The 220,303-nt window shown below is 36.6% G+C and overlaps 4 protein-coding genes across 5 annotated transcripts; 3 read left to right on the top strand and 1 right to left on the bottom strand.

Moving 5' to 3' along the window:
• Positions 1-33,264: 33,264 nt before the first annotated feature.
• On the bottom strand, positions 33,265-104,258 carry IFT74 (intraflagellar transport 74). 2 transcript variants are annotated; one of them, XM_058565919.1, is made up of 20 exons: positions 104,085-104,256; positions 100,385-100,519; positions 96,456-96,591; positions 94,574-94,622; positions 92,144-92,242; positions 91,922-91,982; positions 89,709-89,768; positions 88,436-88,497; positions 72,724-72,862; positions 71,187-71,249; positions 67,188-67,331; positions 65,701-65,741; positions 63,043-63,122; positions 50,598-50,651; positions 48,920-49,017; positions 47,955-48,081; positions 39,447-39,610; positions 38,427-38,552; positions 34,834-34,894; positions 33,265-33,571 (listed from the first exon to the last, which is right to left on the bottom strand). In XM_058565919.1, the coding sequence occupies exons 2-20, from the start codon at positions 100,502-100,504 to the stop codon at positions 33,453-33,455; spliced, it is 1,803 nt and encodes a 600-aa protein (XP_058421902.1). In that variant the 5' UTR covers positions 100,505-100,519; positions 104,085-104,256; the 3' UTR covers positions 33,265-33,452. The 2 variants fall into 2 exon arrangements, with proteins under 2 accessions (XP_058421902.1, XP_058421903.1); XM_058565920.1 differs by lacking the exons at positions 33,265-33,571; positions 34,834-34,894; positions 38,427-38,552; positions 39,447-39,610 and adding an exon at positions 44,995-45,017 and having other exon boundaries at positions 104,085-104,258.
• On the top strand, positions 80,453-84,833 carry LRRC19 (leucine rich repeat containing 19). The gene is made up of 4 exons (XM_058565922.1): positions 80,453-80,533; positions 81,563-82,076; positions 83,535-83,723; positions 84,505-84,833. Exons 1-4 carry the CDS (start codon positions 80,453-80,455, stop codon positions 84,831-84,833), a joined length of 1,113 nt encoding a protein of 370 aa, XP_058421905.1.
• Positions 104,259-106,463: 2,205 nt separating the features above from the next.
• Positions 106,464-143,835, top strand: PLAA (phospholipase A2 activating protein). The gene is made up of 14 exons (XM_058565918.1): positions 106,464-106,847; positions 112,729-112,922; positions 121,576-121,676; positions 121,757-121,877; positions 123,971-124,138; positions 124,872-125,007; positions 126,974-127,143; positions 130,540-130,697; positions 131,634-131,853; positions 133,747-133,818; positions 136,922-136,990; positions 139,501-139,602; positions 141,432-141,596; positions 142,656-143,835. The coding sequence occupies exons 1-14, from the start codon at positions 106,498-106,500 to the stop codon at positions 143,219-143,221; spliced, it is 2,592 nt and encodes an 863-aa protein (XP_058421901.1). The 5' UTR covers positions 106,464-106,497; the 3' UTR covers positions 143,222-143,835.
• An 8,511-nt stretch (positions 143,836-152,346) lies between these two features.
• CAAP1 (caspase activity and apoptosis inhibitor 1) lies at positions 152,347-201,610 on the top strand. Its single transcript, XM_058565917.1, has 6 exons — positions 152,347-152,718; positions 157,657-157,857; positions 158,687-158,771; positions 159,965-160,040; positions 182,863-182,936; positions 200,386-201,610. Exons 1-6 carry the CDS (start codon positions 152,413-152,415, stop codon positions 200,730-200,732), a joined length of 1,089 nt encoding a protein of 362 aa, XP_058421900.1. The 5' UTR covers positions 152,347-152,412; the 3' UTR covers positions 200,733-201,610.
• The last annotated feature ends 18,693 nt before the right edge of the window (positions 201,611-220,303 follow it).

The raw sequence follows: 220,303 nt of genomic DNA, 5'->3' as shown, positions 1-220,303 counted from the left end.
TTTTCTCATTTTAACCCACATGGTTTGAATTGGGAAAAGTTTTGCTGATGAGAGAACACAACCCGAAAGGCAATTAATTTAGGTAATTACATTTAGGTAATTACATGCTCAATGTGGCCAGAGACCAGAGTCCAAAATTGTTAGTCTGTTTTCTTTCACACAGATGGTTATTTGTTGGCCAAGAGCCCAAAGATATCCATGCTACTGGGTATAACTTTAGCTTTTATTAACAATTCATCTGAAGGTGATCTAATTTCTTAACAAACTTGGCATAGAAGTTAGTAATGAAAGGGATTTTGTGGCTATTGGCCAATGATGTTTCAGAAGCAAATTCTATCCAAAATTTTGTAAATAACCTGTGTAAAAACCAAATATAAGTGACTGGACTGGGATAAAAATATTCATAAGAGCAGAGAGAGTACATAGGCCAAAAGGAAGATAGCCATTGGAGTCACCACACCTAAAATGAGAGCAGAGACCCTCAATTTATCCAGATGGCAATTTCTCTATAACACAAACTATGACTGCAGAATAGAGTTGATATTCTGTTCATGCCTGAGGAAAGAACTGTCTACTCCTCCTTTTCCTACTCTCCATAGGAGAAGGTAGATGCTGCCAGTCTTGCCTCATTTCTGTCCCAGGTTTTATCACATCAGTGAGAATCTTGAGAACCAATTGATGTTTCCGGTGTGCTGGGATAAAAAAGCTCCAGCTCTGTTTGCAAGCAGACCTAGGTTCAAATACCGGCTTGGCCACGTGTAAGACAAGTTATTTAACCTCTTTGAGCCTCAGTTTCAACAGCTGTAAAATGGCAATAATATCTCCATCATGGGGATTTTTGAGAGGATTAGATGAGGTTTAAAAATACATAAAGACATCTGGCACTGTGCCTAATTCATAGAAGGCTTTTGTGAAATGTTAACATACTCATTTCCTCTCGTCTTTCCATTCTGTCTCTGATTTCAGTCCCAGACCTTCCGCCAGAAGGCCATTCTCTATTCCTACAGGACGGCTTTAAGTTTGGCATTGTGAAGAAGCAATCCAGGAGTCGGGGACTCTGGGTTCTAGTCCCAGCTCTGCTGTGATCTGCCAATGAGGCCCTGGGCAAGTCATTTCCCATCTCTAGGCTTCAGTTTCCTCAAGTGTAAAATGAAGGGTTTAGACTGGATATGACTAATTTCCCTTCTGATTGTAATACCTCCTAAGTCTGAATGACTATATTGTCCCACTCTCAGCATCCCCAAGTTGATTCCTAGGTCCCCTGATCTGGGAAGTTCCAAGAAGATGCTAGCTTTGTATCTCTGTCACTATGAAAGCCTGAGTGGGTCACAAATGTGCTCTATTTTAAGAACACCGTGGCTGAGACTTCGTAAGGGGCCACTGGCCCAAGGCCATATGGAGCAGCAATGAAAGGCCTTGGCAATAAACAAACTCCAGGGCACCTGCCTCCCCAGGCACAGCTTCCTCTGTTTGTGCTGGATAGCCACACAAGGAAGTTGTCATTGCTCATAGTCTCTCCTGTTGGCTACTTCTTGTGGGCTGAAGGTGTTACTACCTTGCTTCCTTTTCTGGGATGCCTGCCTCTGTTACCTAGAAAAGTGGCTCCATTTTACCCTTCCCCTATTATCCAGAATGATCTATCCTTACCCAGAATTGTTAGTCATATTCTTCCTCTGTCCATTATCCAGAATGAGTGACTACATTTCATTCTTCTCTCTATAATCCAGAAATGTTGCTCAGTTTAATTTATTTCTCCATTATCCAAAAGAGTATGTAGTTTAATCTCATCTTCCAGGATCCAGAAAGATTATTCCATTTAATCCTTTCCACCGATATCCAGAATATTGACTCCATTTAATAAATATTGCTGGATTTCCTGAGCCTATGACTATACAGCTAGTCAAAAGGCTGAGCAACTTTTCTCTGGGATGTCTAAATCTTCAGTAGGTACGTTCCAGGTAAAGTGAAGATACTTTGTGGACAAAAGTACCCAGACATGCTCTGCTCCAGCTTTCTGCTCTATGGATCTTATAGAACGTGGAGAACCAATCAAGGAACAATGATATGAGCTTCACCATGCATGGTGAGGCCAATAGGTCAGCAGAGCTGATTGGCAACAGGTTGGGAAGTTGCAAAACTGGATGGCATGCCAGGATTTCCAAGGGAAGGGAGAGGCCACTTCCATGTCTGGACAGGACTTTCCCCAATACATAACGTATTAAGGAAATACCACATACTTGGACATGGCCAAAGCTGGCTGTGGCCATCATCAGGGCATCTCCATTCCTTGAAGAGCCTTGTTGGGGACCAGCTGGATCAGCTGTCTACCCTCAACTGCTCTATCCACCTGGAAAGTTTGAAATGCTCTTTCCATCCTTGACTGACTAACTGCTAGTTATCTTCTAGGTCTCAGTCTGAAAGGTCTTCCTTGACCGTTCAATCCAAACTAGGTCTCCCCTGTTGTTCTCTCACAACACCCTGTAATTTTTTCATGGTATAAATCACAACTGATAATCATATATTCATATCTTTATTTTTTCAATGTGTCTTTCCCCCCAGTTGACTACAATCTTCATGATTCAGGGACCATATCTAATTTATTCACCACTGAAGTCCCAGACCTGAGCACAATGTTTGGCGCAAAATAGCTCTTAAATAAATACTCAGTGAACTGATAAATGAAAATACTCCCATTGTTACTCATATACTCATACCTAGAAAAGGCTTTGGAGTCAGGCAAACCTAGATTGCATGTTGTAGCTGTAGTTTACTCACTGTATGAACTGGGCAGTTTAATTCACATCTCTGAACCTCAGATTCCTCATCTTTAAAATGGGGGAAAATAATGCCTACTTAGGGAGATAATATATACACGGTATCTGGCACAAGTATGTATTTAGTCAAGGCTCTCCACGGGTTCCTTCCCCATCCACAGCCACCAGCACCACCCCTGGACTGTTCAATAGAGCTATTTGCAATTAGGAAACGAAGTCCTACACAGGCTAAGTAACTTGCTCAGCTGTAGGTACCAGAGGCAGTATTAGAATCCTGGTCTTTTGGCCTCCAATTTTTGCAAGTTTAATATATGGCTCTTTTTTTCATAGTTCACCTTTAGACCACAGTGTGCAGAAGAGTAGATAAAGAGAAATGTAGGAGACATCACAAACACCAAGAGAGTACACCCAGGCCTTAGAAGGTATTTGAAATGAAACTTTGACAGAAAATGGAAAAGTTCGATGACACTGAGAAATGCCATCAGTTCTCATTGTGCTTCCAAAACAGTAATCACTAATATCAGGATCTGTGGGTCTCCACTGCCTTGCTCCAGGGAAGTGAAAGGGGGCTTCCTCATGAGTCAAGCTTTTCAGCTTAATTTGATTTTTCCAGACACAGAGCAGAACAAAAATAAAAACAAACCAACAAACGAGCAAACAAGCACTTGGCTGATATTTCATTTTCTAGTCTCTACTTTTTGCACTTAATATATGAAAAGTCATCTACAGGAAACATTAAAAGTTTTTGGGACAGATTAACAAAAATATCAACAGATAATAAAAAATGTTTGTGAAGAGGTTTGGAAAATAACTTATACAATGTTACTGTAAACTAGTAACACATGTCTAGAGGTCAATATCACAGATATGTAGCAAAGGCTTAGATGCATATCCTTTGGCTTAGAAGATCCATTTTTATGATATACCCTAAGCTCAAATCAAAGATGTGCTCCCAAATATACATATAAGGGCATTATAGAAGCATTGCTGATGATAATCAAAACCTCTAAACAATCTAAAAGCCAACAAACATGGATTATTTATATAAATCATGGTACACAGTGAAATACCAGACAAATGTCAAAATGTTGTTGTGGAAGCATATTGACATGGAAAGATGTAAAGATATTTATGGTATATTGTTGATTGGAAAACAGTTTGAACAGCATTAAATTTATACACATACACACACGCACGCACACACACATATATAAAATAAATATACACCAAAATGTTAAAAGTTATCATTTCTGGGTCTTTGGAAACTGATAATTTTTATTTTCTTTTTTATAAATTTCTATAATTGCAACACTTTAAAAAATAATGAGCATATATGTACCAAAGAAGAAGATTGGGGGGAAATCCTTGAGACAGCTGACCCAGGGCACTGGGCTGTGTCTTAAAACACCCATTGGTGGGGCCGGCCCAGTGGCATAGCGGTTAAGTTCACACAGTCACAGAGTTCACAGGCCCGGATCCCGGCTGCGGACCCATGCACCGCTTATCAAGCCATGCATCCCATATAAAGTAGAGGAAGATGGACATGGATGTTAGCCCAGGGCCAGTCTTCCTCAGGAAAAAGAGGAGGATTTGCAATGGATGTTAGCTCAGGGCCAGTCTTCCTCAGGAAAAAGAGGAGGATTTGCAATGGATGTTAGCTCAGGGCTAATCCTCCTTACCAAAAAAAACCAAAAAAAACAAAAACACCCATTGTCAAATAAGACACAGAATCCAGTGCACCTCAACCTGGAAGAGGTGAGTGAACAGATCGGGGTGTGAATTCCCCACAGCGTAGCCTTGGCTTCTGCCTTTCACAGGGCTGTGGGCACTGAACCTCCCGAGCCCTCACATCTGGCTTCTTAAGGACTGTCATGAGCCTTTTTGTGAACCCGCTGTACTCAACAGTGGCTAGCAGAAAAGGAAGGGGCATCAACAATTAAGCCTTGGCCCTCAGCCAGGACACCACAGTTAAGTGGCAACACCCACTCTAGTCTGGAGTGGAGCTGATGGCTATGGAAAATACCTGACCCCCTCTGAACCCCATTTACTCGAAACCTTTTTTTTTTTTTAGTATCTAAATGGCAAGCACCGTGCTAGTCGCTGTAGGAAGAGACACAGATAGGGAAGATGTGGTCTCTGCTTTTGAAATTCAAAGTTACACAATCCCAGCATGGCACAACGCATCAAAACAGGAAAAGTTAAATAAAATTAAGCATTGTGTGGCTAAATACCAAGGGGTGGTACTGCAGTAAAAGTTTTAGTAGTATTGGCTTTGGTATCCTTTAGGCCCTGAGGCCAGTTCTAATGCCTTTTTTTCTTCTCCTGGCATTTGCCTGGCATCTTTGCAGATAGACTTTACGCTCCTTGAGGCAGGGGCTCTGTACTTTATTTCAGATGATCCTGTGCTATTCTCTCAATGGCTTAAGGGAAAAAATAATTAGGACACCCCACAACCATCATGAGACCTATTTGCCAGAATAGACTGGGGGTATTTCCACGACACCCTTGCCAAAAAAAAAAAAAAACCTTCAAAAAAAGATACAAATAATAAGAAAAGAAAAAAGGAAAAGAAACGCCTATTCATTATTCATCCTTCAAAATACCATTCAAATGTCTCTTCATCTGTGAAAACTTCCTCAAATAGGTAGACATTGATACCTAATAAACCAGCCCAAACTTAGCGGCTTAAAACATTTATGTAGCAGCTTGAAACAAACATGTATGAAGCTCATGATTCCGTGGCTCAACAGCTCAGGCTCACCTGGACAATGCTGAGTTTAGCGGGCCTCCCTCGCGTGTCCGCAGTCAAATGTCAATCCTTCTGTAGTAAACTTTCAGGGATGGGCAAGCTGATGGGTTCTGTGTGGCAACAGGGTTGAAGGAACCACAAATCTCTCATCCTCTATCAAGCTAGGCTGGCTGTTATTAGGGCAGGCTCAGAAATCCAATGGAGTGCGTGGAAATACGCAAGTTCTCTTGAGGCTGTTAAATTAATTAAACAAGGAGGCCTTTAGACTGAGGGGCTGTAATGCTGTGGCCGCCCACATGAAATCAAAATATCATTGGCCTATCATTACTTCTGCCACATTCTGTTCGCCAAATCAAGTCACATGGCTAAGACTAGATTCGAGAGGCGGAAAAATAGACTTCACTTTTGATATGAAGAGCTACAAAGTTATAATGCAAAGAGCAAATATTTTAAAAAATGAAGATTTTCAGTCATTTGTAAAAAGTCAGATTTGTTGAGATATAATTTATATTCAGTAAAATTCCCCCCTCCCTTTAAAAAAACCGTGGTTTAAAATACATAACATAGAATTTACCATCTTAACCATTTTCAAGTGTACATTTCAGTAGTGTTAATTATATTCAAGTTGCTGTGCAACATATGTCTAGAATTTTTTCATCTTGCAAATCTGACATTCTATACCCATTGAATAACTCCCGATTTACCCCTCCCCTCAGCTTCTGGCAACCACAATTCTTTCTGTTTCTATGAGTTTGACTATTTTAGATACCTCATATAAGTGGAATCATACCAGCATTTGTCTTTTTGGCTTATTTCACTTAGCATAATGTCCTCAAAGTTAATCCATGTTGTAGCTTGAAACAGGATTTCATTCTTTTTAAAGGCCAAATAATATTCTATTGTATGCATATGCCACATTTTCTTTTTCTTTTTTTTTTGGTGTGTGAGGAAGATCAGCCCTGAGCTAACATCCATGCCAATCCTCCTCTTTTTGCTGAGGAATACTGGCCCTGAGCTAACATCCATGCCCATCTTCCTTCACTTTTTGTGGGATGCCGCCACAGCATGGCCTGACACGTGGTGCATCGTGCAAGCCTGGGATCTGAACCCCGGCCACCAGCAGCGGAGCGCACGCACTTAACTGCTACGCCACGGGGCTGGCCCCTATGCCACATTTTCTTTATACATTCACCAGTCGATGGGCATTTGAGTTGCTTCCACCTTCTGGCTATTGCGGATAATGCTGCAATGAACATGGGTATGCAAATACCTCTTTGAGATCCTGCTTTCAATTATTTTGGATATATATACCCAGAAGTGGGATTGCTGGATAATATGATCATTCTATTTTTAATTTTTTGAGGAACCTCCATACTATTTTCCATAGCAGCTGCACCATTTTACTTTCCCATCAACAGTGCACAAAGGTTTCAGTTTCTCCACATCCTCGTCAACACTTATTATTTTCTGTTTTTTTGATAGTGGCCATCCTAATGGGTGTGAGGTGAAAATGCATCCTTTTTAAGCGTACAGTCCTATGAGTTTTGACAAATGTATATGTTTGTATAAACACCACTCCACTCACCCCAATTTCCATCACCCCAAAAGTTCCCTTGGGCCCCACTGCAGTAAATCTCCTCCCCCAACCCACAGCCCAGGCAATCACTGATGTTTTCTGTACTTATTGTTTTGACTTTTCCAGAATGTTATATAAAGCGATCATAGTAAATAGATTTTTGAATCTAGCTTCTTTCATTTGGCATAAATCATTTGATAGGTTCATATATTTGCATGTTTTAGTAGTTTCTTTTTGTTCCTGAATAGTATGGCATTGTATGGACATACCACAGTTTATATATTCATCAGTTTGTTTATCTATTCACTATTTGGAACATTTCCAGTTTTTTTTTGTTTTTTTTTTTTAATTTTATTTATTTATTTTTTCCCCCAAAGCCCCAGTAGATAGTTGTATGTCGCAGCTGCACATCCTTCTAGTTGCTGTATGTGGGACGCGGCCCCAGCATGGCCGGAGAAGCGGTGCGTCGGTGCACACCCGGGATCCGAACCTGGCCGCCAGCAGCGGAGCGCGAGCACTTAACCGCTAAGCCATGGGGCCGGCCCACGTTTCCAGTTTTGAGTGATTATGAATAAAGTCCCTATAACATCATTCGTCTGTATAACTTAAGCTGTATATCATTTGCATATATATATTTTGTGTAAACATATGTTTTTCATATCTCTTGGGGAAACACTGGGGACTGGGATTGGTGGAATATATAAGTGTATGTTTAACTTTATAAGGAACTGCTAAACTTTTCTGTTGTGGCTGTACCATTTTGCACTCCCAACACCAACATACAAGAGTTCTCATTGCCCTCCATCCTAGCATTTGGTATTGTCAGGTTTTTAAAAATTGGTTTGTTTTCCAGCCATCCTAATAGGTATCTAGAGATATCTCATTTTAATTTTAACTTGCATTATGCATATATAATTTAATTTGCAACAATGTTGTATCTTTTCATGTGTTTATTTGCTATCCATTTATCTCCCTTAATAAAGTGTTCAGATTGTTTGCCTATTTTTTAATTCAGTTGTTTCTTTTCTTATTGTTGAGTTTTGAGACTCTTTATATACTCTGGTCAAATAACGTGATTTGCAAATATCTTCCCCTGAACTGTAGCTTGTCTTTTCATTTTCTTAACACTGTCTTTTGTAGAGCAAAAACTTTTAATTCAGAAGAAGTGCAATTTATTAATTTTTTTCTTTTATAACATTGCTTCTGTGTTGTATCTAAGGAGTCTTTGCCTAACACAAGGTCACAGAGATTATTTTGTTTTATTTTAAAAGTTTTATAATTGTTCATTTAGTTCACTTATCCATTTTGAGTTAATTTTTGTATAAGTCGGGTATAAGTTGAGGTTTATTTTCTGCATGTGGATGCCCAATCATTCCAGCATCATTTGTTGAAAAGACTATCCTTTCTCCACTGAATTTTTTTTCTTTGCCCCTTTGTCAAAAATCAATTGGCCACAAATGTGTGGGTGTATTTCTAGACTTTCCATTCTATTTGTCCACTCTTTTGTGACTATTAGACTGTCTTTGTAACTAGAGGTCTACAGTAAATCTTGATATCAGGTAGTGTAAGTCCTCCAACTTTGTTCTATTTCAAAATTATTTTGGTTGTTCCTGTTTCTTTGTATCCTTCTGCCTACTTTGGACTTCATTCATTCTTGATATTCTAGTTTTTTAAGGCAGAAACTTATATCATTAATTTGAAACCTTTCTCTTTTGATATAATCATGTCATGCTATAAATTTCCCTCTAAGCACTGCTTTAGTTGCACCCTACAAATTTTGATATGTTGAATTTACATTTTCACTTAGTTCAAAATGTTTTCTAGTTTCCCTTTAACCCATGACTTATTTAGAAGTGTGTTATTTTCCAAATATTTGGGGGATTTTCCAGGTATCTTTCTATAAATGATTTCTACTTTAATTCTGTTATGATCAGAGAACTTCTTTTGTATGATTTCAGTTCATTTAAATCTGTTAGGTTTGTTTTATGGCCCAGAATATGGTGTCTCTTGGTGAATGTTCCATATGCACTTGAAAAGAATACATATTCTGCTGTTGGTAGCTGGAGTACTCCCAAAATTACAGTTAGGTCCAGCGGGTTTATAGTGTTATTTATGTCCTCTATATCCCTACTGATTTCCTCTCTACCTGTTATATCAGTTTCTGAAAGCAGAGTGTTAAAGGTTCCAACTATAATTATGGATTTATATTTACCCTTTCAATTCTATCAATTTTTCTTCATGTATTTTGAAGGTTATTTGTTAGGTATATTCATATTTAGGATTGTTTTGTCTATTCTTCATAAATTGACTCACTTACCTTTATTTAATTAATATCTGTCTTTATCTCTGATAATATTTCTTGTTCTGAAGTCTACTTTGATATTGTAGTAATTTTTGAAATTTATCATAGCAGAAATCCTCTCTTTTTCACGGTTACTTATTAATTTATACCTCCACCCTAGAAAGGGCCATATAGAAGAAGGGAATCTTGAGGTAGGTACTGAAAGCCGAGGTGTTTAGAAGGGGAACCATGACAATGGAAAGGAGGGACGTAGAAGAGGCATTTCTGACAAATGGACCGGTAGTCTATGCCAAAACATTAAGGTGTGAAATAATATACCATGTTAGGGGAAATGTAAGCAATTGTGCAAAGCTGAAATAAGGGTGAGAAAGGGCTTGGCCAGAGATAAGGTGCATTAAACAAATTGGGTCCAGATTTGGTATACCCTAATAAGGTCTATAACAATGGAAATAAAAAGTTTTAAATCAAGGAGTGTCATCATCATATTTTCATTTTAGGAAGATCGCTCTGAGAGCAATGGACATGTTAAATTTGTAGAGATTAAAGCCAGGAAAACTCACAATAGATGAATATTGCAAAGTGGCATTTAAAGATCATAAAAGTCTGAACTAAAGCTACAGTAGCATCAGAGGTGGAGAGAATTACAAATGTTAAAGCAACAGAAATATTAATTTTAATGACTGTTTGGGATTAACACAGAGAGAGGAGACTAGGAGGCCAGGTTGCTGTTTTATATAAAAATATGGACATGGTGGTAGTCACTGTGAAAGGGCCACAGGACATGAAGCTCATTTGTAGGGTAATATAAAAAATTCAATATAAAATTCTATTACAGATACATAGGTTTGGGCTGAGTATGAGATAGGCAAGTCTGGATAGATGCTCAGTTTACAGTCGATACATCAGTATGACACCTGTGACAGGGATCTGAGCATTGCTGTGGGGATGAATGAAACTCAGAGGGCATGCAAAATGAAGGATCCAGAGTGGTCTGGAGCATTAGGAGTAGACAGAGGAAGAAACGTGAGTAGAGGAGTATGAGAGACATGGCTCCGAAAGGCAGGAGGAGAGCTTTTTGAAATGACTCTAACAGAGTATTTGTCACTCTGCATTAGAATTCCTTGTTTTCTTTCTAGGCTATGAGTTCTTTAGAGTCCAGGTTCAGGTCATAGCCATCTTTGTATCTCTAGTGTCTAGCACAGTGCTTCACTCACAGATACTCAACGAAGTTTTGGTAAATGAATACAGAAGGGCCCACGTTTTGGAGAACAATTTATGACTATTCAAAACAAAACCAACACAAATGTCATTAGAGGGCTGGTGGTAAAGTAGTTATCAAATTGCCTCTGATTCCATCCAGATATACCTCATAGAAACTAGTCTTTAAGGAGTTGGTTTGTAGAAAAGCAAGAAGTACAGGGCTTCAGAATCACTGACCTGGGAGTCACACGGACCCCACTCAGTAGCTCTTTCACCTTGGGCTCACTCAGTTCTCTGAAGCTGAGTTTCCTCATTTGCTGGGTGGGGGAAATTAAATGAAATAATATTTAATTTATGTAAAGTATCCAGCATGATGCCTAAAAATGACGATAGCTATTATTCTTATCATCAAATACAACCCACACATTTCATGAGTTAAAAAGTATCAACCACCACCTGTGACAACCGTAGAAAAAGCTGAATCAGGCCTCTACTGGGGACTCTACCATGCTTTATTGTAGAAAAACTGTCTGCCCACCTTTCTCTCATACCGGACCGTGGGCTCCCTGAGAGCAGGAATTGTGTCATGTGCATCTCCAGCAGCTACTTCTATAAAGGTTTATAAATTAAACATGAAATACAGAGCCTTTAAACACTATTTAGGAGACACTGCGGTTTGGAGAACTTTATTTTGATATCTTGGAAAACCAAATAAAGGCAGTTCAACTAGTCCCTACATAAGCAGGAGTTTGTTCAACTCAGTGCTGTCAGCACTGATGGGTTAAATGTCCAGGAAAAGCTCCCTGAATAGAGACTGTATTTTGCACATGAGATTTATAATGTCCGCATGTGTGTGTTCATAGAGGAAACTGAAGCTGTCCCTGCCAGGCCAGTCAGGAACACAGGCACGTCACCGTGAAACAACTAAACAGTAATGTGATTTCTAAAAATGCCTGCAGAATTGCTAGAAACTCAGATCCAAATCTCTCCCTTTTGATCCTTTGGGGGTAAAACAGTGGGGGGCCACGAGGCACTCCCCTGCACCTGGCATTGGCCCCATGGCAGGCCCCTGCCCTTTGTGATTCATGGTTACTCATCAGCTCTGTACTGTGAACTCCTGGTGTGGACTGCAGTGCCCTACAGGAGTGTCCTGCCAACCTCTCCAGTTTTATCTGGAGCCGCCCTCCCCTTGCCCTTTGCACTTAGGCACAATGGCCTCCTCGCTGTTCCGGGAACATTCTAAACTCGTAGTCCCATAAGCCATTCCCCTCTTGGGGCCTCTGTAATAAGATTTCCCTTTGTCTTGAAAGGTCTTTCTGTTAATTACTTCAGTGAAGTGCGAAAGAAATGGAGAAAGAGAACAAAATTAACCTGGAAAGAATATTTGATTGCGTATCATCCCTTCGGCCACACCCATGCACTGAGATAGCAATCAGTCCTTCTTGTCAGATACAGAAACAAACAAAAAAAACAATAGTAATGAGGAATTTAACAAAACAACTCAAAATAGAAACTTTTTTTTTTTTTAAGTAAGGAGGTATTTTTTTCTCCTGCATTTGGCAAAATACTCTTTTAACTCAAGGCCATGGAGACTGTCTGTGCTATAAATTTTTTGACACTGGAAAACCCATATTTCAATTGACTTCTGAAACTGCCATTCCAGCATCATCTTAAGTTAATAATGTTACTTGATGATAATTATGTGTACTTTCATCTGGCTTAAAGGACAGAAAAATCCATAAGCAGGAAAAACTTATTTAATCATTTATATATGTTTAATTTAAAATGTAGATACATATTAATAATATCTACAGACCTATGCACATGTATAAACACAAAGACACACCATTCATGCTGTGGCAGATTTAAGCAACCTGGAGTTGTCTCTAAGTTGAACCAGCAGAGTCTCCCCCAGTACAGTGCAGCAAATTGTTAAGAGAATAGGCTTCAGAATCAGAAAAGCAAATAGAAATGCCTAAGCCCACCACTTCCTAGCATGTTACACTAGATATTTAAGCCTCAGCTTCCTTATCTGTAACAGCAGTTTGGAAGTACTGACCTCACGAGGTTCTTATAAAGATTATATGAGAAAATGTATGTACAGTGCTTAGCACAGAGCCTGGGACAGAGGATGTACAAAATAAATATTACTATGAATATTGTTACAGCTTTAAAAATGAAGTTAATGGTCATCAATTTGTATGATGCTTGAAATAATGTATCTCAGTGATTAAAAGACAAAAACAATTAATACAAGTCATGTTCATATATTTTTAAGTGATCACAAGAGAAGAGAATCATCAGAAACAATTCGAGAATGTTTCTGTTTTCATTTATTTGCCAAGTAATATTTTACTCAAGTGTGGCTTATGCCTTGATTACCTCCTTTAGAAACAAGAAACATTTGTTAAACTTCATTCTCCTTAAAACAAACAAACAAAAAAACTTCAACAGGCAAATAGAGTTGAAAACGAACTTCCAGTTCAGAGACGGTGAATTAATCATATGCATTACCTACTCCTCCCTCCCAAAATCCATTAAAATAAAGTAAATGAATTGTTTAAGGACATAAAGCCAACCAAGGAAAATGGGAGAGAAGACAGAAACCACAAAATTTTAGAAGCTGGAAAACTGTTGGACCACAGTTACCTGATGTAACAGGCACTGAAACGCTACTGCTAAGAAAACTTTTTCAAGTGACGTCTCCAAGTAGATACTGAACTACTCCAACAAAGATGACAGTGCTAGTCACAATGTTTCTTGTGACAAAGAAAGAAACCTGCTTTCTTGATAGCATATCCTTAATTTTTGAGAATAAGTTAAGCAGTCCTTTTTTAAAAAAATTTTCGGAAAACACCTGTTTCTAAAAGAGAAAGAAAAACAGACATTTATCCCATAACACAGGCCAGCCACTTATATATATGTTATCTTATTCAATCTTCCACAACTTTGAAAGATAGGAATTTCCATTCCCATTTGACAAAGAAACATTACACAAATAAAGTCCTAGATCACAGAGTATGTGGTAGATTTTCAATGAGTATTTACAGGAAGTAAACAAGAAAATGAATAATTTAAGCACAAGTCATGCATGTAAAGCAAATACTATATTACACATTGCTAAGAGTGGAAATATATAATGAATTTCAGGATTATTTAATTAGAAAGGTCAATTATTGTTCAATGTTTACCGAAAGAAAAGCCTTCAGTGAAAGGATGAGAGTTGGGTTGGGCTTTGAAGTGTGGGAAGGATATAGATAAATGGACGGGGGAGGAGGACTCTTCAGGTGGAGGCAGCTAGAGGCAGGCACTCAGGCCAGAACATGGTGTGTAGAGAGTCAAGTGGATTAAAGCACTTTCCTAGGAGCATTCAACTCTAACTTTTTTTTAACCACAATATATACAGGCTCTGCAATCTATCTATTTATGGCTCTCTTAAAGCTAATATTTAATTTTTTCAATATAACAACAAATAAGGAAACATCAGATAAATCATTAAGTCAAAGAATGTAAGAACAAGAAGACTTCAAGTTGTTAAAATTTTCCAGGACAACACACATGGTAAGTGGCAGAGTTGGGGTATGAACAGATGTCTCTGGTTTCCAAGGTCTATACTCACTCTACCTACGTGGTTTGATGCCTCATTTACAAATGAGGAACTGAAGTCTGGAGAGGTTATATTACAAGTATTCATTAAAGAGTTAATTCGGCAAGGTTTTCCTGTTCTGATTTCTCTAAAAATACACAGAGAACAACAGAATACAAAATATAAATAAAACACCGTTAACACGCTCTGTCATACGGAAATGGAGTCAAAAGCAGAGGAGTGGGTTAGGAAGATGATTCCATTTGGTTTCTGTTGAATTTGAGTTGCTGCTACATAAGCTTTGGATTTCCAGGGCACCCTTCTCAAAAACTCTCCAAATTAGATTTCCCAAAAAATTAAAAATCGAAATACCATATGACCCAGCTATTCCACTGCTGGGGATTTATCCAAAGAACATGAAAACATGAATGTGTAAAGATACATGCACCCCTATGTTCACTGCAGCATTACGCACAATAACCAAGATGTGGGAGCAACCCTAGTGCCCATCGACTGATGACTGGATAAAGAAGATGCGATACATATATATACAATGGAATACTATTCAGCCATAAAAAATACAAAACCGTCCCATTTGCAACAACACGGATGGACCTGGAGGGTTATTATGTTAAAAGAAATAAGCCAGACAGAGAAAGACAAACACTGCATGATTTCACTCATATGTGGAAGATAAACTAACATATGGACAGAGAGAACAGTTGGGTGGTTACCAGGGGGAAGGGGCTTGGGGGATGGGCACAAGGGGTGAAGCAACGCATTTACATGGTGACTGACAAACAATAATGTACAGATAAAAGTTCACAATGTTATAAACTATTATGACCTCAATAAAAAAAAAACTCTCCAAATTATAAGAACCACTTGGAGTTTTGGCAGCTCTTGTACAACTGTTTGTACATATGTTTGTTTATTCTAATCCTAAAGATTCTTTTTCTCCTCCAGTCTTGCAACCAAGTTGTGAATCACCCCTTTGACAATGAAGTATTTAGGTGGGTGCATTTCCTTGGCTTGAAAGTTTAAATGACCCTCTAATCATTACCCTCTTTGAAGATTTAGACTTAAAAGAAGAGATACGTACTTCTTAGTCACTCCCATGCCAGGAGATATGCCTGGTCTGCACCTTCTCCCCCTTCTCTTGAATTCAGTGGAAACCTGATGAAGACCAGGCCCAGAGCTTGTCCAAACCCAGAGCTGATGAAGCAAGATAATCCCAAAGTTACTGCAAAAGAATATTATATATCCTGCCCCTGACTTTTTCCAGGAGTTGAGGAAGAATCTCTCTCCCTTTTCATGAACATATTACCCACTTAATTTGAGTTAATGTTATATTTTTAAAAAACAATAAAGTCGAGTCTGTTTAGCCCTTTTAAAAGATGACAAGTCTCTTAGCAAAATATATATAAATATTTTCCAGAATGCTCTCATCTTAAGCACAATAATTGTGATGCAAGAGGCAAGAAAATGAAACTGATGAGAAATTAAGGTGGTATTCTCATACCTAAGTTTCTCAACCTGTTGAGAAAACAAGCTAATAAGAATATTTAGACAAACTTATGTTGAAAAAATATATTTTCATGTTGAATGAAACATATTTGCAGGAGAGTTTGATTTATTCTTGAAATAGTTTAAAACTTTACATCTACTTTGTTTCAAATTTCATCTGTTATCTTTCTTAATTAGCTCACTTGGCCATGAATTAATCAGGCTCTTTTCCTGTTGATCTCAGGAAAGAGGTCTTACAGTTTTAAGTTTTTACCATTTTGAACAGCTTCCTTTTAGCCAATTTTCATCTTTCTATATTTTTTAAGTAAATGTGAAAATTAAGTACATCAATCTTTCTTATTTATTACATATCTACCCTGTACAGAACTCGTATTTCCTCATGGAAACTACTAATGGAGAAACTTTTTAAATGCTAACTAGCCTCTATCAGTGTTCTTTCTATTAACAAGAATGATCTGATCAACTTGTTTTATGAATATTTTTTCATTCCAACTTGTAAATCATGGTATTTTATTCTGCTCCCTACAAAGATGCACTGTAAACTTAGTGAATTGAGTAATTAACTCTGCTAAGACTTCACTTGCAATTGCTGAAGGTCTTGACAGCTTCATCTACAGTTTCACAAGATAGCCTTTGTTCTTGGAACTCTCTCCCCTTCCTCCGCTCCTTACCACAGAAAATTAGTGAAAAATGTTTAAGTGGTATATACTAGCATGCTGCACGCCACAAAACATTTAGCCAAAAGAATAAGAAGCCAACGAACTTGCAAGAAAAAGTGTGTAACGGCCACACAATTGTGTATGACCAGGATGCTCAGACATCCTGTTTTAGGACAACACACTTGTGGAGGGGAAAGTCACCTATTGATGAAAGTAAACTTGGAAAGATTTCTATTTCAGTATCCTTTCTTCTTCAAGTCTCCTGCCCCCTGCCCCCATCCCCTACCCAACTCCACTTCCCAAGCACAGTAATTAAAAAGGAGGACATATCCCAGTGGAATGCATCTTTGTTTGAAACTTCCTTACCAGAAGCTTATTGTTCTTTTTTTTTAAGATGTCACCTTTATTGCTACATAACTGTTAGGTACAAGTGGCATTTTCTGTAAAAGTGACAAAAAATGTTTTTTCATTTCTTGCTGCTACTAGAAAAGATTTATCAGTATCTATTAAAATTTTAAATGCACATGTCCTCCAACCCAGCAATGCTACTCCTGGGAATCTATCCCAAAGAAATAAATACATCAGTAGATAAAGACATATAAGGATGTTTATTGTAGCATAATTTGTAGTTCAAAAAAATGGAAACAAAATGTAATGCTCAACAATTGGGCAATTGCTGGATAGATAATGTCACATCTAAGTCACAGCATATTGTGCTGCCATTAGAATATGTAGTCATGTTATACCCAAATGAACTGGAGGTACTTCCTCTGGATATTGTTGGTGAGAAAAGCAATTTGCTTGAGAATATGGTCCCATTTTTTAAATTAATGATCAAAAAAACCATGTATTTTCATATGTATATAAGTATATTATTAATAAGTCTGCATAGAATTATATAAATCAAAAGAAAAAAATGGATACATATTTGGCTGTTGATACAGGCTACCATGGGAATGGGGTGTAAAGGAGGCTGAAGTAGGGGAAGAGAGGAGACGAGATTTAAAAAAACACTTCATTATGAAAGCATGTATATGATCATATGTATGCATTTTCTAAAATTATATATATAAATGTATTAATAAAGAAATGAACATTTTTTTAAAATAAAAAGGCTTAGGTGATAATACTTGAAATTTTCACACATCTATAATAACTCATCAATGGAAAGTAGAAGTCAAGACAGGAAGTAAATCATCTGAGGCAATTTGTTCTTACAGTGAAACAGTATTCCTTAGAACATTACAACCATACTGTAATTTTAAAATGCCATTAAAACTTAAAATCTCAGGGGCCAGCCCCGTGGCATAGTGGTTAAGTTTGCGCGCTCCGCTTCGGTGGCCCGTGGTTCGCAAGTTCGGATCCCGGGTGCAGACCTACACACCACTTATCAAGCCATGTTGCGGCAGGCATCCCATATATAAAGTAGAGGAAGATGGGAATGGATGTTAGCCCAGGGCCAATCTTCCTCAGCCAAAAAAAAAAAAAACAAACTTAAAATCTCTGTATTTCCATTACATAATATCTGGGAGTATATACTAACTTTTACATAATATCTGGGAATATATACTAACTTCCATTTAATAATATTAACTGCTACCATTTATTGAACACTTGGGTGGCAGGCTCTGTGCAGATGCCTTACTATATTAGTTCATTTCATCTATATGCTACGAAGGAGACATTCTTTTCCTTATTTTGCAGTTGCTAAAATTGAGAATTAGAGAAGGTAGGTCGTACAGGGTTACCAAGCTAACAAGTGGCAGACCCAGGATTAAAACCTGGATTTGTCTTGACTCCTAACCTATGCTCTTAACCACCATTCTGTGTGTGCTCCCCATTGTTCTGAAACAAGATTTCCTCTGTATTGTAACCTTTTCTTCTCCTGGAAAGGTTGTTGTAGTGATATCCCAAACTTCTTAGTTGATGTTAAGTCTGGTTGTAGGGCTTCTATGATATGTGGTATATCTACAAAGAAGGAAACCCCACCAAGAAAAATTCTATGAGTGCTGCTTCTCTAGTCTTGTTCACTATCCAACACTGAGCATAAGTTTCTTAATTCAGAATTTTATGACAATGACAAAAATAATCATTCATTGATCAAAAAATATCTGTTGAGTGCCTACCATGTACAAAGCATTATTCTAGACATCACTGAGAATCACATTCTATTATATACTGATAGAAACTACAAATTATACAGGATGTATAGTAAGTCAGCTTCATTTCGTTAACAAAAACTTAAGTGCCTACTAGCATTGTTCAAGGCACTGTTAGGTACTACAGTAAAAAAGACAAAGTCTCTTCTGTTATGGAGCTCAAATTCAAGTTTGGTTGGAGGGTGGGGGCAGATATTAATCAAACACTTAAGAACATACGAGAAAGAGATGAAAATATAAGTGCCATAAAAAGAATAAAACAAGATGGTGTAAATAGAGTGTTAGGGGAGAGGGGGGTGGGTGTTAGATTGAGTGGTCAGAAAAGGCTCCCCCAAGATCATGAAGAAGAGACTTGTGGGTCAAGGCAAAATGTTTGGCAGTGGAAAGTCACTGGAGGTTTTAAGCGGGGAGGATTGTGATCTAATTCGTGTTTTAAAAATACCACTTTGATTAAATTTTTGAATGACAAATAATATCTCGTACAGAGTGAAAAGATAAGGCATAGACTAAGAGAAGATATTTGCTATATATATATATTGAATTGAGAGAGGTGCGAGAGCAAACTTGTTCCTTGAAATATTCCAATAAATAAATTTAAACACCAGATATCATACCGATTAAATAACTTAGACAAGGGATTAAACAAATTTAAACTATATATTATATATACGTTATTATATATTATATAAATATAATAAATATATATATATAAAACAAATGATTAGGATCCAAAACAGTAATAGACAACAGATATGAACAGGTAATTCATAGAAGAAGAAAAACTAACGTCCAATAGTCATATGAAAAGATACTTGACTTCATTAATCATCATGGAAATCCCATTAAAACAACAATTTGAAAAAATTTAAAGTTTGAAAATACCAAGTTTAGGAGTTCACTGGTGGAAGTGTAAATCAACATAACCTCTTTGGGAAGATTTAATTGAAAATGTGTATAGCCTACGATCTACCAATTCTACATCCAGGTAATGAAAGTCTTATACATGCACACAAAGACTCACATACCTGGATGTTCACTGGGGCCCTGAAATAGAGAAAAATATAAAGCAATCTGGAGAAAAATATAAAGCAATCTAAATGTCAACCAGTAGGAAAACTGAAAAAAGTCAATTGTGGTTTATTCATACAGTGGGATACAATACACAGCAATTAAAATGAATAAATAAGATCTGGAAGAATCAACAAGAATAGCTTTCAACAAAGTAATGTTCAGTGGAAAAAAGAAAGTGGAATACCTTTTACGTAAATTTTTTAAGCATACAAAACAATCCTATATTTTGTTTAGGAACACATACATGGAGTGAAAGCATAACAACAGCTTGGACAGAGAAACACCAAATTTACAGTGGTGATTAGTTCTGCGCTATGGGACTGAGGAAAGGAACACAGACGACATCACCATACTTGTAATATCTGTACCTATCATATTTGTAATGCCATTCATATCTGTAATGCCAAAATATTAACAACTTGCTAATTCTGGGTGGTGAGTACACTCATGTTTGTTACAAAATTCTTTGTATTTACTGAACTTTTAATATTTTTCAACAAAATCAAAAGTATTACCATGGCTGCTCTTAAAGAATGGATTGTAGAGAGGCAAGAGATCAGTTAAGGTCCAAGCAAAACACGATGGTGGCTTGAATTAGGATTATAAAAATAGAAATGAAAAGAAATAGACTAATCAGGTGATAATTTGGAGGTAAAGTATTAGAAGTTGCTGTTGAATTGAATATATGGAGTAAGGGAAAGAAAAGAATGAAGGATGTCTCTCAATTTTAAACCTGTTTTTGCATGTAGACATACTTCCTGCTTGGAGTTTGATCTTTTTGGGCAAAAACATGAATGGTATGAAACTAGCTGTGCAGTTCCACTAAATGTTACTCATAAATAGTCACTTGGGACAATTACTAGTTAATCACTTCAGGCATAAAGCTAAGAAAATTATACTTCCACCTCTCGTTGGGAGGTACTCTACTCCCAAGTAATGCAAAGGCAGCACACTAGCAAAGCGTGATTGGTACCTGCTGTATTTCTAGTTAACCATGCTTTTTGATTCTCTTGAGCCCAACCTTGCCTTCATTTGGATCAGACCTTCTCCCAAGTTGCCCGTGGCAGTGACTAGATCTTCTTGAACTCTCTAGTTACCTGTCTTGTAGTGGTAGTACCAAGAGTGGCTTGAGGGAAGCTTTTGAATTCCACCCCTAATCTACATTCACTATTATCCAAAAAAACAATGTGCTTGCTATTCAAAAAGAGCTTTAAAACAAGTCTCCTAGCCATACTTTCAATGAGATTACTATCCCTAAAACCCTCTCATACAGAGACTCTAGAGCCAACATGAGACTCAACAGTCCTAGGTTATTCTGGGATGTTGGCCAGAACATGTCATTTAGGCTAGAGGTGGATCATAGGGACAGAGGCTGTAATATTCACTTGTGCCTTCTTCTTTAGAAAGTGATTATCCCATAAAATTTGAGAAAGTTGATATGAAATAGGTAAGATGCCAGGTCTTGAGGAACCCCTGGAGGTTTTACTTGAATGCCTCAGGAAAAACATATCTTATAGTAGGTAAAGGGTTCATGAAGTTGGCAGTTGGGTTTACAAAGGGACATTTGGTTTAATTTCCCAGAATCAGCTAGTATTTGCATTGACCAAGAAAAGTTATCATATGAAATTGCATTGTTTGTTTACTGTCTGTCTCCTTCATTAGAATGTAAGCTCCATGTAGGCAGGAATTTTGTTGATTTTGGTCACTTCTTTATTCTATAAGTATTAGTTGAATGGATTTTATAAATTTGATAAATGGAAACACATTTGCTTCTAATCCTAACATTTTATTTCTCTGACTCTGACTCTCTTGCCTCATGTTTTTTGTGTGTGTGTGAGGAAGATTAGCCCTGAGCTAACATCTGATGCCAATCCTCCTCTTTTTGCTGAGGGAAGATTGGCCCTGGGATAACACCCGTGCCCATCTTCCTCTACTTTTTTTATACGGGACGCCACCACAGCGTGGCTTAAGTGGCGCATCAGTCCGTGCCCGGTATCCAAACCTGCAAACCCTGGGCCATCGAAGCAGAGCACGCGCACTTAACCACTATACCACCAGGCCGGCCCCTCTTGCCTCATTTTTAAAGGGATGTTTGCGATTATATTGGGCCCATCCAGATAATGCAGAATAATCTTCCCATCTCAAAATCCTTAATTTAATCACACGTGCAATGTCTCTTTTGCCATGTAAGGTAACATATTCACAGGTTCTGGAGATGAGGATGAGAACATCTTTGGGAGGCTTTATTCTGTGTACCATAGCTATTCTACTTGCATCGAAGTTTTCACTCTTTGCTCATTCACTATGTTGTTGCTTTAGTATAAAACATTTGAAAAATTTGAAAAATTGAGAGGCACACAGTTCACCCTGAATCAACAAATTGGAAATTTATTTTTATCTCAACCGAGAAGTCTTGATCATTTTTGATAATAGATGGGAACAGAGGCAACACTACGTCTTTTATCAATTATTTAAAAGACTGAAATACGAGTTATAAACAACAGTTTTCAAGTAGTAAGACTGATCCTCACCTCACCCCCATTCCTCACCTTCTAAATATACTGAAATCTGCTCTGCAGTTGCATTTAAATGTGCATTGAGCTTCACAGTAGTAAACTTCGTACGGCAGGCTCTTAGCTCAAGGATGTTGCCTTTATTCTAAACACTTTTATAGCTTCTTTTTTAGAACTGTCTTTAGAGACAGTTCACCAGACACACAGGAAAACACGGCTCATTATTTTAAGGTCACAGGGTACTTTGCCTACTCTGTCTTCTTCCCTTCCCCATTGTTTAATCCCCTTGCCTTCATCCCCACTCCTTCCTCTGCTGATATTAGTGCCCGAGATCTGTGGGGTTGAGAGGAAGGCCTGGGGAGCCAGAGTGTGCCTGGGGAGGGGGCAGGGAGAGCTGCATGCAGAGCTCAAGAGGCAGCAGACTGCAATGTAAGTTTATTTGTGTGATCCAGCCTACATTAAACATTATTAAAAAACAATATTTGATAATGTGCTAAGTATCCAAAAAATCATGTTGTTAAAATAAATCCTCACTGAGGACTGTCTGTAACTTCATCTAAACTTCTGTTAGTTCCCCATGTAAATATTATTTTAAATAAAGAGGTACCCTTAGTCAAACAGACTTTTTGATGTATTATTGTGCTTTTTTTTTGCTGGGAAAGATTCGCCCTGAGCTAACATCTGTTGCCAATCTTCTTCCTTTTGTTTTTTTCCTCCCCAAAGCCCCAGTGCATGGTTGTATATCCTAGTTGTAAGTACTTCTAGTTCTTCTATGTGAGCCGCCACACCATGGCAACTAACAGATGAGTGGTGTGCTTCCACAACTGGGAAGCAAACTGGGCCGCCAAAGTGGTGAGAGAACCAAACTTGAACCATTACGCCATCAGGGCTGGCTCTGATGTACTATTTTGTTGTTGTTTTTCTTTTTTTTTTTGTGACGAAGATCGGCCCTGAGCTAACATCTGCCAATCCTCCTCTTTTTGCCAAGGAAGACTGGCCCTGGGCTAACATCCATGCCCATCTTCCTCCACTTTATATGGGACGCCACCACAGAATGGCTTGACAAGCGGCGTCGGTGCGCGCCTGGGATCCAAACCGGCGAACCCCGGGCCGCTGCAGCAGAGTGCGCGCACTTAACCGCTTGCGCCACCGGGCCGGCGCCTCTGATGTACTATTTTTTGGCCAGGAGAAGTGAGGGTATTGAAGGCGAGACTAGAAAAAACTCGCTTCTGTGCTGATTTTTTTCCAAAGGAGTCTCAGTTTAGAGGCTTTCTTAGAATAGCTCTATACGTAATTTAAAGTTTTTCAACTCCGGCAATTAAAGTTTACTATTTAGGTACATGAACAAATGAAGAAAATATTATTGATAATGATGTCATATAAAATATTTATACCATATAATACAGGCTGCTGGAGTTATGAAATGTAAGCACAATTCACAAACCCTCTGATATTTTCAACTACTGAAGTACCAGAAGATCTGGCCAGTCGATTCTTTCAGAGGTCCCATTCAGAAGAAAGTATCTAAAATACTCCTCACTACATATATTTTTTTCTTCATTGGACCAATTAAGATTACTCTTCAATGGGGCCGGCCCAGTGGCACAGCAGTTAAGTTAGCACATTCTGCTTCAGTGGCCCAGGGTTCACTGGTTCCGATCCTGGGCGCAGATTTGCTCACTGGACCTGCTCACCGCTCATCAAGCCATGCTGAGGCAGCATCCCACACAGAAGAACCAGAAGTACCTACAACTAGGATACACAACCATGTACTGGGGCTTTGGGGAGAAAAAAGAAAAAGAGGAAGATTGGCAACAGATGTTAGCTCAGGGCTAATCTTCCTCAAACAAACAAAAGATTACTCTCAATGAAATATGTCTGTAACTTAAGAGTACTCAAAGGAAATGCAAAAAGTCCTATTTTAGATTATAATCTCACATAGGAAAGTGTTTTTTTTCCCCTATGGGATAGTCTTCCTCTATTTAACAAAACAGCCATTTGGCTTCCTTGGTGGTTGGCCCCCTTGCTACAATCAGAATAAAAAATTCTAAATTCTAAATCTACACTGTCCAATTTGTAGCCACTACCCACATGTTGCTATTGAGCACTTGAAATGTGGCTAGTCTGAATTGAGACCTACTGTTAAATGTGAAATACACATCAGATCTCAAATATTTAGAATGAAAAAAGAATATAAAATATCTCCATAATTTTTATGTTAATTACATGTTGAAATAATATCTTGGATATACTAAGTTAAATAAAATATATCATTAAAACTAATTCATCTGTTTCTCCCTTCCTTCCTTCCTTCCCTCCCTCCCTCCCTTCTTTATTTATTTTTTGTGAGGAAGATCAGCTCTGAGCTAACATCCATGCTAATCCTCCTCTTTTTGCTGAGGAAGACCGGCTCTGAGCTAACATCTATTGCCAATCCTCCTCCTTTTTTTCCCCAAAGCCCCAGTAGATAGTTGTATGTCATAATTGCACATCCTTCTAGTTGCTGTATGTGGGACACAGCCTCAGGATGGCCGGACAAGCGGTGCGTCGGTGCGCACCAGGGATCCGAACCAGGGCCGCCAGTAGCGGAACGCGCGCACTTAACCGCTAAGCCACAGGGCCGGCCCGTCTTTTTATTTTTTTTAATGTAGGTGCTAAAAGTTTTAAAATTTACACATTTGGCTCACGTTTGTAGCTCACATTATATTTCTATTGGACAGCACTGATCTAAATCATCAGGGCAGCATTTCCTCCTACAGGATCAGAGAGCTTCACCTCTGAATAGACATGTTTGAATGAGTTACAGTGTACTTATGTATTAAAATATCTTTAATTCAAAATATTTTAAAGCATTACCTATTTAATCACTAGCTCTCTCTGAAAGAGTAGAAAGCTATGTCCCCCATTTTCTAAATGCAGCTCCACAGAGGTTTAAATGACTGACAATTGTCAAGTTGTATGGGTGCTCTAAGTCTGTACCCAGACTAAGTTACAATGCCTTCACTTTTACTTTTCTTTGTATACTTTCTTAGAGAAGCAGTGGTCATTTAAAAAAAAAAAAAAAATACCGCCTAGAAATAACCAAATCATTGACCCTAGGAAAAAGCCAAGCAAATAGGATCTTAAATGGTGAATCTCAACAGATGTTCCCTCAATCACAGTAAAAGACAAGAGAAGACAGAATCAATTGCTGCAGTTGTCAAAAGTATTATAATAGAAAAGCTATCAAAATTCTCACCAATTCCAATATTCCAAAAAAAAGAACTCTTTCTGAATTACATTTTACAGAAGGACAAGTTTTGTACTTGCTTTCTCCCCAAGTGTAATCATCTCTCTATAGATCTATCTGTCTGTCTGTCAAAACATCCCCAGAGGAACAGAAACCTGGCCTGTCTTTGGATAAGCTTTAAAATGTTCCCCTTGGATTACAATAGTGGTGCTAGGGAAGAAGAACAGAGTTTTAGACATTTCTGCTTCCCAGCAGAATCCAAGAGAATGTTCAAAGGGCTCTTGCGTAACTCTATCCCACAACTCCCGTGCCCCCTTCTTTTTAAAAAAGATAATAATGAGTAATTTTATTAAGCGTCTCTTCCATATTAACCAAAGACAATTTTAATCTAGCTTTATATATGGTTCCCTTAAAATATTTAGTGTTATTTTTAAGTGATGTAATTCACATATCATAAAATCCATTTAAAGTTACAATTAAATTTTTTTTAAATATTCAGAGTTGTGCAAACATTTCAATTTTAGAATATTTTCATCACCCCAAAATACACACTGTACCTTTAGTTTAGTTATCACCCACTCAACTCGCCCTTCCCATCCCTAGGCAACCACTAATCTACTTTCTGTCTCTATGAATTTATCCATTCTGGATACTTCATATAAATAGAATCATACAGTATGTAGCCTTTTGTGACTGGCTTCTTTCACTCAGCATGTTTTCAAGGTTCATGTTGTAGCATATATTAGTACTTCACTCCTTTCTATGGTTGAATAATGTTCCATTGTGTGTGTGTGTGTGTGTGTATATATATATATATAGACCACATTTTATTCATCCATTCATCAGTTGATGGACATGAGGGTTGTTTCCACTGTTAGATTATCATGAATAATGTTGCTATGAACATTTGTGTACAAGTTTTTATGTGAATATGTTTTCAGTTCCCTTGGGTACATATCTACAAGTGGAATTGTCAGGTCATATGGTGACTTTATGTTGAATTTTTTTTTGAGGAAGATTAATTAGCCCTGACCTAACATCTGATGCCAATTCTCGTCTTTTTTTTTTTTTGGCTGAAAAATATTGGCCCTGAGCTAACATCCATGCCCATCTTCCTCTACTTTATATGGGATGCCGCCACAGCATGGCTTGACAAGCGGTGCGTCGCTCCGCGCCTGGGATCCAAACCTGCAAACCCTGGGCCGCCGAAGCAGAGCATGCGAAATTAACCGCTACGCCACCGGGCCAACCCCTATGTTGAACTTTTTAAGGAACTTTCAAACTGCTTTCCAAAGCAGCTCCCATGCCTTTTCAACTTGGTTTAGTCTATCCCACCCAAACTAATCCAATTCAATAAGCATCCACTGCGAGCTTATGTGCCAAGTGGTATGCTTGGCAGAGAGGACAGAGATGACTAAGAGATCATCCCGGTCTGCAGGGAGCCCACTGCCTGGTGTAAAACCTCAGAGTTTAGTAGAAATGAGTGAAACGTTCTTCCTGCAACCTGGAATCTGCCTTCAAGAGGGAGGAAGAACATACTTGCAGGCAGAATCACTGGATGAGAATAAGATGCTCAAATGATGCTGGTCCTTTACAATTACACAACTAGCATTCTGGGCGTGTTTAGTAACGGGGTTTTTGTATTTATTGCTGCCACTGTGGCTTTTTATACCTTTATGAGGTATAAAATGAGGCTTATACTGAACTCATCTTATCTGTTACTAAAAATTATCTACATCTAGTGACACTTCACAAGCCTGTGGGAAATAAGTAATCATGATCCAATTTTTATTATATAGTTATCCTAACTACAAAACCACTATCACAGTATGAAATTAGCCTGCCACATAGGGATCTCTAAGATGATTCCAATAGCCAAGCGGAAAGAGTTTACTTAATTTGGCAAGCTAAAATTCCCTAAGCCTCTTGTAGAAGCAGAAAAGAAGAGATGCTTAGGGAAAGAATGAAGAGTGGACAAAAAGGTCAAAGAATTAAGTGAAAGTGATGTCATAAAATGCAAAGGACGGAAAAGTTTCAAGGAGGGAGTGGTTAGTAATATTAAACCCTACATAGACATTATACTGGAAGAAAACCAAAAAGATATTATACTGGAATAAAACCATCTTTAGTAATTAAGATATTACTGGTTATGTTAACAAAAGCAATTTCAGTGGAGTAGAGGGAGCAGTGTTTGGAAAAGAGATTGGGATGTGAAGTAGACTAGTGAAAGTAATGGGAGGAAGATGAATGTGTTTCTATATTGAGAGGACGAAATCGATGGAGGAAAGGCTACAGCCATAGGAGAAAGGGAATGATAGACAGAGAACTGAGGCAGATTCGTAAGGAATCTGGAATGGATATGACAAGCACCAGTGGAGGAGTTTGCCTTGGACAGAGAGGGACTTTCTTTTAGAGGGACTTAGAAACTATGCTTCTAAGACATACATGCTTCTGAGAAGAGACAATTGTGCTTCTGACAGGGAAGAATGAGTACTGATGCAGATATCCATGTGCAGGGAGTGGTGATGGGAACAAGTTAAAGAAATATAGTAAATTACTACTTCATATAGCACTTTATACACTAAAGCAATTTCACACACACTAGATGCATTTGAGTCTCATAATGACCATGGAAACATGCTTGGGGAGACTGAACGAGTTGCCCCAAGTCCTTCAGCTAGTGAGCCACATAGGTGCTTCTTCAAACTCAAAGTTCCATGCCCTTTCAGTGATGTCACATTCCTTAGTAACTATGTACAACCAGAGGAGGAAGGTGATGAAGGAAAGATCCATGGGATTTGAGTGACTAGCTTGGGGAATACGAAGGGATGTCTCTCTTCCATCAAGTGAGGGAAATCTTTGCAGAGATTAGATTTACGTAGCTGCTTCAATGAAGAAAGATTAAAGAAATGTCTAATCATATTTGCGTGGTGGATGCTTTTATCACAATGGAAAAAATAAGGATAAAGGCAGATTATCAGAAGATAGGACAAAGCGTCTGACTCATGTGGTAGTCGAAATCCCAGGGATTTTTCCTTACGGGTGTGCAATGTGTTAGTGCTAAATTTCCTCTCCAGTCTTCATTTAGAAATGCCCTTTTTGTTTACATTACAATTTCTGAGGCTGTGATTACACAATGTCAAAACATTAGCTTGGTATGGAATTTCAGACAATCAATCTGATATCCTCTTTTAAAAATTCTTTTCATCAGTTCATACCCTAATTCTTACTCAGAAGATAATTAAGAGATATGGCATCAATACCGGCATGCTTGTTGAGGTTCTTGTCGAGGGAGGTGGATGGTAGTGCACAGTGAGGTCATGAAGTATCTTGGGAATCAAAAGTCTGACAAATCAGAGTGTGTGATATGGCAAACCTGTGTTAGAAATCCAATCTATGCCCAATGAAAAGATACTGGACCACAGAAACTTTGAATGCTTATTTTATGGGGGCTTTTTTTTTGGCTGAGGTGGGGGTACCTTAGAGATAATACAGTGGTGAGTGGTTTTGTTAAGAAGAGGCTTATCTCTTATTACTGGACACTCTTTCAATTAGCTGTCTCTTCAGGTGTCTTATGGATACCTGTTATGGTCTAACTGGCTACCTTAAGTGTGCTGTAGGAAAAGGAAACAAGGCAACTGGACTTGTACAGCTTCACCAGACCCCCTTCTCTGACTCTGATATTTCTGGCAGGAAAAGGAACTGAGCCAAGGAACAGTTTCAAGAGTAGAAGCTCCAGGGAGGGCAGGGCTAGATGGTGGTAAATGTCCATTTGGCCTTCTGATAGCCACCATGAGCAAGGGACTGGAGCACCATAAAGGCAAGAGCTCTGGTACACTGCAGGGATGCAGGCTCCATCCATCCATCCATCTACTGTTTGGCACTTTTGTTATTTCCTCCCAAGGGATGCTTGCTTTTCCCTGTAGGCTACATGGGAAGTTAGAGAAGCTGGAAAAGCAATTTTTTTTTCCTCTCCTTCTTAACCATTTCCCCTAATCCTGAGACACAAGGTCCCTGGCTTTGTCCTTGGAAGGGGGGGTGGGGTGCAGCTGGTCAACTTCTAAGACGGCCTTCCCCCACTCCAGTAAACTAAGGAAAAGTTCATTTGAACAAGAAGCTAATTAAAGACCGAGAGAGGCTTTTAAAAATGAACCATAGTTTCCTTTGATAAAATTCAGGTTGAGCTTATGGACTGTATCAAATATTTTCACCTTCATGTCAGTCTGGACTTCCTCTAATAGAGTGAGTTTATCTGTTGAAAAAGATAACACAGAAAATGAGATAATACTTCAGTTTGGTTAGCAGTACTTCTTTCTTGACCCTATGCCAAATATAATTTTAACTATTAAGTTTGCCTTTCTTCCATGGTACTACCACATTGTTATCATGGTAAGAATATTGTTTTACAAAAACATTTTGAAATAAAACAGAAGTTAATTTTGAAAATCTCATTTTAGTTTTTATATTTCTCTTGTGAAAGGTTTATCCAGTGTTGTCTAAGCCTCTTTTAGGTAGCAGACCACTTGAATTCTTCTGACTCATGCTTCCTCCAAACTCTCTTGTGTACTGGACTCTCTGATGGGTGTTATTTTCCCTCCTATGACACAGCTTCTCCTTATGTGTAATCACTCTGACTTGGAGGAGGATAGAGAGAATGACCAAGCACAACAGCCTTGGTTACCGAGTAGGTTGTTTCTACACAGGTTATTCCTATTCCCCTTAAGGTTATACAGTCAGATTTTCAGAACAGCAGTTCATTACAATATATGATGAGAGAAGAAAGTGAGGCAGCAAATTATAATCTAATATCTTCTAAAAATGAGCAGTAAGCATTAAGCTTTTGTTATTACAAAGTTATCATGAATATTTTTAAAATGGAATCTTAAAAAATCAGATTTTGTTTCATTTTTTAGTATGAAAACACATTCTGCATATTCTTAAGTAAAACACAATAAAGTTTCTAATTGTAGTAATGGAGGCAGTTTGGTTTTTTAAAAGCACTAAAACAAATGAGGCAGCGCATTGCTGACCTGGATCATGCCAGTGGTGGTGAGTGGGCAGGGAAACGAGCACTCCTGCATGCTGCTAATCCTGCCACCTTTCTGACAGCAATCATGTCAAAAGCCTTGGGTTCTGCATACTCCTTGACCTAATCCTATGAGTTAAGCGCTATTATTTCACTTTACAGATGAAGAAACTGAAATTCAGAGAGAGTAGGTAACTTAGTGGAGCTGCAATCCAGGCTTACAGTTACCTAACCCAGAGCTTACACTTAACCACTACACTACAAACCTCATTCAATAATATGGGGTTTGTTTTTAGACAGTATTCCTATAATAAAATAATATGCAGCAATTTAACGTGTTGTTGTACAAGAATATATAATAACATGGACAGATGTTTGCAAAATTATAAATAGCAAAAGTAAGTTTAAGAACAATATGATCTTAATTTTATTAAAAATACATAAACATATAAATAAAACAGATATGTGCGACAGATACACAGATACACATCTAGAGAGACTGTTGAGATCACAAGTAACTTATTTTCTTCATTTTGTGTATCTGTCTTTCTTAAATTTTCTACCTTTGTATTCAAAACGATCTTTTTAAAGATGTTCAATCTCAGTTCTCAAACTGTGAATCTGCAAGTCAAAGACATAACCTACTTTTATTTAAAAAGGTACTTGAAATGAAAGATACAACATCAATTTTAAAATAGATTACTACAATTCTCTAGTGGCCCATCTTGATTTCTTCTTACTTTAAATCTAAACATTCTGATTTACTAAGGTTATTTATGTTGGAATCATAGAGCAAAAGGAAAGAGCTACAGAGAAATTGGGCAGGGGGAGGGCAAGAACCCCTGCAGCTCTTACTAACTGGTCTTTCATCTTAGTGTGAATGACATGACTCCAAGCTCTAATCCTCTAACCCTGCACTGAATTTCACCCTTTAACATGAGCCCAGAATATGGTCCAAATCAGGGACTCCCCAGTCAGTGAAAAAGAGTATCAAGAACTCATGTTTATTTATTGATAAAGGATAAGCATGGGAAAAACAAAGACTTGCGAACTTTCCCATGTTGATTTTTGTTAGTAACACCACCCAGCATGTTTGTTCAGTCTGCGGCTTCTTTCCATATGACTTACAAGGTGTTATTTTAACAGGAATGGAACTCACTGAGCAATGTGACTGACTGAGGAAGAGCCGGTTCATGCAGATAGTAGCCTCCAGTTCTATCCCAGCAGAGCGAATATTCTTGTTGGATTTGTTGAAAAGCTCTGACAGGAAGGAAGAGACATTAGTGAGAATTTCCCTCAGATAACACATTTTAGTTGAAAGAAATCCTGCCCAATTATTTTCCCCAAATATCATATATGAGTAATTTAGAACGGAAGTTGGAAATCTTGCTTTTTTTCAAGAAATTTTCAATTTTTTTTCTGGCAAACTTCCTGTTATTATAATGCAAACACATATATTTCACGGAGAGGCCAATCTTCCTCCTACTTTCTTTCTGGGTGAAGACTGGTTCAGTTCCAGGTCAGTGACTGCAGAGTTGTCTTACCATCATATCTCCTTTCCACAAGTTAAAGCACTAACTGTATACAAGACTTTATTTGAATTTATACTGCATTTATAAGTATTATATGTATCTCATAGGTAATTTTGAAAGTACTACAAAGTTCAAGGAAGATTAAAACACCACAATCCCACCACTCAGGAAAAAAACTCTTATTATTAATAGTATATACCCTTCTTGAACTTATTGCACATTACCATATTAACGGCTCTGAGTAGTCAGAAAAAAAAAAATTCACCTTTGTTTCAAAGAATGTTTCCCAAACTTCCTGGACCATGAATCCTTCGGTGGTATAACACCTATTAATAACCTAAGGAACTCAGGATCTGAGGAACACATTTTAGGAATGCCACCTTAATGACTGTATCACTGTCCAGGATCTTCCGCCATATTAAGTAATCTAGAGTTACCCAAACTCAACAATGCTCACCCCTCTACCTAAACTCAGACTAAAGTTGAATAACTTACAGTGATAAATATTTACTTCAAGAAAGCAACATGCATGGGTAATTTTATAGTATATAAATTATATCTCAATAAAGTCTTTTTTTTTTTAGAGAAACCAATATGCTTGTGTTTCAGGAAAACTGAGAAGCAGAGTAACTTGATGAACATGAGATCGGAGCAAAAAGGAATAGTCTATGCTGGCCAAGGTGACTCTTTCCTGCCCATAAGAGAGGATACATCTTTAGTTACCATAACGTCTCCCACATTCATACTACACAATTCCACCTCTTCTAGTTTTCCTTTCAAATGTTCTGGCAATGCTTACGCATTAATCTACTTAAGTCCTCCTACAGTATAAAAGAGTGAATGCATATTCCAGGGTGGAAATGAACAGCAGCAGCCATAGTCCAAAACAACCCACCATAAGTGAAGCAATTCTTTTAAACTTCATGTTTTCCCTAGAATATACATGTCAGAAAATATTTTAAAAATGCAACAGTTAAAAGTTTTTAATTCCAAATCTTTAGGGATAACTGATATATGAAGAATATGTGTTATAATTCACCTGTGACTTTATATACTTTAAAACACATCAAATGTACCCTATTTGAGAAGTAAAGCTCAAAGCTAAACATCTCCCTTGTATTCTTGCTATCTTTTTCTAGGAGCAAAAATTGACAAGGTTGATATAAGCGCTAAATCAAAATCACATTCCCTGCATCCCTTCTAGGGTTGACACATGCAAAGATGAGCTCATTTGCTGCCACAGATGGATTATACCAACTCAATGAAGCTCAACGGCCACTTTTAGTTTGTTTATCTCTTGGTTCTCTGAGACATTTTTATCACCCACACAAAACAAATAAAAATATCATAAAAGGCAATGATGCTTTTTTTATATGCAAACTATTTATTGAAATATATTATTTAAAATATCACTCTTCAAAGAGGCCACAAAAATTAAAGCATTCAAAAACTTTAAGTAAAACTCTTCAAGGGTAAGCTATTTTTTTCAGTTTTTACAAAGTTTAGCGGCCAGAGGATACTTCTATCGAGACTTGCAGTTGGTTCAGACTCAGCTTCTGCTCATGCTGTGCAGAGCGTCCACGATGGTTTTATTGTACTCTGCAATCTGCTTGGTTACATTCTTCATAATTGGCCGGTAATCACTCTCTTGACTCTTGGTTGCTATGACTATTTACATGAGTTAAGGAGGAACACTCAAGAAAAATATTAATCTGATTGTGGCTGAGAAAGAAACCAAATCATATTGGTATTTTTCTTATTGAAAACTGAAGATGGCAGAGAAAAAGCACAATTAGAATATTTTTTAAATGTATTATTTTAACAGATTAAGCATCAATTGAAACCTAAAAGTCCAAGCAAAACTTGTTTCAAAAAAGTTCACCTACAGTATAAAAGCTCAGAAGAACCATGTTCTCTACAGTACTACACAGAATTTCAGGCAAGTCTCTAGACTTCATTGTCTTTCAAGATCACCTACTTCGTGTTGCACAAAACTAGAGTGCTGGACTTCAGCATATTGCGAACGCGAGTCTTTTGCTTTTAAACTAAGTTGCACTACCACTGGGGATAAAGTCCCTAAATGCATCTCGTGTGGAGGTATACTGCGGTCCGTGCTGCCCTGAGCTGAAGTTCAGCAGTGTCCTAGAGGAGAATCTATGCTACCAATGAGTCAAGATCTAGTTCTCCAAGCAGAGATGTCCTTGAATGGGTCAAAAAAGGGAATAGGAAACAACTTTTGGGAAAATGTTTCTTACAACTCCACAATACATGTCCTCACCAGCTGCTTCCTCCTATGATCACACAAAAAGATAAACAACAAGATGGAATATAAGTACCATCTTGGTAGGAATAAGATGAAGTTGAATTGGCTGGAACACAGATGAGCTTAAAGCTCAAATTTCTCATAACACTATTTGGTTTACCTCCCTTTGCTGCCCAGATATCCAAGGTACAGCATTATAAACAACAATAAACAACTATAGATACATATACATATATATGGTTATATATAATTTTCCCAACAACTCTATAAGAAGAAAATATTAACTGTATTTGAGATGATAAAATTGAGGCTTTAACAAATTAAGTAAATTGTCCAAAGTCCATAAACTATAAGTAGCAGACTCAACGTTTACAATTAGATCTCCCAACTCCAAAACCTGTACACTTAGTCACTATGCCTCATCATGACTTTATACAGTCTGCATTCTATTAGTTACTTTGGTATACACATCCCCACACTCACCCTAACTATTGTAGAGTGAAAACTAAGTCTTACTCAATTATTCTCCACATTGTTTAGCTCAGTGTTTTGTACATATTAGGTATTTGGTAAGTGTGTGTTAAATTGAATTTCATTTCAGTCTTTAAAGAAATTCCTAGAAAAAAAATGACTCAGTCAAGTTCATTTGCAGCTTTTTAAAGGATACATTCTTTCATCACAAAATTATTTTGCTCATGGTGCTGCCACTTCCTCTCCAAATTTGTAAGCTAAAAACAAAAGAAAAATGTTAACCAGTGCCCATATTCAAAACAATCATACACCCTTTTAAAGGGATAAGGAAAAAAAAACACTCAATTTTAAATCTTATCAACTCCTTGCATTTTATTGAGATAAAGCCACAGTAGAAAAAAAAGAAATTTAGAAAAGATTAAACAATAATAAATACACTAATAAATACGATGTTGAATTTGACAACAGGTTTTACTCTATATGTTTATTTTAATCAAAAAATATTTAAAATATTTATTATACCAATGAACATGCCAATTGAAAGACAATTTATGATTTTCCCTTGCCTAAAAGAACTTGAAAAAGAAGAATGGGACATGATGGGAATCTCTCCTTGAAATCTGGAAGTCTCATGCCACAAATGTAATATATTCTAACACTGTCAAAGGTTCAGCTATATAGGAGAAACTTCCTTATTTCCAGGGCTAAATTTCCTGTCTAATTCCACAAGCTGTGATAAGAGCAGAGCTGCAGTGTGAAGATTATAAGAGGGCTGGTTAAAAAGCTGGCACTGTTACAATAATTTCTGCATCAACAGGAAGCTAATGTGGATATTATATTGATGGTTGCTTCCTCAGAAGACAATTTTACTATTATAGAATTAAACTGTTTTTCTGATTTAATTAACCTTGTAACTCTGGGTTACAGTCTTTCTTTTTTAAGATGCACATAGTTTTTTTCCTAAGCAAAGGACTGTCTGAAAAATGAAACTTTAAAATAATGTTCTGCCTGGGCATTTCCAACAAGTAATGATTACTTTTAAAAATCTGGTAACTGAAGCAGCATTAACAATATTTCTTGCTACTCTCATGTTAAAATTATTTTCTGGGCATAAGTTCAGTCTTAATGTAGCATCCATCCCATTGTTTCCTCCAGAGATAAAACTAGATATTAGAATGAATCATACTTAATTAATTATGTGAAATGCATGTGCTGTGTAGTTAACACTACTAAATCAGATCTAGCTCCCCCAGATAGGACCTTGAAGTTAAGATGGACTTAAGGAAGCAGTCAGCACTTTTTGACTATAAATCTCTAATAACCTTTTGCAAAGTCAAGTACCAAACTTTTCCCCCTTTGTTTCATAAAAGGAGTGGCCTTCTTATAATGCATTAGATCTCTTAAGTGCTACACGAATAATGCTATAAAAGCAACACTACGTCAGATGGTCAAATTCCTTCCAGATTATACATCTATATTAGTGACTTGCCTTTAAACCTCTGAAGATATCATGAAGCAAAAATCTGTTTTTTTCCTACAATTTATTTAAAAAGCCTGTTATGAGTTATTTATATATTTCGGATGTTAACTCCTTATCAGATATATGATTTGCAAATATTTTCTCCCATTCCTTAAGTTGATTTTCCATTTTGTTGATGATTTCTTTTGCTGTGCAAAAGCTTTTTAGTTTGATGTAGGCCCACTTATTTATTTTTGCCTTTGTTGCTTGTGCTTTTGGTGTCATAACCAAAATATGTTACCAAGACTAATGTCAAGGAGCTTCTTCTTTATGTTTTCTTCTAGAAGTTTTACAGTTTTGTCCAATATGAATATGTTTAAATTATTTCAAATAAATAATAGTAATTCATTAAAAAAAGTGTCTGTTATGTAAACTTATTTATAGATGTCAAAAAGTATTTTTCAAGAAAACAGATGCAAAAGATAGGGAGACCAGGATTGGATTTGATCCGTTGGGATTCACAAAAGGCAACAAATAATACAGAGAAGGGTTGTAAATTGTGGCTTATGTTACAAATTCTTGTTATCAGTATATGCAGTCAAGAATATGATTAGTACTTAATGTGGGAATAAATACGGTAGCCACTGACTGGCTCTAAGAAATTGTGTTTGTCAAGTGTTTTCCTCCTTAAATCATCTATTCAGTGGAAGAGGAGGGCCAATATTCCATAAGAAATACAGTATTTTTTCCTTAGGCCCATTTAAGACAACAACCTCACAAACTTTTTTAGGTTTCTTCTCCAGCACCCATCCCCACTATAAAACAGCCTAGGATAATTTTGCCATTTACAAGTCCATATCTAGGTTTGCATATTATGAAGTAGAGACAGAATTACTGACTGATAAATTTGAATTATGTAAATTAGTGATTTCTGAGCTTTTTGTAGTTGTGGCAAACTCTGATGAGACTCCACCCCTTTCAAGAAGAATATATCTTTTTTTTTAAAATGGTACAGCCATGGGATGAAATAGCTGATGTCATAAAAATGTCATCAAAAAAGAATTTGAAAATATTTAAATGAGAAAATAAATGATTAAAGACTTTATGCATGGAATGATTTCATGTTTTGTAAAAAAATATAGTTTATATGGACGTATAATTGCAAAGGAAAAAAGTTTACAAGGTTATTATATGAAAATGTTAACGATGATTGTCTATTAAGATCATATTACTATATAAAGAAAAGGAAGAAAAATTTTAATGTGTTTACCATTAGTAAATCATAGTTGCAAATTGCTAATATAGACTAGTTAGATATGAGAATGACCAATCTTTATCAGACCATGATTACTGATTTTGTACGTCATACATGCTTCATTTACTCCTCCAACACTTATTGAACACCTGTTATGTGGCAACAACTAGCACAATGCTGGGGAGAAAGTGAATAGACAGACATCATATCTGCCCTCTCAGACAGAGCTCTCAGTCTAGAAGACCTCAGACATTGTTCAGGTAATTATCGGTAGGATAACTGATACAAAAAGGGGGCTTGACTGTGCATCCTGTCTAAATAATCAGTGCTGTAAATCAAGAAGTTCAAGGACAGGACTGCCCTTTATAGCATTATTTGAACAGTTTTAAACTAGAAATAACCTAAATGTCCAACAATACAGAATTAGTTCAGCAAATTATGTTATATCCATATAGTCAAATATTACATAGAATCATATTTTTAAAAAACAGCTACTGACAAGGGAAAGTACTTAGGATGTATAGTTAATAATGAAAAACAAGTTTCCAAATAATATGTACAAAATGATACCATTTCTATAAATATATAGAAATAAAAGTGTACTTACGTATATGTATAAAGTGTATGTACGCGTAACATACGTAAAACCTAGAAGGACCCATACAAAATGACAAGAATTGTCTCCTCTGAGTGGTGGAATACTAGTCATTAGGGTTTATTTTCTTTATTTGTGGTTTTTGTGAATTAGCAAAGTTTCTACATAAAAAATGCTTTACTTTTGAAATTTTTAAAAGCTAGTACCATAATGGCTGTGCCCAGAACAGTGCCTAGCACACAGCAGGCCTTCAATATAGGTTTATAGAAGGCAGAAAAGCAGAAGTAAAATCATTCTGAGTGGAGATTACACAGAATCTGGCTATCTTTAAAGCCAGAAAATGTGGAAGGTATATAAAGCAGGTAGGAAAAAAAAAAAGAAAAGAAAAAGGTTGTTTTAGAGTGAATATATAGATTAAGAGAACAGGACAGACAGCCTAAAAAGAGAAATGAATTTCAGAGTCTTTTTTTTTCTTTTTACCTGAGAATGTGTCTCATTTTCTTGCAATTGTGTTTTTAGTGTCTCATATTCTACGTTTAGCCTCTCCATTATTTTCTTAAAGGCATTTCTGCGAGTTGATAATACTGTTCGCTCCTTATGTAATTTCTAGATAGATCCAAATAGAAGTAAATAACAGGCTTTAGCAAATATCTAGTAAGCCAATATAAGTCATATTTGACAAATAATTTCAATGATATTCTGTTAAAATTCTACCAAAGCTATAATTACTCTAAAATCTGTTTCTAAAAATATCCTTTGATGGCCAGCTCCCTGGCTTAGCAGTTAAGTGTGCGCGCTCCACTACTGGCGGCCCAGGGTTCGGATCCCAGGCGCGCACCGACGCACTGCTTCTCCGGCCATGCTGAGGCCACATCCCACGTATGGCAACTAGAAGGATGTGCAACTATGACATACAACTATCTACTGGGGCTTTGGGGGGAAAAAGGAGGAGGATTAGCAATAGATGTTAGCTCAGAGCCGGTCTTCCTCAGCAAAAAGAGGAGGATTAGCATGGATGTTAGCTCAGGGCTGATCCTCCTCACAAAAAAAAATAAACAAATAAAAAAAATCTAAAAAAATAAATAAGTAAAAATATCCTTTGAACTATAATAAGCTAAATTAATATTAACTGTAATAATAATAACTCTATTAAGGCTGCCATTTCTGTTCCTACCCCACCAAATTTACTTTACATGAACACAAATGGCAATGAAAAGCCACTGACAAGTCTTGAGTAGGGAAATATCACAATCAAATCTGCATTTAACAAAGTTCATATTTGTTGAAATGCTCTATCCCTTGCTTCTCAATTTTTGCCTTTTGTTTAAAACTTAAATCACTCTAAATTCCTACTATATATGTAAGCATCTTTATTTTTTCTTAGCTTATATACCAAATAATCAACTGTAAATAATAAATTCTATAAACTATACAGATATTAAATTTGACCAACAGAAAACAACTGGAATTATAATTCTGTACGACTTTGTTACCATTTACCTTTTTCTTTTCTTCTCCTGATGATTTTAAAGCTGGTAAATCATTATATGTCTCCAGATCAGCTGTCATTTGCTTAATCTTGCTTTTTAGAGAACGTTGTTCCTCAGTCATCTTACTTTCCAGAAGTTCCATTTTCTGCAGATCCAACTGTAGACGTTGACTATCTGAAACATAGGAAGGTCCAAGGCCACAAGAAGTCAAACTTTATTCCTTTCACAAAAAGAAATGCAATGCAACCATTAAAAACCATGTTTTACAAGAGTATCTGCAACAGAAACATATGTTCCACCACAACCAGTGAAACAATACAAAGATAAATTAAGAAAAAAGAATATGCATCCCCCAGGTAACCAATGTAACCTGATGTACATTAGCCACACTTGTCTCCATGCTCATGCAAACACATAAGAATGCACAGAGGTTTTTTTTCTTAACATATATTATGCGATAAAGACTCATTATTTTTAATGGGGGCATGACACAGACAAACAGTTATTTGGGGAAAACAGCAAGTTACGAAACATTAGATATATATTTGAGCAAGATTTTTAATTAGACACACAGTCAATTCTCTCTATAAAGACACCGTGAACGCTGAGTTAGCAAATACTGAACTGTCACGCCTAGGGGAAATACAGGGTTAGGCTCCTGTGAGTCTCTAATCACAATATTTTCATCAACTGAGTAATACACAACCTTGTTTTATGAATACGTCTGTTTAAACAAACCTTATTTAATATATATTGTTGATTCGTTAACACTGAACTCACTGCCAACTTACGTCTGAACGAGCTTATCTAACACAAGTTTTCTCTATAAGGCACATCACAGCTTTCTTGCACTTAGGAACACTAGCCAGCACTTCAGCACTACGCTTGGGGGCTATTTTAAATAACAAAATCACCAAGACAAAGCACAAAAACAAGGAAAACATTGACACCAAATATATCGTGAAAAGGATACTTGTTTACAGTATGAGAACAAAAACAAGAAGGCAGAGTGTTGTTTTATTGGATCTCTGCTGGGAATGTGCATGTCAGGCAATTCAAATTTTTCACCACTCTGTGCATTTTCACAAATGACTGTGAAAATGCTGCAATTATTGATTTTGGGGTAACAAACTAATTTGAGTGAGTAGGCAAATCCGAATGAATGGATGGTAGGATAGGCAGAGGGAGATACACACAAACTTTTGTTTGTGGGAGGGAATGAGATTAAGGGTGGAAGTCAGTTTAGGATATGTTGTGTTTGAGATACCTCAGACACATCCAAATAGAGATAAGTAAAGATGTCCATGTACAGATATATGGGTCTGAGGCCCAGAGGGAAATCTGAGGTCTGAAGATACAGATTTTGAAAACATCAGCACAGAGATGGCAACTGAAGCTATGGGAATGGTTGAAATCATCAAGAGAAAAGGATTCATGACAGAACCTGTAAGAATACCAAATTTTTTTCTTTTTTTCCTGAGGAAGATTTGCCCTGAGCTAACATCTGTTGCCCATCTTTTTCTTTTTGCTTGAGGAAGATTCGCCCTGAGCTAACATCAGTGCCAATCTTCCTCTATTTTGTATGTGAGTCACCGCCACAGCATGGCCATCAATGAGTGGTGAGCAGAGTGTGCTGAACGTAACCACTAGGCCATGGGACCAGACCCAAGAACACCAAATTTTTAAAGGATAAATAGACATGAAGGATCCTGTAAGGGAGAATAAGAAATGACCAAAGAAATAAGAGAAAAATCAGAAGCCGTGGAGAAAAGACATTTCAAAAATAAGAGTGGTTTGTAGTACAGAATACTTCTTGGAGATTAAAAAAAAAAAAAGACTATAAAATATGTGTTGGATTTACTGACTAGGAGGGCTCTTTATTTAATTAATATCTTTTTGAGAATAGATTTCATAGAAAGAAATGGGAGCAAGTGAGAGAAAGGTTTTAAGAAATTTGGCTGTGAAACCTTTGAAAGTATTTTTTGAATACTTTGAAAATATTTTTAATTTTATTATTTATGCTTTTTTATATCTCCTAAATCCTCTATAATGAATATGAATTACATTTACAATCAGAAAACAATATTTAAAAAAATATTCCAGTCTAATAGAATTATATAATACCTACCATCTCTATTTCAGAGACTTCTCTGTGATTCTGACTTTGAAAAGATCCTTTTTAAAGGGAGAGAAAGGTAAAGGGGCGAAACAATACAACTGAGCATCTGAAATATGCCCAGCTTTAGACGTCTTCTGATTTACTTTCCTAACAGCCCTCGGGCGTAAATGTTATTCGAGGAAACTGAAGCTTAGAAAGGTAATTTGCCCAAGGTCACACAACCAGTCACGCTTTGGTGCAGAGTGACAATATTATCATCTTTATGAAAGGTTCATTTTTAAGACAGCAAATGTTACTTTACGATCCAAAAAGATGCCTCTATGAGCAACAGTGAGCTATGAGAAAAGGAACAATAACACTTGGTCAATTTTGCTGCTTCAAGCTTCCTTCCCCAGGCATCATTCTTTGTTTCACTTTCCTTCTAGCTACCAAAGTAAAACCTGATTAGAGCTAACTCAAAAACAGATACCAAAATGGAATTGAAATACGCATCCTACATATCCAGATGAAGAAATCTGAATTCAAACCTGCCTGGGCCAGTTTCCCCTATCCTGTGTTCCCAGGCTTAGGCATGGTAATAATCACATACATTCCATAGTTACTTATTTGTAGATAGAGGCAATAGTGATACATCTTCATCTTAGAACACTTGGCCTTCACTTTTCTTCTATTTTAAAGTAGGGATATGAGTACCCTCAGAAAAATATGGTGGTATTTCAGTGTGTCAAAAGCCAAACATGAACATCTTCCTTTTATTACTTAGAGATTTAGGGATGAAAGATTTTTATATTAAAATAACATATTTTGGGGCAAAATACAACATTCAAATTAATTTTTATGATAAAGTTTAATCTTATAGTGGGATGTATTGTTCCCTGTATATACATACTATTTTTCTCTAGCTCCTTTCATTGTTTTCTATTTATTGCTGCATTTCAGCAGTTTAACTATGATATGCTTAGGTGACAGATTGTTATATTAATCTTGTTTGGGGTTTAATAAGCTTCTTAGATCTGTAAAATCAAGTTTTTCATCAAATTTGGGAAACAATCAGCCATTATTTCTTCAACTACCTTTTCTCCCCCTTCTCTGTCCCTCCTCTCCTTCTGGAACTCCAATTACATGCATGTTAGACTGCTTCCAACTATCCATTGGGTCATTTATGCTCATTTTTATTTCTTCTTCAGGTTGGATAATTTCTATTGATCTATCTTCAAGTTCACTGACTTTTTTTTATGGTATCTTCAATACTCTATTAAGGTCATTCAGTGAATTTTTCATTTTAGTTACATTTTCAATTCTAGAATTTTCACTTGGTTCATTTTATAATTTCCATTTCTCTGTGGGATCTCCATCTGTTCATTTATTATGATTTTATTTTCCTTTAAGCCCTTAAATACATTTATAAACTTTCAAAAACCTTTTCATTTCAACATCTGGATCATCTCATGTTCAGTGTACAGTGACTGCTTTTCCCTTTGACTCACATTGTCCTGTTTCTTCACATGTCTAGTAAATTTTATTGCATAGTGGACATTTTAAATGCTATGTTGTAGAGACCTTGGATTCCACCATACTCCTTTGAAGAGCATTGATTTCTATTATAAATTAGCAATAAACTTTCCTGAACTGAAACTCTACACTTTTCTCCTTTGGAGTGGGCAGTATCTGAAATCTCTGTACTCAGTTCTTTCAACTTCTAGCTGCTGCTTTTTCCTAGGTCCCCTAAAGTCTACTCAGTGCACACACAGTTCAGTAGTCAGCTTAGGATTTGAGTATGGTTTATACACATATTTTGGCACTTAGTCTCCCTCTTACCAAGACATCTCCCTAATATGTGGGCAGGCAATGAGTAAGTTAGTTGGTTTCTTAACAGAAGATTTAGCAAAATTTACTTGGAATTAAGTTTCATTATCTATACAGATTCTCTAATGGAAAAATCAAATACAAAGCTACTATTAATCTTCCTCTTCTACCTATGAAACCAGACAGATTATTGATTAAAATATACCTGGAAGGTGATATTATAATAAAAATCTCATGTTCAAGAATTGAGTGACTCTCTACTTACAAATATAACAATTATCACATACAGTATAAAATATCAAATAGTAAAAAAAATGTTCAAAAGACAATGATTTAAGAAAGGAAGTTGTTTTAAGGTGATATAATTTGTTTTAATTTGGTATAATTAAACTTGAACATTTCCTCTTGTCCCTTTAAGTCTTAAGACACAACCATATTGAAATATATATTAAAAAACATATATATGGACTTAAATGTTGTTGAGAGGGTTTTGTTTTGTGGGATTCATATTTCTACTAGAGTTGGAAACAGTTAAGATGAGAATCAAAGTGCTGAATCAAAGGCACTGAGGCTTATGGTGTTTCAGTGCTGTAAATATGAAATGTCCTCAGCTTCTATATTTTGACTGGCGAAAACAGTTATATAAATCTAACTACAAGTTTAATTTGAAGATATATTAGGGACATACATTTAGTAGCTATACAAACTGCTTTTCCTAGAGAAAGGGAGAAAACGGTTGGTTGGTATAGGGTAAAGTTTATCTTCCTTTAACAGTAGGCCCCATGAAAAGCTAAAAGCTTCTCCAAGGGAAGAGACAGGAAGAGGATGCAGACTAGTTCCTTCTGATATGCTATGAAGTTGCAAAGTTTACCAAGCAGTGTGTACATAGCAGCAAAATCTCAGAAGGAACTACTTTGACCTGGGGAAATGTTTCTGAAATATTCTGCCATCAGCGCATTTGTTTATTCCCTGGAGTTTCCTTTCCAAAAACATAAATAAAAACTATTGCTGACAGATTCCTTGTGTCTTTACTCATGCAGAACACCAGTGTTTCTCAGTCTTTTTTTTTCATTATTGTCCCCCTAAGGAGCCGTTTGTAGACTATTTGTTTCCCAATCATCTCCCTCCCATGAAATTTTTATATTACAGATGTAACATATATCCGTTTATGTATAGTGACTTTTCGAGGGCCACAAACCATTATAATATCCAAGATTTTTTTTTACCCTCCCCTCAAGAAGTAATTTTTCTCCCTTGGGAGAGATACTGCCCCATTAAGAAACACAGAGTACACTAAGAAAATCAGGTGAGTTCCAATTATAACATCAAGGGCTGAAAGGGAGGCAATTCACAAAGGGGGAATGTAAACCGCATTATCTCTGAAAGGTGAACAAGAATATTATAAACCTCTTAGGGTGATTTCCAGATAGAATAAATTTCTTGTGGGGGATGGTGTTAAGGAAAGAGAGAAAAAAATTATTTATATGCTTGGTTTAAATGAACACTTAAAAATAACTGAGTAAATGAAATTAATTGTAAGGATCAGAGAATTCAAACCTTAATAAGGAAAATTTTCAGTCAAATCCTTACCATAGTAATAAACTAGATTTTTATCTCCATTGAAGCCAGTTTTCATTCTTTTTCAACTCTACATCTCTGGAGAAAATATAATGACTAGTTTTTAAAAGGAAATATAAACACAAAATGAAAAAATGAAAGGAATACAAAGCTTTGATAATTAAAGTTATTTCCTGGTATTGCTATTTACCTTTCAAAAAACATATGTTTCTCGACAGCCATCACACAAAGATAGCTTTAAAGAAGAAAAACTTGTTGAATTAATATTGACCTTAAATAAATGAAAAACTTAAAACCATGGTGTAAAACACAAAGCAGAGGTTTCCTAGATAAAATAATTAAACATAAAATTCTTTATCTTATAGAATAAAAAAATAGAGATGTAAAAATATTCATAGTCATATATATCCAAAAGAATTGAAAACAGGATCTCGAAGAGATAGTTGCACATCTGTGTTCATTGCAGCATGATTCACAATAGCGGAGAGGTGGAAACACCCTAAATGTCCATCAACAAATGAATGAATAAAGAAAACGTGGTATGTACATACAACAGAATATTATTCAGCCCTAAAAAAGAAGAAAATCCTGGCCCAGCCCTGGTGACCTAGTAGTTAAGTTCAGTGTGCTCCGCTTTGGCGGCCTGGGTTCAGTTCCTGGGTGCGGACCTACACCGCTGGTCGGTGGCCATGCTGTGGTGGCAGCCCACATACAAAATAGAGGAAGATTGGCACAAATGTTAGCTCAGGGTGAATCTTCCTCAAGCAAAAAGAGGAGGATTGGCAATGGATATTAGCTCAGGGCAAATCTTCCCCAGCAAAAAAAAAAAAAAAGGAGAAAATCTTGTCACATGTTACAACATAGATGAAACTTGAGGACATTATAAGTGAAATAAACCATTCACAGAAAGACAAATATCACATGATTCCACTTATATGAGTTATCTCAAGTAGTCAAATTCATAGAAACATAAAGAAGAATGTGGTTAGCAGGGGCTCAGGGGAGGGGGAAATGGGGAGTTGCTTTTCAATGGGCATAAGTTTCAGTTTTGCAAGATGAAAAAGTTCTAGAGATCCATTGCAAAACAATGTGCATATAGTTAACACTACTATCCTATAAACTTAAAAATGGTTAAGATGATAGATTTTATGTTATATGTTTTCATCACAATTAATGAGAAATACTCATAGTCAAATCAATAGTAGTTATAAATCCAATTTAGAATGTACCTCCTCTAGTTGCTTGGCATACAATTCAGATATACAAATAAAAGTATGGCAGGGCTGCCCGGTGGCACAGCGGTTAAGTGTGCGCGCTCCGCTGCAGTGGCCTGGGGTTGGCAGGTTTGGATCCCAGGCGTGCACCGACGCACCGCTTATTAAGCCATGCTGTGGCGGCATCCCATATCCAGTAGAGGAAGATGGGCACAGATGTTAGCCCAGGGCCCGTCTTCCTCAAGAAAAAAGGGGAGGATTGGCATGGGATGTTAGCTCAGAGCTAGTCTTCCTCACACACACACACAAAAAAGTATGGCAAACAAACTCGAAACAAATCTGGGCAGATAAAAATATACTTAAATGTATAGAATAACAACAATTGTCCACCTATATCATCAATTTAAACGCAATTGTATATTAAGAGCATTCAGTATGCATTTATAGGTCCATAATCCCCTATATAAAACTCCTAGGCAGTTCTGTTTTAGAATGCAGAATTCTTCAGATTTTAGAAAAGTAATACAGTGCATATACCAATTATTACATAACTGCTACAGCAGGGTCTGAGGCAGCATCCTATCATCAAGTACATGAGTATTTCTGAAGCAAAAAGGATGAACAGTTACACTAGGTAGGATAATTAAAGACTATAAACAGCCTCAAGTCAGTTCAAGTCAGGTTAGGTTTTGCTGCCAAGAGCTTTCTGGATTTTGAGATTCCAGATAAATGCATATTGTGGAGCTACTATTCCATTTCAAGAATCTTTCAACATTTTTAAGTTAACAAATATTAATTAAGTCTTCATTCCCCATAATCTCACTAACTTGCCAGAGTAATTGCAAGTAGACAAATAAAAATATAACTAATTCAAAGTCACCCCACACCTGCATAAAGAACACCCACAGTTAGAATTCACCAGTTCAAAAACCAGAGTCCATACAAATTTTCACATGACTTTATCCTAGGCCCTTTAGGCCTAGGAAAACAGGCCTCAATTTTTGTATATTTGTTTCTAATCTCTAACTGCACTGTCCAAATAGCAGCCACTAGCCACATATAGCTTTTGAACATTTGAATGTGTCTAGTCCAAATTGAGATGGGCTGTAACAATAAAATCTCATTGATCATTTTTATATTGATTATGTGTTGAAATGATAATATTTTAGATACAATGGGTTAAATAAAATATATTATTAAAATGCAACTATCTCTTTTTACTCTTGTAACGTGGCTGCTAGGACATTTAAAATTAAATATGTGGCTGGCATTACAATTCTCTTGAACAGTACTGCTCTAGTCGCATGTTAGTCGTCTTGGCTTAAACCAATTACAATTCAAACAAGGTATCCTAGACCTCCTCTAGGATACCTCTCCTAATTACCCAAGACTAGGATGGATATGAGCCCCATGTACTTCCATTGCTCCTTATGGTTCTATCATAGCGCTGTCTCATTATATTTTAATTGTTTATTTGTTTGTCAATCCACGAGGTTGAAAATTCCCTGAGAAAACAGACTGGATTTTTCTTTAATCTCTGTATACTCAAGTTACAGCATAGGCATAAAGCAAGTATTCAGTAAATGTTAAATGAATGAGACTATCCCAATGAAATACTATTAAGCTGATGTGAAAAGTCATGCAAAAAGTTCTGAGACTATAAACGACTGGAACAATAGGCAATCATAAATTATATCTTCAGTCTTCAAAAAAATCAAAGAGAATAGCATTAGTAGATTTTAAAAGTTCCAATTTGTTAGAGAAAAAAAAGAATATTAAAATCTAGGTTGTTTTCTCTCACCTGAAGTCAAATTCCTAGCAGTACTTTGTGATTTCTGCATTTCGGTAGATTTAAAATTGAGGTCATCCTGCATCATCTTCAGCTCTTGATTGGTGATAGAGGATATCTGTTTCATACGATTTATATTCTGTATTTGCAGAGAAATAAAAACGGAAAAAAATCCACTGATTTAACGCTTGAATAAAACTCTTGGAAAACACTGCTAAAGGACTGGATGTTTTGAATGGGTATTCTTTTTTGAAATACATCATTCATTATATATGTTCTATAGAAGAATATAGTGAGATTCAAAATCAGGTTTTCTTAATAAGGAGAGGCTAAATTAAAATTCAGAACTGTTTCTTTTACATTTGCTTTAGTAGAAAAAATTCAACTACCCTATTTTAGGAACTGATTAGAGTCTTAAAACACTTAGAATATTGAAAAGAAACTATGCATTTTTCCTCCTACGGTACCACACCTTAGTAGCTGCTCAATAAACACTGTTTGCTAAATCAAGATACTCATTAGGTATCCCGTACTCTTGTAGATCCTTACAAGAAAAGAATCTCCTCTATTTATAATACAAATTATAGTGTAAAAATATATTAACATTTTCCAGTATGATACCTAGATTTTGAAGTTATCTGTGCAAATGTTACTTCTACAAGTTCAGATAAATTAACAGAAAATCTTAATAAGAAAAGAAGAAAATCTTAACAATTACTCTGAATTAGTCCCTCATTTACTGCTGAATATTAATATTATACATGTCATCCTTTTCCCTTATCATCCTAATTAGCTGAATTTTACTAGAAAGATAAAAATTAATAGCTTAAAGAAATAAAATAACAAGCAAGAGAATTTAAACAAAGCAGTTTAATTGAGCAGATGTAATACTGAACCAGTGCGTTTTGTGAGTTGTTTTTGGAAAGGCAGTCATAGTAAAAATAACGAGGACACCAAGACAAGCACACGGTACTTACTCGACTACAGTGCTCCAGAAGTGCAACAATGTTGGCTTCTAACTGTGCCTTCCGTTGCAGTTCCTGATTCTTAGTTTCCTCAAAAGTCTCAATAAAATCTGCCGATTGAAAAATATGGTAATAGAGGCTACTGTGGATATAGTTAACAACATATAAATTCTGATTTGTAGGTCTTCAGAGTACTTTTTAGAAATTTAAAACGAATTTTAAACTATCACTTTAACTTTTTATTAACCCCAGGGTAATTAAATTACTCAATAAGAATATGTCTACGTACTTTCAAACTTTTAAAGCTTAACAGTTATAACCTTAATACAAGTAAACTAAAAATTTAAAAATATAGGATCAGAAGTAACAATTGATAGGGCCGGCCCCGTGCCTTAGCGGTTAAGTGCGCGCACTCCGCTGCTGGCAGCCCGGGTTCGGATCCCGGGCATGCACCGACGCACCACTTCTCCGGCCATGCTGACGGCGCGTCCCACATACAGCAACTAGAAGGATGTGCAGCTATGACATACAACTATCTACTGGGGCTTTGAGGGAAAAAATAAATAAATAAAATCTTTTAAAAAAAAAAAGAAGTAACAATTGATAAAATGGAGATAAGAAAAAATCTGTTTTTACATAGGACCTCCTTGATACTTCTATAATTATTAACATCTATAATTAGCCACTAACTTTACTTCTGAAAATAATATTACTAATCACCTATTTTACCTGAAAATGAGTATTTTATTTATCATGCTGCATTAATATCGGCTAAATAAGTTTAATAATTTATTCAGATTATAGATAAATATTCTAAGAAATCATTTTTCTTATCTAATATAGAACCAGTACATAATTTGTCCTTATTTACATTCTCAAAGTATTTCTATGGATTTTCCAAAAAAAAAACTTACAGTTAAAAATAGTTTTACTGTTAGCATGAAACAATGAATTAATTTTGAGATAATTTTTGGTACTTGTTGAGATTTTAAAGAAATCTTGGGATACTGTTAAATCAAAGTTGGCAATTACTCCTTTATAGCATGCTTCTATGAAGGTAACAATTGATGTCAGACCTATAAAACTTCAGATTCTAGCAAAACGATAATTTAAAAAGGAAACCAGCAATAGATAATATATGTAAATTTTGAAAAATTTCTGAACTACAACATAAATTTAAGTGAAGATCTATTTACAAAGTCAAGATTTTTTAAAAAGTGAATGAGAAGCTACAACAGAGGGCTACTAAAGTTGCAGTTAGTGATAGAATCAAATAATAAGACCTCAAGCGAGGACTAATAAATAATGAGATAGGTATTATAAAAAGCTAAAAAAAAGGTGAAAGATATCTAAAGGTGCACATAGTGAAGCATGTAAAAGAGAACATTCAACATTCAATCAATAAGTAGTCTATAGACTATATAGACTGAAAGTGAGTACTAGCTTTAGAACCTATCCCTAACATACAAACACTCACACACACATACACACGGACAAAACCTTTTTAGAATTCTCTACCCAGCCTGAAACTATGCTAGATATTTATTCTTCAAGGCAAATGCTTTGAATGTCCACACTTTTGCACTTATTATTAGCCACTATATCTTCCCAAAATGAGATCTCTGATTTGGTATAAATGAACAGCTATCTGAGAATACAATATTTTCAAACCTATAAGATTATCACTTACTGTCCATATTTTCCTCCCTTTTTTTCAGCTCCTTGTACTTCTGATTCATTTCACCTATAAGAGATACAAAATATAACATTAATTTCAAAAACTCCAGATACAGTATTCTAAATTAGAAATATCTCTTAAGTTCTCTGCATGCCATTAGTCATTAAATATTCAATATTTTCAATTAGGTGAAATTCTTCTACAATGACTCATAAAGGCTTTTTTTTGTGTGTGTGTGTGTGAGGAAGATCAGCCCTGAGCTAACATCTAATGCCAACCCTCCTCTTTTTTTGCTGAGGAAGATTGGCCCTGAGCCAACATCCGTGCCCATCTTCCTCTACTTTATATGGGATGCCGCCACAGCATAGCTTGACAAGCGGTGTGACGGTGCGCACCTGAATCCCAACCTGCGAACCCCGGGTCGCCGTGGCGGAGAACGTGCACTTAACTGCTGTGCCACCAGGCCAGCCCCTATAAAGCCTTTTAAAACAGCTACATATGTATGTTTGATTACTTGGAAAAAACAATCTCCTGACTAGAAAGGACTTACAGGCTTTCCAATGGTTCTCTATTTCAGTCCCAGCTTGAGCCATTCAACCTATACACGAACAACTTATGTGATGGGAAACATGAGCTCCCAAGAAAGTTCATTCCATTTTTGAACAGCTCACAACAGCAAGCAAGATAGCAGGGTTACTTCCCTCACAGAGCTTAAAGTCTAGAGATTTAACAAATAAGAATTAAAATGTACTAAGGGCTATCATAGGAAAAATAAAGGGTGCTCTAGGAGCACACAGCAAGGACAACTAATCTAGTTTGGGGATTCAGAGAAATTTTCTTTAAGGAAGTAATATTTAAGCTGCATCATAAAGAATGAATGATTAGAAGTTACTTGGTCAGGGGCCGGCCCTGTGGCTTAGCGGTTAAATGCGCGCGCTCCGCTGCTGGCGGCCCGGGGTTCGGATCCCGGGCACGCACCGACGCACCGCTTCTCCAGCCATGCTGAGGCCGAGTCCCACATACAGCAACTAGAAGGATGTGCAACTATGACATACAACTATCTACTGGGGCTTTGGGGGAAAAAATAAATAAATAAAGTTAAAAAAAAAAAAGTTACTTGGTCGAAATATAGAAGAATGAGTTCAAAGTCAAAGCATTACGAGTACAGAAATTTGAAAGTGAGAATGAATATGGTAGCACGAGGAACTGAAAGAGTGGCACGGCTCAGGCAGAGAAGGTGAAGTGAAAAGTGGCACAAAGATGAGGCAGGTCGTGAGAGACCTTATAAGACACATGTGAAAGTTTGGACTTTCTCCTAAGGACAATGGTAAAATTACTGAAGAACTTTGAGCAGGGAATAAAAATGATCAGTTTGCATTTTTGAACAATATTTCTGGTCTGGAGAATAAAAGAGAAGATTGGAGGCAATAAGACCAGTTAGGAGGTTGTCACAGTAACCCAGGTGAATGATGAAGGTTGCCTGGAGCAGACTGGTGGCAGTTCAGATAGTGAATTTTTGTCTGAGACATTTACAAGCCACAGTGAATGGATTCTGGTGAGGGTTAGAGAGGGAGAAGTCAGGTTTCTGGCTTGGGCAGTTGAGGACACGGTGGTATCATTAACTGAAAAGAGAAGCAAGTTGAGGAAGAAGCTGCTTACAGCAGTTTTGGACACATTCCATTTAATATATGTGAAAGACATGTTTAAAAGGGCAAAAATCCAAAGCCCAGACAGATGGATGAAATCTGACACTCCAGCTGCATACATGGACTGTTAGTAGAGGTGGATCATGATTATTTTATGACAATAGGATTTTCAGTGTAACAAAAATTGAGTTTTGGAGGCACATGGCTATTTTCTTGGACTAGTGAGACGGCTGCAGCCCTGTGTTCCCAGGGCCCCAGGTAGAGAAGGCAGAATAAATTTGTGCTTGCTCCAATGTGCATTTTCTTCATCCAAGGCAGTTAGTTTTCAGCATTCTGGAGAAACTAAGAAAGCTTATTAAAATAATGCCCAGCAAGGATGGAGGGAATAACAGGCTAGAGATGACTAAGGGGGTTCCTGATAAGGAGCTGGCATAGAGAAGGATTTTAGGAAGAAGAGTTCAAAGAAAATGGGGAAACCAATAGGTAGAGTCCAGAGGCTAAAACCCAATGGCCAGCCTGTGTTCTATACATCCTCCAATAAGGTACACAGTTTTTCCAAGTACTGGTGAGAACAGCAATAAAGTTGAGGAGTGGAAGAAAAGAGTCAGGGTGCAGTCCCTAATTGCACCGAGGCATGGACTTCCACTTGTGTATATACTTGCTTGGGTGGGAAGTGAGCTACGAGTAGTACACAAAGGTGTGGCAAAGTCAGAGACTTGGGTCAGCAGACAGCTTTTTTGCTTTCTGGTTAGAAAATATTTTCCCAAACTCATTGAGGATAGCGCTGACACAGAGAAAATCTTGTCAAGGCCCCCAAAACAGTACTGGTAGTAGAAAGCTGAAAATGAAAGCTACTATCTAAGGATAGTAAACACCCAGTGGTCATGAATTCCTAGCCAGGGAACATGCAGAGCCAACGAGAAACACTAGATTCACTCAGACTAAGGCTTTGTCTGTATTAACAACTTTACTGAACTATTACTCAGTTCAAATGATCAACAATGGTCTCAGAGCACACTGAAGCAGCATTAGGTGTAAAGAGGAGGGGGGAGATAATTTGTTATCAATAACAAACATTGCATATTATTAAGTTTTTTAAAAAATACATTACAGATGGATTAATATTAGCCCTATAATAATATCACCACTCACTTACCTTACGGAAATACTTTTTTGAGTGGGAAACAAAGAGAAAGAATTAGAGTTTATAGAACATGTGACCTGGAATACCCTCACAGGAGGATGATGTGCATGTAAATGTTATATAACATACGTGAAGCAGCAGAAAAGCTAATAACTGCTGAACCTGCCATGGCCTAGCTTTCTAAGAAAGCCCTAGTTCCTTGTTGTGGCTATCCGAGAAGATGCACTCTTGAGAGATTGGTCACGCATTAAGGGATTAGGAGGAAGGCCTATATCCTAGGCTTTACAGGAATTTAACTACCATCTTATCTTTCCTCTTTTAAACTTAAGAGAATCTCCTACACATGCTGTTTCCAGTTTCTCATCTTGGTATCAGACCTCAAAACATTGCAGTGTGGCTTCTCCTCCTGCCATTCCAATGAAATTGTTTTCAATAAGATTCTATGACTCCTTAATTATCAAATCCAAGGGGCAGTTTCCAGTTCTTATCTTACTCTGCAAAATCTGACACTAATGATACATCCTTCCTTCTTTCAATTTTTTTTCCTTATGTTTTTTGTTGTTGTAGGGGGCTTCTCTGGTTTTTCCTACTCTCAGATCATTCCTTCTCTGTCTTCCCTTCATGGTTTTCTCTTTCTTCTTCATTTAAATTCTGAGTTCTGCTCTAGGTGACTTCTAATGCTACATTATATTCAAGGAAATCCCACTCATTCTTGTGGTTTAAGAACTCTCAAATTTGACCTTTTCCCTAATTTTCAGATTGTTTTACCCAATTGCTTACTAGATATATTAATGTGGATACCTTTCAGGACATCTTAATACTCAGTATATCCATAATTAAACTCATCAGTCTTACCCTCAAAGTCTGCACCCCTCTATATTCCCTATTACGTTTGGAAGTCCTCCACCATATACTTATCATCCAAGTCAGACACCTGGGAGATTCCTCCCTCCTGCTCCCCTCAAATCCATGTTCCTAGCTGCCATCAGATTGGAAGACATATCTGGTCAATGTCTCCAGCTACACAGCTGGCCAGCTGGATTAGATACGACAGGATTTGCACATATCTTAGCAGATTCCCAAGCTTCATAAAACCCCCTCCCATATCACTGTTGTTAAGAAGAAAAGAGATAAGGGCACTAGTGAACTCCTTTATTTTGTGATCGCTCAGTTAGAGGATTAATATCTGAGCTGCCCATGAGAGGCAATGTACAGATGTGGGCAGTCCTAAGGTGGGGTAAAATACAGGGGTTGTTACCAAATCTATCCTTAGATTTACTATCATAGGAGAGGACAAGATCATAGACAGGGGAAGCTAATCAGTGTATCACACTAGCGGTGCAAAGCAGGCAAGCAAAAGGGTCTAATGCACTAAGATCAAGAATGAGGAGACCAAAGGGGAGGGAAAAGACACGCTGATAAAATGAGGGTGATTTTAGAGCTATCCTCAAATTCTGAGCATTTGATGTGATCATAGCTCTCCATAAAGTATTTACTCCAAATTTACTGAGTACCTACTATGTGCCAGGTACAGTAATAGATGCTGGGGATACAAAAATGAACAAGATAGCTACCACTCTATCCTAGAAAGGCTTACAACCTATTAAGGAGGTTTTTACATAGAAAGTATCACGTTGGCAAGGCATTTTAACAGGTAATGTAGGAATTACAGAGATGAATAAGATATTTTCCTTCAAGAAATTTATATTCTACTAAGACAAGTACCCAAAAATTTACACCATAAATTCAGGCCTTTTTCCCCTCACAGGGAGGAAAGAAGAAATGGGTATGAACTGTTAAAAAAGACTTGGGATATTGTAGAAAGGACACTCGTGTTTTTTGATACTCTCTGCTTTCGCCAGCTGTGTAGAAAGAGAGAGATGCTCTTCTTGCACTACCAAGGGGCTGAGTTCCACCATGACCACCTTTGTCCTCACTGTCAGTAAGTTCATCTGACTCTTTTACTTCCCCGCCATCAAACGATGTTCTCTTGACTCAGGGCTTACAGAGCTATCTTGACTTTTATACTCTGAGAAGTAGTGCTGGCCCTGGAAAAGGTCTGATTACCATTTTCCAGAACAGGTAGCTGTCCCAATCTTCTCTCCTGATCAATACACAACAAGGGACATGCTAGTGACTCCCCTGGCCTCAAGGACACCAGAAAGCAAATCAAATTAGAGAGGTGGGGCAAGAATAAACCCCAAAGGACTTTGGCACATTCAGATTCTTTCCTTTCCAGCCCTTGGGTCCCTCTGAAGCAAGCGATGTCTCTCTGTACCTTTGAGTGTTCCTTACGCGGCATGATTTAGGCTCTTTACCATTCTGTTCATTCTGTTCTTAGTGAGTTCCAGTCTGCCTTTTTTCCTTTTCAAGTATGATGCCAAAAAACTTAGGATTCCAAGCAGACTATCACCTCTCATAGTCTATATATTCATCTTTTTGTTAATGCAATCTAGGACTTCAGTTGTTTTGGAGGCTATATCACTTTAATGTATAGTGAGCTGTACTCTAAATCCCCTGTAACATTTTCACATATTTTAGAAAGCCAGGACACTTTCTCCTCCCTCACTCCTACTTTGATTTTAATTAATTTTGGAGTCCTATTAAATTCCATCTTTTTACATTCAGTCTCTCTCTCCCACTTGCTTTCCACATATCATTATAGTGGTAAGTAATAAACTAGTATATCAAATACTACTAAACTGGTATGTGAAAACGAGCACATAAAAGTTTAATGTTTTAAACTAACTTTTGGCTTCAGGCTTCACCCAACTTACCAATCATACATTCTCTGCAGAATGTTTTAAATTTTGGCAGGAAAGTTTCTCTATAGCTATGTAGACAAGGTCTGGTAATCCTATTACTACACACTAGAGGCACTTCAAAAATGGATAATAAAAATTCTCTAAGTATATAAAAGTTAAATTATTGCTAAAAGCCTCACCATTTCTAAAGAAAAGAAAAAAGACTATTTAGAAGTTTGTTTCAACAGAGTAATGTCAATAATATCAGACAGTATAATGAGTAGTCCTTGGCATGTACTACACACAGAATAAGTTCTTAATTATTTCCTAAAGCAGGAGTTATCAACTTGAGCATGCATCAGAACCATCAGGAGGGTTTGTTGGAAGACAAACGGCTAAGCCCTATCCCCAGAGTTTCACATTCAGTGGGTCTGGGGTGGAGCCCAAGAATTTTTATTTCTAACAAGTTTCAGACGATGCTGATGCGCCTGGTCTGGAGATAATACCACCACTCTAATGAAAGATATAAAGTGTAGTTTATCCAGTCTCCAAATTGAACAATAAGCAATGATTCATTCTTCTTCATTGAATGTATATTGAGAAACTATAGAATAACAATGTATAAATTCCATTTGAAATCTCAGATACCAGAAGATAAACCACCTTGAAATTGAATAGGTCATTTTGTATATCCTGGGGGAAATACTTTCCAAAATATGTTTCTGGAAAATCTCCAGGAAAGTTATTCAAGTTTTAGTTTATAAATTAATGCCATTAACAATAACACCCAATAACTAACATTTATGTGCACTTTTTAAATCACATGCTATTCTGAGTCACATAAACACACAAACACACGCCACTCATCTAATCCTCACAGTAACTCTAAGAGGTAGGTGGGTACTGTCATTATCTCTATTTTAAAGGTACAGAAAGGTCAAGTAGCATGTCCAAGATCAGGCAGTAAAACAGCACAGCCCAGATTTGAATCCAGGCATTTTGGTTGCAGAATCTGTGCTCTTAAACAACACTATTGTCTGTACAAATTCTATTTTACCTGACATAACCAAAGAATAAAAGCTTCTAACCTGGGCCTTGGAACTCTGAGCATGAAGAAGTATTCTACAGACAAACCAAAGAAAAATGTTATGTTTTATATTTTTACTACTCTTGAAAGAAGCATATAAATTATGGAGTAAATTGCAATGAGTTCATTAAGAGTTTAGGACAGTAATCCAATGATCTTATAGCATTTTATGTGTACTTCTATTATGAAACATTTATCACATTATAGCAGTTAAATATTTAGATATCTGTGATATGGTGTTATTAACAATCATATGATATTCAGTTTTACAATCTAATCAATCTTTGGGAAAATACTGTATTCTAAAAATGAAGGAATAATTTGTAATGAGTAATAATGCCCAAAATTCCTTCTTGAGGCAATATATGACTGTACTTTGTTAACTGTATTCGTCAAGCCTAGTTGGTCTACGTAGATATCCAGAAAGTGAGCCCCACCTATTGGATCATGTTAGTACTACAAATTCAGGCCTTTGAGAACAGTGAACTGTCAGAGAAGTGTATATTATCTTGACTAACAAAAAGTAAGATATTAAATCGTAGAAAACTAAGAAATTTATAACAACTAGCATTGGTGAGGAAGCACTTTCACATACTGCTGTTGGTTATATAAAATGGTGCAAACTTTTCTGGAAAGAAATTTGTAAAAACAGTAAAAATTGTAAACATTCTTTTCAAAATTTCATTTCTAGAAATTTATCTCACAGAAACATACAAGTTAACAAATGTGTGTGACAAGGTTATTTACTACAGCATTGTTCCTGGTATTGAAAAATTAGAAACAACCTAAATGTTAATGTGGATACAGTGAATACTCTTTAACAGCAATAACAATGAGGACAGCAGCTAACAGCTGTTGTGAGTGCTTAATATGTGCCAGGCACCATTCTTAGCCTGGCCTTGACACCCTGACACTGACCACCATGCCATACATCTTAGAAAGAAGTACACATCCTTATATGGAAAAATGTACATTATATATAGTTAAACAAAAAGACTCAAGGTCAGAGAACTATATAGTATTATTCCATTTTTAAAAATATATGCTTGCAGACGTATAGAAAAAAGTCTGAAAGACTATAAACATCAAACTGTAAATGATGATTACCTCTGAAGACTAGGATGAGCGTGAGGACAAAGGAGATGACTTTTTACTTAACAAACTTTTATATTGCTTGAATTTGTCACATTAAGTACATACCAGATTCATATAGAAAAAGCACTCAATTTTAAAAAATAAATTAACTGCAGTCTTTAAAATAATCTTAACTAGTTTAAGGAAAATTTTTAAAAAGCTGGAAGGGGTAACCTCCTACACGCTGAGGCTAACTGCACATGAGAATGGTCATGTGAGGCAAAACACACACACAAACCCATACAATGAAGTACATTCAAAGTGATTAAAACTTCTTAGAAATTCTGGGTAAGTGAAGTTTATAACAGGTAATTTCTTGATGAAAATGACAGGTTGAACATGCACATCTAATTCTAATCCTCCCCCAAAGTCCACTAAAACTATAGTAAAAAGAACTTTTAAAGGTAAAACTCCCAGGAATGGAGGAAAATGGAAGAGGAAACAATAGTAATAAAATTCTGGAAGCCGAAAGCAGACGGACAAGTGGTAACTAATTTAGCAGACTCGAGAAGGCCTAAACCTTAGCCAGCATTAGGGAAAGCTGAGAACCAACCCAATTTCAAAAGGCTCAGGAATTTTGCATAGAAGACTGTTCACTTATTTTGTGCTCTTACTTCATGAGAGGTTTTGTCATGTCTTTAAAAGAGTAACACTGTTCCTTTTAGAATTTAATGTAAGATAGTGAAGAGTAAAGTAAGGGCCTGATTTGAGTTAAGTGAATCAAGAACCACTTTGAAGGACCTTCAAGATGAGATATATAAACTCTCAAGTATTTTTGTGGTGAGAATAAAAAATTTCTTGGTCAACAATTACCCTATCAAAAACAAATTACTCAGTTGTATGTTAGAAGTAAACCTTGAGGTAAAAGCATCCGTTTTGAAAATGATATTCTGGGTTGAGTGAGAATATAGGCTACTACTATTTTTTTGTTGTCTTCTTTACCCAGAGCAACAATGCTTTTTCCACTACTTTCCCTTTGTCATACAGAAGCAGCATTTTAAAAAGCAATAATTAAGCAAATATTTAATGTTTGGCACTTCAGCTGAGAAAGGAGAAATCAGGGTGAATTTAGGAGAATTCAGGCTTTTCTGAAAAGTAGCGTGGCAGCTGCCAATAATGCTCTGCTTTCATAGTGACGCAGCTTGTAGCCAAATTCTGACCATATAACAACTTTCAATAGAGCTATTTCTCATTGCTTCTAGTTAGCAAAGATAATAACAACAATTCTTTCCCTGCTAAAATTTAGGACAGTATACATATTTAAACCTAAATATTTTTAGAACCCATATAACAAAATTACCTGATCCACCAATAAAGTAACACTACTATAGGGTGAAGTCTAGCAAATATTTAACAGGATAGAATTAAATCTCCCAGCAGTTTAAAAAAAGTAATGGTATCTTATTATAATAAAAATTTTCTGTTATGACATTATTTTTTTAAATCACTTATGAAGACTAAGATTTGAAAGCAAAGAAGCCCATCTAGAACTGGTCAAAAGTCTAAGTGTATTAAGAGGATTTTTTTCTGCTTTATTGCAGATCATCATAGAAACTGATAACCAGTATCTAGGAACAATGAAGATTTTCATAGAGTAGTCAAATAACTGCTAACTGATTTTATTTAGTTAACTTTGAGACATAACTACTCAATGTAACTTTTGGAAAATTATCACTTTGAGGACTTATCAAAATGAATAAATATGATGCACTTGAGAAAGTTGTTGGATTACAGGGCCACCATTAATACCTAGCAGAGAACAACTCCTAGTATCTAAGGATGTCTTTGAATTTAGAATGAATTATGCAAACCTTTTTAAAGTTTATTTGAAGACTGAAAAGTCAGAGCAACTAGTACTAACAAAGTTAGATATGTATAAATATCATTTATGGTTTATATCTTATCTTAACCAGAACCCCTACAAGGCAAAAGACAGCCTAGTTGGATTATACACAAGTGCCATAAATAGAAGAAGCCAGGTAGCATCTAAGAAATTAATAAAATAAGCCAGAAATAAAGTCAGGGGCAGAGATAAGTATGAACTAGAAAGCCAAAATAACTAGACTATCCTCTACACCTTAAGGAGTGAATTATCCACAATCTTGAGTCAAGGAACTGCTGAGAATGCAGATGTAGCTAAGAACCCACCACTTTATTGGAAATCATGAATCCAATGCAGGAATCCTCTAGACAGTAATAAAACCTTTGCTAACCAATGAAGTTCTCTTTGGAAAAGAGTGCATATGTACATCCTAAGAACCAAAAGCCCCAAAGAAGTGGCTAGAGCCCAACTTTCACCTTTAGTTCATTCTACAAATCTTTCTCTGCTAAAATGTAGGACTTTTTAGTTCATTCCACAAACATTTATTCAGTGTTTTCCCAGACATTTGTGTTGATGAAAGAGGTTACCAAAGTGAATAAGACACAGTCCCTGTCCTTGAGGATGTGTAGCCTAAGGGGAAAGACAAACATCTCAGTAGAGAGTGGTAACATAATGTGGTCAATGCAGTGATACATTTACGCACAGTGTGCTCTGATAATGGAGGGCTCACTTACTTAGCCCAGCCCAGAAATAGGTCAGGGAGGGAAGTTAGGGTTATTATGCTGGATGAAAGGATACCTGAGCTAGATATTAGGAGAAGTTAGTAAGGTAAATAACAGGGAAAAGAACATTCAAGACAAGGCAACAAATAGTAGGAACAAAGGATTGAGCATGAAACAGTCTGATGTATGGTAAAAGGTATGAGGTGTAGGGTACCACCAGTGGATTATTTTCATGAGAATGTAAGGATAGAGATGATGAGGGGTGGGAGAAGAAGCTGACAACGTACAGACCAGATTACAGAGGGACTAGAATGCCACGCAAAAATTCTTAAACCTTATTTTGTAGGTCATGGGGAACCACTGTTAAGCAGGAGAATGACACAGAACCACATTCTACATAAATTACTCTGGCAACACTGTGGTGGATGAATCTGGAGGGCAAGACTGGAGGCGAGGAGACCAGTTAGGAGGCTACTGCAATAGGTCAGGCAAGAAATAACGAGGTCCTGAACTAACAAGTAACCTTCTAACAAGTAACCTGTTAACAAAACCCCTAGGCTGTTTTACCAATAATTCAGGATGATCACAGTGTAGCAAAAGAACAAAAAACTAATGCACTGATATATATAAACATACATATATACATAATATTTATATATCACATTTTTATATGTACTTTTATATGTAAATGCTTTTTACTACTATTACATTACATTATAGACTGTCTTTTTCTACATTAAAAAAGGACAAAGGTTAGAAAACAAAAAGGAAAAGGAAAGCTAAAATTCAAAGCATTCTATTTATCTTAGAATGAACAATTAATAATAAATTGTTACCCCCAAATGAGTTATTTTACTGTAAAAATAAATTGAATGTTGCTAGAAATTTAAATTTAGGAAGAGTAAAATTATTTAGAATAGATCCTATAAAGCATCTAAAATCAAGCATATTATCGTATTTCTCAGAATAATTTAAAGTATTAATAAAGAAAATCTAGACTACTAGATCTACATATATTAAAAGTAATAAAATAATTTAAAAAAGAAAATAACATGACCTTAGTTTTAACAATTTATTGGGAGCCTACCTTGTCATGTATACCATTTAATATTCAGAAACCTTAGTGAGGTGGGACCACTGTATTCATTTTGGAGATGAGAAAACAAAAAGTTCAGCAAGGTTCACTTACCTAATAACTGGGACTTAAAGTTTGTCTGCCTTTAGATGCCTTATTTAAAAGCATTAGTAGTCATATGTAAATAAGACTATGTAAGCATTTCATAAGAATATTTTTATTTCACAAATGCAGCACTTCATATCAGAAAGCCAAGATTAGGCTTGGGCAATAGAACTAAGACTTTGGGGTCAAAGAGAACTTGGTTTAAATCTAGACTTTACCCCTTACTAGCTATGGGAATCTGAGTAACTTCTCTGAGCTTCAACAAGTATAAAAGGGGTTACAAGGCTTCAAAGGGTTCTTGCAAAGATCACAAAGTGCCCAATATCCCTTATCGGAGAGAAGCTAGTTAGAATACTCTAATACCCAACACCTCTTCCCCCAACCACACATACACTCCAGCTCCTGAATCCCCACCACAGCATTTCCACTGGTTCAGCCCCCAGGATCCCCCAAGTGTTCTGGTCCCTGCCTCGATCTTCAGATCTCACTCCTGGGGAAAGTTGGGAGAGGATCAGAATAATCAGTACTTGCTACCTCATTACTGGGCCCCCTGGGGAATTAATTCTTTCTGGGTTATTTGTGACACTTGTGACTTGATCCTCACTACCCCTCAACTCTACCAGCTACCCCAGTTAATTAATAGTAGACCATATTGAGGAAACATAACTTAGAAATTTGTAACAACTTTAAACCATTTTACTTCATTTTTTAAAAAGTTGCTTTGCAAAACAAAATAAACTCTTGTCATTACATAACCATTTTAAATTATTTCAAGATTTATAGTTGGCTTAAATAATTTAATATTAATCATAATATTTAGTATTATAGTAGTTTAGTATTTTAGTAGTTAAAGTTAGTGATATTATAAAGAAGTAAATAATAAATCCCAGGTAGACAGTCCCCAAGGCCCAAATTAATACTGTATTAAAACTGCTATGTATCTGTTATTATGCCTTATAAAAATGCCAGAAAAATTACCTTGGTGTTCTTCTAAATCCATGTCAAGTTGTCTAATTTCTTCATTAAATTGATTTATTTTTTCTTTTATATCTGTTAACCTGTTGAAAATATTATTTAATGAATTTACGACATAATTTAGATGTTCATTAAAAACAATTAATAATGATGTTAGGAAATCTTAAAACTTTTCTGAGCTGCATAAACAATATCTAGAAATAATATGACTCACTCTGAGGACAATGCTACAAACTTAGAGAAAAAAATCTTTTCTAGATCTTTTTTCATGATTCATGTTTGGAGCACTAGTATATCCTGAGAATGTTAGGTTGCCTGACTTCAACAACAGATTCTTCCCCAGCCTTCTCTTGAACTTGACTTGCGATATTAAGAAAGTGAAAGAACTTTAGAAACCTTCTTTTTGTAGGTTTGTATAAACTGAACTGAGTTGGCAAATTAGTCTCAAAAATTAGAACATAAGAGAAAACTTACCACCAATAAAAGATTATATGGGTTAAAATTTTACCAAAGAACAGGGCCACCCTGTGGCGCAGCAGTTAAGTGCGTGTGCTGTGCTGTGGTGGCCTGGGGTTCGCGGGTTCGGATCCCGGGCGTGCACCAACACACCACTTGTTAAGCCATGCTGCGGCGGCATCCCATATAAAGTAGAGGAAGATGGGCACGGATGTTAGCCCATGGCCAGCCTTCCTCAAGAAAAAAGGGGAGGATTGACATCGGATGTTAGCTCAGGGCTAGTCCTCCTCACAAAAAAAAAACCAAAAAAATTTTACCAAAAAGCAGTTGTACTTATTACAAAGCTACAGTAATCAAGATAGTGTGCTACTGGAATAAGGATAGACATATATAGTGATGGAATAGAATTGTGAGTGAGTCCAGAAATAAGACCCTGTATCTATATACAATTGATTTTTGAGAAAGATGCCAAGACAATTAAATAGGGAAAGAATATGAAATAATATTTGTTGAAAGAATATTTCAACAAATGGTGCTGGGACAACTGGAAATATAAATATACATATACAAAAGTTAACTCAAAAAAGATCATAAATCTAAACACAACAGCTAAACTATAAAACTCTTAGAATAAAACATAGGCATAGGGGGCTGGCCCAGTGGCGCAAGCGGTTAAGCGCATGCGCTCCACTGCAGCGGCCCGGGGTTCACCGGTTCGGATCCCAGGCGCACACCGACGCACCACTTATCAAGCCATGCTGTGGCGGCATCCCATATAAAGTAAAGGATGATGGGCATGGATGTTAGCCCAGGGCCAGTCTTCCTCAGCAGAAAAAAGAGGAAGATCGGCAGATACTAGCTCAGGGTCGATCTTCCTCACCAAAAAAAAAGGCATAAATCTTCGTGACCTTGGATAGGCACTGGTTTCTTACATATGACATCAAAAGCACAAGCAACAAAAGAAAAAATAGACAAATTGGACATCATCAAAATTTAAAACCTTTGTGCTTCATAGGAACCATCAAGAAAGTGAAAAGAAAATCCACAGGATGGGAGAAAAATTTTGTAAATCATTTATCTGATAAGAGACTTGTATCTAGAATATATAAAGAACTCTTATACTTCAAAAATAAAAAGATAAGTAACCAAATTAAAAAACGGGCAAAGGAGCCAAACAGGCATTTCTCCAAAGATGACATACATATGACCAATGAGCACAGGAAAAGAAGCTGAATATCCTTAGTTATTAGGAAAGTGCAAATCAAAACCATAATAAGATACCACTTCACACCCACTAGGACAGCTATAATCAAAAAAGACAGATAATAACAAGTGTTGGAGAGGATATGGAGAAACTGGAACCCCTATACACTGCTAGTAGAAATGTAAAATGGCGCAGTTGCTTTGGAAAATAGTCTGGCAGTTCCTCAAAAAGTTAAATATAGAGTTACCATATGAGCCAGCAATTCCACTGCAAGGTATATACCCAAGGGAAGTGAAAACATATGTCCACATAAAAACTTGTTCATGAATCTTCAAACTAGCACGATCCATCACAGGCAAAAAATGAAAACAATCCAAATGTCCATCACTTGATGAACACATAAATAAACATGGTATATCCACACAATGGAATATTATTTGGCAATTAAAAGAAATGAAATACTGATACATGCTACAACACAAATGAACCTTAAAAACATCATGCTAAGTGAAAGAATTCAGACACATAGGACCCGTAGTGTAGGATTCCATTTATATGAAATGTCCAGAATAGTCCAATCCACAGAGACATAAAGTAGAGTGGTTGCCTAGGGATGAGAGGGAGGAGATGGAGGGGTGATGGTTAAGAAGTGTGGGTTCTTATCAGGGTGACTGAACTATTCTAAAATTGACGGAGGTGATGGTTGTACAACTCTGTGAATATACCAAAAACCTCTGAATTGTACCCTTTAAATATGTAATTGTATGGTATGTATTATCTCTTAATAAAGTTGTTTTTAAAAAGTAATTTTATTATGACACGGCTCTTAACTAAACATTCAAAGAATATTTAAAGCTGTAAATAAGATTTAAAGCTGCATCAACATTATCAATGTGAACCATTGAAAAAAATGATTTTAACAACATGCCCCTCTTGTACATTTAGAATGTAATTTAAAAGATGAGAAAAGGATGTAAATATCCTAGTATAAATGTACTTACTGTCGCTCCATGCTGGCTATTTCCTGATTATCTTCTTTAACCTGTAAAGGCATAAAAAGAAAATAGTATTTAAAGAATGACTCATTGTAAGGCTATCTTAAAGAGAAGTTCCTTCTAAGGTATGCTGTATTAAAATGTCAAACCTAGAATCTTGAAATTTATTTCTTAAAATTCAACCTTTGAAGTTAAAAGGAACATAATTAAGAAACTATTCACAGATTATTTTCCTTCTTCTTCAAAGGAAGGGTGGTGACTGACATATCCATACCTATCCACATGGCACCATGAGGTTAACACACCTTTAGACCTGGATCAGTTTACATAAACATCTAGGATTTCTAAGACTGTCTCCTCCCCCACCCCCAACACACACAAGGTAGGGTTGCCAGATTCAGCATTCCCTGTTACACCTGAATTTCAGATAAACAACGAATAACTTTTAGGATACATACATACCATGCAATATTTGGAATATACTTATCATCCTTATATATATACTTATTCTAAAAGCATTGCTAATCTGAAATTCAATTTTAACTAGTCGTTCTATATTTTATCTGGCAATCCTATCCCAAGATCACTCTCTCCTCCTCTGCCTCCAATAATCTCTTTCCAAGGACCTTCAGAGATTCTAGATTTTAATACCTTTCTAGAATGATTGTTATTTTTTTTTTTTTTTGTGAGGGAGATCAGCCCTGAGCTAACATCCATGCCAATCCTCCTCTTTTTGCTGAGGAAGACTGGCCCTGAGCTAACATCGGTGCCCATCTTCCTCCACTTTATATGGGACGCCGCCACAGCATGGCCTGACAAGCAGTGCATCAGTGCACGCCCGGCATCCGAACCCAGGCTGCCAGCAGCGGAGCGCACGCACTTAACCACTACGCCACGGGGCCGGCCCCTAGAATGATTCTAATACTTAAATAGCTCCTGAGTTGATCCTTAAGGTTCTTCCAAACCCACTGGGTTGAATATAAGACCACAAACGACTCCCATTTGTAGGTTCCTGACTGGAGCTGTGTGCAAATACACATGCGGCTCTCCTAAGGGCCTTATAGTTAGGGTATCTCAGGATAAACAATAAGTTAATGATAACTCAGTGCTAAATTAAAGCCAGCCTTGGGGCAGTAAGAAAGCTAGTAAATACATGTGACATGATCTTGTGACATATTGTGATTTCATAGGATATTTTAATTCCATATAAATTTTCCTTATAAGGATCCAAAACATGAAAAAATGGCCAAAATATGTACAAAAACCATGTAAAATTAATATTTAAGTCCACAAACAATATATATGAGAAATGACTTTTACCTAGATTATCTTGGTCAAGTAGTTCATATTAATTTAGGTGAACCTCACCTTTCACTGTTTTTTAAGACAATAAACTTATTAGCTTTCTGTTCAATTCATATGCCTTAAATAAAACAGATCAACACATTTACCAAATGCTGAGATATTAAAATAAGTATGTTCGTTTTTCATACCTGCTTAAGTAATCTCTCTCTCTCTTCCATTGGAGATCCCATGCTTTTGTCTTCTGCAATCATTTGATCTCGATGGGACTCCAACTCATAAAGTTTTTCATGCAGCAATACAGCCTCCTGTTTTACCTGGGAGTGTGCTATTTCCTGAAGGGAACAAAAAAAGGAAAAATTTAATTAGTATTTTATCCAAAACTATTCTCAAATAGGTTTCAGTTTATAAGAATAAGGACAAATTTAAACCACCAGCATCTTTAAATGGAGATATCAAGTATCTATAGTACTCAATAATGCTACAAACCACATTTCTAAATTGGAAGATTAAAAATAAATCTCTGTATACTTTCACAAGCTATTTTCAGTCTAAGATTCACAAGAAGATGGTAGCATTAGCTTATTTTATTTTCTAAATATAAGACCTGAACAGGGCCGGCCCGTGGCTTAGCGGTTAAGTGCGCGCGCTCTGCTGCTGGCGGCCCGGGTTCGGATCCCAGGCACACACTGATGTACCGCTTCTCCAGCCATGCTGAGGCCGCGTCCCACTTACAGCAAGTAGAAGGATGTGCAGCTATGACATACAACTATCTACTGGGGCTTTGGGGGGATAAATAAATAAATAAAAAATTATTAAAAAAAAAAAAGACCTGAACAAAGATAAGACATCTCTACCAATGGAAAGATAAGAAAATGTCACAATGTATGCACAACTTTAACCACAATATCCAATTCAAAGCCCAAAGAATTGATCTCTAGAGGGAAGATGTTTCCCCCTGAATAGATCATATATATACTTTCCCACAAAGTTATGGGCTGAATAGTGTCCCCCAAAAAGATATGTGGAAGTCCTAATGTCCAATACCTGTGAATGTGATCTAATTTGGAAATGAGGTGTTTGCAGATTTAGTCAAGTTAAGATGAGGTCATTAGGCCTCTAATCCAGTATGACTGGTGTCCTTATAAGAAGAGAAGAGATACAGACAGAGACACGCAAGGAGAATGCCATGTGATAACACAGGCATAGATTGGAGTGAGGCAGCTGTAAGTCAAGGGACGAACACCAAGGATTCATGGCCACCACTAGAAGCTAGAAAGAGGCAAGAAAGGATTCTACCCAGAGTCTCAGAGAGAGCATGGCTCTGCTGACACTCTAATTTTAGACTTCTAGCCTCCATAACCGTGAGAAAATTTCTGTTGTTTTAAGCTACCCAGTTTGTGGTACTTTATTACAGCAACACTAGGAAACTAACACACATTAAGTAGAATAGTTACTATATATTCACCATCGTTCTGTTCACAAAGAGAAAATAAGGGATGTCATAATTTTATTAGATAACCAAAAGAGCTATGGATGTTGGTAGTGATGACAAAGAGGAGTGGAAGGAGGAGAGGAAAATGACACGTGAAGCTGTTATTTAGGGAGCACTTGTTCTGTGCCAGGTACTGTACTCTATGTTCTTTATACCTTCTCTCTAATACTCAAAGCAACTCTAGAAGATACTACTATCATCCCTATTTTACAGATGAAGAAACTGAGTATCTGAGATCTAAATAATTTTTCTAAGTTAACGATGATATCTGAAACGAGGCACACAGCATGGACAAGACCAGATTTTTAAGAGGGTAGACCTCATCTTTTTTGAAAGCAAAAGACAAGGAATCTGTAAAAAAGGGAAAAGTGGACAAGAGGAAATGTTTGCAAGTCCGTAGGCAAATGGTTATACATACAGCTCAAGTAGTAGATCAGCTTCAGAATAAAAGGCATGATAGTAAAATACAGACAGAAGAAATGCAGCTATTTTGAGGTTTCCCTTTTCGGAGTATCTTCCTCTTCCTTCTGCTTAACGATCTCATAGACTTGGTCCAATTGTATCTTGATAAAACTGTCCCTTAAGACTCAAACTCACACTGATCCTTCACCTGACTTTTTCACACCTCTGTGAACTGAATAAGTAATACTTAGCACAGTAGTGAGCGCACAGTACATATTCAATAAATCCTAGTTGATTGATATTTGATATAATATTTTCTTGAAGAACAAGTCCAAAAAAAAAATATGAGGAATCTGGCAAAAGTTAACTAGAATTGGTGACCTACATTTTATTGATTTGAGAATACTGTAACTTGGTAAAAATTCATGTTATTTTAGGCACACATGTACTGATGCCAAAGAAGAGTGGCATCAACATAAACACTAAACCCAAGGGTATAGCTTACACCTCTTCCTGTAGAAACTAAAATTGCCAAGTGAAATAAAACTTGACTCTCCCACACACTCTAAAAATGATAGTGAGGAATTCTGCAAGCTGCCTGTGTTAATACTAAATGTGTCCTTATTCCCTGAAGCATATTTCTGTTAGCAGTGAGACTCAAGAAAAAGATTATGTGTACTCACATGTGGACAATCCGAAATAGAAAACCATCTTAATATATATTTTTTTTTTTAAAGATTTTATTTATTCATTTTTTTCCCCCCAAAGCCCCAGCAGATAGTTGCATGTCATAGGCTCACATCCTTCTAGTTGCTGTACGTGGGACTCGGCCTCGGGTTGGACGGAGAAGTGGTGCCTCGGGGTGCACCGAAGCGCACCCGGGATCCGAACCCGGGCCGCCAGCACCAGAGCGCGCGCACTTAACCGCCAAGCCACGGAGCCGGCCCCTCATCTTAATATTTTTAAGCATACTTTTTTTCAATAACAAATTTCTAAAAGAATGTTTACAAAATACTCATGTTTATTTCTTTTGCAAGCTAGGCAACAGCAATCTTGTCACTAACCCTATCATCATGATATCCACCTGATTCCACAGGAAATCAGGAAAGGCAAGCAAGGTTTGAGGTACAGACAGTATAGCGAAGTGCAAAGGACATGAGAAGGTAGTTTGCAGGAAAAAAAAAAAAAATTGGCCAACAAATATGTAAAGAGATACTCAACTTCATGCATAAATAAATGAAAATTAAACAAGATAGTAATTTTTACCTATTAAACTAGCACAAATGGAAAAGGTGGAAAATGCCTGCTATTCATGAGTACAGGGGAACACAGGCACTCCCATACATCGAGTCTAGGAGGAGAAAAAGCAACAACCTTTTTGGAAGGCAATTTGGTAATCTCATAATATTTTCAGCATATAACTTTTGACTCATTGCAAGAAATTTATCTTAAGATATACTCATATAACTTTGCATAAAATGTATGTTTTCAGTGAAGCACTATTGACAATCCCCAAAAAAACTATAAACAACCTATTCATCTACAAGGCTGTGTTATAGTCATTCAATGTAATACAATGTAGTAATTAAAAATAATGAGGAAGATCTCTAACAGCTGATGTGAACAGACATTCAAGAGAGAATGTTAGGTGGAAAAAACAAAACAAAAAACAAGCTGCAGACAGCATATCAAGCGTGAATGTCACTTGAGGTTTTCCACAACAGTAAAACCAAGACAGGATCATAGGATTGTTGTGAAGAATAAATAACAACGCTGGTCATACATGTAAAGAGCTGAAAAAAGCACATGATAACTACTCAATAAATGTAAGAATAGTTCTGTCTGGAAAAAAGGGCAAAGAAACTGGCATTTTTACTTTCATCTTATTCTTTTTTTTACCATAAACATGTTTTGTTTTGTGAATTAAAATTGTTTTAAATAAACAAATAAGAAAACAAATGCAAGCTTCTGCATCTTTAAAGTGATTAACTGATCTCCCCTCCTCTTCATTTGTTTTTAATCTCTTGTTCATATGTCTTTAAATTACCATTAGATTTTGCACGTCCCAGCAGGGCAGAATGATTTCTTTCGTATACAGTGGGTACTCAATAAATGAATCTAATTTCTTACTAACATAGAGTATCTGTGGTCCTGAATGGGAAAAAAATTACTATAGGCCTGTTAGTAAACTGCTAAATAAACATGTACCTAAATGAGTTCCATTAATACATTTAAGCTGAATTATCTTTTGTAGCCGAATAATATGAGAACCCTTATTTGATTTTATACTTACAGCTTCCAGACTCTCTTTTTTCATATTCAGTGAATCTAGTTGTTGCTGAAGTGTATCTAATTCCTAAGAAGAAGGAAAACAAGTAAAAATATATGCAAATTAAGAATAATTCGTTTCTCTGTTCCTCAACATTTCACAGACGGATGTGACAAAGTAACCATCTTCAATCCATATCTTGTGATTTGATTAGAATTTATTAACATTCATTATTTCTATTTTTGCCAATTTCTTTCATTATTCTTAAAAACTTTGCCATGATCTGGGGCCGGCTGGGTGGTGCAAGCAGTTAGGGGCACGCGTTCCACTGCCGCAGCCAAGGGTTCGCCAGTTCAGATCCCAGGTGTGCAACGACGCGCTGCTTGTTAGGCCATGCTGTGGTGGCATCCCATATAAAGTAGAGGAAGATGGCACGGATGTTAGCCCAGGGCCAGTCTTCCTCAGCAAAAAAGAGGAGGATTGGCATTGGATATTAGCTCAGAGCTGGTCTTCCTCACAAAAAAAAAAAAAAAAAAAACTTTGCCATGATCTACCTTTGAAAACACTTTATGAGCTTGTCAAAGGTAGCTAGACCTCTTCACAGTGAATCACTGTGTTCTGAGAATATTAAATATCAGAAGCCTTCAAATTAATGATGTCATTGTTTAAAGTTATGATTTTTAATTTTCATTTATAGCCATGTTTTCATATTTTTTGTGTAATTCCTTTAAGGGCCAAGACCTATAACAATTTATACGGCTCACTCCTAGGGAAAAGACCCTTGAACTGATAACTCATTGAAAAACTCCTGTGCAAGATTAACTATATTTTGATAGTATTCTGATATTTCCATAATATTCATTTTTCAATGTTTCATTGTATCTTATAAATCCTGTCTAAAATAAAAACTTCTATTAAATTGTCAACGAAGGAATATCTGAGAAACTAGAAATAAATTCATTATTGGCATTTGTGGGGACTAATTCTCTGTTAACTGGTTAAGGGACATGTGGGCATGAAAGGGCACTAACTTGTAAATCTGAGTCATCGCCATGACTGAATGTTGGCAGGATTCTCAATAACCCCCCAGCAGGCACCCAAATTGCTTATTTAAACACCATGGTTAGGGGGCAATAGCAGTTCCAATCAAGGACATAGCAGGTAAAAGATCTGCTGCTTATTAGGCAAGAAGGAAAGGAAAGAAAGTAAATAGCCATATGGCTCTCATCTAAGAGCCCTTTTAATGTTTTCATTAAAAGTTCACTAAATACAAGTGTTTTCATGTGTCTTTATGACATGCAAAAATAAAGCATGCATAGAACTGAGCAAATAATATAGTAAAATCTAGGTAATCATGCAGCGTAAGAAAATGTAGTTTTCTAAACCAGTGCTTCTCAAATGTAAGTGTCCATACAAATCATCTGGGGACCTTGTTAAATGAAGACTCTAATCAGTAGGTCTAGTCAAGCTCTCAAGGGATGCTGACGCTGCCCATCTTCAGAGCGTATGTTTAGTAGCAAGACTGCTATGTGTCTGGCACAGAGTAGTAAATAGTGTTAACCTGCAACAATTTCTCATTTGTGGTCTTCATTTCCATGTACTTGACTTGTTTTTCAGGAGACATATTTTTGATAATGCCATCTGCTGCTTGTTTTTCCTGTTCAATTTCTTCTTCTACACTTCTAATTTGTTTTTCCTTCCTGAAATCAAAAGTATGCAATATTCCTCTTACTATATTGAGGGAAAAAACATCAATTAATTTTACGCAGGTCACGGTCTCAATTAAATAGACTACTTAAAGTTATTCAATCATAGTTCATGATTTAAAACTCCTTACAGATGTACAAAAAAATTCTACTTGACCTGTACAAAACTTGGCCCTATTAGCACAGATTTATTTTACGTCTTCCTCTTCTCAATCCCCAAATCCTTCTATTTCTTTACTCTCCATTTCACTTTACTTTCTTGTAAGAAAACACATATTATCACAGAAAATCCTTAAAGCCTTGTACATATGAAGATGTATTTACACTTTTTATTATCACACCTTCAAGACAATTAAGACAGGTGAATTTTAGAATAGTTTTCAAACATGTTTTAGTTACAGAATTCTCTGACCAAACGAAAATCTTATATGGAATTTTACCCTGTAAGTCATATAAAGTAACACAGTTCTGACTCAACTGGGGAGTAGGGAGACCTTTAGCACAATTTGATAGCAAATCATAGCTTTAGATTAATAATACATTTTGCTTAAATTCCCTTTTATCTACTGCTTTAATTAAAGCTGATATTCCACAAATTATCAACTATATTTTAGTACTGCAAAATAATAAGTTAATTTCCCTAAAAACATAACAGAAACAATCTAAGTATAACCATATGAAAGTAGTAGTAGTGAAACTGATTACAAACAATAACCATCTTTATCATATAATCACAAGAAATAGTAGTGATGTGCCATATATTATCTATGCAAGGTCAATTATCAATAGGGTAGAGAAAAACTCTGAAAAAAATAAAGAGATAAGATGCCAGTTATCCTGAAAATACTTCAAGATTTACATATAAAAAGCTTGCTTGAAGATAAATTTTCAATCTCAGTATCATAAATTTCATTGAGGTTCAAAATATGATTATTCTATTTAATATCATGCATGGATATCAACTTCTACAGTTTTCATGATCACTAGCTAAGCCCTACAGATCCACATATCCCCCACACACTTTATACACTCATACCTTACTACCAAATAAGATAATCTAAACTCAGAAATTTTCCTACAAACAACATCTCATAATAACCAAATAAAAGGTGAACATAGTGAAACAGACAACCTGGAATTTCTATTTATTTGTCTCACTGTTGGACAGGGAGTGACATCTCCAATTTGACCTTCAATTACTACAGTATAACAAATGTGTTTGCTGCTGCTACAATTTACACAGGTATATGGGGTCATACAACTTTCAAGCAGAAATGATCATCTATTTCAAACTCTTTGTTTCATAGACTATGGATACTGAGGCCCAGAGGAGTTAATTTTTTGGAACTAACTCATTCTGAGCTCCATGATTATTCACTACCAACAATGAATCTTAACCATGTTTTTTGCCTGGTATGTCTACTGTAGTTAGATGGGAACTAATGTTGTATAGTATCCATTTTGCAGAGTACAGTTCCATTTTACAGAGGGGAAGTTACAGCACAAGGAAGGGAACTGATTTTTTGAAGGCTAAATAATGGCCAAGTGCCAGGTCTTTTGATGCTTTGAGTACTTTGCTCCTGTTATAACTTAGCAGTAAAACCACCAATGATGGTGCCATAAAAATGAGTAACCAACAAAGTTGAAACTCAGTGGAATACAAGACTTGGTGGTATCTTTTCAACTTGAATCTTACTAAAAACAAAATACCTTTAGGACTAACATTTAAATCACCTTAGCAATATATCTTTCAAAGTATGCATTCTCAATATTATATACTTTATATTGCAAAGTAAATTTGTTAATATTTAAATTTTTCAAGAGTAATTAAAAAACACAAAGGTTAAGCAAACCACCTTACTTGCTACACTAAAAAAGTCAAAGATGACTTTAAGAAATTATTCTTCTAGTCAATCTTTTGCTAAGAAAGTCTAGCTTTTTTTTTTAATCACCCGTACACCGGGTACAAAGGTTAAAACAAAGTGAAATGCAATCACATGACATACTTTTTTTTTAATGGTGTAGAAGAAACAGAATAGGTTCCTTAGCACACCAGCCTCAGAGACAAAAGAAAAAGTAAAGGTAAGATCCTATATATTTACAGGTTTGGTGGTTGTTGCTGAATTTTAAAAAAATAATATTTAGTCTGTACAAAAATCTTTGCCTTTAATAAGTGATGAGAGAGCAGAAAATATGATTATATTTTCACACGATCTACCTCAGGAATATAAACCCGGAAGATGGCCCAAAAAATCTTTCCCAAATAAAGTTATAATGTAATACAAGGTAATTATTTCTCTTTTGGAAAAAAAAAGAGGTTTCATCTTGCCAATCAAATCTATAAGATCTTTTTATTTCATAATATGTTAATCATAGAGCATTCTGAAGTGACATTAATTTAAAAACAAATTTGTAAGATGAAAAAAGACTGGCCACCAGTTAATAATTGTTGAAACTGGGCAATGACTATTCTCCTTACTTAGAGGGTTTTTTCCTGAAATTTTCCATTATAAAAGTTTTTAAATTTGCAAAAAAAGATTCTATAAAATGTTTAATTACAAGAGTAAAGTTAATCTTGAATTATTAACATCTTATTCCAAATACAGTGAATTCTGGTATAAATATCTAAAATATTTAATGGCAAAACTATATATACATTTTATTTAACAAAACCAAAATAACCGCATCTTTTAATTTCATGGTATATAACAGTCATATAAAGTAAATAACCAAAAACTCCTAAGAAACTTGAAGTTGAAACCGCATTAAGAACATTGTTTCTTTTTCAATATCTACTATTTCCTTTCATGTAAAGCTTTTTTTCTGTAATGTAGGTTGCAGGGTATGTAAAAGGGCACTTAATTTTGTGAAATAATTAAAAGAAACTGATATTCCATTTATTCTCTCTTTTTTTTTTTGCTGAGGAAGATTCGCCCCGAGCTAACATCTGTGCCAATCTTCCTCTATTTTGCATATGGGTCACTGCCACAGCATGGCCACTGACGAGTGGTGGAGGTCTGCGCCGGGGAACCGAAACTGGGCTGCCGAAGCAGAGGGCACTGAACTTAACCACTAGGCCACAGGGCTGGCCCCATAGTCTCTATTTTTAATCACTAAATTCAAACCCAAATATCATTTCAAAATAAATTTCAAATTGAGAAAAAATTTCAGAGAGAGGGAAAAAAAGCAATAATAACTGTCTTGTTTTTAAAGTAACTTTTAAAATAGGCTGGATTGACTTAAGGACAATTCCTGCATAATCTACTGGCTAGCTATTCTGCCAATCTGCTTTCTTCAAGATAGCCAATAATGTCGGCAAATGTTTTGTCTATAGAATTTATCTATTCAGTGCCGTGATGGTCAACATCTACCTCCCTCTCTCAATCTTGCCCCTCTCACAAGACACACATATATGAAAAGCCCCATGGACTGTGTGGTTCAATCAATGCATGTCAGAGCTTTAGACTTAATAATGCTTTAGACCTGTTGAACACTTGTACAGAATCTACCTTAAGCTCTGAGTATATACTGCTTCTAAATCTAAAATTTATCAAATAGAAATTTAAAAAAAGATTCCTTTTCTAATCCTTATAATTTTATTTCCTTTAACAAACTAGAGAACACAATTATTAGCATTAACTAGATGATAAAGATAAGTATATACAAGACGACGCTGTCTGCATTTCCACGTGGGCTCACAGTCCTGCCTGACCTCCATTACCTTCTTCAGCTGCTTCTATTCTACATCAACTCTTAAGTTCACTTAATTTTCTTTGTAGCCCATTTGCTTCCATTAAGAATCGCTATCCTATTTATTTCTGAAAAAATAGCACTTCTGCTTACTCACAAATACCTTACCCACATCTGCACCCTACCAGAGACATCAGTAAGAATTTCACTATTGACAAGCCACTGGAGTGGCTACATACTTATTCCTAGAGATCATTAAACCTGGGTTTAATGATGCCCTTTTGTGGGTAATGGTTTGAAATGAGTGATAGCTTGCATCCATTTCTGACTCTAAAAGAGATGTTATTGAGATCTACATCCAAGTTGTAAAATCTAGGAGGAACAGTGGCTTTTTCTAACAAATTTGATTTAACTACGAAAAAGGAGAAAGTGGAAGGGTAATAAGCATAAATAGACCAACAAATTGAAGGCAATGAGGAAGTTAATTAGAATAGGCCAGTACTGAAATAACAATAAATTTGTCATTGCTAATGAGGCAACAGACTTTAGTAACTGGAAATGAGTCTTGCTCATTCTGAGTAGTTTTCTACTTCCTGTTCTGATGGAATAAACTTTTCCTTAAAAATCGCGGCCTGCCCGGTGGCGCAAGCGGTTAAGTGCGCGCACTCCGCTGCGGCGGCCCGGGGTTCGCTGGTTCGGATCCCGGGCGCGCACCGACGCACTGCTTGGCAAGCCATGCTGTGGCGGCGTCCCATATAAAGTGGAGGAAGATGGGCACAGATGTTAGCCCAGGGCCGTCTTCCTCAGCAAAAAAAGAGGAGGATTGGCGGATGTTAGCACAGGGCTGATCTCCTCACAAAAAAAAAAAAAAAAAAAAAAATCATAAGGAATTAATTGCAACAAATGCTGTAAGAAGGCTCAAAAGTCTACATTTTAGAAAACCACTAAGGATGATAATAAGAGGATATATTCATATCCTTTCAAACAGCTCATTTGTTTGCAGCATAGTTTCTACTGCTGACTTTAACAAAACAGAGATGGGGGTGGCCCGAGGCGTAGCGGTTAAGTGCATGTGCTCCGCTGCTGGCAGCCCGGGGTTCAGATACTGGGCGCGCCACTGACGCACCACTTAGGCCATGCTGTGGCAGCGTCCCATATAAAGCGGAGGAAGGTAGGCACAAAAGTTAGCCCAGGGTCAGTCTTCCTCAGCTAAAAGTGGAGGATTGGCATGGATGTTAGCTCAGGGCTGATCTTCCTCACACACACACAAAAAGAAAACAGAGATAAAAACAAGAAACATCAAGGTTATGAATAAAATGACTAAATGGAAAGTAACTATTTAGCAAGATGAATTTACTCAGATAAATGGCAATTTCTAGTTAAAGATGGCATGCTGAATGGACTCATTAGCTTTGACCCTGCCCAAAACCCAAATAGAATGAAAACACAAGGCAATAAGGAGTATAAACTCATAAAGACAAAAGAGGATGGAAGAGGGGCTGACAGCAATAAAACCTAGAACTAGAAAGCTAATAGTTAAGTGGAAACTGACTGGGAAAGCAAAATTTCCCCAAGACAGCAGTGGGAAAGCTGAGAAGGCACTTACTTGATACCGTAGAACCCCTAAGTGGCCCAGAAACTGGCAGCATCAGGTATTCCGGAAGTAAAGAAGGGGGGCTAAAACAGTTGAAAGTCTTCCTCCCTGCCTCTGCCCAGCCAGGTAGAGTTCCTCTCCTACATAAGCCAAAGACTGAAGCTTTTGTTCCTCTGAGGAGAATAAAACAAGGCAATCTGGGCACTAGACACAAGTGAATTTGCAAGAGTGTTATGCTGAAAACAGGGAGAGTAAGTTAAAGTTTACATACTAATTGTTGAGGTAAACGCACCTTTTTCATCACTCAGCTCTCAGAATGCTGACCACTTGGCCTTATCTGTTCAGGCAGTAGATAAGAAAAATCATTTTGAGGAATCCATTCAAACCAAGAGAAAAGATCTAAAGATAATGACATTTAGGAATTCCTCAAGAAAATAATCCAGCAAGTTCACTCTACAGTAAGGTCTAAATTTAATAAGATTCACACAAATGCACAGTTTCCAATCTGGTTTTTTGCTTCCCAATCTTATATGTAAGTCCCAGACCAAATATTAACAAATATATGAAGAAAGAAAGCCTCTAATATAAAGTATACTGACCAAAATAAACTGGAAAAGCACAACCTGAGGACACAGAGGCTCTTCAAGGAAAAAGAAAACAACAAAAGATACAACAGGAGATAACGAGAAAAGATAATACATTCATGCCACAGTATACCATTAAAGAAAATTTTCAGAGAAAAGAGCCCTTAGAATTGAAAAGATGACAGAAAAAAGAAAACTTCAATGGAAGAGTTTGAAGATAAAATTGAGACTATTTCCCAGAAAGCAGAGCAAAAACACACAGACATCAAATGTAGGAGAGTAAGGATAAAAAATTAGAAAATCATTCCAGGAGATCTAACACTCAATTAAAGTATTCTAGAAAGAGAAGTGAGTTAAAAAAAAAAAAAGAGTATGAAAATTATCAATACCGTCAATGAAATAATTCAGAAAATTTCCCGGAAGTGAGAGACATAGCTTCCAGATTGAAAGCACCCACCAAGTACCCAGTTTCATGAATGAAAACAGACTCTCAAAAAAGATCATAAAATTCCAGAATATTGATTTTGAAAGCTTTAGGGGTTAAGAAGAGGCAAGTTACACAAAAGGATAAAGTATTAGAATGGCACAACATCATAGTTCTTAACAGTAATTCTAGAAACCCAAAGACGATGGGGCAATGTCATCAATATGTTGAGGGAAAATTATTTTCTACTTAGAATTCTATTTCTAGCCAAATTATCTTTCAAAGCCTAAAAAATGTTCCTTCTATGGACCTTCTCAGGAAGCTATTGCAGGAAGCTCCATCAAAAAAAGGCAGTAATCGAAGACAGGACATTCTAGAAAACAGGAATCCTGTCACAAATGCACATGGGAATCTCTACGTGGGAGTGGAGGGAGCGTGGAAGTCAACAGCTCTGTAGAGGGCCTAGTGATGAGCTCATCTAGATTAGAGCAGGGCAGCAAGCTCTGTGAGAGACTTCTTCAAGTGGACGAAAAGGTTAAGTATCTAATATGCAGAAACTACTGAGAGATTTGCTAGGGGAAATTTTGGATATAAATTCATGAAAAAAAAAACTAAGCACGTGAAAAAACAGTAAATTAATTTGGAGAAAAAAAGTGTGCAGGAACAGAAAAGTAATCCTGTTACATGGCTCATTCATAGACAGCATTTACACATTTGTGAAGCATAAACACTGAATACTCATCTAACCAAAATTACAAGTAACTATGTTTGGAGAATGAAGAGATGAGAAGTATATATTTGATGAGCTGGAGATGAAGGTAGAGAGTGTTTGAAGCAGAGCTGAAAACTCTCATCTCCCACAGTTGTAAGTCAACGGATAATACCAACAGATAACGCCTAAAATTGAAAAATCAAGAAGTAGCAATATAAGCATATACTTAAACATGTATAGATACATAAATATATATCCTTCTGGACTTTCTTTGGTGCACATATATTAAAAATGTACAACCACTTCAATTGTTTTCAAGTTCCTTTCAATAGATCTAGGAACTAATGAGACACCCTAAAAATGTTGTCTTTCATCCTCCATAGGAGCTTTTCAGTTTGTTCAGATTAGAGTCAGAGCACAGGGAAGGTGAAGGGGATATGTACTTGTTTCACATTTTACATATTTTATGAAAAAATAGACATAAAAGGAGAAAAAAAGAAATCAAAATGTCCTCAATAATCTCAAAAGTTCTAGTCTCTTATTGAGATGAAAATTCTCTCTTTTCTATCAGGTCTGCAAAATGAAAACCACATGCACCATGATCTTGTTATGGCCCCTCTCTGTGCTATTATTATCAGATGAAAGCCAAACTTCTAAAACAGTAAGTTTTTACAATCAAGGTAGTGAAAATATTTTCAAGGGTCCACTTTGTATACATTTAGTAAAATATCCCAAGGCAATAAAAGAAAGCAAAAAAAATACAAGCTATCAAAACTAATTCTTTACTTAGCTGTGTATATTCAAAATCTGTGATCGCCAAGCCAGATTCTAATTCAACAAAAGCAGTCCTCCTTTTTTTAAACTGAGTTCTTTAAAAGTTAACTAAAGGAGAAATCTGTAAATTTTCACTATAAAATCAGAGATTAGTTTCAAGACAAAAACCACACTTTAAAATGTAGGAAACTTTTTTGTAAATCACATATTTATGAGGAAAATTTTTGTTGTTGTATTAGTCCTGTATTGGCAGGACATTTCAACTGCAAAAACAGTCAAAACAAGAACTATTTCTTTGCATCTATATCCACAAAAGGAAAGCACTTCTTCATGTTGCCTAGCTTTTTAAATTCAATACATGGCTCAATTTCTGTTATAAGATAAATATTTTCTTTTAAAACACCAAACTTTGAGCTGTTAACCCTATGGAATTATATATTGAGTATTATTTCTTAATTATTTAATAGTCCTAAGTGTAGTGCTGGTAGCTTTGCTGATTTTTAAAAATTACATATTTTAAAATAATTTCTTCGTTATATGTCAATCTTGCACATTGAAATACTAAATAACAGAATTATTACTTACCATGTGTTTCCACATATATAAATGTGAACATATCAATATTCTTTCTTTCTGTGAGGATCATGCAATAACAGTTAGGAGATACCCGAATGACAAACTAGAATCTCCTTGCTCAATTATATGTATCAGAATTTCCTTAATCTTCAGTATTTCATCCCAATAATGAACAAAAAGTATCTGCTTTACCTTTTTCACACTATAACACCAGAAGATTAGATAGTAGATTTTTTTCTAAAACTATTTCCTTCTAATGTCTGATTGCCTAGATATGAACATTTGGGAAACTGTTAATATTTTTCCTGATTAATGTATTTCTAATTTTTTTCTTTTTTAGGAAGTCAAATGCAATTTCACTGAAAAGAATTATTCTTTGATTCCAGCGGATATCAATAAAGATGTTACTATACTTGATCTCAGTTATAACCAAATTACTCTGAATGTTACAGACACAAGGATTCTACAGACTTATTTTTTACTTACTGAGCTCTATTTGATTGAGAACAATGTTGTTATCTTACATAATAATAGTTTTAGTAACCTCTCCAATCTAGAAATTTTAAATATCTGTAGAAACTCCATCCACATAATTCAACAGGATGCATTTATAGGCTTAAAGAAACTAAAACAGTTATATCTCTGCCAAAACAAAATATTACAACTGAATCCTGATGTATTTGTGCCTCTAAAAAACCTGACACTTCTGAATCTGCAAGGCAATTCACTAAGCTATTTTGACGTACCACAACTGTTTCATCTGGAATTAATAATTTTATATGGAAATCCATGGAATTGCTCTTGCAGTCTATTGAATTTGCAGAACTGGTTGAACACCTCAAATGTGACACTGGGTAAGCTATCTTAATTTAAATTAATCAAAACCAAAATGTGATTGACTTTTGGTTGTTCCACTCCAGAAAAGTCTCTCATTTCATGTTTTAAAGAAAAGGAAACTATTCCTATTTAAGGGAAATAGGAAGAAACACTGAGAAGTAATTGTTGAATAGAGGCTCTCCAGAAAAAAAAAAAAAAAAAAAAAAGAAATTTAAATATTCTGTATACGTGAGATGATACTGTTCCTTTATGTATTAAGTTTGCAGTTTCAGAGCCGGCCTCGTGGCTTAGCGGTTAAGTGCGCACGCTCTGCTGCTGGCGGCCTGGGTTCGGATCCCGGGCACGCACCAACGCACCGCTTCTCAGGCCATGCTGAGGCTGCGTCCCACATACAGCAACTAGAAGGATGTGCAGCTATGACATACAACTATCTACTGGGGCTTTGGGGGAAAATAAATAAATAAAATTAATTAAAAAAAAAAGAAAAAAAAGTTTGCAGTTTCAATACATAAAGACAAATTTTTTAAGCACTTCCTTTTCTTAGGATATCCTGCCAGAGAGTAAGTGAAAACAGGTGCCCTACTTTCTTAACTGCAAACCATGCTCTACCTGAGATCCAAATTTTTACCACAGTCTTAATCATAACATCTTTACTAACACAAACTAAATAATAAACAGATACTGCACTTAAACTATACTTATAAGATAACTTAATAAACAGGAATGTGCATCTTTCCCTCATCGTGTTGCTAGGCAAATATAAGAGTTTCTTTCTTATAATACCTTTAATAATGACAGATAGATATGTCAAAAATGTGTAGAAAAGGGAACCCTTGTGCACTGCTAGGGGAATGTAAATTGGTGCAGCCACTATGAAAAACAGTATGGAGGTTCCTCAAAAAATCAAAAATAGAACTACCATATAATCCAGCAATTCTACTTTGGGGTATTTATCCAAAGAAAACGAAAACACTAATTCAAAGAGATAACATGCACACTATGTTCACTACAGCATTGTTTACAATAGCCAAGATATGGAAACAACCTAAGTGTCCACTGATGAATGAATGGATAAAGAAATTGTGATATATATAACCAATACAATATTATTCAGCCTTAAAAAAGAATGAATCTTGCCATTTGCGACAACATGGATGAACCTCAAGGGCATTATACTAAGTGAAATCAGACAGAGAAAGACAAATACTGAATGATCTCTTTTATACACAGAATCTAAAAAACAAACAAAAAAAAACAAGCTCATAGATACAGAGAACAGATTAGTGGTTGCAAGGGGCAGGGTACTGGGGGTGGGAGAAATAGATGAACTGTTTGTTGTTGTTTTTTTTCAGTTTAAATAAACAAATAATTCTACATAAAAATAATTATAAAATGTTGTTAACCATAATAACTTAATAACTGTAATAATCTTATTTTCCATAATAAATCTTAATTTATTCTCTCTGATTTACTAGATAACGAGAACATCACCATGTGCAACTACCCAGATATCCTGAAGTGCTACAGTATCAAAACAGTACCTCACGAGGCTGAATGCTACACAAAATTTCCTTCACTTGTAACTGAAGATCTTTATATTTACTTTCAGTCCATTAGCAATTCAACATTTAATTGCTCTTTGAACAACTTAACAAAAAATTCAGGTAACATACTGGTTTTGAATATAAATATTGCTGAAGGTAGCATACTAAATAAATTGAGGTAGTTATTATTTTTCTGCATTTTAAAATTCTAGAAACAATGTAAAAGAACAAGTCTTCATCTCAAGAAAAGGTTTACAAAATACTGGATTTCTAAACCAGGCTCTGATAGTTACCAGCCAAATGCCATTATACAAACTATTTAACTTCTCTGAACCTTAGATTTTTCTTTTTGTTTTCTTGTGTGTGAGGAAGACCGGCTCTGAGCTAACATCCATTGCCAATCCTCCTCTTTTTGCTGAGAAAGGTTAGCCCTGAGCTAACATCTGCGCCAACTTTCCTCTATTTTGTATGTGGGATGCCGCCACAGCACGGCTTGATAAACAGTACGCAGGTCCGCACCCAGGATGTGAACCTGCGAACCCCAGGCCGCCGAAGCAGAGCACACATACTTAACTGCTATGCCATGAGGCTGGCCCCCATGTGAGCCTTAGTTTTAACTAGTTAAGTCACGATTTTTAACAGGTATAAATCAATAATGTTCCTAGGTGAATGAATAAACAATACCTGCAAAGACAGGTAGTTATTTTTTAAAAAGTATTTTTTAACCACACTATCAAATATCTTTATTTATTGTAGTTTTAGTAACTTTTGCTTAAAGAAAATTATAATATATGTTTATTTCTAATGCCAATATTGGGGAGCTAATAAGACATGTAATTATGATTATTTTATTTTTCTCAATTTAACAAAATATCTCCTCTCTCTCATTACTCCATTTAAGAACGTGAACCTGTTGGAAAAAGCTGGGTTTTTCTTGTCGGTGTTGTAGTCACTGCACTGATGACTTCACTACTCATTTTTGCTGCTATCAAATGCCCAATATGGTATAATATTCTGCTTAGTTACAATCATCATCGCCTGGAAGAGCGTGAAGGAGAAACTCATGAAGATGGTTTTACTGGAAATCCAAGTTCTCTTTCACAGATACCAGATACAAACTCCGAAGACTATTCAGTAATATTTGAACAACTACATTCATTTGCAGTAGATGATGATGGGTTTATTGAAGACAAATATATAGACACTCATGAATTATGTGAAGAAAACTAATTTCTTTCAATGTTTGATTCCTTAAAAAATGTCATCAGTTCACTCACAGTTTAGGTATGGAGACTTTGATGTGTGACATACCAAACTACAGCTAGTAGACCTTCATATTAATTGCAACTTATTAATTGTAGGTCCAAATACAGTAACTGACACTCCTTGATAGCTAACAGCTACAATACTAGCATTACTATTCTCAGGACACCATACATACTAGTAAGGAAAAGGCCTAATTATTCATTAATTAAAACAAACTGATTCTCAAATTAGCCCAGATATTTGATGTAATACATATTAAATTATATTAAAGTTTTACTGATTGGAATCAGTAAAGAAATAAAGGCTTTGGATTTATATCATGAGTCAAAGCGAGAAACAGAGATAGCTTAAACTAACACACTAAGATTGATTTTATACTCATGGAATTGGAAAATATTTTTTTAAATGCTTCCTGAATTAGCACAATAAATTTCCTGAAAATTTAGTAGCAATTTAAAGCACAGGCAAAATGTTCAGGGACAATTCCTAATTAAGTTACTACTGATTTGGTTATAAAGATAGACCATCACCATAATGCATGATAGTCACAACTGAATAGTATGGTGGCTTTCAAAGTGGGTATCATAATTATCTATGAATCTTGTTTTAAAAAATATTTATTTCTGCCTCTCTCAGGGAGATTTTTATTCAAATGAGTCTGTGCTGGGACTGAGGAATGTTCAGTTGGTTCATGGACAGCTATTTGGGAGCCTGTAGATAGAGCAATGTTTCCCAAATTGTTTTCCAGACCATTAATTTCCAGAGAGGCATTCAGAAGTATTTACAGGGTGGAAAAAAGGTATATGGTCAAATTACCATAAAACTACTATAGGAAATACTGGGTTTACACGAAGCGAAACAAAATTCTTTACTAAAGGACTTACCCGAGACTTTACTAAGCTAAACTGCTTTCTGCTCTGCAAGCGCAAAGTATTAAGAACTCTCCAAACTTACTTGACAACAAAAGTCTTTCTTTGAGGTATGCCTACTAAGAGCTCATAGCATAATAATGGTCCAAAGAACAGTTTGGAAAACAGTGGCCTTGAGACTATTACAGGAAGAGTCTAAAGTGATTTGCCAATTCCTTAAAATCAATTGGCTGTGACCATAATTTTAACAACTTAATGCAAACAGTGGCATTAAAAACTGTAACAAAATCTATCCTTTTTACCTTGCATATGTGGGGAAGTTATGTGTATTTATCTATATTTTTTAGAGAAAAGAATATCTCTAAAACACTGAAATATATTTACGGATGAACTAATAAGATGTTTTGGATTTTCTTCATCATAACCCAGAGAAGGGAACAGTAGCTAGAGGTGTGGATGGAGCAGGCTTGGATATGAGCTGATAGAGCTGAGAGAAGAGTAAACGGTAGTATAACACACTATTTTATTTTTGTGTATGTTCAGATTTCTCTGTAATAATGTTTTTAAAATGCGTATGTACTTGGTAGTTTCTTAGAAAAAAGAGACTAAAAATAATGTAGACGTAAGTTATATTTTGCAGAATAGTCATTTTAAAGGTTACATCAATAGTAAATTCAGTTCAAATGTCTTCTGAGGAAAGTAAAAACTGTTTAGAATGATACATCCTATGAAACAGCACTGACTCACTTATTTATAATGCATATTGGCTTGTGTTTATAGGAACATGTTTTCAATAAAGGATATAAATGTTTTATGTGTATTATTTCCTAATAGATAATATCAATTATACTTCATTGTTTTAAATCTCAATGATAAGAATGAGATAATTATAGAAACACGAGGCACCTTTTTCTAAATAATCTATCACTTTCCCAAAATATCATTTCCTAATTTAAGAGGCAAATATTAATATTTGAGAAATGTAGTAAAATGAAATATGATTATGAATGAACAAAGACTATATCTAATCTGTCATATTCAAGATCCCTTTATAATTGAATACCAGGTATTCAATAAACATTTGACTAAACAAAGAAAAATAAATGGGTTAAAATTATAAGCACATATGTTTTTAAAGGATATCTGATTTTGCCTAATACCAAACTAGAAAAGTGTAGACATCAGAACTGGAGGAGAACCATTAGTTCAAGCAGGCATGTGAAACTGAATTAAAACCAAGTGTCTAAGTACTGATGCAGAAATCTATCGAGGCTGTATACTATAATCAACTTATGAATAGGTGTTCCATAATAAACCAGAAAGTCATACCACACTAAATGGTGGTACTAAAAGAGAAGAGAATGAAAACATAATTATTTTACACCTGCCTTCTCAAGGTATGGCATTTCCTGCTCCCTTTGAACGTGTAGAGTCAAGGCAGATCCTTGCGTTATTGAGATTTGCCATCTGATAAACACATGAAATAACTTTATCCTCCTGCCGCATATAAAAGTAAACTTCTGCTTAAAACGGTCAGGAGAACCTATTTTACTCAGCCTCAGTTACAAACCACGGATATTAAGTTTTGAAACCGCTGACTTTTTCAGGACAAACTACCATATTTTAAAAACTTTTCCCTTAATCAAATGAACCAAATAGACCTAAAAACTTATGACACTCTTAAACTTATAATCTGGGAGTTATCCTTTTGGATGAAATATCTAAAAAATATATAGACATAATATTTATAAATCTGACCTGGGTATTGTATAACTTTGTAGATAAACGATGAAATAAATGAGGACCTAAATGTTCTAAACTCTATAATGTCTTCAAAGGGCTATAGCTTATTATTTCTTATTCTTTAAGTACCTAAGAGAATATTTTATATAAAGGAAATGATAAATATTTGCTAAAGAGTTTAAAACCAGTACAACAACAAAAGGAAAGTTTTCAAGTAAGAGCTTGGTCACCATGAATATAGAATTTTCTCTGTAAAGGGGAAGAGACTTCTAGTATTTATAATTTTTTTTCTTCCTGAGGAAGATTTGCCCTGAATAATACGTTGTTTATAAGATACCCAGTCCACGGTATTTTGTTACAGCAACCCGAACAGATTAAGACAACTACATCAAACCTACTTAATATCTTTGTAGGCCTTACTGTCACTACCATAGTTACCTTATTACGGAAGTCAAAGTTACTTGGTATTTGGTCTTTAACCAAGTTATATATAAAGATGCAGATATAATCTACACCATAGATTATTATCAATTAATTATTTTCAATTAATAATTGAATAATGTAAATAGCCCACTGACTAATAATGTGCCTTTATTAGACTGGGGCTTAAGTCTCATAATTTAAGCTGGTTAAAAAGCCAGGTTAAAATTATAAGTGGTAGAGATGAAGATGTCCTTACTCATCTTATATTTTTAACTCCTAGAAGTAGAAATTTTATTTATCTAATCTATGCAGTAATTTTATTTGTACAGGATTTGGGTACTTAATGGAAAATGAAGATAACAGATGTATAAACAATAAAATTCATATGGCAAATACTCAACTTTTTTAAATAAAAAAATGCAAAAGGAAAAACAATTAAGAAAATCTGTAAAAAAATAAATGACTCAAAAGTTAAACTACCTAATACAGCTCATTTATAAATCTGTTCGATTTCTAAATGGATGTACTTACGCTTGTCTTTCAGTAAATATGATATCCATACTTTGGGTTTCTCGATCATTTTGAGCTTTAAGCTAAATAAAGAGTTAACACAGAAGTTAGTGATAAAAAATTACCATTAAACCAAACTATTTCTTTAAAGGTTATTTTGGTTATGAACTAACTGAGAGATTATTATCATAATACTCATGCCACATGCAAAGTTTAAAAAAAATACCATATTCGTTTCATTTAACAAACCACAACACCAGATACAAAGAAACAGTCTTTTTTCACAGGTATTGTAGTCTCACACCAAAAATATTCATTGTTCTTCAGTGATCTGTCAAATAATCCAATGTAAACTTAATTTATGTAGACAGAATTTCAAGAATTTTTTGGGTGTTCAATAGTTGATTAGTAATATGTTGAATTTAGACCCAGTACAAGTTTTATTCTTAAATCATTCAGGACTTTACCTGAGTACTCCTAGTTGACTCTACCTGTGCAAATTCAGCCTAGAATTGGAACCTATCCCAAATAACTGACAAAACACATGAAGAAGTTTTCCTTTTTACATTTGGCATTAAAAATACAGTTTTTAATTGGGAATTCTCTTGTGTTCTAAAGCTAAGAATCATTTCACTAAATTATGCTTTTAGAACCCCAAGTTAGAAAAGAGTCATTTTATAAATTCTATGTTATATATAATAGTCTTTGATTGTGTAAATAAATTATAAGCTACATAAGTTCTAAACTGTATGTTATTTTCTTCCAAATGTTTATAATCAAAATAAGCTAGGTACTATCAATTTAATGTTTTCTACCAAATAATCTAAGAACGCTGAACACAAATTCTCAGTTATCAATCAAAAGTAGTATTATGTCTGGCATCATATGATACCTATTCATTTTTCTCCCTTTCTTATAAAACTCAGTAAAGGTGCCATAGCATCTCCATTGAGTACTCAGTTCCATTTGTGCAAATATTAAACCAGAAGTACTGCAAACTAGTTTAGATACAAGGAAATGTAGATAGGACTCCCTAACTAATGCCAAGTGCGAGACCAGTTCAAACACAGCCTTGTAGAAAGACATGAAAGCATCCACTTGGGAGATCCAATCAACATGAAGGAATTTAAAAAGAGCAACTAAGGGAACTCAACTATAACAGTGGTTTAGGATTAGAGTAATACCTAGCTCTAAGGTCCATAAGGTTTTATCAAACTTCTTCTAGATACAAATGCTTTGTTTTGGAGGATATGATCTATGCAGATCTATCGCTTATATTTATAAATGTTCTTACCATGTGGTAATCATTCATTACTTCTTCCATTTCAGTATTGGTATTAAGTTTATCCACCAACTAAAAACAAACAAACAAAATACATTCTATTAGTCTTTATAAATTTTCTCTATAATTCATAATATAGATATTTAATCTTACAAATAATGAGTAGTTATTTAAGTATGAATACTTCCAAGTATTTTATCTTCTAAGATAAAAACAAATATTGAGCTACCTGAGTAAGCATATACTATGCATTTGGCCAATCAATAAACTACACTTTTTGGGTGCAAAAGTGACTAGTAATAAACGACTTTTCCTGCAGACTGTACTTTGAAGAGCTTTGCCTGCTCTGAAAAGATTTCTGAGCTTATAAAGAAGGGTCTAGAGAGGACAAACGTTTGGGGAAGATCTCACTCTCTTTTTTTTTTTCAGAGAGGGTGTAAAATAGATTTACAAATTTACACCAGTGAAAATATAAAATGAGGGACCAGCCCCGTGGTGTAGTAGTTAAGTTTGGCGCGCTCTGCTTTGGCAGCCCGGGTTCAGTTCCCAGGCACGGACCTATACCACTCATTGGTGGCCATGCTGTGGCAGTGACCCACATACAAAACAGGAAGACTGGCAATGATGTTAGCTCAAGGCGAATCTTCCTCAAGCAAAAAGAGGAAGATTGGCAACAGATGTTAGCTCTGGGTGAATCTTATTCAGAAAAAAAAAAAAAAAGTAAAATGATTTTTTTCGACTTTTAGAAATTTAAAAAAAGAAAAAAACAGGTTAAGGCACAAACAGAACGCTAGCAAGCCTACTTCAAAAAGTTAGGCAATGATAGCAACAGTTAACATTTACCTTGTGCCAAACACTGTTCTGAGTCTGTTACACATACTACTTCACTTAATTTTGACAATTACTCTAAAAAGTAGACATTATTGTGCACATTTTGTAGATAAGGAAATTTAGCAAGTTGTGGAGCCAGAATCTAAACAGGAAGGCTACTAACAGCAAACTATTTGGGTGTAATTGATTCTAAAAGACTAAGCTTTGGTAATGTAATGTATATTAGCATAAATCACATTTTCACTTGTGATATGAATAACAGGTACTAAGAAGACCCAACATTTATTGAGATTTTACTATATGTTAGATACCTGACTAACTGCTTTCTCTGTATCAGGTGTTAAACCTATAAGCAGCATATTTTACACATTATTAATATTTTTATACTAAATAATTTACCTAAGGCATTCCAGCACAACTAAAAATCCCTTTCACCTAATGTCATTTCACATTTTATAAAAAACTATTTTTCTCATATTTAGTACAGGACATCATTTACTAAAAAAAAATTGCACTGACTATTAGGCCCTACAAAATGTTCGTTATGGATTATATAGACCAACACATATGAGAATTACAATATACTATAATCAGAAAAATTTTGTTTATAAGTACAATATAACAATACCAAGTAGGTACACCATAATTTACTTAACCATTATGGTAGAATGTTTCTTACTTTGCGTAACACTATTTTTTAATAGGAGAAATGAGATAAGTCTTTCTCTTTCATTAAGTCCAGACACTATTACTGCCTAAAGCACCCATGGAGTTAGAAAGGAGAAAAGGTTGACACTAGAAATTTTAATGGGGCCAAGATCACCCCAAAGATTGGGGCAGTTATTAACCTTGCCAAGGGATTATTTCTTCTGAAAGTCCACATTAGGAAGCATCCTTAGTGGAACTATGTTTATGCTACATACTGTTTTGACAGAAGGCAAACACTGTATTTTGAATGAAATATATGGATGGAGGTAGTCTTCATATTAAATAATTAAATTTTTAAAATTTCATGATCACAACCCTCCATAGAAAGGTAAAGTGTTTTTTTAAAGCAATCATGTTGTTAGTACTCAATATATTTTGACTACTTTTAAAATTATTTTAACATTGTAAGGGAAAAAAAAATGAGTGTGTTTCTGTTATTTGTAAGTAAATGCATTGTTCTTAAAAAGATTGGAAGAATACATATCAATCTGTTAGGCCAAAGTATTTTAGGGAAGGAAATGAGGGAGAAAGCACAGGGACACTTTAATCTCTACATTTCTATGGTTTCAATCTTTCACAATAACTACATATTCATGTATTATTTTGTATTTAAAATAATATATTTTTAAAGTGGTAAAAAGCAATGAAAATATTCAAAGGGAATTCTCTCAGAAAAGAGCAAATACCATGTTGTAGTCTGCTAGTTGTCCTTGAAACTCTTTGATTTCAACAGCTAAAGTCTCAGCTCTGCAAATATAAAATAAATACATTCATAAATACATAAACAGACGAACATTACAAACATTATGTATAACTACAAATTCAGTATTAAACTCCTGAAACATATTACACTAAATGTTACTCACAATAAAAAAAATCTTGCACATTTTAACTGCAAAATTACTCACCTCTTTTCATATGACAAATATACTGAATTCTCTTGGTTGTACATTTCTATTTCTTTTTGAAGTTTATTAATTTCTGTTGTAAGTTCACTTATTTTACTTCTAAATGAAAAGAAATAAGACAGTCAGCAATACTTCTAATTCAGAAGAGTCTTCTTAGTCAAACAAAACAAACTTTTCATAAATGTGTAACAGTAATATAGTTTTGTAAAATTTCACTAAAAAAAGAAAAACAATTTACATGGCTTATTTGATTAAGAATGAGGTATCCCAGCTGATAAGAAACTGACATAGATTTCTCTATAATCATTAAGAAAGATGAAATAGGACCAGAATGGAAACCTAGTCAAACTGGTACAATCTATAGACAGAAGTAGATGACTAATTGTCACCCTCACATCTCCTGCTACCCTCTAGGGCAGGGTTTCTCAAGAGTGGCACTATTGACATTTTAGGTCATTGAATAATACTTTGGTGGGGGGGTGAGGGGGTGGTGGTGGTGGTGGCTTCATGCACTTTGTAGGATGTTTAACAGTATTCCTTATCAGGAAGCCAGTAGTACATCCCCCCAACACCAGCTGTGACAACCAAAAATGTGTCTAAAAATTGCCAAATGTTGGGGCCGGCCCGGTGGCGCAAGCGGTTAAGTGCGCGCGCTCCGCTGCGGCGGCCCGGGGTTCGCTGGTTCGGATCCCGGGCGCGCACCGACGCACTGCTTGGTAAGCCATGCTGTGGCGGCGTCCCATATAAAGTGGAGGAAGATGGGCACGGATGTTAGCCCAGGGCCGTCTTCCTCAGCAAAAAAAGAGGAGGATTGGCGGATGTTAGCTCAGGGCTGATCTCCTCACAAAAAAAAAAAAAAAAAAATTGCCAAATGTTCCCGGCAGGGGCGGGGCGGCAAAATTGCCACTAGATGAGAACTACTCTGGAGTCAAATAATTACACAAATAGCTAGAACTATTTTTTTCATGGAGAAGCACAAATCCTTGAGAAGAGAGGCAATACAATGATGAGAAATAGCTCTATTTCCTTTCCTTCCTTTGATTAAAAAGTAGCTGGATATCAAGAGATGCTACATGACTGATGGCCTCACTATCTCTCTTCCTATGTTAGCTTTGAGGACAGATGCGGAAAACCTACACTTCTCTTTATTGTCTTCTAGGAGTTGGAGAATCAAAAGGATCCAGGTAGGGGCCGGCCCGGTGGCGCAAGCGGTTAAGTGCGCGCGCTCCGCTGCGGCGGCCCGGGGTTCGCTGGTTCGGATCCCGGGCGCGCACCGACGCACTGCTTGGCAAGCCATGCTGTGGTGGCGTCCCATATAGAGTGGAGGAAGATGGGCACAGATGTTAGCCCAGGGCCGTCTTCCTCGGCAAAAAAAGAGGAGGATTGGCGGATGTTAGCACAGGGCTGATCTCCTCACAAAAAAAAAAAAAAAAAAAAAAAAAGGATCCAGGTAATTGAGAAACAAAAGAATCAAGAAGGACTAAGAAAGAAAACAGAGATTTTTAGGACATGAAAGAAGGATGGATTAAACGGAATGGAAGTAAGAGAAAAAGATACAGATGAGCCAAGAAAAAAATAAAGCAAAATGGGAAAATGGAGATAGGACAGTAGAACATCTAAGCAGAGAAAAAGGTAGGTAGAGAATGAGAAAAAAGTTCCTAATTTAGAGCTGCATATTCAGAGACACGTAACAAAGCTTATGAATTAAAATTAGGCCACATTTGTAGCATACATACTTATGTAAAGCTCTGCATTAATTAATATATCATAAATAAGTATACACATTTTCCCTTTCTTATTAGATGTAACTAGTGACATTTCAATGCTATCAATAATATATCTCAGAATAATTATTGAAAGAAGCATAAAAGATTATTCTTATCATTAGATGAAAAATAGTGAACTTGAAATATATAGCTCACATTCATGCTAATACATAAAATTTAAAATAGCCTAATTATATTATCACATCTATTTTTTTTTTTTTTTGGGGGGGAGAAAGATCAGCCCTGAGCTAACATCCGTGCTAATCCTCCTCTTTTTGCTGAGGAAGACTGGCTCTGAGCTAACATCTATTGCCAATCTTCCTCCTTTTTTTCCCCCAAAGCCCCAGTAGATAGTTGTACGTCATAGTTGCACATCCTTCTAGTTGCTGTATGTGGGACGCGGCCTCAGCATGGCCGGAGAAGCGGTGCGTCGGTGCGCACCGGGGATCCGAACCGGGCCGCCAGTAGCGGAGCGCGCGCACTTAACCGCTAAGCCACGGGGCTGGCCCTATTACATCTATTTTTAATACAGCCAAATTACCCAGAAATTATGTAAGAATACAAAATAATTCTTAGAAATCAACAGACACTTAATCATCTTAATAAATACCATAGTTAAAACTTCATGATCACGCATAGCAAACAACGTATTTATTTAACATACCGAAGAAGCCCAAGATAATAAGACTTGTCTAATATTTGCCTCTGGGGACCTAAAAAAAATTTTTGAAGTATTAGTGTTCAGTTTGAAAATGCCACCAAAATAGCAAATCCCAAGTACAACCAGAATTACACTCCACAATTCTCTGATAATCCTCATGAATGCCCCAATAAATCTTAATAATCAAGAAACATCACTGAAATGGAAAAGAGAACTAATATCTTAACATCATGACATAATGGAAGCTTGAAGTAAGACCACGAAGATGGGACTAGAGGTGGAGCTGTTAAGACAGTAGACTCTACAGGTCAGGTTGACTGCATGGAAAGTGAGTCTAAGGGAGTCTAGAACAGGGCTATCCAAGAGAACTTTCTGCAACAACGGAAATATTCTCTATCAGCACTGCCCAATAAAGTAGCTACATGAGATTATTAAGTACTTGAAAGGTAGCTGGTGCTACTGGGAAAGTGAATTTTTATTTTAACTAATTTAAATTTAAATAGCTACATGTAGCTATTGACTATCATAATGGACAGTGCAGATTTAGATTATGAACTTCTCAATGCAAGCAAGAGATTATAATTTTTCATAATTTGTCTTGAAGACTTTTTCAGAAAAACGATCTTAGATTTCAATAGGACTAAGAAAGTATTTCTAGTTTAAATGTCCCTAACCTTGAGAGAGATGAAGTGCCTGCTAGGTAAGAGAGGTAAGGCTAAGGAGTATTGACTGTGAGGTCTATGCTGAGAAGAGGGAGAGAATGTCTTATTAGAATGGGAAATGGAGCACTAGAGTAAGAAAGAACAAAAGTCACAGCAGATAGCAGTGCACAGTGGTAAGTATCAGAATTCTTTCATGTATGGCTTTGAAGTATATTGGTAGAAAATGACTATCTTAAATGATATTATTTCTGTTTTGAGGGGAAATTAATACAGCATAAATATTTGATGAATTCTCTATAGAATTTCAATATGTTTCTACCCTTAACGTTTTTTATTAAGTAAAACTAAACATATAAACATTTCTATGAATATATCTTTAAAGACTAAACAACTATATAATTTTGACTCATATTTTTCAGTGTTGATAATTATTAAGCAAGCATTTCTAAATAATCAATTGGTTTTTAATATTTAGTGAGCTAAGTGGTATTATAATACAAGTAAGAAAATTTAAGTCTCCTGAAAGGCATGACATACTGTATTATAAAAGGTAGTATGATATCTAATAATTAATTTTGAACCAGTGGAATATCTTCATCCCTAAGTCATTTGTCACAAATACAGAAAACAAAAAACTAACTATAAGACAGTTCACCATGCTTTGATTTATATATATATCACAGACCAATTTTTTGAATCATAACATATAGTATATTATGCCTTTCTAAACACATACAGAGAGGCATAATGAGAGATGTAGTATAAATCTATGTGTTAGCCTCATTTCCTTACTTAAGCATTACAGTGGAGCATGAATTATTAGGAAAAGTAACACTTCTTGACTCACTTCATATAAATACACAAATATCTTATTGTCATTTTGATACCGAAACAATGAGAAAGTATTTCAGAATATTTCTATATACTACTAGAAATCTAGTTTTCATTCCTGAGCTTTTATTCAAATTATTTCAAATTTCTTCAAGTTAGAGCAAAGCTCCATGTTCAGAAAAATAAAGATCAAAATAGCTCATACATGTATTTAACCCTCTAGTTCACAATGTATTTTTACATTCATGCTCTTATTTAACCCTCACAACAATTTTGTGCATCAAGGAATAAGAATTAAGTAAAACAATCTCTTTCACTCATAATTGTGATTTAGTAATATGCTACTGTAATACTTCTTATACAAAATATACTCATCTTCTTAAAATAGATACCTTTCATCCCAGTTTTCATTCCACTCAAACCTTGTTGTGTTACAGGACGGTCGGCAACTTTGATTTGAGAAGAGAGAACTCCTCCTGTCCCTATGGGACCACCACGAGAGCCTGGTCTTGCTGTTCCAGGTGGCATCTAAATGACAAACAAGATTTCAGTTTTAGTAAAGTAGAAAAACACTGTACCTCTACTGTTGTTAAGACTGCAAAGAGAATATTAAAAAAAATTAAAATTCTATATAATTTATAAAATATTCCTTATATTTTTACATGTCTGAAATATGAAATATTAAATAAAATTCCTTAACATTTACAAGTCTAAGAATATTAAATAATACACTTCTTTAAAATTTAAAATTCTAAGTGTAGACATTATTTATAATATCCCAAAACTGGAAACGAGCTAAATGTCCACATATTTGTCCTTATTTAACCATAGGAAATGGTTTTAAATAAGTTGTAGTATATAAAAAAAAATTTACAAAACAGTATTTATAATTCCATTTTTATAAAACAAAAAGTCTGGAGGATTATATAAAAAATTTGTAATAATAGTTATCTCTATATAATGATATTATAGTTCATTTTTATTTTGTCCTTTATATAATTTGGTGTTTTCAGCATTATTACAGTAAGTATATATTACCTTTAAAACCAGAAAAAAATAAATTTTCATTTTGCAAGAAAACTAGCTATAATTCCATTACTAGCTAGCCACGTAACTATTAAAGAGCTTACATCATTCAGCAAGCATTCATACTATTCCTCTACACGATTCTCTACTTCAGGTCTGCAAAATCCAATACAACATTGTACATCCTGAGCAAAGGACAAAAGACTCCTTTCTTGTCAGTTCATATACGTAGTATGTACAGGCATGCAAAGGTATAAAAGACAACCTGAAATTGTTCCAAGATATCCTTCTTTTGTTTATCTTCCTTTCCTCCCCACCCCTTCCCCCTGCCCCGGCCAAAGAGTAAAATAGTAGATTAAATGTATAGTAGAAATTTTAGATAGGGGTTGGATACAACCATTATCTTTCATTTTGATTGTTTTTCATTCTGTTAGCTGGAAGCCTCTAATCCTACTAGCTAACACAGTTCTTAAGTGATTCTGAGAATTACTTGGTAATTATTTTGAGTATGGGGGCCAGCAACAGTTAACACATTCCAGAGAACACATTGGACACAGGAACACTGTCAACTACCAATTCAAATGAAATGAGTTCAGGATTATCCTGAGTGATCTTTGGGACAGAATACTAAATCTCTCCCTGGGTAAACCTTCTGTTTACCTGTTTGGCTCTATGCAAGCATAATTATGACAGCTACTCAAATAACTATGTTAATTTTTTTAATTTACCAGATCAAAGTATAAATTAAAACTTCACACATTAAAAAGAATGAAGTAGGTATGTATTCACATGGAAATATATTTACAATATATTATTGAAAGTAAAGGACAAGAATGTATATAGTATTATCCTCATTTTGGAAAATACTAAAACCATACAATTATATATGCATGTGTGTTAGTGTTTGTAAACGGACAGAAAAAAGTCTAGAACCATACATGTCACACTGTTGACAATGGTTGTACCTGGGGTAGAAGGAGGGAACTCTGACACTTCTCCTTTGTTTGTATGTTTTACAATAAGCGTTACTATTTTAAAAAGTGCAAACATGAAATAGGTAAAGCACCTGGCAAATAGTAGGTGGCCAATAAATGTCAGATTCCCTTTACAAATATTTAATTAACAGGCACAAATTCTTACTAGAATAATAGAAGAAGATACCTTAGTTCAGTATCACATATATGAAGACTTTAGAAAAATCATTTCAGTATAAGTTGATAATGATGTTGACAATATTACCTGAAACTCTAGAAAAATCTGAAAATGTTAAGAAAATCTGACTTTAACAAAATTATTCCCTCCCAAAATTGCTGCTCTTCTTATGAATTAAACACAGGACCCAGCACTCTCTCTAGTTTTCAGCTGGCCTACTGTCTGAACTTGAGTACCTCATATGCACCTTACAAAGCAGTCAACACCGTCTGTTGTATCTGAGAAATTACTAAAAATATTTTGGTGTATTCATTTCTATGTACATATAAATGTAAATTTTTATGTTAAATTGACACCACGCTGCTTTTTTTCACTTAACATTGTATTATAAAGATGCATTATTTCCTCAAATATTCTTTGAAAATAATTTTTAATGGTTACCTAATAGCCTATTATAGGGACAGACATATCATAATTTAAGATTCACATGTTATAAGGTCATCTAGGTTTTCAAATTTTCACTATTATAATTATAATGAAAATGTAATAATTATCTTTATAGGATATTATTCAGCTTAGAATTATCAGTTTATTTATTTTTTTAAATTATTTATTTATTTATTTATTCCTCCAAAGCCCCAGTAGACAGTTGTATGTCATAGCTGCACATCCTTCTAGTTGCTGTATGTGGGACGCGGCCTCAGCATGGCCAGAGAAGCGGTGCGTTGGTGTGCACCCAGGATCCGAACCCGGGCCGCCAGCAGTGGAGTGCACACACTTAACCGCTAAGCCACGGGGCCGGCCCCAAGAATTATCAGTTTATAAAGTTTATCCAATATTTTCTATTGTGGTGTGTTTCTCTTATTGATTTACTGATTTATGACACTCTATCTTACATTAAGCTCTTAATATTTACTAGAGTTTGTTTCTAGGCTGCTGTGGCAACCAGAACACACAATAATTTTACTTATTATTTATGATATATTTTTATATGAGAGTATTGTACTTTTTATTTTTGCTTTTTTATTGTTCTAGATGAATTTTACAATACTTTTATAATGATATTCCCCCCACTTCCTCAAACAGAAATCTCATGGAATTTTGATTGGACATAGGGTTTATAGCCTTAACATATAAAGAGCTCTTACAAATTAGTAAGGTTTGCTTCTTCATTTTAAGATTCTGAACTCTATGTATAACATACACGTTACAAATATTTTTTACCAGTTTGCCATTTTTCTTTTAACTTTTTAACGGTGTTTCCAATATTTGTAAATTCAAATACATAAATATAAAAATACTTTCCTTTTAGGGGCTGGCCTGGTGGCGCAAGCAGTTAAGTGCGCAAACTCCGCTGCAGCGGCCCGGGATTCGCCGGCTCGGATCCCGGGCGCGCACCAACGCACCGCTTGGCAAGACATGCTGTGGTGGCGTCCCATACAAAGTGGAGGAAGATGGGCATGGATGTTAGCCCAGGGCCAGTCTTCCTCAGCAAAAAGAGGAGGACTGGCAGATGTTAGCTCAGGGCCGATCTTCCTCACAAAAAAAAAAAGAAAAAAAAATACTTTCCTTTTCAGGATTCAGTGTTTCTGTCATTTTTACAAAGGCCTAGCCCACACCAAATTTATACAAAATACTTGCCTATATTTTCTTCTAGTACACTTATGGTTTCATTTTTTTAAATATAAAGTTTCTAAAATATCTAGAATTCTGTGTGAGGGCGGGATCAATTTTTTTTTTTTTTAAACAAATGGTTTACCAGTTATTTGAATGCACTATAGAATATTCCATACTTTTCCAACTAATTTGAAATGCCACCTTAATCACTAATTAAATTCTTACACATGTCCGATTCTGTTTCTGGTCTATTCCATTTTAATAGATTCTGACACCTATACACTATATCACTTGAATTATTGTAGCTTTAAAATAAATTTGAATATCAGCATGAGCAGGCATCTTCTCTCAACAGTGTCTTTCAGACATTCTCCCACACTTATACTTCTAAATGTTTTCCAAAAAACAAACATATATAATAGTATGCTTACAGAATAAAGAAAGAATAATCTCTTGTTATAGACAAGCTTTCCAACTTCTACCAGTATACATGCACAAGAATTCAATAGATTTGTTTTAAACTTACTCCTGTTGCCACTCGACTGTTTCCTGATGGGGGTCGTATTCCAGAAGGAGGCCTTCCTGTCAACCCGATTCCACCTCGTGAAACAGGGCGAGCTGCTGAAGGTTTGTGATTACTGGCCATCGTTCACTTTAACCACTGTTTGGAAACAAAGAATAGTTCAATTCTCCTTTGTTATCTTCTATAGCAACACTAGTGACCCACAAACCTTTCCTTCAAACATTTAATCTATAATGACTTTTCTTGCAAATTGCCATTCCAGATACCACTACAAAGCTAAGCCTGCTTTAATTTTGTTCAAATTTGACATTACTGTTCCATTTAGAACCATGAAATCATCTATTACAACACGCCTTCCTCATTTCCCTATTACCTTATCAATGCAAGCCCCTCTAGTTAGTTATCTTTCTCTGCAGTGCTCTCACCTCATACTCTAGTTTTCTCTCTCCTGACATATCCAGCATCTTTCTTCTCTCCCAATCCTTTTTCTGTGCTTTCTGGTCCATGATTAACTCGCTTATATTCTCAATCCTGTTATCAAATACTTCCTTTTACTCTTCGCCTTAACAGAATCCAGGCTTCCCCAGAAAACACTTTCAGTAGTGAAGGCTGTTGTTTTAGCTTCCTATCCCACAATTCTAAAGCAAAGGAGTGCACGGCACTCTCCTTGCTCCCCAACGTCACTTTGAAAACATTATTCTTCCAAGTCCTTAAAAAAACAATGTCCTTAGCATTTTTTGGAAATTCTGGGTCATGGTCCATTAGTGGGTTGTGAAAACAATTTGGTAGGTTATGACCAATATGAAATTTTAAACATGAAATACAATAGAAAATATAAGAGAGTTCACTGCACATAGGAATGGCATTGTTTCATTAAATTTTTATTTCAGTTATATTTATAGAAATTTACACATATATGGGTACTTGTCTGTAATGTCCTATCATGGCTCACGTTCAAAAGAGTTTTAAAGATACTGATCGAGACAGAATACAGAGAAAAAGAGTGCCCAGGACTCTGGCCTGAGGAATGTCACTAAATATAGATTACACAAAAGAAGAGAAACTAGCAAAACAGACTGAAAATGAAGGCTCAGAAAGCAAACAGAAAAACCAGGAGTATGTGTCAGAGATGCCAAGAGAAGGCAGGAATGGTCAGCCACGCCATTTACTGCTGGGAATTCAAGTAAGATGAACACTGACATGTCCACTGGAACCCCCATCCAAGAAGCCATTTACTTTGGCGAGGGCAGCTTCAAGGACGCCTTTCCTTCTCCACACCAAACTACTTTTTCACTCTCCTTCATCTAGTCTACCTGCTAGTAATTCCTCAAGATACAATCCATAGCCTATTTTTCTTTTTGCTCTTTAAGCTCTTCTTCAGCCACTCAACGACACTCAGGGTTTTAACAATTAATAAGCAGATGACTCACAACTCCATATCTCCAGCCCTGACCTCTCACACTGGGTCTGAGGTATTTATATTCAAATAATTACTTGACATTTCCACTTGGATGTCCCATAGATATTTCAAAATAAATATACGTAAATGTAAACTCATTGTCATCTTCTGCAAATTTGCTCTCCCTCTTGGTACCACCTCTTAGTCACACAAGTCAGAAACTTAGTCCTTGATTTCTCCCTCCCTCTCATTTCCCATAGCTAATCACATAGTCCTACTGATTTTACTCCTAAGTCTTTAACATGTACCTTCCTCTCTATTCCTATAACACTGTTCAGGGCCTCAGGGACTCAAGTGGATTATTGTACTGGCCTCCTAACTTGTCCCCTTGCCTAGCACACATCTTGCCTGTTATGCTCCCCAGGAATGCTTCCACCACCAGTCCATAACCACCCCCACCTTCCTCAATTTGAGTTTACAGGCCTGTCCTATACGCTACTATGCATCCGGGGCATCTCTCTCTCCCAGTGCCCATCATACCAACTGCAAAGATCTGCTTCAGTATTTCTCTCCCTTGAGGGCAAGAGCTGGATCTCATCCATCATCACATACCCAGCATCTACCTCAGTGCCAGGCAAACTTGCTGTTCTCTTTTGTGGCTTCTGAATTTCCTCCCACATGAAGGCACTGCCCATTACAAAAGTTTACTAAATTGTTACAAACGAAACAAATCATTTCTTAAACTAAAATGGCTTCTCAGTTTCTATACTTCATGACCAGTACTTCTCTGGTTTTCCTTGGCATGACTCATGATCAGTCTTAGATTGCTTCCCTTCTCTCTATAATCTTTCATCCTTTTCTTGTAACTCCAACTATGCTGATGACACATAAAGCAGTGTCTCCAGTTCTGTCCTTGAAACTGGGCACCAATTCTGGATTTCCAACTTTATGGGAAATTTCTATTGAGCTATCCCATGATCACTTCACACTGGATGTGTCCACACCACACTCACAATCCTCCCATTCTGACTAGCTCCGTGATTCTATTCCCTTGCCATTTTGAACTCTGCAGACGAAGCAACAGAATTATTACTATTACCGTTATTTCAAACGGAAAAGGGAGTTTCGTGAAATGACTTGTTGAAAGGCAGACAAGGTCTACGATCAAAACGGATTCTCCCAAAGAAAGCTAATACAATAAACCTCGGGAAGTAGTCAATGTTACTCTAGCTTTCCCGAGAACTTGAAGAAAACGTACAAGATACAGGATTTCCGCCTGATGTTCTTTGCCACTGCTTTACTATCGTGGAGAAAGCTTAGCATTACCTCAGTCCCAGGGGGTAAAATAAAAGGGAGGGGCACTAGTGACAAACACGCCACTAACTCCTGGCTTATTCACTCAAATATTCACACTAGCTCCGCGGCTATTCACTCAGAGAGGCAGCTCAGAGAGACCAGGGAAACAAACTTCAGCTCTGACAGTCACCAGCCAAATCATCCCCTCTGGACGTGTTTCCTCATCTGTAAAACAGAAGTGGCACCGAGGGGCCAGCCCTGTGGCTTAGCGGTTAAGTGCACCCGCTCCGCTACTGGAGGTCCGGGGTTCGGATCCCGGGCGCTCACTGACACACTACTTCTCCAGCCATGCTGAAGCTGCGTCCCACATACAGCGACTAGAAGGATGTGCAACTATGACATACAACTATCTACTGGGGCTTTGGGGAGAAAAAGGGGAAAAAAAGAGGAGGATTGGCAATAGATGTTAGCTCAGAGCCGGTCTTCCTCAGCACAAAGAGGAGGATTAGCATGGATGTTAGCTCAGGGCTGATCTTCCTCACACAAAAAAACAAAGTGGCACGGAGCTCCACCTTGCAGAGCTGTTGTGAAGATGAGGGATACCACATATAAAATATTGGCTCCTAATTATTATTACTATCATTATCCTCCGTAAACCAGCCATTTTAATATATACGAAGAAGTGGAGAGCTAAGTCCCTTCAGCTACGACCAACAGACAGGAATCTATTATTCCTTTGAGTACAACCGCTCAGCCCCGGTGAATTTTCTGTGAGGCTCCTGGGCCCCTCCCTCCGGTCTCACCGCGGCAGGGCTCCTCAGGCGAGTGCTGGAGGAGGTCCCTGCGCACGCCTGGCCCACGACAGGTGGGGCTTCCCTGGCCTGGCGACTGGCCCGAGGACAGCTAAGAGCTGAGGAGCTCCTTTTGTTCGGAGCGGATCCGCATCTCCGAAGTAAGATAACCGGCTCAGGAGAGAGGGAGGAAGAAATGGGACCCGGTATTTCTCACCTCCGCCGGCCCGGAAGGAGGGAGGTCGCACGGCTGAGGGGAGCTCCAACTTCTTTCCGAGGCCGCCGCCACCACGCCGGCGCCCACCTGTGGGCCCCGCGCCCGCGTTCGTTCGCTGGCTCGCTCGCGACTCCCGGCTCACCCACGCGCAGCTTTCCTGGGCCCTCAGGCCTAACCACTAGCGGTCGCGCGCCGACGCGTATCCCGGCAACGGGGGCGGGGCGAAGAGAGGCCCCTCCTCCTGATTGGCCAATCCCAGGCCTCCGCTCTTGTACTTACGAGCGAAGCGAGAGTAAATTGTTCTCGCGAGATTTGAGGAATAAGTTTAGTTCCTTCAGTACCACAGGGCTTCGCTGAAAGAAATGGAAAACGGAGAGTTGCTAAGCACAGCGACTTCTCTGACTGTGTGCTTGAGCTGAACTCACTCCCAGCGAGTTTTATTATATCGCTGTGTCACCTCACGTCTGCTTCCGTGTATTACGTTAGATTTTTTAATAAGAATCTGTTGACATTATTCCGTGGTAGACAGCATTGTACAGGCTTTTTACTTCTAATTGGTGGTAGTTTTCCTTCCTGTTAGGACTCACAACGTACACGATACAACATTAAGTATGGATGCGATTCTGGTACCATCTGTTCCTCTTCATTTCATTGGAAGTTTCATATCTGTAAGCTTCCTCTCAGAGTTCTTTTGATTCAAGGTTGTGAGGGAGGCTGAATTAAATGGAAAGTGGTTTCAAAAAAAAAAACTATTTTAAAATCAGTGTTTTAAAGAGACGCAATATAAGAAATACTTCATCTCAAATCCTACCTCTCTTATAAAGTAACTTGAAATTTGTTCCAGTCTTCTTACAGATAGAGCTTAAATGTGATTGCAGCTATAATCATAACATACACACATATTGGACTTTTAACATTTTTCACGTTATTTCCAACATGCATAAGTTATTTATATCCAGATTTATTTTCTTATATGCCTGCCTTCAAGTAGTTTAAAATCACTGCAATGCAAAATGAAATAATGTCATGCGGCTGAGTTCTCACTTCGAGTTTGTAAAACGTTTCATGTAATTATCCTATTTGAGCCCAATATATTTGTAGTGGTCATTTGCTATCCTTTTGGTCACTGTAGTGAAAGGCAGTAGAATTTGCCGCCCCAAAATATGCCACTTTGGTATGAGGATTATTTTGAGCTGAAGGCAATTAAAACGAAGCAGATACAAGAAAAGCTCTCTACCATTTCCCTACTTGCCTAAAAGCAGGCCATAAATCTTTGAATGTGTCCCTCCTTGCCTCTCTACCAGGAAGGACAAAAGTTAATCATCTGAGACAACTTTAGACTTCATCAGTGTGGAGACTGCACCAGTGGAATCTACATAACAAGCTTTACTAACTAGCCTTGATCTACCATTAGTTTCCTATATATTTGCCTTCTCATAATTTGCTGCCTCTAGAGACTTAAGGTCCTTTTGCTTTGTTACTTCTGTAAAAATGTATTCTTCCTTTGTTAAGAAGCTCTAAAAGCCCAAGCTCTAGCCACCTCTTTGAATTTCTTATCTCTCAGTTTCTCCCTTGTATATATGACATATACACGTTAATAAACATGTTTTTCTCGTTAATCTTTTGTTACAGAACCCCAGCAGAAAACCTAGACGGGTGGAAAGAAAAAAGATATTTCCTCCCCTACAACCTCTAACTGCCCAACGAGTCCATGTATTATCTCAGAGAGGAGACTGACATGGAGATTTCTCCCTCGGTGCCTTCAGACGTTCGGGAAGGGGATCCAGCATTTGTCATTTGTATACAGATGTGACAGTTGAGAGAAACTATTTGTTTTAAATCTTTGAATTGCTTAACACATAAAATACTATACATATTTATTTTTTTGAAGTACCAAGAACCCAGTTTAGTGTTCACAGAATTTAAGGCAAGCGACTGTTTACAATTTGGCCCAACCTCTCTCGTTTTAATTAAAAAACAACCTTTAGCTTGTAAAAATCTCAGGAGACTATACAGAGAAGGCTTGGTGAAATCGGAGTAAGGCTCTCCTCACAAAACGCTCGAAACAATCTCACTCAACCACTCGGTAGCGCACAGCCGGGCGGAACAAGATTTAAAATAACCAGATTCGGCGCGCCTGAGGCTCACGCCCCACTGGCGCGTGGCATTGTGGGGTTTGTAGGCCCGGCCCGCATCCCGTTTTACAATAGACCGTTCAGCCGGGGCTCGGAAAAGAGTCTGGCTGGGAAAGCACCCGGATTTGGGCGCCCGGGCGGAAGAGCTGGGCGGTTTCTCGGCCGTCCGTCCATAGGGCGGGAGCGAAGCGAGCCTCACCTCGGTGTCGGCCTCGGCCGTCGGGACGCACACGCTCTGCGTCATGGCCGGCTGGGGCCGATGATGAATTCCGGTGTGCATGTCAGGGTTGCTGTGTCACTCGGCCCGCCCGGCGCGCCCCTTCCCCGCCGCCCTTCCGCACCGGCTCTCGGGCTCTTCCGGTCTCCGGCCGCCCGTCACCGGCAGGGCCCTCTCCCGCCGCGTCCCGGCGTACGGCCGGCCTCCTCCGCGGACTGAGCTCGCGCGGTGCCCGGCCCCGGGCGCCGCACCGACAAGGGCCATGGCGGGCGGCGCCGCCAGGTACCGGCTGAGCTGCTCGCTCTCGGGCCACGAGCTGGACGTGAGGGGCCTGGTGTGCTGCCTCTATCCGCCCGGGGCCTTTGTGTCCGTGTCTCGAGACCGCACCACCCGCCTCTGGGTCCCGGACAGGTGAGCGCGGCGAGGCTCGCCGCCCCCCGGCTGTGTTGCAAGCTTCCTCCCGAGTGTGATGAGAGAGGGACCCTTCCCTGTCCGCCTGCCCTCGTCCTCCCTTCCCGGCCTTCCCTCTGGTCCGCGCTCCCTCCCCATTCTCAGAGCTCTGGCACTCTGGGCGCGCGTTGTAAGACACCAGTGAGGTTTAGTGGAAAGAGCACCGGATGGGGGGAACAGAGACCTGCTTTCTTGTTTTGACCACTAACGAGTGGGTGACCTTGGAGGAACCTCTTACCTTTTGGGGCTTCAGTTTTTGGACAATGATTTCACAAGTTTCTTTTAGATTTGAAAGTTCACTGATGCCAGGTGCACCCTCCTAAATGAAGCAGTGTGAAAGTATCTGGCATGTAATTGAAATAAGTCCTCTTTTTTTCTCTAGAATTTGCTCCGTAGTCTTCGTTCATATTTAATTTTTGAGAACCTTAGTCCTCAAAAATTGCATTGCAGCAAGTTGCATTGGCTCCTGTCCTCGTTGTCCAAATCAGTTTCTCAGTCCGGGGTCTGTGATGGGGTTGGGTGGAGGGGATGAGACCCCTCGAATGTTTTATGGATGTGTAAGGATGTGCTGTTTTCTTGAGGAGAGAAAGCCCATTGCCTTCAAAAGACTGTCAAAGGGATTAATCAGAAAAAGATTAGGAAAAATAAGGGTAGGTTCTAGTCCAAATCAAGTTCAAGGGTTCAGCCCTGATTTGGCTGGTGTAACAGGTTTACCACCTGGAAGGCAGATTTCAGTTCAGAAAGAGAAAAATTAAGGTGAGTTACTTTGTTATGTACTAAGTCTCATCTAAGTTGAGGTTTCACTCAGAGTTTGGGTGGCGGTTCATAAATTCAGGTGATAACTATTTATTGAGTGCCTCCTATTTGTTTAGGATCCTGAAGAAGACGACAGTTTCCCTGTGTTTATGGAGCTTTCTTACAGTCTGGGAGGGAAGATGTATCAAAAACAAGTAAATAAATACTCATTGGCATGTGTACTGTGAAGAAAACAAATATAGATAGAGAATTGAGTGGAGAGAGATGTTAAAGAAGGAAACCTCTCTGAGGAGGGTTTTTGTTTTTTTAAGCTGACACTGAGAATGGAGCAGGGAATGAAGAGGGTTGAATTGGGAGAGCATTCTAGGCAACAGGAGGAGCCAACACAGAGGCCCTGGATTGAGGAGGACAGTACTTGAGTGCAGGTGAGAATCAGCTTTGAGGGGAGGGCAGGTGTTAGGTGCTGGCAAGAGCCAGATCAGGCCCTGGTAAGAGGGCTGAGGAAAGGAGTTAGTAGGTAGAAGCTTTCAGAGTTTCAAGCAGGGAGCACAATGATTTGATTTACCTGTTGAGAAGTGTCTTCGAGCTGCTGGTGGAGAATGGATTGCAAAGGATACATGTGGAAGTAGATCTGTTTGGAGGCATTTGCAGCCAAGACATGATGACAGTTTAGACAAGGGATATTGTAGAGCAAACTGCTGTGTTAAATCAGGTGAGATGACCTCTACAGGTCTCTTCTGACTCTGAGGTTTGTGATATTCCAAACTACTTAGTAACAGATGTATAACTTTTTGTGTATTTGAGTACAATTACTGATTAAACTTGTACCTTTAAAACTGAGTTCAGGAGAAGCATATGCCCTGTGGGACATAAACACTAAAGTATGAAGTATTTAAAGGATGCCTGTTGTAATAGTTAAATCCTGTCATTAAACTTTCATATATTTTGTAGGACCGTGTTAGGTTAACAAGACCTTAAATCACTGGAGTGACTGCATTTACCAGAGACTTGAGGAACTTTGGGCTAAATGATCCTCTATTTGAAAACTGGTTCTTTTCATGTAACTTCTGTTGTTTTTTGTTTTTTTCAAAATTCATTTATGTATTTATTCAGCTAACACTGATTGAAAGCATGCTTTGTGCCAGGCACAGGGCTAGATAGTGGGTGATTAGTGAAACAAGATTGCTTCACCTCTCATTTCCAATGCTCAGGTTAGAGCATCTCATAGTCACCGGGTGATGAACCTCTTATGCATCCCAAATAGAATGTCTCAACCATGCCTTTAGTCTCATAAAAAGTGTTCTGAAGACTGACATCCTGATAATTTCTATTTCATGGGATATTGATAAAGTTGATGAAAAGCTGTGAAATGTTTGGAACCAAGTAGTAAATGAAAATTGTTTTCCTGTGTACATTGTTGATAGGGTTCTGGATCAGGGTAGTAAGTGTAGGAATGGACTGGGAATGATGGAGGAATTTAATTTAGTTTCAGGGAGGCAAAATAGTTCTACTCTAGGGTGGACTCAACTGGATAGCTGTCTTTCACAAAAGCCCATTGAAAACCTGGAAAGTCTCTGGGCCTTCTGAAGGCCCTTCAGAATGGAGACATTATTTTTTGTTTGTACATTGAACTTACCAGTCAGCATGCCATTGTTTCACATTGCTTCGGGCCTCTTATCAGCCCACTTCACATTAAACTGTTTCCCAAGTCTGTCACCGACTATTGCTTTGCCTTTTGAAAACTACCCGTATTTGAAAGATGCAACTTCAGATTTAATATCTTGCGTTGTCTTTCCTGACCACACAAGACTGAAGTGACTTCCCCATCATGTGAACACTCAGCACTTTGGGTCCTTAGTCAGATAATTCAGGGGGATTTGTTAAGGAAGCAGAGCCATTCCCTTCCCACCCCCTCCCACCCTACTCTTTCCCTTTCTTAGAGGCAAAATTGTCATCTCTTTTAACAACGTATTTTTGTATTTTACTTTCAAGTCAATATATACAAAATGGTGTATTGCTGTTTCTTTTTATTTTTAAAATACCAGCCTCTATCACATATGCATCCTTTCTATGCTCTGACCTTTATAATATAGTTTAACTTAATTTAGACTAAATCAGTATTTTGTGACTGTACAGAGTGTATCTACAACTGAGCTGTATCTACAACTGAGCTGTGGAATAAACTATTATAACTTTTCCTCAATTTTATGATCTCGCTATAGCTAATAATTGTCTTGCCATTGGCTTTCATTTGATTTTTTTATGTAAATTTATCACTAATTCAACTTCAAATTCTTTGGCTGTTGTCTAAATCTCCTCTCAAGACGTTGGGACACATCAGATATTTTATAGTTTCATCTTCCTGACAATAGAAAACTTTCTGACCTGGTCTGTCTGCCCCTGGTGCACAACTGATCCTGGGATCTCTCTCCACTGTCATCTTTGCGATTCCCTTGTTGGACCTCTTGTGTTGGATTTCTATTATCAATATCCTTTAACTTTCTCTTTCTTGGTTGTCTTCCTTGACACCTTATTGGACCACATCCTCTGGGAACTTCCTGAAATATATGCATTGATAATAAATGTATTAAGACCTTGCAAGTCTGAAAATGATTTTATTCTGCTTTGCTACTTGAATAATAATGTAAGTGTTTGTAGCATTCTAATTTCCAAATAACTTTTCTTCAGAATTTTGAAGCCGTTGTTCCATTGTATTCTAGCCTCTAGTGTTACAGTTGAGAAGTCTGAAGCCATTCTGATTCTTGGCCTATTATTTTCTTCTCTCTGGTAAGGCAGTCTATATTCATCCATTGTTCGGGGCCGTTAGTTGGCCCTTTTAATATGAAAACTCATGTTCATAAGTTCTAGGACATTTTCTTAAATTAATTCTTTGGTTTCTTCCTCTCCATTTTCTCTGTCCTCTTATCTGGAACTTTTTATTTAAATATTGAGCTTGTTTCTAAATTTCTTTTTTATTCCCCCCTCCTCCTTTTTTGCTGTACTTTCTCAGTAATTGCCTTGACGTTTTGTGAAATTATGGTCTTGTTTCATGGTTGCAATATCTTCTCTTACATCTAAGAATGGTAATGACTTTTTATTTTTAAGTTATTTTCTCCTTAGTGGTCTGTTTCCTCCAAATTAGTTTTTTCTCTCCCTGTTTGTTTTGATCACTGTGTTTCATGCTGCAAGAGGCTTTCTCTAGAATGGTCAGTGTTAAGGATGGAGAACTGAAAAACTCCTGGGAAGCTCTGCTCATAGGTGGGGCTTGCTGGCTCTGAGCTGCACTGTAGGGTTATCTGGCTGGAGCACTTCATTGGGCTGGTCTCCTGCCTAGAGGATGACTGCCTGGCCTCCAGGGCTTTGTCTTTGGTGATCTTGGGCTCCATTATGAATGTACATGTTCCTCTTACCCCAAGGTTCCACCATGACTTGTGTCCCCCCAGTCAAAGACTTTGACCTTTTATAAAGAAAAAGCTTCAGGCTCTCACTGGGTGCAAGAGGGATAATTGTCTGGCTAGGGTGTCTGGCTGCTTTTTTTTCCTTAATACTTTAAGTATTTTTTCATCAATTCAAGAAATACTCATAGAAACTTGGGAAGATAAAAAGAAGAATCAGATCTGGATTCTGCCATTAAGAACTTCACAGACACTATGGAAGATGCACATAAACATCTATACTAGGCAGTGCTAAGGGACACGCATAGGTAGATTTAGTAGTTTACATAATACAGATATTTAAACACGTCCCATCTTTTAAATTTCTTTGGGCTTTTTGATAAAATGGTTTCCTAAAAGCACATTTTAAAAAACCCACCAAAATAAAATGGACAGGTTAAAAATAGCTACTACCAAATACCTTCTTCTGACGATTTTTTCTTGTGATTCAGCTTCTGACTGATTCCAAAGCCTTCCAACTAGTCTGCCTTATTCCAGTCCCTACTTTTTTTGGTACCCGTTTCTAGCGGTACATAGTGCTGCTCATTCTTGAGCCTTTCAGGGATTCGCTGGTAAATTGGTCCCCTGCTTTCCCGGATGCCTGGTTATAGTTCATTTTCCTCAAGTCTCCTAAGGCCTTTACTAGTTTTCGTCAGCTTTCAGTATTCAAACTTATAGTCCTGTTCCGTTTTTTTTTCGTTGTCCCTGGCCTTGTGGGTTTATTCCTTTCTTAAAGTATATACACATATGTACATGTATATATATATATATATATATATATATACACACATTTACATACACATATATTGTTTTAGTGGTATTTGGGAAGGGAGCAAAAATAGATAAGTGTTCAGTCTTCATCCAAGAGTCTTATCTTTTTATGTGCACTTGTCTTATCTCCTCAACTAAACTGCAAACTCCTTGATTTAGCTTACAGAAGGGATATAATTCTTTATATCCCTCTCAGCAGCTAACTCAAATGCCTTCCACATAGTACATCATGATCTGTTTTTTGACTTATGTAAGCAGTGATGCTAAGTGACTGACGTGTATAACAAATAGGTAATCATTCTGATCCCAAGGCAGTTAATAGTATGCTGTGTCCCTAGAGCAGTCATTTATATATCCCTGTATTAGTTACTTTAGTTTGCATATTGAGAATGATTGATATTCTCACTGTTTAGTGACACATACTATACTAATGGGTACTAGGTTAATGTTTCATAGTGTGAAAATATGTTCACTATGTTTAAGGCTTGTTGATGGTAGATTCCATTATCCTAATTGTATGAATGTTTCACTTCACTAGGGATTTTTTAGGGTAACAGTCACCGATGAGTAGAAATGAAGATGGAGGATGAAAAAAAGCCACTTAAAATATTTGTTTCCCTCCGTTTTCTTCCTTCATCTTTCTATTAATTAATGTACTCTTATCAATGAATAATTTGACTTCTCCTAATCTGATGTAAACCTCTGTAGTAGCTAATATAAATTAGCTATTTAATATTTAATTTAAAACAATAAATTCTTAAAATAGTATGTACTCTAAAGTTCACCCTAGACACTAAATGAAAATGAGTACTTTGACAACTTATGCCCTAGGCTAAGTCAGGGGACAAATGCATATCTTATTAATTATCATGTCCTTCCAGTCCTAACAGGGGCTTTACAGAAATGCACTGTATGAGTGGCCACTCCAATTTTGTATCTTGTGTATGCATCATACCTTCAAGTGACATGTACCCTCATGGACTGATCGCCACTGGAGGAAATGACCACAACATTTGCATTTTCTCATTGGAGAGTCCAGCGCCACTTTATATACTGAAAGGTCACAAAAATACTGGTGAGTATAACACTTTGGTATTTTTCTGTTTGGAGAAATTTCACTCTTTTAAAAGTAATACTCACATATCCATTTTCCCTAGTTTTTTCATGTTTGGTGATGCAAAACGGTTTTCATTACCAAGCCATAGCTATAGGTAAAACATTGTTCTGTAAATTCTCTGATTTATCTTTCAGCTGTTATGTCTGTATTTATGCAGCAAATTGAAGATCCAGAAGAAATGTGTGTAGGACATTAGTATCATTATTGAAGAGTATTTAATACTTTTGAGTATTGTTTTCTGTGATTTGTGTATATTTCTGATTCTCTGATAATCCTAGATTTGTGTATGGCTTAGCTCTTTGTTATAAAATGATATGTTTAATCAGTGCAGTACGTGTACTTATTTTTTTATGTATCTGGAATAGTTTGAGACATCTCTAAGCAAATAGTATGGCCCATAAACACTTTAAACTTGATTCCTTTAAAGAGTTTGTAAAATGTTTTGTGTGTATGTATGTAAAATCTTCAATACAGGGTGATACAGATTTTTTTAACTTTACTAAGGAAATCTTTGAATGTATACAAAAGTAGAGACACAGTATTTTATAATGAGTTGTATATAAACATATATAAAAGAGAATAATATAATGATCTCTTTCACCCAAGTATTTATATAGCTTCAGAGATTATCAACACATGCCCTATCTTGTTTCATCATCCCCCTCTTCCACAACATTATTTTAAAGGAAATTTCCAATATACTATTTCATTTGTAAATACTTCAATATGTAGCTCTAAAATAGAGTTTGGTAAACTTTTTCTATAAAGGGCTAGATAGTAAACATTTTAGGCTTTGCAGGCCATGTGGTCACTTTCACAGCTGCTCAACTCTGCTGTTGTGTGCAAAAGCAGCCACTGACAATAAATAAAGAGATAAACATGTCTGTGTCTCAATAAACCTTTGTTTATGGACAATGAAATTTGAATATCATATAATTTTCACATGTCAGGAAATACTTTTGATTTTTTTTATCAACTACTTAAAAATGTAAAAACTATTCTCAGCTTGTGCACTGTACAAAACAGGTAGCCCCTAGGCTGTAGCTTGCTGTAAAAGTTTTAGTTTGTTCTAAAAGATAAGGATTCTCTTTTTTAAAAAACAATATCATTATCATACCTAAAACAATATAAAACCTAATTTCTTATTATTAAATGTCTAGTGAATGTTCAAATTTACCCAAGTTTTTCATAAATTTTTTTTATAGTTTGTTTGAATTGTGACCCAGACAAAGTCTACATATCTTTCAATCTATTGGTTTCTTTCCTTTTTTTTCCCCTCTCTATTTGAAACCAGCTTATTTTACCTGTAGAATTTCCTACAATCTGAACTTTGCTGCTTTAAGTCTCGTTTCCTTTGACATATTCCTCAATCCCCTGTATACCTTGGAAGCTAGTAGCTAGATCTAGGAGCTTGATCAGATTCAGGTTCATGTTTTTGGCACGAATGCTCTATGGGGAGTATTGTGTCTTTTCTGTTGTGGCACATCAGGAGGCACATAATCTTTTTGTGATGATGAGATTGATCAGTGGGTTCAAGTGTTGTAAGTATCGTCCATTCATTATAAAATTCCCCTGAGCCTTTTATATAACGGGTTTTGGCATCTATTGATCATTGCATAGATCCAGTGTTTCATTACGATTTGCAAAATGGTTGTACTCGAATTCTACCATTGTTTCTGCATTTAATAGTTAGCATTTTTCTATACAGAACTTTCCCACATCTACTCATTGGTTACCGTGTGAGACTTTTATACAGAGAAGACAGGATATAAATGCTTGTCTTGCCCCCCTCCCACCTCTTTTACTGGATTTCAGAATGAGTTGGTTCCCTAACATCTTTTTTTTGTTTGTTTTTGATTCTCACATTGTCCCATATTCGGCCATTGGAAACCTCTTTGAATTGGCTCCTGTGGCCTTTTGATAAGACCTTCGGTAGTCTTCCTTGCTGTTAATACTACAGAATGTTCTAGGTTCACTTTATGCATTTTTTGTTCTAGACTTGAAAGCAACCATTTTGCCAAGAAGCTCTGTGTTTTTCTTTTAGTGGAAAATCATATTTAGAAATCTCAATTTGGACTGTAATGGTACTCACTGGAATTTTTTTAAACTTAATTTTGTTTTATAATTATATGAAACATATAGTTTCAAAAGAAAAACTACTCAAAAAGCTACATTCAGAGAAGTCTAGATTCTATGTGTATTGCCTTCTTGCACCATCCATCCTTGTAAGTAACTATTTTTTATTAGCTTTGTTCTTTAAAAAAAAGTAGCAATTGTGTATATTTATATTGCCCTTTTCTTAGGTAAAAGATAACACTATATGCAGTTTTCTGGCCTTGCTATTTTTGCCTGATAATATTGTCCTGGGTATGACTTTATTGCAGTGTATAGAAGTCTTTTTTACTCATTTTTACAGTGGCGTTGTGCTTCATTATGTAGCTGTGCTATAGCTATTCTAGCTTATTCAACCAGTCCCCTATTGATGAACATCTGAGTTTCCAATCTTTTGCTAGTACAGATAGTGCCATAATAAATGGCTTTGTGCATATGTCATTTTGTTCTTTTGTGAGTTTAACTTAGGTATAATATCCATTTCTGGATCAAAGGATAAATTAAATACATTCTGGTTTTTAATTCAGCTTGGTGCACTATTATCCATTAGGAAATACATGGTATGATGTAAGTTTTTGAAGATAAATTATTATCTGAGAAATAAGGTTATGCAAAAGAAGAAAGTTTTAAAAAATTAACTGTCTCCAAAAAACTTAAGGTTCTCTGTTTTTAGACTAGTATGTGAATAAAGTATTAATATAAGGAGCAAATGGTTGAATTTACTGCCCTTCTGGGTATTTGAGTTTAAAGAACAAAAGAAAAAACAAGGGCCAGCCCCGTGGCTTAGCGGTTAAGTGTGCGTACTCTGCTATTGGCGGCCCAGGGTTCCGATCCTGGGCCTGCACCGACCCACCACTTCTCCAGCCATGCTGTGGCGGTGTCCCACATACAGCAGCTGGAAGGATGTGCAACGATGACATACAACTATCTACTGGGGCTTTGGGGAAAAAAAAGGAGGAGGATTGGCAATAGATGTTAGCTCAGAGCCAGTCTTCCTCAGCAAAAAGAGGAGGATTAGCATGGATGTTAGCTCAGGGCTGATCTTCCTCACACACACAAAAAAAAGATGGTCCATAAGCTTTAAGTCGATCTTTTTCACGTTTTTACTTATTTAAAAAGCAACTTTTCGTATAAATGGAAAAATTCACTTTGATTTCAACATCCAAACACATTACTCATGTATTTATTTGTACAGTAATCTCTTTCCATCTTTCCCCTATGACTAAGTGGGTGTAATACATTATGGATCCATAGGAGATGTTTTCTGTTCTCCTTGCCCAGACTATTGATGCATCTCCTGAGAATCTAATTTTTCTTTTCGTCTTAAAGATTAAAGTCGTTTAGTCTCTCTGAACTTTAGTCTCCTCATCTGTTAAATGGGAATAATAGCATTTAGTTCCTGGGGTTCTTGTGGAATGTGATGCACTTTTTACACTGTCAGGCACATGGTAAGCACTCCATAGCTCTTAGCTATTGTTACTAAGTAGAGTACTTCTTTGCAGAGACCCAATACCAGCACCTGTTCAAGACCTCGTGTTACACATTTTACATGCTGTTCTTATTTTCCTTTTGTCCTGCTTTCCTATTCCACTTATTTTAATTTTTATCTTATTGTATTTATTTATGAAAGTCACTTAAAATTTTTCTGGAACAGTAGGTAACAAATAAAGTTTGAGGAATGTTCATTTAAATGTAATCATAATGCATATGTAGTTTTTAAATTATATTCTTATCAAAGTAAAAAATTATTTTTTTCCTAAAATTAATGACCCCCTTTTTCTCATTTCCATGTTTTTCTGTGTAACTATAGCTGATTTTTTACAAATGTTCCAACAGGTCTATCAAATGCCTGTTACTTTTTTCAAATATTCTATCATATAATGAGTCAGGATAGTCTAGGTTATGGTATAGTAACAACACTTCCCAGATCTCAGTGGTGTAACACAAGACTATCTGTCATTCACCCTACATACCCATCATGGATTAGTGAGGGGGCTCTGCTTGTCAGTTTCTCAGGGACCCAGGCTGATGGGGGCTTCCTCTCTACCTGTGCCTCAGTTACTCAGCTTGCTGTCCCTTCTGCAAGCAAAATATACCCACCTCTCTCTCCATGTCAGACAAGCCAAAAGTCCCATCCAGTTACAGCATCAAGCCCAAAAATAAGAATACTTAGTCCTCTAAACATCAGGGGAGGTGATGCTCAGGTGTTTCTGCATCAGGTCCAGATATAGTTCCTCTTAAATTCAGAGATCTTTGGTAAAAACACAAGGTATCTGTCACCCATCAGCCAATATACAGTTGTGGAACAGGAATAGAGTAATCAGAGCAAACACTCCCGTTCAGAAAAGGGAACAATGCAAGACAGCAGTTTCTAATCTGTATTCTTTCTAAAGTCCAGATGGCTGGCTGTTTCAAGGACACCCCCACCCCCCACTCCCTCCTCTGAGAGTGGTAGATTTTTGTAATCAGTTCACTCTGGTCTCCAAAAGAAGTTCCCCAATCCATTATTATTATTTTTTTAAATAATTTTATTTATTTATTTTTTCCCCCAAAGCCCCAGTAGATAGTTGTATGTCATAGCTGCACATCCTTCCAGTTGCTGTATGTGGGATGCGGCCTCAGCATGGCCGGAGAAGTGATGTGTCGATGCGTGCCCGGGATCCAAACCCCGGCCTCCAGCAGCAGAGCGCGGGCACTTAACCGCCAAGCCACGGGGCCGGCCCCCCCATCCATTATTCTTTGTGGTTCTGCTTTGTGACCTTCTGGGATTGTCTTTCTTTTCTCTTATTCTCCTTGGTCACATTGTAGTTTCTCCTTGGGGACTAAGCAACTTTCTCACCTTGCTTTCTGCCTGTGGGAGTTTGGTGCACAAGGATCATTTTAAGTCACAAACTTTTTTAGTTCTTGGAAGTATAACTCTTAAAAACTTGTTAGGCTTCAATTCCAGTCAGATCTCTGTGTCAGTAGCCATTCCCTCAGTTATAGTCTAGACTTACTGTATTTCTCTCCTTCCCTCTCCCCCTACCTGCCTCTCCAGATTTAGCTACTGAAACCTTGAGTCTGTCAGATTTCAATGGGAAAGCTGCACGCTTAGGTTCTTTTCCCTGAGCTATTTGCCCAATTGAAAGCATTTATTTTGATGGTGACAGCCTTAATTTTCTTTGCTTTGAAACTACTTTAAGTCCATTTGGAAGTTTTGGCGCTGTGCGTGATGGCCATGTTTTGATTTGTTTCTGTTGCATGGCTGAGTTTCAGTTGCTGTTTCCTGCTGAAAGGCCTTCTAGGTGTATATTTTTCGTTTGAAGTTGGGAAACAATTGGCTCCTCCAGTCCTGCAAGTTGCTAAGTTTCTGGACTCTTCCTTCCTGCCTGAGAATCAGCCAGTTCTTGATCTCATTCTGTTCTTTTAGTACTTAGTCATATGTAGCCAATAGTAAGCAACACCTGTCACTGAAGTCCTGTTTTCCAGCCTCCTTTAGACTACGAGTTTATCATATCCTGAGTTATTGGCGGCAACAGTTTCACCAAATGTTCCTCACTTAATAATAAGGATCTCCACTCTTCCATTCTCTGATTAGAGTCTTCTCATTACCTGCCCATTAAGCCAGTGCCATATATTTTAGATTTTTGTTTGGGTAGTGCCTCATTTTTGCTACCAATTTTGAATCAGTCAGGTAAGCTAGGTGACATTGTGGTTAGTGACAACTTCAGAATCTCAGTGGCTTAACACAGTAAGTTTGCTGTGCTTCTTACAGATCCACTGCAGCAGGGGGCTGTGCTCCTTGTACTCCCTCATGAGCCAGGATGACAGAGGCCTCATCTCAACATGTGCTTTCACAGGCATTGGAACAGTGGAGAGGGAACGTGTAAGAACATGTGCGCCTGTCCTTAAAGCTTCCACCTGGAAGTGACATTATTTCTGCTCATTTTTCAGTGCCAGAACAAGTCATGTGGCATGCCTAAAGCCAAAGGAAGTGGACAAGGTCAATCTTACTGTTTGCTTGGAAGGTGAAGAACAGAAAATATTTGATGAATATCACTGATGGCTACCACACACATTAAAATATTTATCTGTTCCATGGTTTTCCTGTAAACTTCCCTTTTGCACCCTTCTAGTCTACTGTTGGATGGTGCTCCCCGGGCTAGTGTCATCCCTGGATTCCCCTTCGCTGATCTGTTTCCTGGATCCCACGTTTTTGTTGTTCTTAACTTACTCTTTCATTTTAGTGTCATACAGCTGTTGCAGCTTCCTAAGAAAGCTGTGACATGGGTGTTAAATATATTTTATATTTGCATATTGGAAAATGGCTGTATTCTGTCCTTACATTTGGTTGTTAATTTGGCTAGATATAGAATCCCATGTTAAAACCATTGAAGCTCAGATTTTTGAAGGCAGTGCTCTATTGTCTTGAGTGTATGGTGGCATTGAGAATTTGATGCTGTTCTCATTCTCCATGTTTTCTGTGGGACACTTTTCTGGTCCCCTCCCAAGCTTTTAGGATCATCTGTATTTCTTTTTTTCTTTCTTTCTTTCTTTTTTTTTTTTTTTGTGAGGAAGATCAGCCCTGAGCTAACATCTGTGCCCATCCTCCTCCACTTTATATGGGACGACGGCACAGCACGTCTTGACAAGCGTTGCATCGGTGCGCGCCCAGGATCCGAACCCTGGGCCGCCAGCAGTGGAGTGCGCGCACTTAACCACTATGCCATGGGGCTGGCCCCGGATCATCTGTATTCCTGATGTTATAAAATTTCACAGTGCATTTTTGTCTCTGTTCCTGAAAGTGCCGTTTATTGGGCACTTCTGTGGCTTCATTCAATCTAGATATTCATGTCCTTCACCTGCACTATTTCTTTGTCCTTTTTGCCTGCCTCCCACCTCTTATTATTTCTTTCTGGAATCCCTATTAGTTGGATGCTGAACATTCTGAAATTATTTTCTAACTTTTATTTCCGATTTTTTATGTCTTGGCCTTTTTGGTCTAACTCTCAGGAGACCTTTTTTTCTGGTTCTATTATTTTTTTTAAGTTTAGTTCTTCTATTTTTAGCTTTATTTTTCTTGTTCTCTCATTAGTCATTTTTATGAGGTATCTTATCTATTTGCAAAATAATATAGTAGTGAATATTTCTTCTGCTTTCTAAAATTGGATTTGTTTCTTCTGGATCCTCCAGTGGAGCCTTTCCTGCTTAATTTTCTGTTTCTTTGTTTTGGTTTTTTTCTCTCGTGTTGGAGACTTTTATTAAATGGCTGTTGGTATTAGATTGGCTGCTCATATTTAAGAATAAGGTACAAAGAAGTTAGTTGAAGATTTTTTAGCTTGTGTAGATGGAGCTTGGTGATTGGTGGGCTTCACTAGAGGGTGATTTGGTTTTGGTCTGATCTTTTAGATGGGAAACGCTCTCAAATATCCGTATCTGTAGTTCTTTAGCATTATTCAGTCCTCTAAGGAGGAGTTCTCCACCTCTTACCTAGGTGGAGGGGGAAATATGCCTGGCTGCTGTGGAAGCAGGGGGCTATAGGTACCACATTTCAGGATGTAGACATTCCACCTATTCCCCTTGTGTTTCATAAGGCTCCTTATCCCAGCACTTTATTATGCCTAGTGGCCTGGATCTGGAAACTCTGCTTCAATTCCTCCAGAGAATACCCCTCCAGTCTCCAGCAGTGGGTGAGAGTCAGTCTCCTGACACTGTAGGCTGAGAGGAAAGATCTAGTGTTTCACTGTGTTGTGTGCAGACTTTCAGTCACTCTTCTCATTTTTCAAGTCCTCTGCTTAGCCCCATCCTCCATGGAACCTAGTGGCTGGATACTGAGTCTCATAGTTTTGTGGGGCCACTCTGCTTCTCATCCCTCTCTGTGGGTGTTTAGATTATAACCTCCTCCATTTTGCTAAGTCACTTATGTTGTTTTCTGTTTTCTTTGTCGTTGTAGATTAATACCATTTATGACATTACTGTGGACAGTCTGCCATTTTTAATCAGAACTCTGTCTTTTTTATTTGTTTTTAGATAATTTTTCATATTTATAATTTTTAGCCTGTATAATTTTGCGTCAAGATAAGGCATTTAATTAACTATTCCATTACTGTTGAACATTTAGCTTGGCTCCAGTTTTTTGTCATTTTAACTAAAGTGACCCTAAATATCTATGTAAACATTAGCATTTCAAAATCATTTGCATTTTCTTCCTGTGTAGTTTCTTACAACTGCAAGGGATTGTGTAACCACTTAATCCTGCTCCCTCATTTTACAGATGAGGAATCTGAGGTTGAGTAGTATCCCTGTGGTCAGCTCACAGATGGCATATCTAGGACTTGCACTCAGGCAGTCTGTGCTCTCCACCACTGCACTCTTCTGCATCTCCATTGAGTTCAGTCTTAATTGGCTGAGATACTGTTGCTTCACTAAGTGTTTTTAAAATTGCAATGCTTTAATATCTAGCAAGGTTGAGTATTTTTCTATATGAAAATGTGTTAATTAGTGCCTTTTTTTGCTTTAGTTTGTAGTCTTTCATCTGGAAAATTTGGGACATTGCTTAGTGGTTCATGGGACACCACTGCTAAGGTCTGGCTGAATGACAAATGCATGATGACCTTACAGGTACAGTAATTCTGTGTGACTTCTAGATAGTAAATATAATGATTCCGTGGCAACTTAAATTTATACCCTTTTACTCACAGGGTCATACAGCTGCAGTATGGGCAGTGAAGATCTTACCTGAACAGGGCTTAATGTTAACTGGATCAGCGGACAAGACTATTAAACTGTGGAAGGCTGGAAGGTGTGAGAGGACTTTTTCAGGTAAGATCAGACTGGACAACATTTATAATCTCATTACTTCATATTTGCTCAGATGGTTTTTTCTCAAAAGTTTAGAAGCTTGAAAGTAGTGTTTGAAAAACATCAGTGTATTTGAGCCATTTAATTTGAGTGAATGTTTAATATCTTTTTAAAAGATATAATGAGACTTATCATTAAAGGCTCAGATGTGGGCTAATAAATAGTTCCATGATAAGCTATACTATGTGTATGTGCTTCCATGTATTATATATATGTAATTATTGATACACAGTTTTGCTTTTGGTTACCATTTGAACAAGTTCAGCCTGAAACTTCCAAGCATAAGTAAGCCTCATTGATGGTGGGTCAATAGTGTTATCTTCATATATGGAAGAAAACATCATAAGTGCTTTTATTAATATTGAAGTACATTGTTTAGTAATAACAAATTTCAGGCTTTGTTTATGAGGTGGTTTTAGGTGGGCAGTCTTTTTAAACCTCAGCTATTAAATAACTCCTACACTGAGGCATCTGCTGTCTAGTATTAGTATTGCTGATTTAGTTGTGGGGCACTTATGTTTTTGGTGTGAATTTTTTTTGTTGTGTTTTCTTCGCTGTTACTCGTTAAAAGTTGATCACTACCCTGGATAATAGTGCAAGAAGTCCTTTTGTGCAAATAAAACTATCTGTAGATGGAAAATGGACAGTGAGTTATAACTAAGCATCCCTCAGTTTCTGCTTCCGTGCATAACAGTATATGTATCAAGTTGTTATTAATCTGTGATAGCGCATCTAAATCAGCAAGTCCTAAGCATGGTTTCGCTTTCTGATCTCCCTTATTAGATCACAAGCTTCAGAGAACGTTTTGTCCTTAAAAAAAAAATTGTAGTGTTGTCTTCTACAATGCTTCAATTAATATTGAAAGAAATTGAATTTTATAAAGTTTTTTAAAACATTTGATATCCTTTAATAAGTGGAATATATATGTATATCTAGTTACATAATTAACATAATGCAAGAAGTTTATAAATTCTTGCCTTTTTAAAAAATCAATAATCATTAATTTTTATTTTATTTTAATACCTGCATTTATATAAATTGTGAAATGTTTCCATTGCTAAAGCAGCAATATTTGGTTTTATATTTGCGTTTTTGTTGAATCAAAGGGGAAGAAGAAGTTATGATTTCGTTAAATCAAAAGAGATAGGATTATGGGGGCCAGCCCGGTGGCATAGTGGTTAAGTTTGTGTTCTCTGCTTTGGCGGCCTGGGGTTTGCAGGTTCGGATCCCGGGTGCGAACGTAAACACATCTCGTCAAGCCATGCTGTGGCAGCGTCCCACATACAAAAATAGAGGAAGATTGGCATGAATGTTAGCTCAGAGACCATCTTCCTCCAGCAAAAAGAGGAAGATGGGCAACAGATGTTAGCTTAGGGCCAATCTTGCTCACCAAAAAAAAAAGAGAGATAGGATTATGAGACAGGAAATTTGAATTCTTGTTTTAGCTTTGCCACTAATTGTATGGTTTTAGATAAATTAATCTTTCTCAACCTATTCTTTCATATTTTAATAAACTTTACTTTTCTACGATGAAAGTTTTATTTCAAACTCTTAAATAATTGGAATATTTTTTGTAATCTTAATTTTTTTTTAATTTTCCCTAGGACTTTCTAAATATTAATCTCAGTATTGTGTGGTGAGAAATTTAGGGCATCTTTACTCTTTGTCATATATTTCTGTTATATTTGAATATTGTGTATGTTATGAGTTATGAATTATTCTTGTCATTGGGGAAGAAAAGTTGAAATGAATTGTCAGATAAAAATGGAGAATTGTGGAGATCAAAATCCTGTTTCTAGAGGGTTTTAATAAATAATTTGGAGAAGATATGATAAATATAAAATAACTTCTCAAGACTGATGATAAAAAATATTGGCCAGACTTAAAATACAAATTTTTGTCATCAGGCTTTTCTACAGAAAAAAATGAATTTCTTAAACTTGAAAATCAGTTTTTACTACTCACTAATATGTTTTATAATGTTTGTGAAATACATAGAACCATCAACCAAGTGATCCGTTTTATTGATTTACATTATTCTTTTTTTAATACAGGCCATGAAGACTGTGTAAGAGGTTTGGCAATTTTGAGTGAAACAGAATTTCTTTCCTGTGCAAATGATGCTAGTATTAGAAGGTGGCAAATCACTGGCGAGTGTCTTGAAGTATATTATGGACATACAAATTATATTTATAGCATATCTGTCTTTCCAAATTGTAAAGGTAAGATTATACTATGTATTTATAATTTTGTATTGAGCATTGTTCCTTCCCATTCTTGAGGTGAAGGGAGGAGGGCTGATGACTTAAATGAATTTATTAGTTATAACTTGAATAATGTGGTAACTTTATTTCATAAGTATCTTTTTCCTAAAGGAGAAAATTGTATGATCATCTTCATATTAATTCAGATTTTTGATGGTTGTGTTGTAAAAAGTTCTTGGGTATCTGGGGAAAGACTTTGTATAATTTATTGGCGTAAGGTGTAGTATAGTACGTAAGATGTGAAATGTATAAAAATGTGATTTTTTAAGTTGTATATGGTATAAGTGGCAAATACATAAAATTTAAAATGGTAATATAAAAATACTTTAGAGTTGGGGCTGGCCTGGTGGCGTAGCGGTTAAGTGCGCACACTCTGCTTTGGCGGCCCGGGGTTCGCAGGTTCAGATCCCAGGCGTGCACCAATGCACCGCTTGTCAAGCCATGCTGTGGCGGCATCCCATATAAAAAGTAGAGGAAGATGGGCACAGATATTAGCCCAGGGCCAATTTTCCTCAGCAAAAAGAGGAGTATTGGCAATGTAAGTTAGCTCAGGGCCAATCTTCCTCACAAAAAAAAAAAAAAAAGACTTCGGGGTTAAAAAAAATCAGTATGCCTATCTAGAAAGATGGTGTGTATAAATATACTTAATTTTATTTATTCAAGTAATTTTTCCTGTCTTCATTAATTTTAGATTTTGTGACAACGGCAGAAGACAGATCTCTGAGAATCTGGAAACATGGGGAATGTGCTCAAACAATCCGACTTCCAGCTCAGTCTATATGGTGCTGCTGTGTGCTAGACAATGGTGACATTGTGGTTGGTGCGAGGTATTTATATTCTAGTCAATTAATAAATAATGCTGATTCACAAATATGCCTTTGGTGAGCGTTAGAGGGCACGGAGATAAGCCATAAGGGTTTCCAGTGAATTGGGGAGACCATATGCTCATTACTGTTACTGAACAAAACAGTAGTAGTTACAACAGCTTTTACACTATTAAGACATGATATATTACACCAGTATTGTACTGCAAGTTATGCAGTCACAACACTGAATGCAAAAGAAGTTAGAGAAGGTAGAGATTGATGTGGGAAAACTTTCTGGAGAAGAAGAAATTTGAATTGAATTTGAAGGATAATGAGTAAGAAGGGAAATGAGAATTTCTATCAAAAGAAACAGTATAAGTAAAGGTGTGGCATGGAACGAAAGTGATATGTATAGGAGGTAAAGGAAGATGGTGGAGGACTAATGCTGGGGAATAGTGGATAATAGGTAAGGGGCTTAATTATGGAGACCCTTGAATGCCAGGCATTTTTTAGATTTTGTACTTGGGCTTAAAGAGTTGTAGTTCTTAAGCAACAAGTGATATGATTAAAGCAGAGCTTGTGAATGATTAAATATGTAGGTTGCATTTAACTAGTGGTGACAGTGGGCAGGAAAGCAAATTAGAAAGCAGTTACGGTAGTGGGGATATGAAGTTACGAAATACTAGCCCCACAATGCTAATGAATAAGAGACCTAAAAGTGAGATAATGCAAAGGAAAAATTATCAGAAAGGGGATGAAAGAAAAGGGTAAAGCTTCAGACTTAGTGATTAGAAGTCTGCATTAATAAAAATGGAGAAGAGTGGGGCTGGCCCAGTGGCGTAGTAGTTAAGTGCCCTCGCTCCGCTTTAGCGGCCCGGGGTTCACAGGTTCAGACCCCAGGCATACTCCGACGCACTGCTTGTCAAGCCGTGCTGTGGCAGCATCCCATATAAAGTAGAGGAAAGTGGGCACGTATGTTAGGCCAGGGCTAATTTTCCTCGGCAAAAAGAGGAGGATTGGCATTGGATGTTAGCTCAGGGCTGATCTTCCTCACAAAAAGAAAAAAAATGGGGAAGTGGGAGAATTGGTTTAGTGCAGAAGGTGAAGACTTGGGTTTTAGGTTTCCTGAGGTCCGAGTGGTGATGAGGCGCACACTCATGCCAGTGGATCGTAATGGACTGGAGCTACTGAAGCCATTTCCATGATTTCTCAATTCTAAATTTTAGGAGAGGGGAGGCAAGTTAGAGGCTTTCAACTGTACTAATTGTATCCAGTTCTACAGAAAACTTGGTTTCTTACTCAACCTTCCACCAACATCAATTTCACTTTCCAATTTGTTTTTCTTCAACTTTAAATACACTTAGGTGGAAAAAAACTAAACCGATAAATCAGCCCCTGGCCCAGTGAAAAAGTAAAACACCTCCACTTTACTGGACCCTCGTTTTCTTGCTGTCAATGCCAGAGGAGCCTATAATCCTTTCTTTCATCTGTTTCCTTGAACAACTCTTCATCTGTCTCCTCTTATTTACCTTTTTCTATCATTTTCTACCAAAGTGTGATGTCAAAAAAATCACTAATAACATCTTTCAAACCAAATCCAAAAGCTTGTCTAACTTCCCATTCCTTAACCCCTCATGTACTTGACAGTGATGACAGTCTCCCTCCAAAAGCTCTCCTTTTCCATCTCAGAATGTCAACATCTGGATTCCCTTTTCTGTTTAACCTACTGGCTTCCCTTTCTCTACCCACAGTCTATCACAAGATTCAGTCTTTAGTTCTGCCCCTCTATGTTTCTTCCCTCAGGGAAAGTTGTTCTGTCACTTGACTGGCAGTTTTGTGCAAATCTCTATCTTCAGTCTCAGTAATAAATACATAGTAATGTTTCTCCTATTCATAAATACAGATGATTTTTGCTTTGGATCATTCAGGTATGATAATGTTAAAACACTATGGCAATCACGTAAAATCAGTTTGTTTTTCCTTATAGTGATGGTATTATTAGAGTGTTTACAGAATCAGAAGATCGGACAGCAAGTGCTGAGGAAATCAAGGCGTTTGAGAAAGAACTCTCTCAGGCAACCATTGATTCCAAAACCGGTGATTTAGGGGACATTAATGCTGAGCAACTTCCTGGGAGGGAACATCTCAATGAACGTGGTAAATATTTCAGTGTATCTAGTAGTAAAAACTGCTACCATGTTTGCCTTTTAAAATAATTAGAGTGATAAGAAAAAATGTTGTTTTGCTAGTCACTCGGTGTTACTCTCATCGCCAGATACTGATTTTTGAGAATTTTTACTATTAACACATAACATGAGAAACCATGTTCTTCTTGCCTCTTTCTCACAGTTCTAGAGACTTTGAGCTAAGCTCCTCATAAATAGGAATCTTGTTTTTGTTTTTTAAAACAAATTTCCCATTAGCTCAAAAGTCACTCATTTAATACTTTTTGGTTGATTGGATTCCCTGAGAGAGATTGTGCAGACTGAAAATAACGAGTTTAAATAAAGCAATGTCTGCTTAATGCGTTGGGGATCATTTGAGTTTAAAATCAGAGGACAGCAGTTGTCGCACGTGAACTCTTGGATTGGATATACCCCTGATCCACTGTATCTGTGTTTCTCAGAACTTGGTCTGTGGACCCCTGGGGATTCTGTGCTCCTTTCAGGATGTCCAAAAGGTCAAAGCTAATTTTATAATACTAAGATGTTATTTGACTTTATGCTGTGTTAAAGTCAGCACTTATGGTACAAAAGCCATGATGGGTAAAACTGCTGGCTCCTTAGTACACAAATCAAGGCCAGGGCACCAGACTGTTCTGATAATCCTTGTGTTCTTCATGGGCGTACAGCATAGTAAAAAACAAAAAATGCTGTCTGCCCTTAAGAATGTCCTTGATGAAGTGTTAAAAATTAATTTGATTACATCTTGACCCTTTAGTACCTGTCTTTTTTAATATTCTGGATAACAAGATGTCAAGTACCCATAAAGTACACAAAGTACCATGGGGTCTCAAGGATCAGTATTGTTCAGTCATGTGAGTTGCAGGCCAAACGGTTCCCTTTTTTCATGGAATGCCACTTGTATTTCAAAGAACCACTAACTGCGGTTATTTAGGCTTGGGTATTTGGCAGACATTTTTTGAAAATGAACACAGTGAGCATGTCCCTTTAAGGAAAACAACTGATGGTATTTGTTGCCACAGATAAAATTCAAACTTTCAAGTGAAAATTGAAATTTTAGAAAATTTCTATCTGCCACCAGGAGCTTGATAGCTTCCCAATACTTAAAAGACTGTTCTAATGATATCAGTGGTAATATTAACAAATGCGATTTCTTAATATTGAATAATAAAATGTGTAAACATGTGGAAGATCTGCATAGCTCAGTGAACCAATATTTTCCAAATGACCAGTTCACGGGTAGAAGATTCATTCAACGTGTAAGATAGTCTAATAGATTTTAGTGTAATAGAGCATGAAAACTTCATTGATATGGTTTCAGATTCTATATTGGAAGCTTCAATTCTACTGCTTGTAGAATATATACATTTTTCTGAAAAGGCTGTTAACCTAGTCCTCTCTTTTTCAACTATATTATCTGTGTGAGGCTGGATTTTCTTTATATACTTCCCCCAAAACTACAGATTGAATGCAAAGGCAGAGGATAGTCCAGCTGTCTTCTAGTAAGAGACGTAGTAAAGAGATTTACCAAAATCTAAAACAATGCCAGGCTTCTCTCTAAATTTCTAAAAATATATTTTATTTTTTGTTAAAATATTATTTATTCAATATGTAATAGATGTATTGTTTTTCATGAAGTAAATATATTTTTTACTCTTCTCATTTTAAGAAATTTCAAATCCAATAAATCAATTGATATAACCCACATAAAATTTATTCAGAAGCCCAAAGAGCTTTTTTTTATGACTGTAAAGAGATCTTGAAATTAAAATTTTGAGAACCGCTGCATTATATCATGTTTTTAATATTCTTACAATTCTTTACAAAAACATAGTCTTTCCATCACTATATGTGTGTGTATATATATATTCAGTAAATATTTACCAAGTGCCTAATGTGTGGCAGGCATTGTTCTAAGCTCTGGGGAATGCAGTAGAGAGCAAAAGGGACATGTACTTATGTATGTAAGATGATGATAAGTCCCATGGGAAAAATGAAGCAGGGGTTGGAGCTGTTGTATAATCTTAAATACAGTGTATAATGCTTAGGATGGCACTAGCTGCTGTCACAGTTAAATCTTAAAATCTCAGTGGCTTAACACAAGAGAAGTTACTTGTTGCACATTTAAAGTTCAGTTGACGGCAGAACATGCTGGAGCATGTTTGTAGAGTAATTTTGCTCCTCATGGTTGTTTAGGGACCCAAGCTGTTGGAAACCACCAACTTCGACATGTGGCTTCCAAGATCACCTTGAGTATAGACATCCAGCCAACAGACAGGGTAAGACAGTAGGGTAGAGAGGATGATGGACTAGGCCTAGAATTGGCCTATATCACACCCACCAGGACACCACTGACCATTACTCTGTGTGTGACATCTAGGGCCTACAGTATGCAAGGGGGTGGTATAGTCTGACTAGACAGCTATGGGTCTCTCCTGTGGAATAGGAGGCTGAATCTCTGGAGGACCGCTAGCTGTCTCTGCCACTGAAGGCCCTGCTGAGAATGTAACATTCAAGTAAAGTCCTCAAGGAGACAAGGGAGCAAATCGTGCCAACATCTGTGTGAAGAGTGTCGTAGGGAGAATAAACAGCCAGTGCAAAGACTCTGTGGCTGAAGCGGGGTGATGGGGTGAGGGGAGGAATAGTGGAAGATGGAGTCAGGGGATAGTGGGGCAGATTGTACTTGGCCTTGTACGCCTCTCAGGGACTTAGGCTTTAACTGAGAGTGCGATGGGAAGTCATTGAAGGGCCTCCCTCAGAGGAGTGTCAGGAGCTCCTTAAACTTCTGAAAGAATTTCTGTGGTTGCTAGGTTGAATGTAGACTGTAGGGGCCCAGGGCAGGAGTAGGAGGCTGTTGAGTCAGTCCAGGTGAGTAATGATGGGGTCTCATACCAACAGGTAGCAGTGGAGATGGCGAGAGGAAGTAGTTTTCTAGATATACTTTAAAGGTCGAGCTGATAGAGTTTGCTGAAGGTTTCGCCGTCTGGTTGAGAGAAGGAGGAATCAGACTCTTCTACAATTTTGGCCTGAGCGGCTAGAAGAATGGAGCATCATTCACTGAAATGAAAGTGTTGTCAGAGGATATTCAGTAATAACACTTGTTTTATTTTCAGTGGGCCAGCTACTTTCTAGTAAAATCGCATATTTTTAACCTTCCTTTGTTTAATAAAGTTTCCTTTTAACCATTATTTCCTTTTTGGCCACTTTCCGGTAAAATTACATTTTAAAATCTTTTGTTTAATAAAATTTTCTATTAAACCAAAAATATTATCTTTTATGTGTAAATTTTAATATTAAAAATTTTCTATCTCAATGTTTTTGAATTTTACTCTGCCATTCTACCTTTGAATCTTAAAATTTTTATTTTAAGGTACTAGAGAAGGACAGACTCGTCTAATCAGAGATGGGGAGAAGGTCGAAGCCTATCAGTGGAGTGTTAGTGAAGGGAGGTGGATAAAAATTGGTGATGTTGTTGGCTCATCTGGTGCTAATCAGCGAACATCTGGAAAAGTTTTATATGAAGGGAAAGTATGTCAATTTCTACTTTGTAATTACCATTATCTTAAAGTAGACAAATTAAAGGTTTTCTTTTCCCATTTCCCCATGCTATAAAATTTTCTTTGGTATTTTGACATTTAAAAATACATTTCTGGGGCCGGCCCAGTGGCATAGTGGTTAAGTTCGTGCACTCCGCTTTGATGGCCTGGAGTTCGCAGGTTCGGATCCCAGGCACGGTCCTGTGCACCGCTTATCAAGCCATGCTGTGGCAGGCATCCCACATATAAAGTAGAGGAAGATGGGCACAGATGTTAGCTTAGGGCCAATCTTCCTCACCAAAAAGAGGAGGATTGGCAACATGTTAGCTCAGGGTTAGCCTTCCTCACCAAAAAAAAAATATATATATTTCTATGGGGAAATTCTCTTTTGCCTGTCTTGAAATAGAGTTTTTTAAAACTCTCTTTCCATGTAGACAGAGCTGCATTTGATAGACAGATTAGTAGTTACCGTACATAAGCTGTTCCCAACCATTTTGGCCTAGGAGCTTCTGTGCCACCTTTCATCCAGTGCTTCCTGCCTAGCCATATTTAACTTGACGTGACACAAGAGACCCTGCAGGGCAATGCTTGTAATGCTAGCATGTTTTGATGAGTGGAGCATGGTAACAGCTAATACTTGTGGCCTAGACATCAACCGATCAGAAACCTTCCTTTGGCCTTAGAATTAATATGTAGTCGTAATCCATCCCCCACCTCCACCCCTAGTAAAATACTATCTTGCAGCACATGCAAATGGTTGCTATTAATCATTAAGTGCCAAGTGGAAGATTTTAACATTGCACTTTGGAGAAAGTTTAAGTACTATAATTATTAAAATAACATATAACATTTGTGTCATATATATCACTAGTATATATGAACAGATAAGTTAGTAATCATTTATCTCCTTTTTATATTCCAATTAAAGGAATTTGATTATGTTTTCTCAATTGATGTCAATGAAGGTGGACCATCATATAAATTGCCGTATAACATCACTGATGATCCCTGGTTAACTGCATACAACTTCTTGCAGAAGAATGATTTGAATCCCATGTTTTTGGATCAAGTGGCTAAATTTATTATTGATAACACAAAAGGTCAAATGCTGGGACTTGGGAACACCAGTTTTTCTGATCCGTTTACAGGTAAGGTAGGGGTTGTGTTAAGTCTTACAAAATTCCATCAGTGTTGGTTGATTTTCTGGTTTTTTTGTCTGTGTTTAAATACCCATTATGATTAGCTGTTTAAATAAAAGCCACGATCTGCGGCAGGTTTTTACTTCACGATCATACTTTTAAGCCTCAAATATAGTTTCTGTATTTGTAGAAACAGTTGTAAATTGTTCTCTTTCAAAAATACAGCCACACTGTAAACTAAATAAAATAAGAAACTTTATTTGTTTGAAAGGAAAAGAAACTTGTAAGTTCCTTTGTATGCGTGCTGCTTTTAAAAATACATATTTTAGTGAAATTTAGTAAATAGAAATTTTGTTTTCACTTGAGGCTCTATTGGTTAGTTGTACGTCAAATCTAGACCTGAACTGGGGATAATTTTAGTTTACGTGTGATTTGTGTTCTATGTGTTCGTTTTAGTTGTTTGTAATTAGGTCAGTCAGTTGTTTGTGACATAGTATACAGAGTCTGAAATGTTGTAAATGGGATTAGGTTTTCATGCCAGTTCATGAATTATAATTCTACTGGTATTAGTCTGAGTCCTGGCTCCTAGGAAATGGATTATAATTCTAGTAGTAGTAGCCTGAGTTCTGTGTCCTGGGAATTGAGGCCATGGTAGAAGAGGAAATAAAATGCTTCCTCTTAGGTACAGGGCCAGCTCTAAATAAAATTTTGGAATCGGCATTTGATTGTTAAAGTTTTCCTGCTGTCATTTCTGACTCTATTTTTCATGTGCAAGTGCTCTTCCTTGTCTTACAAGGATCCCATATCCTCTTCCTGTCTCAGGTCCTTTATGGAGCTGTCTGTTTTTCTTATTGTTTCATAGATACTTCATGCTCCCAAATTATCTCTTCTTCTTCTAATTCAAAATTCCATTGCCCGTTCACATAATAAATCTAGTCTCACCTGCATGTTGACTGAAACTGAGTTATCAGACTGACTCAATACTGAACTATAAAGGATGTGACCCTCCCAATGGTTGCACTTGACAGCAAAAGAAAAAAAATAAGGTGTTTATTACCTGGGTAGTTCTGTTGATAGAATTTCATACTACAGTACAAAAGAATGAGCACGTGATTACAGTATTGTGTAAGCTATTTTGTGGGACGGAGGACAGATATTAAAGCAACGGGCTCCATCTGGAAATCTAACAACTCTGGCTTTTTTTGCTCTTCTGATACTCTAACTTTATATGCATCCACACATGCATCTTTTTGTAGGCACCTCTGATTATTTCCCTAGAGGTACTAATGACATATATTCACACACACCACACAATGGTAAACGTACACATGGAAATCCGGTTTCTTTGTAGCACCCATCCCCTTTGTAATTCTCTTCTCCAGTAGGTTGTGAGCTTCAGTGGATACAAGCAATCTTGTTCCCTGCTGGATCCCCAGACTGCATGCACTGTTTGACACATGAATTAATGAACCCAGGGGTTCTCTAAAAGATTAACATTTTATTCCTGTGGTTTTGATAGCAACAGCAACAGCAGGGATTCTAGTGAATTTGTATAGGAACAGGAACAGGACCTGATTGTATGTGTATATTATTTAGGTCAGAGACCACCTGCAATTTCTGTTTTTATGTTTGAAATCCTAGTTATTTCAATATGTAAGTGCAGGAACTAAGATATAATAAAGTATTAAGTTAAGAAAACAAAACTTAGAGAATCACTGAAATTTTAATTTCTTCCTAGTTTTTCCAACTATAAGACTAACTATAGTTCCTGTTATTCTAGCATGTGACAGCCTTGCTCTTCTGTTTTTCTCCAAGCTTAGATTCTTCTAATGTAAGCACTGTGCTGTCTATGAAATTCAGAATTTTGGCACATGTCACCTTTTCCTTTGTTTGCATGCACAGGTGCTGGTCGGTATGTTCCAGGCTCTTCCTCAGGATCTTCTGACACGCTGCCTACAGCAGATCCTTTTACAGGTGGGATGCAGTTTTGATTAATGTGTATCTTTCTTCACTAAATTTATAACATTTTGTACCATATGGCCTTACATTTTGGAGATATCATCCAATAACTGATAATTCTCTTACCTGTATTTCCAATTTTGATGGATCCCCTTTTCTTTGACTTCTAATTTTTGCTTTTTCTTGGAGTACTTTTGTAGCTTTCCTCATGACTTTTAAATAGCATATTGTTAGAACTCATCGTTTCCGCCAGTGGTCCTTCCCGCAGGGAAAGCAGAGTGGTTAAGAGCATAGGTTTCAGAGTCAGACGGATGTTGGTTGAAAATCTGGCTCTACCGCTTACTTGCTGTGAGAAGTTGGCAAGTTATTTAACCCATCTGAGCCTATTTTTTTTATCTGTGAAATTAGATAATAGGGGAACCCACCAACCAAGACACAGCATGAGTGCTATCACTGGCGAGCTGCTGCTGATCACGAGCAGAGAAGGAGCCAAGTGAGTCCCTGATATTGGATGGAGCAGTGCAGTCAAGAAGTCTGCCCAGGCATATTTTGCCTTAGCATGGAAGGAGACAGTTCACCCAACTACTCAGGATTAGTCTTCCTAATCTAAGTTATTAATGGCCTTCATGAAGTCCTGGAAGTGTTGGTGTGTCTCTTCAGAGTTTATTTACCAAGGTATGCATGCTTCAGCATCAACACTACTGGAAAAAAAATTGCCAGACTTGGCCTTTAATGCAGCTGAAGAAGTCTCTTATTTTCAGAATAGCTTTTGATATACATTATGATGCTGTTGTTGGATCTTCAGCCAGAGTTCCTGGACAATATACCAAATTTGGGAAGAGAGTCATAATGTTTATGGTATCCATTGAAATTGCAGACTTAGTACTGTGAGCTCTTAAAGTGACAGCATACAATCCTCTGTAAACCATAGATTGGACCAACACACAATCCTGGGTCAGTGTTGTGAAGTTGTGAATTGCTCTCAATGAGCTTCTTTTCTCCTGTAAATAAATTGGTGGCCCAGATGCAAATAGCTGCACCCTGTGCATTGATAACCATTATACTACAAAAACCAACTATCAGGCTGAGTATTGTGATGACACGATGGCTGTTAAGGAAGTGTTTGATGACATGATGCAATTTGAAAAAGTAGTGAGGATCTGAAGAGGAGGTAAGATGACTTACTCTGTCAGCATATTCAGGCACAGGGATGCCCTGAAACTTAGAACAACAGAATTCCCGAATCTCATTGGTGGCTTTTTTGGAACGGAAAGACCATACCAAGCTTCAAACAATACCAGCAAAATCAAGAGAACTCCTGGCACCATCATAACTGAAGCATGACTCACTGTTGCACAGTGTCAGTAACTCAGAAGATGCAGTGATTATGGAGCTATGCAAGATAGCATACTAAATGTCCAAGAGAATTATGGAATTATTAGGATAACTGACCCTTACTATTATAAATAACAGATAACCGCACTTTTAAATGGTATAATATATGTAAAGTGTTCGGCAAAATTCCTGGAATATATTTAAGCCCTCAATATATGTTAGCTGTTATTATTTTTGATGATGTTCCCCAACTTTACCAATAGCACTAGGGCCAAAAGATTTCTCCATCTGGCTTACAACTTAAGGTCAATCTTAATTCCTTTTTCTTTTCCTTATTTATGTCGTTCTCAAACTTCTAATGTCATTTAGAATCATCTGGGATGCTTGTTTAAATTACTTATCTCAAAGTCCTAACCACAGAGATTCTGATACACTAGGTTAGTGAGGAGGTTAAAAATATTCATGCCCTGATCCCTCACCCACGGATTCTGATTAAATGGTCTTGAGTGTGATTTGCTGTTAGATCTTTTTAAAAGCTCCCTATAGGGCCGGCCCTGTGGCTTAGCGGTTAAGTGCGTGCGCTCCGCTGCTGGCGGCCCAGGTTCGGATCCCGGGCGCGCATTGACTCACGGCTTCTCCGGCCATGCTGAGGCCGCGTCCCACATACATCAACTAGAAGGATGTGCAACTATGACATACGACTATCTACTGGGGCTTTGGGGGAAAAAAATAAATAAATAAAAATTATTAAAAAAATAAATAAATAAAAATAAAAGCTCCCTATAGGTTTCTGAATTGAAACCAATTTGGAGAACCACTGGGTTATTATGAGTGGGCCCTGGGAATCGCATATTGAACAGATGACTCTCATTCAGGTGGCCAGAGAACCCCATTTAGAAAAGTGTAGGACTACACCCTGCCTCTTAATGCCTTGGGCAAGTAATTCAGCCTTCCTCTTCTAAAATATTGTGAATAATAATGGTATCTAATTAATAATTAAATGAATATGTGCATATAAGATGCTTAGCATGCAGGCCAGCATATAGTAAAGACTCAGCAAATCCGCTTACTCTGGGTTCTTCATCATTTTAATTAATCCTGTTTACCTCTGAGGTTTTTGTTTCTTTTTTGAGTTTTCTTTGCTTTTTCTGTATATGATATACCAGTTACACCAACTCCTAGATATTAAACTCGGGGGCTAGAACAATAGCTCATCTTTCTTCTTCCCACAAAGGCTCATCCAGGACTCTGAACATCTCCCAATCCTGCTGATTCTCTCTGCACTTGTATTTCATGTTCCTTTCTTTCCATTTTCAGTGAGATAGCCGCAAGTACAGTCTCAAATGTGAGACCAGGCTACTGTCGTAGCGTGTCTCACTCTTACCTAGTCTCTTTCGTGTTTATCTCATGTGCCGGCTAATCCTGTCTCTCTATTTCAGTAGACTAGTGTTCACATTTCATTATGGAAACCTTTTAATTTCTTTCTCTCCGGTCCACTAATGCTTTTGTAATTCATTAAACTTATGTAATTAGGGTGTATAAGGCATCTAATGTTTATTTTGTAACTTGAGAATTTCTTTTCTGGCTAACATTATTGGGCACTAACTCCATGCCTGGCACTGTTCTAAGCATTTTTCTGTTTTAAATTTATAGCCCATTCATTAAGATACCATTCTTAAGTGTGACTAATTATGAAATTAAATTATTCTTTATAAAGAAGGAACAGTTTGAACTTGATAATTTGCAGTTATCTGTGCTTACTAGGAGTATTATTGCATTTTAGGTGGTGGTCGTTACATGCCAGGGTCTGCAGGTATGGGAACTACCATGGCTGGAGTTGATCCATTTACAGGTACATGCTTTTCATTTCCTTTTCTTTTTTATTAGATTTTTAAAAGTCATTGAAACTTTTGTTTAATGAAAGATTAAGAAAATTGGTGTCTTTCTCTTGCTGGAGAACTTTTTATATGGTAAATCAATATCAAACTTCTTGACCTGGCTTCTAGCATATTCTCAGAATTGTGTCATTACTGCACATTAGAATCATCTGGGGAGCTTAAAAAAGAGTACTTCCACCTCATCCCTAGAGATGCTCACTTGGTCTAATATTGCTCTGGGCTGGGGCCTTGGCCAGGGTAGTTTTATAATCTTCTAATGTGATTCTAATGTGCAGCCAGGATTGAAAACTGCTCTTCTACTGGAGTAAGACTGGTTTCCTCACTGTCCTTATAATATCTGAGTTTGTTCCAATCTCTCCTCCTTTCGTTCTTACTTAATGTGTTGAGAATGTTATTCACTACATTATATATTGTTCTCTTTAAGAACTCAGAAAAAAATTTACTTTTATAATTTAGGCCTTCTCCTGAGCAACTAATTATTTTTTTATCCTTAGTATGTTGCCTAGAGTCTGACACATCTTGTTCATCACTGTTGAATATATGCAGGCATGCTTTCCCCTGTATTGGCTGCCGGTAAAATGCAGAGCTAAATTTGTAGTTTATCTCTTGCAAGTTGGACAGATATCTTAGCATATATTATTCCCTATTTACTATTTTATACAAGAGAATATGTATAACATAGATGTAATTGAGCATAATAAAATAAATACCCATAAACCTACCACTCTTCTTAAGGACTTGGTATGTAATTTTGTAGACTATTTTTCATTGCAAAAGTAACAGTGGCTGGCAGTATTGAAGTATAACATAGCAATTAAGATTCAGGACTCTGGAGTGAAAATGCTTAGATTCAAATCTCAGTTCCACTACTTTTTAACTGTTTTACTTCGAGCAAGTCATTCTGTTTCTGTGCCTCTGTTTCTCTCATCTGTGAAGTTGAGATAATATCTACCTCCTAGAGTTGTTAAGAGCTTTAAATTACAAAATATAGGTAAATCACTTTATATAGAATAAGTGTTTAGTAATTGTTAACTGTACCTGTTTATGTCGGTACAGTCTAAAGTTAACAGTGCTTCCTCCCATTTTTCAGAAGTTACAGTCTTTAACAGTTTGGTTTATATACTGGACCTTTGTATACCCTTGTCCAAGCTATTGTCATCTCTCACTTTGACTGATGATATAATAGCCTCCAAATTGGTCTCTCAGTGGTCCACACTGCAGCCAGCAGTGTGAATCTACTTTTACAGTCTGAATCTACTTATGCCCCTCCCTTGATTAAAACCCTTGAATGGTTTCCCATGGAATCTTTTGTCTTCCTTGCGTCACGTTCCTCTCTGCCTTTTTTCTGCCCAGCCATACTGGCCTGTGTCTGTTTCTTGGGCATGCCATGGTGTTTTCTACTTCGGGAGTTTGGTACACGCTGCTCCCTTTTGAATACTTGTGCCTTTGCTTTATTTAGACCATAAATGTTTGGGTTTTTTCCTCCTTTTTCTTTTTTATTTAATTTTGCAATATAATATTTATTAAATGGACTCAGTGCCACTTCCCTGGACACTTGCATATGCCCCTTGCCAGATCACCTACTCTGTCATAAGCTCCCATTGCCCCTTGTACTTTTCCTTCAGAGCACCTTACATTGGACTTAAGTGTTTGGAGGGTATTTGATTTGCATCTACTTACCACAACTAGACTCAGGAGTGCAGGCAATGTCTGTAAGAGCTCATCTTTGATCACGTTAGTAAATATTTTATGCTTTATAAGCAATTCAGATTAATTTTGTGCACTTATTACTTGTTCTATCTTTATCTGCCTTCCCCTTTTATAGTTCTAATATACTCAGAAGATTAAAATGTTTTATTCATATTTTTGCAAAATGCTTTAATTTTACCTTGGAACAAAAATGTATAAATGAATTAAGATTTGAAATGTAAGGTATAAATTAGATTTAAATTACACAAGTAAAAATGTATAGAAGACCAGGACCCTTGCCTTTCAGGAACTCACGCCTTGAGGGGGTTTATAAAAATGATGTAGAAAATGACAATGCCTATTACATCATTTGGAATAAGCAGTAAAAGACATCAGAAGAATGAGATCAATATGCCTTAGAGAAGATGAGAATGGAAAGTTTCATAATTATTTTGTATTCTTTGATCTTTTAAAAATTTATAATTTAGATTGAATCTTAAAAATATGAGAGAAGTAGAAAATATGAAACGGAAAGGCTTTGTTTTACATGTAATCTCCCATTCCGAGAACTGAAATTTATTGTATCAACAAATATAAACAGTACCTTGTGAATGATTTATTTCTCTTTTTTTTTTTTCTGAGGTGGCTTGTTATTTTATTGCATGCAGTGAGTAGTTACATATCTCAATAATTGTGAAAATAAAGTCATACAATTAGAAAAATCTCATTTTTGACCACTCCTTGTGATGTTCGTCATCTTCTATTCTGTAAATAGGGAATAGTGCCTACCGATCAGCTGCATCTAAAACAGTGAATATTTATTTCCCTAAAAAAGAGGCTGTCACTTTTGACCAAGCAAACCCTACACAAATATTAGGTAAGTGTATTTTAATTAAATAGTTTTCTCGCATATCCACAGACTTTTTTGAGATGCACTCAAGGCTGTTTCTCCGCCTAACATGAGCTGGGAACTGGTGCTTACATGATAGAGACTTCTGTTGTGGTTTACACAACTGTGTCGACTATAAATACACAATCTGATAATAGACCCTTAATACTTTGTAAGAAATATAAGGTAAATGCTTTTTGTTGACTTTAATGAGGGAAAAACTAAAGGGGAAAAATGTAAATCTCGCCCCCAAAGCTCTTAATGTTTTCAGGAAAAAAAATAATGAAAACAAATGAGTAAAGCATTTAAAAAATAAAGATCTTTTCTTTAAAAAATTAGTGGCCCTTAGAAATTATAATAAAAGGCTGTTTAAATTGCCCATTAAAAATGAAACTGCTTAGTTGACTTTGGTTGCTTTTTCTGTTAATTTATTTTTCTCGAAACAAAATGACAGGTTTTTTTTTTGGACTAAGAGTACTACTAGCTCTGTTTGACGCAAAGATTATGGTGAGAATTAATTAAAATAAGATAACATACATACCTGAATTTAAGACGGAGTTTTTTGGTCAGAATTATCCTTCATACTATCTTTATAAAAAGCATTCATAATTGTTTTCTTAATTGCTTTATTTTGAACAATAAAGAAGTATATGCAAACTTATAGACAACTTGACATTTTTCAAGTCTTGTACAAATCTAAAAGGTCTCTTGCTTTTTCATTCCTTAAATATAGTCATGCGCCGCCTAACAATGTTTCAGGCAATGATGGACAGCATATATGACAGTGGTCCCATAGAGCCTAGGTGTGTAGAAGGCTATACCATCTAGGTTTGTATACTACACATAAGTACACTCTATGATGTTTGCACAATGACGAAATCGCCTAACAATACATTTCTCAGAATGTACTCCTGTCGTTAAGTGACACATGACTGTAAACTTTGTTTTCAGTATTGTTAGTGTTAACAAAATTTTTAATGCAAAAGAGTAGTGAAATAGGTCCAAGTTTCCACTTATGATTGATAAAAATTTGTGAATTTGGACAATTTTTCTTCTTAAACCTTTTGTGATGGGAATTGGGGCTTTTTTATTCTTTAAGGTAAAGATTTTGGGGAAGCAGTGTTAGATGACTCAAAGTAGCATTAGTGATGACAAAGATGCTGATATTGAAGATGCATGTGAAGAGTTTAAAAGAAGTTGTTTCATGAAATGTGAATATGGTGGGAAAAGGCAATATTTCCATTAAATATGTTTTGTAAATAATGTGATGTCAAACATGCATATGGAACTTAGTAAATTAAATATTAGACATAAGTGATGTCAAACATGATGTGATGTCAAACATGCATATGGAACTTAGTCAATAAATTAAATATGGATATTTAACTCTGACTATTTCATTGTCAATCATAGAAGTTGACATAAGGTGGCTAAAAGTTGTTACAAATTTTCTGAGAAAATAGGGCATTGACTTATACTTGGGTATATATGACATGATAATGCTTTGAAAACCATTCAGAATGATTACAAATGTGATATACTTTAAAACTTATTCAAAGCAGAAAGCTTCAGAAGATCTTAAAAAGTAACAGGTAAAATAAAAATTGTCACAGTAACCTTCCTTTTTCTATGCTGTGCTCAACTTAAAAATACTCACAGGCCTTATCTTTATTTTTATGGTCTTTGATAATTACTGTGAAAAGTCTCACCTCCCCATGGTGTATGGTAGAGTACTCTTATTGAAAATTTTGGCATTTATGTATTATATCTGGCTAATTATGGTTAGAGAATTTTGAAGGTTTGGTTTTGGGTTCTAGGTAAACTGAAGGAACTTAATGGAACTGCATCTGAAGAGAAGAAGTTAACTGAGGATGACTTGATACTTCTTGAAAAGATACTGTCTCTAATTTGTAATAATTCTTCAGAAAAACCCACAGCCCAGCAACTTCAGATTTTGTGGAAAGCTATTAACTGGCCTGAAGGTACAGAAACACTCTTTAAAGTGTGGTTAGAAAGCAGGAAGTATGTCTTATTTCTATCAATATTACTGATGTTTCTAGTTAAATAAAAGTTAACCTAGGCAATTGTAATTCACATTGTGAAAAACTTTCCAGGAAGGATTCACTATACCACTATAATTCTTAGTCTTATTTTGGTCACATGCCTTATGAGACTCTGAAGGTAATGTAATGATCCCCATACATGTACCATTTTGTATACTGGTTCAGAGCATGTGTGGATCCCCTGCAAGCCATCCAAGAAACTCTTTGTGACCTCTTAACCCTAGGCTACAAACATTTGCTATAAGTATTTTTTTTTTAATTAATTCACTTAATTCCTTTTGAATTCCAAAAGTGTCCTCTCTCATATTATTTTTTCATGCTATTGATTTATTGGAAAAAAAAATCATTTGTCTTACGAAATGTCCCATATTATAGATTTGGCTGATCACTTAATGTGTTCCTCTGTTTATGTAGTTTCTGCTAGACATAATTAGATTCTGGTTCAATAGGTTTTTTAGGTGATTAACCTTTATAAATGATGCTGCATACTACCTTTATATCAGTGGGCACATAATTTCTAGTCTCCTCACTTTTAGTGATGCTAAGATGATTTAGTGCGTTCATTCAGGTAGTGTCTACCCAATTCCTTGAATATAAAGCTCTCCACTAACCTATAAGCATACTATTAGTTCTTCTAAAAAGAACTTTTCCTCTTCAACTCTTTGGTTGGGATATAGGATTTTTAAAACCGTCTCATTCATTTCACAGGGATTTATTGTATACTTACTGTGTGTCAGGCTATTTGATAACCCAAGAGAGTTATGTTATTTTTAAAGCATATATGATCTTGTAGCAATAAGTCCAGTCTGTATAAATATTAAAAATTAATTAATACAAGTTTCAGAAGTATACGCATTTTATAAAGCAGGCATATGATTTTTAACATGTAACAGGAACATAAAATCCTTAAAAATTGAGTAACAGTCATAGGAATTTTCTGGGTTTTCGTAAACATTAATGAATTTTTCTTTTTAATAGATATTGTCTTTCCTGCACTTGACATTCTTCGGCTGTCAATTAAACATCCCAGTGTGAATGAGAACTTCTGCAATGAAAAGGAAGGGGCTCAGTTCAGCAGTCATCTTATCAGTCTTCTGAACCCTAAAGGAAAGCCAGCAAACCAGCTGCTTGCTCTCAGGACTTTTTGCAATTGTTTTGTTGGCCAGGCAGGACAAAAGCTCATGATGGCCCAGAGGGAATCGCTAATGTCCCATGCAATAGAACTGAAATCAGGGAGCAATAAGAACGTTCACATTGCTCTGGCTACACTGACCCTGAACTATTCTGTTTGCTTTCATAAAGACCATAATATTGAAGGGAAAGCTCAGTGCTTGTCAGTAATTAGCACAGTCTTGGAAGTTGTACAAGACCTGGAAGCCACTTTTAGACTTCTTGTGGCTCTTGGGACACTTATCAGTGATGATTCAAATGCCGTACAATTAGCCAAGTCTTTAGGTGTTGATTCTCAAATAAAAAAGTATGCCTCAGTATCAGAACCAGCTAAAGTAAGTGAATGTTGTAGACTTATCCTAAATTTGCTGTAACAATGGGGAAGGGGGCTGAGATTTTAAATTGATTAGTGTTTTTTTTCTCACATTTTATGTGACTGATTACAGATGATAAAAAAAAAGACTGCTGTGGATTAAGTAAAATTTCAGATCTTGTAAAGTGAGGGGAAAGGGGAAACAAAGGAGAAATAAAATTTTTGCACTGATGAAGTGTGAGATTTTCCTGTGTAATGTGGGTAGGTTTTCAAGAGTTTAGAAACAAGTTAAGAGTGAGCTATAATCAACAACAGCACAACAACTACAGTGGCATAATTTTCATACCTTAGCCACACAGGAGAAGACAAGGACTTTTATTATATGTAATCTGCTTTTACTGCTTATATACCCCAAACTGTTAATTGTTGGTGGTTGTCTTTTATTTAATTTCTGCTCTACTCATTTTCATTGCTGGATTCTTTCAACAGCACTGATACATTTCAAGATCTTGTTTTAGATAACTGTAGAACTTTTAAAAGTTAAATTTGTTATAAATTATTCCAGATATTGAAAAGATGTGAAATAATTTCTTCATTTAAATCATTTCTATTTGTAAATAAAAAGTGTATTTGATGGCTCATTTTTAGATGAAGTAAAGGCAAATTACTAAGCTATGTTAGGTTGTGTATCAATTCAGACAGATGAGACCCCAAGTTAACTCCAGGCTTATGATCCGGTTTCTTTTGCCCTTCGTTATTTGAGGTAACTTCATTGTATCCATTCCAATTTGGATTTGATTGTTTATTTTTGGTCATTTCCGTTATCTCAGAGGGAATTTGGAATGTATTGAATTTTATCAGGCAATTGTGCAAGCAAGGATACATCAAACTGTGTTATTTGCAAGGCCAGAGCCTGTCATATGAAATTAGTATTTTTGAGCCCCTAACATGGTCCAGGCACTGTGCTAATGACTTTGATATTGAATTCCCAAAATCCCTTAAATGAAGGGTGATGTTATCTCTGTTTTCAGAAGTAAAGATAATGGGATGAATCATGATAGGAGAAAAAAAGAAAAGTGTATACCATGCTATAGTTCCTACAGAAGGGGGGTCAGAAATTTGTCTCTGAACATCCTAGCAACTAGTACAAAGAAGGAACTGTCCTATTAATTACATAATTTATTGTGTCTAAGAGAACTTCACTATCTTAAGAGAAGCGTAACTATTTTTTAAAGTGGGAAAGATCTTTTCACAAAGAGAACTTTCCCTAAAATACTGAGCAGCATTCTCAACACTTATGGTATATAGAACCATGAATTTCCTGGCTTAATGCCAAATTGCAGTCCAAGAAGAACAATTTTTCCCCAACAAGGCAGGAAAAGGTTCTGATTGTCTAGGTTAATCCAAGGAAAAACTTTTGGAATATCAAAAGAGAATGGCTAAAATATAGATAGAGGGGATGTGTATTTTGCTAAGTATTAAGTTGCAACTTGCTGGTGTGTACCTAGACTTTAAATATTCTGTGGCTGGTTCTGTTAAGAATCTGTGCTTTTACGTTTTGTTAAATTGAGATGTAGGTGGTTAAGTCCAAGTTAAATGGCAAAGTTAAGAGTTTAACACAGATCAGCCTGGTTCCATTACAGTACACTGCTTTCTTGTTAACATGTCCAATCTAGCGTGCAATTTTAAGTGCAAAAAATTTATTTACAATTTTGAAATACTAGGTACCTTTGAATATTGTAGGACATAGAGTCTTGGTTAAGAATATGAGTTTACTCTTCACAATGTAAGGGGTGGCAGATTGTAAACAGTTTGCTTCCTATTAGTGTACAAGTCTTTTTATAACAACTTTTGTTATATCAGTATTTCATGTTTATTGAAGAACAATTACAAAAAGTACAGTTTAGCAAAAGGAAAAAAGTATCTCATTTGAAAGATGTGTTAAATGGTGGTTTAGTGATAGTTTAAAGATTTTTTTTCTTTTTGTTAAACTTTTTTCCATGATTCCCTTAATATTTTTTTCTGAATATAAAAATACACATTCATTGAATAAAATACACATACATCAAATAAAAATTACCTGTAATCCCACTACCCAGAGAGAACCATTCTTAATGTTTTGTGGCATATCAATAGGTATGTAAGCATAAGTTTTATTTTTTAAGAAAAGGATTGTATGATACAGATTGTTCGATAACTTGATTTTTAAACTTGACATATATAGTATACATACTTCCACCTTAATAAATATAATATTGCATTATATGGGTATACCCATTTCCTATTATCTGGCATTGTTTCCAATTTTCAGCCATCAAGCAATGCTTTGACAAATCTCACAAGTGTCTTACTAGGTCCTTGGGATACATTTTGTACACGGAATTGGTGGGTCAAGTTAATGCACATTTTTTAGGCTTTGTACATGTTGCCAACTCACCTCCAGTGGTAAAAGTCTTGGAGTTAATGTCCTTATTGCATTTGAAACATCGTTGCCTGCAAAAGAACTAAGTTACCATTGTCCCTATTTCATAACTTTTTTAATTAATTATTTTTTTTGCTGAGGAAGATTGTCCCTGAGCTAACATCTATGCTAGTCTTCCTCTAGTTTGTATGTGGGATGCCGCCACAGCATGGCTTGTGAGCAGTGCGTAGGTCTGCGCCCGGGATCCAAACCCACAAACCCTGGGCTGCTGAAGCAGAGTGTGCAAACTTTACTACTACGCCACCGGGCTGGCCCCTATTTCATAACTATTATCTTCCCTCTGACATTACATTTTTTAAATGATCATGTCACTATTGTAATTTTTTTCCCCATGACTAGCTGAGTTTATAACTAAATAGCAATGCAATGAAATTTTTTATCTACCTCATAATCTTCTTAAATGACAGAAGAAGCATGGCTAAACAGATTCTTCACAAAGGTAATTCTAGGGATAAGACTGGAGTATAGCTTTCTTAGCAGTTGTCACTGTGTATCTTATGGTTATTTTGTGAGGAAATGAAAAAATGTATAGAGGATCCTTTGTGATGTATCATCCTTCCAATAGGTCATGAGACACAAATTACCCACTTGAGATAGGAAATCTTATTCAATCTTTTTAAAAAATAATGTCTAATTCTACTTTATAATGCATTTTTCTGTAAAAAATTATACACAGTGTCTTAGTCTATTTGAGTTGCTACAACAAAAATACCATATATTTGGTGGTTTAAACAACAAATATTTGTTTCTCACAGTTCTGGAGCCTGGGAAGTCCAAGATGAAGGTGCTGGCGTATCTGGTGTTTGGTGAGGGCCCACTTTCTGGTTCTTAGATGCTGTCTGCTCCCTCTGTCCTTACGTGGCAGAAAGGAGCAGGGAGCTCTCCGGCGTCTCCCCATTCATGAAGGTTCCACCCTCGTGACCTAATCACCTCCCAAAGTCCCCCCCTCCAAATACAATCACATTGGGTATTAGGTTTCAACATAGAAATTTTGGGAGGATACAAACATTCAATCTATAGCACACGGTATAGTTGTGATTATAAATACAATTTTTGAAGACTTTTATTTAGCATTATCATTTTTCCACGTGTTTCCCTTCAATTTTTTAATGAAAATGTTCATAGGTACAGAAAAGTTGAAAGAGAAGTACAGTGAACACTCGTGGACTTGCCAAGTAGTTCTACAATTGTTAATGTTTTGTCATATTTGCTTTATCTATATACTTGTTTTGAAATTAGTTAAAAATAAGTTACAGATACCATATTTATCACCTAAATACTTCAATGTGCGTCTTTTAAGAATAAGGACGTTTTGAAGAATATTACTTATAACCAAATCACATTTAAGAGAATTAGTAATTTCATATCTAATATCCAATCTGTATTCAAATTTCCTGATTGCCCTCAGAATGCCATTTTTAACTTTCGTTTTAAAGGATCTAATGAAAGTTTAGATATTTATTTGGTTTCTTAATCTAGAATAGTTCCTCCATCTTTGACCTTGAAGTGTCTAGGCAAGTCCAGAATGTGCAGTACCCCCATTTTATATTTGTAAGACATATTCCTATAACCCTCCTGTATTAGCTATCGCTGCTTAATAAATTACCCTAAAACTTAAGTGGCTTAAAACAACACACAATTATTTCAGATTTTCGGTGAATGAGGAATCCTGTCACAGCTTAGCTGGATCTTCTTTGTTTCACATGAGGCTGCATTCAAGGTGTCAGCCAAGGCTGGGATCTCATCTGAAGGCCCCAGTGGGGAAGGATGCATTTTCAAGCTCACTTACATGGTTAGTGTTCCCTTCTTTTCAGGTTGTTGGATTGAGGACCTCAGTTTCTAGCTGGCTGTTGGAGGAAACAGAGGCTGCCCTCAGTTTCTTGCCCTGTGGGCCTCTCCTTCATGGCAAGTTGCTGCTAGCAGGACCAAAATGAGAATATCCTAATCACAGACATGACATCCCCACAACATCAAGGTATTCTATTGGTTGGAAGCAAAATACTCAAGGAGAGTGCATTATACAAGGCTGTGAATACCAGGGAGAAGGATCATTGGGAGCTCTCTTAGAATCTGCCCACCACACCTTCTATTTGCTATAAACTGAATGCTAAGTCCAAACGCTTGGTTAGATGGAGATTAAACTATTGTGGCAAGAATACTTCATAGGTGATGTGTACAGTCACGTGCTGCATGAGGACGTTTCGGTCAACGATGGACCACATATACGAGGCTGGTCCCATAAAATTAGTACCATATAGCCTAGGTGTGTAGCAGGCTAGACCATCTAGGTTTGTGTAAGTACACTCTATGATGTTCGCACAAGGATGAAATCGCTCGACAATGCACTTCTCAGAATGTATCTCAGTCATTAAGTGATATGACTGTATTTGGTGTGCTGTTTTTTTACTTGGTTGCATCATATCTGAGCTTCCTTAAACATATTTCCCTTCCCTTAACTAAAGGAGGTTAGGAGAACAAAAACGGTGTGATTGGTCTTCTAGTAGCCATTTAATAGAGATGGAGGAATATTTTTAAAAAGTTTTTTCATTCTTCCATATTTTATTTTTCCAGCTTTCTGTCTGCTTCCCAATGTGATTATCTGGTTTTATTTGCTTAATAAAATTAGGGTGCTTATTTTCCGGGGGTACTAAGAAAGGCAGGATCTTGACTTTGAAGGCAACAAGGAAACCACTCGTGTGCCTCTCACGGAGGAAAATAGTCTTTAGAATACAGTGAGTAGTGGAAGCTTTAAGGAGGAGAAAGCTGACTAACGCCCTTCCTAAGGACGTTAAGACCTAAGATGAGGTCCTGGGACTTAAAACTTGGCCTTGGGTTTCCTGAACACATTGTAATATATCGGAAAAGTAAAATGTCCAAATGGCAATGATATTTTCATCAGCTTTAAAAGCATATGATATGGCAATGGTTACACAATGGTTTGCAACTGGATTTAAAGCAAACTTAGTTAAGTAGCATTGCAAAGAACAGAGAAACTTAAGTAAACTAGATAACATCCATTAAGCGATTACTTTATACTAGTTCTAAGTTTATCCTCATTATCCCTATGGGGTAAGTACTGTTAGCAGTCTTACTTTCACAGGTGAAGAAACTGAAAGAGTTCAAGTAAATCTTATATAACAAGTCAGTAGTAACACAACAATGGAGACTAGAATTATATTTAATAAATGATGTTGGCAAAACTGGACGTCAATATGGAGAAAAATACCAATTTGTGGTAGCTACTTCACTTTATCATAATAGCAACTGTGGTGGCTGGTGGTGGCATGTAAGCTTGATAACATAGAGCAGAAGAAGGTGGCCTGAGACAAGCCCTTAAATCACGTTTCTTTCATTCTTGTGTCCTTAAAGGAACTAATAAATTCAAGAAATATTTGCTTATTTCTACATCATTTAACATTTTCAATAGTAAGAGCAACCAGAGGTGCAGTGTAATATAGTGAAAGAGTACTGGCTTTTGAGTTAAAAAGGCATACATTTCAATGACATTTCCACCACTTGCTAATGAATTAAGGCAAGTTGCTTAACCTTAGCTCCAGTTTAATCATATGTACTTGGGATTTCATAAAATAGAAGAAAAATATTTATGTAAAAGCTTAGCAAAATGTCTGTCAAACAGCTAAGTCCTTTCCTTCTGAGGAAGGAGCGCTGAATTTTTCCCAGCAAACCTACTGACGTCCTTTATTAAAGATCAGTTTCCAGCCATTAATTTTACTGGGTATTTTTACTCCCATGATTTAGTAAGTTCATATAAAATTCTGGATAAATCTGGGTCTCCATCTGAAACTGTGCAATCATTCATTCATTCAACAAATTTTTATTAAGAATCAACTATGTGCCAAATTTTTTGTTGAGGGCACTTGGTATTGGGACTACAGAAGTGAATGACACAACTCCTTGCTTTCATGGAGCTTACATTCAAGTGGAAGGAGACAGACAAATACGTGTGGTGGTGTTAAGAGCACTGAAGGAAAATAAAGCAGAGTAAGAAGAATGCAGAATGCCAGGGTGAGCGAGCACTTCTATTCGGTGTTTCCTTTTGGTCTGTTTCTCCCTACTAGAATATAAGCTGATGATGGCATGGATTTTGTCTATTGTGTACCTTTCTCTATCACCAGTCGTAGAACAGTGCCTTTGTGTCCTAGAACAAGTGTACGGGAGGGTGGACAAAGACTGCATTCATCTGCCAAATTGATAAATACTCTTCAGCAATCTAGTGAGCAGTGCCCTGCCCTCTTGCCCCAGCCAGATAAATATGGAAACTATTTGACAGGTTGCTGTAGAATGAGGTGGAAACCTCATTCTACAACTGATTTTATAAGTGAATAATAATTTGCAGCCTTCTCAACTGATTTTATAAGGAAATAATAATTTGTAGCCAGGAATTAATAAACAACTAGCTCTATCCAGGCTAACACACACCATTTTAGGTTTGTAAAACATAAGGCAGCTCAGGTTGCCATAACCAAGAACCTCCGACTGGGTGACTTAAACAACAGAAATCTATTTTGTCACAGTTCTGGAGGCTAGAAGTTGAGGATTAGGTGCTATCAGTGTTGGTTTCTGGTAAGATGTCTCTTCCTGGTTTGTAGATGGCTGGCTGCCTTCTCACACTGTCCTCACAGGGCCTGTCCTCCGTGGGCTCACAGAGCGATCTCTAGTGTCTCTTCCCTCTTCTTATAAGGACACCAGTTTTTTTCCAATGAGGGCCTTGACCCTCATGACCTCATTTAACCTTTATTACCTCCTTAAAGGCCCTATCTCTAAATCCAGTTACATTGGGGGTAGGGCTTCAACATATAGATTTTGGAGGGACACAGTCCATAGCAAGGTTATAAACACTACATGTTATAAATTTGATGTATAAATTTGATGTATTGATGTATGAACACACCACTCTCATTCCTTTCAGGTAAGACATTTAATAAGGCCAATACGGAACTCCTGAGAGCATGATGTGCTCAGCCTCAGGATTTACCCTAGGAGGCAAAGCTAAGGGTAGGGCCTGGGGTGCAGCCAGCTGTTTTCCCAGGGCTGAAGTTCCCCCTGCATCTGGTTTGTCTCAGGCCCTTATTAAACAGTTATTGAATGACTGAGACAGGTAGGGAATGTGGTCAAAGGGAGGCTTCCTTTTTTACTGGCTTTCTGTCACCCCAATGAAAGATTCAGGATTACTATTACTCAGCTAATGTTGCCCCAGACCCTACTTTTTTCTTTCTGTGGCTAAAAGCCCCTGCTGAGACCACCCCTACCTGATGGCGACACATTTTTAATGTAATTTGTAATGTAAATCCCTGGTTTAAAACCTGGCTTGTGTTTAGATCCAAAATCCTACACAGTAGCCCACAAAATTTAACACTCATAAAGCTATGACCCATAGTCCATTTTCAAAAATTCAAGTCCTTTACTTGTCCCTCATGCCCTCTATGCAGGAAATATATAATCTCCAGAAATACTCCTGAAATTCTATTCTCTTCCATTGCTGCCCTCACACACTGCTGCTTTTCTTTTGCATTTCTTGCCTCAAACTCTTTCTAAAAATGACCTGGGATTTCCTTATCAGTCCCATCACTCCTAAATTCTTGTTTCCCCCTCTTTCAAAAAACCAAGAACTAGTCTGAAAAGGCAGTTTTTGAGGGAGGAAGGGAGAGAGAAAAGGTAGGAACACTGATGTGCCAGCAACATTTTAACCCTGCTCCTCTCTCCCAGCTCACCAACATAAATAATTATTGTACATTGTAAGGTCAACACACTGATTTCAGCAGATAAATGGTTAAACTTATTACCAGCCCACCTGAAGATGAGGAAATCCTATTCCAACCAGTGGGAATGTATGCAACATTGTAAATCAAGAATGCAAGTTAAAACCCTAATATTATAGTATATTAGAACAAATTTTTTCAAAGATTTCAGTGTATGGCTGACATTTTAAGTTGGCTGATTCTTCCTTCAAAGGAATCCGATTAAATAGAACAAGGAAAATAAGATGCTGATATCCTTTGACCAATTTCTTTTTTGGGTAAAAAATACTAAAAGGGAAATAATGTAAATTTTTTTCTTAAGCAGTTTACAGCTGCATTATTCTGAACTGTGACAGACTGTCAACAACCTAAACGTCAGCATTTGAATATTAGTTAAACTGAGAAGGACTATAATGAAATACTAGGGCCAAGTGACTTCAGAAGCTAAAAGGAAACCTGTCTAGAAATTAGGATTAATGGGGAAAAACAAGCAAACACAAGACTTTATGCCTGTACAATTCTCTAAAATACATTTAAAAAGAAATTTGCCGAGGTGATGATGATAACGAGATTTCCCCTAAATTCTCTTCATTGTTATAACGTTGTTAGTGGCATAAAAATTGGAACACAAATGAAAATGGAGAATCAAAAAGTACACCTTTACCTTACTATGTATTTGTATGTGGACAAAGACAAAATTTGAAAAGCAGTATCAATAAGACAAAGAGCTGTTGCAAAGCTCCACCTCCCCTCCTTTGCAGAGGTATAACAAGAAACAACCAGAACCCCACTAGATAACCAGCCAGCCCCCTCAGCGCACTCAAGGCCACCTGCACGGCTTTCGAGGCGGCCCGATGGGTCCCGGCCCCGCCCCCAGAAACACCTCCGGGCGTCGGCGTCGAGTCCGGAAGTGACGCAAAACTGCGGCGCCAGCGCCCGCCGCCGCCGGAGCGAGGTGTGGTTGGCTGCAGCCTCAGCAGGCTTTCCCCGGATGATTGCAGCAGGGGGATCATGACGGGGAAGAAGTCTTCCCGGGAGAAGCGGCGCAAACGCAGCGGTCAGGAGGCGGCCGCGGCGCTGGCGGCGCCGGACCTGGTGCCCGCCCTCGCCGGCAGCGGCAGCGGGAGCGCCAGCGGCTGCGGCAGCGCCAGCGGCTGCGGGAGCGCCAGCTGCTGCGGGAACAGCAGCCTCGGGGGAGGTGTCCCTGGCGCGGGGAGCGGCGGCAGCGGCTGGGGCGGGAGCAGCGTGGAGCGCAGCGAGCGGCGGAAGCGCAGGAGCACCGACTCGGCTTCCAGCGTCCCGGGCTCGCTGCTGCAGGTGCGTGCGCGCCCTTCTCCCCGCTCCTCCGAGCTGCTGCGGAAGAAGGCGGGCGGCGACGAGATGTGGCGGCGGGATGGGGTGTCTGCTCTAACCTCCCTCTTAGAGCTGCGAGCCCCAGGTTCTGCCCGTGCTTGACATTCATGTCCCTAAGTCCGGGTAAACCCCACACTCCTATGTCTTGAACTTCGAGATTCTGGGTTTGCTGATCAGCTAACTCATTTGCTTTTTGGCCCTTTCTGCTGCTGTACTCAGTCTCCCTGAAAAGTGTGGGTCGGGAGCCAGCCTTGAATGCCCTTGCGAGTCACGCTTTACTTCTCTCTGCGTCTTCACCTTTTAGTCGATTGTGATTAACTCCACTTTACATGATGAGAAATTTGAGGCTCACAGAGGTTAAGGAAGTTTACCCACAGTCACAGTTTGTTAATAACTGACTACGAAAGCCGTGTTCTTTATGCTCCATCGACCTGCCAGGATACCGGCTTTTAAAAAAATAGTTTGCTTGAAATATGTTATAAACAAATGCATGAATACGTACTTAAAATTCATACAACACAGAAAGGGAAAAGCGTGGAAGTCTCTTTAAGCCTCCCCTTTGATAGTTTGATATGCAGCCTTTTCGTTATCTCTTGTCAGATATGTGTATTTAAGTTCCTGCACGTAAGCTTGATTGTGATATTCCCGCCGTTGAATTGGATAATACCACTGCATTGTTGGGATGGAGGTCTTACTACATGCGGTACCTTATTTTTTAGTGGCTGCTCGATATCCCATTGTATCTTTATTGATGAATGTTTAGGTTGCCAGTTTTCTTGCTATTACAGGGATGATACAAAAATGAACACCCTTGTACATATGTCTTGTACAGGAATTGCTGAGTCAAAGTTTATGCCTTTAAAAAAATTTGATAAGTACCACCAAATGCTTTCCAAAAAAGGCTTTAGTGAGTTATAGTGCAAACAGTATATAAGAATACCCATCTCTTCAAATCTTGACTATATGCTCTTTTTTTTTTTTTTTTTTTGGTGAGGAAGATTAGCCCTGAGCTAACATCTGTTGCCAATCCTCTTTTTGCTGAGAAAGATTGGCCCTGGGCTAAAATCCGTGCCCATCTTCCTCTACTTTATATGTAGGACGCCTGCCAGAGCGAGGCTTGATAAGCGGTGCCTAGGTCGGCACCAGAGCTCCGAACCTGCAAACCCAGGGCCACCTGAAGCAGAGCACATGAACTTAACCACTATGCCACTGGGCTGGCCCCTATATCTATTTTTTAAGAATTTATCAGCTTAATGGGTGAAATTAATATTTCATTTGTTTTAATTTATATTTTCCTGATTAATAGGTTGAACATCTTTATATTTTTATTTGCCATTTGACTCCTTATGTAAGCTGGATATACCCATCATCTGCCCATTTTTCTGTTTGGTTGTTTTCAACTTTTTACTGATAAATTCTGAATCTCACTACGTAAAGTGTGAGATACCGAAGTGTTGGTTCTAATGTTTTGCGTAAGGTATATTGCAAATGTTAGTATAATTTTGACCAGGATGTACTGAAGCTTTTGATTTAGTTGTGGTCAAGACTAGTATTATTTACCTAGGCCTTTTGGATTTTGTGTGTTGTTTAGAAAGGTCTTTCCAGGGGCCGGCCCCATGGCTTAGCGGTGAAGTGCGCAGGCTCTGCTACTGGTGGCCCGGGTTCAGATCCCGGGCGCGCACTGACGCATTGCTTCTCTGGCCATGCTGAGGCCGCGTCCCATATGCAGCAACTAGAAGGATGTGCAGCTATGACATACAACTATCTACTGGGGCTTTGAGAAGAAAACGGGAAAAAAAAAGGAGGAGGATTGGCAATAGATGTTAGCTTAGGGCCGTTCTTCCTCAGCAAAAAGAGGAGGATTAACATGGATGTTAGCTCAGGGCTGATCTTCCTCAAAAAAGCAAGATCTTTCCTAATCCAAGATTATAAAACTATTTATTCTGTATTTTTTTAACATTACGTCTTCAAATTGGGAGTTGTGGAAGCATAGAAGGCCATTTTTCTTCTGTATTTTCTTGTATCTAGCCACATTATAAATTATTAGTTTAAAACTGACTCAGAAAAATTTCTGCTAACATGAGAGTTTTGTCTCTTCGTTTTCAGCAGTATTATTTTTTGTTCTTTTTGCATTATCTAAGACGTTTTGTGTGATGTTGAACAGAAGCAGTGATAGTAGGCATTCTTACCCCATCCTTTTTTTAGTGGGAACATTTCTGATGTTCCACCAGTAAGTATATTTGTCATAGGTTCTGAAAGATACCTTTGATCAGGTTATGGAAATTTTCTTCAATTCCTAGTTTGCTGAGAGTTGTGGAGATTTATCAGATACTTCTATGTCATTCTGTTGAGATGATCGCATAGTTTTCTTTCTGTAATCAGATGATGTGATTTTATTGATAAATTAACTGATATTGAATTGTCCTTGCAGCCTTGGGATAGATCCTGTTTGGTTTGTTGATTTGGTTGTTGTACTCAACTGGAATTTAGTATTTTTACTTTTGTGTCTATGTTCCTAAGTTAAATCAGCCTCTGTTTTTTATTTTTGTAGAGTCTTTTTTGGTTTTGGTATCAAGATTGTGCTAACCTCATGGATTGAGTTGGGAACCTTTGCATTGTTTTGGTGTGTTCCAGAATAGTTTATATCTTTTGCTCAAACATTTGTCAGAACTTGGCCATTGGACCATATAGCTGTCTGGGTCTGGTGGGTTTTTTAGGGGTAGTATCTTTTTTTTTTTTTCTTTTTTCAAATTCTTTGATAGTTATAGATCTATTTAGTTTTTCTACCCCTTCTAGAATCAATTTTGGATATCACCATTCTTATCTTAAACAGTTCCCTTAATCTTTAGTATTCTTTATCATGATGAGGAGACCAATAATGCTGGGTATTGTAAATATTTGCATATAGAACTAAACCCTATTTATAATGAAAAGTAAGTGTATTTGTGAAGAAAAAAAGAAATTACATGTTAGGCATGTAGATAACATCTCAGAATTCTGAGAATGCCATTATATTTGTTGTGTATTGAGTTCCCTATTATTTATTTATTTTTTTGATAACAGCTTTATAGAGATATAATTCACATACTATATAATTCACCCATTTCGAGTATACAGTTCAGTGGTTTTGAGTATATTCAGAGTTGTGCAACCATCACTGTAGTGAATTTTAAAATATTTCATCACCCCAAAAAGAAACCCTATGTGTACTTTTTAGCTATCATTCCTAATAGTCACTCGCACCCTGTTCCCTCCCTAGGCAACCACTAATCTACTTCCTATCACTATAGATTTATTGATTCCCTGTTCTGCATATTTTATATGAATAGAATCATATAATACGTGGTCTTTTGTGACTGGCTTCTTTCACTTAGCATGTTTTTTCAAAGTTCATCCATGGGTTGTAACACATATCAGTACTTCAGTCCTTTTTAGGGCTGAATAATAAATATTTCATTGTATGGCTATAACATATTTGGTTTTTCTATTTATCACTTGATGGACGTTTGGATTGCTTCCACCTTTTGGCTGTTATGAATAATGCCGCTATGAACATTTATGTAAAAGTTTTTGTGCAAACGTCTGGTTACATTTCTCTTGGATATATGTCTAGGAGTGGAATCGTTGGGTCCTGTGGTAACTTTTCGAGGAACTGCCAAACTTTTTTCCAAAGCAGCTGCACCATTTTAGATTCCTGCTGTCAGTGTATGAGGGTTCCAGTTTCTTGTCGCCAACACTTGAATTACCTTGTGAGAGATGAGAACAAGAGTTGACCTTCTTTACTTTTTCAGTCTCATTATCATAGTATCCTTTAAAATTGGCCTGTTTTTAAACTGCTTTTAAACAATTCCATTAGAAAACATAACAAAGAAACCTACCTGAACCGTAGTTGGGGAAGGTTTTCCTGAGGAAATGACTTATGAATTGATACCTGAATTTGTTCATCTTGAGAGTATAGTGTGGTAGGGAAATGGGGAGGAAAGACTGTTGTAGTAGAAGTCATAGAAGAACAGTAGGTACAAAAGCCCTGCCTGTGGGAGGTGAAGGGAGAACAGGTTATATTTGAGGAATTCAAAGAAGGTGGTTGTGTTTGGAACACAAAGAATGAGCAGGAAGGGCCAGGTAGGCTCTATTACTCTGAGAGCAGTGGGAAGTCATTGGAAGGTTTTAAATAGGGAGGGTGAGTATTATGTACATTTTATAAAATCCATTCTAGTGACAGTGTACAAAACAGATTGGAGAGACCTCAGATTAGATGCAGCAGGTCCGGTTAACTGGCTATTGAGGTAATCTGGGCAAAAGATGATGGTACCTCAGACCAGGATTATGGCAGTTGGAGAGACTGGATAGATTTGGGAGCTAGGTGGTAAAATTGAGAAAAATGTCTTAAATTACTTGGTTACTTTGAATATGATTAAATTGTATAACAGTTTAAAAAAAATGATAATAGCTCCTGGTAAGCAGTAATACTTTACTGTATCATATTTGGGATTTGTAACATTTTGGCTGCTATTCCATTTCTTTATAGGAATTTAAGAAGAATGGCAATGCATACATAAAACTTTTGGGTGAATGGCCAGCTGGAGGAATATCCTAATTCTTTGAAAGTCAAAAATTATAAGAAATCATTCAATATTGAGTATATTTTCATTTGTGTGTCATCACATATTATCTTTTCACTTTATATCATCTTATCGAGTTAATTGTAGTGTGGAGAGTAAGTTCAAAGAATACTGAACACTTAAATATTCTTTCCTGTGGTTTTAGATAAATAATCTGTGCAAAGAATTTGGAAATGTTTAATGAAGAAGAATTTGTTAAATGAAGATATATGACATTATATACATATTCCATACATTTTAAGTAGCATTATTTAATGGTTCTTTATCTCTTGAATTTTAGGAGACCAAATATCTTTTGCCAACTTTGGAAAAAGAATTATTCTTGGCAGAGCACAGTGACCTTGAAGAAGGTGGACTGGACCTGACTGTGTCATTAAAACCAGTTAGTTTCTATATATCAGACAAAAAAGAAATGCTTCAGCAGTGTTTCTGTATCATAGGAGAGAAGAAGTTACAGAAGATGCTTCCTGATGTGCTAAAGGTACTTCGTTACATATACTATCAGACTGTACACATATATAGAAATTTATAGAAACCTTTATAGCAATCATTTTACTTAATGCAAATTATAATTGGATGTTTTCAACTAAAACAGCTACTTCAAAAAGATATAAAAAGGGGATTTTGGAAAACCATAAATGGCCACGTATATTTAAAAATTTGCCAAGAAAAAGTGGGGCAGTTTACTGTGTTTAGCTAAGGAATTTATTGACCTTCTGGAAATAATTCTATTAAATGCAGGCAGTGTTAGTATCTAAATTAGAGGTATAATGATTCTTTCTGGTGCTTTAAGAAATAATGTACTGCTGTGTAACAATACACATCAATGGTTGGTAATAGGTTATATTTCATTAAATTCACAAATGTTTTCATATATTTATTTCTGAAAATTATTCAGGGAAATACATGGTATTCTAATTTTTCATTGTGGAAATAGGGCTTGGACAAGTTAAGCCCAAGATCGTATATCTAAAATGTATAGAGCAAGGACTTGACTATTTAAACCTTCTGAGGAATTACCTCATATAACTAGGCTGTTGTTAAGAATGTAGGCCACCTGACTTACTCTCTAGTTTGTTCTTTCATAATAAACATAACTTTATATATTCCCATCAGATCTCTATAAATTATAATGTTCACATGTCAACTGGCAGTTTTTCGGATTTCATCCCATTAAAACATTTAGGTGGCTTTTAATTTGTTTTATTGTAAGATTTTGCTAACTGGACTGTTTTTTTATGATTGCTATTTTCTAGTTTACGTTGGCACTGTATTACATAAATGCATTTTTTAAATGTCATTTTCTTTAGAACTGTTCAATAGAAGAAATTAAAAAACTATGCCAGGAACAGTTAGAGCTCCTGTCTGAAAAAAAAATCTTGAAGATTCTTGAGGGTAAGAATACGTATTTCTACGTTCTGGTAACTTACTAGTTAATGCTATATTCAGCAGAAATCCTGAGGTATTCTTTTTCTTACTTGAATATTACTGTAATTTCATTGTTGAGTAATCATTTTTACTTATATTTGTACTGAGAAATACAGTTTGCATATCAGAATAGTGTTTCAAGAATAGACTTTTTGATGCATGTATAGTTTTTCCAAATCAGGCATATAGGTAAGAGCATAAGTTTGTATGCAGTAATAAAATGAAATGAAATGTGTTTACCCAAATGCTGTAAAAAATTAATTATTGAGAAGGCAAAGACTTCTTTTAAAATAATTTTTTATTTTCTGCTTTATATTCTTTTTTTTTTTTTTTTGCTGAGGAAGATTTTCCCTGAGCTAACATTTGTTACCAGTCCTCCTCCTTTTTGTTTTTGCTTGAGGAAGATTAGCCCTGAGCTAACATCTTGTGCCAGTCTTCCTCTGTTTTGTGTGTGGGACATTGCCACAGCATGACTGGTGAGTGGAGTAGGTCCGTGCCCAGGATCCGAACCCGTGTACCAGGGCTACTGAAGTGGAGCCTGGAACTTTAACAACTAGACCATGGGGCTGGGCCCTGCTTAATATTCTTATTGCTTTTAGTTACCTATTGCATACTATTTCTGCTCTAGTAAGATCCAGGTGCAGAGTTAGAAGAATTTCTTGCAATTTGTCAAAATTTATATGTCTGCCTGAAGTATGACTCCTCTTTGTGATACTGTTACCTGTAGAATTTTGGATTTTCAAGCATTTTTTTTTTTCTTTTGGAACTTTACAAAGATTTTAGCATTAGCATCACAAGAGAAGGAACAAAAAAATGAAGACTTTCAATTTCCAGAGAGAACGTCTTTTTTAAATGCAAAATGGTTTAATGGAATTTGTAACTCTGGTAATAGATGTATACATATGTGTATAGTCTGTAAGTATATATACACATTCCTGTGTGTATATATATGTTTATGTAATAGATAAAGGGAAAGCAATGAGAAATACCTAATGCATTGAAAAAACTGGTTTTAAATATAAGCAATTAAAAATGTCATCTTTCAACAACTATAAAGTTCTTTAATCTGCATCATTTTTAAAGATGACACTTTTTGTGTAATGATTAAATTGTTCTGACATTTTATAAGCATGCTTTCAATAGTTTATTTCATTTATAAGGTGACAATGCTGTGGACTCTGAAATGGAAGAGGAGGCAGATGATGGCTCTAAGATGGGATCTGATTTAGTCAGTCAGTAAGTTGAAAAACTTTTCATTTTCACTTCAAAATTTCTTTGTTATTCCTTTGGTGATTTCTTGCCCTAAAAAAATGTGATTGTTTTTCTGTGTTGTATTTATATAAAATAATTCAACATTGTAGAAGGATTGATTTACTTGTAATGATTGATCCTTTTGTTATATATGAGGAGGGATTAGTGGCTTTCAGGATTAAAATGATTTTCTTCATCTCTTTTTTTTTTTTTTTTTTTTTTTTGTGAGGAAGATCAGCCCTGAGCTAACATCTGTGCTAATCCTCCTCTTTTTGCTGAAGAAAACCGGCTCTGAGCTAACATCTATTGCCAATTCTCTTCCTCTTTTTTTTTTCCCCAAAGCCGCAGTAGATAGTTGTATGTCATAGTTGCACATCCTTCTAGTTGCTGTATGTGGGACGCGGCCTCAGCATGGCTGGAGAAGCGGTGCGTTGGTGCGCTGCGCGCCCGGGGTCCGAACCCGGACCGCCAGTAGTGGAGCGCACGCACTTAACCACTAAGCCACGGGGCCGGCCCTAAAATGATTTTCTTAAGCTTCTTCTCGTAGGCATAGGACAGCAGCGATGCCAACTAGCAGCGGAATCACATCTCTCATTTGGAATTTGAATATACTGCTGGTGATAGCCACTATTTATTAAGTACTTACTCTGCCAGGCATTATGTTAGTAGCTTAGAACACTTGGTCTCACTGAGTTTTTCTACATACCTATTAACGTTAGGTGATAATAGCCTCATTTCACAGATGAGACAGTAAGGTGGTTCATTTTATATAGGGACATATAATTTGGTTATTGTGATGATAAAAATGCTTAAAGTTTTGGGGTGCTGACTCATGAAGAAGCAACATGCTAATTTTTTTCTAGATTGTTCTACTCTGCCATGGCTCATCAAACTTTCATCCACTAATTCACCATCTGTTGATTTTTGACTAACACAATTATTTTTTTTGGTACTCTCTCTCCAAAGTTTGGCTACAGGCAACAGCACAAATGAGAAGAGATTACCAGCGGCAGCAGCAAAATAAGTAGCACATATTTAACCTGAAATTTTGAGTGTTTTTTCTTTTCTAATAGAATGCTGTTGGGTAAGTATCACTAAAAAAGAACAATTTCATTTCATAACTGTAGAGGACATCAAATATTCTATTTGTACTGAAGCATTGAAAAACTCGTGATGATGCTTGGCTGCCTCAAAATCAGTTGATTTTTGGTCATCACATCCATCTTGCCTCGGAGTGTCATAGGGTCATTTATACTTAACCACAGAGTAGAAAATATTCACATTTCTGAAAAGTCTTACTATTGTCTTTTCTTCAAAATACTTAGCTTTAAATTGTTTATGTAATATACTAATCTAGTTTAGCTGGTTTAAGCATTTACAAGGCTTGCCACTTTTTAGTACTTTGAAATTTCTTAAATTATCTAACTTAATCATTTTGCTTCTAGATGCTATTTATAGAGAATCCTGAATTGAACTTTTGCTTAATTACCTTTGCCTTTGTTCAAATCTATTTATTTTTCCCAGTTTTTGAGGTGTTATCAAGGTTAAATGCTTAATTTTTCATACCTGAACACTAATGCTACCTTTTCTACTGTTAGAAGCCTTTTTTTTTCTTTTTTTTTTGGCTGAGGAAGATTCACTCTGAGCTAACATCTGTTGCCAGTCTTCCTCTTTTTGCTTGAGGAAGATTCGCCCTGAGCTAACATCTGTGCCAGTCTTCCTCTATTTTGTACGTTGGTCACCGCCACAGCATGGCTGCTGACGAGTGGTGTAGGTCCGTGCCCGGGAACCGAACCCTGGGCCACTGAAGCAGAGCGCACTGAACTTAATCACTAGGCCACAGGGCCAGCCCCAGGAAGCCGTTTAATGGATAGCCAATTAAATTAGAAATTTAATTCTCTTAAAAGATTACAACAAATTATAATATTTGACATCTGAACTATTCTCATGAAAAAAATGGTGAATAGAATCAAAGTGACTATTGCGAAGAACCCACTTTTATAATGTGCTTACCAGATAAGTCACATTAACTTTTTAATGCTGCAGTGAGCAGGTTCAACAATCACAAATATTACCAAAAGTTGTCATAATAGTCATTTGTGGACCTGGTAAGTGCCAGATTGTTGAGATTCTTTTGAATTACTTGAGCTTTGAGTATGGGCTTTGAAAAAAAAAACCAAGTTTCTAAGCTACCAGATGCCAAATAAATAATAATACTGAAAACCATCACTTACTGAACATTGTATGCCAGATACTGTTCTAATCCCTTTATACGCTGTCCTTCCCTCATTGGGTTTGTATAACAACCATGTGGGGTACGTGGTATTAGCATCATCATTTTACAGGTGGAACAATAAGGCCCAAAAAGATCTGTGTGCCTGAGGTCACACAAATGAGTATGAAAGTAGGAGGCAGTGTTTGTTTTGAAGAGACTAGGCTTTTGTGCAAATGGACCTGGCTTTGAAACACTTTACCTTTCCTAACATCACTTTATTCATTTGTAAAATGGAGATAATCCTTGCTTCATAGGATTGTTGAAATTAAATGAGTATGTGACTAGTGTATTATTTTTTTTACTAGTTATTAATAATAATATTAGTTATGAATGGGGGAGATGCACTGCATTGTGAAGCAATGAAGATGGGAAAGGGAGATAATGTGGGAAGATGTTTGCTTTAGCCCAGGTTCTTGACTTTTTCCCTGTACTTCCTCTTTGGAGCAATAGTAACCTAAGTGGGCAAACTGTTGGAGCCAAGGAAGAGGTCTGAGGTTTTCAGTTACCTATAGACGTCTGGGAGAGAACGTGGGTAGGGAACCTCATTCTCCGTGGTGTATTGAGCATAGTTTGAGGCGTGGGGTAAAGGTAGTGATTTGTCTTCTCTCAAAGCCTTAAGAGGCTGCTTAAGAGGGCTTAACCGGCAGAATCCTTTGGATCCTATTACAGTGTATGGTATCTTCCTGTTTGCTTTGTGCTTAGAGGAACATCAGTCCTGTTAATCTGTGTAGAGGGGAACTGAAGTGATGAGCAGCCTCGTAGAGACCTTCTTCCTGTGCTTTAACAGAGAGTTAGATTTGTTAACATGTTTGGTGCTTGGTGCTGAAAATTCCCATGTTTTCTCTTACCTGCTGGTATTTCACCCTTTAATAGATGCCAGTAGTCTGACCTATCTGGATGCTGAGGGAACAGTCAGTTATGAGTAGGCAAGGAACGATAAAGGAATTCAGTAACTTGAGAGAGGAAAACTAGGCTGGATAAGTGTAACAGGCAGCTTCTGCGGAGCGTGGAGTTAATATAGAAAGAAAACTTCAGCAAAGTAATGCAAACTCGCAAGGAAATATAATTAGAGCACAAATTTAATTTCAGGAATTAAAAAAATTCTAAATTCCTAAATTCAGTAGACAAACTGATAAAGACAGTAGTTGTGCTGGGGACTGAATCATTGTCCTGAAAAATCAAGTTGAATAAATAAATACTGAGCAATAGAGAAAGGCCACACACAAAAAATGTAAAGCCTTATGTATGACTCTTGGGACCCTGGAAGACAGTTTTAGGAGACCTATCGTGGACATACTGGAAATTCTAGAAAGAGAAACAAATAGCTAGAAAAGTAGTAAGAAATGATAGAATTAAATTTTTTGACGTAAAGACTTGTCTTAAGACCATCAGGGCAAGAATAATAAAAAAAGACCTTGTTATGGGCTGAATTGTGCCCCTCCAGAATTCATATGTGGAAGCCCTAACGCCTAGCACCTCAGAATGTAACCTTATTTGGAGATAAAATCTTTAAAGAAGTGATTAAGTTAATCCAACCTGCCTGGTGTCCTTATAAGAAGAAGAAATTTGGACACACTTAGAGACACCAGGGATGGGCACACATAGAAAAGACTGTGGAGGACACAGAGAGAAAGCAGCCATCTGGAAGCCAAGGAGAGAGGCCTCAGAAGAAACCAAACCTGCAGATGCCTTGATCTTCGACTTCCATCTTCCAGAACTGTGAGAAACACGTTTCTGTTGTTTAAGCGAGCTAGTTTGTGGTGTTTTGTTATGGCAGCCTGAGCAGACTAATACAAACCTATATGCGTATAAATTTCCTGGTGAAATTTTTCCCCCAAACTTTTTATTTTGGAAAACTTCAAACTTACAAAAAAGTTGAAAGTGATATAATGAACATCGGTATAGCCCCAGCTAGATTCAGCAACATTAACGTTTTGCCATTTAGCTCTCTCTCTCTCATATTTATCCTTTTTCCCCCAGAACCGCTTGTGTTAGTTTGCCAGGGCTGCCATAGCAAAGAACCGCAGACAGGGGGCTTAACAACAGAAATTTATTTCTCACAGCTCTGGAGGCTGGAAGTCCAAGGTCAGGGTGTCAGAGGGTTGGTGTCCCCGGAAGCCTGTCTCTTTGGCTTCCAGATGGCCACCCTCTTGCTGGTCTTCACATGGTTGTTCTGTGTGTGTGAACCCCTGGTGTCTTTCCCTGTGTCCTAATCTCATTTCGTAAGGACACCAGTCAGATTGGATTAGGACCCACCAGAATGGCCTCGTTTTAACTTACTTACCTGGTTGAAGGCTCTACCTCCAAAATACTCACATTCTGAGGTACTGGTTAGGGCTTCAACATAGGAATTTTGATAGGAGGGAAGACACAGTTCAGTCCATAAACCATGTAAAAAATAAGTCACAGATGTCATAACATTTCATGCTTAGACAATTCAGTATGTACTTCCTAAAAATAAGGACAGTCTCCTGCATAGCCACAATACTGTCATCACTCTTAAGAAAATAAACAGTAATTCAAATCATGTCATCTAATATATTACCCATATAAAATGTCCCCAATTACTAAAATAATCTTTTATAGTATATTTATTTAAAGTAATTAACTGATTGATCTGATCCAGGATCCAGTTAGAGTTCATGTGTTCCATTTGATTGTTAGCATCACAAAGTTGAGTTTAAAGGGAAGATTTAGATGTGAGAGATAAAAGCTTAATGACTAGCCAAGGAACTTACTTCATATCTTAAAGGAATTAGAAAAAAAATAAACCAAAAGAAATTTGGAAAAATGAAACGACAGAGGTAAACATTAAAAGTAAAGAAACATAAAAAAAAAAAAGGATAAATAAATCCATAAACTCGGTCTTTGTAAAGACCAGAACATAGATAAACTCATATTGGGTCTGCTTAAGGAAATAAGTGGAGAGCAATTGTAATTGAGATTAGGAAGGAAGGAGACATAATCATAGGTTTGTGTAAGTTTAAAAGAATAATGAGAATCCACATACAGCATTGTATTAAACAAATTTGAAACTAGCAAATGGTTTTCTAACAAAATACAAATTAACCAAACTGACTCCCCCCAAAAGTGGAAAACTTGAAGAGATTAACAAAGGAGAAGTTAGAAAGGTGAGTAAAGATCTGTTGAAAAAGCTCCAAGGCAAGGGGATTCACAACTTTATTAGTACTTACATGAGTCAAAACATGTACTTGGTTTATAGCTAATCAAACATTCAATAAATGCCATCTGTTATTATTTTCAAACAGATTGCACCTGTGTTATTTAAAGTAGTCCAGGCCTTAGGAAAAGAAGAAAAGGCCTTCAGTTTCCTTTATGATATCTGCATAGCTTTAGTACCCAAAAATCTCATAAATATTGCCAAAGAAGTGTTTAGGGGATTATAGGCCATCTCACTTGTGAATATAGATGTAAAAATTTTAAGTACAATATTAGCATATAGAATCCAGCAGTGTATCAAGTGAGCAATTACACTACTGACCAAGTAGGATATATTCCAGGAGTTTACAGGAAATTTAATTAGAAAGTCTGTTAGCATAATTCATATCAATGAATTAAAGGAGAAAAATTACATGGTCAGATAAGTAGATGCTAAAAAGGCCTTTGATAATATTCAGCAGTCATTTCTAATAGAAGCTGTAGGTAAAAAAGATATAGTAGAAAACTACTCAGATATGATACAGACCATCAGACCAAACGTAACTACCCACTTGGTGAATTAAAATGAGGAACTAGACAGGAAGCCTGTTAGGACCATTAATTTTCAGCTTTTTCTCGGAGATTCTAGCAAATGCACTCACACCAAAAAAAAGGTGGTGGGAGAGGACTAATTAACTGATATGATAAACTTTGGAAAAGAAGTAATAAAGTATATCTCTTTCCAATTTATAAAATTATAAACCTAGAACACCTGAGAGATTCTACTGTTTTTTTTATTAAAAAAGACTAGACTTTGGTAATATGGGCTATATATAAGACGAGCATTAAAAAATCAACTTTTCTCTCTTCCAGCAGAAACATCTGTAAAGGGAATGTATTAGAATTTTCCAGAGAAACAGAACCAATAGGATATATATAGATATATAAAAGAGGGGATTTATTTTAGGAATTGCTGTATATGGTTATGGTTGCCAAGAAGTCCCACAATCTGCTGTCTGTAAGCTAGAGAACCCAGGAAACCGGTGGTGTAATTCAGTCTCAGTTGGAAGGCCTGAGGTTGGGGGGTTGATCCTGTAAGTTTCAATCTACCAAAAGCCCGAGAGCCAGGAGTACCCATGTCTGAGGGCAAGAGACGATGGATCTCAGCTCAGACAGAGAGAGCCAATTGGCCCTTCCTCTGCCTTTTCTAGTCCAGCCGTCAAGGGACTGAGTGATGCCCACCCACATTGGGAAGGGCCATCTGCTTTAACTCAGTTCACCAATTTAAATGCTAATCTCTTCTGGAAACATCCTCACAGACACACCCAGAAGTGATGTTGTTGTTTTTTTCCCCAGTTTTATTGAGAAATAATTGACATACCTTACTGTGTAAGTTTAAGGTGTGCAACATGATGGTTTGATTTACCAGAAATAATGTTTTCCCAGCTATCAGCCATTCCTTAACCCAATCAAGTTGACACATAAAATTAACATCACATGGAATTAGAAAAAAAATTCTATTCATAATAGCTACAAAAACTATGACATGCTTTTAAAGATTTTATTTATTTATTCCCCCCCCCCAAAGCCCCAGTAGATAGTTGTATGTCATAGCTGCACATCCTTCCAGTTGCTGTATGTGGGACACGGCCTCAGCATGGCCGGAGAAGCGGTGCGTCAGTGCGCGCCCAGGATCCGAACCCGGGCCGCCAGCAGCGGAGTGCACGCACTTAACCGCTAAGCCACGGGGCCAGCCCTATGACATGGTTTTAAATGCATTTAACAGGAAACTTATGGAGAAAATCATAAAACCTTACCAAAAGACAAAAAATTATGATTTGGAAAAAATAGAGTACTTGGGTAATCTATAGCGGCAGAGAGGGCGGGAGGAATTCTTAAACAAGACTGAAAACCCAGACACCATAAAATAAAAAAAAAGATACCTTTGTGTGAAAATTTTTTTAAAAAGTTTGAATGTTAAAATATGTCATAAAGTCCATAACCAAACAAAAGATCTGGAAGAAGTGCTTGCAAGCAAGATATAACAATTCTAATATTAGTCAAGGTTGAATTCACAGCAAAAAGATTTATATGAGACAATTAAGGGCAGTTTATAAGAGTAAAATGTGAAATCTCCAAAGATGATCTAAAGTTAGGAATATATGCCTCAGATATGCTTTATGTATATATACACATATATATATATACAGTAGTCCCCCGTAATTCTGCAGTTTCGCTTTCCCAGCTTTCAGTTACCTGTGGACAGCCGAGGTCTGAAAATATTAAATGGAAAACTCTAGAAATAGACAATTTATAAGTTTTAAATTGCACACCATTCTGGATAGTGTGATGAAATCTCAAGCCATGCCACTCTGTCCTGCCTGGGAGGTCAGTCATCCCTTTGTCCAGTGTATCCATGCTGTAGATGCTGCCAGCCCATTGGTCACTTAGTAGCCACCTCGGTTATTAGGTCGGCTGTCGAGGTATCACAGTGCTTGTGTTCAGGTAACCCTTATTTTAGTTAATAATGCCCCAAAGCACAAGAATAGTGATGCTGGCAAATCAGAAATGCCAAAGAGAAGTTATTGTTAATCTCTTACTGTGCCTCATTTATAAATTAAACTTTATCATAGGTATGTACATATAGGGAAAAAACATAAGATATACCGAGTTTGGTACTATCTGTGGTTTCAGGCATCCACTGGGGGTCTTGGAACATATCCCTGGAGGATAAGGGGGGACTGCTGTATATACATTTCCTCTGTATAGCTTTCATAAAGCAAAAACTACAGGAATGTGGTGGTGTGAAATAGGAACTACAGGAGTAGTAGGAACTTGATTTCATCTCTCATCTGTCTCATGATAGATCAACTGGATGAAAAATAAGCAGGGATACTGAAGACTTAAATAAATTGATTGATATAAACCATACTCTGAAAACAGAGAACGTAATTCCTGTGGAATAGATAAGAAGTTTGGTCATAAAACATCAATCAAGTCCTCAGAGAAAAAGCTTAGGAATCATCCTGATTTTAGAGGAGTAAACTAAAATGAACAGGGGCTGGCCTGGTGGCATGGTGGTGAAGTTTGGTGCATGCTGCTTCGGCGGCCCAGGTTTGCAGGTTTGGATCCTGGGCGCAGACTTATACCACTCATCAAGCCATGTTGTGGTGGCGACCCACATACAAAATAGAGGACGATTGGCACACATGTTAGCTCTGGGCCACTCTTCCTCAAGCAAAAGGAGGAAGATGGGCAACAGGTATTAGCTCAGGGCCGATCTTCCTCACCAAAAAAACCCAAAAAACAAAGTAAAATGAACAAAAGGAGATTGGGGAACTTCACTACCTACAAATTTTAAAACTCAATAGCTTTTAGGTTAAAGAGGAATTATAAACTATCTGAAAACTAACAATAAATAAAACACTAACCAGTTTTATGGGATACAGCTAAAGTGGTCCTCAGAGAAACATTTTTGCCTTAAATATATCTTACTAATCCATAAATAATTAAAATAGATGAACTAAGTATCTAATTCAAGAAGTTAGAAAAAAGAATAATAAAATAAACTTTAAAAAATATTGGCATACTTAATTGTGAAGGGCTGAATGCTTTCTTTCTAAGATAGGAACAAACAAGAGTATTTACTCTCACCACTCCTATTTAACAATACACAGAAAGTCCTAACAGGTCAATAAAGCAAGAAAAAGAAATAAAAGACATATAGATTAGAAAGGAAATAATAAAACTGTCCCTGTTTGCAGAAGACAAATAACCAAATACCACAGACTGGGTAGCTTATAAACAACAGGAATTTATTTCTTAGTTCTGGAGATAGGGGAAGTCTGAGATCAGGGTACCAGCATGCTTAAGTGAGGGCTCTCTTCTAGGTTGCAGACTTCTTATATCCTCACGTGGTGGAAGGAGCTCTCAGATCTGTGGGATCTCTTTTTAGAGCACAATCCCACTCGTGAGGGCTCCAGCCTCATAACCTAATCATTTCCCAAAAGGCCCACCTACTAATACCATCACCTTTGAGGGTCAGGATTTCAATATGTGAACTTTTTTGGGGGACAGAAACATCCAGACCATAGCGTATAATCATATATGTAAAAAATCTCAAGAATCTACAAAAAAACTCTTAGAACACATATATGGTAGACCGAATAATGACCTCTCCCCAGGGATGTCCATGTGCTCATTTCCAGAACCTATGAATACGTTAACTTACAAGGCGGAAGGGACTTTGCTGGTGTGATTAAGTTAAGCATCTTGAGACGGGAGGATTATCCTGGATTATCCATTTGGCACCAGTGTAATCACAAGGATCCTTAGAAAAGGGAAGTAAGAAGGTCAAAGGCAGCAGAAAGAGTTGGGATAGTGGAAGCAGAGGTTGGAGTGGTGTGCTTTGAAGGAGAAAGGAACCACAAGCTAAGGAATCAGGTGGCCTCTTAGAAGCTGGTAAAGACAAGGACATGGATTCTCCCTTGAAGCTTCCGGAAGGACAGCACTGCCTACACCTTGATTCTAATGCTCTAAGACTTATTTCAGACTTCTGACCTCCAGAACTGTAAGAGAATAAATTCATGTTTTAAGCCACTAAATTTGTGGTAATTTGTTATAGTGGCAATAGAAAACTACTGCGAGGTACTTGATTACAGTTTAGACATAATCCAGAGTTACAGATGGGTTAGAGCCACAGAGATGTTTTGTTTAAACATTTAAACAATTTTCAAATGGTTTCCAACATTTAAAAACCAAGTGATATCACACCAAAATCTGGATTTCTGAGTTGCTTGAAAAATCAGATCAAGTAACTCTTCCTGGGAGGGCAAAGAATTAGTTGGAGCTGAGAGTAGCTACTGTCTTTTTGTATGGCATGTATATTTCAGCATGCTACATAGTACTTCATTTGCCGGAATGCTCAAAGTATCAATAAAATGAGACTCTGATTGAAGAGATAATACATAAAGGCCAAAGGTTGTTCTCGGGACCAATTATATCACTTTGTCAGTGTTTTATCAACTGAGACATAATACTGTTACCTTTTTATCCCAATTTCGATAAAAATAGTTTCAAATAGGTCTAGATAAAGCAATCTGTGTTATTAAAAATACATGAAAATTTTGATATTTTCTTTTAATGGGCAATCTATGCTCTTGTATTATCGTTTTTATCAGAAAGGACATAACATTAATACAATTGTCTAATAAGCTGTAAAGTGACAACTCTCAATATGAGGTATATGAATACTTGTGTATCTGTATATGGTATTTAATATGCCTTGTGTACATTAATTTTCTTATAAACTATTACAGATTTTAAGATACAGAACTACGCAAATGTTTATGCACAAGTAAAAAAATTCCAAAATTATCTTTACAGTTTTACATTATCTCCTCACATTGACAGCTTTATATGTTCAAGTTATATTTATCTTCTAAAGTGAGCTCTCACATGCATGTCTGTCTTCCCAAACTCTTGATCTCTATTCCTATTTAAAAGATTATTTGCTTACTTTTATTTTACCTGGCAATAGTTCTCTTTTACTGCCAAAAACAAGAAAACAGTAGTTATAAGAAATGTTTACGCTACTTTGAAATTGAGTGTTAGAACATTTTTTATAGGAATGAGATTTAGGATCTATGAAGATATAACACCCATAGTTTCTAAATACCTTCATTTTAAAAAGGGTGAGTGATGAGATTGTCGCTTTAGTTCACCTTAGGTAAGCAAACGAGCAAATTTATATTGTTGTGGATAGTTTAAAAACTTCAGCATCTATAATTTTGCAGTGTTTTACAACTGGTATTGTGACAAAATTTGCAAATGTTACAGATTACAGCAATTGTTTAACAATAACAACAATTTTAAATAAATAAGGTAATATGGAAGCCTAGAATTAGAATGCTGTCTGCATTTGGAGACGTGCTGGAAAAGAAGCTTTATTGTAGCTAAAATAGCACTAAAAATGAGAACACGTATTAACTTGCCTTCAATGGAGGTGACTATGCTCTAAAGAATATGTTCATAATGAAATTTAAATCTTGAATAGTGCAATAAAATAATAGAATTGAGGTTTTATATATAAAGAATAAACATACAAACACTGTAGGGAAATCTTAGCAATATTTTAGAATTGCTCTAATAAGTATCTTTTTATGAATTTTAAATTAATGTGCTTTTAGTGAGTCATATTGAGGGAGATGTCAGTGGAAATGAAGCTGTGTTTCCCTACAGATAATAAGCAATGTTGAGATAATATCACAGTTCTAGAAGATAAAGAAATTAAAAAAAAACAGGTTCTCAAAATAAGGTGTACTGGAAAGTAGGTTCTATACGAGTGTTGTAGAGCTATTGTTCGTAGTCACTCCTACTTTCTTAGCAGAGGATGGGCATGTTCTAAATTAGTGATTATTTAATTCCAATTTTGGATGATTAACTTTTGAAAAAAGATATTTCTAAATAGGCTTTAGAGATTTTAGGTAACACATAAATTGAACTATTTTATATTCACTGGAATTTTTAAATATCAAATAAAATTCACAAGGAATTGTTTTGTAAAGTGAATAATTCTTTAGTAGGAATTAATTTTAAATTTCCATTTAATTATCTGTTTTATAAATCTGAAATGTGAGCACTTTTATTTAAAATGGAATACATGGGTATTCTTAAAATATAAATGGTTGAAAGAGCAAGTTGGTGTCATCTAGTACTAGTTACTACTTACAGCGTACTGGTTACTAGTTAACAGTATGCTAGATTGTACATTGTAATAGTTATATTTCTTAAATAGTCTACAAGTTATTCTATCCTTCAAAACAGGAGTAACTTGGGGCCAGCCCTGTGGCATAGTGGTTAAGTCCGGTGCACTCTACTTCGGCAGCCCTGGTTCACATCCTCCGATATTATTTTAAACCCCCTCCTCCCAGTGTCTCCCAATTGATAACTTTGAAGCCACATCTTGACCCAGTTACTTTTAAATGTTAAGCAGATAGGCATGTCTCTGGAACATTCCTTAGAATGGTGGCAGTGAGCTTGTCAGAGGTCTGAGATGGGATCTTCATTTGAACTGCAACTATGTTTCCCCATAGGTAACTTTGAGAGACTTGGGAAGCATTGTTTTCTGGTTTTGTAACTGTCTACACAGAAAGATTTTGTATTCTTTGTATTACAGAAACCTAATTTTTAATCCGTATCATCATTTTTCCCTCAGCCAGTTGATTGCCTCATCCTGCTGCTCAAGCACTGGGTTAGATGTTAGCAGGTATTTTTCTTGTTTTCCTGCTATTCCCTCATTGCTTTTTTTAAAATTTAAGTTTTTATTAATCACTTAACTGATTAATTGTATTAATTGCCCTTTCCATTTCATTTGAAAAATAAATTCACTGATGTTCCCAGTATGCTGAACTGGTTGTTAATGACTATTCTTTAACATGCGTGTATACTTCCCCTGCCATTTGAACTGTTTGCTTACCGAGTCACACGTTTGTTTCCAATTCAGTTATTGTCGTTGCATAATTTAGTTAAATATATAAACAGTTGAAGTAACAATATAAAAAGGGTAGTTGATTCGGCTGAATACTTTGGACAAACTCAAAGTGGAGTTGCTAAAAAGTTGTCGCTTAGCTGTAGGATAACAACAATAAAAATTTGGGAGACAATTGCATGAATATAAAGGGTTATTTTGTTTTAGTTTTTTTTGTGAGGGAGATCAGCCCTGAGCTAACATCCATGCCAATCCTCCTCTTTTTGCTGAGGAAGACTGGCCCTGGGCTAACATCTGTGCCCATCTTCCTCCACTTTATGTGGGACACTGCCACAGCGTGGCCTGACAAGCGGTGCATCAGTGCACGCCGGGAATCCGAATCCGGGCCACCAGCAGCAGAGCGCGCGTACTTAACCGCTACACCATGGAGCCGGCCCAAAGGGTTATTTTTTTGCACTCAGATTTTTGCATTTCCAACAAACCAAAAGTAGAAATGGTTTATGTGAGTAGAATGGGACTGAACTCTTTCTGTGGTTTCCTATTAAAGGTAAAGCTGTGGCCTCATATCCAAAGCTTGCTGAATGAAGGTACATTTCTATTTTATGTTAACCTGAAATGCTGAAATTATATATGTAACTTTTTAAAGTGTTTCCCTGTGTTAATAAAATTTTTTTTTCAGGTAAGTGATATTACTTGTCTGAGTTAGGTAAAGGGGATTTCACTATATTAGGTTTTTTTTTTTATTATGAAAAGTGTCAAGTGTATGGAAAAGTTGAGAGAATAGTATAATGAAACCCCTGTATGCTTATTGCCTAGATCTAACAATTACTACAATTTTCAATATTTGCTTCATCTGTTTCCTTGAAGTATTATAAAGTGAATTACAGATATCTTGATTCTAAATATTTATATTTGAATTTTCAGAAAATAAGGACATTTTCCCACATAGCCATGTATCTAGTGTCTGTTATTTAACAGTTTATTTATTTGAATGGTAATGCATGCACATAGTACAAAATTTTAAAAAGTATTAGTGAAAATAAGTCTCTTTTACTTGTTCCCCATCTCCCTTCCTTTAGGCAACCACAGTAAACCAATTTCTTGTGTATCCTCTCAGAGATATTCCATACATTTACAAATATATGTGTGTGTATATTTTTTCTTTTCACGCAAATGTTAGCCTGTGCAAACAGTTCTATATCTTTTTCCATTTAATTTTTTCCGTATAATAGTATGTCTTGGATTTTGTTCTACCTAGTACATCTAAGGCTTCCTATAGATACCTGTATACTATTCCATTGTTGGATGTAGCAAAACATAAAGTGTGTTGATGGACATTTAAGTTGTTTACTATCTTTTATTACTAAAAATAATATGAATATCTCTCTATTTAAGATCCTGTTCTTCTGTGATTGTATGTAGCATAAATACCTAGAAGTTAATTGTTGGGTCAGATGTTTGGGCATTTGAAATTTTAATAGATATTGCCATAATTGACTTACACAGTTTGAACCAATTTATACCCCAAAAGTGTTATCTAACATTTTGATCCTTGCTGATCTGATAGGTAGCAAATGATATCTCATTGGAGTTTTAATTTGTATTCTCTTATTATGAGTGAAATTGAACATCCTTCCATATATCACAGAGCTATTTGAATATTCTTTTTCTGTGAACTCTTTGTCATTTATTTACCCTTTGTGTGTATGTAGATGGAGGACTTTGGTCTTTTTAATCCATTGTTTGTGATATGGGTTGCAATTATTTTTTTGCTTGTTACCTTTTTTTTTTAGCTTCATTTATGGATTTTATTTTATTTTTTTGCATGCATAAATATTTCATGTTTTTATAGTCTAATTTTATCAATCTTTTATAGTTTCTGAGTTTTATATTCAGAAAATGCTTTCTCTATTCTGAAATTATAAAAAGTATTCTTCAGACTTTGTTTTAGTATTTTTTTTTTTTTTTTTTTTTGGTGAGGAGATCAGCCCTGTGCTAACATCCGCCAATCCTCCTCTTTTCTTTTTTTGCTGAGGAAGACGGCCCTGGGCTAACATCTGTGCCCATCTTCCTCCACTTTATATGGTACGCCGCCACAGCATGGCTTGCCAAGCAGTGCGTCGGTGCGCGCCCGGGATCCGAACCAGCGAACCCCGGGCCGCCGCAGCGGAGCGCGCGCACTTAACCGCTTGCACCACCGGGCCGGCCCCTCTTTTAGTATTTTTTTTAATGTTTAAATCTTTGGTTCATTTGGCATTTATTTTAGTATAAGTTTTAAGGTAGGGCCCTAAGATCCCCTTTTAATTTTCATTTTGCTGTATCCCTTTTTACAACTATCAAGGATTCACTTAGCATATATTATTTTTACAGTTTTTGATTAGACTGCTGTTATTCAGTAAATTTGTTCTGTATATTTATCTACTATCTACTACTCTTATCTTTTATTCTCTTCTTTGTTCTCTGTTACAAACATGTGAACCTGTACTCCCATTAACTATTTTTTCTAAGTGAAAAGGCAACTATATGGGCATGGTTAAAAAAATCCAAATAGTAAAAAATCATACAAAAAGGTATACAGTTAGAAATGTTTCCTTCGCACCTTTTCACTCCCAGCTCTCTCGGGCCCTTTTTAAAGGATTATTGGTGTTTTGTTTTTGCTCATGTCTCTCTTTTTTGTTGAAATTTTCCACTTTTAAAATAGTAATTCTTTCTTGATGATTTAATAGCATATCTTAGTTTTCCCAGTAAGAAAGAAGTATTTTCCTCTGGATCCTTGAGGTCAAATTCTGGTGAAAACTGACTTTATCCTTGGAGATCTAGATAGTCATATGTGTATGTATATGGCTACATATAATTTTTAAGTATTGCTACTTGGAGAACTATTTCTATAAGTAATAAAAAGTCTGCATAAATGTGAAGAGTGAATGTTCTAGAGTTAAACTGCCTTTAGTTTTAACAGCAGAACTCCACAGCTTGCTGTCTCTCTGACCTTTGGCAAGTTGCTTAACCTTCGTGGGCCTCAATTTCCTCATCTGGAGACTAGGGGTAATACCAGTACCTACTCCATAGGCTCATGATGATGATTAAATGAGAAAAAGGTGGTTAAGTGCTTAGACTAGTACCTGTCACATGGTAAGCATTGAAACAAGTGTTTCTGTATTTGCTCTGGAATTTTTATTCTGAATCTGTAACAATAACTATTCTTAAAATTCTACTTTACACTGATGAATGTTGGGGATTCCCCCCCATTCCTTTTATAAAAGCCTAAAGAAAGCAATGAAATAATTCATTGTGATTTTTAATTATTATTCTTCACTGTTATTGCTTTTTTAAAAACATTTTGTTGCTTACAAGTGTCTAAGTTTTTCATTTACTACAAAAAATTGTTTAAATTAAGAGGAAAATATTGTATGTATATTTTAAAGCATAAAAGAATTTTTCTTACAAATGAGATCAATTTCTTATATTGACATTACTCTTTGTAACAATTCTCTTAGACATTTATATTATAAAGAGCTGACTATGCTTTTAGGCTGGTAAAGGGTAATAAATTGGTTATCTGTATGGCACTTATGTTCTTGTGTCCTTTATAAATTACTCTTAGGCTATAATACTTATGTAGACTGTTCTTCATAATAGGGGAAGTTTATCAGAAATAACAGGATAAGTTTTTTAGAAAACTTTCACAGAAAGTATTACTAATCATTAACAACATGGTGACCTAATGCTTAGGTAGGACTCCACATTCGAGGTAGTAGGGTGTTTGCACCCTTAAATGCACTTACAAAGTGATCTCATGCTAGTTTTTGAAATAGGAAAAGACGAGCACATAGGAATATGAGAATCGAACAAAGAGGAGATACCTCTTTGATTCCCTTTAGGCACTTTTAAATAGAATAGAGCTCCCTATTTAGGGAATTGCCTATTCACAAAAGCTTGGAGTTGCAGGAGGCAGTTTATACAGTGAATCCTTAGAGAATCATGGATCAGAGAAAGAAACTGGAGTATGGTGACTGTGATTCTTTAATTATGTTTTTTGGGGAAAGGAAATGGAGATAAGGGTTAAATTTTGCTTTCTTTTGCACAAGGAGGTTACTGAAGGACACAGTAGAGGTGTGGGTTTATTTGCAGTTTGGAAAGGTCCTATGAGAAAAATTGATTGCTTTGCCTCATTCCTCTAGTGTTTGAAGGTTACATTTGACCACTATATGATTTCATTTTTCTGAACCTGTTCTATGACTTTTGTGGTACCCCAACTGAAAAAAAAAAAAGATTTAAGATATAATTTAGATACAGTAAAATTCATCTTTTTACTATACAGTTCTTCAAGTTTGGTCAAATGGATGGTAATTTATCTACCACCATAGTCACAATATAGAACAGTTCCATCATACCAAAAACTTCCCCCTTGGCTCTTTGTAGTCAGTTCTTTCTCCCATCCCCAACCCCGGACAACCACTTATCTGATTGTACTTTTCTCGGAATGTTGTATAGATGGAATAATACAGTTTTGAGTCTGGCTTCTTTCACTTAGCATAATGCATTTGAGATTCATTCACATTGTTGTATCAGTAGTTCCTTCCTTTTTATTGCTGAGTAGTTAGTGTTCCACTGTGTGAGTGTATCATAGTTTCTTTTATTCATTCCCCAGTTGAGGTAATCTCGTAGGCAGAATAATGGCCCTCCAAAGATGTTTACACTCTGTAATCTCCAGAACCTGAGAATATGTTACTTTATGTGACAAAAGGGATTTTGCAGATTTGATTAAGGTTGAGGACTTGGAGATGGGGTGATTATCCTGGATTGTTCAGGTTATTCCAGTCTAATCACATGAGTTCTTGAAAGTGGAAAAGGAAGACAGAAGAGTAAGTTGGAGAGATGTGACATGAGAAGGCCTTGACTAGAAGCTGGGAACGATTCTCAGCGTACAGCCAGCAAGAAAACAGAGACACTGGTCGTACAACCTCAAGGAACTGAATTCTGCCAACAACTCAAATGAACAGGAAATGGATTCTCCCCTAAAGCCTCCAGAAAGGTGTACAGCCTTCGGACACTGATTTTAGTCTGGTGAGACCCATACCAGACTTCTGCCCTACAGAATTGCAATGTAATACATTTATGCTGTTGTTTTAAACTACCAAGTTTGTAGTAATTTGTTACGGCAGCAGTAGAAAGCTAATGAAGGGACATTTGAGTAGTTTACAGTTTATGGTGATTTCAAATAAAGCCACTATAAACATTCACTTACAGGTTTTTGTATGAACACAACAAGTTTTTCATTTTACTTGGTCTCATACCTAGGAGTGAGCCTGCTGGGTCATGTCTGCATCTTTGCTCACACTGTGTGTGAGAGTTCTATTCGTCAGTTGTTTTTATTTTAGCTGTTTTAATATATGTGTAGTGGTATCACATTGTGGTTTTAATTTGCATTTCCTTAACAACTAATGATGTTAACCATCTATTATTGGGTTTGTTTGCCATCTGTATATCTTCCTTGATCAAGTGACCGTTAATTTTTAACCTACTTTTTAAATTCAGTTCTTTGTTTTCTTATTATTGTGATTTGAGAGTTCTTTATATATTCCGGATACAAGGTCTTTATCAGATATGTGGCTTGCAAATATTTTCTCCCAGTCTATGGCTTGCTTGTCTTTTATTCTCTCAGCATCTCTAGAAGAGCAGGAGTTTTAAATTTTGGTGAAATCCAACTTATCAGTTATTTTTATTTATGGATCATGCTTTTGGTGAAATCTTTGCTAAACCGAAGGTCACAGCGGTTTTTCCTGTCTTCTAGAAGTTTTATAGGTTTACATATTTTAGGTCTGTGATTCATTTTGAGTTAATATTTATATATGCAGGGTATGGATTGAAAATCATATCCATATGGATATCCAATTGTACCAGCACAATTTGTTCAGAAGATGCCCTTTTTCCAATGAATTGCCTTTGCTCATCTGCTGAAAATCAATTGACCGTATATGTGTGGGTCTGGCCTCTATTCTGTTCCATTAATCTATATGTTTATTCTTTCTCCAATACCAGTGTCTTGATTACTGTAGCTTTATAGTCTTGAAATCTGATGGTGTACCTCCTTCAACTCTCTTGTTCTTTTTCAAAATTGTTCTTGCTACTCTAGTTTCTTTGCCTGTCTCTTATTTTTAATAGTAGAAAGCTCATAGGAAGATAGGCTGGTGTCATTCAGCCTCTATTTTTACTCCTAGGAGAGTGGAGAGAATCTAGAATTATGTCTTTTGTTATACCAGTTTGTCTGATTCTTTGTCGCCTGACTTTTGCCAAAAGGGGAAGATCCAGCTGGTTTGGTCCTGTTTCTTTCTCCTTCTGTTGAGGTATCTTCCCAGTATTTTTCATTTAGACCAGAAATTGACTTTTTTTTCTGTGCAGAAATATATTTTAAACCTTCAATAATTCACATGTGTGGTTGTTCTTGATTAAATTCCACAGATCTCCCCACTGTATTACTTTGATTTAAAAAACAAATTCATTGAGTTGTAAGAAAGGATCAAGAGTAGAACCGTATTTGGGGACTGAGAAAGTTGGACTGATGTTGGTTTGAGAACTTAATTCCCAGGGATAGTAGGTATAGGGCTCTCTTATAATTCAAGGCCAACGTTGTAAATTAAGCTGTTTTAAGAAGGAGCATTGCAGGTGGGAGAAGGGAAATAGAAAAATAAAAACAGGCTTTTTTTTTCCTTAATGGAAAGGAGTACAAAAATCATTGCAAGATTCTTAACCCAAACCAAACCGCTTTTTTCTCTCTCAAGTTGCTATAAAATTCTTACATAGTTTTAAAGTGTTTGATAGAGGGCTGGCCTGGTGGCGTAGCTGTTAAGTTCGTGCACTTGGCTTTGGCGGCCCAGGGTTCACAGGTTCAGATCCCGGGTGCGCACTGATGCACTGCTTGTCAAGCCATGCTGTGGCGGCGTCCCATATAAAATAGAGGAAGATGGACACGGATGTTAGCCCAGGGCCAATCTTCCTCAGCAAAGAGAGGTGGATTGGCATCAGATGTTAGCTCAAGGCTGATCTTCCTCACAAAAAAAAAAAAAAAAAAAGTATTCGATAGAAATATTCAAATGTCATTCAAGTATGAGTTGGAATTTTTAAAATTTTCCTAACTCTGAGGTATGTCTTACCATCTGGGTCAGGAGTTTTTTATTTTCCTAAACTAGAAATAAAAAGACATCATATGCATACTGTTGTAGTTTTCTTACACTTTAAGACATTTCCTTTTTTGTACATATTTTGTTTTTCATGCTCTTTGTTGAAGATCTTTAAATTGTATTAGAGAACTCTGTGTATGATAATTTTAGTTGCAAAGTCTACATCTTGGAAAAATTAACTAGTATAGGTTTTAAAATTCCAAACTATTTTCTGGAATTTTTTTCGACTTCAGGTAATACTGATGTAAAAACATCTAGCTTCTCAGTTTTCAGCCACAAGGTGGTGTACTACACCTACTGTCTGAAGTTCTGTTGGTGACTTTCTTTAGTAGCCTGGTCAAACCCAACTTAGAATAAAACAGACTATTATAAAAGGTCACTTTAGGCACTAAAGAAATTGTTTTTATTTTTCTGTAACGATAGTTGTTATAAAGGGCTCCAGTTTTATTTGAAGGGGATCCAAGGGGCTTTCACAGAAAATAAAGTAATACATTTTACTGCATTATTAATTAAAAATTTTCATTTGGAGATAATTTCAGACATTAAAATGTTACAAGCATAAGACTAGTACAATAAACATCCATGTACCTTTTATGTAGATTTACCTATTATTAACACTTTATCCCATTTGCACACTTTGTTTATATACATGTGTATTTGTTTCTGAAACATTTGAGGCTAAGTTATATACATCATGGCACTTTACCCCTAAGTACTACATTGTGCTTTTCCTAAGGATAGCGATATTCTTTTTTATGTAACCAGAATACAATGTCAACTTCAGTAAATTCAACTGTAGTAAATTTGATATTGATATAATAGTTTTATCCAGTCTCCTATCAGTATTTGTCATTTGACTCAATAATGTCCTTCATAACGTTTTTCCTTCTTCAGTTCAGCAGCCGTTAAGTCAGTTACAACATTTAATTGTTGTGGCTCTTTAGCCTCCTTTAGCCTGGAATATTTTCACAGCTTTTCTTTGTCTTTTATAACATTGACGCTTCACTCCCCTCCCTCTTTTTAATAGAACATTACTCATTTCCATTTTGAGTTTGTCTGATGATTCCTCATGATACAGGTTATACATTCTCAGCTGTAATATTGCGTGAGTGATGTTGTGTCCTTTTTAGGGTAATACGTATGCCCGTGGTCCTTTTAATGGTGATGTTACATTATTTTTTGTGAATTTAGATGTATGTGTTTAGAAGAAGAATTAAGTGCTGTTCGAGGATGTGTAAGAGCAAACAAACATTTCTCTAAAGGAAGAGACTTAGACTAACGTTCCCAGTAGGTAAAATCTAATTTGACTGTAAGGCTTGAGGTAGCACATTTTAACTTTATTCCTTGCAAAGCTCTTAATGTGGTATATTGGCATTTAATCTGTCCCTGGATTGCCAAGGAGTATTGTTGATATCCTCCTTGGGATCTGCCAGTCATTCTGGTGAAAGAATAAAATCTGAGTAAGTGACATTAGACAGAAAGAAGTATTAAAAATGGAGATATCTCAATTATAAATCTCTCAGATGTCATAATTAATGCCAAACAAATAATTTTATAGTCTCTGCTTGAGTTTGTGCTTGTATTAGTAAAGTTTTAGGGCCGGCCCCGTGGCTTAGCGGTTAAGTGCGCGCGCTCCGCTGCTGGCGGCCCAGGTTCGGATCCCGGGCACGCACCGACGCACCGCTTCTCCGGCCATGCTGAGGCCGCGTCCCACATACAGCAACTAGAAGGATGTACAGCTATGACATACAACTATCTACTGGGGCTTTGCGGGGGAAAAAATAAATAAATAAAATCTTTAAAAAAAAAAAAAAGTTTTAATACAAAACAAACGTATAAATGCCAAACATGTTGACTGGCAAGAATATTGTAAACTTCTCAAAGAAATGATCACAAATCTTTATCATTTGGTTATTTGAGAGATTTAGTATTAAGTGGATAGAAAAAATTTTGTGAGTAGAAAAATTTCCTAAATATTTCTAATATGTTGATCTTAGCATGTGTATAAAAATTCTCAGAAAGTAATAGGTACTTATTTTAAAGAAAACAGTCATTTTGAATATTTGCAACTAATTAATTTCTTGACTTTTGCTGAAAAGTATTTGTAACATCAATATTAAGATGGTTTAATGCCCTGTAAGAAAGAGCATTAGTTTAGTTTGCAGCTCTCTTGCAGAACATGGTGAATCAAAACTTTATGGCATGATCTTATACTTAATCCATTTACTTTGATTACATATGTATATTACATAGAAAATATGTATTCCCACGTACTGTAGACATCAAAGCATTTGAAGTATGAAATTAGATGAATATAAAATAATTTGAATGCCAAAGTGCCCATTAAATTTAACAATTGAACTTGAAAAATTATTGGATTCTTCTGGGAGTTATGATTTCTCCTGTCAGCTACCCTGCAGATTGTTGGAAGGGAGAAAAAGTTACCTCTGTATTCCTTCCAGGTTTGCTCGTTATTTTACAAAGAAGTTTACTGCTTAAATTGGTAGTAGTTTATAGCTTCTGCTTCTGACATTTGTATACATGCTTCTGAGTTTCCAGAGTGCGCTAAATGGTACCCTGGGGGCTTAGAAAAATTCAGTGTGTCTTTACAAGTGTCTCACTTAATTCTAGGAACCTTAGCAGTAAATATTATTTGATTGAATATAGTTTTAAAAATTGTTTTTATTTATTTTCATTTCTCAGACAAGACATCTGTATAGATTCTACTTCATCCCTGAGAGAGAACAAGCAACCTGACGGCTTGGAATTAAAACAAGGTATGAGTCAAGTACTTAATTTTTATATAACAGTTACCTGAAGATTATAAGCATTTTACCAATAATAAATTTTCACAGTGTTCCAGTTTGACCCCATTTTACAGACAGAGAAACAGAATAACTTATTTGGTTCAAGATCAAATCCTTTATTTGATGACTCCTTTAGCGATTGGAGTGGTTCTACCTTAGTGGTGTAGAGTTACAGATGCCACCAGATAGTTGTGGTCTTGAATAGTTGTAACTGCGTAATCTGTTATATATCCTCAGCTGCAAGATTTTGGAGGTATGTTAACTGGGTGGCGTTGGGTTGTATGTGAAAAAAAAAAAGTTTATAGGGTAACTTTTTTTCTCTTTTTTTGCAGAGATATTTTGTCCTTGTTTACTTTCTTATTTATTGTTTTTTATAAATCAATAGTTTTTGACATTGCCAGCTAACAGAATTAAAGTTTTAATTTGTAATTTATTCAAGTCAAGTAGATGAATAGGGCTAATCTTTTAGATGTCTTTTTTTGTTTCTTCTCATCCTAGTATGGAAAATCGAATGTAAAATAAATTTTTCTTGGTTACTCAAAGACCGCCTCACATTTTTTCTTTTTCCTGATAAAATTGCGTCAGAGCACTGAGAATCTGTTGAAGCCAAGAGAGTCGTGTTATTTATTATGTAAGCAACTAATGTTTGATGGCTTAGAATAGTTGCTCTAAAACTTGAGTCATAGTAGCTCATTTGGTCGAGAGAAGGAGGTCATCGGTCTATTTAGGCAGAATTTCTCTTTTTTAACTGGTCTGTATTGCTAATGCTTAATTAACAAAGTGAAAAAATTGAATAATTAACTTTGTGATTCATTCACTTTATATGTAGAGAGAACAAAATCTAGATTTTCTTTAGTTCTAACTTATGTACTCTGTGGTTTATAAATATTTCTGATACTTTTGAGAATTCTAACACTTTTCCAAAGTCCTGTTGTGTTAGCCTCTTAAATGGCTGGACAAGATTATATCTTTGTATTCTGACTACTTCTGAGCACCCCCTATAGACATAAACTCAGATTCCTAGTTTCATTTACATTTATTTGTCGTATATGAATACGTGGTAAGCACACATGGTTTTCATATAATGTTGTCATGGTCATATATCTCTTGCACCCCATGTATAATTGGACAGTACTGCTATTGTTTCTGCTCTTTGCATCAAATGAGCGGGCAGTGTGGAGAGTATGCTATTCCATCATCTGTGGAGAGAAGAATGGCGAATAAAGGATAGAAAAGGCTGAAATGGGCAGGTTGCTTCCAGTTCCTAGGGAAAAAGGAATGGAGACCTCATTGTACAAATCAGCCAGTGCTGCCCTCTAAGGGAAGATGTTTTTCTGCTCCCATGTTCAGGCACCTGGAGCTCATTAGAGCTCCCTTCCCAGTGTCAACAGCCTATTTTGCTGTGATTTTTTTTTTTTTTAATAATTTTTATTTATTTATTTATTTCTCCCCAAAGCCCCAGTAGATAGTTGTATGTCATAGTTGTACATCCTTCTAGTTGCTGTATGTGGGATGCGGCCTCAGCATGGCCGGAGAAGCAGTGTGTCGGTGCGCACCCGGGATCCGAACCCGGGCCACCAGCAGCGGAGCGCGCGCACTTAACCAAGCTAAGCCACAGGGCCGGCCCCCTTGGCTGTGATTTTTTATGGTTAACTTCAGTCATTTTGAAAACCAGCCATAGTGGCAAAGAGGAGGAGAAAAAGAACTCAGAGTAGCCAGATGTCACAAAGCCCAGGTCTTTTATGCTTCAGAGCCTTGAGAGACCCCTCTTAGGTTCTCACCGAGGCATGGGAAACGTCAAGAGCACACTGGCATCAAGAAGTGACAGCAAGCGGAGGTGAGAAAACGTAAGATCAAGCACAGCAGCACCATTGTGCAGTACAGTCCGTGTTCACGTTGACCAAACCTGTAGGAAATGGTTCAGTTTCAACTCTTTTTAAGAAAGCAGGGAAATAATTAAAATCTTTTAGAAAAATGTCTATAAAAATGGTTAAAGTAATAAAATGTTTTGTTGCATAATGGGATAAACATAAATTATCTAGAAGATTCAGTTATGTAGAACATCTTCCAGATAAATATCAGTATAGCTGAAATCTGAACCAGATGGTAAGTAACTTGCTCAGAGTTACCCAAGCAGCTGAGGTACACCAGGAAATAGAAATCCTGGTAGGCTCAATAAAGATTATTGCCCTTTTTCTAAATGAACTAATGTTGTCTTTTTAGTATGCAAAACTTTCAAAATTGATTTAATATTGTCTCTGACTTTTCTTGCATAGCTAGCTATTCTTGCTCACAGTGAGCTCAATAAAAACAGAATATAATGCTCCTTGTGAATGCATTGTCATTTTATTTAATGGCTTGACTATTTAAGAAAATTCATTGAAGCTTGTTTAGCACTAAAGTAACCCTTTGTTCAGTAGAGCAAAATATAAGGCAGCATTGAATTTTCTCTTTGCTCTTCTAGAATAAAATAAATCTTATTATATAACCTATTAATGGTGTATGATACTGACAAGTTATTAAAATTATATTTTCAGTTTTTTCAGCTTCTTGGCTAAAGTATTCAGTATTGAGATATATTAACTGTGAAGTAGTTAAATTGAAATTGGCATTTCTTTGTCTAGTCCTGGTTTTGTTCATCTTGTTGATAGGGAATATTATTCCTGCCACCAGCTGTACTGAAGATGAGTAACAGAGTGTACACTAGCTTCTCGCATGCTGTAAAATGGACTAGTACCTGAAGAGCTACCTTCGCTGTGCAAACATTGTTTAATTGTAAATACAATCTCCTGGTTGGTTGATTGGTACTGTAGTAAAACAGAAGCTTTTCTGTTAGGATTAGTTTCCTAAGTCATTCATTTTTAGCAAGAGGGCAGTTGTGTAAGAAAGAGCAGTTAACAGTTTTGCCCTTTATCTTTAGCCCAGCTGTGTTTGTGTGCACAGGCATATACACATGTGCAGGCCTGCGATCTTATGTTAATTTCCTGGAGGATTTCAGGGCTTGAATTATTGAAAGCTTCAGCTCAGCTTTTAAAATAGTAATAGTTTATATAAATTTTCTAAATTGGTTATAGTTTAAAAAAATGAAAACTATTTGTCAAAAGTATTTAATTTTTAGAAAATATTTTTAAAATACCAAATCTCTGCTAATATTAATGAATTCTCTTCCTATATATTTATCTTTAAATAAATTTGCTTAAGACATTCAGTAATAAAATAATCATCTGTATTAAAATTGTTGCTTTAAAGTTTACAACTGGGGTATGTGTAATTTTGCACCTTATTCTCCTTTGTAACTTCAAGAATTAAGCTCTTACGCTTCCATTACTTCTTAGATAAAGTAGATAAAGTTGTTCTTAGACATATTTTTGTTCAATTTATTTATTTCAAATAATCAGAAGTATCAGAAAATGCAGTGAGCTGCCTTCTGATATAGGTTCCTATTGCCAAAGATGTTCCAACATAGGTTACATTAACTGCCACTTGGTGGCGCTGTTGTTGAGCAGAGTCAAGCAATGTTTGAATGTTTGGCCCTGATCTTGAAGTTCCTTTCTAGTTGTTAGATTTTGTAAGATCAGTGCCTAGAGCAATGTCTCCACTGGGAAAGAATGCTTAATAACTGTTTTCTCAGATTGTTAAATGGAAACAGAATGGAATATGCAATTTTTTTTTTTCTATCTCTACATTTTTTATTCTATTAGAGGAAAAACAAGATGCTTGAATTAGTCTTTAAGCTGTAGGGTGGTTCCTTGAAATGCATTCATTTGAATACGGTCATAAAAATAAATAATGTAACCGTATGATATATAAGATGATAAAAATCAATAAGACATTTACTATATCTTACTCTGAATCTTTTACATTAGCTTTCTCATGTGACAATTATTCTTTCCTGCTATTAGAGAAAGATATGCAAACACATACAAAAAATATGCACAGAGTTTTGCTGTGGTTAGGCTCAAGTCTTGCCACCTTTTTTTTTTTTTTAAATACTGTAGTTGCCTTATGTAGTTATGTTTTGGCCTTCTAGTTCACAAGTTAGTGAATGATAGACAGCTTTAAGAATTATCTTGTTAACAAGAGCTTCAAGAAGTTGAAAGGTGGACTTTAATAGGGGAAAAATGTTTATCAGTGGTTAAACCATGTGATGACAGTTTAGAATAGATATTTTCTATGTGCTTCTTTCAGCCTTTCAGACCAGTGGTCACCAAAGTGTGATTATACATACTCCCAGAAAATGCAGGAAGAAAATACCAGAACTTCTAACATAAATAAATATATGTAAACTTGTATATTTAAGTCTCTTCCTTTTAAAATTTCTGATTACATATATATTATTGTAATAGTATGTATTAATTTATAGTAATAGTACATGTTTGTTTATAAGTAAATAATACTTACAGGTACTGGAACAGATACTTAAAATGTTTTCACTTGATAGGTTTATGTAGATAATGAAGTTGAGAGACCACTTTTTTAGGCTATCATAAAGAATTGGTGATGGCCATATCTTATGCACTCATTACTTCTAAAACCTTAAATGTGATATAAGAGATTTTGCCGTCATAGCAAAGGTATTGAATATAAAACCATATGAGGGGCTGGCCTGGTGGCGCAAGTGGTTAAGTGTGCGCGCTCTGCTGCGGCGGCCCGGGGTTCGCCGGTTCGGATCCCGGGCGCGCACCGACTTACCGTTTGGCAGGCCGTGCTGTGGCGACCTCCCATATAAAGTGGAGGAAGATGGGCATGGATATTAGCCCAGGGCCAGTCTTCCTCAGCAAAAAGAGGAGGATTGGCAGATGTTAGCTCAGGGCTGATCTTCCTCACACACACACACACACAAAAACCATATGAGACCATTCGAATCCTTAAAGTGAGGGGTAAATGGAAAAACCCAACTAATTTTTGTTCTTGTTGCTATTGTTGTTGTTGTTCTAAGGTCACACTGCACTAGGAGAAGCAAAGGTGGGTGAATAGAGGGACTAGAATACAAAGAATGAAGAAATGAATTTGCAGTTAAAAAGGAGATGAGTTTTGCTGAAAAAAACTTCACAGCTGTAGCCGAAGGAATACATACAAGTTATAAAAACTTTAAAAAATAGTGAGCAAAATGCCATCAGCGACTTTTATTGCTTTGTAAAGGAGGAGAGAATGAAGATCATCCGTTAATTAAGCAGCATTTGTAGGCCAGGAGTGTTACATGTCTGTATCCATTACCGTAGCAGTCCCTGGATGGGCAGGTGAGCTCTGCTGCCTCTTCCTCTGAAGACCTAACCTGCAGGCGCGGGGGTTAGAGAGCTGTGGGGAGGCTGAGAAGGAGGTGTTAGAAGGCTGTCCGGGGTTGGAAGCAGAGCACATGTACCTGACATGTTTTAAAGGTTGGAGTCTCCCTCCGCTCTTCCCAGCCCTCGATTATCTCCTTGACTGGCTCTAACAAATGAGTATTCACAGACTGCAGCCTCTCAACACGAGTTAAGCTCTTTAAAGGATTTTTAAAACCTTGTTGTGGGGAAGTGATGTCCAGTTCAGCAATTGGTGAAGGAAAAAGAGAGTGCGGTGTAACCACCAGTGCGACATAAGAATTTACATTTCTTTTCTCATTCCTTTGAGCTTTTCCGCAGGTTATTACCAGCAGTGACACCAAACAGAATCCTCCTTGCTTTTTAATTTGTCTCTTTCTGTGAGTGGTAGTTGAATGAAAGGGTGAAAATTACATTTTGTGTGGCAGATTAGCCCATACTGTTTCTGTACCTTTTGAAGGCCCCTCTGTTGCATTTAACTGTGAGACTTTTCTGGATTTCTTTTTTTAAAGTAAACCAGCAAGGTTTTTGGATGCATAATAGCCTGCATGTGTTTTATCAAGAATGACATTACAAAGAATTTGATTCAGTTCTTTTGAGAGAAATGTTTATTTCCATGTTTCTTTAAATTATACCCATTTTGCACATTCTCTCTTGTGATGTGTTTCATGGGATCGTAGACAGACCCTTTCTTAGGGCAGCTACTTCAGAGGTTGCATAGTCCAAACCTTCATCAGGTGTTGGATCCCGTTTGGATCCACCATGCTTTTCGGCCGTTATGTTCTCATCCAGGAAAGAAAGTAAACACTACGCTTGACGTTGGATTTTGTTACCAGTTCCTGAAGTTTTCACATATCCCACACTGTAGTCTATGACTTAATTAGCAGTTTTGGTTGCCACATCATATAGTTGATACATATTGAGCTTATAGATAACCAACTTTTTTAAAATTAATACTCTTTAATTTTTTTTAACAGCTTTAGGTTTACAAAAAAATTGAGCAGAAAGAAAGTACAGAGTTCCTGTGTACCCACTTAGCACCTCTTCTCCCAGTTTCCCATATTATCATCTTGCATTAGTTTGGTAAATTTGTCACAATTGATGAGCCTACATTATTAACTAAAGTTCATAGTTTAGAGTTCATTCTTTGTGTGGTACTCTCTATGGGTTTTGATAACTATATCATAACATGTATCCACCGTTACGGTATCATACAGAGTAGTTTCACCTCTTCATCCCTCCCTCCCTCCGCCCGAAACCACTGATCATTTTACTGGCTCTATTGTTTTGTCTTTTCTGGATTGTCTTACAGTAGAGATCATATTTTCAGATTGGCTTCTTTCACTTAGCAATATGCATTTGAGGTTCTTCCGTGTCTTTTTGTGGCTTGATAGCTCATTTCTTTTCATTGTTGAATAATCTTCCATTGTATGAATGTATGCAGTTTGCTTATCCATCTACATGTTGAAGGATATCTTTTTTTTTTTTTTTTGAGGAAGATTGGCTTGAGCTAACATCTATTACCAATCTTCCTCCATTTTTCCTTTTTTCTCCCCAAAGCCCCAGGAGATAGTTGTATGCCATAGTTGTACATCCTAGTTGCTCTATGTGGGACACCACCTCAGCATGGCTTGATGAGTGGTGCGTAGGTCTGCGCCTGGAATCCAAACTGGTGAACCCTGCCCCACTGAAGTGGAGTGCACGAACCCAACCACTGCGCCACCGGGCTGGCCCCTGGGATAGCTTGTTTGCTTACTAGTTTTGACAATCATGAGTAAAGCTGCTATAATCATTTGTATGCAGGTTTTTGTGTGGACATAAATTTTGAATTGTTGGTAAATTCAGTTTAGTTTTGTAAAAAACTGTCAAACTGTCTTCCAAAGTACCGTACCATTTTACATTCCCACCAACGATGAAGGAGAGTTCCTGTTGTTACACATCCTTGCTAGCATTTGGCGGTCTCAGTGTGCTGGATTTTGGCTGTTCTCATAGGTCCCTGTGTCCTGTTGTTTTACTTAGCAGCACCCTCGTGGCGGAGGCTATGGAGCATCTTTTCATAAGCTGCTTTGCCATCTATATATAGTCTTTGGTGACTTGTCTCTTCAGATATTTTGCCCACTTTTTAATTGGGTTGTTTGTTTTCTAATTGTTGCATTTTAAGAGTTCTTTATGTGTTTTCCATACCAGTCCTTTATCAGATGTGTTTTGCACATATTTTCTCCCAGTCTGTGGCTTGTCTTTTCATTCTCTTAATATTTATACATATTTAATACATGTCTTTTAGGTCTGTGTGTCCTACGTCTTGTATTTATTCGGGTGGTTTTAAGGCACCTACCAGAAGATATATTCGACTGGAACCAACATTCTAATCTGTGAACCTTCTGTGGTCGTTCTGATTCTGTTAAGATCTGGGAGGCAGTATAAAATGTTTAAATGCATAGGTTTTCAAAATATTCTTGGGTTTGAGTTATGGTTCTGCAACTTTAGTTGTGTAAACTAGGGCAAGTTACTTAAACTCTCTGTTCTTCAATTTCCTTGTTTATAAAATGGGTATAATGAATACGAATGCCTTTTTCATTATGTCAGCATAGGGTTAATACATGTAAAGTGCTTTAGAGAAGTGCTTAGTACATAGTAAGTGTTCAAGAAATATCAGCTCTTGTTATAATTATTTCTGCCATTATTATTGTTGTTACTAGTGTTTTCTGCATCATGTCCTCAGTATCATCCTGCCTGACTCTAAATGGTGAAAATGTCTCTATACTGAATCATAGTTAGCCTTTATGTAACTTGTACTCATTGGTCCTTCTGTGTCCTTTGGATTATAGAAAATGAATTTAATACCTCTTGTAAATGACATCTCTTCAAATTTTGAAGCTGATCTTTTCTTCCAACAAACTAATTGTTTTATGCTAGGCACCAGGGATAGAAAGATAAATAAAATGTGGCCTGGCTTGGAAAGAACTTATCTAATAAAGGAAAACAGATGTGTAAATTAATTTTTCACATCCTCCTGTATTTGAAGGTCATTGCTGAGTCCTCATCTTGACCTGGCAGCCACGGTTGACACCACCGATTATTCCTTCCTCCCTGACACTGTCTTCTTTTCTCAGTCCCCTTTGCCTCATGCTCCCCTCTACCCAACTTCTAAAGGGTGCATGCCCCAGGACCTCTTCTTTGAACTTTTTCTCTCTCCTACATTCCCAGGTGGTGATCTTATGTAGTTCCAGGACTGGCAGCTACAAATTTATTTCTGCAGTTCAGACCTCTTTCCGGTTCTTGTATATCCAGCTTACTTATTAAATGTTCAATAAGCATCTTAAGTTAATGTCCCAGAATAAATTCTAGATCCTTCCTTGACCAACCCGCCCCAAAAGCAATAAATAAACAAACTTCAAACAACCTTGCTTTTCCTGCATTCTTCTCCATCTCAATAAATAGCAGTTACATTCTTCTGAGTGTTCAGGCCAAGAACTTTGGCATCATTCTTGAGTCCTTCCTTTCATCTCTGTCAACAAATCCTGTCAGCTCTCCTTTCAGAATATTCAGAATCCAGCCACTTCATACCTCTTCTTAGCCATGTTGTTCTGGCGTTGATTCTTATGGTATCTGATCTCTGTGTTTCTATCTATGCTCCCCTCTAGTCTCTTTTCCACACTGCAGTCTGGATGATTATTTTAAACTGGAAAAATGGTCATGTCACTATTCTTATCAAAGCCTTCCAATAGCTTCCCATCTCAAAACAAAATCTGAAGCGCTTCCTTCTTACGGCCAGTACAGCCTTAGGGTGAAACAGCCTGTCACTCTCCCCTGCTTATCTGTCCCTTCCTCCTTGCTTTCCCCTCGCACTCCAGGACTCTGCTTTTGCTGTTTCCTCTGCCTGCTGCTCCTCCCCAAGATAACCACATGAGGCTTCCACACATCCTTTAGATCCCTGATCAGAGTTACCTTATCTGTCTAAACCAATTAGCACTACTTTCTTCAGAGCTTATAAACCTCCTAATAAACCTAGAATTTTACTGGGAATTGGTGTCAGGTTTTCTGTACTGTAGTTGTGGAAGTTACCTTCTTTTGAAAATAAGAACTATGTGGTTCTATCATGAGTCTAGTTCGAAACATATCTCAGAATATAAGTGGAAATCTATCAGTTGTGCCTATAGGTTTTAAATACTTGTCATGCAGTTTGTTCAAATCTGAGATTTATACTGTTCACACCAGTGGTATACCTTATTTAGGTTGAACTACTTGTTCTTTAAGATCAAACATCTCCAAATCGGTGAGGCCTTCCCTAACCTGCTTCTGCTCACCTCACCTCTTCTCTCAATGCCCTTACTATAGGATTGATTATCACCCATTTCATACCACTATTGCCTGTTTATTTACTTCTTTTATAACACCACCCAGTAATTAATAATTGTTTTCAATTCAAGAAACATTTATGAGTACCTAAATACTAATTTGACATGGTCCTTACCCCTAAGTAGCTTCCCATTCCGTGGTATTTCTATTTGTTTATATATGACTATCCTCTTTAAATGGAGAGCTTCTGTAGGGCAAAGGATTTGTGTTAGGATCCTTTAGGTCTTCAGTGCTCATCCATAGTGGGCACCCAAAGTTTTTTGAATGAGAAAGTTGGATGGATAGCCGAATGAAAGAATTCCTTCTTTCTCTTCCACTCTATCCAGTGTGTACATTATTCTTAATAGAGAAGATGGAAGCAAAATAGAATATTAGTTACTTCAACCCATTATTATTCTACCACCTACCCCGAAGAATGTGTTGGTTCTGAGCTTGTTTTTCTTTCTGGTGTTAAAAAAACTGAGTCATTTTTGTTTGTTTCCCTTAGGCTTTAGCTTTATTTTTCTTACTTGTATAGATTCATACTGGTCTTTTATGTTAATCATTGAGTATGTGCCCTTTGTAAAATATGTGGTCATCACAGAGATTCCTCTGTAGCTTTTATTTCTTTGGATATTTCCTCATTTGGATAATTAATCTTCGGTTAGAATTTTATTTTTGAGCATCTTTCTGTGCTCGTGTTAGCTGTCCTTCCTCATGAGATTATGTGTTTTCTCTGACCATTTTGAAAACATACAGGACCCTCTTCACTTCATTTTCCACTTTCACTATCATACACTCTGAGGTGACATAGTTATTTTTTCCAAAGGCTCCCACTACTTCCATTTCACGTATTTTCTTTTATAGAAAGAATTAGGATGAAACTGACAGTTTTTATTATTTTTCCTACTTCTTTAATGGAAGTGTTTTTAGTTTTAGGGTAGGATTTCTGTGTTTTATAGAATACATGACCACTTTTTTTGGCATACTGATAATGACTGGCTGCTTATCTAAGCGTGAGTCTATAAAAGGTACATTTATATTTTCTAAAATTAGAATCCAGTCTTTAGTATCTCTTTGCAAGCATATGTTTATATTTAACAAGCAAAAGCAATGCCACAGAAAACATGACAGTTGTGAAGTAGACGATGAGTTTGAGCACACCTTCCTTGGACGGGCAGGTTGTGGAGCACTGAGAGATTGCTAGCAGAAAATATGACCGTGAGGCCCTTTTAAGTGAGTAAGTTTCAATAGATCTTTGGGGGAAAAGTTGCCTGATTCTAAACTCCAGTGCTTGTAAATACTGAAATACCTATCTTGGCTTCATTTTTTCCCCTTTGTGCATTTTCATAAATTTCTGCCTAGATTTTGATATCAAACTTTTATTCTATTAGAAGCCTCTTTAATGAAATGGTATGAGAAATGGTAAATGAGATTTTTAAAGATTTTCTTCCTGTTTACTTCCAGATTACTAGAGGAAAGATTATAGTCAGAAATCTCTCATGTGTCAGCCTGTTATTGTGCCCCAGTGTGTCCCCAGAATATTTACTTACCTGATCTATGGTAAAAGGCTGGCAGGAGGTGGTCCCTGTTGTGCCTTTGTGCTAGAGTGGTGCTGTCCTCAGAGACAGTGACTTTAGATATGGCCCTTTTATATACTCTCGTGTGTGCATTCCGTTCTGTTTGGCTCACGTGCTCTGTGCTGAGCCGAGATCCAACACTTTGCCTTTGTCCGTTGTGTCCCTCTCATGGAGTCTCCTTCTCTGTCAATATCACCTGTCAGGTTCTAAGACCTACTTTGTATTCTTTGTCTATGAAGATCTCCTTGACTTTTCGCTATTGCCTTGTACACTCTGAAATTGTGTTATTCTTCATTTTGCACAGTTTAGCACTTGAAAATGTTATGTCCATAAGCATACATAAGCACCACAAGGGCAAAGACTATGTCTTAATCGTGCCGCAAATATTTAATCTACCCTACCCATGGCATTTTGTAAGACCTACCTCTTCTGTGGCCTTTACAGCACCATTATGGCATATGTAATAGATACTGAGTAAATATTTATTAACTCTTGGAGCAATGTCTGGATTTGTGATTCTTGAAAGTTAGGTTTACGGGCTAGTGGACGCTCACGTTATCCAGAAGTTCAGTGGAGGTTTGGTAGAATACTAGACAGGTTTCTATATTAAATTGTTTGCTTTTTCTTCTTTATCTGTAACAGTTGTGCCATGAATAAATTTTGAATATGATGGTTAACATGATGCATTTAAATTTAAATCAATAGTTTAAAACAGTACATGAAAAAAAATAGCCAAGTTCTGTTAGTTTTGCTGAGACGAAGATTGAAGGCCTCTACAGGAAAGATTATTCTTACACGTTAAAAGAACAATTGTTTTCTTTTCAGAAAATAAAGTATTGGTTTCTTGAAAAGGTTGGAATTCGCTAAAACTGTTAAAAGTTATCAAGCTGACTTTCTATAGTTAGAATACATTAGAAGTGTGTTGTTTATAAATTAAAAAATTTAGTAAAACCAAAATTTTCTCTTGTCTAAGAAAAGAAGTCCATGGAGGCATAGCCTTGCTGTCTAGTGTATCGTAGACGTTGTTACTAATGAGATTCAGCGGGTCTGTAACACTGGAGGCTGTGGAGAGTGGAGATTCAGGATCTAGAGGGAAGGATGGTGAAATGTGTCGTTCTAAGTGGCATAACCACTGAATGTGAATAACTTAAAATCAGATGACAAAAACTAATTAAAAGAGAAAACAAAGTAAAATAGTTTAACCCTTTTAATAACCTGCTCTATGATTAGCCTGATAGGAATATTGGATTTCGGTTTTCTCATGTTCTACTCCAAGATATATATATTTTTAAATATTTTCAAAAATGTTGTTTCAGATTTCTAAGTAGAAATCAACTTTTTTTTTTAACTTTTTGTCTTGGAAATTTTCAAACAAAAATAAGAAAGAAAGTAGGAACATAACTCCCATGACTCAGCTCTATCTTCAACAATTATCTACCTGTGGCTACTCTTTTTCCTCTATACCCCTACCAGCTAGCTTCACAGCGCTAGATTATTTTAAAGCAAATCCGAAACGTCTTTTCAGTTCATCTGTAAATATTTCAGTATGTGTGTATTTCTTAAAGAGGAGAGATCTCTTTTTAAACATAGCTATATTACCTTAAAAAGTAATGTGTCTTAATACCATCAAATAGTCAGAAAGTGTTCATATTTCAACTAGTTGTAGTGGTTGGTGGTATTGTGATGTTAAGATTGGTCGATTAGTCCAGATGTTGTCAGCCTGACACCTAATGGTTCTAGTAGCTGTGGTTATTGTCTAGGTCCATTACTTCATTAGGGGGTGCAGGAGAGTGATACATATTTTTAATCTTAAGATATCCAGTGTTCAGGTTTCTCTGATTGTCTCATAATATTTTTTAAACTATATTGGTATGAATTGGGATCCAGATCAAGTCCCTACATTGCACCTGGTTAATAGTCTCTGTTTAATCTATTATACTTCCCCTTTTCCTCCGGCCCTCCCTCTCTCCCTCTCTTTGCAGTTTATTTCTTGAAGAAACTTGGTGTCTGCTCAAGTTTCTCAGTTTGAATTTTGCTGATTGCATCCCAAGCCCAGTGTTTATTTAACATTCCTTTATATTTTGTATATTGGTAGTTAGATGTAGAGGCTTGATCAGATTCATGTTCTATTTTTTGATGGGAATATTTAGGAGCAATTTCTGCTACTCTCTTCTTATCCTGCTGTATTTTTCTTCATAGCACCTGGTATTTACTTATTTATAGTGTTTCTTCTATGACTTAAATGTAAGGCAGGGACTTTTTTTTTTTTTAATTCTCTGCTATTTCCTCAATGTTTAAAACAGTGTCTAAAAGAGTTTAAAACAATATTGTAGGTGTTCAGTAATATTTGTTGAATTAATTATATTAGGTTGTTGTTGGACTCGTGTCATTCATCCTCATCTCTTAACTTTTATTGCGTATTTTACATATATTTTTATGTCATTTCTACATTTTGAGAGTTTTTTTAACATTATCTTCGAGCAACCATTGAATGTTTGCTTTTGATGACTGTATTTTAAAATTCTAACATTTCTGTTCTCTGTCTTTTTTCATGGTACTGTGTACTTGTTTTATAGCTGCATTGTCCACTTCAGTCTCTCTAAGGATACCAAGTAAACTCTCTCACGCCTCATGCCCCTCATTAGATTATCTTCTGGCTCCTAAATTTTCTGTATTTGTTCCTTTGTTCATCTTGGTCCTTCATTTATTGTCGCTGGGTTTTTCTGGTAGCTGGTTTGGGTTTCTCCAGTAGCTGTTTGGACATGCTTCTCTAACAGATCTCTTTCTTTAATATAGGGGGATGGAGTAGGCCTCCCACAGACAGTGTTTGGGCATGTGTCAGGGAAGGGGAAGGAAAGAAGGAAGGGTTCAATTGGCCCAACTATTCTGAATGAATTTAATTTTAATTATCTTGGTGTTTGTTCCACAGCCAGCTCTTCCTTGCTTCCAACACTCTCTAAGAAAGAGCTACACTCATCTCTGGGGTCTTTGTGGTTTTGCTTTGCTTTTATTTTTCTGTCACTTTCATCCTGCCTACTCTCATTTTGTAAAAACCCTGCAAAATCTCTTTTTAGATGATACCCTTTCTTGTTTATCATATTAATAGTATGATTTCATTTTTTCTTTTAAAACTTTTTACAAGGTTATATTGTTGGAAATGGTTGAAGTAATACATGTGTTCATAGAGCAAAATTGGGAAACTCATTTTCTTCCCTTTCCCCTCTTCTTTTACTCTCTTCTCCAGAAATAACCACTATTAATATTTTACTTATGTTATTTTTAGCTTAAATATGGTTATCACTCTTTAGCTTACTTTTTTAACTTAATATTTCTTGATCATTTTTCTATTTTACCAAATTTTTTCTTTTTTAACAGTTTTTCCCCAGATGGATAAAATTACTGTTTTTTATTAATAAGTAAAAAATAGTGTCTTATTGTTTTAATTTGCATTTCCCTGATTAGAAAATAGCTTGAGCATTTTTTCATGTGTTTGTTGATCTTTTGTATTTCATATTAGAGAAATGCTTGACCTATTTCTACCCTTTGCCTGTATTTTTAGTTATTTCTTAATGATATCTAGACATTGTTATATGTTCTTATATTTGTCCTTTTTAAAAATGTATTTCACTAATATTTTCTTGTAGTCTGCCCCATCTTATAATTTTATTTATGGTATATTTTCTTTCTCAGAAGTCTTACATTTTTATTTAGCTGAATTTGTTGATTTTTTCCCTTTATGGATTCTCCATTTTGTGTTTTACTTAGAAAGGACTGATGTTTGTTAATTTTATCCTCAGTTAATTTATAATTTTTCTCTATTATTTTTAAGTAACTCTTTTCTGTCACTTCAGTGGGTTCTTGGTAGGGAAGAGACTTAGATATGTGTGCTTAATTTGCCATCTTTAGCAGAAGTTCAGACAGATATTTAATTGTTCCTTGTTCTGGGGCTTGTCTCTTGGCTTAATTTAATAAGTCACTATCAAAGAAGTTTCACAAGCATGCAGTCACTCATAACATTAGATATGCTTTGATTTTATGCATTAAAACTATTTCTGATAAGTTGAATTATTAGCAAGTAGAATAATATAGGCCCTTTCAAGGTTTAAATATGCTAGCACAACTTAAAAATCCTTTTTAATTTTTACCACTCAAAATGTTTGTAGTGAATAATTCTTATATGTTTGTTTACTTTCATTGGGTGTTCTATTTAAAACTTTTAACAAAAAGCAAACTTAAGACATAAAATACGTTTCCTTTAAATAGCTTAGAGAGTCCCTGCAGCTCTTAAACATTGAGGTTTGTTATAGATGATGATAAAAGTACAGGTATTACATTTTGTTTTTCCCTGTTACGTAGTACACTCCCCTTTATTTATACTGGAAGTATATTACTTTAAAGTGATTGTGTATTTTCTAGTTGTATTTTTTCTCCTTGTCGATAAAATGTTTAAAGGGTATTAGGTGTTCTATTTAGTTGCCAAATATTTTGCCTTTATGGCTTTATCCCATGTTCATAACTATGCTTCATTGAATAATGGAAACAAATATTTCTCTGATAAATTATTCCATTTATTCATCTGTGTCAGTGATAAATTTAGATAGTAATTGATTCATCTTGCTGTCTAGATACTGAGTCTAGATAGATTTGTTTTTTATTTAAAAAATCTTTGGTACTTGGGTGCAGAGTTTGATCGGGGTATGGATCAAGTTGATAGCACAAAAATAACAGGAAAACGAAAGAAAAGAGAAATGGTGGAAGTATACAGACAGAGGAGATGGAGTAGAATGTATGTTGGTGAGTAGTTGGCTAGAGGATCAACTGTAAGAGAGAAATGCTCAATAAACCCCTGAACTCTTTATTACTTTTTTCTTGAAAAATATTTTAGCTCTTACTTTCTCTTCCTATAACTGTTGTTTAGCCAAGCTCTTGAACTCCTTTAACCCTTTCCCATAAGTTATTTACTCCATTTCCTCATTTAGATTGCTTTTCTCTGAGGTTCTCTAAATGGTAGGTAGTATTTTAGGTGCCACCCTTCTTACTGGAAAGGAGCAGAATTAATGTAAGGAATGTATCATATCCTCTGGTTTCTTTGTGTATAGTTTAAAGTTACTTCAGTTATTTTGCTGCGCTATGACATCAGGATCTAATTTTATGCTTGCTCTCTTCCCTGAGCGACTTTTGATTATTGTCTTTTACATAATAGTCTGAATTCTTATTCTTAATATTTTTAATTACATTTGCATTATTTTACCTCAGACCCACCTGTCTTTTATTTTTCTTGGTGGATTTCAAAACCTTAGTTTAATATCATGCATATATTGAAACTGTGTTTATTTCCTTTAGAGGAGCAGAAATAATGTACCTTAGATTGGTTTGGTACTCTCAGACTCCTAAGCCCATGTGAAAACTTGAAGATGCTCTTGTGTTTGCAGAATTTTCATATAATTTAAATGGGCAGTCGCTTCCCCCTGAAAACACACACACTCGCCTGCATGCAGAATGGGGTGTGGAAGGACAGAACATGACCACACTGATATTTTAAGGACTTTGAATAAGGCATTTTGGGGTAAAGTTGCCTTTTTAGAAAGAATGTACAAGTTTTACCTCTTCCACTTTGAGAATCATAATTGATAAGGAAAAACCCTATAGTTTCCTGATGGTGAAGATGAGAGTAAATTGTCTTTGGAAATGTATTCATATGTTTGCAAATGATGCTTTAAAAATTAAATCAGTAGAATGATGAAAATTAAGGAATAATGCAAAGATTTCAAGTATGATCCTAGATCTTCAAATAATTTGTCATGTTATATTGTACAAGTCACTTAACTTGTTTTCTTTCACATTTGTGAAATGGAGTGCTTAAGATAAATTATTTCAGATATAAATTATACAAAGCTTTGGTATCCATGGTGCAGGTATAATGGGCAGATGGAACCTGTGAATGTGTTCACCAGTACTGTTAGGGAGGACTCAATCTCTTGGATTTTGGACAATTCTAAATATAAACAGAGAACACGAAGTTTATAGAGCACCATGTCTTCAGTAATAGAATATGTATAACTGTTTCCGATGGTGAAATGTGTTTGGGACTCCATGGTGGGAGGTGGGGTCAAAGCAGCCCTCTAATCCTAAACAGAAGAGGAATTTTGACCAGGGCATTTAGGTTACATGGTTCTTCCCCCCTTTTTTTGTCTGTTACAGGCAAAGGGGAAGATAGTGATGTACTCAGTATAAATGCAGATGCTTATGACAGCGACATAGAAGGCCCGTGCAACGAAGAAGCAGCTGCTCCTGAGGTCCCAGAAAATACAGTCCCAAGTGAAGCTGGCCAGATAGATGACCTGGAGAAAGACATTGAGAAAAGCGTGAATGAGATTCTGGGACTGGCGGAGTCCAGCCCAAAGGAGCCCAAGGCAGCCGCCCTGACCGTCCCTCCAGCGGAAGACGTTCAGCCTTCCGCACAGCAGCTGGAGCTGCTGGAACTGGAGATGAGGGCGAGAGCTATTAAAGCCCTGATGAAAGCTGGCGATGTCAAGAAGGCAGCCTAGTTATCCCCCGCGCCTGGAGTTTAGGTGTGTTTAAACAAAGCCGCGTCCTGTAAGTTTGTATCTGAAGTTTATTTGGGGTCTTATATGATATTTCTCCTGTAGCCTGTATTAGAGAACTCATTTTAGGGCTAAAACACCTATGTGGGTCTTTGTTGTTGTTGTTACTTTTATGTATGTGTTATTGTTTTATGACTTCATGGCAGATATCGCTGGATAACCTGGATGCCTTGTTAGATGACTATTTAGCTATGTCTGCAAATTAATTAATATCTGAAAAACCATTAGCAAAGAGAAATGGTATTTTTTTCTTTTTTTTTAATGTTTTGGCACCAAACCTAAAAGCTTAAGAAAGATTGACCAAGCATGTCGCTCTTAAGGCTATCTGTATTTTGCGATAGAATGATAGAATATTGAATTATTGCTCCTAGATTTGTTAACAGTTTAAGAAATTTAGTTAAGCTTATATGCACTTTTAAAATATGTATCGTCTTGCAGATGCCTTCGTATGGGGGAGGATTTACTAGTAAAAACTGAGTCATGTTTTCCATTATAAGGCTTAGAGATCTGGAATGGCTGAGGAAAACTTATTTTATAAAAGAAAAAAAAGACTTAATTTAAGGCAGTTTTTAACAATGTAGAAGTAATTGCCCAACTTGAATTCCAGCAGACAAGCCATTCTAACAGGTATTTCATATTGTTGGACACATGGTTCAAGTTTTTTTCTTCAATAAAAAGGGAACACATTTTCATTTACATTCCAAGCTATTAGGAAAAGGAGAATATTTTATCGTACAGGCTTTCATCTGCTGTTTTGGCTTGAAGATCTGATGTGCTATATAATTCCATGAATTAAAGGTAATAAAGACTGTCATTCTGGATCTGAAGACTTTTGATACATTTCCAAAAGTGGGATTAATTTTAGAAGCTTTGATAAGTTGATGTTCCAGTCTAATTTTGTATAGTTTTTGTAAATAAATTAAAATATTGCCACAATTATGGATGCTTTTTGCCCCATTACTAATTGTAGTTGTTCGATACCAAAATAAATTAAGGTAGAGACCCTTAACTTAAAATAAATTAATTTTTTTTCTAAAATAGAAATCTGGAACTGTTGTTTTTATATTTGCTAACAAATATAGTATATTTTATTTATAAGTCATGTTCTACTAATGTTGTATGAGGATTTTCCTTATATACAAATCTTGCAGGGATTGTGTTTTATTAGCTGGCTTAATTACATATAAATTTTAGAGTGTAGGTATCTTATGGAAATAGAGAGTATTTATGAAACTTTGGGGTTGCAGTTAACAAATTCTTTTTTTTTGGTTCTTGAACACACCTTTAAATAATCCTGTCATTTTCTTTGTTTTCCTCCCTGAGTCTTTGTAATGAAGCGCAAAGGCCTGTATCATTTGAAATGCTCTTAGGCTGGTAAACGTGGATATGATTTAAATAGTGAGTTCTCATTGTTAACTGCCTTCAAGATGAAAAAGCATTGATTATGGTAAAGTAACTTTTCTATTCCAACTTAAACTAAAATTTAAAGTAATAACAAAGTGGTGTGGAATGAACCCACAATTTGGGCCAAGTATAGATGGCAGCCTAAAAGTTTTAAAAATTCTCAGTTCTATTCTATCCTAAAAAGTGGGTAAAGAGAGTTCAGTTATAGTTACTTTTCCTTTATTGTATCTGTTTAATTCTTAAAAAATAGAAGACCAATATGCTATAACTTAAAACTGCTAGATATTTTGACATTTTCTTTATCTTCAAGTAGACTCCCTTTTTAAGACAAAAAAGTGCTAATGAGTATATCAATAGGAGCTCAAATACATTTCCTTGATATTTAATCATTATTTTAAAATGTGCTGTGATGCAATGGAAAGTGTGCGAGTTAAGAGCAGAGGGTTCTGGTTCTACCCAAACCGGCTCTGTAACCTTGGACAAATTACTATAAAATATGGGAAATAAATTGTTAACCAATATATAAGATTTCTTTCTGCTATAATATTCTGTGATACCAGTACAGAATCATAAAATTTGGGAAATTTAGGGAACTCTTTTGAGTTCAGGTATTTCTTAACCCCTTCCCTTCCCCGTCTCCGCATTCAAAATGAAACATCCATTTAATCCCTTTGTCCCGTAGTGTTGCTGGGCATGAGCGATGATCCAGTTTGGGTTTTTTTTCCTTTTACCTATTACAGTCTTTATTTTCAGGATGGTTTAGTAAGTATACTATCTGGAATTGTCTCTTTGGCCCATAAGTTTAGGTTATCTTTAATTTATTGCTTTATTTACTTCAAAATATGTAGATAATTTTAAGTCAAAAAAGGTTTTTTCCAAGGCTTGTAATGAAAAATAGTATTCTCCTTTCCTATTCTTTTTACACCAGCTCTTGCTACCAAGAGGTAACCACTTTCAAATCTTTTAGCGGTTTTTTTCTATTTATCTCTATTTCTAAATAACATGATTATTATGCTATTTCTTGATATTTCAGTTTTAGATTTTATCTGTTGATCTATTTTGGATTGTGAAGATTAAGCTCTATTTCTTCTACTGTCCCCTAAACGCACACCTTCTTCGCTCATCCTCTCAATACAGTGCAGTTACATCACACTTTTTGGTTGTTAGTATTCAATATTTATACTATTCTGACTATGTAAATACTATTCACAACTGGACTTCTGGTTCTCTAATTATATTTTCTTTTTTGGTCCAATTTTTGTTTTAAGTTTTTTGGGATGAATAATGTAATTACCTTATTTCATTTGCTCAGTGTTCCTGTGGTAGACGTTAATTTACACCCTAACCGTCCTCCAGAAGTGTAAATCTCTCCTCGGTAGGTTCAAACACATTGTATAATGTATCATTTTATTTCCTTAAAGACATTCCTCCTGGATCTGTCTGTTCTGTGCTAATCTGGCTTGGTTGGTTGTCTCCTCTTTCATATTAGGCATCCCATTTCCTGAGTCCTCTGTCTTCCTCTTTTAGCTTATTCCCTCATTTTGGTGGCGTACATCTTCCAGCAACTTCCTGTGAAAGAATGAATGAATGAATAAGTTGTTTTGATTCATTGTTGTGACTCTGCATGGCTCAGTTCTATCCATACACTCGATTGAAACATTATGTGAGTGTTGGCGTCTAGGCTGGAAATCATTGTCTTTCTGAATGTTGCAGCACTGCACCAGTGCCTTCCAGCTCCATTGAAGCTGTTGAGAAGTTGTTTGTCGTCTTTTATTTTGTGAGGAGATCAGCCCTGAGCTAACATCTGCCAGTCCTCCTCTTTTTGCTGAGGAAGACTGGCCCTGGGCTAACATCCCTGCCCATCTTCCTCCACTTTATATGGGACACCGCCACAGCACGGCTTGCCAAGCGGTACGTCGATGTGCGCCCGGGATCCGAACCGGTGAACCCTGGGCTGCCGTAGTGGAGCACGCGCACTTAACCGCTTGTGCCACTGGCCCCTGTCATTTTGATTCTTGATACTTACGTGTGTCCTATTTGTTTTTCTTTGGAAGCTGTTAGGATCTTATCTTTATTCTCAGCACTCTGAAATTTCCTTATGATGTGTGAGATGATGAATCTTTTTTCATCCATTGAGTTAATCATCGCTGGACTTTTTCAGTGGGGAAATTCATGTCATTCAGTTTTGGGAAGTTTGGTTGTTTTTTGTTTTGTTTGGTTTTTTTTTTTGGTGAGGAAGATTGTCCCTGAGCTAACATCTGTTGCCAATCTTCCTCTTTTTGCTTGGGGAAGATTGTCCCTGAACTAACATCTGTGCCAATCTTCCTCTATTTTGTGTGTGAGATGCCACCACAGCTTGGCTTGATGAGTGATGTGTAGGTCTGCTGCCAGGATCCGAACCCCCAAACCCCAGGCCGCCGAAGCAGCGTGCGCGAACCCAACCACTATGCTACCAGGCCAGCCCCCTGGGAAGTTTTTTTGTGTGTGTGTGAGGAAGATCAGCCCTGAGCTAACATCCATGCCAATCCTCCTCTTTTTTTTGCTGAGGAAGACTGGCTGTGAGCTAACATCTATTGCCAATCCTCCTCCTTTTTTTTCCCCAAAGCCCCAGTAGATGGCTGTATGTCATAGCTGCACATCCTTCTAGTTGCTGTATGTGGGACGTGGCCTCAGCATGGCCGGAGAAGTGGTGCGTCGGTGCGTGCCTGGGATCCGAACCCGGGCCGCCAGCAGCGGAGCGCGCGCACTTAACTGCTAAGCCATGGCGCCAGCCACCCCTGGGAAGTTTTTAAATATTGCTTCTTGGATAATTTCCTCCCCTGTGTTTTTTTCCAGTCTCTATTTCTGGAACTTCTTTTATTAAGATATTGATATCTAAGCCTGGTTTTTAAATTTCTTATTGTCTCTAAATTTTCTGTCTTTTTCTTCTACTTTCTTGCATATTGTCTCAATATTCTCTTCCAATTCTTCCAATGATTTTTTAAAAATTTTGTCCTATAATTTTTAATATCCAGAAGATCTTTTTATTTTTTATTCTCAATATTCCCTTATAAAAAGTAGCATTCTTTTCTTGTACCTGTGGGGCAGTGGCTCCACCCTGGTGTCCTGGTGACTTTGCACATGTCCTGGTAGGCCATGCAGGCAGAGCTTGAACCTCCCACTGGCCTACGTCTTGGTGCATCCCCCTCTCATCCTCCCAGGAACGTGGCCAGACAGGCAGTATTGTGAGAAACCCTCACGAGAACATTTTCTCATCCGCCTTTGTTTCTTGAGGGAGACTCCCTATCTTACAGAAAGATGTCTGGAGGCAGTTTTCCCATCTGCCTCCTTGGTTCCTTTGAGACGTGGGACTTTCTGTCTCGCCCAATTTAGGGCACAGCTGCAGGCTGTAAAGTTGCTTAGCTGCAGCATGACATTAGCTCCTCAGCAACGGTGTCCCATCCGTCCTCTTGCTTCTGGTCCCTTTTACTTTGTCGTCACCCTGCACAAGGGCCATGGGGACTTGGCACCTTTGACTGCTGTTTTCACTGTCTCTGTAAGGCATGAGCTACCTGATTCTAAAAAGAGCCCATTGTTTTTCTTTGCCAGCTCCGACTGTCAGGCCTTGCTCAGCCCTCGCCTTGGCCCTGTGCTTGACAGTTTTCATGGGTGTAACATTTTACCTCTCTGAGGATGTTAATTTCAGTGGTTGTTTTCAAGTTTTCTTCTGCTTTTTGCCTTCTATTTCCTTCAAGTTAATTTTTTTCTTGTGTGTTTTGCTCTCTGTCTGATATTTTCTCAAATTTCCTTAAATCTTTGGTGATGTTTGGTTGCTTTCATATATAAGACACTGAAAAGCTGGTGGGAAGCTCTTTATGGATGAGGCTCATTAATTGGAATATACTTTTCTCTTGGGCTGTCTGAGTTTATCCACAGTTCACTTGGAAGGCTTTTCACTTAATCCCCCTGTTCCAATGGGCTAACCCTGCACTGAACTTGCTTGGTTTCCTGAGTTTAGAAATCTCATGCTTCAAGTTTGCCGAAGTCTCCTGTGGAGTTGGTGAACCAATGGCTGCCTGTCTTGGAGGAGACTGACTTCTGTGTTCAGCCCCTGCCCCCTGCACGCTGTCTTTGGAGGAACCCGGGATCTTCATTAGTGAGCCTTAGAGTTTGTGTTTAGAAGCAAGTTGCTTCTTAGTTTCCTCTCTCCACAGACCCTTAGGTTGCAACCTCCTTCATCTGCTAAGTGAAGTTCCACTCATTTATTTCTGCTCTAGCTTCTAAAATTTTCTTGACGCATCTCTGTCTTCTCTTTTACCGTCTATTTGGTCCTTGTAATCTCTTACTTGTCATTTTAGTGGACTTTCATGACAGAGCAGTGGCGAATGTGGTGTTTAGTATACTTTGTTTAAGATGTCACTTGATTTCTTAATCTATTTTTGCATTTGTCAATCTTAAATTTTTTTTTCTAAATCCAAGTTGAGATTCATGTGGAATCTTAATTGAGTACAAGTGGAAAGGTTTGAGAGAAAGAGAATAGACAAGGATGACAGCATGTTACAGTGACACTGGCTTACAGGTGGCCATATGTTTTTCTTCCTTCTTTTATCCTAGAAGTTTTTACTAGAATATGTGTTGGTGTTAGCTACTAAGTGTTGATATTCTCAGATATGCCATATGCTTTTTCATTATGTAACATTACATCCTTTTCTTAATTTCAAGAATATTTCTTGAATTATTATTGCAGCATTTGTTCTTTTTCCTTGCTTTGGTTTTCTTCTGGATTTCCTATTATTTGCATTGGGTCTTTGCCTATCTTCAATATATGTCACCTTTTTATGAATCTTTTTAATCTTCATTTTGAGTTTAAAATTTTCCCCTTTTCACTTATTTCTTTTAAGGCTTATCTATTGTGTTTATTCACTCCTATGTTCCTTCTAGTTTAGTTTTCATTTCTGAAATGATTTTTTTCTTTCATTTCTAATTCTTCCCTGGATTCTGTCTCCTCACATCTAATTCTGATTCATGTTGTTCTTTTATGGCTTTTGTCATTTTCTTAGTGACTTTAATCTCATTTTAAAATACAAGGTAATAGTTTTGGTGTGTTCTGTGGGTCTGTCTGTCTGGTGTACTGTCATTGTCTGTAGGGAGATTATTCTCTTATTCTCTCTCTTCTATTTCTAACATATTGCATAAGAGTAGACCTTGATATTTTAGTTTCTCATTTTTATGTGAAGCTCATTTTCCTGAACTTTTAGAAGGAACCTGGTTCAGATGAGCTTTTCTACGTTCATGCTCCTTTGTCTGTTTTTTGTTCTTTAATGTTCGAAATATGGTGACTTACTTTTTGAGATTTCCTGGCTCTGTCCCCCTCGCCCCACTTTTACCTGGACTTCTTTACCATCCTGTTGATTTTTCTCTATCCTGCTCACGTTGATTCCACTACCAGTGGATTCTCCTTAGTGTGAGGTCTGTCCTAGAAGGGAGCCCTGGCTGGTCAGTTTCAGGACGTCTCGGTCTAGACTGCTCCAGCTCCTTTCAGACCTTACTACCCCTTGCATTCACTTGTTACTAGAGGCAAAACCCTCCCAGTTTCCGTTGCTGTCTCAACTTGGCTCACATGATTTCTAGTTATTTTGGGTTTCTCCTATTATCAAGTCTATTAGATGCCCACCCAATTGACTTCCTTTTGCTGTCTCCCAGAGAAGTACTGATATTATGAAGGTCTTATGACTTATTACTGGTTTGTGCTAAGCTGCTTATATTTTGGGGTTCGTGGGAGTACCTGTACTTAGTTTTGTTTTAAATGTTGTCCATGATTTTTGGTTTTTCTTTCTATTGCTCTGCCTGGTTTTATGTGAAGATTTTCAGAGATTCAAAAACTCTGGTTTTACTGCTACCATCTTCCCAGGATATGCCTATTTTTTCGTTTTTCAATATGTATTCAATCTTCATTGTACACAAATAATAATGTAGAATTTTATATCAAGGAGAACTAATTCGTGTGTAAAATATATTACTGAATTATTTACAAAGTATTCTTAAAATTATTTTGTTAATTTTGACAAGTCGTCTTTAAGTTGTTTTTTTTTTTGTGTTAGGAAGATCAGCCCTGAGCTAACATCCATGCTAATCCTCCTCTTTTTGCTGAGGAAGACCGGCTCTGAGCTAACATCTATTGCCAATCCTCCTCCTTTTTAATCTTTTTCCCCAAAGCCCCAGTAGATAGTTGTGTGTCATAGTTGTACATCCTTCTAGTTGCTGTATGTGGGACGCGGCCTCAGCACGGCTGGAGAAGCGGTGTGTTGGTGCGACCCTGGGATCAGAACCCGGGCCACCAGTAGCGGAGCGCACACACTTAACCGCCAAGCCACGGAGCCGGCCCCTTTAAGTTTTTGAAGTTATTTTCTTTTTCAAAAACTAAAGCCTGTTTGTTATCTTATTTGGTAGAAGCAGTTATTAGTCTGCAGTAAAACAAATTAGCACTGCTCCTCAACAGCAAAGGAATTTAGCGTTATTAGGTATATTCTTATGATAGATAGTTATTGTCAGTTGAAAGATATTTTTTACTCAAGATTAAAAGTCATTTATATAAAAATAAAAAGATATGACAGATTCAAAGGACCAATATTTTAATGTTGTTTTAAAATTTTTTGGACGAGAAGAATTGAATTCACTATGTCACTTTTAGAAGATAAATTATTTTTTCATTTGGACAATTTATATTATTTTTTACTCTTCTGTTTTAGTAAGTCTTCTCTGTCTGGAACATAGTTTCTCAAAGTCCAAAAGAGAACTACAAGTTTTAGTAACTGATTTTTTCCCTCTAAATAAATTTGATATAGGGTTTTTAGTAAGATTCTATCTTTAATATGGTATTTAAAATCACCAAATTAATGGAAACTTGGTATTATTGCTTATCATGTTTATCAGTCTATATAACATGGTCACAAATAAGCAAACAAAACTCTCTGCTGAAACAAGATTCAGAAAGTATCAGTACACACTATTATATAAAGTTTTTCTCTCTGTCCCGTAGTGAAAAAGATAGCTTGATGCAGTTGATAGCTATAAAACAATTGTTTTGGTATTATACCTGTATAATAGCTTATTTGTGGGATTTTTCTATTAGTAAATATGGGAAGAAGGGAGTATAATATCAAGAACACTAAGGTATCAAATTAAAATCTAATTATGAAATGCTTTGGCTTATTCATGATTACATAAACCTTCATGTTTATTTCTACGACAAATCTGCAATATGTAAAAAGAAAAAAAAAGTATTTATGTTACCTTATTTACAGCCAAATTTAAATGTTAAAATACTGCAGTTTTTTGGTCACATTTCATGTTTTATAGTTATTTCTTGCCATTAACATTAAAATATGTAAATGGAATACTTACGCATTCTAAAGCCTGCAGAAAGGTTTTTTGCTGCACACTAGTTAATCAACTTCTGCTGTCGTCACAGGAGAAAGAACGAGAGACTGTAACTGTACGTACAGCCTGGTTATGAAACCGTGGAAGACAAGTAATCACCCTTGTTTGTTTTTTTAAAATATGTGTTCATACAATTGACTATTCTCTTTTAAATATACCTTAAGATAGCATCTTTTTCCACCTAATCTGTAGACTGTTTTGTCAGAACTTAACGTGAATTTTAACCTATGGCAAAAACCAGGCTTACATAACTTACTGTTTTCCATGTTGAGTAAATGAAATCGCTCCCTCCCAGTCACAGAACATTTACATCAACATATGACAACTATAAGAACTTGGTTTTCGTATTTCCATTTGTATATTAATTAATTGATTTTTTAAAAATGCCTGCTAGCCTTCAGTGAAGGAGGGGCATTTCACTGATAGCTATTTTTTTGAATCCCCAAAATGAACCTTTATTAGGTGTATTGATCTGAAATTCAGAAACCTTTAAATTGTAACTCTTCCTCAAAGAATTTAAACATTGTGAATTGTCAATCTTAAGCACATTTTATTGTGAATTACTTTGAAATTATTTGCCTTGATTAGCTGGATATTATCAGAAAATAGTTTTGATTGGTAGGAAAATGAAGTTTATATTTGGAGTATATGGAACTAGCAGATGGATAGGAAACTGAGGAGTGCGGTCACCCACCTTGGCTTGGTCGATGTATCTGCCTTGAACCGGCCCTACCTGACCTCCCTTCTCAGTAAATCTTTTCTGTCTGCTTTTCTTCTCTTTTCTCTTCCACCTCACTATTTACTCTTTCCTCCGCTCTTCTGCCATTTTCCTGTCCTGCACTTTCTTCCTTAACTGATTATTATTTGAGACAAAGGTGTTTTTATTCTTTGTTGTATTTTCAACCTATACACTTAAACAAATAATAAAATGCACGTCAGAAAAGTTTGTTTGAAAACTTGCTTTTCATTTTTAAAGTAGATAATTGAGAATTCTGTACTCAGAACCAGAGAAACCATTTCCAATCGAATTTTGGATTGTATATTAAAGATCTAGTTCAAAATACCAACAAATTGAATGTTTATTGCATATTATTTTCAGAAAAAAATTACTTTTGAAATAGTATTTTTCCATTACAAGAAAAGATTAAAGTTTTTGGTCATGGCACTTCCTTCTCCCATTCCCTAAAATAATTTCATTGTATATGTCACTCAAATATTAATTCTCTTCCTCCTACCTTTCTCCCATAACTTCAGTTTAATGATCAAGAGTACATGAACACTAGGTGATTTTGAGTTCAAAGTTTTTTTTTAAAGCTTTGTTTCCTAAGTCCTAATTTCTTATTTCTCATTTGCAGTATTGTAGGTTTATTCCAAATAACTTGGTCAAAAGAGAAAAGTATAGAGAGAAATCTCACTACAGTCATGCACCACATAACAATATTTCGGCCAATGATGGAACACGTATATGACGGTGGACCCATAAGATTAGTACCATATAGCCCAGGTGTGTAGTAGGCTAGACCATCTAGGTTTCTGTAAGTACACTCTATGATGTTCACACAACAACGAAATCGCCTAACAATGCATTTCTCAGAATGCATCCCTGTCATCAAGCAACACATGACAGTACCCATGTGTTAGTTGTGATGCTGGTGTAAAGAAACCTACTGTGTTGCCAATCGTGTAAAAGTATAGCACATACAATTATGTACAGTACATAATACTTGATAATAAACAACTATGTTACTGGTTTATGTATTTACTATAATTTTTATTGTTATTTTGGAGTATACTCTTTCTACTTATAGGAAAAAAGGTTTACTGTGAAACAGTATGCTGTGTTATGCCGGCCACAGCCTCATACATCTTGTGTTTACCATCTCTTGATTGCATCATTTTCTCTTGTGCTAGATTTAATCTTGGGTTATTTTGTTCATCGTGGCCTATAGGTGTACAAAATCCACTGCTAATGTTGCCAGTAAGAGGCTACGTTGAGTGATTGACCTGTAAATCAAATTAAAAGTGATTAAGGGCTATGAAGGTGGAAAATCAGTGATGGTTATTGATCATCAGTCAGGCATGTCCCATTCCACCATAGCTATGATTGTGAAGAACAAGAACAAAGTGACGGAAGCTGTTAAAGGATCTGCATCATTGAAGGCAACGAGACTAACAAAAATTCGCGAAGGGCATATATCAGACATGGAGAAACTTCTAATGAGTTAGATTGAAGACCAGACACAGAAGCATATCCCTCTCAGCACCATAAGAATCATGGCCAAAACAAAAAGTTTGTGATGTTGAAAGAAAAGGCTGGACCCGACTCTGATGTTGAATTTACTGCTAGCTCTGGGTGGTTTAAATGATTCAAGAATTGTTGTTTATTACATAATGTGAAATTGAGTGGTGAGTCTGCAAGTGCTGATGTGAAAGCAGCTGAAGAATTTTTGGAAACTCTAGATAAGCTGATTGTGGAGGAAAATTACTTGCCAGAGCAAATACTCAGTATGGATGAAACTTTGCTATTCTAGATACAGATGTCTGAAAGGACTTTTATCCCTAAGGAGGCCAAGTCAATGCCAGGTTTCAAGGCTTTTAAAGACAGGATAACAGTCTTCGTTTGGGGCAATGTTGCAGGCTACAAATTGAAACACTTTGTGATCTGGCACAGTGAGACCCCAGGGTCTTCAAGCATATCAATAAGCACACACTGCCAGTGTCTATAGGAACAATAAGAAGTCATGGATGACCCATGCTTCTCTTTCAAGATGCCCTCCTGAATTGCTATGCCAGTGAAATGAAGAAGTACTTTTTGGAGAAAAACATGCCTTTCAAGATTTTGCTTTTTGTTGATAATGCTCCCAGATGTCCTCCTTTTGTTGGTGATCTTCATCCCAATATCAAAGCAGTGTTTCTTCCTCTACAAATACCGCCTCTTTGATCCAACAAATGGGTCAAGGAGCTATAGCAGCTTTTAAGGCCTACTACCTGAGGAGCACCTGAAACGGCAAACAGTTAGCCATTGATGAGTAAGCAGCTAGTAACTATGGAGGATAGCAATTGGCCATCTCAAAATATGTCTCGGCCTGAAAGACACTTGACCCCCACCCCCACTAACTGACCAAAAGAGTTTGGGATGGGAGGCCTGCCCCCAGAATAGGCCATCACCATAGACATCTCCTGGTATCTGGAGGGTCTTGCTAAGCCCATTCTTAGTTCTGGTTACCCTTTGTAAGAGACCTTTACATTGGTAAAGGAAATCTCCATTTGTAAAGGTATCTTCTTCACTGTACCAAGAAGAAATGGGGGGATGGCTTTACTGAGAAACTTAGAACGGAAGGCAAGGACTTAAATCAGCATGATAAACTTACCCATTGTTAACTGTGCTGTTTAGGCAATATGCTGTCTGACTGCCACTAGGTTCCCATAGATAACATCTCCCTGGAGCCTCGGTCACCATGGTAATGGGTGTTTGAGCTATTTTTTTCCGGAATTGGAACCCCTTGTCCACTTCAGGCCGGTTGAGACCACCAACCCATCAACTGGGCCCACGCAGACATGTGTCTGATAAGCAAACTTTTAACGTCAAGAGGTTAAAACTCCACCCTCAGGGCATGCTAACACTGCCATTCTGTGAACATGGGTCCTACGAAGAGGCATGAAACCTGACTACGCTTGCACAGATCATCAATTAACTCATCTCTCCCCACCTCCAATCATTTCAGACCACCTTGCCCCCTACCCCATAAATATCCCTGAGTCCCTATTTTTGGGGAAGCAGATTTGAGATTCATTCTCCCGTTTCCTTTCTTGGCTGCCTTGTGATAGTAAACCTTCTCTCTCTGCTGCAATCTCGTCATCTCGGTGTTTGGCTTGCTGGGCAGTGGGCAAAAACAGACCTGGTGTGGTAACAGACCTTTGCCCAGGCTATTGCTGCAACTGAGGAAGACATTAAGAAGACGCTGATGCAATTCTGGAAGGATTACAACATCTGTGATTGCATCAGGAACCTTGCTTGGGCTTGAGGTCATGTCACCAAGGAGTGTACAAATGGCATCTGGAAGAAGCCACTCAAGAGGTTCGTCCATGACTTCAAAGGATTTGCCAAGTATGAGGAGGTTGGAAAAATCAACAAGGTTGAGATGGCAAAAAACTGTAACCTAGGTGTGGATGAGGACGACATTGAGGATCTTCTAGAGGTGGTTCCTGAGGAATCAATGAGGAACTGTTGGAAGTGGAACAGGAACACACAGCTGAAGAAGAGGCAAGAGAAAAGGAAACTGCAGGAGAAGAAAAAGAAGAAGAACCCCCAAGAAAATTCACAGTGAAGGGTTTAGCAGAAGCGTTTGCAGACCTCAACAAGCTCCTTAAAAAGTTTGAAAACATGGACACTGAAAGGTTTTCATTAATAGAGAGGAAGGTTTATAGTACGTTATCTGCTTACAAGCAAATCTATGATAAAAAAAAAAAAAGAAACCAAGCAAGCCACTGCGGACATATTCCTGAAAAGAGTGACGCCTCCTCGAGTAGAGCCTCAGGCAGGTCCTTCAGGAGGTATTCCAGAAGAAGGCATTGTTATCATAGGAGATGACAGCTCCGTGCTTGTCATTGCCCCTGAAGAACCTTCTAGTGGGACAAGATGTGGAGGTGGAAGACAGGGATATTGATGATCCTGAGCCTGTGTGGGCCTAAGGTAATGTGCATGTGTTTGTGGCTTAGTTTTTAACAAAAAAGTTTAAAAGGTAAAAAAAAAAAAAAAATTTTAAATAGAAAAAAGCGTATAGAATAAGGATATAAAGAAAGAAAACATTTTTGTACAGCTATACAATGTGTTTGTGTTTTAAGCTAGTGTCATTACAAGGGTCAAAAAATTAAAAATTTATAAAGTAAACAAGTTACAGTAAGCTAAGATTAATTTATTGTTGAAGAAAGAAAAATATTTTTTTATAAATTTAGTGTAGCCTAAGTATACAGTGATTATAAAGTCTACAGTAGTGTACAGTAATGTCCAGGCCTTCACATTCACTCACTGCTCACTCACTCACTCACCAGAGCAACTTTCAGTCCTGCAAGGTCCATTCATGGTAAGTGTCCTATACAGCTGTATCATTTTTTATCTTCTATACCCTATTTTTACTGTATCTTTTCTATATGTAGATACATAAATACCATTGTGTTGCAATTGCCTACAGTATTCAATACAGTAACATGCTGTACAGGTTTGTAGCCCAAGAGCAATAGGCTGTACCATATAGCCTAGGTGTGCAGTGCGCTATACCATGTGGGTTTGTGTAAGTACCATCTATGATGTTCCCACAGTGACGAAATTGCATAATGGTGCATTTCTCAGAACGTATCCCTGTCGTTAAGTGCTGCATGACTTTATACAGATGTAATCTATTAGCTGTTTTGCCTTGTTCTCCAATATTTAAAATCACTATCTGTTGATGAAATTAGCAATACAAACACACACATACACAAACACACTGTCATTGTTGACAGGAGTATAAAGAGTAAAAAGATAAAGGGCAAACAATAGTCTGGAGGAAAAACATTTGCACAAATATGAAAATCATAGGGTTGATAACCATAAGATATCAAGATCTAAGACATATATTCCAGAAATCACACATTGTCAATATCCTAGAATTGTGATTAACTGGGGTTGCTGATTCTTCAAGCTCAGAGAATGGGGGTAGGGGGAGTGCTGGGAGATGTGAGGAGGAAGCAATACAACAGGGAGAAATGCCAGCTCTCAGCGAAAGAAGAGAGAGAGCTCTGGTTATGTGGTCCTTGGAGACTGTTGAGTGCAGGGGCAAATAGTATCCTATTCAGGAGTTTTGTTTGCTTTACGTATCACACTACAATTGTGATACACTGTAACTGATGTTTCTAATGATGAATCTGAGTCTGCAAGAAATGGGGTTCATGTGCAATTGTGTGCAAATAAGCTTTGTTGTAAAAATGTGTAAAAAACCAAGATGTTTTGGTGTAAGAAGAGCCTCTTTTCTTGGTTTATTGGATAATTGAGGCATCGTCTTAGGCAACTATTGAAAACTCCCTGTTATATCCACTTACATTCGCTTTGAGTCCTAGCTGCAGCCAAACTCTTTAAATTTGCCAGAAAATATGTAATTTCTGTTCACTGAAACAGTAGAATAAAGAAAATAGACTTGTGTACTCCGTGGTAGATGGCCATATAATGTCATTTGAAGCATAAGATATGTTTGTCACTGAAAGCTGAAATTAGGCCCAGAACTAGTGGGCTTTGTTTGACACTTGAAAGGTATAATCTCAATGAGGTACATAATTAGAGGTAACAGGCTTTTATGCTTGGCAGGGGTACGTGGCACGTTTACTTAACATACCTTGCTTAATCGTATTCTCTTGACAGATTCTGCAAATATCATTTTCCATGGCAACATGTGCCCCTATATGTCTGGTACTCTCTATGAACAAGATTTTTGTATGGTTGATTGAAGTTAAATGATGAGAACCCTGGGGTATGGTCAAAGCAAAACATCAGATACTTTGTATGTAACAAGTATGAGTATTATAACTTATCTGAAAGAGTTCAATTATACTACAGCCAAGAAATCAACCGTTTTATTACCAAGTTTACTGTATCCAGCTTCCTCACAGTTCAGTGCAGTATCGCAATGAACACTTTCTCCTAGTGCCTTGGTTTAAATTTTTGTGTTTGTATTATCCTGTAAGGAGAGCTCCCAAATTACATTTGTATATCCAGTCCCTGTAAACATTTAAATTTAACTAGTCAAAGCAATGAATAACCTTTCCTTTTTTGCAGAATGTTTAATAAACAACTCCTAAGTAAAATAATAGAAAACAATAAACTTAAAATGGTCCTTTAATGTTTTAAATTTGTATCATTGTTTTTTAAAGATGGAAGTGGGGAAGAAAAGAGAGCTTCAGATTTTTATATTTAATTGAACTAACAGCATGTGCTGACAAGTAATAAATAACAGCAGTTCGAAGTGACTAAATAAATTGGTTTCCACAAGCAATGATTCATCTTCTGTCTTTCATTGCCATCAGGTTATGAGACAGCTTCTTTTTGTCAGGTTATAGGAAAAATATTTGATATATAACAATCCTGTTTCTGTTCCTGCAATAGAAGCTCATTATCTTCTATAGTCATTGCATTTTAAAATATTTAAATACAATAATTAAGTCTACATTTGGTTGTTCATTTTCTAAAACTTTGTGAAGCTATCATTGCTCAGTCTTTGTGGTGTTTTACAATATTCTGGCAGTGTCATTTCCCTCTTAATTTTTTCTTTGACTCATGGGTTATTTAGTATGTTACTTAGTTTCCTAATATTGGGGAATTTTCTAAAGATCTTTCTGTTATTAATTTTTAACTTAATTCTATTGTGATCATAGGACATATTTTATATGACTTGAATCCTTTGAAATTTATTGAGATTTGTATTATAGCCTAGTATGTGGTCTATGTTGGTAAGTATTCCTTGCACACTTAAGAAGAATGCATATGCTGCTCTTGTCTGGTGAGGTGCTATATAAATGTCAGTGAGGTCAATTTGGTTAATAGTGTTGTTCAAATCTTTTATACTCTTACTGACTTTCTGTCTATATCTTCTTTACTTGTTGAAAGAGGGCATATTAGTTTTCTATTGCTGCATAACAAATTACCACAAATTGGGCTTAAAGCAGCATAGTTTCCATGAGTCAGGAATCTGGGGATGGCTTGCCTGAATTCTTTGCTCAGGGTCTCAGAAGACTGCAATCAAGATATCAGCTGGGGCTGTGGTCTCATCTGAGGCTTGGGAGCCTCTTCCAAGCTCGTGTGGTTATTTGCAAAATTCACTACCTTGCATCTGTAGAACTCATGGTAGCCTGTTTTTTTTCAAGGCCAGTAACACAGAGTCTCTGACTTCTTCCATCTCTAATCACTAGACTCTACTTTAATGGTCCTACCTGATGAGGTCAGACCCTCCTAGGATAATCTCTCTATTAATTAACTCAAAGTTAATGGATAAGTGACCTTAATCGCATCTGCAAAATTTCTTCACTTTTGCCGAATAACATAACTTAATCGTGGGAGTGAAATTACATTCTGCCAAAGGATTATACAGGGCATGTATAGCAGAGGATGAGAATTTGGGGGGTGCTTTTAGAATTCTGCCCACCACAGAAGTATATTAAAATCTCCAACAACAATTGTGGATTTGTCTCTTGCTCTCGTACTCTATCCTTTTTGCTTCACATATTTTGAAGCTTTGTTATTAGGTGCATAAGTGTCTAGAATTATTATATCCTCTTTAAAAATTAATCTCTTAATTATTATGAAATAACATTATTATCCCTGGTAATGCTCTTTGCTCTGAATTCTATTTTTTCTGTTACTAATATAACCACTTTGGCTTTCTTTTGATCAGTGTTAGTATGGTGTATCTTTTCTAACATTTTAATCTATTTGTGTCTTTATATTTAAATTTTGTTTCTTGTAGGCAGCGTATGTTTGGGTCTTCCTTTTTTTCCAATATTATAATCTCTGTCTTTTAATTGGGTTATTTTGACCATTTGCATTTTTAAAAATTTCTTTGCAGTTTATTTTTTAAGCATAGTATTTGTACACAGCATATCATTTGTAACATCTTCTAGATATTTTCCACAATGTATTTCTATCATTTATTTTGGCAGCTTTGTTGATACATAATTCATATACCAAAAGGTTCACCGTTTTAAAGTGTAGAGTCAGGGGTTTTTACAGTGTTATGCATCCCTCAACACTATCTATTTCCAGAACATTTTGATCACCCCCAAAAGAAACTTCATACCCATTAGCAGTCACTCCCCATGCTCACCTTCCCCCAGACCCTGGCAACCATTAATATACTTTCTGTCTATGGATTTGCCTATTCTGGACATTTCATATAAATGGAATCATACAGTACGTGAATTTTTGTATCTGACTTTGTTTTCAAGGATCATCCATGTTGCAGCATATGTCAGTATTTCATTCCTTTTTATAGCCAAGTAATTTTCCATTGTATGGATACAGTATATTTTGTTTATCCATTCATTAGTTGGTTGACTATTGAGTTGTTTCCACTTTTTGGCTATTGTGAATAATCCTGCTATGAACATTCATGTACAAGTTTTTGTGTGGACACATGTTTTCATTTCTCCTGGATATATACCTAGGAGTGGAATTACTAGGTCATATAGTAACTTTATGTTTAACTTTTTGAGGAACTCACAAATGTTTTTCCAAATGACTGCACCATTTGACATTCTTACCAGTAATGTATCAGGCTTCCAATTTCCTTGCCATCACTTGTTATTGTCTGCCTTTTGTCTTTTAGTATTTTAAAGATGTTGCTTCACTATGTTTTCATTTGCTTATTCCCATTGAGATATCTCCCATCATCATTGTTCCTCTACATAACATGTCTTTCTCTGACTGCTTTTAGAGTTTTCTTTATTACTAGTTTTGACAATTTGATTGCAATGTGGTTTAGTGTAGCTTTCTTCATGTTTCTTGTGCTTGGGGTTCATTGGTATTCTTAGATGTGTAAGTTTATCATTTTTATCAAATTTCAAAAATTTTCAACCATCATTTATTCAAATATTTTTTATTGCCCTTTTCTTCCTTTGGGGACTCTAATTACACATGTATAATGTACTTCAAGTTTTTACTGTAGCTTACTGATGCTCTATTCATTTTTTAAAATTCTCAGGGCCGGTCTGGTGGTGTAGCGGCTAAGTTTGCGCACTCTGCTTTGGCAGCCTGGGGTTCAGATCCTGGGTGTGGACCTACTTACCACTCATCAAGCCATGCTGAGGTGGCGTCCCACGTAGAGCAACTGGAAGGATGCATAACTATGACATACAACTGTCTACTGGGGCTTTGGGGAGAAAAAAGAAAAAGAGGAAGATTGGCAACAGATATTAGAGCAGGGCCAATCTTCCTCAAAAAAAAAAAAATTCTCTTTTCTCTCTGTCTTTCAAGTTCACCAGACTTTTATTCTACAATATCTAATCTGCTATTAATCCCATCTAATACATTTCTCATATTATACATTGTAATTTTCAATTTAGAAGTTTGATTTGCATCATTTTTATATCTTCCACATCTTTGCTTAACATTTTGAACATATAGAAAATAGTTATAATAACTTTTTTAAAGTTCTTGTCTGCTTATTCTGTGTCAGTTCTGCATTACTCTCAATTGATGAGTTTTTCTCCTAATGATGAGTCGTATTTTCCAGTTTCTCTATAGGCCTGGCAATTTTGATCGAATGCCAGACATTGTGAATTTTACTTTGTTGGATGCTGGAATTTTTTTTCGTATAAATGGTCTTGACCCTTTTTACTGAGACACAGTTATGTTCCTTGTAAACAGTTTGATTCTTTCCATTCTTGCTTTTAAGATTTGTTAGGCCCAGCTGGGACATGCTCATCTGGGGCTAATTAGCCCCACTACTGATGCAACACCCTTCTGTGTGCTTAACTTACTGCCCTGTGCGTCGTGAGGTTTCCAGTCTGGGTGTCGTGAATGGGCACTACTCCTCGCCTTGTGTGGGTGCTGGCCGGTCTCACCTCCTGTCCCTATGATGGTTCTTTCCCTGGTCTTGTAGTTCCCCGCATGCATGCCCTGGTCAGTACTCAGCTGAAGACTTGACGGCCCTCGTGGTCTCCAGAGT

Source organism: Diceros bicornis, chromosome 22, assembly GCF_020826845.1.
Source record: "Diceros bicornis minor isolate mBicDic1 chromosome 22, mDicBic1.mat.cur, whole genome shotgun sequence".
NCBI lineage: Eukaryota > Metazoa > Chordata > Mammalia > Perissodactyla > Rhinocerotidae > Diceros > Diceros bicornis.
Note: the sequence above shows the minus strand (reverse complement) of the source record. Positions and strands in the feature narration are given on the sequence as shown.

Excerpts from the sequence above, each read along its gene's own strand:
- LRRC19 (XM_058565922.1), top strand. The coding sequence starts at position 80,453 with ATGAAAACCACATGCACCATGATCTTGTTATGGCCCCTCTCTGTGCTA. Across the intron at positions 80,534-81,562 it reads AAAGCCAAACTTCTAAAACA|GAAGTCAAATGCAATTTCAC; the intron begins GTAAGTTTTTAC and ends TTTCTTTTTTAG. Across the intron at positions 82,077-83,534 it reads CACCTCAAATGTGACACTGG|ATAACGAGAACATCACCATG; the intron begins GTAAGCTATCTT and ends CTGATTTACTAG.
- IFT74 (XM_058565919.1), bottom strand. The coding sequence starts at position 100,504 with ATGGCCAGTAATCACAAACCTTCAGCAGCTCGCCCTGTTTCACGAGGT. Across the intron at positions 88,498-89,708 it reads TAATGAATGATTACCACATG|CTTAAAGCTCAAAATGATCG; the intron begins GTAAGAACATTT and ends CTCTTTATTTAG. Across the intron at positions 33,572-34,833 it reads TAATTTTGTGATGAAAGAAT|TCATAGCAACCAAGAGTCAA; the intron begins GTATCCTTTAAA and ends TCATGTAAATAG.
- PLAA (XM_058565918.1), top strand. The coding sequence starts at position 106,498 with ATGTCAGGGTTGCTGTGTCACTCGGCCCGCCCGGCGCGCCCCTTCCCC. Across the intron at positions 121,878-123,970 it reads GTGTGAGAGGACTTTTTCAG|GCCATGAAGACTGTGTAAGA; the intron begins GTAAGATCAGAC and ends TTTTTAATACAG. Across the intron at positions 124,139-124,871 it reads TGTCTTTCCAAATTGTAAAG|ATTTTGTGACAACGGCAGAA; the intron begins GTAAGATTATAC and ends CATTAATTTTAG.
- CAAP1 (XM_058565917.1), top strand. The coding sequence starts at position 152,413 with ATGACGGGGAAGAAGTCTTCCCGGGAGAAGCGGCGCAAACGCAGCGGT. Across the intron at positions 152,719-157,656 it reads TCCCGGGCTCGCTGCTGCAG|GAGACCAAATATCTTTTGCC; the intron begins GTGCGTGCGCGC and ends CTTGAATTTTAG. Across the intron at positions 157,858-158,686 it reads TGCTTCCTGATGTGCTAAAG|AACTGTTCAATAGAAGAAAT; the intron begins GTACTTCGTTAC and ends CATTTTCTTTAG.